A 278,786-nucleotide genomic window follows, 5' to 3' on the forward strand; every position below is an offset into this window, starting at 1 on the left:
TACAGCCATTGTGGCAAAAAAATTGGAAGTTCATAAAACTTTCAAAAGTTTTGTGTTCTTTCTGATTAACAAGATGTGAGTTGACATCAGGGCAGGTTAAGCTCTTGCTTAAGCTGTAGAGGTTAAGCTAAAGCCCTACAGCTTAAGCCCTATGGCTGGAAAAAGGCAATGGTCATCCATCCATAAGTACACCATCCATCCATCCATCCATTCATCCATCATCTTCCGATTAATCCAGGGAGGCTTCAGAAGGCATTTGAACCAGATGCCCAAGTCACCTCAACTGGCTCCTCTCGATGTGGAAAAGCAGTGACTCTACTCTCACTCCCTAAACTTTTCATCCTGTTCCTAAGGGAGAGCCTAGACAACCAGCAGAGGAAACTCATTTCATCTGCTTTTATCTGCGATCTCATTATTTTGGTCAGTATCTAAAAGATGGCTGTCCAAAATCTGACAACTCTAACCCAAAATGAGCCCAATTTATTTGAGCTACTTGCCCAAGCTATAGTACAAGTATTGCTGGGTTTCAGATGATGCCGCACCGACGTCACCCAATGCAGGTGGAGGGCCGGAAGTAAATGCAGCCCATTTATTTCTGTTGATAGAGCATCAAAATGTCTAAAGTTTGTGTCCTGTATGATTGTTCCAACCGTTCTAATAGAGAGAAAGATAAAAGTTATTTTTGTGTTTCGAAGGAAGTTGGTCACAAGGGAGTTCATTTTAAAAAACTTACAGAAAAAAGAGGAGAAAAGTGGATCAACAGTCTACAGCTAAAAACAGGAGGCGTGGAAACTAACAACGCCAAAGTTTGCAGTGCCGCTTTCTAGCAGGTAACGGCCCATTGTTTAAATTGTATTTTCAGATATTTTATTGGTCAGTTACTTAGATAGCCAAGTATTCATATGTAAGGTAAGATATATTATTTTTATCCCCTAGCATGGTTGTCCTCAGAGTGCTAGATTTTAGAGGTTAATAATTATTTTTCTCTCACAATTTGTCAAAAACATTTAAATGCAAAAAAGAGAACCAAAGTCAGTAACACAGTATGGTTTAGTGCCCGCTCACACCAGGAAGCATATCTGCATGCTTTCTGTTTTGAATTCTGATCCCATTGTAAAGGGTGAGAACACTGTAAAAGATTATCCACCTTTTTCTATGAATGAGAAGTTATTGAATAAAGTAATGACAAAAGGGCATGTAGTGGAACGGTTTGTTTGTAAAAGTTACTTATGAATTTTTATTTATTTTTTTTTGTAGTCGACTGTAAGTATTTTAAGAGTTTATACAGATAATTACATCATTGTTTACACCCATGCTGAATCGATATTCGAATTCATTAGAGACGTGGACTTGTGGCATTTTATTCTCCAAATTCAAAGAAACTGTTTTTCATTCATCTATTTTATTGTGTAACTCAAAATCTTTTCTTTTTTACATTTTTTGTTTGTTTGCAAAGTGACACCTTTTACAGCGTCTGAATCGAGCCGCTCCTCCATTTCCACCCACTCCTGCCTAATCCCCATCACCATTGGTTTATTTTTCACGTCAGTCAAAGGAGTTTGGGCGGAACTCAAACAATCCACTCGTGCTCCAAGCACTGTGGACCGTGCGCCACGGCAGACCAAGACCAGTGCAGACAGATGTACGGGAACGTTTATCCTGCTACCAGTGGAGCATTCTTATCAGTGCTTGCGGTTTAACGCTGATTTAAAAAACAAAACCCATTTATTTCAGAGTTCCTCTTACTGAGCGCACTCATCAGAAGTGCATCCCCGACAACATCCACATTAGTGCTTTTTTTTTTTTTTTTACATTGTCTTTTAGAGGAGCGAGAATTTATATCGCAAGCAAAACAGCCTAGGGATTGTAGACTGGGCTGTGTTAACCCCGTTTCCCAGACGCACACAAAAGCCACGCTCCTGCAGGTTCACCTGGATAAACTGAGGAAGCCGTCCGGTCTCGTTTAGAGGTCCAGGAGGGAGACGGAGTGGAGAAATTAGCGCGGAAGACAGGAGCAACAAAGAAGCAGGCAGGATGAACCTCAAGAGTCATTTGATTTTCACTCTCTACACTATTTATGCGATTCTACTGAAAGGTGAGTCTGGGACGCGTGGGGGAGTGCGTGGAGTGTATGTGCGCGTCAGGTTTTCATGTGTGCGTGTGAATGTTTCTGGAAACTGATAGGAAGATAAAGAAGGGGCAAAACGCGTTGCCACACGCGGGTCCTGGCAGACCGGTGATGAGCCGTCTCTCTTTCTCCTACACGCGCGTGCACGGGCGCGTGCACACGAACACACTGTGGGTTTTTTTTCCTCCTCTTTTTCTCATTGAAAACACACACGTGTGTCTGTACGTGCTGTCTGCAGACGTTAGAGATGCAGCACAGCCAGAGGGCTGCTTGTGTCCCGTCACGTTTTGAAGTCCGTTCATATTCGGGATGTTGATGCGTGCATAATTGAATAAGCAGAACCCCTGGAAACTGACGTGTCGGACTAGGCGTTTTGTGCGCCTACGGTATCCTGTTGTGTCCCGTGTGCAAGCTGGTAATGAAAACAGACACCTCACAATGAAATCCAACCCCGCGGGCGTTTTTGACTTGCTGCTCTTAGATGAGCCCCGGAGTCACTGGAAGCCTTTTTACGCGCTCTTATCTGCTTGGATTCCTGGATTAAGGAAGAAGCTATCTTTGAAATGTATTCTTATTCATGAGTTATGCCTCAGACTGAGCATCACTTAGCTCTTATTAAACATGCTGTGCTACTGTTTACTGTGTCTGAAAGCATATAAGACGTAAAGACCGAAAGGGATTTAAGAAGGATTTGCTGATATTGTGAGTGACATTCTGAACTCCCATATCCTGGTTTCAATAAATCTTCCTATAAACAGCTCTCAGACTTTAGAACAGCAGGTGATCCAACTGTAAACAGGAGGGGTGAGGGAAGGGCTAGGGGATGAAATCAGGGGGGGCAAGGTCACTGCTACTGATCCGCACAATTAACTTATTAACTTTGCATAGCTGTTCGTGAAATGGCTCAATGCCTTTTATTGTCACACTGAAACAGTGATTGATTATATTAAATAGAGACAGAAGGATGTGAATGAAAAAGTGTGTATGTTATCGTTAGGTCTTCACAGAAATATATGTTGTTTCTCTATAAACGGTTGATAGGATATCAAATTACAAGTTTGTGAACACAATCTTACATTTTTGCCTTAAAACAGTCCATATTTTATCCTTAAGTTAGTGCTGGGTGGCCTGAAAGTGTTGAAGAGGGAGCGCAGAGTTCCAGAATATGGTGTACCAAACAACAGTGTTAGTTTGCTTTTTTTTTCATATAAAGGATTCTAGCCACACAAAGGTATCCAAATATGAAGATATAGAGGCATAGAGAGGTATGGTTTCAAATTATCCACCAAACAATTAAAGTCCTTTTCATGAGATGCCAGAGAAATTGCCGGCGTAATCAAAGTTTTCTTTAGTCATGTGGAGCATAGAGTAACACAAAGCTCCCTCCCCACAACATATTCTGTGGACTGTTGGTCAGCTGGCCAAAAAAAAGTCTGCTACACTGTTTTCTTTCTTACAAGACATGTACATTTTGTTAATGTGAATTATTTACATTTGCTAGAAACACAAAGAGGGCTCCTTCACCAGTCTTAATAAGGTATCCATGTTTTAAAACTGTAGTTGGTAAGCAACAAGTAATTGAAGCATGTAATACATTTTAGAGCTTCATAACAGCCTACAGCAAAATGAGCTGGAGAATATGGATGAGGAGAAAGATGTCTGATTTTTGATCTTGGACTTGTTAACTTCACAACTTGACTCCAGATAAGTAGATGGATCCTAGTAGCATGATGGGTTATGATATCATAAGATTATGTCCTGCTTACTCCAAAATCATATCAACATGCTGAGTATTTAAGTCATTGTATAATGAATTTAGTAACACGAAAGGCATAATTATTGTCTTGACTTCAACCACTGTTCAGCATGGGAGAAAAGGGACGCTCCATATGAGAGATCATCGGTGCTTGATTCTCTTGATCATTTGTTGTAGCCGCTTTGAAGTGTATGTGTGTGTTTGTGTGTAAATGAGACAAAAGATCAGCCCTTTCTTTAATAACCCGACATGATTGAGGCCATTCTTGACTTAATGAATTGGTGTGTAATTAGGTATCTTAGGGTGTATCTAACAGCTTCCACCGCAGTATTTATTGATGTTCACAAGCCTGTCTTCTCATTTTTATTCTCTTTACACACTTGTTGGAAGTGCGTGGGTGTGTATAATTTTCTGCATGTGTGCGTACATTCCTTCAGATGTGCACTCTGTATAGCTTATGTTTGAAGAGGCCACATTGAAAACATAACAACACACACAAAATCACGCTGGTCTCTCTGCCTCTCTTGTCTTTACCCTGAAGAGGATAATACCAGGCTGCCTGATTTGAACAGTCATCTCTTGGTGCAAGACCTATTATTGCACAGGTTCAACGCAGCAGGTAGGTCAGCCTCCTTCCGAATGAGGTCTATCAAGGAAAAGACATGGCCTATCCCCGCACTCTGTAAATGACAGCTGTTTCGGCCCGTTTGGCCTTGAGCCAGCTGGCGTTGAGAGATCCGAAGGCACTAAATCTCTGTCGTGGAGCAGACCTGCACTGCTATATAGCGCCAACGTGAGCTGTTGTGATGGAGGTCGTTGTTTACCAACAGCTCGAGTTGTTAACATATTATCCAGTGTCTCTCTTGTTCCCATGCCGTAGCCAGAGAAAACAGCCTGTTATGCAAATGGACTTCTTACGTAAGAACTCAGGGCTGAGCAATGAGCAAGGGGAGGTGGAGGCAGAGAGACACGAAGAAAGAAGTAGGGAAATGTTCAAGAATAGAGGAGTTGATAGAAGCGTAATGTGGGAGCAGAGGTGTGGAGGAGGAATGTACAATCTTCTCAACTAGAGTGTTTGGTGTGTGTGTGTGTGTGAGAGCGAAGGATGTGCACTGCTTGTTTGCTCTATGGATGCTTGTTTATCGCCGCTGCTCTGTCTGTTTTCTGTCGCTTTGCCTGCTTGGCAGTCGGTCGTTCTGAACTCTGATCTTGCTAGCCTAAATACAAACTCCCGCTGAGGGATGTGTTTATCCCTGCAGTGAGACTAAGCTGGTGAAGGCTGACCCTCCATCCCTCTGTACTTTCGTCCATTCCTCCCTCGCTTCATCCTCCCATCCTGGTGTGGAGCTTTGTAGCACAGCAGCGTGGGAAAGCTACTGATAACAAGCGGCCTTGTGTGTGTGTGTGTGTCTGCGCATGTTTGCAGAGCTACTTATTACACAGGAGAAACAAGTTGTTCCATTTTTCTTGCTTACTTGCAATTTCCCTCTCTCTTTTTGTCTCTCTCTCTTTGCATCTGTCCGTTTTCATAGACACCACATATGTGTCCTGCACCTTATACATCCATCACAAAGCTTTGCTGTACTGGGAATCATCTGGCTCAGTGCGCATCACACAGACATACACAGGTGGAGTTTCCTCCGTGGGTTCACTGCAACCCTGCCAAGGGATTTCCCATGATCAAAGCCAGTCTTTTGTTAGTCCAGGTGTCATAAAAGTTAAAACAGAAAGGAGGAGGAGGAGGAAGAGGAGGCTTGAGGGAAATGTGGTCGGATCCAAAACTTACATGCTCCTCGTGTCAAAGCAGAATGGCTCTAAAAAGAAATGAAATGATAGCAGCATTGTTGCGTTACTCACAAGGTAGCTGGTCCAGCTGGGCAGATTTGCTACCAAATGCACAATTATGATATGTTAAGACTCTTTTCCTCTGTGTAGACATTTTGCTTTAGAAGGTAGAATTTCAATTATAAAACAAGGCTGTGGGAATGTTTTAAGCATTTATGTATCTGAAAAACTGAAATGAAGCATTATGGACTAAAAGCAGTTAGCTTTATGTCAGTCAGTGGTGGTTTCTGATATGGGTAACATGGGCAGAATCTTATTATAGCTGTCTATAATAGCCCAATCTGCTTTTATTTAAATAAGAATAGCATTAGTTAATACATTGCTGCTGCTAAAATAATGCATTAAATTGTTTATTAGAATTATAAAAATGTTGTCTAACACCAGTATTTCATATTTGATAATAATAAGTACTTACCGGATGTACAGTAAATGTTGACAGAATTTCAGCAAAAAATGGATTTTGAATAGAAAAGAATGATCACTTTATTTATCCTCAAAGACAAGTAATTTCTTTTGATTATAAAATTTAAATTAATCATAGAGTTGACATTTAAAGTCATCCTTAGCATTTCATATTTACTATTAACAATGTTATGCAGGCTAGCATTGCTAAAATATCTGTTGCATTAACCCTGAAATTACCTATAATCCACAACACAGCTAGCCAATGTTTATATATAGGGGCTGTAAGGGTTGGACCAATGGAAAACAAATGGGCTCCAAAAGGGATTTTCTATGTTTTACACAATACCCCATTGTAATTTTGTATAACTATTTGATTCAGGTCAATTCTGGGTTAAAAAGTGACACTTAATGCTTCTAGATGTATCACAGTTTTAATTGATATTCTCAATATTTACAACAAATACCTATATAGGTATGTTTTTCCAAGTACAGGCTGCTTTATGTTAACCAACGCAGTAACATACAAAAAGCCAACAGTGAAACCCATCAAGTACAGATCCAGCCTGAGCCAAATCCATATGGGGTCAATGTACACGTGTTGCCTGGAATACTCCCTGATAGACAGAATTTAAAAGCAACCAGCTGCCTAAACAAAGCAAGCTCACTGTAAGACATTCAGTCTTCCTGTTGTTTGCTTAAAGTCTTTTGCAAACTGAATGGAATGGCAAACATTTCGATGGGCCTTGGCATGTAGCTTCTTATACCTCTGTATCTTTTTCTGCTTTCATGTCTGATGGTAATTAAAGTAGCCAATGTGAGTCTTTTTCTTTCTAGAAAAGAACGTAGACTTAGACTTAGACTGACTTTATTGTCATTTTGCATGCACAGGGTGTATACAGAACGAAATTTTGTTGCATACGGCTCAGGACAGTGTTTTAAGCTTCCAATGTTGTGAGGTTGTGAGGAAGTTGTAGTTATTGCATTTTCTTTTGTGAAAAACAAAGGGAACAATTCCAAATCTGAATTATCTGTGTAAATGAGTCAAATTTGGCTCGGGGTCTACAGATGAGTCAAGAGTCATCCTGACTCTATGAACGTACATAGCTGCTGAGGAAATGATTCTACCAAGTTTTAGTAGCTGAGGATTCATATATAACCGTGAGGTTCCCAGGTTGTACTATTATGTTTGAAAACAAATGCATCGCATCAGCGTTAAATAAATTATTCTTTTGAACTGAAAGGAGCACTGCTAACTTTTACTGATCCACATCCACATGTCTCTTCAAAGAAATACATGGTCAAGAATGATGTTTGTTTTTTTTTTGCACATGTCAAGTGTACAAATCACTAAAATGACTGTCTTGTTAGGCATAAATTCAAGAAAAGAGTGTTATTTTATCCCAAACGGCATCCTACTGTAGAATAATACACTGTTAGTGCCTTGAGCTAATGGCTTCCTACTGGTTACGATCACACAGCATGTCAAGCATATTTCTTTTTGCAGAAGATTCAGGTTGAATAAATGTAAAAAAATCTTTTATTTTGGCACTAAGTGTGTGTGTTATATTTTTAAGGCACAGTGTTATTTAGTCTGCCCAGAGCAAGAGGCAGAGATCAAATGGGCCTCCCACAGAGAACGGTGAGAACATAAGCCCACAGGTGGATTCTACTGCACCAGCATCATCAACAGACTGCATATTTATACCTTAGTAGACACCCAGCAGGTGAAAGAAATGCACAAGCTCAACTAACATAACAGCTAATGGCACCTTTTACATGTACCTATGTGTACAAGGTAGAATATAGAGCAGTGTGTAATATTTCAGGTGATGTGCTCTTCACTGACAAGCATGGAAGTTCATTGCAGACTCTCAATAGTTTGATGTCCATCCATCCAACACGCTTATTCTTGCAGTGTGCCTAGAGAGAACCCACGCATGCACACGCAAAACATGCAAACTCCATGTAGATAGACTGCAGGCCGGGACTCGAACCCAGGACCTTGCTGCAAGGCAACCAACTGTGCCACTCTGCAGTAAATAGTTTTATGTGTGGCTAATAATTACTACCGCATCTTGTAAAAGATATTTGTATCCCATAAGGTGTGTTTACACTTCAGGAACCTATTTATGAATTTGGGTAGTTTTCTTGAGTAGTGTTCTCTCCCTCCTTGCAGTTTAACTACAGGAACTGGGGACATACTGTATCTTACTAAAAGAGACATCAATTCTGAAAATAGTCCTTTTGGGAGATTATGACTTCTTGGATGGTACCTGAACTATAAGAAAATATTCTTTGTGAGAGGATGCTGAACATTTCTCATTGGTAAAATATTCCCAGCTTGTTATTTCAAGAACAACAGCGAAAGATGAGTTTTCCACGAAAGCAGACAGCAACAAACGTTTGTGTTGCATTGCTAACCCGTATGTGCACATCTACGTGTACACACGCTAAATTTCACAGGCACGAATTACACAGGTCACTTGGCTGGATGAGGACAAGTGACAGTTGCCTCATCGCACAAGTTTCATAAGAAAATAATGGAGAGGGAGATCTCTAAATGAAATTTTAAAACAAAAATGATTTCCTTTAATCCTTTCTGAATATAAAAACCTGGAAAACTGAGGATCTTCAGATATGTTTTATGATCTAATTAGCTTATTTTATGTAAAACAATATAGACAACTATTAGACCTATCTGATAACGTATAGTATACTGCTTGGTATATCTTGACACATGTAACTTTACTGTGCCTAATCCAAATTAGTAGATAAAGCGAAAAGGCTTGGATAAAAGTTATCTTGAAGATTAATTATTGCATGGCATAGTCAAATGTTGACTTAGCAATATTTTTTACTTTTTACCTAAAGGTTGTGCAGAACAATTTACATTCAACTGAGGAAACTTCTTGGGACAAAATAGTTTTGTATTTCACTGTTTACATCCTGGGATCCTTTTATACTTGCATTCAACCAAGGGTGCCAAAACATTTGGTTATGTCCCTATGTGTGGTGTGAGGGTGCCTGTGTGCACAGATGCATGCATATGTGATGTCTGCATTAGTATTGAATTCCAAAAGGATTAGACTGGCTAATCTTAAACTCCAGTCTTTGACAAGTCATGTGTCACTAATCTCAAACACTCTTTGAGAAAAAGACACAAACACAATCAAGGTTTGGATTAAAGCTCTGTGTAAACACAAGGCTGTGTTCCTTTAACACAGAGAGGGAAAATTGTTTGAATTTACAATAGAGGGGGCAAAGAAACTGAAAAAAGATCTAATTCCATACTTATATAAACACTGTACTGTATGCTTGGAAATAGTTCATAATCAGAAGTAGGTTGATTTGATGTCCTATTAAGTGGAGCTAATTTATTTTCCAGGTTCCTTGTCTTAACAGCCTCTTGCCCAGACAAAGTTCTTTTTATGGCCTGCGCTTTTTCATCTTGAGGCTTCTTTTCATACAGCTCCCTGAGGCTGGACTTTGGAGACTTGGCCGTACATGTTCAATCATTTTTTTTCCAGCAGAAATAAAGATATGGACAGCAGTGACTTTACCTCCTCTGGTCCTTAGCCCCAGCTCTGTTATTGTTTGGGGACTTTGCGTCTCTGCTTGATAGAAATGAATTCATTCAAAATGATGTGTGTCTGTATAATGTACATAGATGTTCCTGTACACAGAACCATATTGTGTTTTGTTGCTACAGTAAAAAGGAGAAGAAATATACTGACCGTTGAACAAACTAGCCAAAAACTGGAGAGAGAAACTATTTTATGTTTCTGTTGGTGTTTTGTTGACCCAGATAGATCAATTGTATCTTTTTTCAATAGTCCACAGGCAAACATTTGCTATATAAAACATATAAATTACTGTTTATTAATGCACTATAGCTTAATTTTTTGACTGTAAGCTAATTAACAAATTCCAGGCTGCTCAAGAAAAACAACAAAAAAGTTGATTTGCAAATTGATGCATACACAGAGAAAATCTCGTCAATTCTTAGAAAGCTTTTCACATACAGAATGTTTTGTCTTCTTTTGTTGTCAGTGTTTGTCACATTTATTTGTCAAGCCAAATTCCACACAAATTAGATTAGATGGGCCATGAAAGATCTATCTCGATAAATTAGACTTTCAGTAAATTTGTTATTCGGAAGTAAATTTGTTATTCAATATAAAAGTAAAGCTTCTCATATACATTCATTACACACAATAGTATTATAATTTAAAAGTGTTTTTATTATTCATTTTGATTAATAATAGGACACTTATAAAATGGATCTTTGATCTCAAGGAGTTTTATCCTGGTTAAATAAAGATTGAAGAAGAATAAGAAAATTTCATTGATTTTATATTTATTAAATCACCAAATTGAGTTTGGGCCAGGATAGAAATAAAGCACATGGAGCAAGGAGTTTAGACAGATTGTGTTAAGAACCATGATTCCTCACTCAGGCTGCTCAGTGGCGCAGTTGGTAGCACTGTTGCCTTGCAGCAAGAAGGTCCTGGGTTCGATTCCCGGCCCGGGGTCTTTCTGCATGGAGTTTGCATGTTCTCCCTGTGCATGCGTGGGTTCTCTCCGGGTTCTCCGGCTTCCTCCCACAGTCCAAAAACATGACTGTTAGGTTAATTGGTCTATCTAAATTTTCCCTAGGTGTGAGTGTGTGTGTGAATGGTTTTTTGTCCTGTATGTCTTTGTGTTGCCCTGCGACAGACTGGCGACCTGTCCAGGGTGAACCCCGCCTCCCGCCCGGAACGTAGCTGGAGATAGGCACCAGCAACCCTCCCGACCCCATTAGGGACAAGAGTGAACAGAAAATGGATGGATGGATGGAAATTGAGTTTCACAGGAAAAAAAACCCTCATAAATGTCTTATGACCTGCACACTCGTGCAAAAGTCTGCAGACTTGACAGCTGTCCAGCAGACAGTCATCCACACCCTCCATAAAAGATCTTTATAAAAGAAGCTGACGGTTGACACTGTGCTGTACAAACATAATAATGAAAAGTTGAACTGGAAAATTGTGGTTGAAAAACACACAAGCAACATGGATAAATGTAGTTTTAAGAGGAAACAAAACTCATTCAATAATTTGGACCAGATTCAGAGACTGAAACCCTGTAGAGAATCTATGTATTATGATTAAAAGAAATATAATAGTCTAATTCAGTCTTAAACAACATCTACAACAATGCAGATAAGGTAAAGGCATTTATTGAAGCAGATCCTTTGTTAAAATTCATCTTATTTTTTCTCTCACCACTATACTTTAGCTTAAATTACTTTTTCAATACATCTGCATGCACTAAGGTTGAAAAACATTTAGGTTTTGCTCCATTGCAGTGTTACAGCTCTTTATATCATCCAAACTATTGATTTGGTTCTTAACTGCTTAACTTGCAGTTATACAGTAACAAATACAGAGTTATAGCACTACACTAATTGAAAAACAGGATTTATTGCATTCACAAATACACAAGTATTCACATGTTTTAGCTTTCAAAGGAAAGCTAAAGCTAATTGAAATATAATTCCCCAAAGACACATGCTTGTGTTAATTGGCTGTGTGTGGTTGTATTTGTGTGCACATAAGGGTGTATGTGCTTTTTCTGCTCATATTTGCCTGAAGTCAGTTTCTTGTCCCTTGTCTAATCATCAGCTTGAGGGTACCCCCTTCTGCACAACTTAATTTGATCTTTGAAAGCTATTATACTCTTTTGCATGAGCACCATTTCTAAATATGTCTAATTTAGTAAAATTATTTAACTAGAATCCATTGATGTGGACTTGAATTCAAAGTAAAACGGTTTATTTACTGTAGTAGGCATATCAAACTGCTTATTGTTGTGTACCTTGGACTGAGGTATATGCGGGAGTGCAGTAATTCATTAAGTGTTTGTGTGGTCCATTAATTTCTACCTGTGGGAACTTAAGATATTACATCGTTTCTAGGCACAGAGCCTTAATTCTGGAAATCCCAGGTGTGAAATTTCACCCATTTGAAACTCTGTAAGTCCATATTAACACACACAAAACAACCATTCTTTGTTTTGAAAATTGTAGAAACTGAGTGTCCAGGGGACAAAACAAATTGGCATTGTTGTGCCACTACCTGTCCCTTCTTTTTAATCATTGTAAATGCAGACGTTCTGTGATGTTTTTTTTTTTTTACTGCGTGAATGTAGTTTTTTTCCTTGCCGTGCCAAACCTTAGGCATATGTCTGTTTTCCAAAAGCACAATATGGGATATTTTGCTCTATTCTTTTTGATGTTCGGTAAAGACAATGTGTGTTTGCTGATACAAACTTTTTGACTGAGACACTTCAGTGTGTTGCATGGTTCACTAAAAAAGAAGCTCTTAAATAACAGGTATGCACTGAGAAGTGCTCAGTGCTGCTGAGTGGAACTGAGCAACTGACGCGACGCCGGCTTCGCCCCCATGCGGAAGTAGAGCAGTCCTCCGACAAAACCCATTCAATAAGTAATCAATGATGTCAGTAACGCATTACTGACATCATTGGTATTAAATCTTTGAAAATTAAGTTAGTAAAAACATGGAAATTAAAGAAGATATTTAAACCAATTAGCATTTTCTTGACAAGATGTCTGGTGATCATTTGAGGCTGCAGAAGAGGGCAAGATAACAGGACGGCTGAATGGACTACAGCCAGGTTGCTCTGTTTTGTCCTTTTGAGTTTTCAGCCTCTATTTTGAAACATCTAGGGTCTGAAAATGTTAGAAGCCTTTAAGAAGTTTTTGACTTTAGGCAGCAATCTACAGTTTTTAGGGGACACACAAGAGCACTCTGTGTTAGTAATTCTAGCTGGTGCAACCTTGCTATCCACTTATATAGATAAGGAAAGTTTAAAATGTCAGCCCTGTAACCATCTTGCCTTTGTCAGTCAGTAATATAAAAGTTCTGTTTTAGAAGGACTACTCTGTCACACATATGGTGTGCAGTCTACTCTGTTCCAAATCTAAATAGTTAATGACCCCCTCAAGGTCTAGAAAAACATATTCCAAATGCTCAATTGGTACCCTTATAATGTTTGCATTTATTCAATAAAAATTGTTACAAAACCAGTTGAATCTTCTTAGCATACCTATTTGAGAGTACCAATATTTACATGGGCAAAATTTCTTGATCAAATTAGTGTATTGTAATGTAATATATGTAATTGAAAAAAAATCTGAGTTAAACCTTTACATTGGCACACAATTAAGATGATTAAGACATATGTTTACATTCACCAGGCTTTATTCAGAATAAAAGCACTGACATGTGCAGAGTTGTAAAAATTTCCTTAAAAAAACCCAGTTGTACTTCTGTCTGTGCTGAACATAAATCTAAACACAGTAATGTGTTTGTTCTAATAATGGTTGAGATGTTACTGCACTCCCTAATTAAGCTACATGCAAACTACACTTGCTGTTGGTCTTCCTGCATTACAGGATGAGAAAGGTGGAGGAAATAAACGTCCTTCAAAGTTCTGTGTTTCCTACAACTACAGCACTGCTGCACAATGTGGAGGCTGGTCAGTTTGTGACGATCAAAATAACATGATTAAAACAAGTGTTCAAAATTCGAATTAACAATTGGCATGAACTTCCTTTCGCGTTCAGATTATAATTTCATTTGGTGAGAGCATAGTCCAATCAGAATATTCCAATTGGGTTGCTTATATGACACTTTTTTCTTTTTCCAATCGACCATCTATTCTGATTCCTTATGTTTATGTAAATGTGTCTAATGTCATATGATGGTGCCTGGTTTAAGATGGATAATGTGACTTGACTTATTTGATTTTTGGCAAAAATACATCTGAAAATGTCAAAGACATCCATAACAATTACTAGGATTACAGCTTTTGAACAGCTGCTATAGGTGTTGATGTAGTATTTTACTCAGTATGCCTTGTCAATTTAGCTGAAGAACCCAAGACTTTATTGATAGGTATGTGACACATTTAAGTTCAGGCATAGACATAGCTGAAATAAATAAAAGTGGTTTTACTATTGAAATCCCTTAATTTTCTTTTAATTAAATTTATTACATTAGCTTTTTTATCTTAACACTCAGTATCGCCCTTTATTCCAACCCCCAGATGAGGTCTATTGTCGAAAGAAAAACAGAATTGCTTCCAAGCTTCTGGTCTGGACTTACTGGATGTTGCGATTGCTCCAGGCCTGTTGTAGAAGGAAGCAAAGATGGAGTCAAGTGAGACAATTTATAACAGTTAAAAACCAAATGAACTGAGACCCTTGGCTTGGGTGAATGAGCGATAGTATACATAATGCGCCTAAGGGATTTCTTCTCTACACAAATTGTTCATAGTGTCTGTGTTGAGGTGTGTGTATGGGTTGTGCATGTACAAACTCTTAGCACACACAAGCACATATCTCTCGTCACCATCTGTCTCTGTTTGCCACATTGCAAATCCATTATATGCTACACCACATTATTCCCCCAATCCTAAGTAGAACACACCCCTAAGCTTACTTCCACTATTGCTACTCAGTGGAACGGTGACAATTTGCCACTGCATGCACATCTTTGTTACAGATGCCGTGGCATGTTTCCAGCTGTATTTTAATACACATTTTCATGCTCCATTTTTTTGTAAGTTGGTGTTTAGCATTGACACTCTGAAATTTTACAAGCCTGTTTGCTTGTTCCTGCTGTTTCACGAGGAAATTAGTGTGATAAGATATTTTCATCTGGTCCCCACTGAATTAACAATGGGCCTTAATAATCCTGCCTCATCCAGAATTATTAATTTTTCCATTCTGGCAGAGAGATTTAACACAAGTAGATGCATACACACACACATACACACGCCGACACTCTGTGTGAATCTGGCTAGGGCTTGGCTCACTAGTTTTATGGCTAACTCATCTTCAGTTCTAATCAAAAAGATTCCCCAGTTCCTAATCTCCTGCTGTGGAAACAGAGTTATTATGTTTTTAAATGGTCTCCAATTACTGGTAATTTCGGTTCCTATCTTAAAGCTATTTGCTTTTCTCTCACTTTGCTCTGCATGGGTACAGCGGGCATTGTCCCTTGTAAAAACAACTAGAAGATAAGTTAGAAGTAGAGCAGATGCATTTTTGGAAAGCAAAATTGGTTAGCCTTTCTGTGCACTTTTATCTTGTCCCTCCTTGTCTTTTATCATTAAAAATTGCAAACAAAGTTGAGTTAAGGTTTTGATCATCCTCATCAATGTGTATTCCTCAGAACTCTTATTCACCCTGTTTATCAGTCTTCTTCACAGTCAAGAGTTCATACTGCTTGACAATACATATTTTTGCAAAGTTGTAATTTGTAACTCCTGTCAGCTTTCCTTATAATAAGGATTCTCAATGTCTGAAAGTACTCTTGCAGTCCTTGAGACAGTTTTTCTTATGAGTGCAGGTTTGTAAGCCTTGTGCTGCGTTTTTATGCCTCCATACCTTTAACATTTCCATTCAGAGCATCACTGCAAGGGCATTTTATAATTTTGAAAGTTAATCTTTGGTCCACCTGGAAAGTAAATTCAGTTGGATTAGTTTTGATGAATTGGATTTCAGTTGTAACCTTGGCTGTGCGTTCTGGCATTTGGCAGCAGTCATTTATTTTTAGTTTTTGGCATTTCAATATAGTGTAGGATTTTATACTCTTCAGCTTTTAAAACTTTCATACTTTTTGTCTTATGAAATAATAATTCATCAATATACACTCAGTTCTCCATAATGTTTGGTATTTCTTGTGTATAGATAATCATTTGGGGAAAATAACACTAAAATGTTTGATTTCTACAAGTTTTCAGACTCTTTGACGTGACTCTCACAGTTGAGCTGAGATGCATTGTACTTCCATGAGACGTCCTTGAGATTCCTGAGTCCATAACTAAAGTACACAAAGGGTAATTAAATTCTTCAGACGTAGCTTGTGAAGTTTCTATAAGATCTAACAGTCAACTGTGTATATAAGGATAAAAATGAAGCCATGAGGTCAAAAAAGATAGAAAAGTCTGAAAGTGGAAGGATGAAAGAAATGTTCTCATGCTTTGACAATGCCAATAAGCACAGTAACCTCTATCATTCTTGTGTATAAAAGATTTAGAAATCTCTCCAAGCTGATCTAACTTTATAACTTTAATACAGAGGACACTAGTCATTCATGTGACTCACTAGCTAATACTTTTTAGCGCTGCCCTAGTGGCTTCCTGGAGCTTTTTCAAAAATGTTTGAAAATTGAAAAAGATGGGGGTGGGAAATATATTTTTTGTTTTAATTTGGTTTCTGTAGGAGGACAAACATGACACAAACATTCTTAACTTTTTGCAATGCTATAAAAATGTGTAGAATAAATATAAAATTTCAACATTTCCGTCAACAAAGATTTGCGTCATAGCCTGTGACACACGTTTCTTTCAGCTGGGCGGGGGGCGAGGCAGGTGGCTGTTGTAAAACCAACGGGTGTGTGGTGGGCCCTGGAGAGCACAGGGGAAAAGAGGAAAATAGCCGAGGAGAGATTCTACAATTCTTGGACCGAATCATTTGCATTCATAGTCAATGCAGAAGGATTACTTGAATGTTTGCTCTGTAGCGAGAAGTTGTCAAATAATAAAGGACCGTACTTTCCGGACTATAGAGCATACCTTACTATAAGCCGCACCTACAAATTGTTTACAAAAAAAAACAACAAAAAAACTGGAAACGTAGATATATAAGCCACACGGTTCAAAGCGTGGGGAAAATTACCAGCTTATAGCCCGAAAAATACAGTAATGTGGAAAGACATTTCCAGGGAAGGTGCTACATTAGCTGCTGCGTCAAGATTAAAGTTACATCTTACATGCCCGATGTTGAGAAGCTGTCCAGTGATGTCTGTAAACAGAAGTCACATTAAACGAGTAAGAACACAATCCTGTTTTAGGCACATATATTTAGTAACAAAGTGGTTGTTTTTATAAATTGATTAGTAATTTTTGTCAGTATATACTTAGAATGACACTTAGCTATATTATTGTGTTTAACATCCTCTGGTCCGAGGATGGCTGCGTTGGTTGTGTGTCAAAAGAGAAAAGGATGCTGCTTTTTTTTTTTTTTACCATTGCACTGACTTGCTTGGCATTTGTACAGAAATCAAACTTAAACTGTATTAATTTAATTTGATATACATTACCTTTTCAAAAGGCTGTTGTTTTATTTCATAACTGCACTTTGTGTTTTATTGCTCTCCGTTTGTTGCCCAGATAAGGGGCACGTTAAGCACGTTCCGTTTTGTTGTTTTTTCAATCACACACTTAACGTGATTGTTTACAAGGAGCGATCGTTGTTATGCAAACTGCATTTGGGAGCAGATTTTTCGAGTTCCAAAAGGAAAAGTATCCTTTCCTGTCGAATCTTCATAATAAAAATGACATCAAAAATCAGATTTTTTTATTGCGTTTATTTAATTTTATCAATGCAACGAAAAACACAATACATTAATATTGTAACGGGAAGTAAACTTAAAGCACCATCGTACAACAGAGTCACGTGGTGCATCATTCCTTCCAGGATTCATAGCAGGGAAAATAAACATTTAATCATGAAGATTATGAATGTACGCACTTAGTCGTTTTGGTAATAGGCTAAAATAGCAAATATAAACATCCTCCGCTCCTGTGTTTCCTTCATTATAAGCCTTGTATAAGGCTTTTAATTTTTTGTGGCTCTAGACCGATTTGTTTTTTGTTCCAATATGGCTCTTTCAACATTTTGGGTTGCCGACTCCTGGCCTAGGAGACTAGACAGATTATAGGTGGCTCTTAAGCCTGAAAATATGAAAAGAACAAAATTTTACTGTATTTTAATGTACTTGTGGCTATGTTCTGTTTCCCATTAAAAGTTTTAAGTCCCAGAATAACTTAAATAAAACATTAAAGATTATTTACAAAATCAAATGCAAAGCATCACTTCACTAACTAAGGGGTCTAAAAAAACTCATATATTCTGGGTTTCCCCCACAGAACTTGCTAAGCCCAGTGGTAGGGGCACTATAGGGCAGTCATGCAGTGGCCTAACGTTTTTTTGAGTTAAATAGTTAAAGTTGACAGGAAATTTGACAATATCACTAGGTAATCGTGTGTTATTGGAAGGCGTTATTAACAATATCTAAACACCAACTATAAACTTAAAAAAGGCAAACATTAAAAAAATCTTAAATAAATAAATAAACAATACTGAGCCTGAGATGTATATATCTGTCTTTACCAGTCACCTTATTAGTGATACCTGTGTAATTACTTTTTAACACAAAAAGTCTTTAGGTGTCTAGATGTGATTAAGACGACAATCACAATGGGAAGGAAAGGGAATTTTAGTTACTTTGAATTTGGCCTGGTTGATGGTGCCAAGATCTAGTGTCTAATAAAGATTAAATATCCAATGAGCAGCGATATTTGTAAAAATGCCTTAATACCAAAGTTCAAATAACATACAATTTTGCGGTGAGACAAGAGTCGGTCAAACAACTTTTTGATATAAAAACCATCTCAGAACATGAAACCTGTCAAGAGATGAGACACCTGGGCTACAGCAGCAGAAATCTACTCCAAGTGTCAGTCATGTGGGCTAATAATAGGAAACCGAGGCTACACAGACTCAGCAAAATAGGACAACAGATTGTGAAAATCCTTGCCTGGTCCTACAAATCTTGATTTCACCTGGCAGGGTCAGAATGTGGAATAAACAACAGAAAGGCATTGATCTGTTCTGCCTTCTATCAACAGGCTGCTGGTGCTGTTATGGTGTGGGAGACATTTTCTTAGTGCATTGTGTCCTTCTTGCATTTCGGCATTGTTTTACGTGACAACCTTGTTCTTGACCAAGTCTATATTTTTTCATAAACACAATGACCCATCTTCCTATGTCCTAATGGACAAGTTAACCCAACCATCTAAAGCTACTTTCATGAAAATGACTTCACTATACTCTACTGGCCTCCACAGTCATCAGATGATTATGCAATGTGGCATCTTTGGGGTATGGTGTAAAAGGGGAAGTGACATACCTGGATCTGGGAAATCTATCTATTTTGCCTCTTAATGGTGGCAAAATAGAGATTAAACCAGATCTAGCTAGGTATACCTATTAAAGTGGCTGGTGAACATAGAATTTTTTTTTTTCATTTGGAAATGTGTTGATTTACAAGGTTACATTTTATATCAAAGTAAAAAATTGAATTGCAGAAACTGAGGACCCCCAGTTAAGACTCAGTTATTACTGTTTTCTAAATGCAAGGTTTCTCCTTTACTATATACATTCGTAGCTGGATGGCTCCAAAGACCTCGTTTAACCTCACATTTAAAATTTAGTCTCTGCCTACATTTCCACAAAGGCTTTGCCAAAATGCAAATGCTTTTGTATGTGTATGTAGTTGAAATGGGCCAGCTAATGCTAATCTCTGCTAATCCTCTGAGAAGCACCCTCAGAGCTACATTATCTTGCTACTGAGTTGCTAAGATAGAGAGTGGAGGAGAAGAGACAAAAATGATGTCTGCGGACATATGTGCAATAAATACTGAATAACATGGGAATGACACAAAACTGTCTAACCCCTGATCACTCCCCCAGTGACAACTTTAGATGAACATCAAATCTTCGGAGAGCTGCTGGAACAGACAATGTGAACCACGGTTCAGTTGGGATGGTATTGGGTACTCCTTTTTTCAGAAGCAAGCGCTAATCTCAAGATTTCCTAATGCAATGGTCACCTTAATCTTAATCTTATTACAAAGTGAGTCCAAGAGCAAAGGACCCATATGAGATGTATGGAGTCCGTTTATGCATCTAATCACAGAATCACAGGAAATTCTGATCACAGAATCATAGAATTTTACTTTGACTTGCCCTTACATATGAAGGTAGACGGTCACAAGAGAAACACAATTTAGGTTCATTGCATATTAAGATACATATGAGTAACAATAAATGACTTATTACTTATTAACTATCAGTTTCTGCAACATTGTATTAGTTTTAAAGCATCTTTGATTTCCTTAATGCTCACTTGTATCTGACTGAAGTAATACTGAAGTAATTTTGGGTTGGTAAATGGACTGAACTTATATAAATCTTTTCCCATCATTTTGACCACTCAAAGCTCTTTACACTAGAGTCAAATTCACCAGTTTTCTCTCACAAACGCACTCATATTTATACACTGATACGCTGATCGATAGGCAACTTGGGGTTAAGTGCCTCTGCTCAGGGCCACATCGACCTACAACCCTCCAATCACAAGATGACTACTCTACCCAAAAATCACAGTCGCCCTGTTTTGATAAGCAAAACATAACCATGTTTTACACTTAAAACAAAGAGAAACTTTTTAAAAATAATGTTTTTGAATCAAAATATGAAACACTAGTGCTGTGTTAGCTTGAACCAGTTTGGACATTAACCTGCTAATTTGTATCCGATTAGGCTTTTAAAATGGCATATCTTCAAGCAGAAGTATTGCTTGAATGGCTTGTGGTGCTTTATCCCTTTGTACCTTGATTTGCAAAAACTAAGGACATAATCTTTGAAGTGGCAGTTCTTTTGATATCTAGTGGGTACTTGTCATTCGGACAAGATTATCTTGATTGAAATGATAGTAGAAATGCAAAATGGTAGGAGGAAGCTGTTAACAGTGAAAGAAAGCAGACATGCACCAGGAAAAGGTGATGAGTTGTTTATGAGATATGCACAAGTGTATATTGTTCCTGTGGCTTGCTCAGTATCCGGAATGGCATGTTACTGGCCACCGCTGTGTCACCTCTCTCTTAAAGTCTCGCTGAGATGAGATGAGACAGGGATGATGGTTACAGCAAAACAATCTGTAAGTCTGTGTGTCATAAATGGGTTGAAGGTGAGGGTATAAGAGAATTAGATTGATATGGAGGGGGTGTACCAGGATGAATGGCAGTTAATTGAAGTGGCCCCCAATGAGAACAAAGAAAAAAGAAAACAGACAAAAAAAGAACAGCAGCCATGCATGACATATCCAGGAAATGAGCTTTGACACAGCTTCACTCTGGTTCTCAAACACAAACTCACACACACAATCTAACAATTGCAATTATCCTGAAGCGTGATGAACCATTTAAGTATTTAGGCTATGTGGGTGCAATCGCAGAGATAGGAGACAGTGTTTTAAAAGGTCTATTCATTTTTCTTCATACACATGAACATCGATGCAGTAGAATGGTGCATAAATGCTGATAAATTGTTTTCACTCTTTTTTTCCAGAATTTTCAGAAAATAGCATGGGATTCTTTATTATGTAGACTTTAGTTGCTGAGGATGCTTGAGATAATGTCTAAAATATCCCAATTAAATTTAAGGGTTTGCACATAATTGAATTTTTGCATAACAAAAGTAAACTGTATCACTGTATCAAATGAAGAAAAAAAAAGTTTGATCCATTAAACCCAGTTTTATTATCTAGACATTAGCATAGTCCTTTAAAAATGTTGAAAGTAATTCGTCATATTTTATGAGAATAAATGAAACCCAAACAGGAATTACAACCAAAGCATACACTGAAAAAGAAAGGAACACAAAGGTTCTTCAGCATATAACTTAAGGGTTTAGGTGCATGGGAACAAGATGGCTTACTTGCATGTACAAAATGGAAAAAGAAAGACAACATGGTAATGCATGCATGTGACAGTGAGGTGCAAATTGTCAAAGAGGTGAACTGACCAGTGACTAGCTTCATTGCTAACTCAAAGCAATGAATCAACTGCAGTTCCCTTGTTCTACCTCGATTTTTTTTCTCTTCACAATCACGGGTGTAGCTTTGTTGAAAAGGTGTATCAAGTCCGATTTGAGAGGTGAAATTTAAAGTGCTATAGACTGTTTTTAAGAATTCTTGTACATCCCACTTTATCTCAAAAGAAAGGGAGCAGATGCTTCTGTTTTTGTTGTTTGTGTGTGTGTGTGTGTGTGTGTGTGTTGCACTTTGTAGCTGGTCCCAGGGCATCTGTTTCACAGCTGAATGCACATGGAGGCCATGATGAAAATCAGGTTGTAGTTTGTTTTCCATTTTCTGTGGTTGAAATAATGCTCTGTTTTAGTTTTACCACTGTGCTGGATGTGATTTGTCTTCTGAAGTTTAGATTTGCAGAACAGGTGCAATATGTTTCTTGTTCCAGGGAAGAAGTTATCTTTTTGTGTATATTAATTTATCAGTTCATGCCTAAACGGAAAGGTGTGAGACATTACAAGCTTTCTGTCATCTTCAGGTTAGATGGAATAGCTCAGATGAAAATAATCTATGCTTATCATCAACCATAAAGCACAGCACATATTTTTTTTGTCGACTCCACTTTTTTTATTTCTCCAAGACGTTGCAGCCAATTGAATGTGAACAATGATTTGTTGTTTTAAAAGTCATAAAATAAACAAAAGGTTCTTTTTAAAGTGCAGAAAGATAAATATTTCTTCAATTTCTTATTTTCTCATTGCATTTGACTACCTTATTCTTTATCATGCCTTTCCAATCCACTGTTCTCTTTTCCTTCTACCTGGATGCTTCATTTCTTTCTTACCTCTAACACCTCCATCTCCGGTGTCACCCTGAGCTTTCATCTCGCCAGGGTGCTTCCTTCGTTAAAAAACCCCAATTGGCAGACAAGCACCCTTGTCAGACACCATTCATTGAACTTGCACAGATATGACAAGTGTTTTAACAAGCACCACTGAGTTTTGCGATACAATGGAAACTGCATGCCAATGGCAAAACAGATTCGGTGACCACATATAGAAGCAGTGAAGTTTGGATGATGTTATGTTGATGTCCTTGTCAGATTTTAAAATAACTTTGCAGCCTTAACGTACTGAGTGAAACAGTTTTGTTTAGCTTTGCTACAGTTTGTCAAAAATGTGACTTTAGAAAGGGACAATCTTTAGAAAGGCAGTGTATGCTGGAAGGTTGTACGACTACTACAGGGACAACCAAGAGACTCTTGAGGCAAATAACCGTGTAGACGAACAGTCTTCAATTCAATTGAAAGTCACTGATTAACCTTGCATACATGCGTTTGGCCCATGGGAAGAAGCCAGTGCACATGGAGAAATGCCCATGTGCCTAAGGAGAGCATGTAAACTAAAAATGGAAAACCTTAAATTTTTTATATAGCCTTATTTTTTTTTTTTTACAGCCTTATAATAATCTGATTCTTCTGATTATCAATCAGAATAATCAGATTATTCTGTTTGAAATGACTTTTTCAACACTTCCCCGGACGCCAGAGATTTGCACAGTGAAGATTTAAATGAGATACCGTTTCTTAGGGGATTGTTATTTTTAACTTTCTGGTTGTGGTTCTTCTTGTTGAGGATGCTCCAATGGAAATTTTGTGGCCAGTTTTCTGAAAGCTTTACTCTGCTTCTTCCATTTTACCAAATTGGGATTTTTTGTTTTGCATTTACAGTTTGAAGAGGCAGGATTATGTAAAATCAACTTGTGTGAGTTTTACATCATGTTATAATGTTAGCCCCTCATCATTATCTTACCTGGAGTGTTGCCTTGATTCTTTTATGCATGTTTGAAAAATCCTTTAATTTGGCAGCAATTCAACAGTGCAAACCGCCTGGGTGCACTGAGGCACAGGTCCTCCTGAGAGCTGCAGTTTCCAAGCTACCGAGCTGACACCTCACAGGGTACCTATCACCCACGACTCCCCCACCCAGATCCTTCAGACTAGCCAGCAGCAATTAGCAAACACCTGGTAGAACATTGGGCATCTACAGTACTTAACTTATTGTACAATCTACTTGTCAGTGCAACACTGGTAAAAAGTTTGTTAAAAGGTTAATAAAGGAGTGATGTGACAACTTCCTGAAGGCAAAGTTTCAGAAACAGCAGGAGTTTTTAACTTTCCTGTTATGTTGCGGGTCAAATTTACCTGTTTTAAAGTTTAAATTAAAAAAAAAAATAGTTGGAAGTATTTTTTTTTGCATGAAACTTTTTCTATTTGTCTTAATAGGTGCACTCTACATATAAATTGAGAATGTATTCATTTTACGCATTTGTAAACCACCCTGCATCTACATATTACATAGATACTGTTCAGGTCAATTTGACCCGGCAGTCAAGTTGAAGTGCAAAAAAAGATACAAAAATGTCCAATTCTACATGTTTCCTTGCAGCTATGAACCATATTTCACCACACACACACACAAACACACGCCACCGTAAACATACATGCACACGCCCACGCCCCCACACACACGCACACAATTGAACCCAGAATTTTATATACACCAAGTAAAATGGCACTTCCAGCTTTTTACATATCTGCCTGAAGTTTAGTGACATCATATATTTCATATAGTTATCTCGTTATTGTGGCATTCAGCAAATAGGAATAATTCAGGTAATTTGTCAAAAGTTTTGTTTTTTAAACACCGGCATAGTTGTACTGAATTACACAAGTTATTTGATAATTGTGCACCAGTACAGCACACTTAAAAATACCAGTAGCCACAAAAGCTTGGTCAAACATTTAAAAACACAACTTTAATTTGTTCAGTCATTGTAATTAGGAGTATACAAAATAACATAAATAATAAAGAATCTGAAACTGACGAAACCAATACGTTGATTACCTTGGTCAAAAAATAAACTGCAACAAGCTTTCTTTTAAATAGTTCAGAGTAATAAAGCATGACCTCTCTCAGAGCACAATGCCTATAATTCGACTCAATAGATATGCCATCGATACCCTTGAGTTTTCTTTATTATTGGGACCGATACAAATATTCATATCGGATCGGTGCATCTCTACTTAAAGCATGTGACACCATCATAACAAGTGTTCCACATTCCCTGAACAATGATCTAAGCCAAAAAGGATACCGTCTCTGATACTGAAAATATATGAAGGGCATGTTTTATAGACCATGACATATAATTTCCTCTCTTCAGAGAGCTACATACTGCCCCTCTATTTCCATCAGAATGCAGCCAGGCTCCAGTGATGAAACTGTTACACTTGCAGGTTTGTTCTTGTTGTTTCATTCCCTATGTCCTTTATATTCTCCTCCCCTGTCTGTGTCGCCAAATTAAATGAGACTTCAGCTTCATATCAGTGCAGTTCAGCTGCATAAAGGTTATGTGCATCTAAATGACAGTTAATATGCAACATCTGCCAGAGGGGCTCAGATAATGTCCTAGCTAAGCATTTCTGTGTCTGCTTCTGTACATTTTGCATATACTAGAGTGGATTATAAATTTCCATAATAGAACCAACAAGCCAATACAGGTGAAAGTAATGTGGATGTGATGTTTAGATTCAACATCTGTCTGGAATTAATCTTGATTTTGACAGTAAAATGATAAACTATAAACTAGTTTGAAAATAATCCGTAAGGTCATACATGTAAGACTGAGAGTTTTTTCAGACTGTATGTAGTGCTTTTTTATAAATACCATTAATAAGTGTCTTGAAGCACAATAACATGGCATATAACAATGTAAGACTAGTGGTGGGTTCAGTTGAAATTTAGTAACTGAAACTGAACTTTAATGCTTTATTTAACCCATCTTATTCTTAATTAAAATTAATAATTTACATTAAGAGTTTTTAACATAGCTACAACATGTTATAGCTGATTGAAGTTCAACTAGCTTGGTAAATAGCATACAAAACAATAAATGAATTAACAGTAAAACCCTATTTTTAAAACAACTTCTCTCTCATACATGGTGCAATGTTGCATCTACTCATTGCGTAAATATTTAGTGACTATTTAAGGAAGAAGTCTCTAACTTTGATCATCACTAGCAAATGTCGTGCAAGGTTTGGAAGCATCCCTCCCCCAATACACCTTAGTCAAATATAGGGTTTATTACCAGATTGCAGAACAACAGTACATGCTGAGAAGTTAATCCAGCCATTGAATTCATCTATGCATGAGCAGTGATGCATCTAAACATTGCAGAAGAGTTGCTCATAAGGACAAGAGATTCAAAATCTTGAATGTTGCTCTTTTATCTTATTATATCATAATTCTTTAAAATTAATGAATTTATTTTAGCCACAAATTTTAAAAGTGCATCTCAATAAGAAATCTGTTTAATACAAAGCATGTTTGAAATGTTTCCTTAAATCTAATTTTTTTTATCATATCCAAGTAGCTGTAAAACATTTTTGCTAGTATACTTTCCTTTGTGAACCTACTGGCTCGGCATGCAGCCACTTAGGCTAATTTAATGTGAGAATATGGTGTTGCTGAAACTGTTGTGATCAAAACATTGATATTGAAAATAAGTTAATGAGCTCAGTGCCTTAACTGGCAGAGGCAAAGTACTTTTCTAACATTGCTGAATCAATATTGTTGTATCATTTAAGTAAATTAGCTCTCTGCTGGATTGCTGTGTATGAAAATATCATGTTCAATAAAAGTATAATTTCAAGAAAAAAATGCTGTAGTCTTAAATTGAGTGCATTCAACTTGAGTAAAAGAATAAATGACTGGGATCCAAAATTAAACGCACTGCTACTCTGATTGAAGTTACAGACATTGTTGGAAATATTTGGTGTTATTTCTGTATATGAGTCAACAAATTAGTCTGGGTAGTTTGGCCAGAGAACTGGGTTCTTGACATTTATCCACTGTAGATGTTGCTTTTTCTCTTCTATATATTGTAATAATCTCCCGAGAAACAACCAAGGGAGCACTGCTAAAATCATCAAGTATTGATCTGGCCTTTGAGCTTTCCAAACTCCCAAACCAATCAAGCATGTGCAGGATGCGACAGAACAAGCGCGGTCTATGTCCCAGAGGAACAACAACCAAAATGCTGATGCCAGATACCACAGGGCCCCTTTAATTTTCTGTGCTCAGGCCTTTAGAGTTCAGAGGTGGCTTGGCACCAAGCAGAGCACACACTCAACATTAGGCAGGACATATTTATATTCTGGATCACTGGAGAAATTGCTGACATTTTTAGACAAATTGATGCTCATATATGTCTATCACAAATGTTTGAAAGCATATGATGCAAGAACTGATATACTGCTACCTTTTGCTGTGGTTGGAAGAAATGCTGTGTTGTGTGGTAATAGTTGAACATCCTCCTTTTCGGCCTGCTGACCAGCAGTGCACATCAACAGGTTATGGAGGGGAACTGTCTGCCACTTTCTCTGGCATTTTTTGAAAATTATTTTAAATTATTGTAGCAATATGACAGGAGTTTTAAAATCTTCATATGACTTGACACAAGAAACCTTAGCTTGGGAAGTAACAAGTAACAATGATAAATTAACCTCAAAATAAGTACATTAAATGTACCAAGCTTACAGAGTCTATTGTGCAACCACAAGGATCTCCCTCACTGTCTCACCACACTTCCATTTCCCTATGCTCCGTCTTGTAGAGGGGAAACATGACTTGTTTACAGTCTTTGTAGTGACAACTAAATGAAATCACATTTTCCATCAGTCAGTGAGCTAATTGAAGCTAGCTCTTCCATTAGCTGTCTGCTCACATCTGCTTTGTTGGGAGCCAGACCGATCAATGCTTACTCAAGGGCTGGGATATTTGCATACACATACACACCCCATTCACACATGCATTTTCTACTCCTCTTGAAGTTTATAGCTTACAGATGCAATAATTTATCATCATTTTTAATTTCATTTAAAACTATTAGCCATTTAGAGTGAGCTCTGCTGCTCTTTTGTTGTTGTGCCAATACTTAACATTCAATTGTAAATTCAAGGAACATTATAGGATAACACTTCCACCTGTGTGGATGTTAGTATCAGAAAGTAGGAAAGTTGAGTTGCTCCTCTTCTATCCTTTGTGTAGGAAGGGCTCTAGCTGTTCCCGCAGTCTTGGCAAATTCTCCCTCCCCAAATCCTTTTTTGAGTAATTCTGTTGTCCTGCCAACGGTGAGTGAAAGCGCACAAGTGTATTATGGACTGGTCATGCATGAGTAACGAGGGGCCCCTATGATGTGTGTGTGTGTGTGTTTGGTGAGTTGAAGTTTATTCTTCTACCCACAGAGAAAACTAGTTATTATGCACTTGCTTAAGTGGCCCTTTTCTCTTGAGCTATAACACATGCTTGCTTACACCTACATAGCATAGGTGCCACAAAAACCCAAAACAAAACAACCCCCCTCCAAAAAATAATCACACCTCAGCATTGATTAGTAACTTGCTTCTGCAGTTTACTGTAATGAATACACCCACGTCATCCTTCAGTGCTGTGCCTCTCATCCCACCTCCCACTCCCACCACCTAGTGCAATTTCCACACATAATCCATCTGTAGAAGGTTGGGAACAGGTTGCCGTGAGCTTCTCTCTCTGTGTACAAATCAAGCCAAGACAAATGCGACTGTGTTAGTGGAAATCAAAGTGTGACAAGTTTTCACACACCGGCAAGTGATTACTTTGGTGCAGTTTGAGTTTCAGTGTTGTGAGGATTATGGTGATACATTAGTCCAATCTGTGTTGATCTAGCAAAGCGGGAGATGAGCAGCCCGTATGTCAGATTGTCATTTGGATTGGTTTGGGTTTTATATCATGTCTGCTGTCGTCCAGCGTGTCTTGGCAAAAGCGTTTGAAAGCTGTACGCTGTTTGATTTTCAATACATTGCTGATGTCAGTGCAGATTACTGACATCAGCAGAAACATTCATTTATATATAGATATATAAATTTATGTGTATATCAATATAAAGAGATATATAAAGATATACATACATGTATATGGGATACATGTATGTATATCTTATACATATACATATACACATGTGTACATATACACATGTATATGTATATGGGTAACTAAGTATGGAATGGAATGCTCTGTCAGCAGCTTTAAAGAGTAACACCAAAACTAAATAGAGAGGACTCCCAGCTATCACTAATCTCTATTTGGGAACATTAAGGTTTCTCATGCGGCTACACTGAATAAAGACCGGTGGACCAAGCCAAAAGTTGATTTATGCATATGCATTTATTAACAGCAATAAGATGTGTAGCTCACTCTAAACGTAATTGAATTGCTTACCCAAACCAATGTCAATGTTAATAAAAATACAATTACATTCATTCGTGTTGTGGAAGAACATTTATATTTATATAGGTGCAACTGTAAATGAAGATGCACCACTGAATCAGGGATGGATAAGAATAGACAGTTCACCCTTAATCTGTTCTGATCGCTTATAAGTAGGTGTTACGTCCCCAAGGTCTAGGGGTTCAGGGGAGGTGACATAAAAATGTGTCCAGAGAAAAAAGTGGAATGTAAAATGATTTATTACAAAAGATGGTGTCTCAAGAGGCCAAGGGCCGTAACAGTAGGTCAATGATAGGAAGCTAGGTTTGACGCATTTCAGGTCAAACCTAGGTAAGTTCATCAAAAGGCTAATATCATTTTTGATTTGAATACAAATCTACCAAAATTGAAATAGGAAATCAAACCTAAAAAAAATCCTCAAAGAAACAGGAATTTAGTATCCATTATGATAAGCCTAATCAGTACATCCTTGCATTTAGGCTTTTATATTGGTTAATTAGTTTTAAAAACCATGCTAAGTTCTATAACTCTTTCTTTGAAATATGGATTTAACAACTGTCTTTTGGGTTTTATTTATTTATTGTTTTTGGAGTTATGTGTTATATTTTGAAGAAAATAACTGAGTTGAACAATGTCACCTGAACCAGACAGGATGCAAAAAGCCAATGAATAGAATGCCAGCTCCTCCATGTTGTCTGGAAAGTTGTCAGTTCACCCTTAACAAGAACTGGTTCTAAAAATGAATGAATCCATGATTATATTCCATGTTTTTTTAAATTTTAACACACATTAACTACATGATCAGTTTCCGCATACACTCTCAGCTTGTGATGTTTTTCTGATCTCCCTCCATATCAGTGTCTCAGTCACATCAGGTCAAATTTAATCATGCTCAAAAAACACTCACATGCTCTGACCTTTGTCCAAGGTCACACATAACTCATTTGGCATGCAGAGGCTTGTTTGCTGGTGATGCATTGCTCTCTGAACTCCCCTCTTATCCCTGCTAATTTGGTTTCTTCTGTGCAGGCTATTACACACGTGTTTGTGTGCTGTGTGTATGGGTGCATACAGAGTGCTCAAACATGCCAGTTTTCTCATGCTACAGGCATGGCTGTGGTTTCCAGACTTAAATTGTTTTGCTTTCCTGAAGTCACAGAACATTACTCCTGAGCTATGGCAGAAGGTGGTGCAAAGAGGAGAAATGACAGTGCACAAAGCTTGTGTTATGTCTTTGTTTACTTTTGTATATACTCTCTTTTCACCTAATGAAAGATACTGTCAAGATGTCCAAGCGTAATGTACAGCAAAATCCAAACTCTAATTAAATTGACTGGATGTCGCCTCTAAGGGTTGGTAGAGTATTTTATGATATAGTATGTTTAGGTTGGAATCATGTGGAGCTGAAATTAAGTGGTCAAAAAACAGATAGGCAGAGGCTGGGGATTTATTGTTCTTCTCGAATTCTCAGCATGCAGTCAGGCTGAATTAAAATGGCTCTACGAGGTCAGTGTTGGCCCCAGGACAGGCTGACGAAGCGAGTACTGTCTGTCAGTGCCCAGGCCCTATTAAATGATCAGAGACTACCTTCCCCCTGACACCAATTTCCCTGAGATGCCTTAACTGTCTTCTGAAGCCTAGCCCAAAGGTGTCTGTGTGTGCACGCCTGCATGAAATATGCATTTTTGACCTAATTTTAATCTGCTATGTAAAGTGTTTGTATTACATAAATCTCCTTGTTTTGTTTTTTCCCCTCATATGTCAATAGGCTTACTGATGCAAACCATGATCTTCTATGCATACTCAGCCTCAGTGCATGTTAGATAAAAGTGGGTTGAACAAACACACCACAGTGTGTTTGACCTTTGCCTACAGCATGTTTTCCTGTAACTGGTGCAGAGACCTGGGACCAGAATATATCCCTACAGAGCCATTTCAAGAATGCATTGTAGTGCTAAATTGTTTTGATACCCATAGGTCTGAAAGGCCTGAAGATGCTCTAATCTACCACTTTCAGTTATTACTCAACTGTTTGGTAAGTTAAGTAATAATTTTCACACATACAAATATGCAGGCTACTGTTTTTAGTTTTCCCTTACAAAAAGAGAGACGTGAAGATTTAGGTAATGTTATGTACTTTCTCTGAGATAATTAGGAGCTACAATAACAAAGAAGCTCTATTATTTAGCTTAAATTGTGTGCAGTGTTTCCACCAAGAGCAGACTATTTATACATTAGTTTTTAAAGCCAAAGAAATTTTGTTTTTGACAAAAATGGGAATGTCCATAATTGGATGCACCACTCATTGTTTGTGAAAATTCCTTTTTGATGGCAGAGGTATTTAGGAAAAAAAGTAAACAATATGGAAGAGTGGATCCATCCTGACTTGCGTCAGAGGTTCAGCCTGGTGGTGGTGGTAGTGTAATAGTATATAATAATTTCTTGCCACATTTTCTGGGGACACTTGCAGGTTACAAGTTGGAATCAAGGTAAATGTACGTAATAAAGTGGCTTTTGTGTATGTATTGGAGTTCAGTCTTTGGCCTTGTGTGAAGCAATTGCACGAGTTAAAGAAATTGTGTTGGCAGAGTAAAGATGAAAATTATGCATAATTTTTCAACTGTAGAAATCTGGCATGATTTTTTCCGTCATACTTTAATCAGCAACATAGCGACTGTGCCCGTTCTTGCAAACAAGCGCATTTTTGAAATTGCTTAAAGAGAGACAAAAAATCCTGTCAGGAAACAGAAGTAAGAATAATTTTCTTAGCTCACAAACGGCTAGGGTTGACATTTCCTTTCTTTAATGTTTGCAAAACCTTAGAGAAAATACAGTCATGTCTCTGAAAGTTTTCAACACAGACGGAAATAAATATTCAGCCCGCTACTGTTAGTTACTCTTGCTAAAGTAAGACAGAACATGAAAGATTTATTTGATCATATTGTGGCACAAAGGATGACTTGCAAAAAAAACCAAGAGGAGGCTAGACGTCTGGAATTTTCATGTTTTATTTAAAAAACCCTCCCATCTTATATTGGCCGTTCTATTTCTGTCTGTATCTTGCATTTACCCACTCTCAATCTTTGTGGTTGGAAAGCATGAGTTACAAATGACAGAGGCGGCGGGTTTGGGTTTCATTAAAAAATCATCCACAATAGCACTGCAGAAAGCCATTTTCAAGCCAGTTGTTCTAGTTTTGAGTCCTTTGTAAGTTTGTTTTTTCCATCTGTTGAGCTCTTTGTTGATTTTTTTGTTAGATAATACATTCAAAAAGATGTCAAAAGAGTATTGATTTCATAAATTGACTGATACTTTTTATGTAAGATTTTAACATTCCTCATTTTCTCTTTGTGTTAGAAGGTGTGGGGAAGGTTAAATTATTATCGTTTGCAATAATGAAAAATTTTCAGTGCATTGTTGTCTGTTTGACTCTGCTTAATTGTCAGTATTGGAAAAGGGCTTGAGGCATGCAGTTTGGTTACATTCAATTGACTGAAATTGTCTAAAAACTGACCCTGAAAGCAGAAAAAAGTTAAACCTGTCAGCAAACTTTGAAAAACTGGCAGTGCTAGAAGAACTAAAATTCAATTTAAAAACTTTTTCATACATGTGAAATAAATGTAGTGTGTGTGTTTAGAGAATCGTTAATCAAATTGAGTATTCTTGTTTTCAGTATCTCGCCCAAGCCTACACATTACCATTTTAATGACATTTCTCTCCTATTAATCTGCTTACCACACAACCAGTGGTGCAACTTATAAAACTATCAAAGAAGTACTTTGATTAAAAAAATAAAGAGAAGAAAAAAACAAGGCCATAAAAAGAGGGGGAGCAGTAATTAAAAAGCCACACTAATGAAAGAAAACTCATAAACCGGCAATAGCTGTAAAAGAATGGAAAAAGTGCATATGCTGCAGTCCTGAATTAGAAATGTGACATATAAATGGATGTTCTTTACAGCCCAGAAAGTCTGGGTATGTGGCAAACAAACCTCTGCCATCCCCACTTTAATTGTAAAATGTTGAATTCACTAGAGTTTACTCAGATAACTAAATGAAAGCTGATTTCAACATCTTCAGTGTGGATTTAGTAGTTTAGTGGTTGTAAACAGTTCATATTAACCTACATATAGTGAAATCCTGTGTTTTTTTGGACTCTGCTTCTGTTATTTTTCTGTATTGATTTCTAATTTTCTTTCATCTGTGTTTGTTTCATCTGTTAGTTTAGTAATTTTTATCTGGTTGCTCTTGTCATGTTTTACTCTTAGTCTGATCTAAATTTTATTCCGTGTGATAGTTACAGTTAGATGGATTTCTTTGTTCCCGTGTTTGTCCTCCCTTGTTGCTTCGTGTCTGTCTACCATTTAGTCCACTTCCCCAGCTGCTAGTCATTTACCTCATTAAGCTTCACTCACTACTAATGTGGGGATCTTCCCTTTAATTTTTAACATACAATAGTTACAATAGTTATTTTAGTTATTTATTGTTTTCATAATACTCTGAACATTAACCATTTAAAAACCAAGCATGCAAAAGCTTATTTTAACATGGATGTTTGTTTATTTCATGGGTTTGCAAATTTAAAAAAGTTCCCTAGTCCAATGAGTCTTGATTTCACCTGCAACATTCAGATATTAGAGTCAAAATTTAGTTTGCACAACATGGAAGGATGGATCCATTCAGTTTTATCCAAGGTTCACACCATGAATGGTGTAATAGCACGAGTGATACTTTCTTGGCACATTTTGAGCCATTTAGTGCCAGTCGAGCATCATTTAAACAGCACAGCCCAATTATGCTGTTCTTGCTGATCCTGCACATCCCCTTTTGACAAAGTGTACCCGTCTTCTGATGGCTATTTAAATTAGAATAATGCACCATGTCAAATTGCAGTCACCTGATCTCGATGCTAAAAAAGTCCTTTGGGCAGTGGTGGAACAGGTGCTTTCACCTCATTGATTTGCACTCAACAATTCTGCATTATTCTATCATATCAATAAAGACAAAAATGTCTCGGAAGCATTTTCAACACATTGTTCACTATATTTTTTCAAGGAATTAAGCTAGTTCTGAGGGCAAAAGAAGGGGCAGAAGTCTACATTAAATGCAATATGCATATGCATTATTGACACAGCATCATCATCTGAATAAAACATTCATGTTGTTTTGGCTCCAGAAAGAGATGTTTCATTCATAGACGATCTTGAGGAGTTCAGATTCAAATGTACTTGTGCTGGGTCTCTTTAGGTGCCAGTGGGTATGTTTTGCAGTGTGTTTGGGTTCCTGGTTGTGCTTCTATTGAAGAGGTGCACAACCAAAGAACAAATACTTAATTCCACAACACAGATATTTGACCGACACTATGTTACAGTGATATGATTCTTTTTTATTTCCCTCTAGTAGTTTACCATCAAGTATATATCTACTTTACATATACTTTTTAGAAGAGAACACGTGAAAAGTTAAGATGGTAGACAAAGCAATCATTTTCACTGTGTTTCCCGCAATAAGTTTCAGTAAGTTTGCACATCGGTTATGCGAAGTCTATTTTACTATCCATGTCAGTTATACATACACATTTATTTCTACAGCAACTAAGTCCACGCTAATTAGCACATATCCCAAGGATTTAGATTTATGAAACACTGTCTCCTTTTCTTAAAATGCTTTTTCTATTTTAGGGGAATATTAAAACAGCACCGTCAAGTTTCATATTTTTGTCAGTTGCTTCTTTAAAACCCTAAAAAGAAAGATCTCTCTGTTTCCAATAATTTGCAGACTTTTTTGAATATAAAATGAGCTTAATAACAGGAGATTGACACTGAGACTATATACTCTGACAGATCTTGTTGAAGTGGAACAGCACAGTGTATGCTCTACTTGACAGGACAAGGCAACGAAAACTTTGTGGAGGAGTGTCAGCCACTTCTTATTGACTATAGTCAGAATAACCAGTTGTGGAGATTTGTGCCAAACATTTGGAAGAAGAGTGGACATTTACCGGCCAGTGACATGTAATGAATTTAGATTCAGGCTTAAATACTTTCCATGTAGGAAAGATAATTTAAAAAAAGATCTACAGTATATGCATAATCAGGTCAAGCTCAGTATTGATTGATGTCAAGCAAGGTCAACCAGGTATTGATGTAAACATAATTTTTAATGGATGCACCCCTCTGGCTAGTAATGTTAAGTTTTTTTTGTATATTTATATTTCTTGTGTAAATACACACCAGTGTAAACTAGGGTTTAGAGGAATGTATGTTCAGTCCTCATTAGGGTTAAAGCTTAAAGTCTGGGTTTAGAGTTAATTCAAGAAGGTTATCATCTATGGGATATATTTTGCTACTGTTCTGCTGTAACAAGTTAATTTCCCCACTGTGGGGTTAGTAGAAGACTTTTCTATTCTAAATCAGAGTGGGAATTTTAGTAATTTAAAGCTTTTCTGCATATAAAACATGTGAAACACCTACTGCTACACTAGAACAGGGTTGTCCAATAGTAGGAGGGCAGTAAGTAGTCCTCGAGAACTACTGCCCTACAACCTTTAGGGCAGTAGTTCCAATACTGCTCCAATACTCATTAATCAACACATGGCTCATGCAGAAGAAGTAATTCTATCTCTACTGTTAATAAAGCATTTTTTGGGGGTTGTGACATAAATATATACTGGAAATGTAGTACAAAGTTAAGGCATATAGAAATAAAAGATATCTAACAAATGAGTAATCTTAAGTTTTTTAAAAGTTCTGATGTACTGATGATGCGTTCCTATGCAATTCTGTTCAATCTCACCTCTCCTCAGTGTGCTGTCTGGGATTTCCTCTATTGACATCAATTTCTCATGTTGAATTTCAACTGGACTAATCAGCAAACAGAAGGAGGAGTTGTGAATGAGGATGTTGATTTTCTGAGCTGTTTTAGAATTGTAATCTGCTTATGGTCATAGTTTGGCAGTGTAGGAAGTGAACGAAGCCATTCAGTCCATGTTGGCCACACTTCCAAATATTGAATTAACATCAACAGCCATGTCTTCATTAAGCCCTTTTCTGGTGGTTGTTTACAGTATGCAAAATTTCCAGTAAGCTTTATAGCGTTGAACATGGCCAAGCATTTGGGTCAAATTTAAAATTTCAACAGAGTCCACGCCTCCAATAAGCAATCGTTTCTCAATAGCTGAGGGTCCAGATCCTCTGAAAGAAGCAAAGCACAGAACAAGGGACTGTTTTTTTTTTTCTACCAGGCTACCTATTTTAGTTTGTTTCACTTTTTCTTAAGGAGCTACATTTTCTCTTTCTCTTTTGACTTTTCCCTTCAGGGGTTGCCAAAGTGAAACATCTCCGATGTTTCCTCTGCATCTTGCAAGCCAACACAGCCTACTATAAATTATAACATTTTCTAAGGTACATCTATGAAATACTTTACTTTGTTTCTGTGCTTTCTCTAACTGCAGTTTGAAACACCACCGTGATACCAAATATAGCTAACTTGAGTGTTTGTCCTACAGTAACAGATTGCACTATAATGAGTGTTGTGGTTACCACAACCTGGTAGCACTTATGTAAGATGTGTTCACTGATCAGAAAAGATCAGAACATTGAGTCAGGGCCAATCAGGCTGAAAATCATTAAATTCCTTTCACCAAGTGGTTTCTCTCTGTATTTGTACAAAAATGTCAATACATTTTTTCTACTTGTGTGGTCACATAATTTGTTCTTATTTGGTGAAATTGGTTAACAAGATTCGATGGTAAACAGAAACACATTAAAAAGACATACATAATGGGCAAAGAGGCTCGGAGCTGCCAACTCAACTTTGTGACTACATGAATCAACAGAGGACAAAAAGGCCATACCTTGTAGTGTTGTTTACTTTCAGGATAAATATCTCATTCTTTTTTACAAAAAGCTAAATATAGCTGCTGTTGGTAATCCAAGTCTGGATTCTGATTGTGAGCACAGGGGAGACCAACCTCTCAGGTAATCCCATACTTTCAATTGACTTCTACCTTCCTGTCTCTCATCTTGCTTTACCGTCAGATTTTATTTATATCTTCTTTTTGAGCAAGTATTTGGAAGTTTTGCTTTTAACATACTCACCAAAATCTCTGAATAAAAACAGAATTCCTGGGATTCAACTTCTATCAGCTGAAATTTGCTGTCCAAGAAAAAGTCTTATTGGCTTATCACATGCAGAGAAGAGCCATTCACATAATCCTTAAGCGGCTTGAATCCAACACATCCATCCCTGTCAGCTATTGTTCTGTTCAGGAAAACGGATAGCATTTTCCGCGTTGTGCTGAAAGCAAGGCACATACATTTAAACAGTGCTGCCTGGTGAGCCATGCTTTCATGTATCATTGTTTGTTGCATGCTGCTCTGTTTGATTGTGTTGCAAATTGGTTTACTGTGTGTGTTTTGTGTGTTGCTTAGGAAATGAAAATGAGTTTCAGCACATGGAAAAATGTCTTTATTTAGGTTGTAGTAAAAATAAAAGAAGCTTAAAATAGTTCTCTACCATTCGGTTGTGAAATTGGCTAAAAATGACCATTGTTGTCAGTAATCCAACAATTTCTGCTACAAAAGCAGAGTTGAGTGGCTGTGAGAGACTCTAAAGCAGTCCATTACCGGTGTCAAACTGTGCCTAAAGTAGCACAAGACCATGTATGCTAACTGATGCTCATATAGGCAAAAGACAAACTTCACATGGTATGTCAGACAAATTTGTTTACCCTAAATTGGGCATTAGTGCAGCATGTCAAACTCAAGAATAAAGCAAGTGCAGTTGCGGTTCTCAGATCTTTTTTTTTTTACTTTGTGTCCGTTAGTGGAGTGTGAGGGGTTGTTCCCTAGGCAACCTGACCAGGGTCAGCATGTTGTGCTCTTTGACTTGCTGAGTGAGTTGCCATATGCAAATAAGGCTGGTGCCTTCAATCATTAGCATTAGAGCGCATTTGCATAATATGCACTTTTGCTTGTAAAAAAAAAAAAAAAAGTAGGCCATGAGTGAGGCAGAAAAAAAAAAAAGAGTTTGAGTAGTGTGTTTTCTTTTCCAACGAAACAAAGCTCTTTGACAAACACATTATTAGATAAAGCCACACTCCTACAAAACAAATAAGGTTCTGTCAGACAAGTTTGTGTGTGTGCTGTTTTAATGAGGTTGATGCCTACTAACTATGCTCTGGTTGACATATTGTGAAGAAAAGACAGAATATGTTTTCAGTGTGTGACACAGATTGACTGTTGTTTAAAGTAAAGCTCTATACCTTTCATGCTGTATGTGTATATCAGTGTTGAAATCATGGATTTGTCTTCAGTTAGTTTCTCACAATTTATTCTCAAAAGATCAAAAAAGACCACAGCAACTGTGTTCAGGTGTTGACAGTTCTTTTTAGTGTTTCTATCTGTTGGTGTTCCCGAATGTCTCAGTTTGTATTAACCCTGGTGTAGGATATCTTTGGATGTGAACAGTATTGTGAGTAATGTGTTTTTTAGTAAAGTAATTTTATGCTAAATCTAGCTAGATTACGGTTTTGGTCCAAAAAGAGGACTTTAAAACTGGTTAAAATAAGAACAACAAGTTTGGCTCTATAGTGGGAATGCTTGAAGGATATTGAGGATATTATTTATATGATTCTTAGAAATTGTTAAGAGGCTGCTTAGTTTCTGCAGCCTATATTGTTTTATTTTCTATGAAGCAAATGACAAGGGAGAACAAAATCTTTTTATTTGTCATGACAGTGTCTTATCTGCTAGATACGTTTTACCACTGCATACATCAGCATGGTGTATTAAATTGAGACATTTTGACATGTCCTAATATCATCGTGGGTAATTATTCCTTTTTCTCTATCATGAAAGCAATGCATGGTTCTATCTTTTGTACTTAAATGTAACAAATGGGCATTTATACAGTTTTCTTCATGTCATTTTGAAATTTTTGACTGTCCTTTTCTTAAAAAGAAACACACTACTATGAAACTTGATGCTGCGCCACATGATTGTTTCTCAGTCTAATGTCAACATAAATTTCTGATCTTACTTTTCCACATGTTATGTTATGGCCTTATTCCAAATTATGTTAAATTATTTCTTTCATCAAAGTTCTACACACTAATACTTCATTATTTGAATGTGGAAAAAAGATTTAGACTTTTATACAAATATCCCCATAGCATTATGCTGCCACCACCATCCTTCACTCTAGGCATGGTATTGATCTGTTGGTGAGCCGGGCCAGGTTTCCTAAGAAACGTTTGCTTCACAATTATGTACTAATTTGTTGTGATCTAGCACATGACGTTCTAATAAAATACATCGACAATTATGGTTTTAACATGAAATTGTAAAAATGTTCAGGGGATATGAATACTTTTACAAGGCTCTACATGTGTTACAAGGAATCTTTTTAATCCCATATGGCATGCCACATATTGTCCTAGAGGCTAACCCCGCCCATGGCTTTGATTTGGTGAGTGAAAAGATAATTATTTCACCTTTCACTTGAAATTTATTATCAGCGGGAGAGAGAGACAGGTAAATGACAGGTAATTGCTTTTCAGAGTCAACACCATTCTTCCTCCAATACACGAGAGCAAGTGGGGAGAGATGAGGAATAGAAAAAGAGCTGGTGAGAACAGCGAGGCAGAAACAGAGTGGGATGAATGAGAAGGAAGGGCTAATTTCCATAATGAAAAGGTAATAATTTGTGGTGTTAGTGTTAGTTTCAGCCGAGTGTCTACGGCATGTCAGTTCCTTGCCCGAGGTCATTGTGTGGTACCAGCCATGCATACTAATTTGTTAACAAAACCTGCACGGCCTGCCCCTTCTCAAGAATGTCAGTTTCACCTTTCTCCCCTTTCCTCACTTCTTTCCGATTCAGTCAACACCCACTCACTTTTCACTCATCATCCAGCTTCATCACTTCCTTTTATTTCCCCACATTTCCTTATCTTTTTATATGCTCTATGTGGCAATAACAAACAGAGCAATGAATTATATGTGTGTGTGTGAGTGTGTGTGTGATCTCAAAGGCAAAGGAATATGATTTTATAGTTCCTCTGACTTGTCCTGTTTTTTTTTTTATTGCAACATCGATAAAAGATGCTTCTTTCTTTTTGCACTTAACACACAGACACACACAATCCCTTCAACTCAGCAACATGAATGATTTAGGACAGTGCACATTGACTATCTGCCACCTGCCTTGGGCTCCGCTCAGGCCCACCTAGCTGCTGGCCCTGCATGTTAATGCCCAATGGATAGGGACTTGCATGTTAACATGCAGCAGGACACGAGGCAGGTTGACAGATTGACGGAGTAGACACTGTACACCTCCACAGCTAGTTCAAAATGAGACATTGTCATGTCAAGGGAGCTCTTCCTTCAATTTGCTTTTTTTTTTGCACGTGTTTAGCACAAGTTGCTTCCTATGAATAACTAAAATGCTGTAAAATTCAAAGGCATTTAATCATGGTTGTTGCAGAATGGTATGGAAATGTCAAGTGAAAGCATAACATAAGTATTCTAGTCAAATGATAAAGAGATTTTGTCATTTCTCACAACAGAAACCTGTTTTAACAAATGCTTTTGGAAGCACTGGTAATGATTGCTGCTGTTGCTATGTGACTAATGGAAACTGGTTTGAAGTGCACTTCCCTTTTGCAAGCTAGAAGTTTTACTGTTTCTCTGCTCCCGGCACTGCGAGCCATCATGACATGCTAAGCCCTCATTGCTGCTGGAATTGAAGAGCAGTGTTGCTCTGGTTATGTTGTAAATGGAAAGGAAAAGGTCTTTGTGTTTGGTCACAACACAAACAGACTGAGTCATAGAGGAAAAGAACACACAGGGGCAGAAGGGTTTTAACTATAACTGCTGTTGCATATTTACATAAGGAAATGGCCTTAGTAAAACATTTTACACTGTCGATGATGACAGTAAGTTTTGCATTGATTTGACATGGACTGAAAATATAAGCAAAACTAGCAGTTTTGCTGTATTCTATTTCAATTGTATGATTGAAATTGAGTAACTGAAACGTTTATACAAGATATATATACCTATTTAAATGAGTTTTTTTGATATATTTACTTAGTATGTCTGTTTTCCCTATAAAACAAACGAAAAAAATGATGAATCTGTCTAAGCTATTGTACATACACCACAATGTCTGTGGTTTTGTAGACTATCAACATTTATAATTATTCATGATCTAATGCAGTCAAATCGCCCACTCCCACCTACGGTAACAAAAGTAATTAAACACAAGATGTATAGATTGACATGATGCCCTTGAAAATGAGTGCATTTACATTTTTTTTTACTGTTTTTTTTGTTGACTATAAGTTGTGCATGCTTTTGTCTTAGGTAAACATTGAAGTTGTGTGGACAATGAGCATTTAATTAAAACATTCACCACACCATCACTTCCATACATGCTCTTCTTATGTACGTATCGTTTTGCATACATATGATACTCATTGGTTCTTTACTCATTGGTTCTCTTGCCAAGCTGGTGTGTCTAAGGCTAATGTCTTGTCTTAGACAGCGATAGGAGGTAATTGAAATTCATTGTATGTATGTGGTCACTTTTTACCCATTAATTTTTGTTTCCAACTCACTTGCTTTTCTAAATAGACTAGTTTGCATGAAGAATACTAATGTGTAACTTGCAGTCAATTTTATGAGGTTGAGTACATTGCAGGCTTAGAAACGACTGTTCATGAATTTCAATTGAGATTTTCAATAATCAAGTTGGCATAATTTTAAAAAGTTTGATTCATTTGACTTAGCATTAGTTGTTATAAGTGACAAATGTATTTTTGGCAAATTTTAAGACCATAATGTAGCAAAGAAACATTTTGTTTATTTAAAATGAAACAAATACAGCAGCTAATCGCATTGTTTAGAGAAAATGATAATATAATATTTGTAGAGAAGGAAATTTTTAACTGAGAGTGGAAATTTCGAATGTTGGAAGGCATTGTGTTACTATTTGGTTTATGTTTGTGTGTTTGTTCTCTAGATGAGGTTGTGTTTTCAGCATAATTGGGTTCTTGAATTCTGCAACTTTTTACTCCAGGTCTCAGTGGCAATGCACCACAAGTAGTCTCCATCAATCCACATTCCTTTACCATGTTGGTGTGTCATTACTAGAAAATCAACAAAGACCAGACTGCTAAGGGATTTGATTGTTCTTATTTATGGGAGAATTTTGTCGATTACATGACACTATGATTTCCAACAGATTGCACTGTGATATTTGTCAATGCCATTCTTGTGGAGGAAGCTAGCTGACTCAACAAAATGTCACCTATGCCTCACATCAGTTGATCAATGTTTAAATTTCCAGTTAATGTGTGTAAGTTGTCTCAGTCAGTGATGCCATTTTCCCTGTAAGTTAAGGCAGACATGCATGAATTCTAATTTGGACACATCTCATTGAAATGAACACTATGGTGTTTGACAAGACAGTGAGGGTGCTGTGGACAAGGCTGTGACGTTTTGTGATAGATTGTACATGACATTTTAACGAACAGTCTGTAAATGAAAAGACGACTGCAGTAAACTGTAAAGAACTTAGTATTTAAATAAAAATACAAATCCAGATATTTGGGATTAACATTTTGCTTGTGAGCAACGTTTTGAACACAAGATCAGCAATAGAGAAAATTATATCATTTTGTGGTATTTCTGCAGATAAAAATGTCATTAGGTATAAAGATTTGCAGAATACATCAATTTCTTGGCTACACAATTATCAAGACATAGTCATAGTCTCAAACAAGCAAATGCTTCTTGAAAGCTATTAACAAAAAGAGTACTTTGTACACCAGTTATGTTAAGTAGGAAATCTTTTTTAAACAAAGCACAATAATTGCTTTCAATCATATTTTAAAATGTAAACGCGGTATTGATCCATGATGTCACAGACCCAATACTTACAAAAAAGTTTAAACTGAAGTTGACCCAATAGTTTTAATAACTTGGAAGATTTAGATTTTCAAATAAAAAGTATCAAATAAAAATTTGCTTTTTTGCACATTTTCATTTAAAAATTGCTATATTCAAATGAGGCACATTATATCGATATAAGAATTGGTATTGGTATGTTTGCCTTTTTGTTACATAACAAGGGTTCAATAGGTATATTATATGGAACATATTATTTTGCTCAGATGAATAATACAGTTTTTTTTATTATAAGACTACTTTTTAAATGAATTTTTCTGAATTTTATATGCCCTTTATAAATGGATCCATAATTCAATTAAAAAATAATTTAATTCGTAAGCCAAAACTCATCGTGATTTAAAAAAAAAAAAAACTGAAAGATTTTTTTCATAGACTTTTAATCTTTACATTGAAAGAAAACTGATGGCAAACTTTATTTAAAAAAAATAACAGTTGTATTGTATTAATGTCTACAGAGTCTCCTAATTGTGAATAACCCAAACTTTAAATGGTATAGTATATTAGCACAATATTTGGTTTCTGAGGCTGCAGTGTAGAGTCTCTTAATGAAAAAATAAAGCAAGTATATGTTATATGTTCATACTCCCTTGTGAGAGCATACACTGACACAGGCGTTCGTAGACTATCCGGTAAGTATTGACTACCTGATAGAAGTCATGTCATTACAGCTGTTATGTGGAGCAGCTTATGTTTTCTTAATTAAACTATATGATTGCTCTGGGATGATAAATCTAGTCATTTTGGACACATTTCCCAAATGTCCTAAGATTCAGGGGCAGGAATAAAAATTGTTTACTTTTTTTAGATTGGGCAGCTGTCTATTTTTTATTTGATTTATTTTTTGCATTACATGCTCCCTACTATGCAGACATCAAATGGACTGTGGGTGCATGAAAGAAAAAAAATGATCAAAAGAGAGGGAGAAAGTTGAATATAAAAATACTTTCAGTGTTTTCTTGTTGGTCACTGAGGCATGGATAAATATTCTCCCAACAATAAGTGGAGGCGACAGAGGTTGTCGGAGAGCATCCATCTTTCTCCGTCCTCTCCACCACTCTGCTCTCCTTTCCTCTTCTCTTGATCAAGGTCTATAGTATTGTTAGAAAACAGTGGGCTATTTGCTTTTAAATAAGTTCATAAATTGCACCAACTAAGGAAAGGTAGTAGAAACTATTAATTTGACTCTTCTTTTTGTTGGTGTTCTTTTTAGGTAGAAGTAAATAGTTAAAATGGTTGACTCTTGATTATAGAATATTCCCCTTTGTTTGTAGATATGGTCATTATAATGTGTAGTGTTTCTGTGAGCCCATTAGTCCTGAGCCTTGCCCACACACAACAACCAAACCCACCCTATCCCCATTTGAGAATATTCATTTGGAGCAAAGGGGTGGCTCTTTTTTTATTCTTGATTGCACTCGTTGGGAGCAAAGGCATGAACATTGACAATTCCCTTTTGACAGTTTGAAAGTCAGTGTATATAGCCATGCTGAAGCCACTGTAGCGTGTTAAGCTGTGGTTACAAATTATTAGCTGCAAGCAGTGTGGAAACAGAGCAAGTGGCTCTTGTTAGACATGGGGATTTGAAAACCTGCATCTTGTCTACAGTGTTGAATGTGTTCAAAGCTCAGTGGCTTCAGACCCCACTCCCCACAGGGATATTTATGGAGAATACATTGAACAGCATACTGATTCCTTCTAGGATGAATATGTTTCATTGAGCGGGCTGCACAGTGGTAGCACTGTTAACATACGACAAGAAAGTCCTGAGTTTTAATCCCTGCCAGGGGTCTTTCTGCATGGACTTTGCATGTTCTCTTTATGCATTCTCAGAATACTCAGGTTTCCTCCTTCTTAAGTGCGACTTTGTGTGTATAGTTGTCTGTCCTGTCTCTCTCTGTGTTGTCCTTCGATGGACAAGCGACCTGTCCATAATGTAACTTGCCTCTCGCCCGACTACAACTAGAGATAGGCATCGGCCCTCCTTGTGACCCTGCAAGGATAAGCATGTTTAGATAATGGATGAATGGATATTGCATAGTATGCATAGTGCTTGTTCTGGTAAATCTAACAATGTCATTGAAATGATTACAGGCGGTTATATGGATCTATCATTGCTTTGGGTAATCGCTTTTGTCAGTTGGTTGATAGACAGACGGACTTGCAGGGCACTCTGAGGGCAGCAGACGTTTCTGCCTCCCCTGGGTCAGTGATGAAGCACAGCCAACACAACAGGAGGCCAGCTGACACCTGGGTCACCCTAAGAGAGTCTGCTGTTCATCTAGCCTCTTTGTCTCGCTTCACTTTTCAGCTCTCAATGGTCCTGAGGCCACTGTCTCTCTCACACACACATTATATATATATATATATATATATATATATATATATATATATATATATATATATATATATATATATATATATATATATATATATATAATGTGTGTGTGTGCGCGTGTGTGCACAGACCACTTTTATGTCTGTGTATTTGTGGTTTCTTCCAAAACTGGAAGACAAAAGCAAGCTTGGGAGAGCAAATAATCGCAAATGTCAAAGATGTCAAAGCAATGGAGTATAAACGGTTAGCTTGCAGTGAGTGTGCATTATTAATCATATTGGTATCTGAAGCATGCTTGTGCAGAATCTGTAGATGACATTTAATCTAGTAAGGATTCGACAACATTAAAAGGAAATGATTCGATAACATTTTCAGAACATAAAGGTCTAATCGACTCCATAGGTGATAGTCCTGGGTATTGTTTGTTATATGCTGCAATAAAGGTTGATTATAACTTTCAGTTTGAAAAAACTGCCCACAAACTGGAATTTAGATACTGTTATGCTCTTACAAGACCTTATGGCACAATGTACTGAAACACTACGATATTTTTCATCAAAGTTAATCTGCCTCCCAAATTGTGTACTAGTTACTGTCCGTATTTGACTTCCACTGGGCACTTAAGTCTAATCTATTGTTGTGGGCTCAGAAAAGCCACTTGTTCTTCACTGTCCAGTCTCACTGTCCCCAGCTAATGTCTGGTTTCTTTCTACCCCAGTCACGAGTAGTTCCATTAAGGTTTATTCCTCACTATTGTGGGTGTAAATATGGGGCAGAAAAGTGAGCAGGTCGCAAGCGAGTAGGATCTGTGATGGACTCTCTGATTGTTGTATGAGAAACTCTCAGTAATGGAGAACCTAAAGCATGTGGTTTTGATTGACTCAAATAAACCCAGTTCACACCAGCTTGTTTTGCTATACATCCAAATCTTTTGGACTTAGGTAATGTCATCAAAAAATGTAACATGCAATATTTAGCGAGAACTTTATTAAAATAAATATTAAAGTAAAATTCCAAGCAAAGAACAAAATGCACATCATGCCAAATTATTATGTAGTTCCAATGGCAAAAGCTACAACTCCAACAGAACACTAACCAGAAGTACACAGTTCCTGCTTCATAATTCTTGCCTGCTCTTCAGAGAAACATGCTACTTGCAGGGCTGCTAAATCACGGTCATTCTGCTGCAAATGTTGCTGCGCGTGTTCTGGCTCTGCTCATGATTAAACTCATAATTACACTCTTCCATACTGTACTGCATTTTGATAGCAGAATGCATGTCCGCTGCTCCTCTGCTAAACATTGTTTGGAGTATTCCGTGACGTAAATCACAGGGCCAATCAATGAATGCAGTCTGCCGTCAATAAAATTGCTTGTATGCAATACACTGCTTGTACTACCCTTGAAGTGGGTACGAAAAACGGGGAAGTGCTGTTAATGGAGATGTTAATGGATTTGCCTGGGGCAGAAACGGTTAAAGCCACACATGTAAAGAAGAGGCTTAAATGTGTGCATTATGCTTAACACTGTCATGTCTGTTTGAGGCCTCAAACAGGCACTGTATAAGAGCTATTAGATGCTAACCTCTTAATAGCAACCCCCAATTTTTAAAGCATAGTCTTGATGCTGCATGTCATCATTACAATGGGAATTATTTCCTTGTATATGATTGAAACCTAAGTAATTCTTAAAAGGTTTGAAGAGCTTAAAATGACTAACTTATGCTCGATAGCCATTAGCAATGTTATGAGACCTCATTTCACAATTTCTCAATCACAAAAAGGCACTCTACTTGTCAAATTGAACTTTTTCATACAAGGAGATATCCAGTTCCTGTCTTCTTGTAACTTCATCTGTTGAATCCTTATTTTGAATTAGGAAAGGAAGTAGCTCAAGAGTTGCACTGTTGTGTAACAAAGTTGGCTGATATAGAGTGCTCAGTGGGCTGGCTGGCAGTGGTTCTGAAAATATTTCTACTGTGACTGCAGATTCGTTAAAGCACAATTTGCAAATTGTGAAGCCTTTTTGCTCTTTAATGACAAAAAAATAGTATAAATGCTTAATTTTCCATAACTGCTAAATGTGTGTATCCTCATTCTCATGGACAGAATATTGTGAATTGTCTTGTCTCATGAACCTTGGAGAAAGGCTCTGTGTATAATAATAGAATTCAGTGAGGAGCCAATTACCAGCAGTTGTCATTATTTTAGGCGTGGTTCCACCTCCTGCTGTTTTTGACTTAGACGCTGTCTTCAGCAGAGAGGGTAAAAAGAGGTGCAGCCTTGATTGGAGCAGATGTGACATGGTTGTCGGGTGACCTACTTCTGTCCATATTATGAATTAAAATTGTATGATGGAGACTAGGGCAACTAATGAATGTTACATGGGAAGGTGGGGCCAAGTAGGTTTGTGAAGAAGGAAAGCAAAGGTTACAAGGATGTACTAAATGTGTCTTTAGTTCTGTGTGCTTATGCATGGTGCTATTTGGATGAGTGTGTTTATTATATTTCTACATATCATTAAAAAGATACTGGTAGTCTAGAGAATAAGCACATGCAAGAAAGCTGACCTGCATACAGCCCACCAAGCCTGAACTGCTAATGGCCCTTTAATTGGCTGAGTGTTTTCTGGGAGGTAGCTGTAGACAGATGTTATCTGGTCCTTTTCTCTGTAGGAGGTGAGAGTAGAACTCTAATGGTTGGTGCATATGGAACTAAGACCCAGGGTGGAGACATGGCCTGCTGATCTGGCCCCTTTTAGCTGTTGAATTAGTTAGCGTGGGAAGAAGTATGACTGAAGGAAGATAAATTTCCACATTTTGTACCAGACACAATTTTTGCCTGCATCAGCAAACCTCTTGTCCACTGATGTGGACATAAAGTAACAGTGATGGTTACAGTATTTTGCTCTTATGGTCAGCTCAGGCATTCCGTTGGATGTTGTATTTGATAAATACACAGTGACTTCACTCATAAAAAGTTGTTTGTCTGTCTTGGCCCATATCCTTGTTTCTCTGTCTTTGTGGCTCCTTCTTCCTAATATTTCCTCTCATTTTTTCCCTGCACTTGCTCCGTCTCTCCTGCTCCCTCTGGCTCAGTGAGGCACAACTGCGTGTTGTGAAAGATCATATCCTCTTGACCTTGCTCCAGGAGCTCTGATATATTTCATCTACCATCGATTTTCTATCCTCTGTCATTTTTTTTTATCACCCAGCCCCTCTCTTGCATTGCCATTTTTCTTCCTCTCCACAAAATCATTTTCATCTCATCCCATACAAACATATTAACAGAGTTTTTATTAGTTGGGAAAAATTCAGGTAGGGGAGTAAAGGCAAAGGACAAAATGACTTTCTAAATTATTAAATCCTGAGGAATATTTAAGACAGAAAAAGAGACGGAGAGAAAAACCAAATAGCACCAACCCATAAATAAATGGTGATAGGTTTTAGAGGAAAAGTTCAGATAAATTGAAAATGTTTAGAACAATAGAATTAACAGTGCCAATTTATGTAAGGGACCATCTCTTAGGTTTTTTGCAGTCTTCTTAACTGAACAGCTATGTTACTATGCTAAAGTAACTTTGGTTGATGTTAAGTGTTGTATCAGTCCATCTCATCAGGCCCAACTCAACAGTTTGTTGTATGTCTATTGAGACTTAGGGCAATCAACCACCCAATTGATTGGGTGGCTTGAGTTTCAATTAATGTAGTTTTCTTAAAGTAACATGCATGCTCTTTGTCTGAGCAAACTTAACTGTGCTTTGTGAAAAATGTGATTATTGATATCTTTAAATATAGCACTGTATCATTTTCAGTTTGAGTTGTGTCAGGTAACTAGCTGTTAGCCTCCAGGCTTTTAAGGATTCAATCTACCACAAATTCAGTGAATTACCACACTTTTCTGCTATAGTTAAATGAACTGTTGCTGTCAGTAATTTTATACAGCCCCCACTTAATTGAAAAAAATAACTATCCCTTAAAGAACCAGCATATGAAGCAACCATTTACTTTAACCTTCTGCAGTGATAGCACTTTGCTTTGAGGTATTTTTAAACTCTTAGATGTCACCACCTGTGAGATTAAAGAAGACACACAAAGTTGGTGAATATTTTTGACCCTGATGCCCCTCATAATGCTTTCTGACTAACACAGTCTGTCCCATTAGCATCCATGCTGTCGGGGGGCAGGAGGTCAGCTTCAGTATTGGTGTAACGGTCAGGGTTCAGGGTTATTGATACGCAGACTGCGTAGGCATCATGTTTACTGTCCATAGAGGTGACTTAGCTTGTGACCCACTGCCCTCTTGCATCTGGGTTCTTAGTGCAGAATTAATTTTATTAGTTTTTAAATGTTTTTCCTCAGCTGTCACTCAATTTCTTTAATCAGCTCTTATTGATGTGGCTGTGCCTCATTAAGGAGGAGAAGAGGATATGAACATAGTAGAAAGATGGCAAAACAAGAGCCGTCTCGCAGAGGAATACAAAGGGCAGGTTATTTAATATCTGTTCATTTGATCATTTTCCTTATTTCTCCATTCTCCAACACACTGCAGCTGACATCCCTGCAGTGAATGGCTCCCAGAGAGTCATACCTTTCCTTGCTCAAAAACATGACTACTGAAGAGGAAAACACAGACTAGCGATAGCAAGAACAGGCTCCCTATTGATTTGGCGGCTTCATTGAAAACAGAGTTATGCAATTTCTTCCTTCAGCTTTCTCGTCATTAAAAGTAATTATTGTCTTAATTTACCATGATCAAAATTCAGGATGTGTGAGTGCACATGCATGTGGTTATGTAATCAGATTAATTCATGCTCTGATGGATATGTCTATTGCGAGGAGATTTTGACTGTTAATTGTATTAGGATTGTTTCCAGCTATAAAAATAGACACTTACATAATTTTGGCTGTAGCTTATTTGTCTCTATCTTACCCTTTGTTTTCAATCTTAAGTTAAAAGGTTGAACTGGGTATGGAAAATAGATGGATGAATGGATAGAAGCGTCCAATCTTTTTTCTGTTTTGACATTTTGTTAAAAATAGTGATTGTTCTCTCTCGGTGCTTAACGACTAGAGAGACAATCATATAATGTTTAGAAGCTACAGGGGAACATGAACACATTCATGACCAACAGTTGCTCAGAAAGACGTACATTTCCTGTTCTAGGAACCAAATGGGGAACATCGTTTGTTTGGAAGCAGACTTTTTTAAGCAAACACTTTTTTTATAATTAAATTTGCTCTTATATTTTGAAATATTGCATACTTTTAAGCTGCACTTAATGCTAGCTTCCTAGTACTCTAGCCTTTCTCAAACTTTATGTCCAAAAGATCCAAATCTAAGTTCTGGGTAGGTTTAAGAATCCAGAACAAGCACCGATAAACAAATCCTCTGGCTTAAATATGCTTACAACTTATAAGCAAAATAAATTATGCTTGTAAGCAGCTGTAATTTCTACAGCAAAATGTAGGGAATTATAAACCAAGTACAAACTTAAACTTAACCAATAGATTTTACAGCCTTAGCAAATGAAAGAGCCTCACTTTGCTGACTAGAAAAAACAAAATAAACAGAACTAAAGTACAAGAAGACACACTAATATCAAAACAGCTGAGGGAAGGCTTGCAAATACTAAGAAATAACTTAATGTGTAAAACTGCATTTTATACCTTTAATGTGATACCAAAACATAGGATAGGTATCAGATTAGTTTTTATTTTGCAACTTTTTTTTTAAAAGCTCCACAGCCACATTTGTGAGATGAAAATTCTCTACATATGGATGTAAATTTCACATGTTCAGTACAATATGATCAACAATAGTTTTATAAATGTGCTCTTAATTGCCCACCAGTAGTTAATGATGATCAATGCTTTTATACTGGATTATATTTTGTTCTGTTGGATGTTGTGGATGGTGTTCTGATTTACAAAGCTGGCCAATACTAGCTCAGTGATAAGGCTCTGGTTGATCGTTCATATCAGAATATTTTCTTTTTGCAGTCCCAAATAACTGTTTGAACAGAATCTACTGTGGGAGTCTATTTTTCTGCTTGATAAACAAAGTTTGTTGCTTTGTAGTTGTAGTTATTAATGAACAATGCTATGCTGCAGTTAGGCCTTTATCAAACCGCTGTCTCTCTCAGGGAGCGCAGAGCTTCAGCTGAGTGGTTCACAAAATACAAGCAGCGAGATCGCAGCCAACATGACGTGCTTTCTGTTGCAGCTCCTTTGGAGTGAGAAGTTCACTTATTGAACATTTCCACTTTTCGAGATTTGTTACAGTAAATGCACATATTGTCAAATGCTATCATATTACATGATTTAAACTATATGCTTTGCACGATTACCTTGGTCTGGATTGATGTGCTGTTTGATCTGAATGCCAACCTGAGTTTGGACTTGATGAAAAACTGTCATTCACTGTGGTCTGAACAGTGAATTAAAACCCATCAAATTTTAGCATAAAGGCTTGTTCCACCATGAAGATAGAAAGCAGTCCGCTCTCCTCTGATGTTTAACTATATTAGGCCAGTGTGAGTCCAAGTCAAGTGTAGACAAACTCCTTTGTCATTAAAAATGCAAACCAGTTGATGTATTATGTCTCTGAAGAAAATATTGCTTTAAGAGTAGGAAAACTTCACCAAACTGGTGTAACTGTGACTCATAACCCAATATGAAATGCTGCAATGTCTTAAACATTTTCTTAACCCACCTTTAAAAATAAATAGATTTAACTCAGACCAAGTAAACATCTTTCTTATGACCGTATGAATCTTTAATTTAGGTTGTTTCTTTTTTTAAACATCTGAAGTATAATAAATATTTTGAGTGATGATGTAAATTCACTCTCCAGTATCTTTGACATTTAGTGACCAAATGGATGTACAATGCAATGGCTGTCAATAGTGTCCACTTCTTCTACTGATGTTTAATTTTTGACATGGATACACATCACAGCACCAGGATATAGAGTTTGCAATTGTTGGTGGCATCAGGAGGAATGTTAGCTGCCAATTTTTGTCAGTCTTACAATGTGCTTGTCAGTGCAATTCGGTAAATGTTGCTCTATGTAGTGCTAAACACTTTCAATGTTCAATATAACTTGAAAAACATGGTTAAATTTCAGTCAAATCGTTATTAATTCATCTGTATGAATTAATTGTTTGGTTTGGTTTTTAATTATAAGTACCTCTAACTGCTTCATAAAAATATTTATAAAAGTGCTGAAATGGATGAGCTTGAAATATTCAAGATTTTTGCTTAACTATTTGCTTAGACATAAGAAAATATTTTTATTAAATTGTAAAATAGTCTCTCTGACTTTTGTATGAAAAAAGTCACCAGGAAATGCACTGTAATGTTTAACAAGCATTAAACATTGATCTGCATTAAACTAAATGTTTAAATATATATGGTTTTATTTTTTAATTTTATAAATGAAACTATAACAAAGTTTCAGATCGACAGATGAACTGTGCTGAAATTTCCTTTTTAAAATTCTCTGAAAATCTCTGTTAAGGATCAAATTCGATGTATCTGGCCCTACCTGACCCTGTCTGTTTGATGAGAGTGAGCAGAGGATATGGTAGGAATGTTGACCTCATGTATTTTCATGGTTGACTTAAGCTTACCTGTCCCTGTGGAGGGGGAAAGGATTGTAAATTGCAGGCCATGACATTCTATTCCCTGTGTGCTCATGGTTGGCTGTGCTCATGGTTGGCATCTGGTGGACAACTCGTCCCACAGCTAGCGTTGTCCACAACTCACTCAACACCGAGACCAATTAAACCCTGACGTAAGCATTTGCATGTACAAGGAAATGAGTGTGACAATAGTTTTTAGATGATGTATGAAAGAATTATAATTAATAGAAAATTAATATGGTTAATTAATAAAAATTAATATAAAAGATAAGTTGTGCACGTATGTTTTCAATAGGAATTCTTGATACATAATAAATAAACCCCCGACATCAGCTGTAACAATATCTGATCTGATCCTGAGAACACGTGTGAGGAAAAGCCATTTTAACTAGAAAATATTTTAATTTACTCAAATGTTTACCAAATTAGCCGTATGACTAGTATGTTAGTTTGATTTAAAAAGCTGAAGTCACTTACTTGATTGCACATTGGAATGTGTATCCTTATTTTAAAAGACAATGTACAGATTTATGCAAAGTACTATGTAGGCAAAATATATTCAGTAAATGTAAGGGTTTTAAGTCTCTTATAACTCTTTTTTAAGAATTGTATTTAAAATGCATATCGTGGCGTAATCTTTAAAGCAAAGCCACGTGTTATATTTAATAATCATTGTGATTAAATCACATTTGTTTATTTTTCTCCTCATGTTTATAAATATAAATATATGAGTTAATTATGGTAAAAAAAAAAAAAAGAAAAATCAACAACACAACATTTGATAAACCCTCCCCTAAATTTAAGCATCAAATGTTTTTTTGAAGTCTTTGTTTTTAGGCCATTACATTTACTGTGTTTCTGGTCCCAATTTAGGTGGTGAGCTTCCAAAAAAAATACTGCAGAGTCACAGAAACACAAAATATTTCTTAATAGTAAATTCTGGATTTAGAGAAGTAATTAAAATATTCTGCTAACATAGCAGGTACAAAATGTCTGCAAAGGTGATACAAACTGATGCAAGGGGTGTATAAAGGTCCTGTAACAGACTCGCCCTTTTAGTGACCAATTGTTTTGGGTGCCAAAGGAAAAATAACAAATGACTTGTAGAAAAAATACTTCATTTAAAGTTGATGGCATAAATCAAGATTAAGTCACAATGCAGGCAAAATATGTTCATCTGGTAAAAATTATGGTGTGTAGTACTTAAAAGGAAAAAAGGGATTTTTTTTTTATGTATGCACTTATATATGTATGTAAAATTAATTCCTGATAAAAGTTTGGTCCTATTAAGAGTTGGATCTAACTACAGCCTAGTTGTCTGCTGAAGTGCTTTAAAATGACATTGTTTGCAAATAAAAAATGACAGCGTAATGAACTCCAAATGAGTTGAAGAGAAATGAATTGAACTGAATTGAATTCAGCTGATTTTAACGGTTCTTGATCAACTGCTTGACCCTAGTCCCCTTCTCTTTCTCTTTCTCTTGTAGGTGAGTACAGGGAGCCTGGCTGTAGGCACCATGTCCATAAGAAGCACTCACAGTATGCACCCATTCTTTTGTGTCTACTTCCACTTCGGAAATTTATTGGGATATTTGAGGACATCTACACTTAACTTCCTTGAGTAATGGCTGATTATAGTTGCGGGCGGCACCATAGATAATCATTAGCCATATGCACTGTGTACTGGCATCGCTCAAGATTTAGAGTGCAGTCCGCGGCGCTGAAAACAAATCTATTGCTGCCAATACGTTTGCGCTCGGTTGTGTAATAGGTCTATTCTGTGTGCAAGAATCTGTGGGAGCATGTGACGGTGTCTGCCCGTCCATCTTTACAGTGTGCTCGTGTGTGTGAAGCGGTGTGTGTATGCGCGTGTAGCTCCATTATCTTTGCGTCTGAGCAGTTTTCCCATCCCATGCATCATCCACCCCCGTCTGTCTCCATGTCAGGCCTGATAACAGCTCCTATTGCCCACAGAGATGACTAATCAATAACACACAACCATGGGAACAACAGCTTGCTGTCCGTGGACACACACTCAGCGGAAATATTGGCACACTGTCCGCAAACATTGCATTGACTGCTGTAGGCTAACAAAGAACCTGTTGTTCAAGATACCAAGAAGACTTCTACGACAACCCAGCCCTCCGATCCCCCACTATCACCATCACCACAACTCCCACGGCTGCTACGTACCTTTACATGAAAAGATGTGGAAATGCATGTGTTCAACAGACGTACCAATCTGCCAGCAGGCAGGTTTTATCAGCCTGGCAGTATCACTGTGTGGTCCTAAGGATGTTTCTGCTTACAAAGAGCCTTTTTCTCCTTGCATCATGCACATGATTTGTTGTGTTACCTCCTTATCTACTCATGTTCGGCACTTTAATTCTTTTCTGCTACGACTTCTGTCAGCTTTCACAGAAGCTAAATCAGGAAAGCTAAATCTACTTGCTGATTTCATTTGATTTGATGCCCCTTACCTTCAATCAGTATCCCAGTCAGCCTCAGCAGAATAGTGAAAGCCAACTGACAATAAATGCATAAAACCCTTAGAGAGAGTGATAACACACTCTCCCCTCTTTTTCTCTTCTAGTCTATTTTCTCCCACCTTTCAAGGAGGTGTGACTCCCATAGACAGACTGGCCTGTAGACAAAGCTTGTCTGGTGCCCTGACTCCCCCTGAGGTGCCATTCTGACCCAATAACTCCTTCACTCCTCTCTTATGTTTCATTCACTCCCCTTTTCTGTTTCCTTCTTTCCCCTCTCATCCTCCACTCGCGCTCTGTCACTCGCTTTCTCTCCCTCCGGTGGCCAGAATGCTGTAATTGAGTTTTTTATTCAAGTCAATTAAAAGTGCAGTCCCAGTCGAAGACAAAACAAGTCGACGGAGCTGCTTTTTTCTCTTCTTTTTCCTCGGGCTCCCTCATTTTTTATTCAGTCCACTCTTTATATCACTCAGTAGCTAAGAAAGCACGGGGTGTGTACTTTCATTTCATATGTGTCATTAAACTGTTTTGACATTGTTTACAATGTAATTTATCTTTCTGTATGACACCCCACCCCCTCCCCCAAAAGAAATCCTATTTAAATGGTAATTCAAACTTCCATTAAGTTTGGGGTCTTTGTGAATGCCATACAGAAGTTAGTCTATTCCTCCATTCTGCCTCAGCAAACATCTGAGGCATGATTGTTTACTCCCAAAAAGCCAAATATTCATCAAACAGATAGATCAGCAATGCTGTCTGCAGTCCATTATGCTTTCCTATCCTCATTTACTGTTGTATCGTGTTACTCACTGAAGTGATGAATCATATTCCTGAGATCACAGGGATCATCTGCGATGCTAAAGCATTATGGTCAGACGCTATTTGCCATTGCTAATAGCTTTGTAATCAGCAGAAAGTTTCTCAGACATTTGAAAAGGCTGGTCCATCTCAGACACCAAGTGCGCTTTTGCTTACAAATTCACAGGCAGATGTTGACACAAACCAAGCTACACATCACGTCAACTCAAAAGATCCCCCTCCTCTCAATTACTGAGTTTTAATTTGGTCTGTGAAAAATGAAAATGTGGCAAAAGTGAAGGTGATGTTTTCATATGCAAATGAGGAATGGAAAGTGAGAGTTCCTCTATTTGTTGAAGAAAAAGCCAGAAGATTTATAGTGGCTGCTGGGCTAATTTTCTATAAATACACTGTTCAAAGAAATAAAGGGAACACTCAAATAACACAACCTAGATCTGAATGAAAGAAATATTCTCATTGAATACTTTGTTCTGTACAAAGTTCCATTTGCACAACAGCAGGTGAAATTGATTATCAATCAGTGTTGCTTCCTAAGTGGACAGTTTGATTTCACAGAAGTTTGATTTACTTGGAGTTATATTGTGTTGTTTAAGTGTTCCCTTTATTTTTTTGAGCAGTGTACTTTCATCAGCAAACCATTCACAGTATATTTACTAAAATGCAGCTGCTCCTCCACTTGGTCTCAGACATTCATTTTTGTTTTCCAGGTGAACCATGCTGACTTTTGTAGCAACGTTTTAACAGACAAACTGACAATTTTATATAGATACCAGTTTTACTTATTTTTTTTAAGTCAATTGATCAGGTGAGTAGGCCAGTGTAGTTAATGTATGATGATAATTTGCTAATGGAGACATGCCTAATTAAAGACTTAAGTTTTTTAGTAGTGCCCTGCGCTCACTGGAAGATTATGACTGAGATGGCAGCTGCACAGGATGCAGTGTGAGAAGTGGGTCATGTCTGCTGCATTTCTAAAAGCTTGATTTAATTTGGGCAGAGGGAAAGATTGCTATTAAGTTCTTTGGTATATGTTTACTTTGGTTTATATTAGCTACATTGTTGTAAGTATGTGCTGGTCATTTTTTCCCTTCACCATTTCACATTTTATTAGATTTGGTGGTTTTGTACCTAGGTTTTTCAGGCCCAAATTAGTTAACTGCTATATTTTTTTATGATTTCCCAGTAGTTCAAGAAGTAAAAACAGAGATCAAAATCACAATTAATACAATTAGGGTGTTTTAAAATAATCAGCTTTTTTAAAAAAAAAACAAAGAATCTTAATAGTAGATGTCCCAAATTTGTGTGTTTTTATTTAAGCCGAAAATACTGTATCAGGGTACATACTCTTGATTATGTCTTTAAAAGAAAATGTTTGTTGATTGGCTCTGATTGGCTCTAAAAAAAACCCCCCATTATTTTCTATTAATTAAATGAGGCAAAACAATGTAAAACAAGCCAGTTTTAATATGTGGTGAATTTATTTGTGCATTTAAAATTTAATTAAATGTGAAATTTGAAGCTTCTTCTCATTATTTATCACCATGCTTTATCACAATGCTTACAAACGGAATTAGCCTGATGTGGAATACTTAACTATATAGCTGCGAAAGATTTATGTACAGGTAAAAAATGGAAGTTAATTGTAGTGGTAGAGGAAAGCTTTCTTTTCCCCATGGGGCAATTAGATTCACAGCACAGCTTAAATCACAGGCAGTTATTACAGGACACCTAAAAATATATAGAATAAATAATGATAATTAAAAAATATATGACACAGACAGCAGACAGACAGCAAGAGATAACTTATAAGTTATATTCCTTCTGCCCACACTACTGGGGCTGGGGAAAAATGTCAGTGTTTGGGTTTGATTTAGGTTCAAATCTGCAAAGGGGGAATTGACCCAGAGTCTTGGTTAACCAGTAACATTGCATTGTAAGATGCTGACATGGATGTTTCCCTGTCAAAACAAACACCACATACTATTTGAATATTCCAGTCCATCAGTGAAACCATTAGTGGATCATTCACAGAGACAAAACCAGTTCACCATGAGGTGGGAAGAGTTCATTCTAGTGTTTACCAGCTGGTTCTGTACATTTGGCATATCAGTATGTGGTGGCTGCTTCATTATAACTGTAAATAAAGGTTATTTATCTGAAGACTGGCATTTTAAAGGCCATTCCAAACCCTGCTGATGTCAAATTAAAGTTTTTTTTTTTAATGTATTTTATCCCATTAGCTGTTTATCTGTCTTGAATTAGCATGGACATGAAGCACAATCAGTAGTTGACATTTTAAAAGCTGTACTGTATAGCATTCTATTACAGATTCAAACTCTTATTTTTGACATTTTGAGAGTGAATATTTTAAGATCTCTTAAAGGTGTTAGTGGTGTTGTATAAAAAGAGTTATTTGTATAATATGCTTTATTATAGTTGATTCAGCTTTAAGTCCATGCATTTGTGCTAAATAATTTTAGTTTTTTTCCAGTTCACCCACCTTCATTCTATTAAATATCAGTTGAAGTATTAAAAAAAAGGATCACCACTGGAAAAATATATTACATGTGGAAAACATTGTGGTTTTACATGACAGGGCCAAAGGTTGTCTACTTCCAAAGTAATTTAACTTTTAAAACTAAAGGAGAAAGTGCAGACATGACTGGCAATTGCTTGTAAAACGTTAAGCGGGGTGTGTGGCAGTGGTGCAGGGGTAAAGTGAGTGACCCTTAAGGCCTCACTCCTCCTCGCAGCTGTTACAGGTTCGAGTCCTTTTGCCACATGTTTGCCCCCTCTCTCACAAACACTTTTTAAAAAAAAAGTTAAATGTTTTTTTTCTTTCTCTAATGTACATATTGACATTTAGATGAAAATATTGTGTTATAATTAAGGGTGGATATTGAAAGCGTTGATACAAAGCTTTGATAGTTTTACCTTGGAAAGTTTGCTCTTATAAAGGATACTAGTCTGCTAAAGTAATAAAACCAAAATGAAATGCATATAAAACAATAAAAAGTCCCCTGTGACAGAGGTGTATATCACTGCGTCAGTAGTAATACCTCTGCATTTATTTAAAAGCAAGGCTTATTTGCATTATTTGTATTAAATGGGCCTTAAGAGCAGATTGTGACTGTTGTCTTTTCTTATTAATCTGGAAGAATTGATTGCTTAGTTTTGAAAAAGTGATTTATGTTTTTTTTTTAGCTATTTGCTTTAGTTCTCTTTTAGACTTTTGATTGACTGGTCAGTAGGACTTGTTGTTTTTTGTACCTATAAAAGCTGCTTATATATTGATTTAATTTACATAGAAATTGTTATTCATATACTGTTGTTTTCAGCATATGACAACAGCAACAACACTTTTATGAATTACTATGGAACAAAATATTGTGACCAAATACTGAAGATTAACTTTAAAAAGACAGTTTTTAAAAGTTAATCTTGTTTTTTTTTCTTTTAGGAATGTCTGTCTTGTTCAACATTTAGTCATGTACACATAATAATGCATTTATTTTTAGTTAATAATAAATTTTTGATACTAATAGAAAGTTAAAACTGTCAAAAGCAACAAAAAATGTGGATAAGAGTGGAATGGAAAAGAAACTCTGAAAAAGTACCCATTTTAGGCCCATTTTAGGTTATGTATCTAACCTCTTCCTGGCCAATCCTGTTATTGGTTTAATTAAGAAAGCAGGGTTTTATGATGGGTATTGACACAGAACTGGGTTTATGTAATTGATGCAACAGTAATGCTAAGACAGCAGGGGGTTAAAAAGGAGCTTCACAGTATATCAAATCACATTCATTATTGTAATGTCAGTATTGGCAATTTTGAAGTTGCAGAGGATTTGAATCCAAATATTTAATAGGATACTATATTCACATGTCATACATTCACACTTTGCATATTGATAACATATCCTTTAGCAAACCCAGTGGGCTTAATAAATAGCCTAGCTGTGATGTGGTGTGACTCATGGCCTGTACTACCAACTTGCTAAATACTAAATGTGTCAAGGATATCTCTGTTATATCCCAGAAGGACATTAACAGTCAATATCATATCGGGTAATTGTAGTAGGTACCATAAGCCAAGTTTATGTGCAAGCTCATGTAAAACACGCATGAAAAGTAAAGACGAAAAGAACGGTTTCCGAAGTTAATGTGAGAATTTTTACATTTACAGAAGAGGCAATGTAAAACCCAAAATCCTTTCACTAGTTTTTATACCAACATGTTTTTTTAATTATCAGCTTTTAAGTGGTTGAAACTGACTGATTTATTTAGCATGTCTGCTCTTTTATAGAAAAGAAGACACTTGCAGACAGAAGTATTTCCAGTTTGTTTCTCATAAAATTCTAAGAGATACTGAAGACAGATGACACCCCCTCCAACACTCAACTTTTTTTCTTTTCCTGAAGAGTTTTTGCGGCGCTAGTGGCTCGTATTTTTTACACAGTAGGCAGACAGGAAGGAGGGTGAGGAGAAGACATGCGGCAAAGGTCGTCGGGACCGGGAATCGAACCTGCAACGTCCACGTCGAGGACCAAGGCCTCCAAACGTGGGGCACGCCAACCCTCTGCGCCACCACAGCACGCCCCTTTTTTGTTTTTTTTTAAGATAGATCTATGCACTAAGCTCTATCTTTAAAAAACATATTGGATGTTAGCTGCACTTATGCTTTTGTTAATTTTGTACCTTATTACCTCACCACTTTCAGAGCAAGTTAGGTTTCTACAATGAGTTTCCATGGTGATATCCCCTGGTAAGGACTGAACCAGTTCTGCTACACTGAAATCCCAGGGTTAAACTAGCAGCTACATCACTAAGCCAGTAATACCACTTTATATTATATATCCCAGGACACCTTATCTTTTGGTGAAATACTATCTCTACTTTACACACGTTTGCTGCTGAAGATCCTCAGTAGCCTTTATTCTTCTACTGTGATTGAGTTTTCCTTTGATATATTAGATTTTAGTTTGATTCATCAGTTTCCAGCCGAAAGCATCTTGGTCCTGACAAGTATTCTGTGACTTGACAGGACTGTGGTGTTGTTTTGGAGGAGCTGTCCTTCAGTCGACCACAAAAATATAATTTGCTTCCCCATAGAGCTACTGCTGACACTCTTGACAATTGTTAGGGGGGAAATTCAAGAGAGGCTTAATTTGAGAGCTGGCTGAGGAGCTTTGCACTTCCTTTCAAAGGTGTCTTGACTTTATATTGTTTTGGTCTATTTAGTGTCTGCAATACCAGCCCAACCACAAGTATACATATTTATTATATGAGGAGAATTTTAGCTGTCAAATTAATATTCAACATCATCTTAAGCAAACTGTTCTTGTAGTTCAAACACAACTTTAGTAGAATGAATATGAATGGCGGTTCTGTCATTTTTAAACCATTAAAGTATGCTTCTCGCGAAATTCTAATGAGCACATATTCTTTCTCAAATCCAAATGCTCTAAGTTGGCACAGTAAGCAGAGGACAGATACACTCAGATACCTTTGTCAGCTCAACTCAGCAGGATGTAATGATATTGATGACAGAAAGTCATCACGGAGGACATGTACCGCAGCAGGAAACGTCTTAGCTGAAGCATGCTCATTCTGTCCTCATCAATTCTTTAGCAACCTGCAGTCACCTCCCACCTCCCCTCCCCCACCTGGGCACAGCAACATGCCTTACACCTTTGCTCTTTTTGCATTTATTTTCCTTGTCTCTGTCGTAGACACAGACAATAACTCTTGCACCTTGTGAGACCGGTTGCATTTAAAATATTTCACTCACAACTGTGAGTGCAGATGAGTCCAAAATATGTAGTACTATGATATGGAGGGGAAAACAAAAACAGCATGTTTGTTTTGTTTTTGGTAAAGGCAATATTATTTTATGGTGAATTATCCAACCGGTGTCATCTGTGTGGAAATTGAAAGGTTGGTTAGGTTACAGTATCCATGTCAAGAAGGACAGCAGGGTGACACGAAAGGATTTTTTCTTGTTGATCTGATCTGCTTTTGAATATTTTACCTCAGCAAGAAACACAAGTACAAGGCATAGCATAAATCCATGTCTTAAAACTGCAAATAGAGTTCACTCAAAATTTTCAACTAATTACTTTACATTAAGGTTCCAATTTTCAGATTTTTGTAAAGCTATGACTTGCCAATACAAACTATGGAAGATACAGATTTCTCTTTGAGAGCTATAATTAATATTTAAGCATTAAGTACTTGTTAAAGCAAACATTTAACTGATTCAGGATTTCCCCCAGAAAACTTGCCAAGCACGGTGGTAGTGGCGCTAACATCTTACACAGTAAAAAGAAAAGAAAAAAATGTTACACCAGAAGAGTATTGTTAATATTGATTTTCCGGTAAGGTGCTACGATAGATTCACAGACAAGGAAAGTATGTGTCATGAGCATTGGCATGGCAGATCAATGTTTAGACAAGTCAACCTGAAGATTCTTGAATTCTAATCACCATCTGAGCAACTGGTGCCTCCCAACACCAGAGTCGCTGAGTTCAAACACAGCCTGCATGGTTTAAGACAAAAAGCACACTATGGCCCTTCTTTGTTATTTTTTGCCATCTGCTGTATGTCACCACTGTCGCAGTAAAGTGGACTCTACAGTTTCTTGCATGAAACTACTGAAATGTGCCATCAGATGCATTCTAAGCAAACAGCCCTCTGAAACATGACTGCAGCACAGCCATAGCAAACACCTGTGTGTTTTACTCACTCTCCACTGGTATGCATAATTCACGTGAAAAGTGACATTGCATCATAAAAAGGATGCCTATAAGAGCTACGTAGTATATGCAAAGAACGTCTTAGTGGAATATTTGCATGCACATTGGATTTTATTGTCAGATGGGATTCTGGCTCAGTTGTCACAGGTCTTTACTGAAATACTTCAGGCAGTGTTGAAATGTTCCAGTTTTTTCTAGTCTCCTCCTATAATGTGTCCTCTTTTTTAAAAGTGGTGAAATTATTCATTATTATCTATTGGATGTGCTTGACAAGAGATTTTCTCAAATATATTTTTGAAAAATAAAACCAGAGCAGTAGTGATCAGCTTATCCCTTTGGGGTTTTTATGTATGAAATATTAAGGTTGACAAAAAGATTTTCAGAAACTGACTTTTTAGTTTATTATCTAACCCCAATCTTAATAATTTATTCTGATTAAGGAAAATGTCATCACCAAAAAATTTACAAAATGTTAAAAAAAAAATGAAGCTTGAAAGGAATTGGAAACAAAAAGCCGTCCATTCTATCTTGTAATTGGTGTCTTGGGTCTCAATGAGACAACAAATAAAGGTGAAAAATAAAAAAATAAAAATTCCCACACTAAAGACTTTTTGACCTATGTGACCTATGAAAGGAATGCTGCGACAAATTACCTTTTGTCTGATATTATCCAGTTTGTGGACAATTTCATTGATAAAAGATAAGTTGTACATTAAACTACATTTTTAAAGCAAAAATAATCTTAGAGGTAATATAAATAAATAGGCACATGCTTTAAAATATTTCTATTAGCCAAAAAAATATTAAAATGAAACAAAATGTTAACCTTGACTGTGCATGCATTTGATCTCACAGCAGTGTATTTGACTCTTTCCTGTCTGACCTAAACTGTGACCCTAAATGTAGGTATTTGTGTAGTTATTTTTATTTTTTACATATTTGCTGAATCTGTTACTATGTTGTGACAGTGACTGAGATGGACAATTGGTGAAAAGATCGATCTCCTCCACCTAGTCGCTGAGCTATTATTGCTATCTGAAGAAATGCACTGCTCCGAAGTTGACCCAAATAAAAGCAACCACTCAGCCTGGAGGAGAGTCTTAAAACTGTCAATCAATCTCATATACTAAATGTACTAATGGTGGAGAAACAACTTACCGTTAACATGAAAACCATTTATTTGTTGTCATTGGTGGCAATGCTAATTAGTCTGAGTTTTCATAACAGGTTGTGCTAGCTGCAGTGTAGCGGAGAGCAAGGAGGGTAGAGGCTCTGATCGGTTATTTCTAGACAGCACTGCTCTGGGAGAAGGCAGAGGAGTTAGATTTTTTTTCACAGCTTATCTGTCTCATACCATACAGTCACAACATAGTAACAGTTTCAACAAATATGTAAAAAAAAAAATATATATATATATATATATATTTTTTTTTTTTACAAAAGTTATACACTACAATGTAATATCCTATTGGGGTTAATGCACTACTCAACAAATGCAAACCTTTTTTTATTTGGCCTAATTATTGTATTTTTATTTTTTTTATCTCTATTCCAATCTGACAGGTAAAAATTCCATAAATTTCCTCTAACCTTCCCTACTCTCTGTAGGTGTCCATGTCCCCTGCTGAGCAGAAGAGAGTCAAGCTGTTCAACTGAATATACAAGTGAATTAACAACTCTACAGCCTGGCAGGTGTCTCATTAGAAATATATTAGGGCTGTTATCAGTAACCCAGCACTCCCTAAATGTCTATAGCTGTGTACACGTGTGTTTGAGACAGAGCCTTTCAAGAGGGATAGAGAGTGTTTCTGTGTTTGCGTACGCACAACGCTGGTAATTGGAGCTGTGTTAATTCAGTGCAGCAGTGATGCAATCCAGAGACTGAATGTATTCATTTTCAGACCTCGCATTTATTTTTGGCATGGAGTGCCTCTCATGCAGCTGCATCTGAAAAGTGAAACGATTAAAAGTGTCCTGAAACTTTCCTGAGTCGGCAAGTGACACATACTAATTAATATAGCACCAAATTAAAGGGCTGAGCTGTGACAAAGATTTGAGAAAAAGAAACTCAATATGAAGACCAAAAAATACTTCCACCATGAATAAGTTTAATAGCAACTTATTCCTCTGTAAATTTATCCATTAAAATGACAAAAAAACTGCTTTAATTATTTCTATCATAGAAACCAAAAAGCGAGTGCAGAATTTAGTGAAAGTTTGTAATTCATGACATACTTTATGCTTAACGGGTTCAATTTGTGTACAAGCTACGTTAGTATTGTAGTGCACAAATTCAAGTGAAATACATTGGTATTGTGTTGTACTGCTGTTAGAAATTCGTAGCTAGAATGTTCTAGGAGGGAATGTCAGCTTAAAATATCCCTCTTTGGAGATAAATTGTTGTCTTTGTAAATGCAACGCATCATTAAGCATTCTTACCGGTTTCCTAATATATATAAGTATTCTAGCATCTGTCGAAGTAGCAAAATCAAAATAGCAATAAATAGATGTCAGATAATTTTTCTTTGGAATGCACAGACATGAAAATTGTGGGCCAATATTGATGTGCAATATTACCATTGCTGGTATTGCCAAGGAACATTAATTACAATGTTTGTTTTCAAGGTATATATCTATTTCTCCATCCTTTTGGCATCATGGAAAGTGGAAAAGTGCTGTCATTGCTACTCAATTAAACACCCCATAATCCTCTGTTGCATTGTTTGGGCTGCCACATACCCAAACAAAAACCACAAGGCCAACTCCCTCTCCACTCCATCCCAAAAGACATATACAAGTAGTAACAAGATAGAAATAAACATTAGTTATTAAATAAATATATTTCATAGTTTTATTTTTAACTTCACTCTTGGGACTGACGTATCCTTAATTATTATTACCACCAGCAATTAATATATCTTGTTTGTTTTTGTATTTTTGTTTAATTAAATAATTAAGTCAAGTTTGGCGATATCTTCCAACCATATTATTATTATTATTATTATTATTTTGCCAATTTCTTTTGTTTTTTGTCTAACTGATTAAGGTTAATATCATCTGTAACATCATTTGTGGACAATTTCAGATATCCTTGAACAGTTTCTTTGAATCCATAAGTGCTTTTTAGATCCTTTCTAATGCATTAGATCCACCATTATTTTTGCGGATGCTAGTTCGTTTTTTTCTGTCCAGTTCCAGTAAAACTACTAGGGGGAGATACCAGTGATAGACTTTCAGACTTGGATGTGGAAGCCAAAGGCCTAATTAGGTCCTGTTTTGATGTTTGCGGGAGAATGTCTGGTGTTGTTAGCCTTCAACTGATTCACTCAGAAAATGTTTGAGGCCCTGACTGCCGACCACAACCTCAACATTCCCACTATTTATCAGTGGGGAATGTTTTTGGGGGTCAAAATAAGTAAACATAAAAGTAAATTAGAATGATTGATTTAAATACTTTAGAAATTCTGCTTCAAATTGAACAAGCACCTAAACACACTTACATAAATTGTAAATCCATTTGCAGTTGTGAATATACTACTTTTTGCCTCCTTTACATCAGTTTTGGAGAATCATGATGGAACAAGATGATAAAAACGCTGTTTTGTACACAAATAGATCAGAGAGTCTTTGCAGCAAAAACTATGTTCCACACAATTCTCACATATTTGTTAATTTTCAGTCATATTTCTTGCTTTCTTGTCTTAGTCAAACACAAAACATTTTTCTCACTATCTCATCTTTGGTTTAAATTTAATTATGGCTTCAGTTACTTTGACTCTGATTACAAACAGAGAAAAGGTAAGTGCACTATGTTGTGTGAAAACTGCTAAATATTGGTACACAATGTTAACAACAAGACTGTTATTACTGATTATTTTACTTTTTGGGTTATGTAACTCTTACCATCTGAAAGTAAAATCAGTTAAACTAGACTAAATACACTGAATGCCAATTTAGCAACAGAGGATAGTATTTGTCCAAACTGTCGCTATGTCGTTACAATAAAGTATGAAACAGAGAATCTGATAAAAAAAAAAGAAAAATCAAGTTCCTCTGCCTGCTCCCTTTGTGACTATCAACATAGTTCAACACTAACAAAACCTCCATGAATGTCCAGTGGATAGGTTAAGAATATCCAAATGTTTTATGAGAATAAAATTATTTAAAACAATAGGTACAAATTATTTGACAGGAATGGTTGTAGTGATATATAAGCTGGCATGATAAGAATTTAGAAAAAGAAATGCTATTTCAGCTATTTTTTTCTCCCCTCATCTATCCCTTATTCAAGCACTTTTTCCCTCAGTCTGTAGCTTTATTCTGTAATCACCTTGGGGACTAGAAGCAGTCATAAGGCTACTTTGAGGTTAACCTCCCACAAAAACACTGTGGATATTTTGGTCTCTCTTTTTTTGGCCTGTCTGGACAGTTTCATAAAGTTTTTATGACAACATTAATAGTGCAACATGCTACCTTTTAACACTTTATAAATTCATGTCTTGAGAGGATTAATGTTTTAATTTGGGCAAACATGAGTAAAAATCATCCTTCTGCGTGAGGTACATACAGAATAAGGATCACAGGCTTAAAAGGTACCAGTCTTAATTTTAACCATAGATGGTTCAGCTGCTTCAGAACGGACACACGCTTCCTGTTGACCTGCTTGCAGAAATGCATCGCATGGAGAGTGTGTGTACCGCTCACATATGCACAGATGCATGCTTGCTTTCACCTTGTCAGCACTTGCTCCAGATGTGTCTTGATTGGGAAAACATCCATTAAACATACTAGAGTGTCTTTGTACATAACGGTGCAGCTGCACGCCGCGTGATGCACCTTTTCAGACACACTCAGATGGAGCCGAGTTGTTGCACAGCAGCGTTGCCAGCAGGGTGAGCTGTGACCAGGGTGTTTGCTCGTGGTTACGTAAAGACAGTCCAGAGAGGGATTAATGTGTTTACTGGGGGGAAGAGTAAGTATTTCCCAGTGACCAAAGATCGCTTTGTTCACTGAGGTGAGTTTGAGTGGCTAATGTTAGGTTATATGTCAATGACCCAAGTTAATGTGAATGCTCCTGTTTGGAACAAACATATAAGCAAGGTTTTGTAGGTTCTTCTTTGTGGCTCATTAACTTTGCAATCATCAGATTGGAGGAGATTAAGCTTCACTTTGCTTTTTAGACTTGAGACCACTGCTTATTACCCACCCACTTTAATTCTCTGTCCAGTCTGTCCTCATTTCAACACAAAGTCACAGCTGCTATTTTACATAAGCTAAAATAGTCTTCTTAAAAATGTAATTAACATTTTTTTCTTATTTCATTTACACAGTTCATAATCAGTGATCAACATAGGATAAATGCTGTCAGAAAACAATGAACTTTTTATTTTAAAGGAAAAAAGAAAACAACCTTTTTTATATAATTTGGAGCTGTTGGCAGCTGACACTAAACCACAATTCATTTCATAAAATGCCAGATTCCCATCCACCCACTTGCGCTAGTTCTTTGAAACTCATCAACACAAAGACACAGATGTGTATCTCATCTTTTAGAATAAACACACTCTCATCCCCCTCCAAAAACTTGATCAGTATAATCAGTATGGAAACACATCATGAAGCTCTTCTGGTGTTTCAATCCAAGAATATATTTCTGCTGTATGTGAACGAACATATGCTGGGCTATATAGTGTACTACTATGAGTGGAGGGAATACTTTGGCATATTGAAATTGATGTTCTGTAAAGATGTTATGAGTAAATGAGTTTAATTAATGTCCACATCATGAGGAAAAGTCAGGAGCAAGTCATAGCCAGAGCCCCTTTTTTGTTTATTTCAATGTTTTAATTATTATAATTTGTGGGATGCAAGTGTATGTTAGTGGAAATGACGAATTTACTGTCTGACAAGAAATCATTCTTAAAGTTGGAAGTTGTTGAAGCTGTTTTTTTTTTTTTTTTCACTATAACAACTTCATTATATTGGTTGATGCATAGGGTTGCATCAATCTGTGTGATCAACCAAAACTCTTCAGTCTGTTCCAAGTCGACCAAGAAGAGAGTAAACTTTACAATATTGGAATATCAAAGACATGGTTAAATGTGGGGCTTCCATACTGTTTATGTAATCTTATCCTGCCATCTGATTTTATTTATTTATTGTACATTAAGGATCAATCAGTTTATCATGTGGAAATTTCAGTGTGGCATTAATACCGTATTTTTTGGGCTATAAACCACTTTGAACCAGGCGGCTTGTAGCCCGGTGCGGCTTTTCTGTGGATTTTTCTTCAATCGTCAGAGGGCTCTTTAGCAGGAAGTCAAAATTGGGAATCAAAGAAGAAAGCGCTAATTTTCATTTAGAACAAGCACATGCTAGCAGCAGGCACGACGGAGAAATTTCTTCAAACTCGTAAAGGGGAATCCACACGAAGAAGTTCATTTGATGCAGCTTTTAAGTTGAGGGCTATCAATCTGGCAGTACAGGAGGGAAATGGAGCCGCTGAACGAATCCATGGTTGGCGATGGAGACGGAGGTTTGTGTCCGTTTGCTTTGGAGACGGAGGGCTGCGTCCTAAATAGCAGATTTAGCTCTCAGTTTTTAACAAGGAAGAAGCAGAGGGCTGCGTCCTTGTGAAAAACCAAGAGCGGCAGAGTTTTTTTTTTTTTTTAGTCACTAGTACAATATTTGAATTGCAGTTGTATTGTTTTTTAGCAATGGTGCACATATGCTGTTTGCGTGACATCCACCATTCTTTATGAGCTTTGGTCTGTGAGAAATTGAAATTGAATGAATGTCAGGTGTGGGCGTTAAAGACAGTAATGACAAACTGTTAGATATACCATTGACAGAAATAGCCAGAGTACATGCTATCTGGAATTCCAAATATCACATCTAAGCAGTTCCTTGTATTTATGATACTACATAGTAAAATCTTGATGGTGATGATGAGAAAGTGCCACTAACATCCCCCTATTCTCAAAACTTTGTTCTGTCTGAGTGATATAGAGAGGGAACCAACATTTAGTTCTACCACAATCTCTTTGCTCCCTTCAAAGCAGCAGAGACTTTTCTGTATCCTTCCATTTTAGTTGCACTGTGGTAAAAGCTATAAGCAATTTTGTACTGCGCCCTGGACATAAATTAAACCTAATAAGTCCCAAAAATGTTTTTTTGTCAGAGAACATGGAGAACCAATTATAAGGGCTTTTACAAGCACAAAAATGCTGACAACAAATGCTAAACTGACAGTTTAAGTATAAGATTCACAGATTTATGTCACCTGCTGTTTTGTCACGGGAAGTTGGTGCAAATTTTCTTTTTAGATGCCGTCTCACCACGAGGACAGCATGTTTGAATTACCCCATTTTATAGTGAAATAAAACCCAGCCTCAGTGATGGACAGTCAAAATCCTGTAATAATCGCTGCTACATGTCATATGTGATATGTTAAAGGTGGTTATACATTTTAATATTTACAAATGTTTTATTTATATTTCATCTCTGGAAGTTAACTTTCTGTTACTAGGGGAAATCTGAATTTTTTGTAAGTTTTATTTTACTTTAAATTTGTTAGTTGGCTGTTACAAGAAAAATTAATGGCCTATTACTTGTAGAATTGAGTGAGTGACTAACCAGTGAGTGTTCATTAATGACTAATTAGGACTGAATAGTAACATTTCAATTGGCTGATAGTCAATAGTTAATTTATGTTCTCCAAATAATATGCTACCTAACTGCTTTATACTGAATGGGAAGAAAATGCAAAGCTATTTCATTGTACAAGTAAAAATAAAAAGAAGAACTTAAAAGATTGTAAGTCAGTTTTATGATGTATTGTGCAGATGGCTTTTGACTTTAAGGGAGATAGAGGTGAAACTGATGAGCCTATAATTGTTCAATTTGTTTTGAATGTTTGAATCTCTTATGTTCACAATGTGCCTTTTACCTCTGTTGCAGGTGAGTCTGATGTGTGGTGAATCCTCTTCTGTGAAGTACTATGGATTTGTGAGTTGTTTTTACATCAGTTACTTGTGCATTAAACACAGATTCTCGCTTAGTCTTGACTACAACCCCCTGCAGGCTTCATGTTCCACAGAACCTCTAAGGGTTTTATTTGACACTAAAACGAAAAGCTAAGCAGTATTTCATCTCTCATTGCCAACAAAAAACATAAAATCAGCTGTGTTCATTATTGTCAGAGTGATTTCGAAGGTCTACCACCATGAGCAGGTCTATTCTGGAGCCCTTGAAAATGGATTCTTACCAAATAATAGGAGAGCCTATTTTGATTCTGTGAACACAGTTTCACAGGCGGAAACCTTTAAATCATATTTTAAAACACAAACGTTGACATCACAGCAGCAAATAAACCTGTGTACGTCCTCCGAGACTCTTCTTGCGTTTCTCTTACAGCCAATTTTATCATTCCAACAGCAAAAAATAAGCAATACGCTGCTCCATTCATTCCTCTGTTTCTTCACTGAACCACTGGCTTCCCCCAGGAGCTACACCTTTGTGGTGCAAGCTCTTTCAGGGGATGTTATGGTGTTAATTAAAGTTGGTGCACATGTGAAAATGTCCAAGTGTTTGACCTGAAAATATTTTTCAATTTCAATGTAATAAGAGGTGCTTTTCGAGCATGGAATAGCAATTTACGTAACAAAAAAACCCTGACCCCTTACATAATGTACATTTTATTATAAAAATGAAGTTTAACCTTTAGGAACTATTGTGCAAAGACAGTAACATTTGTACAAAGTACAATGATGCTTTTATGCTTTTCTGGACAAGTGATAGCAATGTAAAGGCTTATTTTAATCAAGTACTGTTGAAGGAATCAAAAAGCTTTTTGGTTTATATAGATATAATAGAAATATTCTTTATTGTCTCATTGGAAATGTAGGAACAGCAAAAATGTCTTGATATGTCACAGAGGAGTATTTCCTTTTAAATATCTTGCTACATTTCTGATAGCCTTTTGACTTCATGTTCCACCTCACTGGTGATACAATCCATAAAAACACAAAATCCTGTGTATACTCAAGTCTTGCATTTTTATTCTTTAACTGGGTAACAGATCTCTGTAAATGGACTTAAATCTTTTTTTAAAAAATAGATCTTGGCCATCATGACTTTGCATGTTTAGTTTTTCACATTCTTGTGTACTTTGTTTTGTATTCCATTTTAATTTGTATTTGCTGTCTTTGCTTATATTTTTAATGAAATGACAACATTTTGTCTTGGTGATGCTGTTGGTTTAAACACATCAAACCCTTCCATCCACTACTATTTTTTTTCCTTATGGAAATGACTCTGTTTAGACTAATTCGCTTTCAGGTGCAGGGAATAGTTCATTTCTTTTCACAACCATGCTATTGCGTGAACACTGTTCCTGCTGTCTCTGGTAAAATCTAAGGGGACCAAGTGGTTTGTCCCAGCAGAACACTACAGACAAAGTAACATGTGAACCGTCAGCAAAAGTCAAACTTTTATCCTGGCATAAGATGCTTTTGTTGGATCACAAGGCAGGCGGTTCAACTATCCATAACAAGGCTGGAGTGCACTGAGCCCAGAATGTACCAATACTCATGCATCTGGTTTGCATTAGCAGAGTGATACTCATCTGGGTTACATGTCTGCTGCTGCAGCGTAGACCACCCTTCTGTTTTCTTCTCTCTCTTTAAGTGGTTTCTGGAGATATTAACTACTGGTTTGGCTCATCATAAAACAGGACAGACAAAAGGCTCAAAAGCTATAAAAAAAAATTACTGCCAAATTGTGAATAAACAAGCTAAAAATAGGGGTTATTTTCAAGATGTTGCCACGGTGGATAGTGGGATTTTTGGTTTTGGAATTCTTGTGATTCATTTGTGCAATATTTGATGTGTTCAGTAATTTTACTTGAACTCAAATTGTTTCACATTTACAGTCCACCTTTTACTGCAATTTTAGCTTTCTTTCTCTAACACACCATTTGTATTTTATGCCAGTTGTTATTTGAAAATTGCTTAGACTCATAGATTGTATGCAGAATGCCTAGAACATCAATATTCAATTCTTTCAACAGATTTTCAGTAGGGTGTAGTTTTAGATTTTGACTTAAATGATCAATGACTTGGTCATTTAAGCACATGCACATGAATACATACTGTAGGTTATATTTACTAACTGAGTGACTTCTGATGGGATTTGCACTAAATGGCATTTAGTGATATTAGGCCAATGGGTGACGAATAAATATGAATCCCACACTTTTCACATTGTTTTTGTGACACACATTAAAAAGCATGTATTACTTACTCATCGTTAGTTTATTACATTAAATCCTGAAAAAATACAATGAAATTTATGGTTGTAGTGTAATAACATGTGAAAAACTTCAAGGGTATAAGTACTTTTTTAAGGTAATTCATTGACAATTGTTGGATGCATTCAGCTCGCCTGAGGCTGTAGGACTTCTTCCTACAGAGACAAAGGCAGCCCATGGTTTGTAGTCTAATAGCAGAGAAACATTTGTCCTAACTTTGGGGTGATTTGACTCCAGTTTACACAGACTGGTCGATACAAGGTAAACATTTGCTCTTTAAAAACAAAAATCTCTACAATGTGATTAGATTGCGTTGCTGTGTGTGACACTTCCTCTTTTTTGTGAATATTGTCACATTTTGTTAACAGATTGGGGTGTTAACAATCTTTAGGTCAAAACAACCCTAATCTCTTTTTACAAGAGCTGTCACATCACTTTAGATGCTGGTTCAGATTGGGAGCACACACACACACACACTTACAGACAAAACCCACAGTTACTGCCCAAACCCACAGAACCCCGAGGCTTTTGCAAAGACCCACGCCCATGGAGCAGTTGGCTCATCTAGGCCCCACAATATTAAAAAAGAAAAAAGAAACTGAACAACACATTTACTAGATCAAAAAGAAGCCGAAATTTAAAGACGCCACTTGCTTAAAAAAAATGTTTTGCATAACCTCATCAAAATTTGGCCTTTACTGTTTTATAACTGTTGAAAAATAATTTCAGCTTGTACTCAGTCAAGCCAAAAGTGACGTACATACTCAAACTCACTCAGCTTTAATGAAATGGAAATTTTACTTAAGAGTAATCTTGTATGTCAGTGTGCAAATTGAAACAAGCTCATTAAGTGTAGTGGGCCACTCTTCAATCAGTATGTAAATCAAAAGGGGCTGTGATGGTTCAACACATTTCACGAATACACATTTAATGGTCCTATTCTTCTTCTTTTCACACACCTCTTTTGATTCCCTGTGACTGAATCCTTGGGTTTACAGATGAAGTTACATCAGTCTTAGAAAAGTAAATTACGAGTATAAAGATACTATACTGTACATGTGGTTGGAGAGAAGAAAGGGACAGAAAAGCAACCAGAGAGGTGAAGAAAATTTGTTTATTGCTCTTGAACGTGTCTGTCACTGTAAGCCTTGGGTTGACCTCAAACTATTAGAGACAACAAGCAATTGCAGATTGTAGAGACCCACATTGCAGTGCTTGTTGCTGAAACAGCCAACACAAACTTGGCCATCATCAGTTTATGTGTGCACTTCTGAATCATGACACATCTCACGGTGGTGCAGCAGTTTGAGCTATTATCTGTTAAAAATGCCACAGAAGTGATTCCTTCTCTCCCAACAATGACTCATCCATCCACATACCATAGACAGGCTATTCACAAAGCCATGCATCTTGTAGCTATTTTGGCTTACGTGGTTTTACCTGTGCCCTATTGTAAGTGGTGGCAAGCCAGTAACACAAATTGATAGGGAGGAATGATTGGTAACCATGTGCTTTTTTTTAATCACATAGTGCATGACTTTAGAGCATTAGGTGGAATACAGTGCCTTGCTAAAGTCTACTCCTTGATTTCTTTTTTTTTTTCAGGCCCAGAGTACTGCATATTTTTGAAGAGGAAGGAAATTGAAACACGGTTTTCTTTTTCTTTTTATTTATTTATTTTTTTTGCACTAAAAATCTGAGACAATTGGCTTATAAATGTTAACAATCCCCTTGTTTACTCTTAAATACCGTTGTAATTGCAGTGGAAGTTTGTTTTGAGTTGTGGCTTAGCAATTGACACTTCTGCTCCTGCCCCTGCACCCCCACAAGTTTCCATTTTGTAAAAATGGGTCTGAATACTCTCACAAATCATTTCAATATTTACATGTAAACATTTCAATTATCTTTATAAATACGAATTAAAAATATAAAGTATTGCTGTAAAAAGAATTTTTTTTTTTTTTTTTTAAAAAAGCTTATAGTGTCAATCATCATTAATCTTAACCTGAAAATCAAAGAACCTATAGTTGAGTGTGATCAGCTTCATGTTTTATTCTGTTGGTTGGTCATTTTAAAAATGTTTTTCTGGCTTTATTTTTTTGAATATCCTGTCACTTCTACTTTGTGCCTGTAGATAAAAATGTTGTGTCTCGGGAAGATATGCAGGAGTCCACAGCCTGTTCCCCTTCTCATTTTTCCCAGAATGGTCCCCATATGTGTCCCAGATGAATAGCTGGAGATAAAAGTAGGGTTTTCTGGTAGATGTGAACAAAAAAAGATGGAGTGGGTGGAAACTGTGGTCTGGGGTCTTGGCTCTGTTGCTGTTAAATATAGGGTTGAGAAACGCCACAAATTCAGGGTCCAACTTCTATATTAGATCATTCTGGAGGCTGACTGGCACGCAGTCATAGCAGCAAGAAACACATGGTTATTACTTGCACAAATAATTCCTTCACATCGTTTTGCGTTATCTCTTTTGAAACGCACATGTTCAGCAGACATTTCAGCACCACTGGAAAACAGGATAAGATCGCAAATTACACTGAACAAAAGAATTGGATTGTTGCTTTGCAGTATGAGATATATAACATCAACAGCCCCTATATCTGTTTTGCTTCACTGTATAATATCTTTATGACATGTTATCCTATGAACCCCTGGCTTTATGCAAGCCAAATGTATTACTTTTACTTTGGTCTAATGATTTTTCAGAGACCCGTTAAAGCTGCTGGTATTTTTTTAAATAAAAATGTTGTTTAGATATTTGTTGAAACTGTCACCATGCTCTAACAGTATAATATGAAACAAATAAAATAGGAAAAAATCAATCTCCTTTGCCTCTTCCATGTGGTCCTACTGCTTTCTGCAGAAATATTCCACTCCTGGTCAGAAACATCCAATTACAGCCAGGAGGAGTGTCTTAGTGCTGTCAATTATTCATGTGTGTGCACTGCTCACACCTCCTATTGCTCTCTGCTATGCTACAGTTTCTTCCCCAGAACAGAGACTGCCTTGAATGCAGAAGCCAGTGAACATTGCAACCAATGGTGGCGGATAAACAGTTTTCCTCTAACACTAAGTTGTTTCTCTGCCATTAGCACAGTTGCAGCAAACCGGCAATCTTGAGGCTGTGCTGTGTGCGTACAAGCTCAAACATTGATTTTATTCGTCTGCTGTCTCCTGAATCACTGGGCGAGTCCGGGCGACTCTTGCTGTCCTCTGCCCCACCTGAGTCCAAATTGCCCTACATGAAGAATGTAGAGTTTAGATTGAGGCGAAAAGGTTGATTACATTAGAGATTTCTATCAGGAGTCATTTGAAGTCTAGTTTAGAAACAAAGTGATGGTTTTTGAACTTTGAGGGTGACCCTCACATTGTGACATCCATTCATTGTCTCTCTGTGTGTATTTCATAGCTCTACAAGAAAACAGAGGAAAGAACCATACTCACACAGATGTTATCTGTGCTTCGGTTTCTCTGTATATCAGCACAAAAAGTGCTAACTTAAGAATTCCCAAAGGCAAGTTCCATTACTAGAACACAATTTGGGAAAATGTTTTTTTTTCCAACTCAAACATATGTATGAATTAGTGGAAAAGAGGTGATTCAGAAGTAAACAACATATTACAAAAGCCATGCAAAAGTGTATCTATTGTTTTTTATGTTGTCATGTTAAAACAAAATGTTTCAATGTGAGACCTTAAAAGTATTAAGTGGTCATCTTTGTTCATGTAGAGACGAACATTTTTTCCAGTATAGACGCCTGCTCTCAAAAAGCGGCAGCTGTTTCCACAAAGCTTCTTCTTGGATCTGCAGGAAAACGACCACCTTACAGAGCCCTCCTCTCCTGCTCCTTCCCCACTCAGCCAGTCTAGTAAACTTCAAATGGGAATTCTTATGACTTTTTTTAGATATGAATTTCCTCTTGTCACTCTTTTATAAAGCTCATATTTCTGAGAAGCTATGACTCACTACATCTCTTCCAGAGTTCCCATGAGCCTTTGGGCGCCTTTTTGATTATTGTCATCCTTGCCTAGCTTGTCAGTTGGGGTGGACAGTCATGTAATGATAGGTTTGTATTTGTTACTATTTCCATTGACATGTGATGGATTGAACAGTGTGCTAATGTTCTTTATCAAAAACTCTGAGGCCTTCACAGAATGCTACCAGTTTTTTTTCTGAGGTTAAATTAAACACAGTTGGACTCTGTTTATTATTAGTAACTGACTAATGAAAGCATTTGGTTTACTGGCAATTGGTTTGGGGTGTTGGACAAAAGGAGGCTGAATATAAATGATTACCATATTTTTCCATGGTTTCTATTATATTCACAAATCGTATTTGTGAATATAATAGAAACATAACTGTGGTTACACTTCACAATTATTCACCCCTTTTTTTAGATTTGTGTTGGGGTTAGAAATTTTTGTGAGACACTATGAATATTCAAAGTAAATACAAAATAGATTAAAGGTGAACTAGGTGTTGACAAATACTTAAATATGTTGCCATGGGGATAAAAATGAAGAGAATGAACAAAGAAAAAAACAATCACATGGTAAAAAAGGGGTTATAACGTATTCAAATTTCAAATAAACATTTCTTTTGACTTTTTCATTTACAACCTTGTGAAAATTGAGACATTTTAATTAATTATTTTGGATCAGCATGAGCAAGAACAGCATGAGTAGACACAGGACATAAAACTATACGACCTTCTGATGTAAGAAGACGGCGTGCTCAAAATTGTTTGTATTTGCCACTGATGGGCTTAGAAAGAGTTAGGCCAACAGAGGTAGACTGTTCTGTTTACATTCAGCCTCTTCTGGTCTCAGTTGTTTGACCCTTTTCAGGGCCTTTGTTATTTGTACAGAGGGACATCACATAATTATGTGATGTTTACAAAAGCAGAAGCCAGAGCCCATCCAATCAAGCCCAACCATTTATTAAGCGTCCATGGCCTCAGATAGAAAGGAAATGCTGGCTTTCATGACTTTCCATTTGTCCCTGCTTAGTATTTAGTAGAAATTTCTCTATTGAAGAATCTGAAGTAAGATTTTTGTTTCTAGTTGGAATTGTATTAGGTAGTGATATGACTCCCAGAATAGCAGAGACTTGCAGTAGTTGTCCTTGTAGAACTATATATATGCTTAGGAGGGGGAATATTATATTTGTAGCACAACTTGGCAAAACTTCTACATGTCCTAGTCCTTTAAAGGTCATCTGGGAAAGCTTTGTGATATGTGGTTTGACATTTGGTTGCACAGTTTTGAAAAGAGCAAGTATATACTCCTGTTTATTTTTTATAAAAAACATTTTTTCTACTCCAACTCTGTAATGTATGGGATATCTATCTCTCTCTCTTATCTTAAACATATATAGACTTTTCTCAGCTCCCAAAAGACTCCATAGGAAGACTTGTCTCCCCTATTAAAAACTCTGTTATATCCATTTCATGATGTAAGAATAATTTAAGCTGGTAAATGTGCACTTATTGCATATTTACCAGTTTTACTGCAGAGTAGTTGTTAAAAGACTACTTAATAATGACCAGACTTCAAATACTTAATGTAACTTGTATTCAGATTTAGTCAAGCCAAATAAATATAAGAGAAAATACGAAGACATTCGGGGAATTTAACAAAGACATTCGGGGAATTTAAGTTTCCTGTGTGTTTCCTTTTTAAGAAATATCTACAGCAATGTAGCCCCTAAAGTTTTGTTTGCACCAGACCACCGTCTGGGAACTGCTAGTATTTTCAGATGCTTATTGGGGAAAAATTCCACATTTTGTCAGCACCGCACCACTGTTTGGACAAGATCACCAAGACACCTTCATTTTACTGTAATTGTCATGCCAGGGCAGTGTATGTATGGCAAGACAGAGACATATAATACATGTCATTGAAATACAATGACATGTATTATATGTCTGGTTCTAAAAGTAACAAGCACATGAATAACTTAATACATATCATCGTCCGCCATCGAATGCAACCTGGCCATAGAGACACTGGTTACATTTAGAAACATCAGATGCATAACTGATTTAGACCCACACATCCAAGTGGCCTGTGTCGCATTTGTAAAAATCCGATCTGTGTTGTTCAGACCGACATAAAAAGATCAGATACAGGTCGCATTAAGGCAAAACAATCTCATTTCAGTTACTTAAGGCTGCAATGTGTCACTTTTTCAGTGGCTGGATTTCAACAAAAATGTTACGATTTCATTAAAACCAGTAAAGGCCAAAGTCATGTTGTGGAAAAAATTACTTCCCCCCCCCCACTGGATGAGAAGAAGTAAGCTATTTATTAAAATCTTGCAAGGTAAGAACAAAAATACAGAATGAAAGAAATCTGTCCAGTCTGCTGTAGCTTTTAACATTTGATACTGGTTGCTTTCTATAGGTCCTGGTCAGCAGATTTTAAAAATACAGCTTGTGATTGTTTGTGGCTGTTTCCCAACATAAGGAAGAGAGGCTTGATTGAACTATATCTGGATTGTTATGCACAAGGATTTTGTGGAACTCACCACAGATGGTCTTGCCATTTGCCTTTTGTTAAGAAAAGAGGTTGTGTGTTTGATGTTAAAGAGGACAGCTTTGATCTTGATAAGTTCTGGTTCTGGGAAATAACACTTAGATTTGTCTCGAGCATCAAGGACCTCTCTCCTGCTGTTAGATGACACTGTAGAGGTCTATGCGATAGCAGCTGACCTATCTTATGATTAGACCATTCAGATAATCTAAAAGAAAAGAGCGGTGAGGAGCCTGTAACATTTTCCATTAAAATCATCCTATTTAGTAATATACCGTATGAATGAAAGTGGTGTATGAAAGAGAAATAATTAAACTACAACCACAAATTTTGATGTACTTTATAAGGATGTTTATAATATACAGTAGATCAACACAAAGCATTACTTTGTTGTGTTGTGAAGTGTAATGAAAATGAAATAATGTTTTGCAAACAATAACCTAAAAAATATATAGACCAAATAAAAAATGTGGACACCTGTTGCTCTTATAGCCTTAAATAAAATCCTGTGCAACCAAACGCCTTCAGAAATCACCTTGTAAAATCCCATCTGTGTTTAATTTAATGTCAGTTTTAAAATTGTGGTTATATAATGGCCTTGTATCATCAAGCTTTCCCCAGGGATTCAGGATTGAAAAATAGTTGGCTTGTTTATGCACAAACACTACATTTTTGAGTGAGAGTGTCTATAAATTCAGCTTTTTGCTGTCCTTAGATGGTATTTCAATAGCTTGTCCTCACCTTTCTTCTTGTTTAACTCCCCCCTAACTCTCTACTCTCACATCTTCCCCTCGATTTTCTCTTGTATGTTCATGATGGATGGGCTGCTCTATCATATGAGTAATACTAATGCAGGCCTGTCTTCATGCACCGGCTTGAGCCCTTGCAAATTGAATTTGTCAAGGGCCCATTTTCCGCTAGGTCTTTTGTGTTCACTCTCTCACCTTTTCCATCATCCGTGTCAAAGGCTGTACACCTAAACCAGCAAGATTTTGTGTCATTCAGGCATTCAGATTTCATTCTGATGGCGAAATATATTTGTGTTCATTTCTGTACTGCTGTGAACGCCTGGCAGGTTTAGTCCTTCCTTCTGGGCTTTTTGTTTTATAGCATTTCTATTTGTTCATTGGATCTAGTTGCAAAAATGTGCAGCACATACTCCCACAAAGTGGCAATTTCAAAAATAGCCTCTCATTCACTACCCCTTTTTCCTTGACTAGGTATGTATGTGACTTTCATGCTAAATGATTTGCTGTTCACCCGGAGTTGTAAGATGGACAGGGACAAGTTGTACTTGCATTCACTTCTCCCTACCCTCTTTGTCTTGTCTCGTTTTGCTGTTCACGTTCTCTCGCTGTCTGAGAATGACATTTAGTAAACAGACATATTAACTGACCCAATTTATTCTCCATTGCATGTGTGCACATGCACAGGATGAGGGTGCAGTCTTAAATGCGCTTTGGCTGGCAGGCAGTGTGTGTTTACGCACACACCTAGTGTATTCAAATCATCAATCTGCTGCTGTGATGAAAGCTGAGCACCATAAGCTTGTAGTTATAGGCCACCTGACTACATGCTTTAATGTATTTTATTGGAAGTACGGTGTCAGAACCCCCAATCAAAAATTTCCAAAAATTATTGCACTCCAAACAGTTCTTTGCAAAATAGATATTTCTCATACTGATATTGTGATGATATATTTGTAATAAATTGTGCAGCCCTAAAAGGCGATTCTACAAACTATAGATTTACGGGGACTGAATGAAATTGCACATCACACTTTTACATTTTTTTGTAAAAAAATTTTTAAAAAGGGAATAAAAAAACATCCACATCATTGTTTTACATCACTTTGTGTGTCTGTCACATGATATTCAAATTGAAATTTGCAGTTGTACTGTCACATGACAAAATGTTTAAAAGTTCAAGAGACATGAATATTTTTGCAAGGCACTGTAGGGGAAGATTCACTAATCTTCAACTAATGTTTATAATATTCACCCAGGAAACAATGTACATTTTGCGGCCTTTTGTAATGTTCTGTATCATTTAGTCACAATATGGCTATCATGTTTCCCAGCATCTCAGTAACTCCTCATCACCTTCTCTCATTCATGCTGTCTGTTTTTATTTGTCTTTGCTATATCAATTACAGCACTTTTCTCCAAAGTTCCCTTCCTTTCCATCCCTCTCCATCCCCCACTTCTGTCTCATCTCCTCTTTCATATTCACTTCAGAATCATAGATAGATAGATAGATAGATAGATAGATAGATAGATAGATAGATAGATAGATAGCATTTATTGTCATTGAACAGAATTCAACGAAATTTCCATTGCAGCTCCCGTGCAAAAGGTCAAATTCACATTCTCTCCAACCATTTCATTTCTCTTCTTCTTCTTCTTTGTTACTGTACGACCATTTTCCTTCATTAGGGACCATTTGGGTTTCAGCTGTTCCTAGGAGAATGATAGAGTTGCTCTGACACCTCTGAAAGAGAAATTAGGTAGAAGTCGTGATGAAAGAGAGTCAATATAAGTTGAAATTTTGGAAGCAAGGGAATTAAAGTCAGAAAAAAAACAACTATTCTGCCTATTGTCAAGACTCACTACAGAGATTTGTGTGATGGCATGAGCGTGGGACCAAAAGTAAACACATTTTCAGACAGATGATGGATTATATGATGAAGAAAAGGACAATGTGACAGTGGAAATTACAGTCACCATGGTATTCATACCATTTTCAATTTCCCAGCCACTCACTGAAGGATATACCTAATCTGACACTGTCTGTAAAAATAAAAAGGTGTTTATTAGGAAGATGATGACATTTAGTTCAGAACACTTTGTGATATATAATATTCGATTTTAGCAATATTTTGTTGAAGCCAAGATTCCCCATGCTGTTATTTGTTTTTCATAGACATAGTAGAGTTTCCATTTTGAAGACTGTTCTACAATGGTTCAAATGCATAATAAAACTACAATAATGCTATGTATATTTTTTGCATATCTTTACAAATAAAACTCATATTTCACAAGTATAAAATTTCAAAGAACTGCAGTAGAGGTTAGTACAGAGTTGGTATAGATTTTAAACTACAGATGACCAATTTGTACTCAGACTTATTAAAAAACTGTAAAATAGCACTTATTATTTTGCGCTTGCAAGGGTTTACTAATGACCCTTTTACACACTTTTTATATTACTTTCATTATCACTGTTACCCTATCAATTCTCATTTGCCAAAGGTACAGGACAAACACATGGTTGTCAACATATTAAGTGCAACTGGTTACACAAAGACTAGAAGAAAAGAATCAAAAGTGATCCAAAAGTGGTAAGAACCAACATCTTTTTACCTAGTTCATGGAGCTCCTTTTCTCATTTCCAGCCACAACTGAAGAACATTTTCCTATAAACTTTCCATTTAAACAATCCATCAAATGGGAAATATATATCTTTTATCTAGTTGACCTTAATTGGCAACAGAATTAACCTAACATCCACATGCCGTGATTTTCCTATCACAAAGCTGCAGAGAGATCTGGAGGAGAGAAAATCTGACTTACATTGGTTTCTTCATAAGTTGTTATCAAGCATGCCAACAACTGGGGTTCTTTATCTTGTTCCTGTCAAAAATAATTGCAGCTTAAAATATTAGTAGCTTGTACAGACAAATATTAGGGATTACTACAACTTAACATTAAAGTTGCAGATCTGTTCGAAATATCATCCCATATTAATTTGTGTTATAAAAGATTTCACTAACTTTCTCTTACTCATGTCCCAGTGCAGTTGTAGTCTCTCGCTCCCTTTTCATTAACATCAAGAGACACCACAAAGTATTTATAAAAATGTCTTTGCATTTGACTTCTAGGCATTTTGGAGTGCCAACTTTCCAGCAAATTATGGCTGAGTTATGCTTTACAGTAAAAACTACCAATTACAGCAAAATGTCTGCTAATTATTATGTGAACGTTATTGTTTTTAGGTGTGGCAAATAAAAAAAAAAATGGTTGTGCAGACCTAATAATACAAATATTGATTGGACTGAATTAGATAGTAAAGAAAAAGAGAGGCAGAGGAAAATGGATAATTTGACAGTGCAGTTGAGAATCATTCTTCAAACAGGTGGAAATGGATTTTCAAGAATGACACTCAATGCCTCTTGTACTTTGCCCAATAATACACCTGCCACCAAAATTTAATAAGTTCTTCCTATGAATCTTTTTGGTGATCCTGCAGCACACGTGCAATAGTGCAGCTGGGTTGTGAAAGTGAAATGTTACCTTAATTCAAGCATATTTTTAATTCATCTCCATTTCAATACTAGACTAAAATCGAATTCTTAATATTGTACAATCAAAGTAAGACATTTGCTTTTTTTATATGTGAATGCCTGGTATATAAATTCATAAAGGCTAGTGCAAACCTTTAAGTTCCTGCTATTTAGGTTTCCATAGAACAACACTTGTAGATATAATTTAGGACAAACTCTGTTGAGGTTCAATATTAAAAGGGGGAAGCCCCTCTGTGCCATAGCTGTTTGGTCTACATCTGCACCCTGTCTGGTTATAGGCCACTGAGAATCAGGATTTGTGTGCAAAAGTGCAAGAGATGGAAAGAGTTGGAAAGAGATCTATCAAAATGACACTTAAAGGGTTGTAGATCCATGAGCTGCTCGGCAAGAGTGAAGTGGAAGTCCCTAAGCACACGGCCGGCGCTCACACATCTGTTTTAATTTTGCTGCTTGGTGTCAGTCTTGCCTGACTAACATGTGATCGATATAGGCAGACATCCATGTAATTATGATAGATTGGATTTCTCTGAGCATGAAGCCAGTGACTTGGGGCGGGGAATATGTGACATGTTTAGTGGGATGTCAGACGACAAATTCTGTTTTATAAATATCTGTGATTCCCCATGTTCTCCAATATTTGGAGTTCCGCTTCGTGGTCAAATTGGATAGTCGCCAGTAATAATGCAAAGTGGAGAAAGTGTCGGTCTTTGAGAGTTTATGAGAGCCATTCCAAATTTATGTATGTTAATTGACTAATCATTGATTTAACTTAATAAATCAGTAACAGAGAAATTATTTAAGATAAAAAGGCATTTCAATGCCTTAAAGAGACACGTTTTTGGAGAACAATTGAATCAGTCCTAAATATTTTGGGTTGATGTGGCTTTGCCAACACATCTGGCAGAAGTGTCCTACTAAAGTTTTTTTTTTTTTTTAATAGCAGGGTTGGGGGCTAGCATGGCAGATGTCTTACTAATTCTAATCTCCTAGACAATTTGCAGCTTCTATTTAGATGTACCTTGTCAAATTGTTTGTATTACTCGTATATCATGTTGAGAGAAAGAGATAAAAGATTTTTGCCAAGACTTTAGCTTACACATAGACCTTCTTTTATGCAGGCTCTATCAATTTTTCTTAGAAAATATTGATTTCTCTAGTGGCATCTTTAACAGCAGCTTTTTGAATAGGCTACAGCCATCATTCAGATGACTGTCAAATGTCATGAAGTCTAGGTGAGAGGAGATATTGGTACTAATAATTTTCTCCAGATCTTGGGGCAATAATGAACCCAATCAATCATCCGCATGCCAAAAGCTCTGAAAATAAGATCTAAGTTGAATATGTATTCATATCTGAGGTTTTGTCAAATTAGACACAACTGTGCTATTACTCTGAATCCATGTACTTCAATATAAAGCCAGTGAGATGTGGAAGCAGTTATTCAACATTTTTCCTGTGGCTGTACACCTTCAGGGAGCCATGTTTTTGTTTTTTCCCCCCCTGTGATAAACCAGGAACAGAAGGAACATCTTTCAGTGCAAACAAACAATACTGAATAACTCAAGTAAAGCATTTGACAATCAACACTCAGCAGTGCAAGTAAAAACATGCAGATTATTTCTTCTGTTTGAGTGGACTCCAGCGGGGATTTTTGCTGCTGTGTTGGCACAGTGTGCATTAATCCAGTCCATAGCTACGGAGTCACACTTGTTCAATTTGTGAAAATCAAATTTTGTTGGTCACAAGCACCCCCAGAATCCCTCTAAATTCATAACCTGCACAGGAGAAAAACAAGTGAACTGTCAACAAATTGATTTTGTGAATAGAAATAAAAAAAGGTCTAATTTTTAACAGAACAAATTAGCTGAGCAAGAAAATTGTTGATGTTTAGGGGTTTTATTTAAAAATGGTCAACTATTGAAGAGTAGGTATTCTTTGAGTTTAGATTCAATTGATTTTGTTGTATTTTACAGATTTGTTTCTGAGTGAGGTGAAATCATGCATATTTCACTTCACAGCATACTGCAAAAACAGATCTCTCTTAGTAGCTTATATAGACAAAAAGAATTAGGAAAGAAAGCAGTCAAGCTCAATTTGAAAAAATGACATAGAAATAAATGTATCAGATTCCACAATAGAGAAATACTGGGTTTTTGGTTGTTTTAATTGTGATCAGAACAAGTAAAGTAATGTGACATTATAATGTGTACCGAGCCTGTTCTGTTTTTCAGTCAGACTCAGAGATGATTCCCAGTCAGTTTTTGGTATTTTGGCCATATCTTCCTCGCACAAATATTTACCTTCTTTAAAATGATGTTTATTAAGATGACTTATTGTCGAGATTAAAACTCCAAATTCCTTCGTAAATGTTTTCAGTATAAAGACGTCCAAAGTTCACAAGGGTAAAATCAAAGGAGAAGAGGTTATTAAGTGTTTAAGAAAGTCATGTAGCCATCCTGCGAGTGGGAGGTTGAGAAGGGTGAAGCTGAGGTGATGCATCAGCCATGCTGTCATGTATGGGTTCACCTCTGCACCCCACTAAGAGGATGCTGGGCTTGGCTAGAAACGCTTGCTGTTCCCTTCTCTAACGCCGAGAAACTCCCTGTGGGAGTCTGCTGTGTGTCAGCAACGTTAATTACTACACCTCATCTCCTCAAAGATTAATGAAGCCTCTGTTCTCACTGTATTTATCATCCTATCTAGTCATTTGTGTTCTGCTGTTCGTGCAGTACATATGGGCAAGTGCAAATATTTGCCCATATGTGTGGCTTTCTTGCCATACGTTTATGCTTGTTCTGTCTGTAACTGTGTCCTTATATTCCAGACAGATTTTAACTTCTTTTTTTTTTTTTTACATTTTCTGTGGCTCTAGTGGTCTTTATCCATTAGTAGCTGGACAGAAAGGAGGGCAGGGAGAGAAGGGGAAGACATGCAGTAAATGACCTGTGTATCGAACCAGAGACAGCTGCATTGAGGACTGTAACCTCTGCATATGGTGCTCCTGCTCTACCACCAAGCAAAGTGTTGCCAAAATAACAACTTACTTCTTAAAATGCTGTAAAAAGCATTGGAAATGCAGCATGCTGTTAAACTAATTTATTTTCTTAATTGCCTGCCGTGCCTAAAGCTACTGTCTGCCTTAGTGTTTAAGCCTTTCCTGGTGTGGCTTTGTTTTGGCTTTGTTAGCCTAATTTCATGTTTTATTATTAATCTTACTGTTTGATACAGGCTTATAGTGTGTTTTTAGGTGTGAAATTGACCCATGGTAAACCATGTTAGGATTACCTGAAGTGGTGAGTTAGTGCAACCGAAGGTAGAAATAACGGGGGCAACGTCCAACGAGTTTTTAGATCAAATCCTAAATGATTCGTCTCTAATGTGTCAACTAAAGTCTCTTGACACAATTACCACACACTTGGGTCACAACGTTGTTGGACACCTGCAACATCAACACAAAATGTTTGCTTTATTTTTTTTGCAAACGTGACATATTTATCAAAATGTACAGCCCTGTGGTTTTTAAGATTTTTCATTGGCAGTATATTTGCAGGTTAGAGAAGAAACACATCTGATTTTCTTTTTTTTTTTTTTTGATTTTAAGTTTTTCATCGGACAATATTAAATTATGTCAGGAATGTTTGACTGTCCAGTGCATTTTTGCAAACACTGTTTATGCATTAAAAATTTTTTATTTATTCTTATGTTCTATTCCAATTGTTTCAGATGTAGGATTCTGTTTTTCACTAGCTGTTTGCAGTATTTGTCAAACTTAACAGACTAAAGCTGTTTAAATTGTTTGAGATGCACTGATATAATAACTTATAACTGTCATTATTATTTACTGTCTCCCATAAGCCTTGTACTTAGTAAATTCCGATGAAGCTTGTTTGTCTAATTTAAAATACCTTTATAATATATACATTTTTAGACATGTATAAAACATATTTTTCATTAATCCCTTGTTTCCTTTATTATTTTTTATTGGAACAACTTAATATTTTAATGAAGAACATTTTTTAATAATGTTCTCATTTATTAAGATGCACCTGTAGCTTTGTTCAGAATTTCAAATCTCCATGGTTGAAGGATTCTCTCCAAATCTGTACTTGTTCATGTCAAGTAAGTTCAAATGTGAAGTTTTCTGCATTTGGCTGCCTGCATAGGTCTGAATGAATGTACAACATGCCAGTACATTCAATCCCACGGATGGCAGTGCATTTAAATGATTAAAAATGACCTGTGATTATTATGCAAAACGACAGTTTTATTCTTAAATTCCCCTTTCTTTTCAAACCAGCAAGTGTTCATTTTTCTGAATGACATCCCAAATATAAACAAAATGTGAAAATAGCTGGGGAAGATGCTGCCAGCCAAATCACAGTTATTAATACCAATTTATTCCCATGCCCTTGTCTTTCAAACTGTTTCTGCATAATCAAGCTGTCATCAGGCAGAAATATTGAGATATGGGAGACAGGGTAGAGGTTAGGAAAGTGTAGGGAAAAAGTGAGATAAATGCTGTTTAAGACTCTTGGAAAAATACATTTTTATTCAAATTGGAACACAGCACTGGAGTCTGGAGTATCTGCTGAGCTTGATTGTTTTTGTCAGTGGGAAGGTACTAATTATTATGAGTTGAGTGTCATTTTACAGTGCGTTCACAATGATAAACAAATAGTTGTGGGGATAAAATAATATTACTTTAATTGTAATAATAATTTTAAAAGTTGGAAATTCCCGAGAGGAAATTAAAGTGTTGCTGCTTTCAAATATGACAGTTGTGCATTGTGCTTTTTAATAATCCTTATTATCCCTGATTATCTAAAGCACTAACTGAGAAGGATCAGTGTGTTAATTGATTGAAGAGTCATTAATTTACATGATAATGTGCTGAAAAAAAAAAAATCTGCCTGTGACAGATGACGGATGATGATAGGCAACTTAATTGCGGAGTAATTAATGAAAGCAGCAACATTTTGCTGGTTGCTGTAGTGAGATTTGTATCTGTTCTTTTATGAGTATACTAGAGAATATGCTTTGTGGTTGTTAAACTGTTTTGTAGAGTCTTTAAGGCTCTTGCTAACAACTGTGATTTCACTGTTGGTAACTTCATAGAAAATTAGGTTTGCTTTCTACTCATTTACTTTTCTATCACACAGCATGCCTTATATCTGAAGACCACTTCCACAGATTTAATAAGATTTAACTGATGTGTGTTTACGTCCAAGTGATGTAAAAGCATATGCAACGTGCTCATATCTTGATCTATTTGTACATTATTTGTCAAATCAAACTGATACAACAGAGTAAACAACACAGGAAACAGGCAAAAAATAAAATTTCATGTGTACAACAATAGCAATTAGTAAAGGAAAACACTTTGGTTTGCCAACAAAAACTTGACAGAACATTTACAGTTAGAACAGGATAAATTTAGTAGATTTTTACACTACCTTGATAAGTAGCTCTCAGTGGAACAAAGCAACAGAGCCATTACTGTCTTATTTTCAAGCCAAGGCAGAATTGATAATGCAATACTTAAGTTGTCCTGGGAGACAGATTGGGCCTTTGAAGTTGCTGCAGTAATTATGAAGGACAAACCAACTGATGTGGACCAGTTGTAATAGGGTCCAACTAAATATCCTGTCTTTTAATCAGAGATCTGTTTTTATCTCTGCTACCCTTGAGTTTAATACTGACAAGAAAACTGTGAAGAAATTAGTTTTGACATGGTTGATTTGACTGTGGCTCAGTGGGTGGAGTAGTTGTCTTGCAATATGAGGGTCGTGGGTTTGATTTCAGCTTCTCCTGATCTTAATCTCAACTTGCCCACTAATATATGTGATGGTGTATAATTTGCTACACATTTGTGAGTGTGAATGTGGTTCTAGTGTGTGTTCTTTGAGTGGTTCCAGTATGACTGGAAAAGTGTTCAGTCCATTTACCATGATTGTCAGTAATAAGCCTCAGCGGGTCAAATATGTCTCAATTCTACCTTAAACTTATTGAGAAAATAATTAGATGGAAAGAGATTGTAAGGTTTAACAATAATAAAAAAAATACAATCCTTTTTTAGCTATTTAAATGCATGTGAAGATTGGCAGTTTAATTTTTGGCAAGAGGGGTGAAGTTCTTTCCGAGGCTGACTACTCACTTAACCTTTTATGACACTGCAAATCTAGTGTAAGGGTGCTTAAAAATGCAGTCCTGAGCTCATGGATTTTTTTTTTTCTTCCACTACTCTGCCATTGTATATGCTGGTTCCAATATTCCTATGGAAACACACAGTCATTTCTAACTAACCTTGGGCCAAGACTATGCTGAGGAAGGAGAGACAGCAGCAAATAGGAGTATTAATCACAAGACAACCTCACCAACACTTCCCAATCCTATCAACTCCCCCACTCTACACACACACACACACACGCACACACATGCACACCCCCGCCAACCGCACACACAATCTAACATGAGTCTGCAGTCACATATGTGGACCTCCCTGCCAGACAGAGCCAATCATTCTCAGGGAGGCAATGAGATCCCTGATGAGCAGTATCAATAGTAATCATAGAATTTGCTATGATGGTGATGGATTTTTATGCCATTTTGCCCTCATTACAGGTCAGTGTGATTGCTTGGGTAAACTTGAATTTGCCCCACCAAACTTTTGGGAACCAGAGTTGCTAAATGTACTATTGATCAGGGTTTTTGCTATGGAATAATTAGTCTCAGTTAAAATAAACTGTCAACAAGTTTTATTCCTGTTGTTTATTTCACTATTTTATTTAACTGCTTTGGCACATAAAAACAACAGCCATCAGTTAAGTTTCTTGCAGAGGTTTTCTACCCATTAGAACATTTTGGCACTTTAAATCACAAAGTTCAAAGTATTTATTGGAATTTCATGAAAAAATAAAATCCACAGAAATTAGTTGTATTTGCATGTAGAAAAGCTAATGAAATGAATAAACCTTTGTAATATAATATAAGTAAATAAGTTAAATATTTTAAGAGACTGAATTCTTGTTTGCCTTGGTTGATTTAACAAAACTTGCAGTAACTGTGCTTCCTATGCTGTGTGAATGTTCCTTCCAAACTCGGCATTTTCCTTCAGTTCCAAACAAAAAGTTTAATATATTTGAACTGAGTGGGTTGCTTGCTGTCAGCCGACACGGTCTTCCACTTTTTTTGATGCTCCATTGGTAGGAAAAAAATAAAATTATATATAAAATTATATATAAAATTATATATATATATATATATATATATATATATATATATATATATATATAAATATATATTATAAAAATTTCATCACTTCTTCAGTAGCAATGCTGGTTGAAACCCCTGTGCAAGGAAAGCTTGCCTGAAGGAAAAACAGTATTTATTTTAAGAGCAGCTTCATTTGCCATTTATAAAGGCTGCGATAAAGCAAGCAACCCTATAGGATGAGAGCTTACCAGCTTTTCTGTCATTAGACCAAAATAAACTATTTGGAAGAATGATGAAATGTCTTAATCTTCTAAATTACAAGCCATAGTTGGTTTTATTTTGCGTTTACATAGTTTATACATATTTTTTTTTTCTTTAAGCTGATGTTTTTTAAGCCGTCCTTCGAATTAGAGAAAACTGAGAGACCTTTAAATCATGCCTGTCTTTATGAATAAATCCATCCATGCATTCAACAATTTTTTTAGACTTGCTTAATCCTGATCCGGGTTGTGGAGGGTTGGTAACTGTGCCAGTCAAATGGCTAGTGCCATGGCACAACGTAGAGTGCTTTAACACCCTCAAATTGCTGTTGGACATAAACCAAATTTTCAAGCTTGTTTTTAAAACTTTTTCTGTATTCTAGTAGAAAATCAGAGTCGTTAACACAATTCAGTTAGTCGAGAAACAAACAAAAAATGAAGCAATGATTTGTTTCATTTTTCAGAAACAAATCATTTTTTGTTTCTGAAAAATAATTAACTACTAGAACCATCAAGGGGTTGATATAAGCAGATAATTGTTTTTCCCTATAAAGGTAAGTTGTTTCACTGCCATTAGCACATTGAACAGCAACTGCATGAGGCTGGTTGACAGCGATAAGTCCTTCCTCCTGGCTCTGATTGGTTGTTTTTGGTCAGAAGCATTTCTTCAGACCACAATAATAGCTCAGGGAGGATTTGGAGGAGATCAATCTTTTTACAGATTATCTGCCTTGCAACATACTGTCACAACATGCTGACAGTTTTAACAAATATGTGAAAAACACATCTCTTTAATAAGTTACATACAGCAGATTTAAGTGGAAATAATTCTATGGGAACTGGCTAAAAAATTACATTTTACAACAAGATTAGTTAATAGCTCACCAAAGCTGTTGGCTAATTTACAGTAACAGTACAGATTATCTTGTAACCAGTACACAACATTATATATGATTTGACATCTTACTTACTTGGCAGCAACCTGTTCTGCTTTGAAGGCAGAGGTCAGGGGTACACACTTGGAGCGCCAAGCCATATTCGAGATGTACTCAAATTCAAATTCATATGTTATTCTCAGTTCAATGGGGATAGTAATTGTACAGAGAACTTATTCATGACTAGTGGAGAGATTTCTCATATAATTTTCTTCCTTCACTCCTGCAAGGTGTTGGTAACATGAAGCTAAAATAAAACATGTCTTGCCCTCCCTTGACTTTTTCTCCAAACTAAATTAATTGAACAATTATTATTCTTCCTTTAAAAAGTCAGGCAGAGATGACAAGTTTAGCAAGAGAAAAGTTGAAAATGTTACTGATTATTTTATAGAGAAAATGTTTAAATAATAAAAAAAAGCTTAAGAGGAGGAAAGAGAGAGTCTATTAGGCTAGTTGTTATGGATTGGCTAGCTGTTGTTTCCAAGGGAACAGCTTTGCTGTGTGTGGAGGTTGTTGTAACCTCTGAATTCCCAGGCATTAATTTTGGCTACGGGCTGAAATTGGCAGGGATATAAATGGATAATGTCTTATCTCTTCAATTAGATCCACCAAAGGGCTCCCTGTTGTGTGTGTCCTACGTTTTAGCCGGCATCCATTTATGAGTGGGGGTGTGTATGCATATGTGCGTGTGTGTGCATATACTGTAAATGTGTATATGCTGAAGTGTGTTCTAATGCAATGGCCAAAAAGACTGATTTGTCACAGGGATAAGTTGTCTGTCACAGCCATATGTATCATTCACTAATTGCAATGCATTATAGAGCACAATGGCAGCTACAAATTCATTTTACGGGTGGTGGGAAAGGGGCTCTTAACATGAATGGCTCTCTCTGCGTCCAATATGTAAGCTTTTGATGTCCTTCTCTCACACTCTTCAATAGCTCTCTAAGTGCATACTCAATATTTTTTCCTTTAGCATATATAATGTATAATTATCTATGCTCAGCACTCCTCAAAGTGCTGCACTTCAACCGATTTTCAGTTTTATTCTCCTGTATCCTCTTTCCCATCTATCCTCAGGGCAGAAAATGTGTTCCTCTCATCTTGAGTAAGGCATAATTCTCTCTTTCTCACTCTGTCTTTCTATCTCCCACTTTCTCTGAACCAAAACACTTTTTTGCAACACCTTCTACTTTTTGCATCAACCCAATGCTTTTATGTTGCAGTGGATAATTTGAAATGTTCAGTTGTACTGTATTATGAAAATTAACCTTCTGTGCAATGAGTGAAATGTTTATATTTATTGAGTTATTTTGCACGCAAATCTAAATATACTTATGCAAATAGGGCCTTATATGCTTAGACTCTAAATATGCAACGCTAAATTGTGTGGACAAAAAAAATATTATGTTCAAGAAGTGGCTGTGTTTCAATTGATTGCACACGCAGAAGCACAGTTTGCACCTGCTTTTGAAACATGCTGAATACAGGTGCAACAATAGAATAGAATAGAAATACCCTTTATTGTCCCACAGAGGGAAAAATCAGCTCCCGTCGTCTGCTTCTGTATTAATAAATCGTATTGCGGATTATCACAGTTGCATATTCTTTTCCCAGTATATTGCACTTTCTAATGATCAGCATATGTTTTCCATATTCATGGAAACAGACAGGTTACATTTATTGCACCTGGTATTCTCCTAATTCCGTCAATGCAGTCCTATTTGTAAACTTTTTGTAGATCAGGCTTGCGCAGGTTTTCAATCTGCTTTTGTACACGCAAACCGTTGCAAGATCAGGTTCAAGTAAAACCTTTTTTGCACTGCAGTGCCTGACCCTGTTCAACCCTGCCCTGTTGTATTCCAGCTCTGGTGGCGTTTGCATTGAGCTGAGTGTCGCCTCGAAAGTGGTCGGGGACCGTCATATCGAACAAATTCCTGTTGAATCTGCTGAGCCTGTCTCCCCACAAAACACTTTTTGTTCCTCATTGTCCCATCTAGCTCCTTCTGTACTTGAATATCAGTAAGGAACCTGATGAGGACAAGAATTACTGCAGCTTTACCTCTAAATTAATAATTTTTTAAAGTTTTTACGTGATTTTATTAAATATTACAGTTTGTTTGATGATATCAAACATGTTAGTGTGCCAAAAGAGGTGTTCAGTAACACTGTCGGCTTTGTGTTCTCCTTTTCAGTGTTTTCATCTACATGCTGATCCAGTACAGCATCTGCTTACGTTGTACCTTTTAAATGAACAAAGAGGTGGAGATAAACCACCTCTATGCCACCATACTCCCAGTAATTGTTCACTGAGCATTAGATACAGCTGAAAGTGTTTTTTTTTTGCCCCACACACCATATGCCCATTGACCTTTCCATTTCTATAGAAGCTACATTGTATTATAGTGACCATAACTTTGAAATAGTTTTGCAGTGATGGGGTACAGCAAGTCTTCTGTCTCTAGATGCAATTGGAAATCCTATAATCTTTTACTGTTACTCGAAAAAAAATAAACTATATTAAAAAGTGTTTAACTGGCCAAAAAAGATGTGTATCATTGCCATATACAGTATATATATATATATATATATATATATATATATATATATACGCTGCTCAAAAAAATAAAGGGAACACTTAAACAGGTGTTTAACACTTAAAGTGTTCCCTTTATTTTTTTGAGCAGTATATATATATATATATATATATATATATATATATATATATATATATATATACAGTACAGACCAAAAGTTTGGACATACCTTTTAATCCAATGAGTTTCCTTTATTTTCATGACTATTGACATTGTAGATTCACACTGAAGGCATCAAAACTATGAATAACACATGTGGAAATATGCACTAAACAAAAAAGTGTGAAACAACTGAAAATACCCCTTATATTCTAGTTTCTTCAAAGTAGCAACCTTTTGCTGTGATTACTGCTTTGCACACACTCTGCATTTTCTTGATGAGCTTCAAGAGGTAGTCACCTGAAATGGTTTTCACTTCATAGGTGTGTCCTGTCAGGTTGATAAGTGGGATTTATTGCCTTATAAATAGTCATGAAAATAAAGAAAACCCATTGAATTAGAAAGGTGTGTCCAAACGTTTGGTCTGTACTGTATGTATGTTTGTTTCTTCTTCTATGCAAGCAGCACCATACCATGTCTCATAGTAGCATATATTTGGCATATTAAACTCACCACATATGTAAACATAGTGACTACCGACACCTATGGCATTTTCCTTGACAGATAAAAGCAGTTGTAAAGGACGGAGCTCTACAAAGAGGACAAGACATTTGTTCCAACCAATATAGACACAATGGTCCCATTCATCATTTCAATGCGCTGTAAGAAAATGGCTCCTCAGTGACAGTGTGCCATTAAAGTAGCTATGTGAAGCATGTTATCAGTGCCGAAACATCCATGAACCGACGTGTTTGTGATACTCTGAACACATTTGATATTTCTCTCTTTGCTTCTGATGCTGATGAAAGCATAATTTTTCAACCGAGCTGAGTTAATATAAAAAAGTCTTAGAGGCATGGGTTTCCCTTCCAGAAATATTTGCCGTCTGTGTTTTTAAATAGATTTGCTTTGCTTTTAAACACACACACACACCCTCACACACACAGCAGTTCTTCTTGTTACTCAGGTCACACATTTCTTCTGAATACTATCCACAAATGTAGCTGTATTAGAAAGTATACAAGTGAGTTTGTTGGAATTTAGTTTTTTGCTTCAATAAGGTAGTTAAAAAATAAATAGCTGAAATTTGCCAACAAATATCAAGAATGGTTCAAGATGAAGCTTAAAAAAGAGTAACACCAAAATAATTAGCAAACTGAAACCCCTGATCAGGAAGACGTTTTAAAGACTTAAATGATTAACATTAAAAATGACACACCAAGCTGTCAGTATTACCAACTCAAGCAGTCTATCGAGTAGAGTGGCCATTAGTTCCTTGAGGAAGCAAGATTTTCTTTCTGCTCAAAGGGAAAACTCATCGGCAATATGATGGAGATGCATTTGCCTCTTTTTTTTTTTGCAATTACAGCATTCTGTTATCTGTTTAACGATAGCCCAAGAAAGAGACACTCAGTGAGGCTGTTAGCTCAGAGTCCTGCTGAGCTAATTAAAGTATATGGTGAGGGGAAAGAAAAGGTGAAAAAAATAAAAGCTGTTATTCACCCAGAACCGGCTTTAGCCTTAAATTTGGAATATTTAAGACCTCTAACGTGTTTTCATTATGATTTTTCATGATGCTTACAGTAAAAGAAAACTCCCCAGATTATTTCCCTGTCTCATTTTCCCCTTTGCGGATTCTCCCCTCTGTTCCTGTAAAGCTGTTCGACCTTTAAGTGCAGGCTAATCTCGGTTCGTCTGTCTGGCTGCTGGGTCTTAATCCACTGACTCTCTTTATTCATTCTTCACTTTCTTTATTCAACCCTCTAATCTTTATCCAACGAATGTTACACACCATGTCTGCTTCCCCATTCTCTTTCTCCCTCGTCTCCGTGGAGATTAGGACACATGGCTATGCAAACGTTTATCTCAATTTTATTCTTTTCATTCGTTTTTCTGAATTAACTTTATTTTCTGCTGGAATCTTTATTTACCAAACAATGACGATCACAGTGTCTCAAAAATATGATATTATGGTGCAGGAGTTTAAGAAAATAAAAAAGGAAAAACAAAAAAAAACTCTGGTCACGCAGACACATAACAAAAACAGACACAATGACTGAGTTTGTTTAGGTAACGTTATATTTTTGTCACTAACAGCCTCACCTGCTGGGTGACCATATAGGCACCACGAGTCAGAAATGAACATAAATTGTGTTGTTAAATGACGGCAGCAACATTCAGTTTGGCTTCCTGATCAACACACTGGAACAGGCTGGATTATCACACACTGGCACAGTGACTACAAGGTCAGGAAGACTGTTGGATTACTGGGTCTGTTGCACTGTGGAACAAATAGCTGTTCTATGCCTCTTTGTGTGTTGTATATTTTTCCTACCCCAATGTTTCGGTGAGTTGGGAGATCAGGTGCGTGAGCAGAGACTTGTGTGAGTGTTGGATTGTGAAACAGCTGTCTGGGAGAGTGACTCTGACGAAGATGGATGAGATTGCTGCACAAGGCACCATCCACCAGTCAAGGCATGCTCCGCCTTTGAACAAGAAAATAGCAAACACACACACACCCCCATGCACGCACTCATAGATATACAGTGCTGTGAAAATAAATGTCATTGCCTGCTTAGATCTTCAATATCTTTTTTTTTTGTCACACTAAAATATTTTGTGTCATCAAGGTAATCTGAGTAAAAAAAAAAGTGACTTTTAAATTATGGTTTCATTTATTATAGGAAATAAGGCAAAATTTTTCGGCAGGATTATATGAGAGAGTGAACGGAACTCATGGTTCTGTCTAATATTTGAAATCATTTTGGTCCTAAAGTAACATACAGCATCAACACTGCCACGGTACCGTTTGACTGTTGTTTTAATGTTGTTTTTTTTCCTAAATGCTGCATTAGTTCTACGGCATATGTACTCATCTTCCAAACTCTCTGCATTCATCTAATCAGATCAAAGAATATTTCATCCAAACAATCCTTTAGTAGCAAAGCTGGACCACTCTCTTTCTTATTGTTTAACACATATGAAGCCTACAGTATTTTTTATTTGCTTCCTGTGTGAAAACTTGATATACTCTTGAAATTCTTTAGCTTTCTTCATGTTGTATGAAATGTTTCATTTACCAGACAGATTGATTCTAGAGGCCTGACAGTGTTAAGTACAGGCCTATGTTTTTTTCACTATTTCATTTGTACTCATTTACCTTTTATCTGATATTCAAATGTATTTAATATTCTAACATTTTTAGGTGTCATAAAAGAGAAACTCAGAAATGCTTTGTAAGAAGACAAGTACTTTATCACCTCACTATACAGTCACTTTGTTAATTTTGGCTTCCTTTGTTGTCCACATTCTATAAATGCTTTTTGTCACAGAAGGTAGCTCCAGAGCGCTGCTTTGCTGCTGTTTTGCTTAAGTGGTAACTAGAAAGAATGACTGCTCTGAGATTAGCTAAATCTGAAAATCCTAATGCCATGGTTGTCTGTGCCAGCTGACACAGGACCAGACTTACGTTGACATAAACCCCGTTGTGTGTACACAAACATGCTCACACATACACTGAGCCAGCTTTGTGTGCTGTATTCTTGACAGATAACATATTTATTGGATTTCTTTTCTTTGTCAGCATGGTGTCACCCAGCAGTCATCCCTCAGACGGCCGCTTACAAACATGCACACATGGACACAACTTAGGCAGATTCCAATGACGTACAAGCCAGTGTCACAAAAGTCCTTTTTTGTATAGCATTTATTTTGAAGGATGCAGTTTTTGAGAGTGAAAGAATGAGGACTTGTGGGCGTTCCATATGTGTCTTCACCATTTCAGCTTAAGGGTTTTTTTTTTTCTTCTTTTTGGAAAGGAAGTTGAAATCTTGGCAGACAGGTAGACAGATAAAAGGAGTCAGAAACCAAGACAGAGAGAGCAGAAGTGAAAATAAGGCCATGGCTACTCACAAACAGTCTTCTTCACCAGTCAAACGCAGGCAGGAAAACGTCACTTGTCGGCACCAGTCACATAGTCACAGAGGCGTGGACAGTCACCTTGTACAGAGCACGTCCCTGTACAGAGAAAAAGCACGGACAGAGAGGCACCTCAAGGTTGGGGGGAGGTGGGGAAACAAAAGGGATAAGAGCAAAAACACAGGGAGTGATTTTAAAAATGTCAGAAATAAACTCTCATACATGAAAGCTTTTGGACTGTGCTTTGAAGAACCCAGGTAAAGAACAGACAGGGCTCCTGAAAGCATGGATCTTTCCTCCTGTTGTACCTTGCAGTACTTTTTATATGTTTACACACTGTTTTTTAACAATATTGTACTGTGCCAGCCAGTTATTTAGCATTAGAAAGTATGTGCCTTGAATTAAATGATAATGAGATTCACTAAAATAAATCAAATATTTCTTCGAAAGTATATTTGCTTGTATCTGGCACCAAAAAACCTTATACAACTATTTCTAATTTCCGTTAATTTCATTACTATGTTTTGTTTGCACTTTAGTAAATAACCTCCAATTAATTTAGCATCTTTTTGACAGAAATTTCTGTGTCTGATTGTAGCTAAATTCACACAAACTTGGTTAGTGCTCTTAAACAATAGTTATGTGAAGTTTTTCGTAACAAATTACAAATGATACTGAGACTGAATTGAAAAAAAAAGCACATCACCAGAGAAACCACGTATACATCCTACATTAGACTGAAATAGAAGAGTTTTAGTGATAGGGTATATGGGAGCAGGAAGATATGAAATAAAAGGGACCTGTTCAAAATTCGGGATATGCCACATCTCTCTGCTCCGGTACAAAGTTACGTATTGACACAAGCACAAAAAAAGTGTCCCTGATCTTTATGTAGACTCACACCAGTAAAGTACTCTACCAGATAGCCCTACTACATGTGAAGGAAGGCAACACTGGTGTGAGTTTTACTTTTTACAAATAAGTCAAGGCATTTACCTTTTGATAGTATCTTTGGCTTTAGCAACAGTTTGTCAATAGCATCCAGTCATTGCACTTTTGAGATACGACTAAAGTGGTATGTTGACGCTGTAATTTTATGACCAGAACTGAACTGGTGCCTCAGAACTGATGGTGTCCGCACTGATATAACTGTTCTAATAGAAAAGACCTCAGAAGTTTGGAGCCTGACAGGTCAACATTCCCCTCATTGAGAAAAAGCTTTGTGACTTCTTAGACCAAAGCAGGGCCACTTGTTTCCTAGTCATTAGAGCAAGGTTGCTTCAATTTATTATATTCCTCTTGCCTGGTTACCAATAACCCCTCAGCTCTCAGGGTCATTACTGTTGGTAATTACAGTGTTCACAGATGCATTTCATGTGATGGGGTGAGTCGGTCCTACTGTGATTGACACATTATTGTTATTATTGTTCTGCAAACACGTTGTTTATTAAAGGTGCTAACACTAATGGTGTCTTGCTATTGCAAGTTGATAGTTTGGGAAATATCACTATAGTGTTTGTGTCTTAGTCTCATGGAGGAATCAGTAGAGACAAATCAAAAACCTGAACTCTCTGTAACAGTAAAGCCATTGTGTCTTCAATGTACACTTCCCTGCAAATGACAAGAGGGAGTTTTTCTGTTAATATGTTCTATTTGTATGAAGGCTGTGTCTTGATACAAGGTCGCTATTACAGATAAACAGTCTGTCATTGCCCACAAAACATAAGCACAGCAGAAAGTAAAGCATATTTTTCTGTCCACTCACTCTCTAATGGACTTTTTAATGATTCCTGTGCATTGTCTTTTCATGAAAGCATTTGCGGTTTTACATGTAGCCGTATTGTTTTTGAGTAAATCTCCACTGTCCATGAACCTGTTAGATCTCTTTTATTGTTAAAATCCTTCTCTCTTACATTCACCAGCTGCTGTAAGGCAAGGCCACCTCTCTGTGCCTGCTGTCTATTTGCTCTCATTCAGGGGATTCACTTGAGAGGCCACAGCTCAAATAAATTCACTCAACAGCCACTGCTCAGTAGGGACCCCTCACTCGCTTCTCCACTTGCTTGCTCATTCTCTCTCTCCGTTACTCTCTGCTTCTCGGACTCCCTCCACATCACTCTTTCTCAAACTCAGTCCTTAGCGATTTTTTCTGTCTTTGTTCTCTTTTTTTTTTCTTGATTCTTTACCAGAACTTTGGTTTCCCTCCTACTTAATGTAGGTTGTTAATTCTTTGTGTGACATTTCTACATCAAATTTATGAACAACATTTTTGTCTAACAGTCTATGTAAGTTTAAACAAATTAGAACAGTGATGTCAAAATTGAATGTGAATAAATATAATTCAATCACTTTTCATAAGTGAAGGCTGTGTTTCCCAAATTCCACAAATCCATAAACTTTCCCACCAGAGACAATAACATTTTGGACCAGGTCTACTGCAATATCCCCGGAGCCTACAAGGCTGTAGCAGCTCCACATCTGGGCATGTCTGACCACATCTCAGTGGAGCTGATTCCTGTCTACAAGCCTCTGGCCTGCAGAACTAAGCCGACCACCAGAATAGTTCAGGTCTGGACTGAGGAGGCCTCCTCTGCACTTCAGGACTGCTTTGAGCATACAGACTGGAGTGTGTTCAGGGACGGCGCAGACTTGGAGGAATACTCATCGTCCGTTCTGTCCTATGTTCAGTTCTGCACCGACGCTGTCCTCCCTGTTAAGACCATAAAAGTGTTTCCAAACCAGAAACCATGGCTGGACAGCACAGTACGGGCCCTGCTGAAAGCCCGGGATGTTGCCTACAAGTCTGGAGACAGGTTGGCTTATAGCAGGGCCCGGTCGGAACTGAAAAAAAGGTATTAAGCAGGCCAAGCTCCAGTACAAACAGCAGATTGAGGAACATTTCATCAACAACAACCCCCGAAGCATGTGGAAAGGCATTAGAACCATGACGGACTACAAACACAGCACTCAGCTGACCAGCCGCGACCCCACCCTGCCTGACACCTTAAACAGTTTCTTTGCCCGCTTTGACACGGCGGGCAGCAGAGAAGCCGTACATCTACCCCAACTGGAAGAGCAGCACCAGCCCCTCGTCTTACAGAAGCATCAGGTGACCTCCACCCTGAGGAGGATCAACACCCACAAAGCTCCAGGACCGGACAAGGTGTCAGGCCAGACGCTGAAAACCTGCGCCGACCAGCTGGCAGGAGTGTTTCTGGACATTTTCAATCTGTCCCTGCAGCTCGCCATGGTTCCTGAGTGTCTCAAGTCTTCCACCATCATCCCTGTACCGAAGAAGAGGTCCATCACCAGCCTGAACGATTACCGGCCCGTCGCTCTGACCCCGGTGATCATGAAGTGCTTTGAGAGGATTCTTCTGAGGTACATCAGAGACTTCATCCCCGCAAACCTGGACAGCCTTCAGTTCGCCTACAGAGCGAACCGGTCAACAGAGGATGCTGTCTCCATCACTCTGCACACAGCCCTGACCCATCTGCAGCATCCCAACACCTACGTCAGGATGCTATTTGTAGACTTCAGCTCAGCATTTAATACCGTCATCCCAGACAAGCTGGTGCTGAAGCTACTCGAGGTGGGGCTGCCCGCTTCACTGTGCCACTGGATCAGAGACTTCCTCACCAACAGGCCTCAGGTGGTGAGAATAAGTGGCTCAACATCGTCCCCACTGGTCCTCAACACAGGCACGCCGCAGGGCTGTGTGCTCAGCCCAGCTCTCTTCACCCTGTTTACACACGACTGCGTGGCCATCCACCCCACCAACACAGTCGTGAAGTACGCGGACGACACAACAGTAGTGGGTCTCATTTCAGACAACAACGAGACCCACTACAGAGAGGAGATTCTGCAGCTCACTCAGTGGTGTTCAGCCAACAACTTGGTGCTGAACACAGGGAAGACCAAGGAGGTCATTGTGGACTACAGAAGGTCCAGGAAGACGGATCACACTCCCCTTCTCATAGATGGAGAAGTGGTGGAACGTGTGGACGACATCAAGTTCCTGGGCCTCCACATCACTTCTGACCTCTCCTGGAACACAAACACCTCCCACCTGGTGAAGAAAGCACAACAAAGGCTCTTCTTCCTCAGGAAACTGAGACGGGCTGGACTTTCCTCACGGCTGCTTGTGAACTTTTACAGGGCGATGATCGAGAGCATCCTCTGCCTCAACATGACTGTGTGGTATGGTAGCTGCACAGCATTGGAGAGGAAACAACTGACACGGGTGGTGAGAACAGCACAAGGCATTGTGGGATGCCCCCTCCCAGACCTGGACTCCATTTACACAGACCGGGTCAAGAAGAGAGCTGAATCCATAGCGATGGATTCCAGCCACCCGGGCCACAGACTGTTTGTGCCGCTGCCATCAGGCAAGCGGTACAGGAATATACGGACTACAACAAATAGACTGAGAAACAGTTTCTTCCCCACAGCCGTCAGAGCCATTACTCCCTGCCGTCCCCCCCTCCCACACATATCATAACCTCGCAGTCACACATACATATCCCCCAGCCCCACACAGCCATATTGTTCTGCACTTTGCACTGTCACATTATCTATACTTTGCCATAATTGGACCTGCTGCTACTTCTTTGGTGTGGTTGAGTGCCTTTAGTTAATTTAGTTGTATTTATTGTTATTATTATTATTGTGTGTTTGCTTATTTATACTGTATATATTTGACCTTTTGCACGGGAGCTGCAATGGAAATTTTGTTGAATTCTGTTCAATGACAATAAATGCTATCTATCTATCTATCTATCTAAAAGAATTTGTATAGGACTACTTGCAATGGGTAGTGACTGATATTTTGACAAATATAGAGAACATAGAAAAGCCACATTTTTATTTTCTTCTTCCTTTTTTACAGCTGATCAGGATGAAAACACTGGGATTTACGTATTGATAGTTTGGCTTTTGAAATTAGACTGTTTGGTTTATAGTTTTGTTTTCTCCTTGTTTGTATTGATTTATTTTCAGATTATAGTATTTTCCTAATTGTCCTTACTGCTTGATTGTTTTTGTGTTTTGCTAGTTTGACTGATCTTAGTATTTTCCTCTGTATTTATTCCATGTAGCTCAGTTATTTACTTCGAGAAGTTTCCTGAACAGCTGCAGCGCATTCATTTGAACAGACTTACCTGTTCCTACCCCTCCAGTAATTATTGTCTCATTATTTACATTCTCTTTTCTTCCACTCTTGGCTGAACTCTCCTTTTCATCCAGTCTGTTCCTGTTGGCTTTTCTTGCACTCTAAACTAAAAGGCTATTTGGCAGATTTTAAGGGATATGGATTGTCTCTGGATCTAACAGAATCTATATGAGCTAGATTTTGCACATCTAGTTGAAGATCTAGCACTAATATTGAGAGTGATCAAGCACAGATCTCCTTATTCTAGACTGTTGGTGGATTCTTCATTAGCAATGTTTTGGATTTGTGACAGATTTATTCATATTGCAAAAACATAAAGGTGAATCATTTTTAATCCTTTTTTTAAATATAAACATAAAACAAATGCAACATATGCACTAGTCAAATAAGAACTGAAATCTTCTACACCAGCTAAATATTCTTCAAAAAACAGTTTGTAATCTGTGAAACCTTTGTTCTCCTTGTGAAAACAAAATGATGTATTCTGTTTTCATAAAACTGGTAAAATCTCATCTCTCATCTTGTCCTGTCATCACGTGAGATAAATTCATCGGCACACTCCTACAGTTTATTACTCATTACTTTTTAAGGCTGAGTCTTTTTAGCACTTAAGCCTGCACTGTAGTTCAAGGCACTTCAAATAAACTCACAGTGCACATAAGCTAATGGACAGATGCAAAGACCTCCACAAGACACAGACAGTTGCCCCTGTTCATGTGTTTCGCCTCATGCAGGAGGAGCATAAATAAAATAGGAGTGCAAGGACTTAGTGTGCGGCAGCGAAAGGCATGTTACGTTCCGGTGCATCTCGCTCCAGTAGCAGCGGTGTATTTGGGACACAATCTCTTTGTCTAGACATACAGGGTTTGCCCTCTATTGGACCCTGTCTGCCGTGAGAATTTGGTCTCATGTGCATTGCCTGTCTGTACAAACAAATTCTCTTACAAATTTGTAAAAAGAAATTGGCTCATAAAATGGAATTAAACTGGTACCTTGTTATACAAATACAAAAATCTTCAGATGTTTAGGTTCTTTCTTTCAGTCAGAGGATGTGGACAATGTGGGAGACTTTTATTCTTAGTCTGTCCTGTTGTCAGTTTTTTTGTCCAATAGTGAAATAATGATATATTATTTTAGGAAGGATTTATTGTTTATTTGATATCCCCTTGATTTTAAGCATTGCATTTGATTTTTACAATAATATACACACACATGCATATATTAAAGCAGTGACGTCCATTGTTTCTGTGTTCATATGGCTCAGAAACTCAATTCTGTGCCATAGCTCTATAAAATTATTGACAACAGAATAAGATTCAAAAGCATGCGTGTGCAGGCGTGTGTGTATATGTGCTAGTGCTCTCTTAACTTGTCCCTGAATCAATACTTCAAAATCTCCAGGGTTTCTTTGGTCTGCTCATGAAGCAGTTATGAATTCTGAAAACTCAGCTGACTGAACCTGTGACCCTGAAAATGCCCCACTGAAAAGAAGAGAATCAAGCCACTATGTTATTTCAGTCTTTGTAAACAATTGAAAACTAAAAAAATAAAATAAAATAAAATGAAATATCTTCTCTTTCTGTGCTTTTTGTATTTTACTCCTCTGACTGACCTCAATTCACAGAATGTCTGGATGAGAAAAACAGTCTGAAAAATGAGTATCCAATACTTAGAAGAAATAATACAGGCACTTACTCTTGAAACAAGATGGCTGTGAAAACGTAATAAAAAAATAATAATAAAAATCTTTAAAGGATTAGTGTTTGTCAAAGAAAAAAATAATGTAATTGGTTCTGTGAGTGGATAATACTTGCAATTCACAGAGTGAAGACAAAAATTGCCACATAATTTTCTAATAAATCAAGGACACATTGCAGCAAGTGAATTTGAAAACAAATCCATTAGACAAGTCTTACTAAGTGCAAGTGTGGCTATGGTTAGTGTTATCTTCTCTTTTCTCAGGCTGGAATTCCAGTGGAGCAGTCAAAGATTTGATAGATGTGCAATATGCATGTTTTATTCTAGGCCATTTGTATTTTATTTTTTTTAATTGAATTAGTAGAACAGCAAAAATTGTTGCAGATCATGACTTTAAAATGTAGCTGAGGTTGTTTAAAGAGAGATCCTGGAGCCACGTGGGTTATATACAGTTAATATTTTACCTGGAGTACAAAATAATAATAATAAAAAAACTCTGCTGGCTTTTCCATTTAGCATCCATATTAGTTCAAGCTTCAGCCCCAAAGGCTATTTATCTATTTATTATATATTTATTTACCACTATTTAATGAACTTTTAAACCATCATCGCATTGGCATTGGACAGTTATAGAGATTTAATAATAAATTAGGACATTTGAAATATTTTAGAGTATTTTCAGTTGTGTATATTTTCAATTTTATTTCAAATATTACATATATCACTGTCTAATTTATAAATATTAATTAACTTTCTACTAATTACAGAATGCCTTGCGTGGGGAGTCCATCTAAGATGATTCTGTTGTGGGCTTAGGCAAAGCTGTCCACTTACCTGACCCCGAGTCATATCATTACTACCCTATCCTGCATTCTGAACAGTTGGACATAAATTGTTGAAAAAGATGGAAAAAAACCTGTAAAAACCTCAATTTCATTATATTATGCAAATTTATTTTTGAAAAAAATTAAAGGCGTTTAGTTCTGCATGTGTCTAAGTACTAGTATGCTCCTCTGTGCGTGTTGTTGGGCAGGCTAGTTTGCCTGAGAAGAACAGCAGTAGGAATCCTATGAAACCTTAATATGCAGCTTGTTTAAAAGGAAGTCCATTAGGAGTTTTGTGCCCCCATCTGTCCTCTCCCAGACTTCCTCTTCCCACCCGCAGCTCTTTTGAAACTCCTCTCAAAAACCAGCAACCTCGACTGTCCACTTATGTTTTGCAAGTGGAATTCAGTCACAAATGAATAAGAGCATTTAGATCCCTCAGCCACTAGGTTCAAGTGAGAAAATGCCACAAACGCAGACCTGTACTTTGTGTCGTTAGCGGTGAACAGTGAAACATTTACACACACTATATATAAAGAAAGATAACTTGTCTTTCTTCACCATCCGACAGTTAACTGGACTGCATCCCCTATTTTGGATTAAGAAATAAATTTCTGTTTTTACTTTCTCAAATTTAGCCATCAATGAAGAATAAAATGGATTACCATCCCTTTAAGTAATTTAAGAAAGCTCACATAATCATGACAAGGGGATTGCAAGAAGATTCTCATAGATTGAGTCATAACTTTGTATTAACTGAAGAGAAACTTGTGCATGCATTTTAAAAACCCACCTGAAACATACGACTTGCTCGTGTGACAGTTTCAAACAAAATCGGGCAAGACACCAGGTACAGCTGTGGACCTTAAGCCTCCTCCAGCTTTGGGGGACAATTTTCAGATCTCTGAAGATGCCACGTTCTTTTGTTCATTGAATTACAAGCCAATATAAATATCACAGGAATTTCCAGTCATGTTCAGAAACAAAATGGTTTCATATTGCAAAGATGAACATGTTTCCTTCAAAATGTACAAATTCACTCCAGAGCAAAAGCAACAGACCTCATGAAAATGCTGGCTGAAAAGGGTAAAAATTTCATGAAAAACCAGGAACACAAGTTCTAAACCAACATTGGCTGAAAGTTTACTCAGAAAACATGAAAAGTCAGAATATTCAGTTTGCTAATGTACTCAGGGACAAAGCATTTAATTTGTAGAGAGAGACATCCTGTGGTTTGCAGAAACTGAAATGGATGTTTTTGGCCTTAGTGACCATTGTTATAAATGCAAGTGCAATCTCATAAACACTACCCCAACTATAAAGTACAAGGGGGCAGTGTCATCTTATGCTGCAGGGAAGATAACAAAAAAGATGGCACTATGAGGTAAGAATATTTAAAAACCAAGATATCAACTTGAAAGTTAAATCATGAATACAAAGGTTTTTTCCAAATGAGCAATTACCTTAAGCAAGCAGACACATGAGTTACAAAGAGATTTAAAGACAGCATAGTTCATGTGGCAGTGTCTAACAGAAAGCTCTAATCTTAATCCCAAAGTTTTTAGGCAGATTATTAAAAGGTACATGAGATCAATGTGGCCAGTGAATTGAAGTAATTCTGTTAATGTTACCTGACCTAAAGCAGGAAAAGTTTAGTCTGACTTCATCTCAGAAGGTGATTTTAATGTGATTTTTAGAAGGAATCTAAAATGCAGTCCTTTTCTTCAGAATCATAAAAAAAGGTTTTTCTGCCTTCTTAATAGTAATAACCTGGCTTTGTAGAATTTTTACGTTTACCAGAATTTCTTTTGCCAATTTCCTTAAATCCTCTGGGGTTTTGTTGCATTTTGTGAAGTTGGGGAGAGCAACAATCAAAGCAATTGTGCAGGATAGCAGGAGATCACATGAATACAGCAGAAGAACAGCAAGACATCATATGTCATTAAGACTTGTGCTTTCAATGTAGACATTTTCCTCTCTGCCACTTTGATGGCAAAATTATGCCTGTCCAAATGCTGGGCAGGCTTAAATGAGGCTTTTCTTTAAGAGACCGTGCGTGATTTTTCTTCTATTTTAAACCTGGAGCAGAACTGAATTTTGTTGCTGTTGCTTAACTGGTTTGGGAGAATGGTCTTTTGAAGGATGGGTTCAAAACCACAAAGGTTTGTAACTGAAGTGAAATTTACAAGTTTTCATCCAAGACATTAATGTAACCTCTAGTTAAATTTGTTTATTCTATTTGAAAAGAACCTTTTGAAATATCTTGCAAAATGACTGCATCACCTTTGTTTCCATCCCAGTGGGTGCTAACCTGTGCTGTTCATTTTTGTCATGCATAAGTAGACATAGTATAACAAGGTCAGTTGAAAACATCCATATAGCTTTTGACTTTCACAGCTGTGGCAGCTGTTAGGAGCATGAGAAGTCTCTAGGAAAATGTTTTTGTTTTGTTTGTATTTTTTTTTTTCCCTTTTTTTTTTTTTTTTTTTTTTGCAGTGGTGCACCATGTATGGCAGAGGTCAGTTGTACACAGAATGAGAAGTAGCCGGGTATCAAGTTGTGATCCATGTTCTCTGTTGGTTTGCTGTCCATTTGAGCCTTCTTGTTTTGATAAAAACACAGTCAGTGGGGCAGCAGGTCTTTCAAAGCCTTTTTGATTGCACAGATTTCCCTGCCACCAAAACCTGTCTGTTGCTGTCAGCCTGCTGGTGCAAGGTCCGCATTTCTCATGGTTTTATCTCCTGTTCCAAGAGAGTGGTCTTGGTGTGTCACATCTTTCTTTTCTGTGTGATATGAAAACAGAAGCATGTCTTATTCATGTCGCTCTAGACAATACAATATCGGTTGGCACTGTTTTTCTTGTAAATCCTTGTCAGTGTGTCACACATACTGACAATGATTTACAATCAGTGAAGGTGCATCTTTATAGAATAGAGTATCAACAAAAATGTATGTGGCTAAATAAATTCAAAAGGTAAAGCACATTTAACCAATAAAATTGCATGTTAATGCATATATATATATATATATATATGTATATACAATTATGAGGGGGAAAAAAGTTAACTTGACAGTTGAACAGAGGAAACTGTTTTTCAGTAACAATTTTTTTTCTTCCACTATTAGCAATTGCCATTATACAGCGAACTGGCAATACTGAGCAGGGTTACATACTGCTCAAGATTGTCGGTGCTAAAACCTTCCACCTGGGTCAGATTGGTTGTTCTTGACTGGGAGTGGTGTATTTCTTCAGATGGCAGTAGGACCACACTAAGGAGACAGACAAGCTCACTATTTTTGTCAGTCAGAACATGTTGACAGTTTTAACAAGTATGTCAAAAATCTAATTTAATAAAAGTTACCTACTTCAGCTTTAAGAGGCTCGTACTCTTTCCACTTCTCACCTTCATCATGTTATGAACAACAATTCTCCTCCAAGATGCCATTTAAAACCGATCTTAGGAGCATTGGAGCAAGAAGTACTTCATATATAAGGTTTGCTAATTACTGTTGCCACTAGTCTGGTTCAGCTGTGTTGGAGATGTGAAGGGTAGGGGTTCTCTATGGGGCAGAAACTCAGATTGGGGCTTCAGCTCTAAAGCAGAGCTTTAGGTAGAGAGGCCTCACTTTGAATGAACAAGTGTAAAGGGACCCCCAAATGACTGCCAAAGATTTCTCAAACATGCATGAAAGAATCAAAGTGTCTCTCGAGGTATGTTTTTGATCAGGGAATAACATCATAACATAATATAAAGCTTAAAAGTGAATTTTACATAACACTTCCCCTATAAGTAATTAACATTTGCTTCACATTTCAAAATTTCTATGCAGCGTAGACTCAGACTTTATTTTTTAAGCAGCAGTGTACCAAATCACTCGTTCCTCAATGTTTGTTCTTTGGTTTTGTCATGACTACTTTGTTCAACACATCAGAGACTGAACACAAGTGGGAGAACACACTAACAAAGGAAAGGCAGTACAGAGAACAAAAATGCAGTTTAAATTCTGCAAGACACCAGAAAATGTTGATTGTTTCATCTTCACACTGAACGACACCTTTATTATGTGGTTCTCTTGTGGTCATGATATGTAAAAGGGTCTCATTGACTGTGAGACTTGCATTCGTAGCTGTGCCATAGACTTACACTTTTGTCACACTCATTTAACTGTTTTCACCATAAATTGATTGTGAAGCTGTTAAAAAAATTGTGCTACTTTCTTAGGTGTGAGTAAAAAAAACCAAAACCGAAAGTAAAAAAAAATAACACAAAGCAAATTTCTTTTTTCAAATTATTTTAGCTTGTGCTTAACACTATTTTGCCTTCACAGGACTAAAGACTTCTTTGCCAAGTTGCTAAAATAATTTGAACTTCGTTTCTCTCTTTTTCTTCCACACTTAGTATGAGCCTCACACTCATCAGTTCGCTTGTCCTACATCATAGTCTCCCAATTACTCCAAGTCAGTGTGGTTCAGTACAGAACAAAGGCTAATTTGAGGCATGTCACTAGCTAATTTGTGACATGTGGCTAGCTCTTTGAAATATCACACGTAGACGGTTGAAACAGCTCTCCGCTTTAATCTCATTAGCAGCCTAGTTGCACGTCGGAGCTCGATTCAATGTTTATCTGCTCAGTAAAAGGGGGCATTTATGAGGGGAGCATGCTAAGCAACGAATCGTCATCTGATTTTGTATGCTGTTTATAACTAAGGCCACAGGTGGCCATAAATATTGCCCATCTCCAATGAAGAAAAGAAGACAATTAATTAGAAGCTACAGTTAAGACAAATCTTTTTTGCCACGCTATTAATCCTTTTATCATGTTTTAGAAGAGTGTGAATTTTTATTTGAGTATTTGACATAACAGCTAATGTTTTTCAGCCCCATTAAGACCAAATCTTAGACTGTGAATGCTAAAACAGCAGTCTGAAAACTATTGTTAATGTTGCAATTAAGAGTAGAGCACAAGATCAGGATATAGATTAAACATATTTATTCATGCTGAACATTGAGAATTATTTATTCATATCTACAAAATCAGAAGTTTTTATACTATTTATTTATGTAAAAAGGTATGAAAGAAAAGTATTTGGACATTTGGATTACTTCTTATGTCAGATTTTTCACAAATAGAGCCTGACAGAAGCAAAATCATCTTGAGGTGTCTGAGAAAAAGGTCACTTGCATAGTAGATAATCCTGTGGAAGAAAGATTCTGTACTTACTGCTATCTTTCATCCACCTTTTTCTCTTTACTGTAATCTGTGCAGAGCCTGTCTTGTTATCTTTATGAAACTGTTTCCACTTTATTTCACTCTTCATTTATGTAGAGATAACAAAATTATTATTTTTTTGCATCTTGTCTTGTAAAAATTGTGTAGTCCACCCTATTAACAGCTTATATCAGTGTTTATTTTGTTGCCATTGATTGTGTTAACAAAATAAAAACTTTATTTTCTTTTGTTAACTGCCAGTTACTGGAAAATGGCCATGTCTACTTGGCCAACACTATTTTGTCAGTAAGATAAAACTAGGTGGCAGTGTTTGTGGTTTCTGGTTGCAGATTTCTGCAAAGTATCTTACCTTATCAAAAAATATATTTAATGTATTCATGAACATCACAGAAACACAGTCTTTATCTTTTTTTAAACGTTGGAAATCTCAGCTGTAACCCCATAACCTCAGCTACTGTGTCAAGCCGTGCCTCACTATTCTGAGGGAGTCACTGCAGGAGTCCCGGTCACAGTAAATAAAACATCTTCCCACCAGTGGTGAAATATTGAACAGACGAGGCACTGAGCTGCTTGTCTTGTCTGACAGGGTGGGGTGAAAGCCCAGAGGAACCGTGGATGCAGCAAATAGAGAGGGAACAGCACTAATGTTACACTGAGAAAGTGAGGATATGGGTGAAAGCACATTACCACAGAGAACTCAGTTGGAAGAATTGGCTCCAAAAGACAAGAAAGATGGGAAGAAAATGGGAACCGATAATGGAGTCCTGCCAGGGCTGTTTCATCTTCCTGCTTCCTTTACCCCTTTACCCAGTTTGTACTGGAACTGTGCACAGAGCTAAAGGGAAAGCGGGTCATGGTGACTTTTCAGCTTGAGTTGTGAACTACACTGGTCTCCCCTTTGTTCTTTCATTAGGCTCCCGCTGACTCACCCTGTAGAAGCTGCACACAACTTCATGCTAACTCAGACACACTGTCACATCAACACTGCCACATGCCAGGGAGGCTGTGGTGACAACAGAGAGCAGCACAGCTCTTTCTGGGTCTGTTTTTCTCACTTGCAAAGAGAGGAAAGGGTGCTTCTCAAAAACTGGATGTTTCTCAGTTGCTTGAGTATGCAGAAAGGTTGTGCTTGACGTTGTCTAACACATAACACTGGATTTTTATTTTTTGTCCATCTCTTTCAATAACAGTATTTTAATATCTTCTTTTGATTAAAATGTTATTGAAATGTATTCCTAAATACATATTTCTTATTGAAAGTATGTGATAAAATAAACATTGTATTTATGGTTTGGCAGTCAATATTAATAAAAAAATAGATGTTTATTTTCAAGACTACGTGGTCTATAGGAACACAACCCAGAAGCATGTAGACACCAAATTAAAGTGTCCAGCTTAATTGAAATTCAGTAAGACTTCTCTTGGCAAATAAATAAAAAATCCTAATATACTCACAATTCTCTTGATGTTTTTAAAAACTGCACAGTTTTGTTTTTTATGCTGTACATTAGCCCTTATTGTACTATCTTTTATTATTTTTATTTTTGGTATATTTTTACTTTTATGTGAATATGCATGCTTCCACTTACATTTAACTTCTTCCTTGTACACTTGAATTTCCTCGCTGTGGGAAATTCAAGTGGATAACTCTGTTCTGTTAGAGTAGAGGATTACTCTATTCCGTTATTTTAGTTGGGCCATGTCACAGGTTTATTTTTTAAACAAACAACCAAAACATTCAGACATGGGAATTTGCTGAAATATCATTGTAAGTCTAAGATGAAATAGTGACTTTATTTTAAGAAAAGAAAAGAACAGAAAAAAACATGAGGATTCCTGGCGTGTGTAAACATGCAATTTTACCAACTGAATCCTGTATTCAGAGGCAGCGCTGCAGATATTAATTGGTACTCTGTTTGGAATCACAAAGAAAACTATAACACCTATAGCAAATCATGGTTAGCTGAGTGTTTAGAATATAAAAGTACAACAATCATTTAGCTACGTTTGGTTTGGTACTTTTAAACTGTCAGTAACCAAATCAAATAAAAACTTAAAAGACTCATGATTATATTTCTGCACTGTGCAAGTGCAGTTTTGCTTTTCTGTTCTTCCAGCATGTATGCAACAAGGAATATATGTAGCACTGTTGTGTCACTTGAGGCTAGATGGTCTATAAACTCAGGAGTCTAGGAAACAATTACTGGAGGTGTTGTCAGTAATTAATAAATAGAGCACAGAAAATGATGCTTGGTTGCATTTGAAATTTAAAGTGAACAACACACACAAAAAAAAAAAACTTAGATTGACCCAGAGAATAAATAAAAATAAATAAAAAATACTGCAGTTACATTTCAACAATATGCAAGAACAGTCAGAACAAGATCATTAATTTCTTCAGTGATAAACGGGACCAGTCACCACAGATATACAACCCACATATTAAGAGAGGTCCTGATTTTATTTGTCCATACTATTTGAGGAGGAATTGCCCATAACTGAGAAGAGATAGCATAGTGAGACGGAGGGGGGAGAAGAGCACAGACTACAATAGCCTTCCAGACCAGTATGGAGGAATTTGCAGGACCTCCTGGCTCCCAGATGGACTCAGTAACTTCCCATCCTTTTTTATTTTTTCCTGTTTTTTTGGGACATATGGTAGAAAACAAACAAAGATAAAAAAAATAATCTAAAACAGGTACACATCACATCCTTTCAGGGTTGTCATCTTTTACAGAATGTGTAAAACAATCTCATTTTTTCCAGCAGTTTCCCCCTTTGTGCTGTTGTAGGTGGAGGGTGCACAGTAGGTCATAAGCTCTATTGCTGAGTGTCTCCTCTGAGCCAACTTTTTGTGGTGGCAGAAATAATTCAAAATAAGTATTTATCAGTTTGGTATAGTCTCCTTGAGAGTACATAGCACATTAAATTGATCACCTAAAGCCAGTCCTACCTGGACATGGTCAGAACATGTGTTTGATCTGCTTTCTAGATCCACATTCCCTCAAGCAGAAAAACTGCTGATTCACAGTTGATCATTGGTTTGCTTGTGCATTGTATAGGCCTAGAAGAAATTATTCTATTTTTTTACTGCAAATTAACATGTTCTGCATGCCTGAACTAAAAGGTTTATGTAACACAGTTTTCTTTAATATCTTTAACCAATTATTAATTTATGATTGCGCAAACTCCTGATGGAACTAGATAGCTGCTGCATTACAGCTTCAAATGTTAACATTGGCGATATTGAGAGGTAGTGATGCCGCATTTGATGTTGGCAAACATTAGGGCATGAATCATTGGATTAATTGACTCATTTAAACCATAAACCATAATAAGTATTTCAATAAGGGAAAATTAAAAGATTCAAGCTAGAGGCAAAACAAAGGGGAAGCCATGTAAAATTTTTCAATTAGTTTTGTCATCTTTAAGATTTCTAATATTGCCATGTGTGCTTGCCAGTTTGAGAGCCACACAACTGTGTATTCTGCACAGATTGTCTTTGTTGAAAACTGGAATATATACCATGCCATTTCACTTATCAGATTTTAATGCACAACAACAGATCTTCAATTAAATGGATTCTCTGTAGCTGAGCTTAGATACTGGTGCCCCTTAATCAGTGCAATTATGAATAAAGAAAACTTACAGAGCCGCCAGCTGTTCACCAAACTCAAGTCCAAGAGACAGAAAATACTCATGAAATCACTGTCTATGCTCTTTTCCTGAAGAGAGAACAGTCTGGAAATAAATGCATTGCTCTTCTAGCATTTGACATAAAGTTGAAGGCATCTGTAGTCACAGTCACTAAGGGTTCTATACATACAACAGTTCCACCTTCTGGGTGGGACCCGGTGATGTTTCACCGCCATTTGGACAAGATTTAAATATCCAACGGCTATTTTCTTACTCAAAATATTTTTTATTGTAGATTTTTAATTTCCTTCTCACAAAAATCCTGGTTGTCATGAGGAAATCCAGTTTCTCAACTAACCCAGACCAGCCTGGCTGCAGGTACAACCATGCAACATTAAGTCACTTTACCAGGCCATGTCTAGTAGTGTACTGAGTTATTACCATGTGATTGGCTTATTCGCTATTCCTTTTAACATACAATTGAATAGTCATATCTAATTAACGCATCTATATTAATCTACTCAATATTGAGGGGATCTCTCATTTATTACCATTTCAGTTTGACCTGTTGGATAAATAGGATCTAAGATTGTAGCTTTTCATTTCTGCAGTGGTTTTTGGTCTGGATTAGGATTTTGATGCATGGGATTAAGTTCAACCAATTAGATGGAAGGAATGATCAAGTAGACGTCTAGATCAAGTTCACCTTCTAAGCTTCACCAACTTAGAAGCTGCTGAGCTTCTAAGGTGAACACCTTAGATATTTGTGTTTTTGAGCACAGCTGTGGATTAAGCATTGCTCTTCATTAATGCTTAATCCACAACTGTCATATAAACAACAAAGTAGGATAGGCAATGTATTGGCATTCGGCAAAAGCTTTTTTTTCTTCTTTTAAACAGTCCAGTCCAGCCAAAGCTATTATTTTCTGAGTCTGGGGCCTGCATATTTGCACAGATCGGTTTTACCTTATTCTTACAAGCAAACTAAATCATTTGCAGAAAATCAAAGTAACACACGGACAAACAAAAGATAAAAGTTGGATGCAATATGCCCATGCACAAACAAAAAACCCTCCCCAAAAATCCACACACATTGACTGAAACATCTGGTGGCTATATTCCATTTTCCTTTTAAGTGACTAACAGCTGTCCCCTGGATGATTTCTAATTAGAAAGCTATTGATTACACTCAAAACTCAACTCCCACTTTCGACTTGATTAGGAAACGCAACAGATGTTTTAAAACATCATTAACGGAATCATTATTTAATGAACAGCATATTTCATTTAGTTTTATTGCACCATTTAGATCATGAGTACAAATGTATTCCAAAGACACTGAACTGTCCGCTCCATCACCTGCCTTTGACCTGTCTAACTATGAAAACGTTTTCTAATGGATCAACGCTGGAAAATGTTTAATCTGTGCAAATTTCATACTGCTTTTCATGATAAAATATATTTGTAACATTTGAACAAGTGACCTGACATCATCGTGTTTTTGTAAAGTTGGATTGCTCTTTATTCTTGAAAAAAATGCATTTTAGCATTTTAACTTCTTGTTTTTTTATGCAATGTACAGAGCAAAAGAAAACTGGTGACAAAAGAATATGGTAAACTTCTATTTTAGCTAGAATAAAAGTTGTGCTTATAAGCAGTACTAATTAAATCAGTTCCTTAGTTCCACACCGCTGAGATCAGCAAACTCTGTACTTTTAATTTCAGCTGACTTGTCTGTATCTTCTGGAACGTGTTTGTAATATATTCTTAGAACAAAATGTTTGCTTAAATATTAATAATTCCATACCATATTTCATCATAATGTATGCTTATTGTGGTACCTGGAGATGGAAAATCACTTTGAGCTGAGGTATTTGATCATTTATTATTTTCTTCAGAAAATAAAACCGTCACATTCTTGCAGATCTCTAGCCTAATGCATAAGATGTTCTTTCTGTTTAGTTCTCTCCAGTTGATTGAGCCTACAACTCTTTTTTTTAACCTCCAGTTTCACCTAAAATTATTCACCCAGACAGCAAACTGGGTTTATTGGTAAAATAAACACTGTTAGAAACATATCAAACAAAAACAGTTTAACTTGTTTAACACAAATGATATTCCAAGTAATTTCTCCAAATTGAACAGTACATACCCCTCTCACTGACTACTATGGAGTAAAAAATATTGAACCTCTTAAAGCTGCAGTAGGTAGCTTTTATAAGAATAAGGTTCTTATATGTTTCATAAAAGTGTCAAATGTCGTCACAGTATAAAATGATACAGATAATCTCTGAAAAAACTAAAGTTCATCTTCCTCTGCCCTGTGGATATACTGCTACTTGCAGAAATATACCACTACCTGTCAAAAACAACCTATCAGAGGAAGGTCTTATCAATCACATTTGTGTATGCCCTGATCAAGATTGCTAATATTTTTTGCAAACAGCTTACCATTATAGAAAAACTGTTTATCCATAGTCATCAGTGGTCTTGCTAACCTGCCTGTGCTTTCACAACAAGCTCTGTTGTGGGAAATTAGCTGTAGCGTAGCAGAGAGAAAGGGGGCGGGAGTGAGCAGTACGCACACAAGCATAATTGACAGCGCTAAGACCCTCCTCCTGGCTCTTATTGGCTGTTTCCGACTGAGTGGTACATTTCTGCCGATGACAATAGGACCACACAGAGTGGGCAGATGAGCTCAATTATTTATTTTAATTTTTTTTGCAGCATATCTGTTTCATACTGTCATGACATAGTGACAGTTTATCAAGTATGTACAAAACAAAATATATAGAATAATAGAGTAATGTACAGAATTCTTAAGAATTATATTTATTGGTCTGAAAATTTTGGAGATTGCAGTAATCACTGAAAGTAAGATTTTGTATTGAATTTGAATCTCACCCTTGATATATTCATTGTGTCAAGTAACTTAAACTTTTCCACTGTGCCAGTAAACATACCTTGAAGAGGCCGTGAAATAATACTAATCACAACTGTGTCAAATATTTCATAAACTGAAGTGTAAAGTTACAAGAAAACAAGTCGATTCACATTAGCTCATTTTATTGCTGCTGTTTAAGCCCTTCTCAACTATTACAAAACAAATTGCGTTTTAAGCAAAATGCAAAGGTCCTATAAAGGTTGTACAAGTGTGCAAGAGGCCGCTTTTTGATGTCGATGTTGATTTACAAGTTTTGACAGCTATTAAAATGCCTCAGGTTCAAAGTCGTGTTTCAGCAAAGAGTGCTACATTCGTGGCTGTCCCCCTGCGGTTCAACCTAGCGAGGGTTCTTAATGAGGACTGTTTTTCTTTGTTCTGCTTTGGGCAGGCTGTAAGTCTTCTCCACCCTGTCTGATGAAACAAGAACAGACATATGACAGCATGAATACACATGAACCGAAAAGGTTCCACGTCAACTATTTTTTAGTTGTTGGTCTTTGTTTGTGTTTGTTTTCTTACAAGTGCAGTCCATTTCAATTAGTAGAGTTGGTAGCTAACTGCTCTTGATCCCTGGCAGATTTAAGCGGTAACATCCACTGCCTGCACTCAAAAATGACCACACCTTCTTGTACAAAATGTAAAAAAAAAAAAAATGCATTTGGAATTATAGACGAACACAGATTGGCTCTATTTTCTACTTAGGCGATTCTAAAGTTAATTGGTTGCACTGGATTTCATTTAGGAGTATTAGAGTAATGGGTACCGAATACAAAGTCAGATGCCACAGCATTTCTCATCAAAGTAAAGTTTGTGTGACTCAGTTAATAAAATTAAGTACCAGCCTGTAAAGCACATGCATATGATTCTTATAAGTCACAGATATGAAAGAGAGGGATTTAAGATTCAAACCCTGTTAGACTTGTCAAAACTATATATTGGTTACTGTTTTCAGTAATTCTTTAGAAACTGTGTGATTTGTGGGACCTTTACTCTGTTTATATAAACAAAATATGGAGATTCTGAACTTTTGCCAAAATCTTGTCTCATCTCATTTTTGTGAGATCAGTGTCATATGTCATCTTCTCTCATCAGCTGGATGTAGTTTTTACAACTCTATTGGTTTCTAGAGGTATTAGAATCAAGAGAGTTGAAAATAAATTCAACTTTGTAGTAACTAAGATTGATCCTACAGACACAATGACAGATACATTTTTTAAAGGTAATTGGTTGTACAGAATGTTATTTTCAAACTAAATGGGTGTAATTGCAAATACATGCCAGATGTGCAAAGTTTTATTTGAAAAATGTAAAATCCTTCGACTTTATGTTGGTCCATCAAATAATATGTAATACAAAAACATGTTTTTTAACATGACAAAATGTAAAATCAAGTGGTATGGACATATTTGTAAAATCAAGTGGTATGGACATATTTGCAGGGCATAGGAAAAAGCAAGTAAAAAGCATTGTAAGGAAAAAAGCAGGGACAAGCTGAGATGTACTCTTAGGAAGGTGAAACCGGTCCACCTAAAATATCTACAAAAAAATATTGTGCATTTCATTTAAGTAAGTCACATTTCAGTAAAAAAATTCATTTGTCTAAACCTTAATAGTATTCACTATTACACTTTTTGATAAATGTGCATGGAAGTATACTGTATGTGCATGCACATTCTACGTGTATAGGTTTGTGTATATGGCATCAGACTCAGCAACCCTCCTCTAAACCCTCTTTATCCTTCCTTTGGGGGCACAGCTTAGTGTAAACAAAGGAAAAGAGTATGAAGAAAGGGAAAAGGCGGAGTGGATTATCACTCGGTCTCCTCTAGAATCCAGGGGAGATCAGCGAGTCATTTACGCAACATAATTCATTTAAGATGTGTTATATTTCAAAAACTAATGGACTTAAACACAACAGTTGTTCCCAGTACATGACACTCCAGTCACTGAAAGCAACTAATCAAGACTGGGGTGTCAACACAGTTTGGAGTCCTAACATTGAGCCAACCCTGCACCCCCACCCACCCACACATACTTGGTATCCTAGGGGGATTGTTTTTCTCTTTCCTTTTTTTTTCTCACTGGACTCCATTGAGAATCCCTGAATGTGACCTGAATGAGAAAGGATTGCTTTATATCATTTACAGCTCTTCGTCATGTCCCTTCAAAGCCAGGTCCATCGCTGAGAGCAAACTTAGCTTTATCCATCGTTCCCCTGGTGATAAATTGGTTACAGGGCCAAGAAACAAAGTGACCATTTTCAGTGAGGCACTGCAGAACTTAAATGTTCTATATTTTACCTTGGGAAGCTGATATCATTTCAAAACAGAGTAGGTGAACAAGTAAAATAGAACTTTTGGTAATGTTGCAAGTTCATTTATTTTTATGCCATTCTAGATACTCGATTGCATATACTTTCTAATACACCCGACATGAGAAATTAAAAAGCATCATAATTGTTAAGGCAGTAACCCCATGTTGATTAGTTTTTCCTACAATGTAATATTGTGTGATTTCTTACCCCCAGCACATTAACTCCCTGAAGTGCTCTGAGTTGTTAATGCAATGAATTCACCCAGACAATTTCATGTTGCCTATTACATGTGTGAAGCCAAGACATGGTTCACATATCAAAAGAACAGTTCATGGCACATTTGGAAAGCAAAGATTTTTCATAATTTTCCTATTTCAACAGGATAACAAAAGAATAATTGAACTAATCAGAGGAATGTTTTCATGACTCAGTGGCCTGCGTGATGTGGTTTGGTTTGGTAAAACATGATGTTTAATTATTTCTGACATGTCTTAAGTTGCTGCTTCTCTCACTACTTTCTTCCTTTCTTGTTGTGTCTCTCATTTCCACTCTCTGCTGGACTGACTGTTTCCTGACTGCTGTTGTTTCATCAACAGGTAAGCTCACAATTTCCTGTCAACTAACAGATGTCTGCTAGTTTTTACTTCCCAGTTTTGCACCCAATTTTTCCACAACTTGAAGAAAGCATGTTCTAACCTCATGTCAGGGATATTAGTCACAGAGGACATTTGGTCCCTAGGGATCAATGTATAGGATTTAAGGAGTTTAGCGCTTCTGTGGAGTCCCCTCCCTTTACAGCAGTTTTTCAGCTATTGTTGCTATTTTTTCATTTTGTATTTAATCCATCATTTCATCTAAGTCTGCAAACTGCAAGCTGTTATGCAATACTCACAATCTTCATGTGAGATACTTTATGTTCACACCATGAGCTACTACGTCCTTGCATTCCTCGTTGATCCTGTAGAGGACAGAGCCTTGGAGAAAGTAGCATACTTTCTATTTGCTGACTTTTCCCTGGAATAAATTGTAATTTTTCCTGAACATTTTCCACAATGTCTTTTTGAAATACTGTAATGAAGATAGTGTCATTTATTCAAGAACACAGTGAAGAACTTTTTTGTTTCACAAACGTTTCAAGAAAAGGTTCAGTGATCAGAACTGTCTGATCTAAATCCTCACTTCATTGCTGAATGAATAAACTAGAAATTAAGACATTTATTAATACCTTACCCATAATGACTTATTACTCCCAAAACCAACATACTTAGTGTTTATGCATGCCTAATTACTCAGGAATTAACTATTCTATATGCTATGTGTATATGTTTGTAAATGCTCAAAAAAATATACTTTGGCATGATTAAGGCTATTGCTAGTAGTTAAGTCATTTTTTTAACCCTGCTAAAGTGAAGACTATGATTTAAGTTTTTATTAATGTACGCAAAACCCTGAATCGTCGCAAGTTTCTTCTCACCTGTGGAAATCAGACCAAAACCCAGCTGTGGAATACAAAACAATAGTTGTATATTGACATTTTAGGATGAATGGATAAAACATTGTGCAGTCAGCAGTACAACATAGACAACAAATACAGCAGAGTATCTACATACAATGTTGACCAAATGGGTAAAGCATTAACAAATGAGTTCATTTATAGCTATTAAGTATGAATTGTCCTTAATTATTCATGTTTTCAAGGTTAATTAACCATTTAGTAATTGTTAAATAAGGCTATGTAAGGTGCATTTCTTATATTGTGCAACCAGTAAGTCTTCTTCTCTTGGTAACAGCTAGTTGTTGTCACTTCGCCCTGTAAGTATAGTGAAAAGGATCAATCAATCAATCAATCAAATTTTATTTGTATAGCACATTTCAGCAGCAAGGCATTTCAAAGTGCTTTACATCATTACAAACACAGAAACACAATGCAATATAGAATCAACAGTCAAAACACAGCATTAAGTTAAGTTCCATCAATAAATTTGTAATTGATTACATTTCAAATACAATTCTAAACAGGAGGGTTTTTAATCAAGATTTAAAGGAAGTCAGTGTTTCAGCTGTTTTCTGGTTTTCTGGAAGTTTGTTCCAAATTTGTGGTGCATAGATGCTGAAAGCTGCTTCTCCTCGTTTGGTTCTGGTTCTGGGGATGCAGAGCAGACCAGAACCGGAAGACCTGAGAGGTCTGGAGGGTTGATACAACAACAGCAGATCTTTAATGTATTGTGGTGCTAAGCCGTTCAGTGATTTGTAAACTAACAACAGTATTTTAAAGTCTATTCTTTGAGCTACAGGGAGCCAGTGGAGGGACTTTAAAACTGGTGTTATGTGATCTATCCTCCTGGTTTTAGTGAGAACGCGAGCAGCAGCATTCTGGATCAGCTGCAGCTGTTTGATTGATTTGTTGGACAGACCTGTGAAGACGCTGTTGCAATAATCAATACGACTGAAGATGAACGCATGGATGAGTTTCTCTAGATCTGGCTGAGACATTAGTCCTTTAATCCTGGAAATGTTCGTCAGGTGATAGAAGGCCGACTTTGTAACTGTCTTTATGTGGCTCTGGAGGTTGAGGTCAGAGTCCATCAGTACTCCCAGGTTTCGGGCCTGATCGCTGGTTTTCAGTTGTACTAACTGAAGCTGTGCATTAACTCTAGATCTATAACTCTAGATCTATAACTCTAGATCGTTCCTCTTTAGGTCCAAAAATAATAACTTCAGTTTTGTTTCTGTTCAGCTGGAGAAAGTTTTGGCACATCCACACATTTATCTGCTCTAAGCATCTGTTCAATGATTGGATGGGGTCAAAGGTCACCTGGTGACATCGTAATGTAGAGCTGTGTGTCATCTGCATAGTTATGGTAGCTAATATTATTTCCTGTTATAACCTGAGCTAGGGGGAGCATATAAATATTGAATAAGAGGTTCCTAGGATGGAACCTTGGGATACCCCACATGTGACCTTTGACCTCTTTGATGAGAAGTTTCCAATTGAAACAAAGAAATCCCTGTTCTTTATGTAAGATTCAAACCAGTTAAGCACTGGACCGGAGAGTCCGACCCAACTCTCCAATCGATTCAGTAATATGTCATGGTCAACAGTGTCAAAAGCTGCACTGAGGTCCAACAGAACCAGTACTGTGGTTCTGCCACAGTCCGTATTTATATGGATGTCATTGAACACTTTTACGAGGGCGGTCTCTGTGCTGTGGTGAGCACGAAAACCAGACTGGACGGAGTCAAAGAGGTTGGTTATAGTTAGGAAGCTAGTTAATTGTTTACACACAGCTTTTTCAATAACTTTGCTGATGAATGGGAGGTTGGAGATCGGCCTGTAATTCTGCATTAGTGATTTGTCCAGATTGTTCTTTTTTATAAGTGGTTTGATTACTGCTGTTTTCAAAGCCTGGGGGAAAACGCCTGATGAGAGCGATGAGTTTACTATTTGGATCAGATCAGCAGCGATAACAGGCAGGACTTTCTTAAAGAAATGTGTTGGTAAAACATCCAGACAGCAGGAACTGGAGCTTAGTTGACTTATAATTTCCTGTAGGGTTTTATAATTAAGTAGTTGGAATTGGGTCATTTTTCCTGTATTTGTTTTGTTTGGGCACGGCATTGGTACTGACTTTATAGTGGATGTGCAGATTAATCCTCTGATTTTTTTGAATTTTTTCTGAAAAGAAGCTGGAAAACTGGTTGCAGGCGGCAATACATTGGAATTCAGGCGGTAACGTCACAGGAGGGTTTGTGATTCTGTCAACTGTTGCAAATAAAGCTCGAGTATTGTTAATGTTTTTGTTTATGACATATGCAAAGAAAGCTTCTTTTGCATGCTTTAGTGTTAAATGATATTTACGTAGTCTTTCTTTATAGATGTCACAATGAACGTGAAGTTGAGTTTTACGCCATTTTCGTTCTGCCCTACGGCACCATGGAGATTTCTTTTTACCAGACACAACCTTCATTTTAATTGGGGTAATGGAATCAATAAAATCTGAAACTTTAGACTGAAAATCATTTACCAACTTATCTACTTCAATCAGATTTTTAAATTTGTGTCATGTTGTTAGGGCTGATCAAAATCTTCCAGTTCCACTTCCTAATCAATGAAAAAGAAAGAGAGAACCAGGAAAATGTCTACCGGGCTTTTTTCCCACAAGGAACAGTGGGTCCTCACAACCTAGCATGTGTTAGGAAATTTGTCCTTACAATGTATCAAATACAAGGCCACACACACACACACACACACACACACACACACACACACACACACACACACACACACACACACACACACACACACACACACACACCCTCACCCTCACTCATATTTTTGAACTATAATTGAGAATCTTCCTTTCTTCTTCTTTTATACGCAGTAGTTATAGATATAAATAAACACAAATATGGTTGCTTGGTGTACCTTAGCATTTTTTTTCCTACTTATGCTGTGTGCAAGTGCAAATAGGTTGGACCCACAGGCGTTTAAATGAACAAAGAAACAAATTACAGTCGAAGGCTTCTGATCCTGCTGAAAACGAACCCACGAGTGTTTTAAGATGGCAGAGCACAAGCAATTAAAACCACAGACCTAAAAGCAAAATATGTCACCCATTCCGATGCCTCAAAGGAAAAGCAGTAGCTCAGGCAGCAGTTATAGAGTAAAATAGAAGTATGGCATTGAGTTACAGCATTTAGTTAGTTAGGAGTTAGAGGTTAGTAAAAAGCTTTTACATGTCAGCCCATGGATGCTGGTTGTAGTAAATACATGTTATGGCCTATAGTAAACAGAGAGCATATAGCATCCCATTGTAAGCAGAAAGCTCAGTACTACTGTACATCATTCTAATAGCATCCCAAATGGACAATGTCTGTCACTGTCTCTAAGCACCCAAGGCAAGAACAGCTACCTTCCTTTATCTCTTTCACTACCCAAGGTGTGAAGAAATACCCCTCGCGGGTTCTCATAAGATCTTCCAAAATGCCTCGACAACAGTTTGTCCAATGTCAGAAATTTAATTTTAGTCCTGTTGCTGCCAGCTTAAATAACTTGTTTTATTTTTGGATGGGACTAGTTTGTAATAAAAGCTAAGCTGTAAATATAGAGCCACTTCTAAAATGCATTTTTTCCAGCAGTATTGATCTAAAATTTAAAATGTGTAAAAGGGCTTGGACACTTTGCTGCATTTCTATGTATTTCATGGTAATTTGACACAGTTGCTTATGTACAAGCCCTAATTTTTCTGGGCATCACCAACAACTTGAGCTGTGACATTTGATCAATAAACAGTGATTTGCTGTTTATTCCTCCATTCTATTCCATTGGCCTTAAAAATTACATTTTTGCTTTTGCAAAATCCATTGAAAATACTAAAAGCATACATTTACACAGCACTTCTGATGCACCCAATGTGTTTCTAATTTTCATTTATTAACTTTTGTTTTTATTTTGCTCAGTTCTCTTTGAGATAATAATACATTGCTATTGCATGGGTTGATGTTATATATTAAAAAAAGTAAGTGAACATTAAAAAAATATATATATATAAATAAGCACAAAAGGACAGGTGGTGATGTAATAAGCCTGGGGAAAAATACTGTCACTGCTTCCAAGAAAATAAAAACAGTCACTAGAAAAACACAAATCTCTTTTATGTAACAATTACATTTAGGATTCATGTCTAAAACAAATTGGTAAAAATGACACATATTTTGAGATTAGAAAAAAGAGAAGGTTTCTGTTTTTTTAAGGTTTTATCAACTCTAGTGGCCTTTATTTGAGAGAGGTCAGAAAGGAAAGCAAATGCGGTGCAGTGAAACACCCATTGAACGAATGAAACACTGTTAAAATTGAGTCTGTTGAATGTTTGACAGAATAAGCTACTGTGACACGTGGCAGATAAAGTATTAATTACCCATATTTAAATATAGCATCATTGTCACCCTGAAAATAGCATATTGAACGTATATAGCATGCTTAGCACACAGTAGATGGTGTTTAATTCAGCATCTAACTATCGGCTGCCAAAACCGGGTCCCTCATTACCCATCAGCCCATTTGCCAGCTGCCTCATCATTATCACTCTCCCTCGGCAGCCCCTGTCACTCAAAATGCCTGGAAAGAAGCTGGAAAGTCAATTAATGTGTGTTGTATTCCTGTGTGTGTGTGTGTTCACTTTTGGGCTTCTCTGCATTTCCTTGTGCGTCAGTGTGTGCATACATGTTAATCTGGGAGGGGATTAAATAGCACAAGAGGGAGGTCACTCAATGTAAGGAGTAAATAATGCTTGTCTGAATGGTATGTAGTCACAATAGTTGTAGGGCCGCATGATACTGGAAAAAATGTACTTTGTGATTCTTTTCCTAACCCTGCGATATACGTATGTTACAATGTGGGAAACTAACAAGAATTAAACAAACAAATAACTTAAATAGCATTGTAACTAATGCAAGAGTGCAGCAGTCATGCTGCACTCCTGCCATGTTGTTGACAATTAATCTGCTTTCTTTTCCTGAATGTTACAGATATGTTTTTTCTGTATTTGAGAATTATTCTTGTTTGGGCTGAAAAATATTAGAAAATCCTGCGATGGCAACAATATTATTAAATATTGTGATAACGATATTAGCTGCTATTTATATCTATTTTCTTCTTTACTCTCTTTCGTATCTGTACTTCCATGGCCCTGTGACCCTTAGCATTTTGAGTAATGCCACTAGTGTCCAGTGTGAGCATCTGGTGTCAGAGAGTCCACCTGGCTAAATACTACATTAGCATAAAAATGCAAGTACCCAACACCTGAAATATATTAGCCAAGAATTATTGCACTAAGCAGTCCTTTCCGATATGAATATTGCACACACTGACATTATGATAACGATATGTTTGTGATATTCTCTAAATATTGTTTCTTTTAAATCATCACTGAATATTAGAATAATGTTTTAATGGTGGCTGCAAAGTGCAGGCTCATGTAGGATTCGAAATGTGCACTGCAGACATTGTTAAAGTTTGGTTTGAGGCAAGAAAAGCCATTGTGACATTGTCTGCACAAGAATTCATTTTTGTTCATAGTTTGGCTAGTTCTGGAACTTATGATCAGATGTGACTTATGTTTTTTTTTCCTCGTTATGATGACATTTTTGACTTATGCATTAAAGGTGAAGAGTTTGTTAAACAGATACTGAACACAATGTGTCATTGGATTTTTTAACAATGCAACTTATATTTAGGAGTGACTTGTTAAATACTAAAATATTTGAGTTTCTAAAAACGTTGGCTCAAAACATGCTACATGTGTACTTAGTTTTATATCTAAGTTACTCTGTTCTATAATTTGGTTTATTTATTCCTTTTGTTGCCATTTACTCTTATGTGATTCATCCCTTAAGTATAGGGGTGGATAAAATTAGGTCAGTGATGTATGTGTTAAGCAAAAAGTACTTAAAGAAATAAAAACCAAATTAGCTGAAAGTTTCTTCATTTATTTGGTAGGTGCTTGGTTATATTTACAGAAGATTTTGACAAATGTGCTTTAATCCCAGTGGCATCTGCATCACAGCAATGCCTTTCTTCACACATGCCAACTTTTACTTGGCTTCAGAGATGCAGTTCTCTGAAAGCAAAAACCCTCCATTCTACAAAAAAACATTTTTTATGTTGCCAAAAATCCTAATGGCTTGAGAAACTATTGATTTGTTGATTGATTCAAAATGTTAACTACATATAATATTTACATTGGCTGATAATATTTATTGCATTTATGAACCATATTTCTTAAAGGAATGCTGCTTCTTGTTTGGTCTGAAATGTTTCTACCAAATTTATGAACGAAGTCACAGGTAAAGGTTATTTATTAGCTTTTTATTCCTAGTTGAATTTCAAGTACCCCAGTGTACCTATGTCAAAATCAACTTCAATTTTCCAGGTTTAATGACCGTGGCATAATGTATGTGATTAAACTGGTGATGATATTTTTTAACCATCAAAATAGATGATAGTAAAGTACGGGCAAATGAACAGATGATAAAACATGTATGGGTGAGAAATGAAGGAAGGGGGAGGGAAAAAGAAAGTTTTCTCAGTGCCAGATGGAAGAGCAGTTGGCACCTCTCTCATTACTGCGGGGATGGATTTTCCTCTATCACAGCAGCACACATACATACAATCAGACAAACACACACACAGAGCTGCCTCCTGTCATTCTACACCACCTGGCTAGCACCTGGTCATCAAAGCAAGACCAAGGAGGGCTCTCATCTTTAGTGGAGGAAGAAGAAACAGTAGCATTAGAGGAGGGGAAGGGCATTAATCCCATATGCTTTCTGATTTGGTTGCTGTGTCCTAGCGTTGATGTCTGATTCTGCTCTCTGTAATGCATCAGTGTACCTGAATCAACTCTCTGTCATCCCATGCCATGTTATAAATCTCCCCCTACTTCTTCTCTGTGTGTGTGGGCAGACGTGTGTGTCACACCCTCACCATCCATGCAGGCAAGGCCTGTTGAGCATGTGAGAAATTAAACGTGACGCAGATGGGTGGAGCAGGATCCTTCTTTGATCCAAGCAGTGCAACAGAAGGGGAGCCCCTGACCAACACATGTCATACAAAACTGTTGGACACCTTCAAAGATAGCTTTATGGTTCTGTTGGGCGGGAGCCAGTAGGCAACGTCATAGAGGGTTTTAGATAGTCTAGGTTTTCTGAATGGGACATTGTCATTGAATAACATGAACAAAGAAGGTTAAATCTTTGACAATGAGAGTGTGTTACTTCTTTTTAAGCACAGACTAACTGTGAAGACATACCTTTTAATAAAGACTTATAGATTTTCTGGATCTTAGTGTTTTAAATTTGATTTGAACTCCCGTGTGACATTCACAGTGACATGATTTAAAATGAAGCAACATCCTCCAATCAAAAAGCATTCAGATTAATGGCCTGGAAGACATCTATGTCAAAGCAAGAAACCAGCAGCATACAGTTGATCAGATTTACCTGATGTTGGTACTTCAGTTTTGTTTCAATGGAAATTTGACTAATATGGATTTGTGACCCATATCTGTATCAGTATTTAATCTCCAGTGGTCATAGTTTTTGGTGATTTAGATGACCTGATTATGTATTTTCATGTACACTTTTGACAAAGTGAAATATGGTGTAAATCTAGATAATATCCATTAATTCAGTATATCTACGTACTGCTTCTTCACAGCAAAAGTCGCCTCAAGACATTTTATGAGTCAAACAGCTTCAATACATGTTTATAAATCCAGACAGATTCAGATTCAATTGCATATTTTCCAATTTAATCGTAGCTATAATACAGTGGAGTTAAACTCAGTTTATAATATCAATGGGTAAAAAGCATTATGTGAGGAAGCCCACCTGACTGCAAGCCTTTGACTTAACAGCAAATCCTCAGTTGGTACAAGCCTGTGACGATAGGGAGTTGATTTTTATCAAGTTTTTATCACTACCACAATATCTCCTCCTGAGCAAGTAATGGAAAAATTACTCCGTCTTAACATAAAGAAATTCCAGCAGAATCAGTCTTAATATGAGCAACCGTCAGGGTTACAGGACAGAACGGTTACAAAGAGTTATTTTTGTTCATTCTAGATATTTTCTATTTTTTAGTACAATTTTTTTAATGTGTTCTTTAACTGAGTGATGTGTTTTTCTGTTTTCACAGGAACATGTCTTATATTTTAGGCTATGTTCCTCTGGTGATATTTCTGTTCTCCTATGTTTTCATAAATTTAGGTGGTAAAATTAGCTTTTTGCTGCAATGAAATGTACATTTGTGTGCATAATAAGTAAACTATGACTTGGAAGCTTTGGCCCTGAAGTACGTTCTATAGGAAGGAAATATTGAGTACTGAGAGGTAATGGCAGCAGTAGGTCATTAACGACTTTGTGTACAAAATACAGCTGAACAGATGAGCACTTTAATATCTAGGCAATAAAAAGGAGAGTACAAATCGCTTTATGAACATTAAACACAGAAAGACATATTAAGCTGAATCTTAAATAAAAGGAGGGCAAAATATTACTGGCAACATTTTGTCAGCTAATGGCACTGTCCAAGAATGAGATGATGCCATCAGCATTTAAACACAAAAAGCTTCTGCTCATTTAAAAAAGGAGAGACAGTTCAAAGTTAATGGGAGTAATAATTATAAATAACGTATAAATTTAATGTAGTAGGAGAAATTAGTGGAATTAGGAAGCGTGGTCATCACGATTGCTCAGCAAAATCTAAGCCACAGTAAGCTTTAGTTTGCTTATTGTAACCTACTGAGTCATATCTGATAACCAGACTAATACAACATATAAGAGGCACCTGCAATAACAAACAAACAAACTGAATTTAAGTTCTAATTTTAGATTTTTCATTTCACCTTTATTTAACCAAGGGAGAACACTCAATGAGATTCCATTTATAAACACTGTACAAAATGGCTAAGGTCTTCATAGTATTGTGTCTTGGGTCTTTATGCACAGAAACCACAAATGGAAGGTTATGAGGGGAAAAACATCAGGGGGTCCCCAAGCAAAAGGTCTTTGGAGCAGGTGATATTTCACATACAGAACATACAGAAACCTTTTTTAATGCCAAGGCTCCCAGTGTGCTACACCTGTGGTTATGTTAATACAGGAAATGTATTGTCATTTAAACCTAGACTAATACCTAAGCTAATATGATGAATTAATTTGCAGATGAATTTATTAACACCTATTATGTAAACATGATTTCCCAGACAAACAGAAAGCCGTTTGTTTATGAATTTGGCTAAATCAGTCATTTAGGATAGCTGTTATAATTGAGGTGTGAATCTAAGAATGTGGTTGGCAACTTCTGTTTTTTGTACATTATGTATTTTGAGCTTAATGATAACTGTCAAATATATTACTGCTTTTAAATTCTGTTGAAGAGGAAGAAAAATTATTCTTTTCTTGCCGTAATGTCTTTGGATATTATATTCTATTAGATTCCTGCCATACAGAATGGGCAGCACTTAATCCTAGCTGTTTCTAGCTGGCCTAGGCTTGGAAATCTAATGAGGGAAATGACCTTGTCTTTCATTTGGATGGGTATAACGTCGGTGGGTCTCCTTTCCCAACAGCCACAAACGGTTTCCTCTCCCTTCCTTATACAGGCTTCTATTTCTAAGCAAATTTTCCTCGTCTACATTATTTCACTTCATTTTTATTCCCCTGGCCATGTTTAGGAATCTTTTCAACTCTGTTTCTATCAGTCTTTGACTCTCCCTCTCCTCGTCACATGTACTCCACTGGGCTCTGCACAAGCATCCTAAATACAATTACAGTCTGCAGCTGAATGGAGAGAAAGGGTCCTCGGGGATCGCGAGAAACAGGAAATGGTCAGGAGGGTTGGACAGAGGAGGGAACTGCAAATCCCTAATTCAATTGGCTGAACCTTGGCAACAAGTCCCTGGCGGCTCTTGCTGTGGAATCAGTGGAATCAAACAATGCGGCTTTAACCGCAAGAGAAGTTTTTATGCACACTCACACGCACATGCCCCCAAACACAAATTCATTTAATTTTCCTTTGCATCAAACTCCTCTCCAGTTTTTCGCTATTGCTATCCATTCTTCTTTATTTTGCACTTTTTCTTTGCTGTTAAACCCCAATACATCATGATTTGGTCTAAGACCATTTCAAAGTCTCTGTGGTACAGCATGTTGTTCTAAACTTGATGTGATCAATACCTGCGCGATGTGTCAGCATTGTTGACTTGCAGCAAGAGGTTTATGGGTTACACTTGATTGCTGTGGAGCTGCACACTCAACACACACACAAACCATGCAGGCGGGACTGCGTGCAAGGAGAAAATCAATTGGTAACAACACTAAATCTTTTAATTCACACCGTGGGTGTCCATTGGCAACCCAGAGGAAAAAAGCCAGTCAGCAAGTATACATGCTCAAAAGCATTAATGACTAATGTCTTGGGGCAAAAAAACAGGAGTGTTGGGTTGTTGTGAGCCATAAATCATTTTAGGATTACAGTTTGAGCTTAAATCTAGAGAGAGCACTGTAACCTCAAAACATCCCATTTTAATTAAAAAATCTGATGCCAAAATTATAAGTACCACCATTCATTAAGGTCATGTAAGGATAGTGGATCATCTAAGAAAAAGACTCTAAAGTCATCAGTGAACTCGGAAAACATTTTCAAATGTTTGAAAGTACATCTATGTCATAAATAAAATGACTTGCTTTGTTATGAAGCTAACAACAAGGCATTGTCATTTAAAAGGACATAAATTAACCATAATAACAGGGATACAGATTGACAGGAAAATTGACATGAAATTCATACCATACCCATTACTACAAAGAAGTCAAAAACAAGTCCTTCAATTTCCACATATGTAGTGAGGAATAGCATAAGAAATTAAAGAATTGGCACGCTTTCTGAAATGTATTTCATTAGTTGAAAAATACCTTAGTTTTTAACAAGAATTTGGGGACATCTTGTATGAAAACTAGCCAAATACATTGCTTATAATTGATACTGAACATAAATTGTCTTCAAATATTGATAACTCTTTGAAGATGAGGGAGAACTAACTCAGAAAGAAACATTGATGTATTAAATACTTATTTTCCCAACTGAATACAGAAAGAGAGAAGTTCACCATAATGACAAGTTATATAAACCCTTACATACAAATACACAGTGTTTCTTCTGTTTTGCCGGACTAGACCAAAATGATGCAATGGGGAATCCACTGCATAGAAGCTGTCCAGGGATGTGTCCTCAAACCAACACCAGGTGTGTAAAAAAAAAAGAATAAAACACCCTGAAATGTTTTTATTGTATCATATTGTGTTTTGCTTTCTCAGAGCTCTTCTTTTTCACTCCTTCCTCATCTCTGCACCATCTATTTTCCCAACCTTCCATTTTAAGATGTGCTTGCCTGTGTTGCTCTAATGCTTGCGTAAATAGCAGTATTAGGCTCTATAACCTTACTGATAACTGGAACAAAGTGGGGGATCGATGCTGAGGCAACACACACCCCCACCCCCACGCCTACACACGCACACACACACACACTCCCATACACGACAGCATAAACAGACGCATTTCCACACAAGCACCCGGTGGTGCATTCGAATAAACAGTGGACTGGAACCCTCAAATCAATACAACTCAGAAGCAGGATTTTCCTTAGCAGTTACAATACATGCTGAAGACAAACTGGAACTGGGCATGTTGTGCCACAGATATAAAATGAACTGTTTGTAACAACCCACACTGTTGTTTGATCATTATTTTTCTTTATTTTCATTTGTTTTTCTTAGGGTTTTGTGTCAACCGCACTTCTCAGAGACATTCAAAATTCTCCTCAAATATATCTTGGCCTAAGTACAAGTTAAATGTATAAGCAGAAAACAAACTACGACATTTTTGTTGTACATGCAGTGTCTATAATTGTATAAAATCACCACATTAAATGAGATATGCAAATAACATTTTTACTTTCTGTGCCTGATGTTACACATTTAACCCTCCTGTTATATTTGTTTCTGAGGTACAGCAATAATGTTTGTGGGTCAATTTGTCCCGGGGAGTGTTTAATCATGCAATAGTGTCAGAAACCAAAAGGTTCCTCCAAAACATTTTTGTATCTTATTATTAACTCCAATACTAACCATTTCAATCAATATTTGTGCAATTATGTTTTTTTATTTCTCAGAAATTAAGGATCAATGACGACAACTTACTCATTTACTAAAATGGAATTTACATTTTTTATGTCCACTGAAAAAAACCTAGACACAAAAAACTATAATTTCCTTGAAATTGATCTTTGGTTAAATTTTTTATATTAAACTTTTTTTTTTTTAAATGGGTGATCTTTATAATTGAACTTGAGACACACATACTGTTCAGGGCCAAATTGACCCGCTGATTAAAATCAAGATAAATGAGCCATGCAGAAAGTATTTATGTTTTCCTCCACTTCTGCTGAGTGTCACTCTGTGGGTGGAGTTTGTCCACAGGAATAGAAAAGATTCCCATCAAAAGTTGTATGAACACCTGCTTTCTCGCAGTTTCCTAGTGAAGTAAAGAGAATAGTGAGAACGTGGGCTTGTGTGTGTCTGCATGTGCGTGGTGATATATGGTTCATAGCTGCAAGGAAACATATAGAATTGGACATTTTTTAAATCTTTTGTTGCACTTCAACTTTGCTACTTACCAGTAACAATTACAAGTTCTGTCTTGTGGCTGACAGGATTATCTTGTACATCTTGTTACATTTAGTACTCTGGATGTTTCAGTCTGTTTCCTAAACCATATTAAATGCAATCCCAAGGTTTATGAGAATGTTTTCATACAAACCACTAACGTTACAAAATGTTTTTTATTTTGCATTATGGTATTAAATGAAATCCTCACCTGAGTCACCCTGCTGTTACTCAGACAAAAATAGTTTCTTGAGCCTCTTTCTCTTGATGTCTGTCTGTATTTGTGTGTGTGTGTTCAGCATGCATGGATGCACATGCATGGTTGTATTGCCCCTAAAGGTTTCTCCTGTTTTATGCTGTTTTTCCTTTGGGAGGAAAGAGCAACCAACTGAGACTAACAGGCAGGTCTAAGTGGAAGTGTGCTGATGGATCTAAGTGGAGGTGTGCTGATGTAAGAGGTTACTACTACCCATTAAAACAGGAAAAGATATTTGATCATGGCCTCTGGGTGTCCTTCGTTGAGGACAATAGTATAGTAAATGTCAACACAGAGTCTTAGTGTTTTTCCTTCAAAGGAAATAGGTTAGATGTTCGGTACTGGTGACTTTGTTTTTTTTCCAAGGGAAGTAACTTCGGCTTGATTTTATTCTTTTGTCTGCATGTATTTTTATTTTAGGACACAAAGACTGTGTTCCCTTTTCTCTTAAACGTAGCCAAGTCTTGTAGCTCACGTATCAAAAGGAGGTCAGGAGCAGAGGTGCCATATAGGGGGGAAAGGTTATGACAATTCCAAGGCCCCTGACTGACTGGGGGCCCTCTGCAATTCTTTTTTAAATTTATTTATTTTATGGAAATACAAAATGGGGCCCTGTCAATTACAAAATTAATCATATTGTGTTTTCTAAAATAGTTTTTAGCAGTAAAAATCAAATGTTGCCCCTCCCAAACCAAAATGCACACATCCACTTAACTCTCTGTGTTATGCTATAGCTAGCAATAACGATAAGTTGTTACTCCACCATTAGCACATTTAATAGTGAGTGAATGAGGTTGATTGATAGCACTAGGACCCTCCTCCTGGTTCTGATTGGTTGTTTTGGCCAGAATTACTTTAACCAGTAATAGTATTTCAAGGAGGAGGGGCAGGAGATTGATGTTTTCACAGATTATCTGTCTCATAACAAACTGTCAGGACATGGTGCCAGCTTTAACAAATATGGAGAAAACATCTTTTTTATTAAAGTTATGTACTGCAGATTGAATAAAATGCAACTACATAGCATTTTTTGAGAAGTCTGGATTGCTTCATCTATAATTTGCACGTTGCCTGTGACTGTTGCTCATGGGAAGAGACATTTCAGTAAACTAAAACTAATAGAAAAAATTTAAGCAACCTATTTGCATACTGTATGAGGACTGTTTCATGTAAAATTCACGAGCAGTAAATATTGTGCTAGTTATCAATTTCATCTGTTGTCATGAGGCCCAAGATTCCTGGCCGCGCCCCTGGTCAGGAGTAATAACTTCTGGAATGAAGGAGCACATTAATTGTGTTACACTCAAATAACATTTTTGAAGAAATGTTCTAAAAAAAATAGAGAGAAACTAAAACTAAATAAAGAAGCTTTGCAAGATGTGGCTAAAAAAATAGTCTGTGTCCATGAATCAAGAGGAATAGAAAAATATATGTCTTGGTGACATTCATTTCATTTTGCAATGAAAGACAGAGATTGCCTTGAAGGCACTTTTGGGAAGGGATGACTTACTCCAACATTCTATAGTGAAAGAAGCTGCTCTATTAAATTGAAGACAAATATAGCTTGAATAACAGTTAGGAAGTTGGTGTATTTGAGTCAGGCACTGAAGAAGTGCAATAAGATAATCATGTTTCAAACAGAGCTCTGTTATGTCCAATAAATGTCAGCTTGACAAGCTATAATCTCATTTTTTAGCAAATGGTGAACAGCGAGTTGTTGGAAGTGTGGGGAAAGTTTTCAGAGATTGGATAACAAAGCTTTGTAGTTTCATGTAGAGGCCAAACAGAGGTGCAGTGACCACTATAAATACAGTAAAAAAAATTGTTTTTGAAACTCATGTAATGATTCAGAAATTATAAAAGGCAGAGAACAGCAGTGTGGTAATAATATCAAAACAGTATTGTCAGGTCTATCTTTCAAAGGAAGGCATTCTGCTAGGATGTGTTAATTAAAATACTGGTAATCTTGCTAGTGTATTGTAGTGTCTTATTTACTCGACCAATTGTCTGACTGGGAGACTGTTACTTTTGACAAAATATAGACTAGCGTGAGATTCTTAAACATATAAATTCCATTATGTGATGAACAATGTAATTCGAAAGCACTGCTGATTTATGCAGGTCAGCCTTTAACTAAGCAAATCTCCTAAATGTCAAGCAGTGACATAACTAAAGCACAACTATTTCCAGGAAGATTTTTTAAGTTGTTTACCTCAATAACATTTCAAGAACTGTTAGTTAAATCAAAAAACAACACAACCCAAATTTAGTGGAGAGCAGTTAATGAGTGAATTAAACAACTTGTGGAGAGAATATTGAAAGGTCAGCTGCTTTGCACAGAGATGTTCTAGTCAATCACCTGCTGCTGTTGTCAGTTGACTAAATGCCAAGCTTTGACTACAACATTTTTCAGGGGTCTTTTGAAATCTATGGGTGTTCCCTTTGCGTGAGTGATCTGCGGCAGGGGGTCAGATACTGCAAGATGTTTTTGCCAGACTTGTTAGTGATCTTTATCAAGTAGATACAGGTTGGCGACAAGTCTCCCTTCTCATTAGTTATACGTTTGAACTTGCTGTTGGTATAGCTGTCTGGTTTTGTCACCTTGGTTGAGGACAAGAAGTTCCTTTGGGATCTATATCTGCTCAATTTCAAGAATGTTGAAAAAGAGCATTCCATGATGGAAACTTTTTCCAAAAGTAATCCTAACCCTATGGATATTATTCTTTAGCAGGTCTTCTGTGAGGTTTCTTTTTTTTTCTCCTCCCTGGCATCTCAATGCACAATATGCTATGTTCAGTGTAGTCACCATTCCATCTCTGCATGATGCCCTAACTCAGCCTTGCCTGTCTAATGGTTGCAGTTCACTCAATCCCACTTGTTTATGATCATTTTCATGCCTATGCTAGTCTTTCTGACCTCTAAGATCTATACCAGGTCTAAGCATAAATAAATATTATTTACAAGGATAGTTTAAATGCATGGCATCTGAAACATCATAACCTACAAATTATTGCATCTAAGCAGTCTTTTGCACAAATTGATCGTTATATAATGTTTGCAGGTCAATGTATTGTGCAGCATAAATTTCTTGTATAATTCTAACAGGGTTTGCTTTACTGTTCTATTTTCATGTTCCATTTTCAGATAAGCCTCTGAGCAATTACAATTTTGCATTTAACCACACATGTTTTTAAGTACAGTTTATAGGTCTATTTATATATTTAGAGTCTCAGTTATTATAACCTATCTTACTATAGTTATACAGTTCCAGGTTGTACTTCTTGGTGTATCCATTGTACACAGACAGTTTATTTTATCCATTACTGGTATGAGCTGTGGATGGCAAAAAGAAGAAAACGTCCTTCAATTTAAGCAGACCAGACTGATGTGTTAATCTTTGCCCTTGATGACAACTAAATACTCAGCAATGCCTGCTTCGATTTTTGACCACTTGGAAAAAAGGCTTAGGATTTGTACAGTTGAGGCTTTCATATCCTCTCACCTTGACAGCTGTCCCTTTTAAGAATCAGTCAAGGAGCTCAATCTGTCTTGCAGCCACTTTGGATTGCAGCAGTGAGACTTCTTTCTGTAAAAGGGAGTACAAAGAGAGAATGTTTCTCTGTCTAGATGGCCAATCTCCACTTGGTGCCAGTAAAACTGAATATGTGTCATGATTCAGAAATTTTCTTTAAAACCAGAATATGGTTGAAATCTAATTGCTAATTACTTTCTATGCATCTTTTTCAAGATGAAACATAAATTCCAGATTCATATTTGATAAAGTTGTATAGGATTATAATTTGAGAAGTGTTTTTCATGTCATATGGAAACCCAACTTTCTTTCTTTATTACTTCATTGTACCCTACTTGTTGCTGATTTTAGGGTTGTGTTTGTAATATCATCTGATAAGTGCAACTTTTTCTAATTTTCCTGCAATGCACCTTTGGAGTTTTGAAAATTCATTTTAAACATCCAGTAGGTTGACATAAATAATTTTGATGAGCTCTGATTTGCCACAGTTGACAGGTGTGATTGTACCAACTGAACACTCGCTAGAGCGGATAAAGAAAAACATATTCATTGAGTCTCAGTGGAGTGCTCCTCCTCAGCTTCATATATGCAGTGGCCTTTTTCCTGAGTTACCAACTGACAATCACCGGCTACCGCCCATCTACGAGAGCATGGGTGTGTGTCAGGTAACTGACATTTCAATGGTCTCCTCACTCACTGTGTGGTGTTGAGATGTCAACACCTTTGTCTGGCCCTGACAGAAAATCGGCTCTGATGGATATGACATTGCGGGTCCTTGGCAGTACTGCTTGCATTAAAAGGTCTGTGGGAGTCCACAGCCACAGGATAAGGAGTGCCTTTGCCTCCCTGCTTCACACACATTCATAAGCAAATGCGCACGCCTTCACACACCCACACAAGTGAAGTGACCATAAAGGCACAATGCCAAATAACACATAATCCTTCAATGATCCATCAAGTGGTTGAGCAGCCATTGTGTTCCGACCATTAGCCGGGCGAGGAGAGCATCTTTGAGATTGTAATGTTGCTATGCTCATTTTGAACACGGCCAAGACGAAATGCCAACTGCTAATCAGCTGTGTGTGTTGCAGGAGAAGTGAGCAGGAAAGAGGACACCATTAACACTTTTCAAAAATTTATGCAGGCATTTTGTCTCATTATACGTGTGGATCATAACAAGCTCCAGTCAATTACTGGGTTTTTGTTAGGAATCTCATGGAATGCGCTCATTGTGTTGTCTGTATGTATGTATGATCCATCAGGATCGAGGAGAAAAGATGCAAAAACCACATAAATGGATAACAGGCTGGCATAGACCTACTTCAAATATCAAGATTCACAAGGATTTTGAAATGTGCCAGTTTTATAGCTGTTCCAGTTATTCATTTGTACAGTTCATAAGACTTTTAGAGAACATTTAAGAAAAAGACCTGAAGGGAGCACAGAGTGTTTAAAGCACAGACTTATAAAGCCCCCAACCCCACCTGTGCAGATTACCAGTTATCTGAAAGCTTATGGCAAAGACAAATTTGTCAAGGACAGTCATGGTATGGAAAGTAAAGTCACACCACCAACCAAGCTTAAGGCAGCACAGCTTTAAAACTACAATTGGCAAACTTCAACCAGCATGATTGCTAAGCAGCTAACTTCACCAATTACGAGCTATTATTAGCTTTTAGGCTATTAGTACTATTCTAAAAAAATTCAACATGCAAAAGGGGATTGCATTCCACATAATAAGCACAATTGACTGAAAACTGCTACAAAATTATTGGGCTCTTTTTCTATGATTGTTACTTTAACCACGTAAATAGATTTTATATTTAAAAAAATATTTAAATGAATAACTTACAAGTGCTGTGACTAAGACTTCATATATCCTCATGCTTCTGGTGACTGAACTAGGACGTAATTAAGAAATCTTTAAAATATTTTCTGCTAAAAGAAACACATTGAGAACAGCCCCCTATATACAGTACGCATCAAAATAGCATAAATGTTAAATAGAACATTACCTGTGATAAGTGTATCATTGAGCAGCAGTATTAATTGTTATCTTGCGGTTTTAAATAAAAATGAATAAATAATGCTCTACATTTTGTTTACAGTTTTGTGTAAAGACTGATGCCATCAACGCCAAGCATTTTCAGGTAAAGGTTATCATACAGTAAGAGCCTTATAACGGGTAATAAAAATGAAAAGTGTCTAGCTCTACAGAAAAAAAAACTATTGTTAGTTTTTAACTGATAAAATTAAAATGCTTTTAAGTTTCAGTAGTGATGCATTTGGTAAACATTACTTAAGTTTCCATGTAAATAAAGACAAACTAAAAGTGTTGATAAAGTGTAAAGAACCAAGTCTTCACTCAAAACTGCACAATGGTTCACTCTGACGTTTGGATGCCTGTGCAATGCACTTGATGTGGGGGGCTGACGTTTACCAGATGGCACTTGCTCCCAGGATAGTAATGTTAAATTATCTGTGTCCAATTTACACCTTTGCAAAAGCTGAGAAAGACAGGAAGGGAGAAGGGAGGGAAGAAAGGGTGAAAGCTAAGCTCAACAGGAAGCCTGGTGGGGAGTATAACAGTTAAAGAGAGTGACCTTTTTGGAAAATAAGCAGTTTTTTTTTTTGTTTTGTTTTTTTTTAGTTGTGCTATGATTGGTCCTTTCTCTTGTCTTGCCAGAAAATAAATCACCATTCTCTCCTCACCACACTCATGCTTACAGAGGCGTACAGCAATAATAGGAACTTGTTGAGGTCAATTTTAATTTGAATTTGGGGCACAAAAAAGCAAACAGCTCACTGTTTCTATGTATTTGCTTCACTTGATGGTAACAATTGAATAGGAATTACTTTCATTCCAGTTTGTTCGGAATGACCCAGATGAGCTCAAATTTGTCTTTGGTAATTGAATACAGAGTTTTATTCCTTTTGTTTGACAGAAGAAATATTAAGAACTAATATTAAGAATTATTCATGTCTTACATAATTTTTGCCTGACTGATTCATATAAAGAAAGCTACTCACAGATTAGTCCCCAAATAAATAGTAGTGAATTTTGTTAGTGAAACAAAAATCAAGGTTATATTATTTCATATTTTAAAGATGAATGAAAGGTTAAAGAACAAATATTAAATAAAAATATTTTAAAAAGCTGAACAGGTGCACAGTGACTTTAGAATGAAAAAGAACAAGTTTGCTTGTAGGCTTAAGCTGGATTTTCAGCTCCAGCAGTCAAGAACTAGTTTTGATTAAATAGGCCATGAGCATTAACCTTCAGATGTATAATTCTTTCCTGTCATATATTTGCGTTATCAGCATACTTGCACATCATCTTCATTGAAATTGTTTAACAAAATTGCTCTCCTAAACCCTATGTGCACTAACACAGGGGTCAGGAACCTTACAACCCAGCCATAAATTTTAATCAAGTGAGAGGAGTTTTACTTTGGAATAATAAAAGTAAAATTATAGTGTAGTAAAATCACAATTAAAACATATTTTTTCAAAAAAGTCACTTAAGTAAATGCTTCTGCTCAGCTAAACTACATTTCTTTACAACCACAAAAGAAACATCATGACTTGTTTTAGTAGAGTATTATTCTCATATGTCAGTGGGTTGATTGGGCCTAAATACAGACGCCAAATTTAGGATTTTCTTAGCAAAGAAATAATTAAACCAAATTTACAGAAATATGGAGAACACTGGGAAAGGGAGAAAAACTAAACACAAACTTGCTGCAGGAAGGTATCAGGGCATAACAGGAGAATTCAGTAGCCAGTGAGTGAGTGGAGATTTTAAAACAAAAGAGTTGATTACTGATGAGGAGCAGGGGGCTCCTGCAGGTGAGCGAGGGGGCCGGGCAAGCAGGCTGAGGGAGGCAGAGAGACAAATGTCACACAGGAGTAAGGAGGAGTTACAAATAAGCAAAACATAATTCTAATGGAACTAAGAACAACTAAGCACAAGGAAGAAAAAAACCCCCAAAGAATTACTAAGAATAGATTCAACTAAAGAAAAACAAGGTTGATCTTGTTTGTTCATTTGTTATCTAGAACACATGAGAACAAATTAACAAAACTACAAAAACCAAAGACAACCCAAGATCTTGACAAATAAAGGACATTTGTTAAAATTTTTAAACTAAGGAACAGCAATTTTAATTTTATTTTTTGGACTAATATATTTTCAAAGAAAATGAGAAAAAAAAAAACACACACACAAGGTTTGCAACGTACTGACAAAAAATGCTGTTCTTCAGTGGGGACAGGGAAACTGATTTGAGTTTATCGACAATAGATGGAACTAAATACAAGAGAACCTGCTACAGCCTCCAAAAGGGTTGACTTTAATTGAGAATCTATGGAGATGCTCTTAATCTAATTTGGCTGAGCTTGAGCTATTATGCAAAGAAGAGTGGGCAAAAGTTTTAGTCTCTCGATAGATGACAGGTCGAGACATTCCCCAAAATACATTTTGTTATAGTCAAAGTGAAGGAAGCTTTTGCAATGTACTGAATCACAGGAGCGGAATAAAAATGCACGCAACACTTTTTTAGATTTATGTTTGTGAACATTTCAGAAAGCCACATATCGCTTTTTTCCAGTTAAAACAATTATTCACTAAAATATCAATAAAATACTCTGCCTGCGGTGGCACTTGGGGGAAAAAAAATCAAATGGTATAAATATTCTTCCAAAGAACTAAACATACAAGTTGTGTGTCCTTTGCAAAATGGATCATTCCCATCCAGGTTTGCTGTGTGCATTTCTACATCAAAGGCAGCATTTACTTTGAGGCAAAGTCCTGTTGTAAATCTGCATGTAACTTTGCCCACAAGCTCTGCTGCACATCCCTGCCTATCTTTCTTGGCAGTACTTTTGTGTATATGTGGTGGTGGCATTTTTAATAAATATGAATCCACAACCCCCACACTCAAACACCTACTTGAGTTTTTCTTAAGAAACACGGCATGAATAATGGAAGCTGCTCGAGTGTAATGAAGGCTGTTATGCATACAGTACACAAGTTACACAAACCCTCAAGGTTAACAATTTTCTCCTACTTCTTCCCTGATATCTCTTTACTTTCCTCCCCCACTCTGTAGCTTGTTCTTATCCTCTCCACTGGCCTACTCACAGAGAAATCAGAACAGGTTTTAGCTGTTGCTAAGGGGATACTTAAAATAATTAGAGTAGAGAACTCTTGATGATCAATGATGCAAGAAATATATGATGTTGGACTTGAATTCCTAAAGAATAATAATAATTGTAAATGCGTTCAAATTCGTCATTCAGAAAGAAACCGAATGATGATTAACAGGCTTTTTAAGATAAAACAAAATAGTGTGGCATAGGTGTCTTATTTGCTATTTGAGTCAATCTTTTGTAGAACCATTTTGCTACAAATTGTAGCCGCACATATTTGGAGAATTTCTAAACCATTTCTGCACATGATTTTGCTCTTTCTTTTTTGCAAAAGATCTCAAAGCCCAGTCAAGCTGGATGAGAACTGATTGAACAGCAACTGTCAAGTTTTGCCAAAGATTTTGGATCGAATTTGGGCTGTAATGACAGTCAAAATCTAAATAAACAAATATGTGTTGCTTTGAACAGCTGTGTTGTATTTTAACACTGACTATCTTGTTAGAAGGTGAATTCCTACTCTTGTCTCAAGTCTTTTACTGCCTGTGCCAGATTGTCGTTAAGGGTTGCTCTGCATTTTGTGCCATCCATATTTTCGTCCAATCTGATAAGCTGCTGAACAAAGTCTCCACTGAGCATAGTGCTGCCAACACCATGTTTCACTATGAAAGAGATGTCAGCGGGGTTATATATAGTTTTAGTTTTCCACCACATATTTCACTTCATATGCTGAGCACAGTTCAGTTTTTGTTTCAAGCCACAGCACCTTCTCCCATAGGTGAGCTGCAAGCCCAGCGTATTAACACAATATCTTCTAACCCCCTTCAAATTTAGGGAGCACCTGTGTTGATACTGAGATTGAATTAAATACAGGTGGACTTTATTTTCTGTTTGACCTACAAATACATTTGATTGCAATACATTTTATTTTGGAGTTATCAGAAAGTGGGGCTGAATACAAGTACACCACAGACTTTCAAGTATTTATGATTAAATTTGACATGCTAGCTTTCTCTCACTTGTGGTTGCAAAGTGAAATTTCCTAGGGTTATTAATATATTTGTACAAACACCCAGTGTCCGTTTGGGGAATAACCCAACTATACCAGATATTTTCAATTAGTAGTCTTATCTCTTTATGTGCTTGAAAGCTGCAGCGACATAATGTTCCAAACAGAAAGGGTTATAAAGGTGATGGTTTGAAAGTAACAGCCTAGCCGTGACTGAAGCAGCAACAATCACAGGGAGCTTGCACTGTTTGATGCCAAATGGTCCCTTGAGGGGGAGGCTCAGCGGTCAGCTCCCCACAGAGACACAGTGAACACTTTGCCAATTTACCATCATTCTACCCTTTGTAAGGCAGCCCAGCACAAACACGGCTTTGTTCGCTGACCTTTGAATAATTCAGCTCAAGCAAAATGCTATGACACATTTTTGATCAAAGTCTCACTATCAAGGGGAGGAGGCATTTTCTAGATGCTATGTGTTCCTCTTTACCAAGGATAAAAGCCTCCCTTCCTCAACATGCTCTGTAACAGGAAGAAGAAACCCGCAAAACGGAAAATCCCCTGGAAATATTGGACAATCCGTATGTTTGAATTTGAGAAAGCACTTGATGCGGAGGGAAGCATTACACCCACACACCTCTGCATCTTATGGGGATTTGACCTCTGAAGAGTAAAAAAAAAAAATAGTAATGTTTGGAATTTTTTCCTGGAAATCTCCTGTCGCCTCTAACTGAAAAAATTGTAGAGAGATTACAGGTTGGTGGCAGGACGTGTGTATCCTCTTGAAGATTTGTCTGGGGAAAGGCATTTGTTACCCCCCAGGCATCGATCACACTATAACTTCTACTTCCTAAGTATTCATTTGAAGAAGCGAAGGAAACAAAAAGGCTTGTGCTGAGTTATAGGCTATACCTGGACTGTCCATCATCCAACACCAGTACCTGTTTGACAATATGTGTTTTGTTTATGTGTGTCTGCTTCACAGTATGCGTATATATTCTAGTGAGTCCATCACCCAATAGCAATATTTATTTGAGTTCTCTTGTTGGGAAGATTCATGTTTTAGACACATGTGGTGTTATGTGGAAATTGAAATGTGCTCCTTGTGGCCAGGGGATTTCTTTAAAGTTTAAAATAGAAGAAGTTTATGGACTGTCTTTCTGGGTCTGCATGCACCTTACTTTACTTGTTTTTGCAGCCCAAGTGCATTTTTTTCTAGATGACCTTCTCTCTGATCTGTTTTTCATTCTTTTTCCCTGTATTACCTCCCCTTCTGTATTATGATGCATAAAAATACATCTTCCTACGCTCATTCAATGATGACACCTTGGCAAAATACAAAAAAACCTTACCTAACTTTTGTGACTGCTTCAAATCTCCATGGCACTGATGTAGCAATGTTTTAGGAGACTTTCTCCTGGGGTTTTGGTATATTTTATCTCAAAAATATTAAACCTTTACAATCAGATTATGGAGTCAGAGCATCATAATGCATTTTTTACAGTCACACCACAGATGTACTCAGTTGTACCTTGGTCACTGTGCAGGACATTTGAATCCAGGGAACTCACTGTCATAGTTGAGACAACAATCTGAGATGATATGAGGTTTGTGAAATGGTGGATTATACAGGCAGATGGAGCCATTTAGAGATGGGGGAGTAGTGGTCGTAAAGTGGTCAACAAGATCAGCAGTTATTCACTGACATGATGTGACATTTAAATTATGGTTTTGGATTCTAATGCTTACTGAGATCAGATAAAGTTTTTCCAGTGTTTTATTATCTGACCAGGGTATAAGCCCATACCCTGTACAGCTTTAGCGTATTGGGTAATAAAGTTAAAATGAAGGCACAATTCATTAACATACAGGGTAGATTTTTTTTCTGCATCCAGCAACACACTGAAGCCTGGTTTTATCTCATTCACAACACGTTTGCCCAGGGATACTTGCTTCTTGAACTGCAGACAAACAAACTGTCTTTTTTTCTGCAATGATGAATTACCAGTATTTAAATTAAGTACTTTTAGGGGGCATGTAGTGCCAAACAAAACAGGACAACCTTTTATGAATATGACAGAATGTCATAATGGACCAAAAAGCACAAATGATTTTTACTCCGACAAGATAGCTACAACTTTGTACTGTACATAATTTTACAGACTATAAGTGTGTGGATCACTCTGTGTACTCCTCCCAAAGTCCACAAACATGCATGTTTGCAATCTCTAAATAGCCTCTTGGTGTAAGCGTGTGTGTGCATGTGTCCTATGTTGCCTTGTGGTGAACGGTCGACATGTCCTGCATGTAGCCTGCCTCTTGCCAGTTCACTGGTGGAGATGAGGACTCACCTGGCTACTGTGTGTTTGGAGAAAGGTCAAATCTGACATGCAAGAGTACAAACCGGTCAATTACCACGGCACTTGATGAGCAGTTTTGCTCTGACATGTCATTGAAACTATTTGCTTTGTGAAAGAGATGCTGTGATGGAGAAGATGCCGGGCACAAATGATGTACAAAACAAACCCGTTTGTGGTGCACCACACGTCTGGGGCCTCATGCATAAAAGAGTGTGCGGTTTTCACACTAAAACCTGGTGCACGGAAAAATTCAGAAAAGTGCGGTGCACAAAAAAATCTGGATGTATAAAGCTATGCGCACGCACGTGGCTGTGCACCTGTCCTTTATAAATCCCAATTTGCGGTAAATGGAGCGCAGCTGCTGGTCCGCCCTGTCGCCACCCATAAATACATATTTAAATTAGCATAAATACCTGGAAGTCTAAGCAATAAAAATAAAATAGATGGTGAGCAACACTATAATGCCCACATGAACATTAGTTTGTTGATAAAAGTTTCTACTATTGACTTTATAGCTTGGTATAGCATGTTGCATTGGCATATGCCTATAAAAATGCTTACTAAACTCTGGAAAATCTAAATTCAATTACATGTATTTTCAAAACTTTGAATGAAAAAAAAAGCTTAATCTCTCAGGACATTAAACATATCAAGCATTCTATTTTTACCAACAGTGCCCTGACTATTTAAAAATATATATTTAACCACTCCAACCAGGTGACAAGATAAGTTGAGGTTTCTCCGCTTTGCATACAGCGCAGTGGCAGCTGATTTTGATTCAGTATGGATGTACCACATTAGGTACTTAAGGTATTCATTTGTGAATAAAACCAACTCTGTGATGGGCTGCACTTGTACTATGCACAGGCTGTATATGTGTGTGCTCTGTGCATGTAAATGAGCAAGAATGGGTGCAGTTTTACAAAATTGCATACTCTTGTTTTTTTGTGTAGCTGTGCATGTAGTGACCTTTCTTAAGGAACAGCTGCGAAGTCAAGTGACAGAAGAGCTGGAAAAGGAAATGTCTTGACATTAAAATTTCCAGGTCACTGTCATGGAACCATCCCCCCTAATATACTAAGTCCAGATTTTGTCGATGGTAAAACATCTTTTTTTTTTGTAAGGGACATTACCATTTTCCTCCCAGTTTTAGGATCAAAGACCAACAGAGGACCTCATATGAACTGATGTATCATATTTTCTTCTCTAGTTAGTGATTTAGAACTGCCCAAGCTTTAATCACTATCCTCTTAGTCACAGTAAGCTTAAACGGACAAATGACCAACGGATATGCAATTAGTGGAGGACTAAGTACACAGAGTGCTCTTTGAGTTTTATTACAAATAGAATTCATTTGGTTGAAATTGTCTCTAATGAGTCATTTCTCAAAAAATTCTGTTTTTGTTTAAACGTTTTAAATATACAGTGTGAAAGAAATCTTTATGTAACATACATAAACAATACACATAATAGCAATTTTCAATGTTACCTAGTTTTCATAGATATAAAGCCAGATGTTCTGAAAAAGGTTACTTGTCTGTATATGTAAACATCTGGTTTCAGCTGTATTTAGTGACAGTAATCATAGCTATAATCATAGCACCAGTACTATCTTGTTGTCACAGATGTCTCCATTGTGTAGGTATACTGTTTCAGAACATCAAATAAATTTGAACACAAGACAAACATAGTGAGTAAATAAAAAAAATGTTTTTTATAGGATGAGATTATTATTTTAAAGGTAAATAACTGCCCAAACAAAGCCGGATATATGTAAACTAAATTATTACTCTATATGTAACATTTTTATTACCTATGATTAACTTTTTTTTTCTTTTTGGCTGTTTAATCTTGCTCAGACCTAATTCCTGCCACACCCACAGAATCAAATACAACTTTAACCGAATCTGTCTGACAACATTAATCAGGTGAAAAGATCTCAAAATGGAACACCTCATGAGCTGATTAAAAAGGTTCAAAGACATGAAAATTGATGAGAGCCGTCAGTTTGGAAAAGGTTACAAAACCTTTTTCGTCACCAGAGAACCAATGTGAGACCCATTATCCGCAAATAGAGAGAACGTGGAACATTGGTAAGCCTTCCCACGATGGGCCAGTCCACCAAAATTAGATCAAGAACATATGAACCACTCACAAAAGAACTGGAAACATGGTTCTGTGTTTATGATTTAATTATGGGAAAGAGATTTGGCAAATATGCCATCCATCATCCCTGAGGACGTATTCTGTGGACTAATGAGACAGAAGGGGACATTTACCCACCAGATCAACAACACACATTGCTGTATGCCTAGAGGTGAACCCCATCCCATTCCCTCAGCTAAATTCATGCAGAGGATATCAACCTGTTATATATGCAAACCGTAGAATCCTTGGAATATGGAGTCAGTCTGGAACATTGAGACTCTTTAGATTGCAGCGGACTCCTGTACATTATTTAAATAATGGAGTGTTTAAATTATTCACAATAAATCGGTACAGTACTTGCTCATCTATTTGGTACAGTTAAAGAGCAATATTGTCTAAATCAGTGGTTCTCAAACTTTTTTCAGTGATGTACCCCCTTAAAAATATATTTTTAGTCAAGTACCCCCTGACACGGGCAAAACATTTTTGGAATAAAAAAGAGGTACAGTGCTGTAAAATCACTGTCTGATTTATTAAAGCCAAACAACTTATATCAGTGAACCTGACAAATACATTCATATTGCAAACATTGCATGGTTAAACAAAAAAGAAAAACAGAAGACGGTGACCACCAGGAAGGTATAAAACCAGTCAAACCGTTTTATTTTAAAGGATATTGAAACTAAATACTGAATATAAAATTCAGTGCATGAACACACATTTACATTTTATCGAACTTTTTACAAAATAATTTTTCCCAAGACTTATTATGAGGACCCTACTGATTTTTTAAAGATATTTTGAAAAGCTTCACGTACCCCCTGCAGTACCTCCACGTACCCCCAGGGGTACACGTACCCCCATTTGAGAACCACTGGTCTAAATTGTCTAAATCTGCTCACATGTTTTAGACCAGTGTTTCCCAAAGATTTTATTGGCCCCCCTATGGGTTACAATACGCCTAACCCCCTTCCCCCCCCCAAAAAAAAATCAACTGGGCACACACATCGTTCAACCAGACATAAACCTATACACATATTTTGTTTTCAAACTGAAATTTGAAGTTTAATTCACACTTCAGGTTGCAACAAAACACACTACAAACCATCTTTACAGTGAAGCACTTTTGTATAACTGTTATTTTATTTTATTTTTTTCATTCATCCATACCGCTTCCCCTGCAATGGCACTGCGCCCCCCCTTGGGGTGCGCCCCACACTTTGGGAACCACTGTTTTAGACTAAAGGAATAATAGCATTTGTTTGGCTTTCTAGCCTGAGAAAAAGAGCGTGAAACTCTCCCTGTGGATACCATTACCTTGTGGTTGTGTGCTTGTGTCCACATGTTTGCATCTAGCTCAGTATCTGTCTGTAGCAGATGATTCTGCTACAGACAGGTTATTTATGTGTAATCATGTTAAGGAGGTGAAATCAAATATGCTAGATTAAACGACAAAACAAACAGATGTGTGTCTTCCTGTAATGTGAGTAAACAAGGGTGTGTCAGACTGATCCAATAAAGCGGGCAATATGGTGGCAATAAGCCGAGTTAAGTAAGTTTGATTCCATCTATTAACACTGTTTACCACCTCCTTTATTATCCAGAGATTAATTGCAGCCCTTAGCAAAAGCTTGGCTAAACAAAATAAGAATAAATTTGCTGCTAAATCAAATCCAAATTTAATATATATATTTTTTTGCTTAAATGAATCCGAGGAGTATATTGTTGTTTTTCATGGTCATGGTTGTCTGCAAAAGAGTCACAAATGCATAGATCTCGCTATTAATATGCCATGGGATATATCTTTTAAACGTCTATATGTGAATCGATGTCCAGCTAAGTCAAGGTGACAGGAAGTATGCTGAGGTTTTACAGCAATCTGCTCACCGGTAGCATATTGGTCTAATTCCAAGGGCCCAAAGAACTTCAGACATACGGAAAAAACAGCTGCTGCTGTACTAAAGATAAGCTAAACTCTCCATCATGTCATGTGACAGCCCAGAGAGGCACACTGCACACATCGATCTCCATAGGCTTTTCTCTGCCTGTCAGACTCTAAATATATCTGCCTCTGCAAGAGAAAGTAGCCTGAGGGCATTGAAAACGCAGAAGCGGAGAGTGAGATTTAGATAAGGAAACAGTTAATAAGGAGGTAGAGTGAATATGAAAAGGGAGGAGAGACAAACTCCTGAGTGAGCACAAGTTGAAGAGAGGGGGGGCAAGAACAGAACGGGTTGAAGAAGGACGAAAACAGGAAGGATGTTGCAATAGAACACACGTTCTCCCAGGAGACTTCTACCTTAAGGGAGTGCTGTGATCACGGCTGTGTTTGTGTGTCGGGGTGTGTGTGTGCGTGCATGGGGGCCACAGTAGGTGGCTTCTGTATGAACTACCACACAGTTTATTTATGACGGCTCCCTGCTGATGGTTAGAGATACGGAAAAACCTGCTTGCAACTCGGTGCTTCTCTGTTTCAGCACCGTCTTTTCATCCTCTCAGGTAAAATGCAGCTGTTTACACATAGCTTGGATCAATAGCTCTGAGACAGATTCAGGCAATTCTTCCAGAAGTGGTTAAGCACATCATTGTCATTGCAAATATGTATCAAGCCAAAACATATAAAATAGTTTAAAAAGGGTTCAGTTATTATTCATTGCAAGGAGAGGCTCCACAATTTGTATTAAGGAAGCAATAGAACACAAGTTTCTTTATATGAAACATTGATAAAAGTTAAATAATTGGAAATTCAAAATGAAAAACCAGCTGAAATCAGATACCAGTAAAATCTGAATATTTGATAGAGCTAGTTTTGAAGCATATTACATCGGTATGAAATCTTATATACACTTGGATGTTACCAACCAATAAAAATAGACAATATCTTAACATGTGGCCCTCATTTCATTTCACTTCAGTTCAGTTCTTTGTTGTAATTGTCATAAATATATAACATTTCATTCAAAGCACTCATACACTGCAAAGATGTAATATTTTAAATCAGTTTTTCTTATTTAGTTGAAAATAACGTGATAGTTCAGACTGTTCTATCCTTAATAGATATTATAACTTAATTTGTATGAGGCTAAAGCAGCTGGAAATATGTAGAATATACCTGGCTAAACAGAAAACGGTGGACCAAGTACGATTTCAGTATTTTCAGTAGTGCTAGCAACACTGAAGGGCTTACTTGTACTATAATGGCCAGCAATGGTAGCTCGTGAAGTCCAAACAGATGTACATTTCCTGTGTTTAGTTCGGATCGAAGCCAGTCTGAATTCATACCAGAAGCAATTTGCAACATAATTTGTTCGTAAGCTGCCCGAGACTACCTCTAAAAGTGGGTCTTAGTCTGGCTTGCACCAGGGTTCCCTTGAGTCTATTGACACCTGCACAAAAGCTCCAAACCAACTGGGGAAACAAACTCTGGTCCACTTACAGTGGACCAAATGTGTCAGGTGTCGATACACCCTTACACAACAATTTGAGAGCTTTTCTCAAGAAATACCTCACTTTTGGCATTTTGATATTATGAGATATCGTTGCACAATATACACACATACACCTGAAATTCTAAAACTTCTCAGTAAAGACGTACATATCTCAATATCTGTTGGCTGTGGTAGAGAGGCACTTCTGATCCTATTTGTGCTCTCCTTTGTATCTCCGGAGAACTGGACATCGATGTAATCAATCAGAAATACTCTGCTTACTGCAATTTAAAATGGGGGAAGAAGAGAGCTGAATAAAAAGGGTTTCATGCAATTTCAGCTTGACTTACAGAACTGTTGTGTTGGTTGCCTAGAAACTGTAATACTCCAAGATAGGCCACATGTGCAAAGACTCTAGAGGATAAGTCAGATATGATGGCCAGTATATATATATTTTTTTAACTTTTCATTGCTGTTTGTCTTCTGACTCCCTCCTTATAGTGGTTTATATATTCAGCTGTTGTTATGAGAAAACAGTGGTAAAAGAAAATCTAAAAGTTTGTTCCATCTTTGTCTCAGTGGTTTAGAGATCATAGAGGCACTGTTGTGCCATGGAGCTCACACCTTGACAACTAGGATGAAAAGCAGCCATAGGCTGAGGTCAGACAGGCTGTGGGAATGTTTCACAAAGCCATCAGTCTCGTGTAGAAAGAGTTACTGTCAGAAATGTGACATCCACTGCCCTTTTTCTCTGTTGGGCTCTCTCCTTCTGAACCAGTGACATAACAGCAAGCTGTGAAAATATCAGTGGAAATCTCTGAAGTATATTTGTTTTCTGTATGCGAAAGAAAACCAATACACCTTTTTTTCCAGATAAATCCGATTGTCTTTGCTGTGATTCTCAATCTTCTGCCCCCCCATTATGTATCACCAGAGATGCCATAGACCAACATTCATGCAAATTACATTTAATATTCACTACAAATTGCAAGAAAAAAAAGTCTTCATCTCATTCTCAATCTCATTCAAGAAGTGAAACAGTGCTAACAAAATATAATCATCCCCATCTGGCACTAGAAATTGGCTATCAGGACTTAATCGTACTCACATATAAACAAAGACATATCTACATATGAGAGAGTCAAAGTGGTCAGCCTCTATTTCTAGCTGCCAACAGCTTGAAGCTCTTGTGTTTAGTACTAGTTTTTACTTACTTTCCTCACAACAAACTTGATATATTATATTAAATTAGTTGTTTACCAGTAGAACTGATTATAAATTAGTAATCAAAAGAAAGGAAGAAAGCAAGAAGTAATCTACATAAACTGAAACATGGCACCTGCCATGAGATTCTTCTTGTTCTTTCAGCTTTTTCTGTTCTTCAGCTGCTGTCTTTTAGAGCTGTACATGTTTTCAGGCTCACTGGAGGATTTCCAATAGATCCATCAATTTGGCAAAGCAGAGCGTGTGAAGCATAAGAGTCATTCTCCAGGGATGTACTTGCAAATGCAGAGGCATACATATGCACACCAGTGGACAATCTATGACTTTTATTTGGTTTACCCTCTCTGGTTTAACTGGCAGGGTCTCTCAGAAGTGATTCTTTGGTGCTGCAATTTCTTTTGTTTTTTTTTGTTGTTTTTTTTTAACATGGCCTTGTTGGCTCATATAATTATTTCCACTAAGCTGCTTATAAAATACTCCCACATTGTGGCATATTCTCTGTCTCTGTTCTTCATACTGATTACAGTGTTTTCTTTCGCAATATAATACCGGGGTGTTTCAGTTTACGTATAAACTATGGTGTGTATTTGTGTCCAGCCCCATTTACTCGGATAACCCTTATAAAATCTTATGTCACCAATTTAATTCAGAAGCTGTGTGGTCACTTACTGAAATATGATCACAACTATCTGCAATTCAGTCTTATTTAACACTGTTTGGTGAAGACCTCAGAGATTTCTTTGGACAACACCAGAAAATGAGCAGCATCATGATGGTCAAGAATCACACAAGATGGAGTTAAGTTAGTAAAGAACAGTGTGAATGGTAAATGGCTTCCATTTGTACTTTGCAGCACAATCTGTCATTCATCCATTCATACACACATTCACACTCTAACGGGGATAACCTACAATGTAGACACGGCTGCTCTGGGGCATGGTGACATATGGAGGGCTGCCGTGCAATTTGTGCCGCTGGGCCCTCTCACAACCAGCAGCAGTCAAGCAACTCACGGAGGAGTGGGGGATCGTACTGACAACCCACCTGTTGCAAAATAAACTCCTACTTCATGAACCTCTGCCACCACACTCAACGTCCTGACCTTATTCCTGCAACAAATTGGTGGCAAGACTTGAAAAATGTTGTCTACAAATGCAAGCATGTGTATATGCTGTATATACTTCAGACATTTCATAAGAAAGAATGGGTAAAATGTCTCTCTCTTTGTGTGGAATGGCGGTAGAGAAATATATGCACATCTTAAGACTTCCAGCTGTGATTGGAGTGAGAGTTGGTATATTGCGTATCGTCTCATGGGGTTGCACACAAATACACTTGTTTAATGTTTTATTTCAAAGAAAACATTACAACTATTTTTATTTTCCTTAAGAGTCCAATTATGTTCTACTTTCTGTTGTTCTTTGCATACAATCTCCCCAAAAAATACATTGAAAAAGAGGTATATATCCACAGACCCATATTTTATCTGTAGCCTGTGGTTTGAACAAGAAAAGAAGCACAGCCCTTACTAATAAGCATGAAGGGATCTATTTGCATGTATCCTTACAGACTTTGAAACTTATCTGAAGGCAACATGGTTCCTTTCCCAATCCACATGATGTGACACCACTAATTAAAAGGTGTCACACTATAAAGTTTCAATTTGCAGATGAGCTAATTCAGGATGTTCTCTTTAAGGGTTGAGTAATCCAATGATTTTCACACTTTTAACTAGTGTTCAAGATCAACATAGAGTTGCTTCTAAATATGTGTCACAGATACCCACACTCTGCTCTCCCTACACTTATCTAATCTGTTGCTCTGTCTTCTGTCTTTTTCTTTTCCTTTTTTCTGACTTCTGCCTCTCTTGCTGTTCATCCAACCCCTCGTCTCCTACTTGGGGAATGCAGTGATGGCTTCAAAAGGCAAAGTTCGAGGTGAGTCGTGACTGCTGCTCAAATCCTCTGCTGTTGATTTTTTTTCTTAGGAAAAATAAACTTATATCTTCTAAAGCCACTCTTGGCAGAGTTTCGGGGTTTTAATTGTCATTTTGGGACTCACAAAATGATCATTAGTTTTAAGATTAAATTTGTTTTGCCTGGCAGAGTTCCTGAGAGTAAATTGTTTTTTAATTTTTTCAACTGAATCTATGTTGAATCAGAATCTGTTTAATTAAAACACTGGTAATAATTTATCAGAACTCCAACTCCAAGTTTCCCATTAAGCCATTGTTGATTTTCAGATATTTTTAGTTTCTACACAAATAAAAAGTCCCCGTTCTGGTGACGGCAACATCTTACATGCATTGAGAAGGTGGGCATTGTAAAGCAGTGATCTTTGAACCAGCAAAGACTATCAAATGAAACATGTAGCTATAGTTTGGCGTTTATAACGTCACAAGATTTTGTTTTTCACTGAATATTTAAGGAAACAGCACGATTAGCCCAGCAGATAGTGCTAAGAAAGTTAACCTATATGCAGATGATTGTTGTTTTTTTTTATAGTACCAGCCTGTGCACCTTTCTTTTGTTGTAGCTCTGAGTCTTCTTAAACATGAGACTTTACATCTGAAGCAGATGCCAAAATACTCTTCCTGAACTGTGTTTACATTTTTATTTTTCATAAATTTATGGTTTTTGTGCTACCCAGTTTTGCCGTTTATGTTTAAAGGGATTTATTTATCCAGTTGGTGCTGCCTTTCAGGTTGGAATTACATTTCAATTCAAAGTTTTCCTCTTAAAAATGTAGAAGTTGTGGTAAAATTTGGATTATTCGTTATTCCCATATGTAGGCGCGTCCTTCCATTCCAATTTCTCTTTATCCTACTTCCCCCGTGTCCTCATCAGTGGCAATCGTAGTTAAAACATGAACATCATTTTCCTCTCACCACGTCACTACACAGTCTTCTCATTTTCCTGCTGTGTCTGAATGTTTAATTCATTCAAGCTCTCTCTCAAGCCATCAACATCCAGCTGAATGTGTTGTGCTGTAATATCTCATTCACTGCCGAGTCCCTTAACTCTTTAAAGGCAACCAGTACCAGATGAGATGACTCCACAGAGATTCTTCTAATCTTTTAATAGAATACCAGAGATTTAAAACAAAGCCCAAATCTGTTGTATCTCTTTCTAGTATACAATGATTAAGTGCTTAATAATAGTTAGAATCAGATAACCTTCTGGTTCTAACTATCCTATGTTAGATTTCTTATTATCTTAGGCAAGGAAAGGGAAAAACTGGCCTGTTTAACAGCTCCAGTAAAGTTGGCAAGGTAAACTGAGGCAAGAGGGGTGGAACAGGCAGAGGAAGAAGGGAGCAAATGATCGTAAATGCACACAGGGGCTGATGAATCGTGTTTGAAAACAATGGAGATCATCAGAGGACTAGGCAGAGCAGTAAAACCTGGTATGATATGCAAGGAGAGTGACTACCAAAATAAAACTGGGTAGGGTGCAATATACAAAATGCAAAGCAGCTTTATTAATTTCATACACCATTACAAAAGACAGCAAGGCAGCAACATCCTTGCTTATCACAAATAAACACATATTCAACAGGTTGCTTTAAAATAAATGCTGTGCAGTCCAGTATTTATAATACTGCTGGGGACTGCTTGTACTCCGTTTTACATATTTTAACATATTTGGATCAACTGCCTTGATATATGTTCCAGCCTTCTAATTCTGTGCATATTTAATTCAATTATTGTGAAGCAGGAAATGTCTAAACCATGCATTACTGTTGGTACTACGGAGCAAGTTTGAGCAAAATGTATTCACATTAATGAGCCAATGAGTTCTGATCCTGCAATGATGGAGGAATTGAATTCAATTCGTTTAGAGGGAAGTACTTGAGTGAACTGGATTACTCTAAACTAAACATGCATTCTTCTTCTGTGAATACATTGAACGAGATTGTTTGCGATGCTTTTTCACTATTAGGATGACTTCATAGTTAGATAAACTCAAAAAACTGAATACATTGAAATAACCTTGACTTTATTATTCTACATGGAGTAACAACAAAACATTCACAAATTTAAAAAAAAATAAAACAAATTCACATTATAAATTTTTACCAGAACTTGATTCTTCTGAAGTCAAAAACATATACCATTTCCTCTTATCAGATGGGTGATTATTATATCCCCACTAATTACTATTTGTCAGGTTATGGATCTATTAGATACGAAATGTGCATGGTGAGAGCACATAGTCCCAACAAAGAGCCAGAAGAAAGTAAAACGTATCTGACTGATATCTATTTTGATAGTAAATTTTTAATTTGTTCACCAATTATTCGCTCCATGATAGACATCAACCAAGAAACTGTAAATAAAATACACCTTACCTACAAAATTAACTGAACTGATGTTCAGTGTGGAGAGATGCATTTACCAGGATAAATGTTCTTCTATCCTAGAATTTTTCAACATTTTTCTTATGTTATGTTCTAGATATTTACTAGTTGCAACCTTTGAGCTGTGGTTGAATAGACACCAGTCACTCACTGTGCACCTTTGTGAGAAATAGAAAATTGCAGCAATCATGAAATCACTGTCTCCTACCTCTGCTTTTTGTCTGGCTAAGGTTAAGCCACACATGCAGTTTAGCTCATTTAGCAGAACAAGACTTTTTATAAAACAACCTGTAATGTGAAGAGGTGGCTTTATTTGAGTTTTGGAATCTATATTATATGTGAAACAGCTTGTAATGGGTTTTTCAGTCCTGCGTTTTATTTCTATCTGGAGCTAGATTAGACGTTTGCTGTGCTAGATTAACTAAAACACTGCTGATAAAGTGCTGGAAGGTTTCTGGGAAGAAAGTAGCCTGATGCGCCTTTTATGAGATATTCTGTGAAAGAGCAAGACGTTTGATACATTGTATCTGTTCTTGCATACAGCAAATATCTCAGTCTTCATATCATAGATACAACGTAAAGAAAAGAGTGTCCATCTTTGTGTCATCGAAATAAAAACAGACCGAAATAGATGGATTAGCTGAAGACTGTATCAGAAATGTTCTTGGAAGATCATGCATTTTGACTTCTGCTTAGACCAAGATTATTATATTCTTTTTACCTGCCGTGATAGCTTCTGCAGCATTTTCTTTTTCCTATTCATCTTCTCCCTCTTTTCAAATTTTAGCTTGATTAATATGAGCGTTAACATCTGTAACTCGCTCGTTGTTCTTTGCTGGATTTATATCCCCTTATACAGTTTGTACCCAGGACTAGTGTGACAGAAGTTATTGGCAACGATGGCCTCAAAAGTGTATGAGACATTTGAATACAATTTTTAAGAAGAATAAAAAATATAAAAACTAGAATGAAAAAAAGAGATTCTTCTGGTAGCATTAGTAATCTTTTTTTTTTTAATTAAGCAAATTGTGCATAGTTTTATTTCATTTAGAGAAATAAGCTATTTCTCATTTAGAGAAATATTCTTATTTTTGGCATAAGAATAAAATACAGTCACAGCGAAAAGAAAGTACACATTTAAACTCTAGAGATTTTGTAGTTTGTCCATATCTGGGTTTTGAGATTGAGTTTTTTTGTTTTTTTTTTACATTTCCATTTCCATATTTTCTGTCATTCAGACTGCACCTTGTTGTTGTTGCCTTTATTTATTTATCTTTAGAGTACAAAACAACTTATTTTGTCTCTTCCTTTTGTGCCTTTATTGTCTTGGAATACTCTGCGCTGTTTTGTTTTTCTGCAAGTTTTTGTTGTTTCTACCTTTTGTGATAACTTGCATATTTTGTTCCATACTTTTTTGGCAGTGTTTCCTCTTACATTGAAATCTGATCCATATTGCTAACTGTCTTCAGGTGGACAACTCCGTGCTCTAAACTACACTAGATCCATTCAGCTCAAGTCAGTTAGTTAACCTACTTTCTCAGATAACTTATAAATGCCAGATGAAAATTTGGCATTTCCTGCCATTCTTTCAATGATGGCAGGAAGGATGTTCTGTACTGATGTGTCTTACAGCCGATCTGAAGACACTGTGTTGTCTTAATGTCATAAAAACATATGTTCAAGGTTAACCATTATGTTCCTTATTTTATGAAACATCCTTCTTTGCCCTAATCAGCCCTAGAGGCTCCTGGACAGTGTCCAGTCTACTTTATTAGCATGTTCATCTTTCTTAAGTCTCCATCACCTCTACTTTTTCTTCTATAATGGATACAATGTTAGGCATATTTCTGTTTCTCCTGAAATCTACAACCATTCCATTTGCTTTGTCTGCAAGGTGAAATGTCACCATGTGGCAAAGACGTCCACCAGGTCTTTACACTCTCTTTTCTAACTCTGCTAACCTTGCAACTGCATAATCATTTAAGTAATTCTGTAAATGACATGTGTGTCAATTGTACTGGTCTTGAAGTAGGAATCTATACAAAGACATCTGTCAATGTCTGAATGTGGTTGAGCAATTCTTATGGATTTTTGTTGAGGCCAAGTAGGACTGATTTGAAGATTTTACTTCATCAAAGTTGAATTATATAACACAAAAATTACATTAACATTTATCCCTTTATTAATCTCCTTAAAACAGCAGGTATAGTCTGTAATAGAAGTGAGTGTATTTTAAATAACAAAAAGCAAGAGTTTAACTACTTTTTATTTTCAAACTTCTGCAACAATCCAATAACTTTATTAACATTTGCAAGTTTATGAAAGCAGAATGTTTTTTTTTAACAACATCCTCCAAAATATGTATGATAAAGGAATATATTTCCATTTCAAATGACAATCTACACTCTTGCAGTCATCACCAAGTTACTTGAGGTTTCTCAAATTATTTATTCAGATCTATTCATCTTTTATTATGCTGACCTAAGCTCAGCTTTGAAAGAATATCTACATTGTCGTGAACCTTGTCTCTGAATCACCGGAGAAAAGAACTGCAGTAAAGTCAGTTTGACATGAGCCAAATGATAAAAGCTGTTTTTAAAACTAGCATTTTCTGCCCAGTGAATCTTGCAGCAGACTCACCCCTGGGGCAAGAGCATTTCCCCAGATCCCTCTCAAATGAACAGTATCTGTCAACACATCAGGACACATTAGAAAATCACAAAGTATCATGTTGATGTGGGGAGTTTGGGACTTTGTGGTGGCAGCGGTGATTAGTCTGATTTCCCTCATGAATGTAACCCTTGCCTGCGATCATCAACCTCTCATTCCTTATGAAAGCTTTAAAAATGAATCCCTTCATGTCACTTTTAAAAATGTACCTACTGTATATAAAAATCGAGTCAAACACATTTCCCTCTAGATCAGAGTGAGGAAAACACATACAATAAGCATAGATCCTTTTTCATTGCTTTTGTGACATTTCATTTGTACCACTTACCAAACCAACAAGTATCTATGAGACATCTATTTATATAATTTTGAATACATGTTTGAAAATATTTGAGTTTCATTTTTACCTACTTGCAAATAGCTGATAGATTTTCCATGTCCACAAACTGGAATTGCCTTTATTTATTTTTTCCTGCTTTGATTTCATTTTCCTCCAAATGTACTTCTATTTTCACCTAACTTGCCTTTTCTTTCTGCTTCTTCTGCTCACTTTTTTCTCCAGAAAGCCCTGTATGAAGTATTTATCAAGGCCAGGTTAATAAAACCGAGATGTCTGACCTTGGCTTTGAAAAGATAGTGAGATCCCTAGCCATTTTGGACTGAGAAAGCTTGAACTCGGGCTGCTAACATGCAGAGAAGTGATAGAGCTCTATATCACTAGCCCTTATATAAATGTGGCTGAATCAAGGGCAAGAATACTGGGCAAATTACATGTATCAGGGGATTGTGTCTGGTCACCAATTTGAAATTAGTTTGTGGGCTTTTATGAAACCTGATATACAGAAATGGGTTAAGAAAAGATTCTTGGGCAAAAGTTAGAAAAGGTAGAAAGAATTTAGTTTGTAATGGCAAATAGAAACTGTTGTGTGGTTCTTGAAGTTGTCATACCTGGATCTCACCAAGTGTTTATTACATTAACACCTTCACATGCTGCAAAACAAATTATTTCAAAAATAAAAAAACATTGCCAAAATAAAAAAAAAAGCCACCAGCAGCTGTCAATTCTCAACAAGAAGCCCTATTTTTTTTTTTTAAAAAGTGCTAACAGCATTGAAACTAGGTAATATTTTTCTTACCTGATTCCAAGGGCTGGCTTGGACGTCAGGTTTGTGATGGCGGCACCAACAGCTGCCTGGCCTAATTATCGTATGTAAATGACAACAGCGCTGCCATAGCCAGCCTCTCAGGTGATGGATAATTATTTTCATATCTCCAGATCAGATGCAACTGTCCTGAGGTGGTTGTTCGCCAGCACTTCATACAAATCTAGCTCCGCCCTCAGCAGGGGTTGCATTCAATTTACTCACTGTGGGAATCTTATCACTGTCAAAAGAGCAGGTTTGGCTTGGAAATGCATACTTACACACAAACACAACTCCTCACACTAATACACAGAGAAATAATATGCAGCTCAAACAGAGGAGAGAGCAAAACAATAAGAACAGATTGAATTTCTTCAGCTGTCTTTATAGTATGTATTCATGCACTATATTGCTGATTGCATGACAATTTTCTTATTATTTTAATTTTTATATTTGGCACCTCTCCATTCCATATTTATGTGTAGAAATCACAAACCTAAGAACCGTTTTCTTTCTCCGCCATGCTTGATGATGAATAATGACAGAGCAGATAAAAAGAATAACATTGGCACCTTTAAGCTTCAACACATTACTTCATATTTTTATTATTAAATTAAATATTAAAGTAGATATGACTTTTCTTTACTCTACCTATAGATTTGACATGTTATTATGGTCTGTAAACTAAACACAAAATAATATACTTTATTGAGAAATCTCTTTTCACTCCATAAATCAGAAAATATCAGTCAATGTTTTTACAAACTTCTCTTAAAAAGTTTTTTAAAAAATTCTTTTTTTCTACTTTTATTGAAATATAACAGTAATATACAGAAACCATAAATGTTTTTTTTTCTGAACAGTGCCTGTAACATGGATACTTAAAAAAAAAATAGAAGCCTACCAAGAAAAGTTATTGATCTCTATTTTCTTCATTCATCTGCACACTAGTTATCTTTTTCAGTGTCAGAATTGAACAGCCTCACACACTTCTTCAGTGTCTCTTTCATTGTCGCTTTGGTCTAAAGGCAAATTCACTCTTGAGCTCATTTTGTCCTCTTCACTTCCAGCAGTTCAGCCTTTTGGAACCCGTTGGTGAAAAACTGTATGTTAGCCACATTCCAGTGTTCGAATCTTGTATGAAAGATGTATGACAATCTAAAAATAAGGTTAACCTTAACTTTAGACTGACTTAAAAAGAAGTTAACTTAAATTTTCTTATTTAACTGTAAATTAATTAATGGTGAGCTTCACTACTAAATGAGATAGTAAATCCCTTCCAAAATGTGAAATGTTATTTCATATCTAACATTACTTTTTCAAAAAAAACAAACCAGTAAGTTTGTTTTTCACACTGATAATTACCTTTTTCTCACTGAAACATGAGATATAATTTCCTGCTGGAAAAAGGTCACAGCAAAAGTAACGCTGTGCACAACATGTTCCTGAGACAAAAAGAGGGTGTTTGTGTGAAAATTGTCACAGTGGGAGGAAGAGACCCAGAGCCAGGGCAGGGAAAGATGATGCACTTGTGTAATGCGAACTTCTGTTCCAGGAACTCACTAACAACATTTTTGTGTTCACGTGTCGAAAAGGAATAAAAACAACACTTTTTAAAAACGATAGGTTTAAAATACATATTTCTAATCACTATCAGTATTTGGTTGATGTTTGGATGCAGAGATCTGTGAGGTGGCTGAGGAGTTGTTTTTTTTCCAACTCTCAAGGACTAAATGACAGGATACATGCCTGGTTGATGAATTCGTACCAGCTCTTGAGATGATCAAACTCTTGACCTTGTACTGTCTCTCCAATCACGAGGCCAGCCTCGCTGGCTGACGTGCTGCAAATCAGTCAGTCTGAGGACCTTGCAGTGCCCCAGCTGGGTAGCCACCTGTGTAACCTTATAGACACTAACTGTTCGTGGAAAGCTGTCATGTTCTATGTAATCCTCTGCATCCCATTCAAGATCCTCTGTCTAAGATGCATTTTTAACAGAGAGCCACTTGAAGTCAGATTCTATATTCTGAGATGCTGCTCTAAGATGGTGCTTAAGGCATGGGGTGTTTGGACACATGACTCTTTTTTTTCCCCAAGTTAATAAAAAAGCAAATGTATTGCTTTATTAAACCTTTGATCTTATATTAAATTCCATTCTCCATTTGCATTACCTTTTTATTTAATGTAGAAAATGTAGAAATTTAATGTAGTTTAAAAATATTAAAAAGATCTCAACTTGAAATGGCGTTTCTGCTGAGCTTATTACTTGAATCATTTCTCAGTCCAGTGCTCCGACAAACTTTTGTAGACACTTAACAGAGAAATGTTGATGTGATGAGTCGTTGAAAGTGGAGTCTTGGAAAGAGCATGAACTTCATAAAGAGACAGAGGCCCAATTTCAATTGGTTAAATTGCACAGACAAATTTCTTTTATCTTATAACTGAAGATGACATATTTATTTGATTGTGCTATAAAATACTACATGATTCGGAACACACAAACTATTTTCCCTTTAAGACTTTGCTATGTATCTTTAAATGTGCAGTATTATATATGTTTTCAGGCACATAGTGGTGTTTTATAGCCCAATCAAGTAACTATGTTACTTTCAATTGTTAAAAGTTGATTTCACATAATACCCGCTTTGTAATACTAGTAAAATTTGTCACAGCCTGGATTATGACTACAATTGGAAATTGAGCTTTGCTTTGCTTTGATAAGCCTTACACTTCAATTTGTTAGTCTACAATCATCAGTCATGCTTGGCCATCTTTAAAGGTGACTCAGCTAATCAAATCTTTGGTCTGCTTCTATCCATTCTGTAATCTGGTATTCCCAGCCATACATCACAGCTCTGCAGCTCAGTCGAGCTCCGGTCCTGGTATAAAGGTCACTAGCTGCAGGCTGTCCGTCTGTCTGCGTGCATCGCTCTCTGTTCTCTGCGTCTTGAATGCCTAAATAAGAAAGGTTAGTAGAAGCAGCTGCTCTTGCCTGAAAGGTCATGAGAGGAAGTTGACAAGATACATCCAGGATAAATCTTGCATTCATATCACTATTATTTGCTCGGTTGTTTGCTCTGCCAAAATGTAGTTGGTGTCTGAATGTGCACAAATTCACTCTCTGTATATCTCTACTGAACAACCTGTGTGATTGTGGCTTAAACCAACAAAAGTGTGAGCGCTTTGCACCTTTTAGAACTTCATTCAACTCCGCTAAATAAATCAAAGCTAATTTTATGATATCATTACTTTCTAATGGCATGCAGACGAGAGCGTTGTTGACCCGGCTTAGCCTCGGCTTGTCAGTCAAGGTGGAGGGCAATTAAACTGACCCCACTCTTGGCGTGAGATAGAGTTCAATTCAACAAAATAAAGGAGGTAGGATCAAGATAAACTTGAAAGACAGGGGAGCACCAAGAGACAGAGAGAATATGAAAATGAGCGACACAGAAAGTGGAAATGCCACCCTTCAGGGATCAACCAGAGGAGGGAACGAGACAGCAGGAGAACGGAATAAGAGAGAAGGGAACTGACTGGAATGGATATGAACTGGAAAAGTCAAGGCAGGAAACTTAAAGTAGGAGAAAGAGTGGAGTTGAAGTGAGAGAAGAACCTAAATTTAGACATGGAAATCAGGAGAGAACAGCTGCCTTCTTCCCTCAGGAGATACATTTAAATCAGGTCTGGGTGGCCATAAGGGAGAATGGAAGAACCTATTCTACTGGCCAATTAGGTGCACTGAACACTGTGAAGCTCTAATATAACCATCATTGTGGCCCCTTTGGCCCCTTAAGTCCCTCTGGATGTGTAGACAGACAGAAACAGGCCTAAACCAAGGGATCGCTTCACTTTTTCACTATAGTAAAGGGACAAAAGAAAAAGAGGAAGATCAACCAGCAAAAGAAAGTGAAAGATTTTTCCGATTCCCGTTAAATCAAGAATTTATCTAGTCATTACACGACTCAAATGTAATTGACATTTGTTGTCTAGAGTTTGACCTTTTCTGCTGAATATTTTAAGAGCAAATTAAAATGAATTAATACATATTTTTTTGTGCAGAGGCCAACAGGTGGGTAATATGTAGGTAGAGGGATTGAAAGAAGATTTAGCGAAGCACTTTGTTCTTGATTCTTAGTAATTACATTATAAGTGTAATGTAGTCAAACGCTTTCAGGAATCTTTTAGCAGACCAGAAACTCCTCTTGTAAATACTGTATACTGTAGCAACAATAGCTGAACAGGTGAACCAGTGGAAAACTCTAACAGAAAAACTAAATTATGTACACTTGAAGAAGAATTTTGTCAGATTACTACTATTCACATGCTGCTCCTGATTTTGACTCTATAGTTAACAATATTTTATTCTAGCTTCCCTGCTAGTAGTGGCTATTGTTATTCATATTTATAATTAAGATGATGTCATAATATGTCTGTTAGAAAGCAGTCAGTGTATTGTGGGTTTTGCCTATGTATTTTTTTAAAGATGAAAAGATTAGTGTATTAACTTACTGTATCTTTACCATCTTCCATTAGCAGCTAGCACAGTTAACATTAGTAATTGTAAACAATCCATGTGTATTTCCTTGTCAAGGAGGAACCTTTCCTTATCTGTGATATTTCCGAAAGGTTGCCAGCTTTTCCATATCCAACATATTCCATAAGCAGCATAAAAACAATACTATAAAATATTAGACAGCATAGGATTAAATTTTATTTCAGTTCTTAACAATGGTCACCTTACTTGGCTGCAAATTCAAAATAGGCCATTTGGTTAGGGTTGGGTATTAACATTAGAAGCAAAAAACATATTCAATTATTTGAATATTTGGACAGGATATTTTAAGATCTTTTAATGCAGCCAATATTGTCAAACCCATACAGTTCCAGCTTTGATGACGCTGAAAATTTAGTTTATGTGTACCTTTTAGTGTTGACTCAGTTCTAACTTCAATGCCACTGGCGGTGAAACGGCAGCAGCAGAGATGGGAACCTTTGCAGCCAAATAGGTTTATTATGAGGGTGAGTTTGCTGGTGTGCTGTGGGGAGAACAAGACGTGTCATTTTTTCATTTCTTGTATTTGTTATATATTTAAAACTGAACATTTTGAGTAGAGAACCATTTATCTGAAATTATGCACAACATTTTTCCAGTGCCAATTCAATCCCTATAGCAGATCAAATCGGGCCACTGTCCTATGATTTTAGGTGTTTAATTTTAGATGCTTGCATGCCCACTGGGCTTCACCGGTATTTTGCAAGACTCTTTCTTTGCATTCAAAATCTCACTTACTGTTGTTATTCAGTACAGAAGTTAACTACTAACTTCATTTGAGGCCAGCAAAAAGAAGCTAAAATGCATCATACCCATCACTATGTTATCCAAGTGCATGAGTGATAAATTATATAAAAAAAAGGTAAGTGATTTAAAGATAAGTTTTGAAGAAAACATGCAGGCAGATGCAGAAGTATTTTAAATCGACAGATAATGCTTCATACAAAACTTCTATGAATAAAACATATTCCTCCTATAGCTGAGATCCATTTTTCCTCCATTTATCTCTTCTTCCCTCTCTATCTCTCACACGCATGATTAACCTCGGGAGGCCTTAATCAACACTGGAAATGACCCATGCTCCTTGACTTACCTCTCCCTCTCTTTCCTTTCTTTCACCTCTTCGTCTGATAGGGCTTGACTCACCCGCTAACCCAGAAGGCAAACACAGTTTGAGGGTTAGTTTATCTCACCTGTGCAATAAATTACCTTCTGTGAAGAAACCAGAAAAAAAATTGCAGATCATACTGATTCATACAGGGACATTCGTTATCAGTTTAAAACTGCCTTTTTTGGATTTTTTTTTCTTCCAAAAGTAAATCTCTCTTCCCATGTGCATCATTCAGTTTCTTTCCCCTGAAAACCTTCATTCTCACAATTTTTTTTTAACCTTGTACCTCTGCGGATGGCACCAGGGATAGATTTATGATTGTTACTGTTCACTTGTTTCCCAGCCTGCCTCGCGCTCACAAATGTATACTCGTACCAAAGTACACAGACTCTGACGACTCTGTGAGCTGTCCAGGGTCCTGACAACTAGAAGGTAACCGCTGACAGCCAGTCACAACAGCGCCTTGTCCGTGGTGCTGAAAACGAATTTGGTTCAGCTTTGAGGTCACGGATGAAATGTATAATTTGACTTGCCGGCAGCTTTTCGCTCACTGGATGCACGCATTAACACACATCAGCATCCGCTCATGTCCACTGAGGACAGCTTTTTAATTGGTCCTTTTCACTGTAGCTAAGGTTTCAATACTTCTGGCTAAACACCCCCTGTGTGTTCAACATTTGGGTCCAATTTAGCACACCATAATCACTGACCAGCCTCCCTGAGCGTTTGCTTTGTAATTAGGGTCTTAAGCCTTTAATTATTTATTTTCTTATTGCCAAAGCCAAATAAGGCAAATGTACGCCATATTTAGACTGTTCTAGAGATAAACTGCAGCATTCTTATGGCTTGAACTCTTCTTACATTTTGCGTCATCACAACCATTCCGCTCAACTGATATACATTTTTACATAATTTTTCAAGTGGAAGAAAAGTGATATGCAGTATTTATATTCAGCGTTATTTATTTTTTTAGAGATAAAAAAAAAATCCACAGCTTTCTGATAAAACTTAATTGGTAAGGAGACTGCCTAGCTGCATTCTTACCTCAGTATAAATGCATCTGTTCTCCACTGGCATCACATGTTAGGAGGTGAAAAAACATCATTATGAATATCAAGGAAATGGGTAGACTGGTCAGAGACTTGGTCGACAATTTTTTGTTTAAAGTGATTCACTTATAAAGTCTGATTGCATTTAATGCATATTAAATGCTATGTGAGGTGGAAAACTTACCCTGCACATCACCATGATTACTCCATCCCTATGGGGAAATATGGTGGTAGCAACTGCATCCTGTTGAGATGCTTTTATTCCTCAGAGACAGGAGAAGTGATCAGTGTAAATGTAAAGGTGGATTTAGCAGACGGTAGGGGGGTTCTCTTCTGGGCTGCAAAACCGTTTAGATTAGAATGATGGCTCACCTTCCAATAGAACATTGACCCTGAATACATAGACAGTGCGACAAAGATATGGTTCAGATCAAAGCATGTCCATGTGTTGGAATGGCCCAGTCAAAGTCAAGACCCAAATCTACTTGATGATCTGTGGCAAGACTTGAAGGTTGATATTTACACATGATCTCTATTCATTGTGAGTAAGCATGAGCTATTTTTGCAGATAATAATGGGCAACAATTGCGATCTCTAAAGGTGCAAAGCTGGGAGAGACTAGCAGCTGTAATTGCAGCTAAAGATGATTGCACAAATAATGAACTCAGGGGGTTGATTGCAAATGCGCACAACACAATTCCAGACCGGTATGTAAAAATTATGTAAAAAATATGTATTCTTTCATATTGTACCTCACAATAACACACTATTTAGCCTTTCACATAACACCCTAATAGAGTACATTGAAATTTCCGATTGTAATACTGAAAAGTTTAAAAGGTTTTGGAGGAAGAATTTCTCCTGCAATGCACTGTAGATATTTCTAAGCTTTAAGATGGATGCATGATGCTTGTGTTTGAATTTATTGACTCATCATTCATTAACTTAATTAAATGCATTTTGCCAGCAAGGCAGCCCTTTAACTTAAGCCTTCATAAACGTGGCATCTACTTCTGTCTCTCTCTTTCCCGATTCATCTTCATCTCCTCTTTCTTGTTGTGCCATGTTGCAGGTATCAGTGGTCAGTATCCTCTGGTTCAAAATGTCACGGTGACACAGGGTGGAACGGCAAACCTGACCTGCCGCGTGGAGTATAATGACAACACCTCCCTCCAGTGGTCGAACCCAGCACAGCAGACCCTTTTTTTTGGGGACAAGAAAGGTGAGTTGAGGACGCACAACACACATTGACACCCACAGGAGAGGCACAGAGTATTCCCCGTTCTAATGTAGGCTTGTGTTGGCAGATAAACTGACAAAATAATCCTTTCTTTTTCATGCGTGCTTGTCACTGGAACAAAGCATGAGATATAATGTTTGTGTTTGCTGGTGCGCTCTCTATTTTCACAACAGGGGTATCGCAGTCCAGACAAAAACACACATGCCTTTAAAAATCTGTAAAGCCTTTCATCTGGTGATGGGTGGTATGAGGCTATTATTATCCATAGCTTATCCTTAAATCTTACATGGAGAGAGAGAGAGAATGAAAGAAAGAGAGGGAGCAATGGAGATATAGAACGAGAGAGAGATAAACACTGAAGCATCCAGAAATACCCAGCTGAAGAGCAGTTGAGGGTGAGAACTGATATGACCAACTCTGTTCCTGACTTGTTCGCACAGAGCAGAGAAGCCAGCAGGGGGTTTAACCTGCCATGAGCAATGTAGGGAGTTCAGTGTTTCTTTTTTGTGCATGACCCATTTTATCTCAAAGTAGGAATTGTTTATTGGAGCACATCTGTGAAGACAGCAAGAGCAGCTTTAATGGCTTCCATCAGATTTCTTATGTTTCATCCTCAATCAGTCTGAAGGTAGACGGTGTTTTAAAAGCTGAACTCACAAAACTATGTTTTATTTTTATTTGAATAAAAACATCCTAATCTGACATTTAAAGTGTCATTACACATTGGCTCATCAGGACATCCTACACACTAACAGTAATGTGTTCCAGCTTAAGTAGTCAAATCCAAATCAGATAAGCAGTGCATTGAGCAGTTAAATATGTTGCTATAATTATTAAATTACAGATTTTGTGTCTGGCATTAAATTGGTTGGAACGGTTGGTCCTGCTATTTCCAAAATGTTGAATTGAGCTGCTTTCCAAATGGAAGAGGTCAACACAATGCAAAAAATAAAATGAAGTAAAAAGGCACATTTCGTAGACTTCTTCCAAACGTAAAGAATTTCCATTTTCATTTCTTCTCTGTTTTTTTATTCATCTTTTGGTTCCAAATCAAAGTATTTTTTTTCCTCAAAACATTCTATAATTTCTAGAAAGGTATTCATCCCAAACAAAATCACAAAAAACGACCAAAACAAATCCTGACAGAGGCATTTCCAACACAAATACCGGCTTAACAATACTTATGTTACCAAGTGTATTCGCAGATAATACACTGTGTATAATAATTACCAGATAACATCCTAAAAACTCTACAATTCAGTAATAAGCTTGCTCCATTACCTGACAAATACCCTTCAAAGTGACACACAAGCAAAGTGCAGATGTGACTGGAAGCAACCAGCAATTTAGTGGCTAATAGGTGCAAAGGGTTTATTTTTGACCTTTCACACCATCTTAGTAAAGTCCTCATAAATAGAATTCATGGCACTTATTTCGTCAGGTAATAGCAGCTGAAATAATTGTGCCCTGTGCGTCTCTCAGCTGTATTAGTTGAGTGTAATAGAGTATGAATCACACTCTCTTATAAGTGTCTGGATTAAGCACATATGGGATTTACACAGTCTTCTTCCTTTATCCTGCAGCCCGCTGGGCTTCCTCGTCCAGTTCCATGTGTGTGTCCATTTCACATGTTGGTGATTGTGTCCAACTGTGTCATTGCTGGTGTGGATTTTTTTGCATATTGGAAGCGAGCGCATGCAGCTGGAAAGCATTTTGGTTCACATTTTCACTTACATGCCTCTTTTCTGAAAGAGCGGCACTAAAAAGCTCCATTGAACATCAAATTCAACAGTTGATGTTCTCTGCAGGTTATTCCATATCACACCAGGGGTCGAGCTTGGGGGTCTATTTCATGGCATTTCCAGTGCTGAGCTCTGAGATTGAAAATGAAAAACTTGCCAAGGACTCTTGTATTATCAGAATAGCAAAGGGGATAGTACTGAGATTCCAGAACTGTAATGCTCCTTTTTTTGGGATGATGATGTATTTATGTATGTGTGCGTGTATGTGGGGTTGCGCAGGCGTGTGCGTGCGTGTGTGTGTAAGTTCTTTGGGGGGTTCTCTGTCTGATCATGGTGAGTTCAGATGCACATGGTGATGGGAGCATAGAGATTATGAATGTTTTCAAAAGTGCCACAGGCAATGTGAGAAGAGAACGCAGTCTCAGCTGCAAGCGCCTTTGAGCACATGAGATTTCAGATTAATTTTCTTTGCTGTCTGTTGGGAGGAAGAAGATGGGGGATTAGGCCAAGCTGCTCAAAAATACCATCCAAACTCACCAAGTTTCTGCTTTCTTCTTTGCTTTTGCAGTGTAGCAAACATGGAATATTTTTTGGCATAAAAATGAACATTTGATGTGTTATTGGTAGCTGTTAATAACTTCATGAGTGAAGTAGAAATTATTGTTGTTGCATAAAAGTTCCACATTGCAATGGACTTTGTCAAAATGTAAGGATTTTTTAAAAATAAAAACTGAAAATGCCTTAAAAAGCTGTTCCTGAACATGATACTGCACAAATGGACCCCCTTCAATACGCAGGAGGAAGGAGGACACTTGTAAAAATAGACTCAGGTGTCTCACAAATGACTTAGCGACTAAGACCAAGAACTAAAGACTAAAACAAAAACTGTTCCAGCAAGCAATGTGTCATGAAGTTAATCTTGAAATTATTGTTTGGCTCTTAGTGCTGAACTGGTTCCTCATAAGGCAGCTCACCTATATTTGATCAGTGGCTATTGATTGAAAGAACTTGCTGTGGTTTTTCCACATGCTCTCTGTTAAAAACCAAGCTCACAAAGGTGACCACCACTGCTGCAAAAATAATAGGTCTTCCGATGCCCAACCTCACTCTACTTAATAACGATGCCACAAGTCAAGGTCATTTCAATAGAACAGGAACTCCCACACCTACTTAATGAACATCTAGCCTCACTGCCCGCAGGATGTAGGTAAAGGACAATGGCTCATATGGAAGAAACCTGATTCATTACATAATTACATCCCTTAACAACAGGCCGCTTTAGAATAGGATCACAACTGTTTTATGTATGACATTGGACGTATGGTGTTGAATATTGCTGTTGTGTTGTGCCTGTTGTGAATCATTTGTGTCAAACATGCAGCAATGTAAATACAAAAGATTTTCTTGGAGATAATTAATTTTAATTTATTGAGTTTATCATAAGATTCAGCCTTCTGTTGACTCTAAAGTACTGGGTGCATTTGTCATATTGCAAAGTAAAAACACATGCTACCCCTGTTAGTGCTGTATAGTGCCCCATAAAGCATCAGCATAAGCATATTGTTTTTTCAAACACAAACTCACACAACTGTCTACATTACAGCTCTTTGAGTGTGCCAGTTTCACGGCTGTTGTTGTTTAATGTCAGGGCTCAGACCCACCTCCAAGTCATTTAGTCGGATGAAAGAGATTCCTCTTGTCTCCCATCCTCTCAAAGGCGCTGTCTGTGGAGAGTTGTTTGAATTTCAAATAAGTCATTGTCCCAAAAGCAGCCAATTTTGTCCTTTCCATCACTCTCCGCTGAGGAACTTAAGCTGGGCTTTGACAGACCGAGGGAGATGAGCACTGGGCAAAAGGGATTCTCTCTTTTATAAGATTCAAAAGAGGCTAATATCTCGTTACAAATTGCTCTTTTGGTTTCATGTAATTCAGGACTTGATAATAGCTTTATTTCCTGGATGGAGAAATTTTCCAATGAGGCATAATTAGAATTTCTTCGATATTCTTATACTAGAAAGAGCCTATGTTTAATTACTTTTCAGGCTAAATTTACAGACCCATTTAGTAGACCCATCATGTTTGAGCACCAGCTGAGGTGTGACACTGAAATTACTTATTCAGCTTAGCTACAGTAATTTGCTGTCCATTTATTCACATGATTACTCTTTTAACACTGACATCTGTATTTTCATTTTCAGTCTGTCTTGTTCTTTTTTTTCCAGCCTCGGTTAGCTGTCCACCTCTGTCTTCAAGAGACTGGCAGGGTTGTACCATCTTTGCTTGCTGTCTCCAGACACCAAGAAAATATTTGTTGAAAGTTAGTTCATATGTATTTACCATTTAAGGGGTTGCATTTTGAAACAACTTATTTTACCTTGAGAGGTTACAGATGTAATAAATAAAAGAGAAAATAAAACAGTGATGAGCTCTGCTGCTTTGATAGGTACAGTTTTTGCTACATCCCAAAAAGCTGGAAATATAGCGGATCACAAATGGAGTAGTTGAAAGCAGAACATCGGCAAAGAGGTTCAACTGTTGAAAACGGTGAGAATCTGCTACGATCACTTTTATTCCAGTAAACAAGGACATTTTCTATCAATCCTTTCATCAAACATCGTCAGCGTTTATCAAAATCTTGCTGTTTACTTTTATTTTTTCTAGATTTATTACTTTACCATCCCTCAGTTAAACATATACAAAGAAATAAAGCGTGATGTAGTAAAAACTAATATTTTTTAATAGGTAGTGCTTTTATTAATTTGGCCCTCTGCGCTCCACTTGCGGTTGTCTCTGCCAGTATGCAATGCCATCTGCAGATTGATTGAATCTGTTTAAACATTAAGATTAGTGTTATGGGTGAACAGCTAAGGGCCAATTGCTCGATTTTTGGCCCCGTGAGCTTCTGAATATGAAACCATTCAAGTCCTTAGATGTCAAATATTCAGCTGTCTAAATCAATTTTCTGCCTGTGTATGGTTGTGTGAGCATGCGCATATATGTGTGTAGGTTTGTAAGTGCACGCCTACATGTGTGCACATGGAATGTCAGGCATCCCAGCTTTCCACCACGAGTCCTTGAGAGCTTCGATGCATTCAATGGATCCGTGCCTGAGCAATTTAGAGGGCAGGCTTTAAAAGTTTTCCAAAGTAAATACCAAAATAAGGAAAAACTGGCAGACTTTTTTCTTATTAAGCAGATAACAGAAGCTTCTCACGAAACATAATCTTAGCAGGGGGCAAAATGTTTTTAGACCGCTGACTTTCTTTTCTCCTTCTTGTAATAGTGCCTTGGTGAAACATCCTTTCCTATCGGTCTGAGGATTGGTATGGGGTTCTCTCTGATGGAAAAACACTTGACTGTAAATCTCCAAAGATCCCCAACAAGACCCTTCTCTCCAAGACAAGGACCATAAAACATGAGTGGTGAAAAAAAAAGAAAAATGAGATGAAATGTAGGCCTTGGTGGGAAAAAGGAGAGGAATTAAAGATGCATTTTATGAGAGAGCTTGCAAAAGCTTTTATCACCTATAGAAGAAACTTTTTTTTTGACCTTGAGATAGTTTCTGTGCCGCTTTTCTTTGGGCATTGTCTTTGTCTGAATGAAACATTTAGTTTTGCAAAAAAAAAAAAAAACACTAGATTTTCTTATTTGCGTTTTCTTTGTGCGCATCCAAACAGACATTATAATTACTAAAAGAAAAGGTCTGTGAATGTATTGCTTGTTTTTTATATCTTGTAAATCAGAAAATCTGGTGTCAGGCACATGTCAGCTCTGTTTGTACTACATAGCAGGTCAGAGTGAGAAAGAGGTTATGCCTTCAAATAAAGCAACAGATCCGGTTAGTACTGCATGCTTTAGTACAGCTACTTATCACTCACGGGGATCTTCCTTAGATAATCAGGAATATTTTCCTACTTTTAGACACTGACTTAATCTGTCTCAATGAGAAGAGAGTACAGAGCTAAAAAGAAGTTTTTTGTGGAAGAATGTCTTCTGGTCAAAAAAAATAAACTTTTAGGAATATGTGCAAAAGCTTGGTGTGGCACATCATCCCTAATATACCATCAAAACTGTGAAACATGCTGCTGACCACATCTGGGTGTGGCGTGGTTTTTTCAGGAATGATAGGGAAGCTAGGCAGATGGTTTAAACTAAATGCAGGGCCATCCTGATGAAAATAACTTTAGAGTCTACAGTCATCTGCAAACTGGTGATGAGGTTTACCTTCCAGTTGAACAGTGCTACATATGCTGCGCTACAAAGTACAAATGGTTTCGATAAAAACATTCCTATGTGGTGGAATGGCCTAATTGAAGTCCAGGCCTAAATTTGGTTTAGAATCAGTGCCAATTAGTGGAGATTGATGTTTGCATATGTTCTCCATCCAATCTGTGTGAACTTGAATTCTTTTACAAAGGAAAATGCCCAAAATAATACAGTTGGTAGATGAAGTGGTAAACAGACTTACAGATATAATTGCAACCCTGCTAAATATTAACTTTTTCTTTTATTGTAAAAGATAATGTGTAATTTTCCTTCCACTTCACATTTATATTATTTTATGTTCATCTATCCCACAAAATAAAATATATTAAAGTTTAAGACTGTATTGGGGCCATAAATGAGACGTTAATTGAGCATGAATTATTTTGCAAGCCACTGCATCCCAAATCTACAAAGTAAACTTCTCTTTACTTTGTAGACATCTGGTCTCCTGCTGCAGTCTTGAGCTGAGGAGAGAAAAAATGCTAAAAAAAATACTATTGAGTTGATGGGCAAAAGCTGTCTCCTCAGTGACCTGCTTCTCACAAGGACTTAATGAAGTGGGGCTGGTGACGGTGTCCCACTGAACTCCACACGGCAGGAAGAGACTGATGAAAGAAAATCATCTCTGTCACAGGGAAAAAAATCTCTGCAAGCCAATTACCGTATGGCGAATGGCACATTTTACATATCACACAGCCTGCTTTATCTCAGCAACGTACAACAGGCAATGGAGGTTGAGGAATCACTCAAGCTACAGAATGCATATGAAACTATTCAGTGAGGATTGTTTCTGTTTGCTTTGCTCTCCTTCTATCTCTCTTACAAACACACACATACATACACACGCAGACAAATTCAATGCCGAGATGGGTTGTTGACAAGGAAAAGAGAGCGTCTGCATCCAGACAGAGACAGCTGAATGTACATTTTGAAATTTGCACTTTTCTCATTATAAAACGGTGTCACTTGAATGAGCAAACACCTGCCAAGGTTCTGTCCTAATACACGCTGTCCCTAGATAGATGAAGGGATGGGGAGGAGAGACATGGGAGAAAGCTGGAAAGGAAAGGGCAGACGGGAAAAGTAGGAGAGATTATAAAAGAATGAAGGGAAGTGTGCAAATATGTTGGACAGAAAAGGAGTCAAGACTGCATTGTGGATGCATGTGTTATTCATGTCTGCACAAGCCAGATGTAGAAATGTAATTAACACCCAACACACACATGCTTAGAACCATTTTTCTATATTTTAATAACTAAGACAGAGGTTTTGCAGAAGACTGATTGATAAGTATCCAATTTAAATGTCTAGACATGTCACAAGAAATGAGGGCTAAAAAAGGCTGAGCTTGCATATTGATAATTTAATAAGTAATCATTTTTATTTTAAAGTATTACGTCATTACAATATTGTTCACCACCCTTTTATTTCACTGACATAGGAAGATAAACTCTAAAACTACACCAGAGTCTGGCATTGACTTACGTAAAGCCAGATTTACATGGCAACACCCTTACTTCATTATTGATTCAACTGGTATTTGTTTGCCAATAAAAATAATAATAATAATAATAATAATAATAATAATAATAATAAATGAGCTAATGATGACAGAAGCAAAGTAGTCTGTCCTGATATAGTTGAATCATGACTTCTACATTCTTGAGCTCAATGCACATACAGAAACAATGAAAGACGGAGATGCATTATGAGCAAGCACTTCGAAAACATGACGGGCCTCTATGGTCCACAAAATTTTCTAAACCTCCGCACATTTAGACCTGTATAAATATTTGTATTTCATAACACCAACAAGTTAGGAAGAAAAACATTGTAACAACAGCTTAGACATCTTTCTTTGTTTATAAGAAAGAAAGAAAAAAGTTTGCACAATTGAAACCTATTACAAGAAGATCTGCTGTAAACTTGCTTCTTTGTTCTACAAACCATCACTAAGAATTTTCAGACATATTAAACGGGTCACATTTTGTATTTGTTAAGATGGTTTTATTGCTTACAGGCAGAGCAGGTTGTAAATCTCCACGTACTACTTTGTGCTGGTGTATGCACTCTCCATTGACTATGAGATTATTTAAAACAATGTGTGAGATGTAGGGGAAACATGTACTTAAGTGGTAAAGAAGAAAATTGACATTACAAAGTACTGTAATTGTTTTTGTACATTTATTTAATTAAATATCTTTTAAGGTAAGAAATAATGCAATTAACAGAGAAGGAAGAGTATAACATTTCTTGAAAATATTCTGAACTTCTGGATCTTCCTGAGTCAAAACTAACATTTGGGATATTGGATGTACACAGAGGAAACAGACTGTTAATTACTGTTCATGCTTTGTTTTCATTAACATCTCAGCAATGATTGCATCTTAATATCCTATTCAACATGTTTGTATCATTACAGTTAGCATCAGTGAGGCTGCCAGTTCACTGAACATGTTCCCTAGGAATAAAAATGTCGCTTCTAATTTAATGGAAACGAGCCATCTCTGACCTTCTCTCTTTGCAGCTTCCTTTAGTCTCAGTTGTTTTCCCCTTTCAACGTTGTGCCTCTGTTCTCACCCTCAGCAGATTTTTAAAAAGAGATAGCTGACACTTGCCCTCTCTGTTCTGTCCGTTTCTGTTTGGGAAAAGAGCATCATGTGGCTTTGGTGTCGCGGTCGTTTACACGCTGCTATCTGATCGGAGTTGGCTGCGTTCAAGGAAACGTTTAACAGAGCCAGCAGTCATCAGCACTCCTAATTACATGGAAAATCTTTGTGCATCCACAGGCTTTTGGAAGAAAAGTGTAACCACTTTGGCAAACTTGTACCTGTCAGGTCTTGAGGTGCTTTGAGTTGGTAAGGTTTATGCACTTAAATGTTTTAATATATGGCTCTCTTTCTTGTTCACACATACAAATACCAAGATCTATGTGCTTTACAAGCAGCAGAATCTACAAAGGTGTATTGACCATTTGTTGGAGAGACAAATCAGACTTTGATGTTAACAAAAGCATCTTTACTTTCTGTCCATCTTTATAAGAGACGAAAGCTGGAGCTCATTGAGCAGAAAATATGGTTGTACATCCAGTAAATAATCTGTCAAATACAAATGTGCTATTCTTTGATGTTGACAACAACACTATCCTTCATGAAAACACTGAAGACTGTTAGTGCTAATGGTTTGTAATGGATGGCAGACTGCTGCAGTTGCTGATGAATAGCAACGGATGCAATCCTCCTTTCTGGCTGCTCTGTCAATACCCAGCCTTTCACTTTGCAGAGTGCGGAGCAGAGGTTGTACTGCTAAGGCTCTGTTTGCTTTTACTTACAGTTTTCACATGAAAGCCCAATGTGCTAAAAGCATGAGTCTTCAGTTCTTATTATGTTAATGTATATTTAAAGTCTTTCATCTTTACTGGCATATAGAAAACTGTCTATCAACCCCCAAACCTAAGCAAACTGTTAAAATAGCCAGCCTATCACCTATTTGCTGGTCTGACCCATTTTGGTTGAAATAACATCAGTAAGACACTTGTTGCCGTTTGCCAGTCTCTAAGGAAAATGGCCTAAGGAAAGTTTTTCTGTGAGATGTTTGAGGGGTTTCTTGCATGTAAAGCCTGTTTCAAGTCATCCCACAGGATCTCATTGAGATCTAGATTTGGGATTTGACTCGGCCCAGGCCTTTCCATTTCTTACTCCTATTCAGCCAGTCCTTGGTGGATTTACTGGTATCGTTTTTCATTGTTATGTTGCAAGGTCCACTTCTGCTCCAGCTTGATTTTTTTTTTTTTTTATAACAGGTGGTCTCACATTTTTGTTACTATTTTAATTTTGGACTCCTTGGTCTATTTAGCACTTTCAGAAGTCATGGTCTTTCTCTACATTCAATTGGGAATTTATGTTTACCCAGAAAGCAAATAATTTCTATTGTCACATATTTTCTCTGAGAAAGATGTGGTTCTTCTTGGATTCCTTCCACGTCCACTGTTGGTATTTTCTGAACTTGAATCTTATTTTAAAAATCAATGGAAGAATTTAATGATATACAGTAGGTGGAGTTGGCCTTCTGGTCTAAAGGTCTTGGAGCTCATCATCCACTCATCAAAACAGCACTAGAATAAGGCTAAAAGATGGTCAGTGATTATTAGAATGGTTTGCTTGCTGTAATGCTAATAGAGCTTCCCACTGATTATTGAGGACATATTCTTCATTCTGTGTTAAATAACAATGGTCCTCAAGTTCATAAGCAATTGTATTTTTAATTGGCCATGACATTTGGATGCTGATGATGACTCATAAGTTTATTATGTTGTTCTATTGTTACACTACATAGTGCAGTGTCATCCAAGCTTGTCAATTCGCTGAGTTCATGTTTGTATTTTTCGGTTTCAGTAGACCAGCAGGACTGAATACTCTGTGTGTTTCTCGGTTTCTGGATGTCTCATAAATTGCTTCTCTAAAAGAAGTGTTGAGGAGAGGCAAAGATGAAGGCAGGGTTGCATTGAGACAGCTAGTGAGCCAGTAAATGTATTTTCTGACATTTGGCTGCTCATAGTTCCTTGCCCAAAGCAAATAAGAAAACAGTTGAATTGAAGCATTGTTTAACTTGCACAGGTTAGCGAAGCCGCTGGAGTAGACAGAATTAGGTCTTGGGGTGGGAGGAAGCAGAAAAAGTGCTACTCAAGCAGGATAGACACAGTTTGTGACCAGAGTGAGATTCAGTAGTTTTGTATTTTTGTCTTTCGCAAGCATACAACGTGGAACATACAGTATATACCACATCTTTTCAAGATGGGCTTCTTCATTAAGTGAGCTGGCAGTGCATTTGACTAAAACTAACTCTGTGGTCTTGCTTTGATGACCGTGTGTATTCATTCGTGCACAGAAGCAGAAATGAACTGTCACAGGTGTAAAGCCTAAAGATATATCATGTGCTTACAGTATATCAACATGTCACGCCTGTTCAGAGTCGGTGTATGGCGTGTAGAGATAACCAGTGTTGCGAGGAACGAGAAGGGACAGAACAAATGCAGTAATAAATGAGAGTGAGCAGATGTCGTTTAGTCAGACTGATTCCAACTCTTTTGCCATTTACTGTAGGGGATAAGCTTGGATGCAGCAAAGCAACTCTTAGCATCCCATGACTGACTGAGTTGACATCAGACTTTTTGCTATTTTTTCCTCCATATTTGTTCACTCTGTGAACGCTGCAGTAAGTACAAAATACCACTACAATGCCTGATTATTACTCTTAACTGGGATTGAATAAATAGAAGAACTCTGTTTTTGAGAAGATGGTCCAAGTTAGCTATGCCTCAAAATTAATTGTTCTCATTTCATTTTTTTTTTTTTTTTTGCACTTCACTTTGACTGCAGGGCCCCAATTTTAAACTAAAGTGTTCTTTTCTCATCTTTTTATACTTGGCTTGTTTTGGCAAGAAGAATAACCTTTATGAACTTGTGAGCACAAGCAAATCTCTTCTGAAATAAGAGAGTGATTAGAGGAATATTGTGATGTGGTAAATGTGCAGAGGGCAGCAACAGTTCTCTGAGATTTCCATAATGAGGCAGTCTATGTCTTCATCTTCAAGATGCCTTTTGCTTTTTATCCTGCTAATGACACATAAAAGCTTTAATCTAAACAGTAAACTTGCATCTACTTTTCAGAAATTGTCTGCAGATTATTGGTCTTGGACGAAAATTCACGCACTTGTGGTATCGATGCTACTTAATATGATATAATGCTGCAAATAAGAGTCAATTCTGTTTTAAAGCAAACCGTTTGGTTATATTGGGGATTTTATTCTCACACAAAATCAAAGTTTTTATCGCCTTTCTAACCTTGCCACATCTTATTATAACAGCCATATGTAATATGAAAATAAGGTAAAAAGGGTTTCAATAAATTAAATGGAGCAATTCCATTTAAAAAAAACACCAAATATTTATATTTGTTATGCTCAAATATTTATTTGCATTGTGGTCCAATGCTGGGAAGAGGTGTACATGCCTCATAATCATGTATTTAAGCTCAATTATGATGCTATTGGCTTGATGTGAGGACACTAGGAGAAGCTGCAAGCATTTAAGGCTGTTGCTCAAATGCAAGTCGCATTTGTCACAATGCCAAATTATCTAATGAGATGTTTGCTGTTTTTTTTCTTCTTCAAAATGGTCTTACTTGTTGGTATTAACATTTTTGTGTTTTATCAGTTGGACCTCAGGAAGACTGATAAACAGTTTGGTGGAAACTAATGGAGATCCTAATAAATAAACAAATATTGACTAATGAGATGTCTACTTAGGAATACATATATTTTCACATGTAAGCATAGATTTGTTCTCATATACCATCAGTGTATCAGTCACACACACACACACACACACACCGCTACACATGCCAACTGACATGCAAAAAAACATTAAAAGCAAAGTATCCTTGAATTAAATTAAATTAAATGAGTTCTGTGGAAATGCTTTGTTCATGCAAAAACAATCCATGAATGGATCCTCTCTTCAGCAAGGGCCATAGAAACAGGATGAACAGAAATTGTTCACACAATTGACAAATTCAAGGGGTCTTTTTTGAATGCACAAACTTGTCTTTTTATGTGTTTTGGTTTTATAGCTTTGAATGTACCCTTTAGATGAAAGTGACAAATCCTGCCAATTTTCAAGGTGCCACTACTTTCTGAAATTGTAGTGCCTGTTCCCACTGAATCACAGAATACCGTATTTTTCGGTATTTTATAAGCCGCTACTTTTTTCCCACGTTTTGAACCATGCGGCTTATAGCCAGGTGTGGCTTTTCTGTGGATTTTTCTTCAACCACCAGGGGGCTCTTTAGCAGGAAGTGAGTCGTTGGAAGTCAAAATTGGAAATCAAAGAAGAAAGCGCTAATTTTCGTTTAGAACAAGCACATGCTAGCAGCAGACATGAGGAAGAAATGTTTTCAAATTCATACCCCCTCATCAAGGACACAACACGAAGAAGTTCATATGATGCAGCTTTTAAGTTGAAGGCTATCGATCTGTACAGATAGCCTTCAGATATCCAGATCGATAGCCGCTGCGCGTAACCTCGGCTTGAATGAATCCATGGTTCGGTGTTGGAGAAGCAGGGCTGCGTCCTGAATAGCAGATTTATGCTGCGTCCTTGTGGAAAACCGCGAAGAGACCAGCAGTTTATAGCCCGGTGTGGCTTATATATGTACATTTTCAGTTTAAAAAAAAAAAACAAAACTTTGTGGGTACGGATTATAGTGAGGTGCGCTCTATAGTCCTGAAAATACGGTAATCCAAAAACATTTTGAATACAACAAATTTAAAGAAAACTGTGCTGCAGGTTAATAAATTCAACAGTAAAAGTATAAACTATAAAAATTTTAACAGTGACACATCACAGCACATATAACCAATATTTATTTGAAATGTATTGAGTTTTATAAAAAGTTAATCAAATTGCATGCTTTTGGTTAATGCTTTTATAGAATTTTGTGTGTTCTTATTTCAATACATTAATTAGTTGGGGTGAGGGGTTGGAGGGGACATCACGTATTTTCTTTGTTTGACCTGCCAATCACTGATTAGAACCAATCAGACCAAAATCATCCTGTTCTCTTGTACATCTCTAGTTTTAAGTTTTATCCAAGTATGGTTGAAATCAAAAGAGGTTCATTTTGGTTGCAAGAAAACCACTTCACCACCAACAGCTTTTTTGCGCAGAGATTTTGTTCTTGTGTGAATGAGTAATGGAGTTGTTAGAATGACAAACTTGCCATATAAGTGATATAAAAACAGGGTTTTTATGTACTCCAATAGCAAATTTTGCTTTTCATCGAATAATATGAATGCACTAAAACCTCCACCCAGTTTCTCTGTTAAGACATGTGTATTTTACATCTGTCTTCCCAAGTGCATATTCATTCAGCTTGTACTATTTCCTCCCTGTTCGTGTCTATATATGCAGCTTTAAGGGACAACCGGATTGAGCTTGTGCGCGCCACATCGTCAGAGTTGACCATCAGCATCAGCGACGTCACACTGGGTGACGAGGGCCTGTACACCTGCTCTCTCTTCACCATGCCGGTCAGAACAGCCAAAGCTTACCTCACCATCTTAGGTAAGAGCATTTCATACAAATTGCTGCATGATGTCTCTGTCTTTCTTTGTAGAAAATGTTTCCACTAATGCCTTTGTTTTGATTTAATATGGTTAAAACTACATGTTGCTTTTGCCTGCAGCTAGACACAAACAAACAAAAAAAACAGACTGTTAATACCACTGCCCCCTTTTAGACATGTTTGTGTTGTGATCATCACTTTACACAAACATTGCTTCATTTCCTGCCTTTGGGCTTATTATCTTTCCAATTAGTTTTTTGCTAATGTTAATAGATGTGCTCATGCACTCCAGGACCATTAGCTAGCTCTCTGTGTTAACAAGCGTTCTCAAAATTAGAGACATTAAAGGCGACCGCTCAATAAGGATGTGGGGGAAATTATTTTTGCAATGCTGAACAATACTTAACGTAGCGCGCCAGGAAACAAAGACGCCGATTTAATAATTATACAAAATGATCTGGGAATGGCCTGGTTTTATCAGCTGCTACATCAAGACACTCAGTGCTGGCAATGAACACAAGTAAAAATGATTTGGAGGAAATATTCAAACGGCTTCATACTCAAATCTGTTGGACTACACATACAAATATGTGTTTTTCTGTTAGAAGAAGGAAACAATTACTCGTGTAATAATGACACAGATGAAAGCAGTGGAATAATCAACCACTAAAAATACTGTATCAGATTCATACTTAGAGGAAAATTTACATGTAATGAATTCCTTTCCAATGGCTGCACAGTGGCGCACTGTTGCTTTGCAGCAAGAAGGTCCTGGGTTCGATTCCCGGCCCAGGGTCTTTCTGCATGGAGTTTGCATGTTCTCCCTGTGCATGCGTGGGTTTTCTCCGGGTACTCCGGCTTCCTCCCACAGTCCAAAACTATGACTGTCAAGTTAATTGGTCTTTCTAAATCAGGGGTCTCAAACTCCAGTCCTCGAGGGCCGCAGTCCTTCAGTTTTTAGATGTGCCACTGGTACAAAACACTGGAATGAAATGACTTAATGACCTCCTCCTTGTGTAGATCAGTTTTCCAGAACCTTAATGACCTAATTATTCTGTTCAGGTGTGGTGCAGCAGAGGCACATCTAAAAGTTGCAGGTCTGCGGCCCTCGAGGACTGGAGTCTGAGACCCCTGCTCTAAATTCTCCCTAGGTGTCAGTGTGTGTGTGCATGGTTGTTTGTCCTGTCTGTCTCTGTGTTGCCCTGCTACATAGAGACAGGGTGACCCCGCCTCTCGCCTGGAATGTTAGCTGGAGACAGGCACCAGCACCTCCCAACCTCACTAGAGAAAAGAGTGTAAGAAAATGGATGGATGGATGGATGGAATTCCTTTCCAATTTATCACATCTCACTCAATATCATGTGATGGTTCATGTGATAGTACATGAAGAAAATATTTGAAGTATTTTGGATATGTGCACAGAAATCCATTATAAATAGTTATTTCTCTAAGTTTACAGCTATGTGTAGCTGAATTTAGAATAAACTCGGGTTCACAGTCTTCACAAGCATCATTTTTGCCCTATGAATCATTCACCCATTTTCAAGTTTGAATGATTCATAGGGCAAAAAATGATGGTTTGATTAAAAAAAACATCAACAAATAAACATTGCTCTAAAATAATCAGGTACCAGATTGTGAATTACTGGGAAGAAAATGAATATTAAAGTAGCCAATGCCTACCTTAAAAGACAACTATTAATCAAGAATTGTTATTAGAAGATTACACTAAAGCCTGGCTCATTCAAAACAAATTATAAAAAATTAAACTTGGCTGAAAGAAAACCAACTCACTCCTGATGTTATGAAAAACACAAACCAACAGTTAGTTTCATATGACATTTAGATTAACTTTTATTTAATACCATGCAGACTTTAATTTTAGTCATTTAAAACAAAATTATAGAGTGCCTTGGGAAAGTATTTATGAATCCATCCACACATTTGAAAGCAAATGTTTTATTTTCAATGGCCCTAACCTTTTTTGCACAAAATTAACAAGACTACGTCAGATGAATATTGTGTCTAATCTGCTCCTATTCAGTGAGAGGAAAAAAACAACTATCAGTCACTTTTGTCAAGCTACAGTAACGTATCCACAAAAGTAGACAACATAACTTAGATGGAATAAAAATGTTTTTCTGTACTGCAGAACAATGCCATTGAAAACCTACAAAATACAATGTGATTCCAATTGTTTCATTACATGAGTAAAGTCAGTTCTTGCTGAATACTGCAGTTTTTGTTGACATTATGTATTCAGCTTTTACCCATTCACAAACAGTAACCACCAGGTCCATTTAACTGTGCTAATAACGTAGCTCAGTTAAATGTGGAGGTGGTTAGACAAACAAGGCAAGAGTCAGTCAATGGCATTGACTGACAGACCTTGCAGTCACTCAGCCCGAAGCAAACCCATTGCTCACTGACAACAGAAGGGCAGATGCAAGTCACTTAAAACACTCATTACAGGAAAGGCCAGTAATTAACATTTTCTGTACAAGCCTGTGGCCTCTTACCTGATCACGAGCTTTTGCTTACCCACCCCTACATCCCTTCAAACTAAGACAAGCTTTTCAACTTAACATCTGTGTCTTGATTGATGCCTTTTGGGCACTGGCTGTTACCATGGTGATAGCATGTCAATTAAAAAGTCTTACTGCTACAGTTAGTGTGCAGGAGTGTAGCCATGTGAATGTTTTTAAAACACTACTTAGTATTTAAAATGATTTATTTCATTGATTCTCTCCATCCAAACTTACTGTGTTTTTGCAAAGATCAGGAAGAGATTCTGATCTCTAAATGTGCAAAGCTCATGCAGACATACCGCGAAAGACTCTGTTGTTTTTTGTTTTGTAAAATAACAATGAAAACCACTTATAATTTTCCTTTCACTTACCAATTATGTGAAAATTTGTGTTGGTTAATCACATATAAACTCAAAAAAATACATGAATTTTTAGGTATGCGACAGAATGTGAAAAAGAGGTGTGTATACTTTTCTAAGTATACTTTTCTTCATTAAGTCAAAGCAGGATTGCAGAGAACAAAGAATTGCAGTAAGCAGTAAGCTATACGGAGAGGTGTTAGTATTTTTTTGTAAACAAATAATAAGCAAAACCTCTTAACTCTATGCCAATAAAAGCCTGATGTGTCCTGGAACTGTTTGGTGAAGCTCTGGAGTGTGCTCCTTAATCTCTCTGCATGTGGGTAAGCTACTGAAAAAAAATCCCAAGCAGCCATAATAGAATTATTATGGCTGCATAATGACAGACTGTGGTGCCTGAACTATTTCTATTGCTGTGATTTCCATTCCATCATCCAGGTGTGCCAGAAAAGCCGGAGATCAACGGCCTGACAAAGCCAGCCATGGAGGGGGATCACATCACTCTGACCTGCATCACTCAGGGAAGCAAGCCCGCTGCCGACCTCCGCTGGTTCAGGAATGAGAAGGAAGTCAAAGGTACCTCATGTCTGCATTTGTATTTAAATTCATCACGTCTATTGCTGCACAGATGCTGAATGATAACAGCCCAACCGGATAATTGGTGGTATTTATTTAACAACACTAACAATAAATTATCCATCCATCCATCCATCCATCCATCCATTTTCTGTTCACCCTTGTCCCTAATGGGGTCGGGAGGGTTGCCGGTGCCCATCTTCAGCTACGTTCCGGGCGAGAGGCGGGGTACACCCTGGACAGGTCGCCAGTCTGTCGCAGGGCATAACAATAAATTAGTGTTCACTTATTTCAATATTTGTAGTATTACCAAGAGTAACTTACTGTAACTTTCTATTATTTATTGTTACACAGAGTGACATATTTTAAGCAATTTCTTCTGATTATTTTGATTACTATGGCTTACAGCTAATGAAAAACAAAAATTCAATTTCCCCAAAAGTTGAAGCATTATAGAAGACTTTAAAAAAAAAAAAAGAATTGAAATGTTGGTCTATTAAAAAGTATGTACGTCTTTGTGTTTGACCTTGAAGCACTGACCGCGGCCTCTTAGCCTTGTAATTCTCCCAACGTTTTCTTCAAAGGACGTTGTTTCTCAATTCTCTGGACAGTTGCTCTCTGGGTTGCTTGCTTGTCTTTCCTTCCACTCAACCTTCCAAATTAAAATTCTCAATCATTAGCTTCTTCAGCAACGACCTTCTGTATCTTTTCATCCTTGTGTGTCTTGCTGTAGCTGCTGGACTACTTATCAACTTTTTATTGGTCCCATAAAATATTGTTTATAGTTTTGCTTCTTTGATTGACCTACTTAAATAAATTAGCTTTTCAGTAATATTTAATTTACTGAGATGTTCCAGTACGCTCATATGTAACTTCACAAGGAGAAATTTCTTCTAGCGGTTTTCTGAAACAAAATTGAACCCCCAGTGGGCCAAGAGAAGCAACTTTATTATCCGTCGTTGTTGTTTACAGATGTTTCTACATCAAATTTATGGGTTTACCAGGAACAAATACAACCTTGGCATGTGAAAAAGAAAAATATGATTAACTGCGTTAAAATCTTTTACACATTAAAATGTTTCTAATTAATTAATCAAAGTTAACGCATTAAAGTCCTGGCACCGATTAAAAGTTACAATATTACTCTCTTAATAAACTCTTAAGTCTTTAGGAAGGTTATCTAAAATAAGAACCATTACTAGTTTAATTGGAAAGGAGACATGGGCAGCACAGAGAAAATCTTTGCCTACATAATCAGGATGGACAAACTCCAATTCGGAATATATGAATCAAAGAAAATATGTAGATAAATGAGAATATATGAAACCCCAACATAATACATAAATTACATTGCACTCTGACAGAAGAATACCATCCTGCAAACAAATGGAAGTTCACTACCTACTTACAGCAACTTCTGCTCTAGAAGTTTGAAGAATGATGTGAGTTTTGCTTTCCACATCCTGTTGGATGCTGCCAAAATTGTTCATCTCTCTGCTGCTCAACTGGAGAGTAGCTCAGCTCTGCACCAGGCTGAGTGCATAGCATCCATGCAGTCTGGTGGAGTTAAAAGCACTTTTACAGCACTATGTGATGACACCTTGAAGATACCTTGATGCATCCAATCAGAGGGATTCAGTCACATGCAAACATTTTATGGACTTGGATTATATTGGATTATACATTATGTGTCCTTAATGTTCTATTCTTCAGTCTGAAGTTGGTTGTTTTTGGTGTCAGTCTCACTAACACTCCAGAATGACATCAGTTTGCTCTTTACTCAGTCAGTGGAAGTAAAAGTAGTCCTCTCATAAGCCTAAACTCTCCAAACTTTAAGAATATTATAAAACTCTACCCTCTCAGCTACTGCTCAGCTCTTTTTTCCTCCTCGTCCTCTTCTGTGAAAGTTACTGAACTTTTCTCTGACAGATTGACAGTTACATCCTGCATCCAAATTCTGCAACTGAAAATAAGAACAACTTTTTGGATATCTTTTTGCCGCCCAGCAAACAGCATTAAGCTTTGTCAATTAGAGGCAACACAGACCACTGTGAAAGTAGTACAACTCTGTCCATCTATTGACCAGTTGCGAATACAGTGCATGATCTATTCAAGAATATACTTTGGGATTGATAAGCAATGCATAACTACATTGCAGTCATATGTCAAATTACACTTTTTGTTATAATTTATTACTGCCATTATGTAACTGCTGGAGCAGAATTTCTAGCTATGTTTTTATTCCATATTAGTTATTTATCCTGGAGCAGATTCAGCATTTACCGTCTGACCTAAGATCACTGCATTAGCTTCATCCTTTGGTTCTTCTGCATTACTTAATGAGTTGGTATCATCCTCATTTATAGCTGGGAAACCAACAAATCTTGAAATTCTGACATTTATGTTTATCACAATCTGCCATTTTCAAGCTAAAGTGACTTTTTAGGGTCAAGCAATATGCTGTGAGAAAAGTAACTGCAGGCGGACTTTGCAACTGTCTTAGTGCTGTGTATTAAAACAATATAGTAACAATGCCTTATAAACATGCATCTAATCAAGTTTGTGAAATAATTCAGCACAATCCTGCTTTGGCTCCTGCCAACTGCGCTCTTGTGTTTGCTTTCTTCCTTCTACTCTGTTTAAAATATTTCTCAACTTTATGTAAGAATGTTAACATAGCTGTTGTTAGCGTCTATCCAAAATGTGCCTGTTGTTGTTAAAGTAACAATGTGAGCTATGCCTTTTACCATGATCAATCATTATTCTTGCAACTTTTTGAACAAAAAAAGCAGACAGGCATCTGTGATATATTTGGAAGATCGGGGCATAAAATGATTAGATTAAGCTTTTCAGCAAAAAATGAAACAGATGCTCCACTGAATCAGCTGAAACCTGCAGATGGAAGACACTCACAGATCATCAGCACAGTTGCAGAACCTTAATAGACGTTATTTGGTTGTACAAGAAAGTATATTTAATGCAAATCATGAAATGTAAATCAACTCTTTTATTTTTTTGTAAAGCAATACAAATTTGTAAATGTAAATATAAACAACCCTTTAAATTACTTGATTGCATGAATAGATGTCAAAATATTTGCTTAACCCACCGGATCACTGCCACTCAGTAATGAGAATAACAAGCAACCAGGTGCTTCACAGCCTAAATGTCAATTAACTGTTGTACAATTTGGTTTATAAAAAGGATTTCAAATGCAGAGCTGAAAAGCTTCACAGATATGTGGTTTATTTTTACTTTTCTCATGCAAGGGATTATTGAACCAGAAAAGCATTTTTTTCTTTTTCCCAAAGCGTGCATAATTTTTATTTTCAATAAATTATGTTTATTTTTTCTGCTTTCCTAGACACTGTTAACACTTACATCTGACACAAAAATCGTCCCTTTAACTAACTCGATTTTGCTTTTATCTTTGTATTTTTGGAATCTTTCCCCTATTTGCATGACTTTGGCAAATTATTTTACTTCGTAAGTGAAAACAAAATGTGTTGCTAGTGCTTGGTATTCTCCTTATCCTGTGCACTCATTATAAAGACCATTAGATATTCCAGTAATTAAAGAGAACACAACAATCTATCACCTAATTAAAGATATGATACATGTGGTGTGTTTTATACTTTTTCAGTTGAACTAATTACTATATATTTGCAGCATATTACAAGAGTTCATTCTCTACTTTGTTATACCTTGTATTTCCCATCTGAAGAACAAGCATATACAAACAATACAAAGTACACTAATTAGCAGCGTGACCACTTTTCTTAACAGGCTTATTTAGTCTCCAAGGGTGAATAATGCTTCTCCCAGTAGCCCACTTCTGAGGAAAGAACTCCCAGTACAGAAAAATATAAGCTAGTTGGGATTTGATGCATTTTTAAATGAATTAATTTACCACCAGAAGTTTACAGTTTGTTCCAGATATTTGTAGTTAAGGTGATCTCTAGAGGATGTGCAATTTTATTGGTAGTAGCTGCTTTTACGGACTTCTCAGGTGATTATATTGGAAGTGTTGTCTGTTGATGTCAGAAGGTTAGTCACAGCGACAAAGCTGTTCTCCCTTAATTCAGAAGGGATTAAGTATATATGTACATATATACTTGTATATATATTCCACACTGCACGTTCTGTGTAGCACCTGTAGAATTCACAAGTAATCATGTGTTTGCATACCAAAATGTCATGCGTTAGGAAATTTTGAGTCATTTAAAAACACTAGTCAGTGGCACTTTTATACTAACAAGTGTGTATGACAAAAAAACCCCCATCTAGTTAATAAGGTGGTTCCATTGCAGGATTTCTCAAATAGTCATTTGAAAGCCATGGTGGGACTTTTCTGTAGCTATGAACACTTTCAGAAAACCTAAACTATATGTCTTGTTCATAATAAATTTTAATTTGCTTCCAATAAGCTAATTCTCTTTTTTGTAATGATTATTCTGGTGATGTCACTTGGTGTACCTGTCTGTGTTGATTATCAATGTTCCATCCAATGAGGTTTCAGTGTCTGTGTGCTGTCAGGCACAGTCTAATCTGCCCAGGGCCTTCAGAATCAGGAGAGCAGGCCTGTGTAATAATTTTGAGTTTGTTATTATTTTATTCCCACAACGGCTGACAGAGGAGAAGAATTTGATTTGGTCTCAAGATTAATTAAAAATCAATTTCTAAGGAAGAGTGTTTTTCTATAGAATTGGACATCATAACACATGAACGGTCCCAGCCAGTGTTTGTTCACCATTTTCAGGCCAGGAACTCTTTGAGTGGTACCACTAGCTTACCGCCTCTTAATTATATTGCTATTTGCAAGTGATCGATTCACCAGAAATAAGACAGGACAGATATAATAGGCAGCCTTGACCTCCATGACCTTAGAAAAGTACTTGTTGATGGAATTGACACAAAGAGATCAGCTCTATGACAGTCACTGAAGTTTCACTGAACGAGAACAGGATGGCTTTTGTCTATGAAGAAATAATCAGAAACTGAGTGAGTATCATGTACTTTCTTTAAATACATGGCACTATTGCAGCTGTAGAGTAGTTGTTTGGCGATATCTTAACTGGTATTATTGTTTTAATAATAACAATAATAACAACAGTATTCACTCTCAATAAGCAACATTCCCCTAATGATTAATTATTAGTATCCAAGCTAACTGATAAATAAACAGCTAATCATTTAGCTCAATCAGTGAACACTCACTTGCTCTACACTTCTCTCTCACAGTCTGCTGGTGTATAATGGCAATTATATATATATCTTAAAAACATCAGAAGGAAAACTGAAAGTCTTCTAGCTGTTTTCTCTCTGTGTTAATTTGCATTATAACACTATTCTTTGTTTCACTTCCATACTGCTACAAAGTAGTTCTTGAAAATTGTGAAGCCTGTAAAATGTCCTTTAAAAAATAGGAACTAAAGCAGCATCAGATTTTTTTTCATCAGTCATTAAAATAAAATACAGTGATGTAGTCATACTCTAATTAAATGGCTTGTTGAAGAATTCAGTTCTAATAATAGAGTACTGTACCCTTAAAATGAGCTGATTAAGTAATGAGAATCGGTTGCGTTACAAAATTAAATTAGACAATCGTGTAGTTTGGAGACTAAGCCATTGTAGCATAGATGAAAAACAGTTTGAAATCTTTTTGCATATATAAAATCATGCAGGTGGTGATGTTGTTCTATTTTCAAAGAACTTCCTGCTACAGGTGCTGCAAAACTGACCATTTAAAATCTAATCTGAAACAAATGTCAGTGTAAGATTTTTGCTAGAGCTGCTGTTGAAGTCATTGCAGTCAGTGTTTGGCCCTTAATTAATTCACTGAAAAGACATCTGCTGGTAGCTCCCATTACACCTTTTATACTCTGTCCTCAGTCCAGACAGCTCAGTCTGGTATCAGGCATTAAGGGTTTCCCAGGATCCAGATAAGCAAGGAGATTAGGTGAAATCGATACTGTTCCTCCACACACTTTTAAATAGATATCAGTGTTATCGCTCATTTTAATTACATGGTAGATTATAATTAAATCTGTTATCAGAGTTATTCAGAGTCGTGTAGGGCAACCTATCTCTAAAAGGAAAAACAACAACAAAAGAAACTTGTTAATCTAACATGCTCGGTGTGGACAGACTAGAGATTTTCATTCTGATTTAAAACAACATACATTTAATCAAGCATATTTTCCAAATATGAAGTAAAATGCATAAATTTAACACAACAAAGACTAACTTAAAAATCTAAATAATTATTTTGACACCATACTGCATGTAGTTTGGAGACTAAGGAATTTACTTTAGAAAAATGAATATTTGGCCAAAGAGGTTCATCTACCAGATGGTCATTCACTGTATGCTGATTTTTCAGCTCACTGACTCTTAAGATTCAACTTATTAATATTAAAACACTGTTTTCTATACATCAAACTGTGGTGTTTGATATTTTTCCAATAAATTAAGCTTCATATATCAGAGTAAATCATGACTTTTTGTTAGGCTCAAGTACATTGTCTAGAGTGTATTTGAATTGAAATCTCTGTTTACAGTTATTTTTAGAACAGATGGGCATTTTATGTCCCTGGGCCACATCTGGCCTTTTAGATGTCCATTAGTTCAAGCATAAAGTGTTAATTCCACACTCACACCTAAATTGGCTTTTAAAAAACAACCTTTCTTTTAAGGGTGAATGTTTGCGTTTCTCTGTTTGGGTTGCTAAGTTGCCATCCTTGAATGTACGCCTTTGTTACCTCAAGTAGAAAAAAAGAGTTCTAATTTCTAATTTTTCTACTTTACAGTAGCAAGAAACATATTGAAGTGAGAGTAGCATTACTTCAAAATAACTTTACTCAAGTAGAAGTACAAAGTATAGTGCAGCAAAATCACTCCTAGTTGTACATTGTTTTCAAAAAATGTAATTCAATAAATGTAACCAGTCTAAAAATATGCCAGGGCAAATTGCTAATATTACTCAGCCCTACTTTTAAGCATGTATACATGAAAGTCAAAGGTGAAGTGGTTCTGTTTGTGGAGAACAGATTGATGTCTAGAGGGATCAACATTGTCAGATTAACAGAAAAATACACGAACAGTTACTGTTACTGTTATTTACAGTAACAGTAATAGAAAGTTCAGTTGGTAGTTGGGTATATCAGAGTTTATAGTTCAGTTGCAATAACTACTCTTACCAGCAACTGATAAAAAAAAAAAAACATACTTAGAGTTTATTATTGAATATATCTCAGCCAGTGACGCCCTTCAACAACAGCAAAACTTGCTCAGATGATCTTTTGGGAACCGCAATTGCTCACCTCTGGTATTGAGTATCGTTTAGATTACCATTCATCTAAAAATAGCAACGGACTAAATATGAAAGTTAAAAAGCAAAAAGCAGTCAGAGCTCAAAGAAAATAATCTGAAAAGCTTGAAGAACTAATAGAAGAAGAATAAATAATCAGCATCACTTTAAAAGACACTTTAAAGCAAAGTATCAATCTGGAGTAGTTCAAAAGTACAGTTCTAGCGAGTCTTGTCATTGTTCTCTATTCATTTACCCCCAAAACTAAAGTGTGTACAAGACAAAAAAAAGGCTTTTCATTACTGTGGTGAAAAATGCATTGATCTCATGAATAATACCATGTCTTTTCAGACAAGTTTTAAATTAGCATCTCATTGTTATGTTTGATACATTTATCAGACACGCTCAGGACCTGTTTACTTCAGCAAAACAAAACAAAAAATCTTTTCTCAGGACTATGATTGACAGACACATTTGCACATAATGTTCATCTTTGTCAAACCAAAATTACCTTCCTGTTACTATCTTACTCCTTCTAACAATGGGAAGAGGTGTGGATTATTGTCAGCTTGTTGCAAACTCCCTATCACCCATCTACTCTAAAAACATAAAAAACCCAGAAACAAGTAAATTCTGCACATGTTGCTGCTCAATGTATGTATGCGTACATGCTTGTGTGGGAATACGTGGGTTGCCCTTGAAGTGTTCATCATCTTGCCAGGATCAGTGTGTGTACAATGTGAAAACCCATCTGATTGTGGGGCAACCATGCCGGGAATAAATGACAATTGTGACATATTGGTGTGGGATCTGGGGGAATGGGGAAGATTATATTACCGGCAGAACCACTGAAGCAGTCCATCACCCATTCAGCATGCAGTTAACAGACATCCTATGCTAAGTGTGTGTGGGGGTGTGTGCGCGTTGGGGTGCCTTTTTCAGTGTCTGCGTGAGCAAAACAGACAGATGGAGCAGACAGCCTGCATGTAAGGACATAAGCTTGTGTGCGTGTGTGTGTATGTGAAACGGAATCCAATATTCCTATTTCTCATTCTCTTTGTCCCTCGGATCCCCTCAGTCCCCACCCAGTAATGATATATTTCTATCTCAGTTACACACCACAACCCAGAGAGACCTCCTCCAATATCACCACATGTAGGAGTTGTTTACACACCGCTGAACCAGGGGGAGCCGCGTGGAGACCAAAAAAAGACAGAAATGAAATGAATATTTATTTCAAATAAGGTAGAGGATCTTAGCTATCTGACTAGTATTACCATACTCTCTGACCTAAACTGTAGAGGTTATTACTTCATCATGTTGCCCTGTAAATCTATTCCAAAGAGACTTAGAGGGAAAAACATGGGTTTGATTCAAATTCACTTGCGGTCACATCTTTACACTGTCAAACTTTTTAGTCAAGGACAGGGAACTATTACTGCTGACATACCTCGCTCTATTTTAGGTCGTTGTCTGCTGGCTTTTCAATCTGCTATCACTCAAGTCTGCCTGAAGAAGTCACACGGTGACTGAGCAAGCTTCTGAAATAGTGCTGCGTATTTCTTCATTTATGGGTAATTGCCCTGGACAGCTGTGGGTAAGAGCAGAATAAGGAGGCCATCATTATTCTAAAACTCACCCCAGAACGACCAATTGAGGAAAGTGTAAAGGAGAAAGCTCCTGGAGTGTCTGTAGAAAAAAAATGGTTGCTAATATGAGTGACATTGCGAAAACTAAAAATAAGAATCAGGTTTGGGAATTTAAAGAAGTTTTCTAGTTAAAAGTTAAATACAGCCAGTTTGGCAGTATTTGACAACCTTGCTTGAACGCTATTTAAAAAAGTCTGCGTTGGGATTACATTTATACTACCCGGCTCCCTGGGTCGTAACAGATCAATGACCATTAAAGATGTAATTTCAAGATGCCTCCTGCAAGTCACAGCGGCATGAATAAAACATACAGTCACAAAAATACATGTTCACCCTTTCTATCCTGTTACATGTGTACCACAAATAAGCATGCACAGCTGATCAATATGAGATTTAGTGAAATTTGTTGGGCCTATTTTGATGTTAAGTGGATTCAGCTGTTTGTGAGAGCTGAATCCACTGCATGACATATTTATCTCTTGATAAATACAGACAAACTCCGAAAGATGTTTCTGTTTGAGAAAAGTCTTCCTAGCATTATGCTGCTATCATCATGATTCACAGTGACTAGAGCAGTGGTTCTTAACCTTGTTTGAGGTACCGAACCCACCAGTTTCATATGCACATTCACTGAACCCTTCTTTAGTGATAAATCAAATATGATTTTTTTCCAAATTCAAGACAAGTATATGTCTTTTTTACTGGTACACAAGTACACAAGCTGTTCCGAGTATCAGATTTGCATAATGAGTCGGGTGTGTCTTGACCTCCGTGGCGGAGGCTCCGCCGAACCCCTGAGACCGACTCACCGAACCCCTAGGGTTCGATCGAACCCCGGTCAAGAACCACTGGACTAGAGGTTCTATATTTGGATTGTGCAAAACTAAAAAATACTTCTTAAGGCTCTCTTTCAATGGTGGCTTTCTTGACCAAGTTTTGTGGGATGTTGAATGCATTTTTATTTAGGAGTTTTAGACTAAATGGGGCTGAATACAAATGCATATCACCCTTTTGAGTAAATTATGCATAGTTTTCTTTCAACTTAGCAGTCTTTCATTATTTTGTGTTCTACTATTAGATAATATCCCAATTAAAATCTTCAAAGTTATGTTTGTAATGTGAAAAACGTATTATAGTCAGATCCAAAGATAATAAACCAGGACATCAAAGGAATCCTAAGGTGTTTTTTCATTGTGATAATTGCATGTAACTTTGAGTAAATACGACCTCTTACGAGTATTTCTGATTCATCTCTTTTTCTGTCACTATAAAGTGCGGACAGGTTAACTGACATAGCCTTGAGCACAGAAGTAGATGGGGGTAGGACTGCAACAGCCCGCTGTCTATGCGCATTACGGGAAACATTGTGGAGGTGGGCCACCTGTCTCCATTTTAAATGCCAACGCGCCAAGACCGTCCGGCCCTCTCCTTTTGGAGTGGAAAGTCATCCTCATGAATCCACAGCCGATACGTCTTAGCTGTGAATGCTTGGGGAGTGTCATGTCAGCGAGGACATTATGACACAGGGCTGCTAGCCACTGATAAAGACTCTCCTAACATCCAACAGCACTCACTGCTCTTAGTCATCTGTTAGAAAAGCACACTCACTGAACTGCTATAAAACGGCGGTGGATTTGCAACAGTATTTATTGACTTTGGCTCTGAATAATCTCAAATTAAATGTGCATCTACCACAAACTCCAGTTTAGCTAAATAGTGCAATACCACAGTAAAAATCCATGCTAGGGCACTTTCATTAGGAAATGAATGTAATGGTTTTAAAAACAATTATTGTCAAATTAAAAAGAATTATGCTCTTTTTAACCTCCTTGGTTGTCTTCTTGACAACCAAGGAGGTGTAATCCCAGCTGTCACTGTTGTTGAGAGGCAAGTCACAATCTGGACAGATTAATGATTCATTCCAGTCCAAAACTTCCTAAAACTTGCATAGTCAGTTTATTAAAATCCATACATACAGTACATACAATGTCTCATTGAAATAAATGTAATTAAATACATTTTAACACTTATATAATTCCTACTATGTCCAAGTTAAGTAAGCAATAAAATCTCCCTGAATCTTTAGCTAAATTCAAACCTAATCCAGGAATACGGTTTAGTGCAGGATTCAGAAACATTTTCAATCCAAAGAGACATTTTTGCTCTCACACCTCCTAAATCAAATTTGTCTAGAACCACAAAACCTACATGACCCATGAAAAAAACTGTGAAAGGTATGAAACATTTTAGGGGAAGTAAACTATTTAATTTCTTATTTCAGGGCAAATTTAAATGCAGATTATTTGCCCCCTAATTTGTGGTCCAATTTTGTTAATTTTTGTGGTTCTATTTATTTTTGGTAAGACTTGTTTGAAGCCACTGTGAAAGGCCCACAGAGCCATGTGAGACTCTGGACCCACAGGTTGCAGACCCTTGATCTAGAGGGAAATAAAATATAGAAGAATGGCATTTGCAGTGCTTTCATAAAGACTGAAGAGAACAGCATGAGAAAAGGTGATTCCGGCAGGCGACAGGTCACTTTGCCACTTCAGGCTCTTATATCATTGTCATGTTGTCCATTTTGTGCTCATGTGCACAATTCTCTATCCAATTATTAGATTTAAATGGCTGAGCATTATTTTCTCAAAACAACCCATTTCTGTTATTCTTATGTTTCCTCCTTTTCAGATGATTCATGAGTTGTGAGACATGACAGTTTAAAGTATATCTGCTCAGAGAATCTGAATTTATTGTCATCACAATATCAGTATATCAAATATATTAAAATAGCAAAATAGGAAGGACTGCTTAGACTGCAACATAAATGTTAATGATATATTACCAATATGGCTTTAAGCTCTATTGGCTTACAAATAATACATTTGGACATTTAGATTATCTCTACCCTAAATGTGCATTTCTTATTTAACGTTTAAATATTTCTTCTTTAAACTTTCGAGTCAGCCATGATTATGCCTGTTTGCTGCCTTGAAGTGACTTATGAAAGGGATAACGTGGTAAGGAGGGTAAAAGTTACTTCACTGATGTTATACATGAGTTGGCAAGTAGGTGCAAAGTGGGGTAAGATTTGACTAATACAATATAGTCAGAGAAATTATGTAACTAAGTGGTTCAATAATTTTTGTTTTATTAACACTTATTACTTTCTCATCTTCGCATATCTTTCATGCTAAAAGATCTATGTAAGACAATTTGTTCCCCCAAAGGAGTCACAAACAGTTACTAGGTTTAGGGAGCAATTACATTTCCCATAATAAATCAAAACATTATTTAAAAGCTGCAATTTTTTTTATTGACTCTGGTTTATCTTTGACTGAGTAAAATTTGTCTGATCTGTAAAAAATAGGTAGGTATTTCTTTCTATTGGTTTTGCTTGAGCCAATGATTTCCAGTCTCAGCTGAGATGCAGTTAAGGGTATGTTGAGTCAGCCTTCAGACCCCTGCTGCCAGGATTAGTCAGCACGGTCGTTTGTTGTCAATGATTTCTCCCCCTCCCTGGGAGACCTCCACGGTCTCTGTTGTTTTGTTGCTCCCCTCCAGACCATTTCCTATTCTTGGGTTGTCCTTCTCTCCTGTGAAATGGAATAAAAGGGTCAAATTCTCTCATTGTACGCCTGTCATTTCCATTCCTAATCCTCCAAGCTTGCCTTGGCTCATACTAGTGGTGCAGGGCTTCCACCCACAGAACAGCATGCCGCAGTCCCTGCCAACTATTACCTCTTTTTCTGTCAGACCACAGGTGAATATTGCAGAACTGTATACCCCTTTCTAATTTTCTTGTAGAATACTCTAACTTTTTCTTTATTTTTCCAAAATTACTTGTTACTTATTACATGTGAATATTTTTGAAAATCTGCGTAGCTGTTAAAAAAATATTCATGGATTTTCAAAGTACTTCAAATAATGAAAACTGAGTGATGCTTAAACTGAAAAATGAGAACGCATTTCCAAATAGTTATTTATTTTACTTTATAATGTAAAATAAGCTGATTATTTTAGAAGTATTTAGCATATTTAATAGTTTATGTCTCAGAGTTTAATTATGTTAGATTTATGTTACAGCTCTGCAGTACTTTTTCTTGGTAAAAATTATTTTTGTGCTGAGGGTGGTTTTCATTTTTGTATATGATAAAAACTGTGTTATATAGAAAAGAACCTGCTTTCTTCCTCATTATGCAAGTTATCTAAAGCCTGCGTTTAAACTGTACTGTGTTTTTTAGCTCCAGGGACAAATGGTCCATGATTTCCCCCTGAAAAAAATAAATTCTAATTGGATTCAGTAGATCAAGAGGCAGTTTTCTACCTTACCTTAGAAAATGTTAATTTCCTTGGGCCCACAGATAATAAGCAGTATTTCAACAACTTACTTACTGTCTTCAACTTTTTTTAATAAGAGATTTGACATGCAACAACAAGCTGTCTTCACTGATAACGTTTAACGAGTGTTTCTGAGCCATTGCCGTACATTTCACAGTATCTAGTCTGTTTGTTTTTAAAGCTTGAGGGAATAAGGTCACAACTACAGAATACCATTATTTTATAAATAAATCATAATTTGTTTTGCACTCTCACACACAACAAAGTGACCAAAGTGCAACACTGGTAACATTGGCAATAGAATAATAAAAAGGAAATAAAAACACAATGATACAAAATAAAGCAATAAAAGCAGAACCAAATAAAACATAACTGACCTGTATGCATATTCCTATGATTACACTTTAAAAAAAAACAACTACGTACTAATGAAAGTAATCATATGATTACTTAAAATGATCAGTTTCTCTGATTTTACTCTTTATAGGTATACGTTTGAGTAAAATGAACATTGTTCTTTTATTCTATTAACTTCTGACAACATGTCTCCTAAATTCCAAGCAAGCATTTAGTATTTATCTGCAGAAAATGAGGAATTTTCTCCAGAAAAGATAAAAAGTTACAGTGCTTTCAGACCCCAAATAACGCAAAGAAATCAAGTTCATATTCATTTAGAAACAACAATACTAATGTTTTATAGAATAACCAGGAGTTTTTCAATGTTGTTCAGTGCAGCGGTCTCTTATTTTTTTCCAGAGCTGTATGTATATATATGCATACATTTTTTGGTTGGCATGCCAGAGCCTTACTGGCAGTTTTCAGTCTTGGCTATGTTTAAAATGTGTTAGGATATTGTATTTTTAGACCAATAAAACTAATATTCGCAGACACCTTTGTACACACAGTTTGTCTGTTTGAGTTTACATAGGTATATGTACTACAATCATGTCTCACTTACGCTTAAATAAAAATGTATCTTTTCAGTTGATGGTTTTAGAAGAAGAAAGTTTGTCAGTTTTATGCTTCTCTTTTTGAATCATACCATGCAGTGGCAGTCAATTTGAAATATCACACAGAAAACAAGTATAAGAGATTGCTTGCAAGTATGGAGGAACAAAGAGCAACAGAAAAACAAAAAAAAACAAAACAAGCTTGACGTGTTGCTTAAAGAGTGTATGAATTTGGGCAAGAAAAATAAAGTCAAGTCAGTCTGGTAGAAAGATGAAAAGAAACAGTTTCTACCGAGCAAGTATTACGAATAAAAATGAATGGAAAATGTTTGCTCCTCTGATACCTTCATTGAGTTAAAAAAATAATATGTTTCAGTTTAGTCTTTATAAAGAAATCCATCCATATTCACTGTCAGTTGTTGATTGGATGGATGTTGCTAACTCTGCAGACCTGTCAGTCATTCATCTCTTGGGGAGCCATTCTTAGAGCCTGAGTTGGTGAAAGTGGCTCAACAGAATAGTTGATTGGCAGAATGTAGAGGTAGAATAGACAGTAAGGAGGGATGCTGGGAAAGTGGAGCAGCTCAGCAGTGTGGGGGTAACGGCCAGAGCATAAATGGCCTCTTTAGAAGGCACAAACACATGGTCATTGTAAGAAATGCACAACACATGCAGCAAGTATTTACTTTAATTATTGAAAGTTGCAAAAATAAAACTTAGATATTTTAAAATAAAATTATTTTTCTGTTTCAGCTTGATGATTTTGAAAACGTGGTAAAACGTTGTAAGATCATTGGTCTAAATATTTTCTATTTTGAACTGGATATGACATACTTCAGTCTAAATTCTTTGAAAAGCTGTGAAATAGCTCTTTATAGCAGATGCCAAATTCAGCATTACTAGTCAACTATGGTAATCTCACTGTACTTTCAAATAATTTGTCATTGTGTCACTGTTTCTAGCTTTCTGCTGAGAACCCAAATCAATTACACAAACTTTTTAAGTGGTGAAAGCTTTCTTGGTGTTTATGTAGCCACGTTTTGGCAACCCAACAGTTTTTATTGCTCACCCTTCAACCACGTGGTGCGTATTGCCGTTCAAGCTGAATATTGCCAGTGCGCTGCAGCTGTACTAATGACAAACCTAACGTTACATGAAAACTAACAATTTACTTTCTCAGCTGTGGGGGAGGAGCTGTGGAGGGACAGTTGTAGTGCAGCAGAGAGCAAAGGCGAGGGATCTGTAGGGTGCACTTATTCATATTTTCAGATTAAATCCAATTTAATTCCAATTCAAAACTCCCTGCTGCATCTTTACATCACTTTACAACCTCTTGGCTGCATACGTCTCCATGTCAAGTTCAAGTAACTTACAGAATGTGACATTTTGAATTGCATTTATTTTCCTGTGCTTGATACATGTACAGTGCTTAATCTTTTGAGTTGCTGGACCTTTTGTTGTTTTGTCCTGATATAACTATATATAAATAAAGCATGATTAAATAATTACACATTTCTTTTCTGAATACATCTGTTTTTCCCTCATACTTATCATTCTGTCACAGTAACTTCAGCAACACTTTGCTAAATTGAAAAATATTAAGGATGTACTGTATGCATAATATGCTGATATCTAAGCACAGTTTTATATGCCTCATGTTGAAATAATTCAAAATTCCTTTTAATGCTTTTGCTGGCCTAAAATGTATTGAAACCGATGGCAATAGTATCAAATAGATCTGGGTCTGTTTAAGAAGTTCTGAACTTAAATTTTCCACAAAGAAAAAAAAACCTAAACTAAATAAATTATTGTGAAGTAAATAAACTTGAAGAAATTTTGATATGGAAACAAAAATCAATAATCTCTAGGAAACAAATGTCTGACCCCAATTCACATAGAAGGGACTTCAGGATAACCCAGTCAAACTCATTTAACTTTTTTAATAACACATGTATCTATTCTGATGTATTTTTAGAGAGTCACATGAAGCAGAAAGTTGAAATAATTAATTGATAAACAAACAAAACTTGACATTATGCAAATGATTGGAGGAAGCTTTTTGATTGCATCGCTAATGAACACAAAAATGTGGATCAGCAGTTTTTGTATAGAGTTAGAAGAAGGTGTTGCGAGGATTGCTCTGCCAAGGAGTTGATTAGATAAACAGGTGTAATAGGTGATAGTTTGCTGAAAGACAAACATTTGAGTTTTTGACCCTGTTGGGCTTGACGGAGTTGTGCAGAAGTAGAAAGTTGAGAAGAGGTATTAAACAGTTTGATATTAACTTGAGATTGATTCCGTGGGATGCACAAATAGAGGTGGTAAATAGCTGTTTGTGGAGTCAAAAAGCGCTATTCATTTTTCCTTTCATGTGTATTTTTGTTGAAGGGTATGCAGCCAAACAAAAGTGACCCAACGCAACATTGATATTTGAACCCACATGGCCTCAAAATGCTTGTGTGCAAAGAATATCTTCGTGTAATGGTTACCGTTGACCTTATTGTCAGTTCCTCACAGCAGTAAGTGTTCATGTTGATGCAGATACATAAACCAAAGCTCAGTAAGACTTTTTTTTTTCTTTTTCCATCTGCTTGAGCTTTATGCTACCACAATCTTTATAAGAACACCGTTATGCTTGGATATCCTCAAAGTGCAGAAAGGATGTAAACAAGACAAATAATAATTAGCTGTAAACTTTAACTTTTGCTCGGGTGACATTCTCCCATTGATTTCTCTTCATAGGTGCCAAAGAGGTGAATGCAAGTGGGAAGACTTTTACGGTGCGGAGTTCTCTGCAGCTACACGTGGACAGAAATGATGACGGCGTGGCCTACACCTGCAGAGTAGACCATGTTGCACTCGCACAGGCTCCCCAGCAGGCCACCGAAGTACTGGAGGTCCACTGTGAGTATATGTCCAAAACGCATGCTATCAAGCGCAAACAAAAGAGGATTATCTGGACATAAGTAAAAGTGAAAATAGCAATAGAGGATAGCACAACATTCTGCACTAAATGTAGATAAATGTAGATAAAAACATTTTAAATTAATAATGATTTTTTCCCCCTAAATGTAGCTGTTTTGAACATCAGCAACATGTTCAGTAATGGCGATTGTACATCCTTGTTGGTGTGAAGGATGTAATGACACACAAATCGTCAAAAGGCATAGTAAACTTTGCATTTGGAGTTCATTGCATGAAAAACTTGGTTCTAAATGAGGTGCCATTTCTTATAAAAAATATTAGAATTGTTGCTCTCTTAGAATTAGAGATATAAATCTGTCTTAATAGGAGGATCATTTGTCCACTAATCCTTATCCTAATGCTAGCTGTAGGGTAATTATAAGAGAGAATAGTTTTACAAATATTAATGTGTTCCATTACCACTTACCATTAGTTGAAACGCTTCCTGTCTATCCTAGATGCTCCTCGTGTGGAAATCATTAAATCAACTACTGTCCCTCAGGAGGGCCAATACTTAAAGCTGGAGTGTTTCTCCAGAGGAAACCCATCGTAAGTGTTTTCTGGTCTCCATTGTTTTAGTTTTCTATGTTTTATTATATTCTTCATTCTTGAAGTGAGTTTGACCTTTTTCAAAAAAAAAAAAAATCTCAAATAACAGACCGGATCCTGTGATGTGGACGAAGGACGGTGGTGATCTTCCTGACCTTGACAGGATAATTGTCGAGGGGAGGGAGCTCACCTTTACTTCACTCAACAAGACAGACAACGGGACCTACCGCTGTGAAGCCAGCAACCATCTTGGGACCAGCAGTGCTGAATATGTACTCTACGTGTATGGTGAGTTCAAGGGAAAGGCTGATGTGTGAGTGATTGTGTTTTATGCAATGACAGACAAAAATAAAGGTACAGAGTTATCTTTATCAGGTAAACCTACTCAAAAACAAATAGGTTAAATACTACAACCTACAAAATGACTCCTTGGATTCCATTTATACTCCACACAAATAGTGGAAAAAGAGTTGCATAAACAGGATTATAATACCTCCTGATCTGCATAGTGTATAACTGCAAAAAGTGATTAGGGTTGCCATCCTTCACAAGGAAAATATAGGCCTCAGGTGCCACAAACGCCACCAGTGCTTTTCCTTAAATAAACCTTTGTCCCAGATCCTCCACACAGTCTCTCTCTCTCCCACACACACACACACACACACACACACACACACACACACGCCCGCACGCATACCTAAAGGGAAATGTGTGAGGGAGGCAGAATTTAGTGCTGCGTTGTCAAGAATATCATGATAAGTAATTCCTAGTAACGCCAGAGGAGGTGGAGGATAAAGCGACTCAGTGTCAGGAAAAACAGATAGTTCTTTCTCCCTTCTGTTCCTGCTCTGCCATTTGTCTCCTGGTATTAAATAATAAAAAATACAAAAGAGTACAAGCAGAGCAGTGACAACTGAGCTTTGGAGCCATTTGACAGCTTGCAATGATTGGCAAAAAGAAATGTCTATTAGCAGATCGATAACAGATTACATGAATGTTGGTATATTGATCCAAGGGTGTTACATTTGCTTTATCTCAAAGATTTATCTGAATAAAAAACAAGAAAAACATAATATATGTTAAGTTATGCTTGTCTAACTTGACATATATTATGTCAACTTCACAAGCTTTCAGCATGTGAAAGGAAGAGCAAAAGGTAGGACTGAGAAGACTGAGTGAATAAGGATAAAAGCAGGTCACTGGTCAGGGCTGATCAAATCACATTTTCCCACGTAAAGGACATTATCAGAATGACTAAAGTTAGCACATTTTCTAAAAAAGCTCACCGAAAAGTTTAACAAACAGAAAAAGAAAATGAGCAGCAGCTTAAAAAGAACATTTTACAAGACCTAAATGAATCAACTCATTGAACAAATAACAAAAGTACTAAAGTTAGGGAGACACCAGACAATTCTTCAGCTAATTTTACCTGCAATTTCCAAGCTGAAACAGTCTGCACATATTTTAATAGTGCAGACCAGTCGCTGACCCAACTGCAAATGGATGTGGCCAAATTTTGACCATAAGGCTGAAAATGCTTTTGATTTTTTTAGCTTATAGCAATTTATATTGTAAACTGCAAACATCTTTCCGGTGGTTAAGTTTTAAATAATCGATAAAACATGATTATTTGTTACGATAGAATCCAAACGTATAGTATTGTATTTCAAGCTAAAATTATAATTTTGTCACATTAAAATTTGTCCAACAACTCACTAGCAATCTTGCATTTATAACAGACCATTGCATATCATTCGTTTTCATGCACACCTTTCATGTCATCCAGGTGCAGACTACCTGGGTGACGCCACTCCCACTTCAGTATACCTCACTCCTCTACCTGCCGGGGCTCCCCCTTCTTCCCTTCGTCCTCTATCTTGCTTTTATGAAACTGTAATAGAGTGCCACGCCTTTCTGCAGACAGCCTCATCAGTAAACAACAATGTTGCAGTTTCCATCCAGGACGTTTTAGTAAAGTCATTGGCCCATTGAACAGCATGTCCGTGTCATGCAGCTTGAAAATCCAGCTTGTCATGGTCAATGCTACTGAAGAAAAAGCTAAATCACATCATACAAGTAGTTGGCAATGTTTCTAGCTATAATTTTAATCTACTATTAATGTAGCAAATTAATTGCAAATATGGAAATTAGCATTTTTCTTCTAAGTGCTATGTGATATTTTTTTTACAGATCATTTCAAATGCAGTAACGTTAATTACAAGTCTATTGCTGCCATAATTAGCTAAATGGTCTATTTATGCATTTAGAGCCACAAATTAGGATCAAGCCTGGCTAATTAGGCATACCATCTAATATTTTTCACCTTTTTCATATTTAAATCCTTCATGATAAAGCAATATGTAGTGTGGCTTTTACAAAAAGATTTCAGATACATGTAAGAGAAATACATTTGAATGAAACTTATCTCATTAACAAAAATGAACAAATAGATGCAAATTAGATATGAATATTATCAGTAGTTTTACTATTTTTCAAGACTTCACATTACCCATTCATTCTTCCACAAACCCTTTTATTCATTTTTTGACTAATAGAATAAATGCTGCATCTCCTAATTAATGGGCTTTTCACACACCATGGTTATGTGTCTGTGCCTAACAATTCCTTTAAATGCCAGCTGAAGCTAAAAGCTAGAACAACCAATGCACATAATGATGCAGATGATATTAAACTGACAAATTCTGCTGCACAAAAAAGGCTATTGGGTACAGCAGGGTCAAAGAAGCCTATTCAGATTCATTACTTCTTCGCCTGAAATGGCACCAAGCCTGTTTCTACCCTTCATTAGTGATTAGCACACCTTTTAGCCTTTTACAACTGCCTCCATAATTCTTGAAAAATACCTTTTTAATGGTCCTGCTCCAAGGGGGAGACGTTTTCTCTCCTACCCATTTCCTGCAGACATGCAGTTAGCTGCTCTGTGAGTCACGATCAAATGTCACCAAGACACAGAGGACGGTTTGCCCTGAGAAAGACGACCACAGCCAATTAAAAGCCTCTGGTTCACCATAAAATGCAGAGTGACATAAACATTAAAGCCAAGGTGGTAGTGTAACCTCATTAACTTGGTCACACAATGTTTCAGTCCCTTTTTCTCTTTGGCCTGAGCGGCTGACAGCGAGAAACACTTCCTAGCATGAAATCTGAAACAGAGCGCGATAATGATGACCCGATCACCTCTTCTGAAAGCACCCTTGAAAATGTGTAATTGGCACAGATCTTTTGTCAAATTAATGTCTTCATTTGGTGGAATTTAACTTTCTGTCTCCAGAGACATAGACAGCATTAGCAGATTCAATTCAAGGTTATTTCTGTTCCATTGCTATTAAAAACAGAGACCCACATTTAAAGAAACTATTTAAAATTACTGCGAAGACAATTTGTAATGAACATGCACATGTTTTGTCTTTCTCACTTTAAATAAATGTAGATGTTAGGGTTACTTCTAACAGAGTAAACAAATAGAAGTAGAAAAGTAAAGATCATTGGTTTTGACGAAAATTAACCAGATTGTTCACTTGTGATGATTTGATGATCTAAGCAAAGTGACATCACTGCATCTTTTGCTTTAATAATGAGATTTTACACAAACATTTTTAATGTGCGGATGCCAAGTCAGCACCTATGCTCTTCAACAGGCTTGGAGACCCTATTGAGTTCTTGCAGATAAGGTTCTGACTAAAACTTTGCTCTTTTTCTTTTTATATTTCAAACTTTTGTGACTGTTCGAAAAATCTTTACATAGAATATTTGCACAAAAGTTTTGGTACGAATGGTTACACACATATCATCATAGAACAATAAATCCACATTAAGAGCAGAATTGCCAATGATATGCCCAAAATGGTACATAGTTCAGTGAAATAAACATTCACATAAACAGACTGGAAGTATCCTTGGCCAGTTGTAAAATAGCTATTTATGGAGCTCATTTGTGTTGTTTAGAAAGGAGACCAGAGATGGTTGTAACATGGGTCAGTGTAACACTTCATGTGATTCACTGTGTAAATTACACCACATATGAAGATATAGCACCTTGAAGCAGAGATAAAAGTTTTAATGGTAACGTTTCAGTTTTGATTCCATGGTCCCAAGAATCTGAGTTGTGGTAATTTTTTTCATAACCCTTAAAATACTAAAGTTTCCACCTTTTCTATATTGTATGTGCAGTGCCTTGCATAGGTATTTTACAACTTGAGCTTTACTTTTTTTCCTCAAAGAATAAATCAAGAATTTACTGGATTTCGCTGGATTTTCTACGATCTATGAACACAAAGTAGCACATAACTGCTTTCATTTGTTCACAATAATGGATAGCAAGAAAATAAAATTAATGTTCAAAAAAGGCAAACAAAATGTCTTGTCTGAATTCATATGCGTCCCTCATTTTTTTAGATTTGTATTTGACTAGTATTTATTCCTCACAATAATATGTGATGTTGTGTTGGTATATTATATGAAATTCAAATACATAGAGGAGTTCAGTTATGGTGTAATCAAATGCAAAAACATTCAAAAGGAGTCAATGCTTTTCCAGAGCCCTGTGTGGGACAATTAATTAACTTACACATTTTCAGTTGTTCACATATGCAAGAAAATTATTTAGTGGGTGAACAAACATTTCGAGTATCGCCACAGGGTATGTTACAAGTTGCACAACTTTGACTTACTCCCATTGAATGTTTGTTCTTTTTGTCCCTGAAATAACCAATAAAACATGCAATAGTAAACATGTGTGATTAGTTTGAGTCATATTTTAAATAGTCTAACTATTACGAGCTCTAAGTTAGACAAAGGGATGTCACTAATGCTGAACTATCCCCGTTCTCCCAAACATCACTTCTTTGTGTGAATTCATTTGTTGTTGCTGTATTATTTTTGTGTGTGTCTGTCTGTGCCCTTCACCAGACGCTCCCACCACCTTGCCTCCATCCACCACACCCCCCCTACATCCCATCCCTCCAGATCCTACTGTTCAGTTAAGCACCCACGCCTCAGACCCCACAGTCACTGGCAGCAGAGGTACAGTAACACCCCACATACCACCACTACCCCCTCAGCATGCTACTTTATATTTCACTTTTCTACTTTACACTTGCATCTTTTATTTTTTCTGTTCAAGTTGTTGCCAATATCCTTTGACATGTTTAATCTTCTAGAGTTTAAAATAAGTTGTGAGTTGTTGTTTTTTTTTTTTCCCCCAACGGTGATACAAGAACATAAAATCCACCAAGTCCATCGACTTTCCATTTGGTATTTCAAAACTCTGATGTGCTTCTGGACCCTGAAGCATCAAAACAACAACAATTTAAGTGAGATTGTGTGGAATACTATTGTTTCTTTCTGGGAAATCAAGAGGTTCTAAATCCTGCTTTACAGCAGATTCAGACAGTATCCATGACCTTTGTGGTCATTTGCGTACAGCTGGAACAGGGCAAATCTGAAAAAAGGAATTCCAGTAAAAGGGCAATCGTTATGTTGTAATCATAGTATTTGCCTTCACTGCTGCTTTCCCAGCCATCCTTCCAAAATCCTAACATCGTTGACAATATCTTTGATTGTCAATATTTCCTCAAAATCTGTTTAATTTCTCTATAAGTATAGCTTCTGCACCTGCATCATAACTTTAACTTTATAGTGGAAACAATATCTTTAGAACTTTAATCATTTTATCAGTACCATCAGTGGATGCCAACGACAAGAGTCTGTGTAGAAATCACAGAACAGTACCTTCCTGCACAGTAAGTGTAATCTTTTTTAATTTTAATCTTTCATGGCGTTATGTGTATGCCTCAGGAAGAACAATTAGCAGAAATCATATGCACAAAATTCAAAATTTACATAGTATTCAGTGATATCTGTGAGCTGATCACACCAAGCATAAGGAACCTTGTGTTGCAATTATTGTATAATGCTATTATAAACTCTATGACGCACTGTTTGCAATTTCTTCTGCTTCTCCAGCTCCTTCCCCCTCATTGCTAAATAAAGTGCCAGGGTTCCTTTTGATAATCTGTGAGGTACAGTTTGCATTTGAATTGCAGCCTAAATATCTCCCAGGTTTCTGTGGTTAACCCATTTGTGTCTTTTGGTTTCTGTTCTTGCTCTTGAGAAATGGAAAGACAGTTGTCTTTTCTATCAATATTTACGACACAAGATATCAGTGACATTTCCTTTTGTTTTTATGGTTGTATGTTGTCATATTCAAAATATGTTGAGTCTAGTGAAGCTAGACACACTTTGTAATATAATTGCACATTGACATACTTTCAAGGCTTAAAACCAATGAAAAAAGGCAGTTTAAAATTAAAATATTACATCAGACCAATAAAAATTTTTATTGCACATTCTGATTTGTTTAATGCGACTGAAGTCTTTTGCCATCCATTCGACATGGTTACTCTTTTTTTTAGAACTTAAAACCATTATTACTAAAATTTGTTTCATTTATTTAAACAATATAAAAAACTGTTCTAAATTTTAAAAAGCCAGAAGAGTTATTGTGGGTACCAAAGCAAAATTCTTACTGGAAGCCCTGTAATGCGTTCTCTATGAGAAGTTGGAAGACTTTGCTGGGAATTGGGAAGTTTTGGCATTGCTCTTTGTATTAAGCAAAAAACAGGAAAGGAATTGAAAACTGCTGTGAGAATGTCACTCTTTTAGCCAAATGTCGTAACCAAATGTTGACATGAACAGAAAGTTGCAACAGAGGTATAATTACAATAATCTAACTAATTTTATATTACTTGTGGTTTTTAAGGGTTTTTCAGATGAGTTTCATTGAAAATCTAAGCACACTTTTACACAAAGGATTTTTATCATGTATGTTTAGCTTTTTTTCTCAAGACATTTAATTGAATTTTCCTTTTTCTGTGTTCCTAAACGGATCTTTTTATAGCAGATGTTTTTTCCCCACTATTAAGATTAGTCTACCCTTACTTTTACTGTTCCAGATCCACAATCGCAGAATAATTTCACTCGTCCTTTCGGTAAATTACCATCTTGTAAGTCTCACAGGACACTTGAGTCCCCCTCCACATTTTCCCTACATTTTCTTTTGTTGCAGCTTTCCCTGTTGTCTCCTCTGCCTACCCTTCATCTCTCTGAAGATCTTGTTTGATAACTGGCTTCCAGCACAATGTTGGATGTTCATCACCGGTGTTCTTTGGTTTCTTCTCTGATGTCCGTTTAGGTAGTTCAGGGACACAAGGAATGTCGAGCTTTTCCGTTGTATCTTATGGGAATCTGCATATCGGAATTCTATACGGCATTCTCAGTCACAGGATACCACTCTATCTGTCTTCATGTGTCGACTTGATTTATTACCACTTATTTTCACAGCCTTGGGATGAAACCAAACATCTGAGGAGCGATACAAACCCCCATGATGTTTTGTCTTTTTAATAAAGTCAACCGCCTGTGCGGAGAAAATACACATTAAGTCTCAAACTCTGTTGGCTTTATGTAGATTATTAGCATATTCTGAGAAGCTCTTTTAGGAGTTCCATTTTCTTTTTAATGCTCTACTTATGCCAGTCTTGCTCTTTCAACAAAAAGTACAAGATGACCCAAATCAAAGGATGAAGCATCTATGCATCAGAAAATGTGAAGGACATCAATAGCTCCAAAACAAGTGTTCATTTTTTAATTTTTTTGCCTTAATCCAATACTCAAATGTTAAGAAAAAACATTTTCTAAAGTACAAAATTGTTGGAAAAATGTCTTCAGTATTTGTAGGTATTTTTCACATGTGCTCACCTGCATCTTTATAGTTTTACTGCAGGTTGTGATGTAAATATTAGGTGATTTGTGTTTTTATGCCAAATATTCACTGTTGCAACTAGTGAATATTTACATTTAGGAAAAAGGCATCTGTTAAGTCTCTTAGAAAGACATTTGTTTAAGTTTTGGGCTATGTAAATCAATGAAAGTGAACTTAATTAGAGAAAAAGAGAACTCAAAAGCTAAAAAACTGAAATTGTAATTCATTAATAGTAAAAATAAATAGGGCTCAAATGCAGGTTCATAGACAAATTTCTACGCAGATGAACTTTAATTATTAACTAGAACTCAGGAATATAATAAGACATGAACTGACAGTAAGACATAAGCCAAAGAGCAGACAGAACAATTTAGGTTATCTCACTTTTATTCACCCTTCTTTAACCTTTAGCATAGTTCTGCACCTCTGAGCTATAAGCCTAAACACTACGAAAAGTGAATTTTGAAATAATCAAGATGTATACCCTTAAGGGTAAAACAAACAATTTAAGATATAAACAGTCCAACTTAACTGATTCTATTAAGATCTTTAAAACTGAGTGTAATAAATGCACAGACTGGAAGTTAAACTAAAAGTAATCATATCAGTGTAACTTTTAAATGTATATGTTCCATTTAATGGAGACCACCTTCTTGTCAAACTACACGCATTTTAAACACTGAATTCATTATCCCCAATGGAAAATCTACATTTACAAAATCATACCCTATTGTACAAATTCTAATTGTTTTTGACCCTTAGAGTGGATCTAATGTAAACAGTTTGACAGATACACCTCTTTTCCTCTGAACTGTAAACTGCAAGGGCTGATACATAGCTGCAGTATGTGATTCATTTTATTAATGAGGTGCTGGCAGGTATGGCCAAGACTCACACTGCTTCAATAGCCTGGCCAGCCTTAATAGCTACAATAACTCTTGCTCTAAGTATCAGGTCCATGTAGTATAATCAGACCTTCCCTTCCATGAACACACACTTACGTACAGACACAGATACACATTCTCTTCCCTACCAGCAGTTCTCTAAAATTTACCAAATTCTTTCTTTGTGGTTTGTGAATTAGCTTCAACCTTAAAGCTCAAAGGTTGAATCATGCACAAGGGTTTCTCTTGTGCTTAAAATATTTACCATTCACTTCCCACGATCTGCGTTCGCGTGGCCAACCTTAGTCCCTGTAGCCTTTTATTGCTGTGGAAAAAGGACCAACTACTGAGAAGGCAGCTATTATTCATGCCCCAATGTCTGGGCCTGTGGAGAAAAAAAAATCTAAAATAATACCCATCTAAAACCTTGCAGAGTAAGTTTTCCTTTCTGAGCCCAGTAGTTGTTCCCCAAGAGGAGCTCAAGCTAAAAATATAGAAATGCAAACGTAGGCTGCCAGAGTTATCTATTCAGCAACATGCCTTTTACTAAGGGTAATCCAAAACACTAAACATTGGGAGGAGTTCCTCTTCGACTGAAGTTGAAATGAGTGAGTACACACTGAAGCTAGACTCAGGATAAACCCCAAGAGTTCAGTCAGGGTTTAATGGTTAAGATTAGCCCCTGAGCATTTTTCTTTTACAGGGGATTCCATCCTGAAACCTTTGTTTAAATGGTAGCACCTCAAAACAAGGCAGGCTTTAAGGTTATGACCTGCAAATCTTAGATGGTCTCAAAACACTGAGCAAAAAAAAAGAGCATAAACTGGGTCTAAAATAATTATAAAAGAATTTATTTATTTATTATTATTATTATTATTATTATACAAATTTAGGATTAAGCTGTATAAATTTTAGCATAAATCTACTCTTGTGGTATGAAAAAAATTTAATAGGTTTCCCTAGGAATATTTTTATAGCCTCACATTTACCTTAAAGCTTTTTAAGATTGAGAACAAACCTTTTGTGAAAACTCAATAAGGAAAGGGACAATTTTCATTCCTTGGAGGGATTTTCTAACAGCTTTATTCTATTGCTATTGATCCTGTTTTAAAATGGAGCACAAAGGTTAGATTGTGTGATGAGCAAAGGAAATATTTCCTTGAGGGCAAGCATCTGGGGCAGCTGGTTGGTGGTTGTGTTCAGTGGTGAAATGGTGAAATATTGAACAGTGCTGACCATTCATTGTTCCCTGTGCTCTGCACACCTTAGACATAAAAACCATGAACCACAGGAGAAATTAAAACATAATGCAAAGGTTCTTTCACTTATTGTTGCCCGGCTTATTGATGACGTGTCACTTTAGCTCGCTCTGGGGAAGAGTTACAGCAACACTTGTAGTAAAGTGTTGAACAGAAAAGGCAAAATCATTAGAACCTAAGGCTAGTTTTATGAATTACACACAACCTTTGGTTTAATTAAATTTTAGTTGCAAAGGACACATTTTGGAGGATTCATAAAGACACAACAGCTTATTTCATTTGCATGGACCTCTTTGTCATGCTTCACTTATGTTCTTCCCTCTGAGACTATTGAAAATAAAATATTTCTTCAAAACTAGCTGTAGGGTTCTTTTACGTGAACCACACAGCTGCTTCAGTTGCAGCATAGTGTTTGATAGAAATATCTGAAGAGCAGCAGCAATAAAGTCAGCCTGAAGTTATTGCAGCTCTGACCTGTTTCTCCTACCATCATATTATCCCCCCACCACCCCTACGGCACCCCTTGCCCTTCCTTGAAGGTTGAAGTTAATTTTATTTTCTCTACAGCACCATGTTACAACAGAAATCAGTTTAGTATACCTGTTCTTTATGACAAGTCTAGAGCACACATTGCTATTTTATTAAATAAACTACATTATAAATGTTCTGTAAAGTCATGCATGGCACAGTTCTCCTCAAGTGTTACAAGCTAGGTAAGGACTGGTAACGGTATAGAGTATTTATACCAATTAGGTGTAGAAGAATTCTTTAAGTCGCAGCTTCAAAACTACAAAACATGTTCCACTACAAAATGGTTGTAGTCTGAAGTATCTCTAATAAGATTCCAGATTAGGTTTGGAGTTAGTGGAGTCTCTGCCGAATGCACAGAGCAGTTGTTTGGCGCTCTCCCTTCCTTTACCAGCTTGTCCACTATACTAGTGTCCTTCACGGTTCTTTTGTTTACAGCAAAGAAAGTCTGCCGTTTGAAAGTAATTGTGTGAAAACATAAGGAGCACTGCTGTTACTGTCATTACTGTCGCTATTTCAGGTAATGCTTTTGGAAAAGTAAAGTTGGCATGCTGAGAGGCGAGAGCCTCAGGTGTGTTCAGCTTTAGGATGTAGGCTAAGCAGTGCAGCCCGTTCTTCAGCAAATTAACCACCTCTGATGAGCCTGTTAGACTAAAATCCACAACTACATCATTTACTTAGGATTGCTTCTAATAAGATCAGTTCATTTGAATCCCATATTTTTCTTTGGTCTTCCACCATTGTGCCGTTTGTGCACAAGTCAGCTGAAACAATGCATTGTCTCAACTAAAAATGACTAAATTTATGTCACTACTTTTGAAACAATGAATAAATCTTAGACATCATAATTACTAGAATAGTTAATATATAATTTTAGCAAAAGTACCATAATGTTATAAAAATAGGAAAAGCACAGTCTTAGAACGATCATCCTCTGTTACTATAATGTACGTATTTTATTGCTGTTTATTGAGAAATTATGTATTCATAGACATCAAGTTGTTTGAATAGATTCTTTAGATTTAGTAAGTCTGTCATTAATTATGATGCAGGACTTACCCTGCTTACCACAAATCCTTTTTTCTCCAATAAGAAAACAAAGAGGAAGAGGTTAAATATTCAATCCAGTGTCCAAATGTGGGGTTTATTGAATGATTAGCTGAGGTAATTTGTTCTTTGGATCTAATTAGTCCACTCTGACCCAGAGAGCAATAATGCACAAGGGCACACACACCAACACTCATGATTTTGGAAATGCTGCCTCTTTTACACCTCTCTCTTGTAAACTGAGTCATGTCTTTGCAGCGTCTCTTAGTGTTTTACATGTACTTCTAGCCACCCCTTTCAGCCTTACTCTGTAAATGATAATATAATATTTTAGACTGCTGCAAAATAAATATACGGCATCTTTCAGAGCAACCTGTTCTGGTTTTCTCTTTAACTTTAAAATTGTTGAATAAATTATTAGTGCCACATTTAACTGTGAAATACTCATTTAATATTTCCTCTTCTCAAAAATTATATTTTTATAAAGAGCAGATAACTGTGCTTTGATTTCCTGTTAAATTTATTGCATGTTTTTTCACATTTTTGTCTCCAGGCACATTGATAAATGTTGACCTTAAAAAATTATCCTACCCATTTTTCCATTTTTGGTGTGATTTCAGAGAAATGTGATACAAAGCACTTGACTGCCTTAGCATGTAATACCACACTGCAATTAAAGTTTAATCAAACTTACTGGACATTTAACTAAATAAAGCTAAATGAGCTGCTAACACATAAAAACAATATGGAACCTAATGGTGACAGCATGCTAAATGCTTTCAGTGAGAATGTTTGTGGCCACAGTTATACTACAGTCTGTAACACTACCAAGGCTTAGCAGTTCACATAAATTGACAAAGTCAGGTGAACGTTATTCAGAGTTACACCCGAGAGCCTCGGGTCCCTCCAGAGGATCTGCAGACATCCCACATTCTTAGCTGCGAGTATCTGACGATCAAACAACTTACACCTTCTGGTTGAAAAAATATAGCATCAATACAAAAGCCAGTCTGAGGCTTAACTGAAGACGTTAAGGGAAAGAAAATCAATATTATAACATTTTCTCTGACTGCTATTGGTTTATAACAGATAGATGGTAAAATATTTATTATTTTACTATCTCTATTCTGCTCTGTTTTGAGTAGCCCGTTACCTTGGAAAGCCATTCAGTGCCACCCTTTCAAAATGGAAGTGCTCTGATAACAGACACAGCACTGATTGCTCATAAATACTTCACACAATCTTACTTAAAAAAAACACAACTGTTTCATTCTGTAGTAAATAATAATAGCATACAGACGTTTTCATAATGTTCCAACACATACTGCACCATTCCTGAGCCCACTTAAGTTTTAGGCTCATAGGAAAATTGCATTGTTTTTGGTGGAGTTACTGGCATCACACAACACAGTCCACCGACTGGGGTATAAAGAAATCCATAATCAGAATAAACGGAAATTAATCATTGATATGTACTATTGACGAGTTTCACCTTTGAACTGAATAACTGAAGGAAAAAAAACCCCATAAATGATTCAGTGATGCTTTAGGTGCAGATGCTGCTGATGCTACAGATTTACTAGAGCTATTGCAGCTTCCTAAAAAAAATAACAAGTCATAGCAGAATTTAAACGTGTTATTATTTTAGTTGCCAGATAAAGTATTTTGAAAGTTTCAAAGCTACTGTGTCGAACAGCATGCAGATAAATACAAAAACATTTTATATTTTAACAATTGTCAAACAATTTGGGGTTGCTGTAGGTGTTCCACAATTTGACACGATTAAACCAGCGAAGTTCTGATTTAATCCTCCTCAGATCTTTTTTCTGCAGATTTCCAGGAATCTTTTTGATCATCTCATAAAAACATCAAGGGTTTCATATTTACAGAAAAGATTAAGATTTTTTCTTTCTTTTTCACATATTCAAAGGAAAGAAACAATCACAGTTCCCCCACAGCAAATTTATAACATCCTGTTAAAAGACACCTTTAAAGTATGACTGACTCACACCATAGACACAAGGGCACAAGTGCTGCTTTATTGATGGGAGCAACCAAAACCCATTCCTTTATATTGCTACATCTAAAAAGGAGAATGTAAAAAAAAAGCATCACCAGAGATAAGAAAGGGTGCCTGCAGGGAAGGAATTTTAATATTAAATAAATGTAAAGCCAATGATGGGAAGAGAGATGAAGTGACAAAGATGTGCTTTGTGTAAAAGATACTAATATGATGGATTAATGAGTGCAGTGTCTGATAACTCCCCACTGCTCATATAAAAGATGAGTGCAGATGAAAGTCAGGGTAGAGGTTGGAGTCATTGAAATCACAGGAGATCTTGTGACTTTACTCGATGGCAAACATCTCCTGTGATGTATGGAAGGTTCCTACTGAAAGAAGTGTTTGGTGTTTAAGAATCTGACGAAGACGTGTTTGATTTTGAGTATCCTGGTCATTTAAGAAGGACTCCCTGATGCTGTAGGTGCACAAAGTCAACCTTCTATCATCTGAAGAACATTTCCAGGATTAAAGGACTAACGCCCCAGCAAGATCTAGAGAAATCCATGCATGCATTTGTCTTTAGCCACATTGATTACTGTGATAGTGTGTTCACAGGACTGCCTAACAAGGCAATCACACAGCTGCAGCTGATCCAGAATACTGCTGCACTAAAACCAGGGAGACAGAGCACATCACTCCAGCTTTAAAGTCCTTCCACTGGCTCCCTGTAGCTCAGAAAATAGACTTTAAAATACTTCTCAGTTTATAAATCATTGAATGGCACAGCACCAAAATACATTGAAGAGAGCTTTGATGAACATGACTTTGAGACCAACTGTAGGAAATTGGGCGTCTACTTTTGATTTCAGTGTCTTTTTCTTTCCTAAAGCTTTAACTTTCTAGTTTAAACTATAATCTGATATAAATATTCATTATTAATAAAAGTGGTTTATTGTAAGCAATGCTACAATGGTTTTAATAATTTGAAGAAAAAAAATTACATTTTTGCTCAATGTAAAAAATGTTCTACCTGAGATTTGAACAGTCACACACTGCACAGAAAATACACCAAGTCCCCTCAGATAAGGTTCCCCCATTGAGAAAGTCCTGTGTGGATAATGTTTTAATCAACAATAAATTAAAAATGAAAAGAAATAACTGACTACCTAGTGGCTAGATTAATTTTTTATTACCTTAAAATGAACAACTATATTAATTATTAATCTCATTGTAAAAGCTCAATTTAAGTTCAAGCCATCACTTTTCTTAAACACACTAAAGCAGTTTAGCATTTTCGTCTGAGAATGAGAAGAATTATTGTGATGATTTAATAGGAACACCTTTGGTCCCATTTGACCCAGGAGTGGTTCATAGAAAACTTTAGCCCTTTTAATTTATTAAACAATCCAGACTCACAGCAAGGAGGGTTCTATAAATATTAAAAGAAGAGTTTGCTCTGCCGCACTCTCATATTAAATCATACAGAGAAGGATGTATATGCCCTTATTAAATAATAATATCTTTTTGGGCCTTCAAAATGTATAACTGTGTATGGAATATCCTTTTTATCCCCCTCCTTCTTGGCTCAAAAAATAATATTTTGTCCTCTTGTCCATCAGTTTTAGTTTCCAAACTGAATAAAGACACATTTCTATAACCAGTGCTTGTTTAGCAGCATTTTTTGTATGTTTCCCCAAATTCAAACCATGCATAAAATTTAAAAAACCAGCTTCTTGTTCTATGTTTTGCTTCGTTCAGAGGATGTGGACCCGTGGTTATTGAGAAAAAATTGCTTGCTGGAGCCGTGGATTCTGTTAGTTATAAATTATACCCAGATGCTAATGTTTTACCATGATGTACAGTATGTATGCAGTTCAGTGCTATGAAGCTTACCAGAAATGACCTGGGCTGTAAGCAAAACCCCAACATTAATGTAAAAGAATAAAACATAATATTGACAGCATATGCTAAATTGTACATAAAGCAAAGAAGTCAAAAACATGACAATAAAAAATAAATATGGTCAGTTTTATTAAAATTCAGCTGTCAACACTTGAATCCTTGAAAATTCTAACGTTTTTATTAACACAACCTTTTTTTTAATGATTTGTTGAAGTATATCTGAAAAGAGGTGATATCCAAAGCACCGATTTAGACTCCCACAAAATATTTGTATTTCTTGACTTGGTTTTAAGTTACGAGTCAGTATTCTCTCTCTCTCCCGGTTTGTTTAGTGTTGGCAGGTCAAATATTTCAACTGCAGTTTATTCCATATCACAGTTGCCATCAGAATTTCCAGTGAAACCACAAAGGTCATTTTAAGGTGGCTTGCAGTAAATCCTGTTTGCCAATTATGCATTTGGCAAGTTGGATGAACATGTATCATTGCGGCAAAGCTGAGGTGGTGGGGTCATTTTAATGCTGGAAACGAAAACGGAAGTAAGGAAAATGTGGTTTAATCCCAACTCTAACCATCATTATACTACTGATCATGTGGTTGTAATAATCACCGTTTTACAATTTTAAATCTTTAACTTGTAAAAATAAAATTCAATGCCGTCTCAAATAGTGCAATGCAGTGGTGAGAGCGCCTCATTGTGCAGTTCAATAATTTCAAGATTATGTTGTGGAGTTTTTCGAGAGGTATTGAAAAAAACTCACAATTTTATGTGAAACGAACCTGACGATACATTAGTAGGTCACATTCTGTTTGAGACCAGGCCTCCAAAGGAGAAAGCTGTTCAGTTGTTTCTCATATTTCATCATCTTTTTTCCCCCCCAAGTTTCATGCCTTCTGCTAAAGTTGAAACTTATTCAACTGCTATCCCTGAAAGCGTTTTATCAACCAGAGCGACCTCCTGCGGAGCTGCTGAAGTTTTTACACAACTTATTCACATTTGTGAAGAACTCTTCAGAGAATCTCCAAGAAATTCATGAATGTGATTCTTTTGGCAGAGCTTCAAGCCCATGAGAATGAACAATCACTGATTTGTATGCAGATGAGAAAATATGTGGAATAGACCACATTTACAGCGATAAAAATCTAGTGTAATATTCCTATATTTTCGAAAATAATCAAAGCATCAATTGCATTACATACAATGATCAGGCAACCTAATGTAAAAAACAAAAGCCTTTCACTTCAAAAAGAATATCTGGGGATCAAACAGTCGGCCAGAGGATCAGCAGTCCAGGGAGTGTGTGTTTAATGTTTAACAATACACACATATACAGGGAGAAGCCTGACAGAAAGAGAATAAAAGACAAAACTGCGTGTGTAACTAAACGCCTCTGTCCTCGTCCTGCTGGGTCCTGCCAGGGGGAAATTCCTCTACTCTCTGCTCCACCAACCAAGAAGAACCACAGCACAGTGAAGCTATGCTGCTCACGTCCGTGTCTATGAGCGTGTGTGTCGGTCTGTATGACTTTGTGTTTGTCCACTCGGAGGCGGCGAAGTGTGACGGCCTGGTCACTCAGACCGTGGAGACTTATGAAGCGAGAGCAAGCCAGCTGTTCAATTTGGCCTCATGGGCAGACAGAATGAAAAGTGGAATGCTGAAGAGAAATGGTCAACATACGACGTGTGCTGTATGCATAAGTCCTCTCTCTGTATCTACTATTTTCTGGTCAGGCAATGCCACGTTTTAGCTGCCAGAAAGTATCATGTACTTTCAGGAACACATGCAAAATCTTGGGGGTATTTAAAGGATGCCTTTACTCCTGCAAAAAACAGCTTAGTGAATGTCACTGTAATCTTTTAGGTGTTATGGATCAAAACAAATAATACAGTCTCACCGCAGAACAGCTGTCCCTGTCACATTTTTTTTCCCAAAGGTTTAGAAAGAAGAGGTCTTTCTCTAAAGCTGTTAGTGTCAAATTTCACACCTTAAAAAAACTAAATATTTTTTTTTTAGAAATGTGACAGAAGAGTGTGTCTCATCCCTCAATGGATCAGTTTTTCTTCCTGGGAAAACATGCTCCTGGATGTTAGACCGTGGCCCCTGCAGTCTGTCAAACCTCACATTCAGGAGGAGCGGTGTGGTTTTTGTCCTGTTCCAGTCATGTCTGTGTATCTATGGTTCTCGCTTTTTTTGTAAGTGCGACATTGCCAGGGATGAGAGACTGCTCCTCTAAATCCGGTATTGATACTTAAGCACCTGAAGTGGTCCTTCAGGATCATGAGACAGTACAAGTATTTTGGTGTCTTGTTCCTGGGTGATTTTAGGACGTCTCGGGAGATGTATAGACAAGTTGGGACTTCTTCTGTTGTTATCCAAAGACTGCTCCAGTCTGTCATGGTGAAGAAAGAGCTGAACTAAGCTGAAAGGAAACCTTTCGATTTAGCAGAATGTCAACATTTATACATTCATCTACGGTCGTTAGGTTTTTATCATGACTGAAAAACAAAATCCTGAGTTTAGAGGCTGAAAGCTCCGAGTTGTGTCTCCTGCTTCTCCACATCAACAGTGGGTGCTCTCCCAGATCCAGGCTTATAACGGGACGGAAGAAACTAGATTTTGTGTAAAAAGCAGTCAGAAATGATAATGTGAGTAACCTCTTGTTAAGAAACAGAAAAAAAACAACATTTATGGGTTTTTGCACTGGGCAAAGCAGGAAGATTATTCCTTTTTTTATAACTTTTGGGTTTTTTTCTAACATTCTGCTGCTTTCCAGCAGCTGGGGACCTGTAGCAACTCTCTGACATCTAATTCTTTCCCTAACATTAATTCCCTCTCTCCAAGAACTGAAGAAAAGATTTATCTTCCCTACTTTTTGTATGTAATGATTTATTTACTGTGTAACATTTTTTTCTCTGCTGTTGCCCTGATTTGCATGCTGAGTACCCCTGCAACTCAGTAGGGGAGGTGCTAAATAATTTACATCTTTAAACCAAGTCCCTTATACATTCTCTTTTTTTTATTCATTTTGCCCGATGACTGTCATCGCAGTCCTATTCGTCTTGTGTCAGTGTGTTGTCCATCTCTCGTCTTCTCCGTTTTATTATTCTCAGAGAGTTTTCACAGGCTCTCTGCTCTGAATGCATGAAGTGTAAGAGGGAAGGAATGACAGCAGCTAAGAACAACCGTTAAAGCAGGAACAAACTGGAAATAATCTTCTTTCTTCTCTTTGCTCTCTGGTTTGTGCTGTCTGTCTTTTGTTGTTCCCCTGCGCTCACTCCTTCACCTCACTAACCAACACCTTGATTGTCTCTCTTTGTTTCTTTCTCCCCTGTCTCCTCAGATCCCAACGCGCTGGGGCAGCACGGCACCGACCATGCCTTGATTGGAGGAGTGGTGGCTGTAGTGGTCTTTGTCACCTTGTGTTTAATCATTGTTCTGGGAAGATACCTGGCCAGGCATAAAGGTAAAACCACAATGGGCCAGACCTCAAGGCCCACTGAATCAGTGGCGCATGCTCTACTTGTCAAATATTAGTCTGCAGCTCTTCTTTCTTTTCAAAGTTACCGCTGGATTAGGATAGAATGTGTTTTTCACACTTGGGAAATGTTATGTAAATGACTTTGATTTGAGCTGAGTGTTTCTACATTTAGTCGCCTTGTAATTGAATGCGAAAAAGTTTTATATTTAATTGCGATTTTATGCAAAAGATAAAATACTGAAATGGATGTAAAATGATATATTGTTTTTCAAAACTTTTCAAAAATTTTAAATCTTAAAAGTGTGACTTGGATTTTGATGTAGCCCGTCCTATCGGAAACTCTTAAATGGTTAGTCAAATCACTTTAGACTACATTGAGGCATTCACACATAGATGGTGGCAAGCTACTACACTGTAGCCACAGCTGCCCTGGGGCAGTCTGACAGAGGCGAGGCTGCCACCAGGCCCTCTGACCACCACCAGCAAGTAAGGTGGTTGAAGTGTCTAGTCAAAGGACACAATGACTGAAACAGACAAAGTAGGGGGTTGAACTGGCAACCTTCCAGTTATAAGACAGATTCCTATTACAGTTGCCACCGCTGATCCAAATAAATGTATTCCAGAACAACCAACATCCTTCAGAGGTTACCAAATTAGTAAATAGTGAAGATTAGTACATTTACTAGGCACTGTAAGTCAACATATGTCTTTTTTGTGTGTGTCAATGAATAACAATAAGCTTAAAAAAAAGCTACTGTAGACCATCTACATGTTATTACTAATTAGTATTAATTAATCCCAAATTTGAAATTCATCCAAAATTGAGCCAGCAATTAAACATAATAATGCATAACAAATAAATCAATTACGATACTTTTATATTGCATTAATAAGACAAATGTAAATAATTACTTATTTTTTTCAACTTCCTCTAAAAAGAATTTCATTTGGAGCACACGTGCAAACTCGGTTAAAAGAAATCACACTTATCTAAAATGTAAAGGTGATGGTCAGAATTCAGCAGCTATGCTAAAACATTTGGCCCTGATCGCAGCTTCGCTGTATTTTAAGTCTCGTCAGTCTGACAATGGCCTGCGTGTTTGTTGATGCTTTTGGGTTGTGTCTGCAGAGGGCTTTACTCACATTTACCACACTATCCCAGCTTCTCATCACTCTGTCTATGAATAATGTAGCATCACTGATGTTGTCTTCAGATGTGCTGTCTGCCCCCAGGCAGCCAACGCCATGCAGGGCTGCTCAGTATTTGTTTTCCTTGAGATGGGTTTGCTTTTTTTCTCCCCGACTTCTGCAGGAACATACTTGACGAACGAAGCCAAAGGAGCGGACGACGCGCCTGATGCCGACACAGCCATCATCAACGCCGAAGGCAACCACGCACACGCAGAAGAAAAGAAGGAATACTTCATTTAGACTGCCTAGGGAGCTGTGCTGCTCTCTACCTTTTCTTTCAGTCCCTCTATTTCTTATAGTCTCTCTCTCTTGTCCCCCACTTTCGTCTTCACCTGTGGCCACTGCCCCCTTTGAGTCAACACAGCCCGCAGGCAGAGATGTTCCCCGAGCTTTTTAGTATTATTATGTCCTCTGGTTCAGCATTTTCCCGTATTACATTTTTACCGGGTTTTTTTCCTTTTTGGGAGATTTTTTTTTTTTTTATCTTCCACATGCAGTGTGATGCTGCTCCTGAAGCTCTACTCATTCTCACGTTTTTGCTCGTCTAGTGACACGAACTCCTGGAAATCTATATCTCTGCCATGACCTCTTGTTCACCCTTTTTCCTGTTCCCCACCAAGCAGACACGCTGCCACACGTTGTATCTCATGCCCCCCTCACATATCTCACGTCAACACGGTGCCTAAAAATACAGACGCCATCGAACTTCTTTCAATGCCTTCGTGTGTCGCCTGTCAGTAGCAATGTAAATGCTATATGTAGCCCATTTCATTGCTTAGTTCACAGCTTTTAATTATACTTTGCGTCCTTTTTTATTTGAATGATCTGTGCTGTTTACGCCTTATACGTGTCTATCACACTGAATATGGTAATTTTAGATGAACCACTGCGCCCGACCTCCCCATCCCCTCTAAATAAACTTGTAATTAAGCAGTGGACCCTTGTAAGATAAGACGAAGGTTTTGTGTAACACTGTAGCAAGGTCCGTCAGATAAGTGTATAATATGATTTTCACTATTAGGGTAGGAGTAATAAAGGGTAGTGCAGTGTTGTTTAGAGCAAAGACCCACCAAAAATATTTGAAGGAGTAGATGAGGCTATTTGCTAAATCTGCTGTCCCACTGTACTTTACTCTGTACATCCCTGCGCCATGCAGACAGCAGTTTAGTGAAACATTTTAAACCCTATCAGGACAGCTTACAGTAGTCTGTGTTTTACATTAATGGTTCAGATGTACAGAAAGAAGTCTCCGCGTCTCAAAATCTGTAAAAATTGTATTGAAATTCTTTCTAACTTTTCACATTTTAATAATTTACTTCCTGCTCATAGCATAATAAAGTCATTTTGCAGCTTAAAGGCCTCATGAAATATACAGTGAACAATTTAAGGTTTCTGTAATAGCAAAATAAAACCGTAGCAGTGTGTCTTGGTGTTATCCTTTTTAGAGAGCTAAAAAGGATAACACCTCAAATCTATAGTTTGAGGTATTGGGGCATCAATACCTCAAACTATTGATGCCCCAATAGTTTCATAAAGGTTTCAATTCAAATATTCACATCATCAGGGTAGAGGTATTGGTGATCAAACACTGTCTTTTGGCTAAAAGATGGCTACTAGTTTGCTAGATTCAAAGATTGTACTGTAAAGTTGATCAAAAACAAAAAGACAGCAGCCTTTCACTTGTAAATAATAAATCCTGTAATATAGGAGACAATGAGTTGCAGGAAAAAGCAGTAATGCTTCCATCTTCATGCACGCCCATTACTTGCTTCGTCACTCTGTCAGTGAGGTCAGCTGGCCTTGTAGCTTATCCTCTAAAACAAGCTTTCTTTTGCTCATAATCTTCAAATTTATCCTTGTGGAAAACTGAAGAACATTATCAGTTCTTAGTAGGTAACAGATAATGAAGTTTGGACTGCCACTGTACAAGTTATGTTTCACTAGGTTTTGAAGAGCAAACTTAAACTGCATTAGTCAGTCTTTTTATTTCCCATTTAGTCAGTCACAGTGCCATTCCATGAGGTCTTAAAGTAAAAAAAATTAAATTGGGGAGAAATGTTGAGAGTGCTGGCTAATAGATCTGCTTGGGTCCCATTTCCAAAAATGTAAAAACTGGAGGCAAACAGAAAAGCACAAAATTTGACAGAATGAGTTACTGTGTTCCTTTGCCAACAACTAAATTGCCTTGGGAACGGTTATTTTAATCTAAAAGGTAATGGAAAGATGAAAGTGCATCTTTTTGAAAATGTAAGTTAAGTATTTTTTTTATATTAAAAAAATCTAATATTGTTGGTTTAAACTGTATCCCACTCCCTGTTATATATTGTGTCTGCTAAAATGTGGTTGACTGTAAAAAAAAAAAAAAAAAAAATTGCTGTTAAATTCTGGACTCATGTATTCCTTCAAATGTATATTTGCCACTATTATTTTCATTTCTAAGAAGACTTTAAAAAAAAATTCTGTTTTTGTACAAAGCATGTACATAATGTGTAAGAACAACACTTTGGTACTACACATTAGCATGATTTTTGTTCTTTTTTTAACTTTTAATTTATTTAAACTAAAGTTATTGACCAGAGAATCACAGCAGAAGTACATTAAACTTAACTTGTTTTGGCACTGCAGGTCTGAAGAATAAAATATTACAATAACAATCAAGTTTAATGATAAGTCATATAAATATTGGCACAAATTGATGCTAAAAAGGCTATTTATATGTAATAACAAAAGAAAATATGTAATTGCCTATAAACCCATTGCCCAAAATGAAAACTACAACATTTTTCAAGAGGAATCAGCTAAAATGTTACCTTTATGTTGGTGGCAAATAATAATGATACTCATGGACCACTTTATTAGGTATACTTGTTAATTTAGTTAACACAAATACCGCATACATCACATGGCAAAACTTCTAAACACTTAGATGCCTTTACGTTGTGAAGACGTCTTTTTGAAGTTCAAACCTAGCATCAGAACGAGCAAGAAAATGTTTATTAGTTTGAACGTGGGTTGGTTGCTGGTGTTAGATAGGCAGGTCTAAGTATTTTAGAAATTGTTGACCTACAGAGATTGTCATACTCAACTTGCTCAATATTTTGAAAATGATTTGCAAATAGTATCATCTGTGTGAAAAAAGATCTCGTTGATATCAGTGCTTAGAAATGAATGGACAGACTAATTTGCTCTAGTAGAAAGGCAAAGGTTGCCCAAATAACCACCCATCACAATAAAGGAATGCAGAATAATATCTCTGAACACTCAACATGTTGAGCTTCAGACTTTGAATAGATGGGCTACAGCAGCAGAATCCCACACTGGGTGCCACTCCTGTCAGCTAAGAGCTCAAAACTGAGGCTAGAAATCACAGCTTCACCCAAATTGGACAATGGGAGATTGGATTGCCTGGTCCAGTGAATCTCAATTTCAATTGCAATATTGAGATGGTAGGATCAGAATTGCATCAAACAACATGAAAACCATAGACCTATTCTGCCTTGCATCAACAGTTCCGACTGCTGCTGGCATAATGTTATGGGGATACGTTTTCTTTTCATCCATCAATTCTGTTTTTGTATTGTTTTAAAGGAATTTGGCTGACTTAGTCTCCTGTAAAAGTGTGATAAAAACCAATAGCAGTAATCTACTTGGATGAAACAAATTATTACCAAGGGCAATAAAAAAATAGGCCCTGCTGTCTCCAGCTTCATGGCCAGTTAACAACTTTATGCAAACATGATTGAATGGCAAACTGTCTCGCTCTGTACGGAAATGGTGGACTTCATAACTGGAGAGAATCACATGTTAGAAATCCTTAGATCAATATCAGCATAATATTTTCTTGTCACAGTGTATGTAGGGATAAATATTTTTTTAGGTATTGTTAATTACCACAATTTTCCACGTTTGTGCACTTCAACTTTCACCACGCTGTTAACAGATTTAACTTTGATTTAAAAAGCTCTTGCGGTTATCTGCCACTTTTTTGCAGAGGAAATCATTTAGATATAATACTCACATTTTCTGTTGCATTTCATCTGTGTACCCATCTTAGAAATGAGAAAAGTTAGGACATGATATTTAACAAAAGGTCTGCAGTGATGAGTTGGTGTTGGCATTGGAAGAGAAAAGGTGCCATTTACTGAATTATGCACTCTGGCCTTTACAATTTGATGGATATTTCTTAGTAAATGTTAAAATATGTGTGTGTGTGTGTGTGTTTTCTTTTCTTTAGAAACCAACTGTAAATATTTGGTTTGAAATGAAAGTATTGAGTTGATTTATTGCAATGGCTTTTTATAATCAATAGACCAAACTTAAATCTTGTTCAATTTTGTTTTGATGTTTTTTTATTTTTTCTAACAGCTTAGCTCATGCCACCATTCACTCCTTTATTATACAGGTCCAATTGTAGCTGTTCCTTTTTTTAATTTCTTCTTCATTTTTTCATGTTTAATGTTAGTGGAAAAAACTAAGCTTTGAAAAAAACTAATTATCCATTTCATATTGGTTTGGTAAGCAAGATTTTGGGCTTAAAACTCCATTATTAAAATCACAAACTTGTACAATTGCAATGCCATATTCTATAAGTGGCAGGCTATTTTTTTCATTTTTGGTTCTCCAATTTCCTTTATAGCAACCCTGTTTTCTTCTGCTGAAGGTGTGCTTGGTGCGGGTGAGGTTGTGCATTTATGCAGATTAAGCAGAACAATCCTGGCTGCAATTTTGGCAGAAAATTGCTCGCAATTGTATGACCAATTTTCACGTTGGCTGGGACATCTACACACCAGGGCAAATTTGCAAAAAACACCCTTTTTACCTCTTTTGCTACAGGTCATGTTGTCTATAGCCTGCACAGATTTACAGGCAGGTACAAAAAGGCTGTTTGCCTGGAGTTAAAGAATTAGATGAGTTATCCCAGCATTATTTTATCTACCAGTTGAGAATTATCTGTCAAATAATCAAACCTGGAGCAGAACAATGTTTGTCTGTTTCTGTGTGGGTTTGTAAAATACACCAGAAAAGAACAAGTTGCTCTCTATTAAATAGCAGATGCAGAATTGTGTTTTGTAAAGAAAACTCAGCCTGAAAAACTGGACATTATGATAAATGAGCTAGCTCTTCATTATTTATCTGCATCCGCTTCCTGCCTACCTGCTTCTTTTATACGTTGGATGAAAGCTAATGTGTTTTTAAAGGGTAATTTGGCTTTTTTGAAGAGATGTTTGTGGATTTTACTATCTGTAATAGCCCCCATACCTGCACCAGATAGATGTTGTTGGCAGTTTTAATGGAAGCAAACAAGTTTTCAGAGCAATGGAAGGACAACATTTAGTCACACAGTATGTTTTAGCTATTTAAGATCACCCAAAATAATTTTTTTTCATATTAGTAAGATACAGTCCTTTATCAATGCACACTAATTAGATGTAATTTCACAGTATCGTCTCTATTTTATCAGCCAAACAGCTTTCCTGTTGCAACACTGACGTTATATTGGTGCAATCATTACTAATTGCTAAACTAACGGTGTGTCCAACAGACAAGAACATGTTCAGTGTGAGGTCATATAAATTGGTCTAATTGGTTAAAATTTTAAGTTTTAATTTTAACTAAACTTTTAGCAGAACACCACAAGACAGACGTCTGTCTGCTGCAGGTAGGGGAACTAGCACTAAATAATTTCACAGAACGACACATATGAAAATCTGAACTATCCCTTTAAAAATATTGCATTGTTACTGGAGCAAACCCAATCACATTCTCTTTCTCAAAGTCCCCACCATTATGTGGATTCGACTCGGAAGCAGCATAATGAATGTTCATATTAATCAAAAATGTTATCAAGTCAATCTGTTCTGGCTTAGAATCCGCTTTTTTGACTCTGGTTTTAAATAATTCAGGATTTTGTTTTGACACAGTTTCCATGCCCTCTCTGGCTCTCCACATGCTTTTGCTGTACAGTTTACCTTCAGTCCAGCTCTTTGTTCCTCCTGAAATATCAATGCAGACATCAATCAGCCCAGTTTCTATATTGCCGCATTGATCACGTGTGACACAATCGCATGTAGTGATGTGCTGTTATTATTTGTATCAGTTTTGTTTCTTTTGCATCTCAGGAATATATTTCATTTAGGATTTCTTTTCTTTTTTTCTTTCTTTTTTTGGTGGTTTCCTGTTTTAAAATGGGGACATGTGAGCACTTATCACTCTACTCGTCCCTGTATGCTGACACCATGTATTTGTTTAAGATTACCACGATGTTAATAAAATTATTCAGTGATTCTTCAGTAATTCTGTCACCTTGCTGTCATTGAAAACATTTGCATTAGTCTTTTTGATAACATTTGTTAGTCACAATTTACCACTTAAAGTTCTTGGAGGTTTTATTGATAAAGGAAAGAAGCTCTGATGGTGCAGCCATTTATACTTTGGAAACATTCGAATTGTCCTCATGAGGAGTCCTGCATGCATGCACACACAGACAGACACACATCTATCCCCAGGAACACTCCAGCAAAAACACCAACACATGCACAGAAGCGTGCTCATATTTTTTATTCAGAGGAATAATTCATGCTGTGTTTCAACTGCATGTCTGGGCTCTGTGGCCCCGATGTGTTGGCGTTCGGTTTACCATGTGCAGTCTTTAGATGACTTGGGAGTGTCTTGCTGTATTTGTTGACTGTCTACACAATAATACTCCTGTGAAAACAGCTTTACCTGAAACAAGCAGAATATAAAGGTACTTAAACGGTCTCAGGAAATTAAACGTGTACAGGAAAAGAACGAAAGTCAGCGAGGCTGCAAGCATTCGTTGTGGGCTCTGTTAGATTGACAGTGAAAATAAGCGTACAGTTGTTTTCACTTACAATTACATACAAACTAAACTGTATAAAATTAGGTAGCACTGTTGCCTTGCAGCAAGAAGGTCCCAGGTTCGAATCCCCCAGGGTTTCTCTGTCTGTTCTCCAAGTTCATGTTCTCTCCGGCTTCCTCCCAAACTGCAAAAAACATGACTGTCAGGTTAATTGGTGCCTCTAAATTGTCCTTAGGTGTGAAAGTGTGAGAACCATTTATAGTTGCCTATCAATAAATTAGACTATCACTGAAGTTTGAGTTTAATTGATTTTCGTAGTCCAATTGAAAAAAGGAATAAATTCACAGATTCTTTAATTCAGAAGAACATTTCTATTCAATGCTTGATATAATAGAGAAAAATGAAACTTGCATTTTGGCACCATTCCTTCAGAGTTAGATATTAGAAAATGTTTAACACCAGATTAATATGTTGCAATGAAGTAACCACTTTAAATCCATTACTCTTGGTCAGATTCACTTTGTTGATTTGAGGTGACTTTCTCTGATCGTGGCAAAGGGACACGCCCTTTGCATCATCACACTCACGTACATGAAGAGAGTGAAGAATGTGCATACATTTTGGGAAGGATGAAGCACATTATAAGCATATGAAGATGGAGAGAGTGAGAAAGGGATGATGCACCCATGCCTGAAAGACAGAAGGAAGAGCCATCCAGCATTTTCAGGAAGTCAAAGGATGATGACTGAGGGGGAGAATTAGGTAATAGCAATAAGATGTCATGTTAGATTGAAGAAAGCAGCTGCAATCAGCCCATCTGTCAGGAATAAATGTAGCCTGGAGAGGGCTGCAGTTTTGCAGCTGAAGTATGATTCCTCCACTGATGGAAAGGGAGGGGGTCAGTGAAAAACTCAATTACCTCTCAATCAATTGAGCTGGTTTCTTGAACTGGCACAGGCGGCCCAAGAAAGACTGCAGAAAAAGAAATGGTTTCCATGGAAAAACTATTTTGCATAAATGATTTTAACCCACCCATTTAAGCAACTGCTGGCTGCATAACCTGCCTGAACAAATTTCTTTCTGAGGAAGACTTGCCTTAATGGACTGAAGATTTCATGTTATGAACCAATTCTTAGATAGTTCGAACAATGACTAAACTAAATCAATCTCACAATGACTTTAAACACTAAACACTAGCCAAAATAGTTCAATAAATCATTACATTAAATTCTGTAACAATTGTTTTTCTGACATGGTTAAGAATGTGTCCACCTTAAGTCTCATGGCAACTAAATATCAAGAAGTAGTAGCTCTAAACCAACATTTTAATTCACAGTTAGTGTTAGTTTGTGAGCTTTTTATTTAAATTTTAGATTATATTCTATCAATAAATGTGCAAAAACAAATGAAGAGGTCTTTCTGAAAGTTCAGAAGAGTAATAATTAACATTCATTTAAATGTGAATAACAACTTTCTCTAGGTTAAATATTGTTAAAAATGACAACATGGTAAAAGTTGACTTTTACCATGTTGTTTACACGCTGTCAGTATACACCATTTTAAACAACCAGTTATATAATTACTGTTTTGTTGTGGCCACATTAGTGACAAGGGAATATATCAGGCCAGAAAATAAAACACTGATTGTTGCCACTATTTACCACAGTCAACAAAAGACTGCAGCCGACAAGCTAAAAATGTTCAAGACAGGAGATATGACATAGAACTTGGAACCAAAATTAATGACTGACATTTGTCTCATAATAAGGAGCAGAAATAAATTCATTGTGCTTGTATCCCTAAATAAAATGTGACAGCAAGGTTAGGTTATAAACCAGTATCTCAGAGTGCAACGAGAGCATTAATCAGAGGTGCAAGTCATTCTGTAGGAGCAGCAGAGATCCACAGCTCTGGAAGGAGAAAAGGGATATAAAAACTGTAAGTCATGCAGTCCATGAATATGACCTAAATTATGAGAAACATGAGTAAAGACACTGTTAAAACAAAAAATATACTTGAAGTACCACTTAGAAAATGCTTCAAGCCATGTAGAGAATACCCACATGTGGAAGAAGGTGCTCTAGTCATATGAGATGAACATTAAACTATTTAAACTACTGTACATCCCAAACAGTATGTGTGTTGAAAAACTACCACTCTGTTTCACCATGAACGCAACATCCCCATCCCAAAAACATGAACTTTGATGTTCACAAATGCTCTTTATCCAATCTGCCTGTCCTTGAACTGTTTTGTGAAAAAGAATGGGGAAGGTCTTTTGTCTGTAGGTGTGGAGAGCTGCTAGAGACATACCCCAACTTTTTTTTACAAGACCATGAATAATCTTCTTATGCTTCACAGCTATTCACAGCTATTCACAGCTGTTCTGTTATGTAAAATTTCAATCAAATACATTGAAGTTTGTGGCGGTATTTGAAAGGTTTCAATGGGATTTTAAATTACTGTAGAATTAAAGTCACTGTTGTTGACTGTACACTCACTACAGCATCTTTCGTTCCCTTCCATTTAATTTTGTGAGACCAAAAGCAAAATATCATTAGAATGGGGCAAAGACACAAGTATGCAGGGGGTTCTCCTTGAGAAATAACATGCATCTGATAGTTTATCTCTGGTTTTTAGGGCTGTTGAACATGGAGCTTGAGATGATTGGTGGCAATGCACACAACTCTAACTCACTGCCTCTTTCTGATCGTCCCAAAGCCTCCTGCCTCACACCTGTTCAGTGACAGCCGGATCACTGGTGAAGGGAGCAGCCGCTCCATATGCAAATCCATATGCGAAGATGATCTACTCTTCCTATTCTCAGCTTTTTCTGTCAGAGCCACTTTTCTGTTCATGCATATATTTAGTCAAATTATTATTTTAATGCTTCCTTTGCTATATTAGGTGGATTTAACTCAACTTGTTGTTTTTTTTTTTCTTCCTTTTTGTCCTCTCCTCTCCCTCTACTACAGAATCCAGTATACCAAAATCCCCATTTATCTTGCTGGTACATTCCCTTTGGAGGCTGACAGAAGGGATGCATACTGACTTTGATGTCTGGTAAATTTGCTGACCATGTGTGTCTGCATTCTAACCCATATATGGCTCCAGACACACTGCGAACTGTTTGCTCTCCAAGATGCCATCAGCTAGAGAGAAAAAAACACCTTAATGTATATTAACTTTAGTCTGAAAGAACTTCTTTTTTTGAATTTTAAGAAGCTCAAAACAATGACTAGACCAGTTCCTTCTATGGTATTTTTTTAAATATTTTGAGCAGTGTGCCATTAGTCTTTCCACTGCCTTTTTACGCAATTCTGCTCAATTTGCCTTTGTGCAGGCAAGCCTTTCATAACAAATTTTAAACAAGGGAATAGCATTTTAGCAAAATTGGTTTCTCTTCCTGCATTATCTTTTAAAATATCTTGAAATGCTCCATTCATTATTGACCATTTTTCTTCATTCATGAGATTCATCCGAGTCGATTATTCTGATATCTTCATTTTTACATGATCTCAAATAGTTTCCTGCAGAGCAGCACCAGTAAAATCCAGACAGAAACAATAACTTGTACATATTAAATGAGTTACTGTATATCTTCAGAGCAGTCCCTTCATCTGTGAAGAATGTCCTGAAGAAATGGATTCTAAAAACATACTAGTTCATATATTTCTGTATGCCTTGTCTACTCCACTGCTACACAGAACAAAAGAAGGATAATTCTAATTTAATTCGACTGCGATTAGACATATTCTTTTTCTTTTAGACAACCAAGAGCTCATTAATTGTGAATTTAAGTATTTTTCTGTGGTCGTTTTCTGCTTCCAACTAAAAATGCAACCATAGAGGGAAAGACTGGAATGTCATGTTTTACCAATTACAACAGATTGTAAAAGGACATGATAACGTCGCTCATTATTTCTGAATCCTAAAATTATAAACAGCTCTCATCAGTGGTGTTGACGTGAGCAAAACTATGAATAGTTTAATCATGAGGTTTGACAAATCATTTTATTCTGCTCTATTTTAGATTATAGACCAATCAAGTATAACATCCTGAATCATAGTGTGTTGGTCAGACTTATGCTGGTGTAACAGCCTGAATCACTGAGACATGGACTCTACCAGTGGGAAGGTGAGCTGTGGGATCGAGCATCAAGCGGCAGCAGACCCCTTCAGTCCAGGAGGGGCCTCCATGGATTGGATTTGTTTGCAGAGAACATCCAGCAGATGCTGCATTGGATTGAAATCTGGATGATTTAGAGGCCAAGTCAACACCTTCCTTTGGACCGCTTTTCATAGATACTAAGCACTGCAGACAGGAAAAAGCCCTCAGAAGCTGCAGCTTGGAAACGTCTGACTCAGTTGATTAGTCATCACAATTTAGCCCTTGTCAAATGTGTTTAAAAAAATCCTTTTGTTTGACCAATTTTTATTGCTTCTAACACAATTTTTACTTGCTGTCTAATATATTTCACAGACCATAGTACAGAGATAACCCGTGGGTTTTTCCACGTTACCTAATTCCACACCTGATTGGTACATGCCAAGAATTCAAATTCCAAACAAAATTTCTGAATATAAAGACACAAATTGGTGGTACTACTAATATAGTAATGATAATCATCATTATCGGTAACTTGTTTTTTAGATGTTGTCAGGAAACATCCTGATCTTGTCCCTCCTTCAGTTTCACAGAATTGCACACCGTGATGTTTGGAACATCAACAAAGAGATGAAAAGTATGTTGCATGATGCTTCTCTTTCCAGTAGAGGAGGCGTGCTGATTTCTCAGTCCTAGAACACCATCTGTGTTTTTGTCTGCATTGTAGAGATCCCCAGCAGCGGTGCCATGGCCTATCAGCTCAAACAAGACAGAACGCTGGGTTCAAAAACCCAGCTGCATCCTCCAACATGGGGATTTGATATGTTTTAGACATAATACAAATTTCCCGGAAAGACTTTATATTTATACATGCCAAACTAACTGAGTTGGACAAAAAATATGATTGGCTGTCTTTAATGCTAAATTTATCTGAAAATATAGCTATATTACAAAATAAGTACATAAGTACAAAGCATACAAATATAAAAATACATTTCCCCAATCCTTAACAAAAGGGATAAATAATAAACAACCCTCAAAAAGAAAAACTTCTCTCATTATAGTCTGATAAATTGCAGTGTTTTACAATAATATATGTCTAAAGCTATTACCATTGTGTCTTAGTAATGGCCTTATGCATCTGACTTTATGACATTCTGTTTAATACTCGTATTTCTAGCCTTTAATGTTTTGTAGCACTCGCTGCATATTAAGCACATTATTCATGCAATTAAGTTATTTCAAATGTCAAAGAAAACGGCTTTTTTTCAAGCTTCTTGGTTCAATTAAAAATCCTTAAGAAATCCATCAGAAACACAAAAATTGTGTTTCCATTAACCATAGAATTGTGCAAATTGAAATTATGAAAACGTATTTGTTTAAACGAATCACCAATTTAGAAAAAAAAAAATCCTGTTTTTCAATTTTAAAAAGATTTTCTGTTGTGAGGTGGTTTTTCAGCTGTATTGAAATAGATGTATTTTGAAAAGCTGCAATCACTGGAATCACTTTTTTCACATGAATCACATGCTGGATGTTACTACTGGCAGAAACAACAAAGACAACAACAGAGAGTTGTAGAAGGATGATGGTGTGTTTTTTTTTTTTTTTTTAGAGAATGGAGCTGACTCCATCAGAGCTCTCACAGTCTCACACAGTTCATTAAAGTCTAATGAGACAGAATCTGTATAACTGCCAACTACAGTTTCCCTAAAACGCTGCATACATACTGTAGTCCCAAGTATAAAAGGCTTAATGCTCCAATTCCTGAATAAGACGCCAACATCTCCTCTGATGACTGATTGGTAAAAAGTTCTAGCAATATGGCTGAGTTATGAATATATGTCATGTAACTGTTTACATGCATCACTTCCATAATTTTTAATGACTTATCATGTGATTAAGCTTATTCACGTATAATTTTAATTCAATTTCTTATTTAATGGAAACACCGCAACTGCAAAATTACATTTTTTTTTACATTAGCAGAATATAGACAAAGATTTGTACATATTTGTAACACACCACACAAATTATACATAAATTATTCTAAATTATGCATAAAAATATTACTTAGGTTGCAGCTGGAAAAGGTAGACATAGAAATGACTCTGGGAGCTGATTCCACAGGAGAGGGGCCTGATACTGAACAGATCTGTCTCCCATTCTACTTTTAGAAAGTGAGAACCCCCAATAAACCAGACTGCTTAGAATGATCCTTATCTGCAGTCTTATACAATATAGACTCTGCAGATAAAGATCCCTCAATTTTTCTGTAAAAATCTAAATCGCTAGTTAAAATTTTTTGAAGTGTGCTAGACCTGCAATTTGGATTTTTAATGTAGATTTACAATAACTAGTATTGACAGTAACTTCTCATAAGTGAATAAATGCACCCACACATTAGAGCCAGGTTGCAGTAATATTCCTCAGAACTGTCTGGTACATGAAGAGTGCTTTGTAATTCAGCCACCTGATTGTTAGCGATATAGGCATGTAACCAGGGGATTACTTCTCCTACCAGCTTCTGCAGCAGCCCAACTTACACCTTGTGTTTTATCCATCCATCTTTGGAGTTAACTTGAGCTGGGTTCTGCACCCCCAGCTTGTGTAACTGGGTGTAATCTTACATCCAGCATTTCATCATTCCTCATCAAAACCAGTATGGATATTTCTCCAGCTTTCTTTCCACATTCATTAGAAACAGCGCAGACAACAACAGTAAGTTTAAAGAACGGAAACATTTGGGGATCCAACTAGTTAAACAACAATCGCCTGGTTAAACTGAGTAAGACAACTCTGAAAAGTTAGCAAACAGTGGCAGAAGTTTTCCATTGCTCATTTTATGTGGCAGAACATATCCATTAAAGCTTGCAGACTAAAACAGGCCAGCTGTGTTTCATGTTCGACTCAGAACTCAGCTAATAGCACAGCTAAAGTCATAACAGCACCATAACAGTGCCAAGCCATCACCGCGCGGCTGTCCAAAGCAGCTTGTTTTATGCGAGACATCAGTGTTTCGGTCTATCGTGGTGGAATGTAAGCTTTATGGAGGACTGCAAAGCATAAGTCTGCCTTTGGCAGCACGCAGCCATGGTTGCCGTGATTCTGCTAATTTATATGTGCAGCACAGCTAATGGGGGATATAAAAGGCCTCGAGTCTGTCCATTCTAGCCCGCATTTTAGGGCAAAGCTCCAAATGATGAGAAAGCACAGTGGTGGTGAATTGTGTGTGTTTCATATATGCTGGCGTGTGTGTGTGTGTCCAGGAATGTGGCAGTGTGGAAGTGGCAAAGAGGTTGAAAATGGTGCTGCCTCATTAAGTTGTTGCGACGGTATTACAGTCCATCAGAGGAGATTGCATTTTCTTTGCATTTTGTTTGTTTTCCATGGCCATATCTGAAGACAGGGCAGTTAAAAAGAGACACAGACACACCGCGCTCAGCATCAACTCTGAAAGATTGTGATCCAAACATCTAATTACAATCATTATGGTTTGCTGTACAAACTCTATAAATTGACATATATTGATGTGAACATCAATATTTCTGCTCAGTTTTATCAGCAGCAAAAACTATAAAGATACAACCATGTATCAGAATGGATCCCTTATAGTTGAGACTTTAGTCCAATTCAGAATCTGGGGCAAGTTTGAAAAACGTTTTTCATAAACACCATCCAATCTGAATAAGGTTGTGCTTTTATGAGAAGTGGAATGGATAAATATTTTATTTTCTAGATTTGTATTGCTTGCAGAACAAAACCCCCAAAGTCTTGCAGGTGTCATTTAACCAAAATGTGGCTCCACAAATTATTGACTCAGTGGGCTAAATACTAATGTTTGTAAAAAAATAAAATAAAATTGTAAGTCATATACTGTTTTTCTTCCTCTTTGCGTCTATGCACAACTGTGTGGGTGCCTTTTATTTCCAGAATATGATACATTGAGGATTGTAGTTGTAAAATGACAACATGTTAAAATGTACTGTAAACACTTTTGGAAAGCATGTTCTCTTCCATCCTTGACTAGACAGTCACTTTTTGATCAACTCTCTTCCCTGTAAAATCACATAAGCAGGCCAGAGTTACAAACAGTATGAATATTCTTTGTTTAGCCAGTTAAAGTTTTATTTCCCTCAAACTAAAAGTAATTTACTATGATATGAGTTATGTACCAGTGCTTTATGAGCAATCAGCTGTAATTACTTGCTTCCTTTTATGAGCAGGACAGCTTTAAATGGTGCAAGCATTAGGCCACATTCTTATCTGCTGATTACTCACTGAATATTCAGAATAAGCAGGCTGCGGTGACACACTTTCTTTGGTGGGTGGATTTAATGTGCTCTATGCTTGTACTCAACAAGCAGTTATTTTGTGTTTGAAATTTACATTCTCAGCAAAATACTTGCTCTGATTCAATAGTATCTCTTTGAAACATCAGTGTTTTCCACTCAGGCACTCTGTCTCTATATTTGTAAAAGCTGTAAATGGTCATCTGTTGTTTGGAGTGAAACCCTGATGTTGTTATTTTATCACTCTGAAACCAAAACCCTACACACTTGGCTTGCTTTACCTCATATTTGATTTTATCTACAATATATGCAGAAGGGTTTTATGTTTTCCATCTTCATTTGTTTCTTCATCCACACTGAAACTTTGGGTTTCATCAGAAGACTCTCATGTTGAATACATCTCAGGTCTAGCAGTTGTTATTTGCAACAGTGCTGAATGTATGGCAATTAACCCATGAATTAATAGCATAAAAATACAATCTGTCTGAGCTTTCATATCCTGTACTCTACTGAGCAACTTACTTTTTTTGTAACGACTATGTTTATTTTTTCCTACCCCAAACTTAATGAACTATCTGACTGGAATTACAATTCAAAGCTTTATACGTCCCACCAAGTGGTTAAATAACTAAGGTAAGTAGTCAGAAAAGGAGTCAGATTTTGCTGCCCTTAGCCTTCAGCGTGCAGAGATGGGTAAATCTTCTGTATGGAAAAAGTGGGGTGGAGATCAAATTATATAAGCTACATATTCCATTTTGAAATAGGAAAAACATTAGCAATATCTATTTAAAGCAATGTATGCTAATGAAATGCAAACCAGATAATGTAGCACAGGTATTAGATTCAAGAGGATTTCCCACTAGATTGTAGCTCTAAATGAAAATAAAAAACGGTGACGTTACTTTGGGCAGCTGGCAAAGCTGCGTCATGTGCCCTCGAGGTGGGAATCTTTTAGCAGCCCTAGGATTTACTGAAGATGAGATGGATGATGTAGCTGGAGAGAGGAGGCATGGTCCCAAGGAGCTGCCCAGTAAAAAGCTTCCTGATAAACAGCAGCAGAAGGCTGGCCAAATGGCTGTGGTTTGTCAAACAATACCATAATTATAAGTTATCCATTCAAACTATTTAGGGTTGAGAGGAGTTGGCCTTTGTGTCATTTCTTATAACAGTATTCCTCTAAATCATAAGCATATTTTTTAAAAATTTATCTATTTGAATGTTTATTTGGAAAAAAACAGATATTATTATTCTATATGGTGCCAAAAGCTTGCATTGTGACAACAGGTGAACCAATGACAGACAAGACACCCTACAGCTGTAAGAATAAAATGGCACAAAACGTTTTTCTGAGGTTACAAAAAAGGTCAGAATGAAGCTGTTGTTTTGAGCAGAGCTCTGACTCCTTGTGTGTCAGTGTTCGCTCACGTTACCCCCTCTGGTTTGGCCAGAGGTAATGATCTATGTCGAGAGCAAGGTACAAGTTTACACCAAGGTGCTACACAGGGGTCAGGGTCACCTTTAAACAGATGTTATGGCACAGGTTTCTGCCAGTGCATCAGGACATAGGTCAATAAAAGCCAGATGTTGCAGACCTGAAGGGATTCGTAAGTGGCATCATCTCTCGTTGCTGACTAAATACTGCTGTCTCTGTAAAGAGCCACCCTGCTTGTGAGTGAAAAAGCAGGAGTCCAGTTTTTGTGCTGCTGCCATGGTGTTGCTAAGAAACTACTGTTGAATGTTGTGTTAAAAACTGTGAGACTCTTTTGTTGAATCCATACTTTCTGTTTTTATGTCATTCAGCCAATGCTGTACATGCAATTCAAAGAACCCATTGATCTTTCTATGCTTATTTACAGTAAAACATTCTCACCTTGACTTGTAGAGTAAAAGTTACACACACAAACACAAACGCATGCACACTTCTGTTGTGGATTAACAGTTATGTCCTACTTAAAATATTTTTTACATCTTCTAGACTAAGGAAAAACATGAAATGAAGGGGTTCAAGGACTACATATTTTTTCTCAGACAGAACTTTACAATGATCACATTATGATGCATATTATAGAAGGTGACCTGTACTTGTACAGTGCTTTATCTAATCTAGACAAAGGGCTTTACATCCATTCACGCACACACTGAATGGATGCAGGTGAGCTTCCTTGTAGATGAGGTGTCTTATCCAAGGACATGACGAGTGAAAAGGATAGAGGGAATGTTTGAACCGGTAACCCACAAGTATTAATCCAGTCACCCCAGTATGACCCATATCTTTTGCAAACTGTCCATAAATCATCATCTTATCACCCAGACAATGTGTAATTAATGTTCACAACAACTTTTGAATATTTATTAAACAATGTTTTTCTCACCTGAAGAAAACAGGAAAGATGATTGAGGTAAAATTAGCACATGTTATGTTTTTTAAAAATATATATATTAATTAATGATCACAGTTTTCCCCCACACTTTACCATGAAATACATCCTGAAAGTATTGAGGAAATTAAGTTTTATTAGGGAAAGTTTTTAAAAATAAACTCCTAAATGACCCTTTTGTGGATCTTGATTGGTCACTACAACCAAAGTACTTAAGACTGTGAGGTTTTTGCATTTATCCTGTCTTAAACAAATTGTAGAGGCATATATCAGAAGGTCTCCATCAATATTAAGTTTTAAATATACAGTTTAATAAGAAAAGCTCTTCTCCTTTAACAGACTCCAGATGTAAAAGCTGGACTTGACTTGCTAACGTAGACAGTAATCTCCATGTGTGCTTAAAGAGACAACTTTTAGTAAAAAATTAACATCACAACCTGAACTGAAAAAAATATATATATATTTGCATTAAACAGAATTTTATTGTAATAGAATTAAACTTTTTTATGCTTTTCAGTTCTTTTGTCTTTTTAAATAGCTAATTTGGAGTATTTCATTTCACTTTTATTCTAAGAAAAGTTGATAAAGCTCAAAATTTATTACATAGACTGAAGTCACCATGTATCAATAAAAACCTATCAATAGTTTCGGCCTATTAAGACAATGAGTCACTTGTGAAATGTCTTCATTTAACTTTACATACTAAAAACATTCATTCTGTTGTTCCCATATGCCTTTGTGCATTGGGTTCATGCACTGAAAGATACACTACATAAACAGTTACTGTGATATGACTTAGCTCAGCAGTGTGCTGTTTATTAAAAAATGGGCTTACCACTGTGCTCAACACCACCCCACTGTTTCTGAATAATAAGTATTAACTCTAAGCTATTTTCTTACCACACACATCAAAAGCCACAGTACTGTAAAAATATTTTTTTGGATGTGTGTCAGTCTGTGTGTGTATGTTTAATTCGTGCACAGGCTGACACGACTTCTTTAAAAAATGTGGCTGAGTTATGACCTTATTTAGATTAATCGGAAAGTTTTGTTGTACAGCAAGGCCTTTATTAATTCATGAAACACGCATGCTGTCACTCTTCCCCCTGAAATGATTAATATGTCAGTGACAGAAGTGAATCCCCTTTGGGAAAATATGCACTCAGAATCCTCTTTATCATTTATCTATGCTGTGTATTTGTATAGCATAATAAATCAATTTCTGCCAAATTTCAACTAACGTTAGTTGCTACCACCACAGACGGTCTCTAAATTAAATGGAAACAGGGCATGTCAAAACTTGGACATTCTGTAGCAATTTATAACTACTTTACATACGGTGCCTTGAGAAAGCATTCAGACCCTTTAAACCTTTCCACGTTTTATGACAGACTAACCCAAATGGTACATAGCTAAAGTGTAACTAAACCCAAATTAAACTTTTTTTTGCAGATAAGTTGTATGAATTGATCCTTAAAGGGTGCTTATTATGCAAAATTGTCTTCTTTGAACTCTATCGCAGCAACAGCAATTAGCAAACACCTGGTGAAACTATGGACAGCATGGAGGAGTATTGTTGTGATGACTTGCTGAAGGAGGAGTGTCAGAAAGGATAGGAATTTTTAAAGAGACAGAGGCTAATTTCAAGCTGTTGGATATGGCCATGATGTGAAGTCAAGTTTCTTTTAAGTTGTTTTTGATATGCACTTCACTAAAGTTAGCACGCTTCTTTGATTCTGCTATAAAGTGGCACTATGCCTCGAAAATACATAATATCCCCTAAGACGCCCCCACACACACCTTCTGTTACCATCCAAATTGTGTCATTTTGGTGTAAATTTGTTTAATTCTGCAATAATTCACCAAAACTTAGTGGTGCCCTATTGGTTACAACAGTACATCTTGGTCCATGTCTACGTCACAGTCATTCGGGTTTAACACCATCTCACTCAGACACCAAATACAGACCATTACTAGAAGAGAATCTCTTAGTTACTGGAAAAGACTTAAGACTGGTGGAGCATCACCTTATAGCAATACAACAACCTTGACACTAACCATTTAAAGGGTAAATGGCCAGGATTTGTATAGGACTTCATCAAATCCAAAGGGCCCCAAAGCGCTTTACACTACACTCAACCATTCACCCCTTCATGCACACGTCCACACAACTTTTGTTGCCTGCTCAAAAATTGTACACCCACGACAGAAAACTGTTGTTTATCGACAAAAACATTTTTCATGGAAAAGCAGCAAAGGAAAGAGAAATTTTGCGTTGTTTATCGAAAAGCTTTCTGTTGTTATTCACTGGCTTCCATCTTCCTGATTCTTTGTTGTAGAGCGGTGTGACACATATCGTTGAAGTCTGTGGAGACCCGGCTTTCGATTTGTGACAATGTTGTCTGCTCAGCATAAAGTGTCGTAGCAGCAGAGGCAGAGATGTGTCGAGTGGGTTGAGGTAATTTATGAAGTATGATGTTTAATTATTCATCTAGTTGGCATGCGAGTTGTGTTCAGGGAGTTTAAAAATGGATTGGAAGGTCATGTAGTCTTAGCTGCTGAATTCACTGTGCAACATATTGTTTAGCAATTAATGCATTGTTTCACACAATGTTTGCCATGTGCTTCTGAAAGTCTCTGAATTAGTGGACTCTTAGATTTAAAGGGTTAGTTATACAGGAGAAAAGCTTTTTCAAATCAATGGTCCAGTCAAAGTTTAGATGTATAAATCAGATTGAGGATCTGTGGCGAAACTTTAAACTCCCTCTTCACTGATGTACTTAATGCAATTTGACTGAGTTTGAAATAGTTCGGAAAGAAGGAGCAAAACTAGAGTGTTGGATTATGACAAGGTAAATCCATTCACAAATAAATTAAGCATTTTTTAAACTTTGCATGACATGACATATTCACTTGTTGGTGGATATGTTGTTATGTTTTTGATGTTTATCCATTTGAAAAAAGTAACTTTAGCCTTTTGACCAACTATTGCACCTGCAGTTGCTGCTTTAAATGATAGAGAAATATGGGTTGAATCAACAGATACATAATTTGAAAACAACCACTTCCAATTAAAAGTTATCACCAATAACATTTAGAACATACTTTCAGTACAGCAGTGAACATGGAAGTTAGTTTGTGCAGAAAGACCAGCCTTAAAGAAAAATCTGACAAATAACTTAAAGAAATTCAAACGTCTTGTTTCCTCTCTGAAGTTTGACTGTTTTCAAGCTCATAGCAACAATCATCATCAGTAATTTTAAAATAAAAAGACTTTTGCAGGCAAAAATTCTGACAGGGATCAAATCAAGCCATGGTTTAGCAAGCTGTGATGTGAAGAAGGCTTTGTTTTTACTGTTCCTTTCCAACACTGCTTTTGTATAATTTTGGTCTCATTAAACTTGTTGACAGTGAAAAAAAAGGCTAATTACAAAAAGTTTTAAGAATGAATGTGTCATTTCCTGTCGGAAAGACACCTACTAATACTTTGCTTTCTTGCTGTTTATGCCCTCACAGTCAGATGAAATTTGGCTCAGGCATAAAATAAGTCCAGACTGGCTGCATGAGCAAAAGTAATTGTTCTTAAACACTGTGTCATTTGTCAACTTTTTCGCACAGATGTATGCATAATTAAATCAACTCCATAAACATTTTCTTAAGTTTCTTTTTCTGCTAAATGTGTGCCTAAATATCTATTCACCCATCCATTTTTCAACACCTACTTATTACTATGAAGGATTGTTGGAAGGCAGGTACCAATTTCTAACTGTTGGTGGGTACGAGCTCAGGTGAATCCAGAGTAGATATGAGACAAACACATCCACACAGTGAGAAATGTATAATCTCAATTACAATAATCTAATTTTCAAATGTTCTCCACAGAACTCACTTTAAATGTAACTTGACAAGTCAGTGACAACCCAAACATAGTCGTGAGACAAATCCCACTTTTGGATATGTTTTTATTTGAATAAATTGAATGAAAAATAAATTCAAAGTGGATGACTATGTAAAGAAGCAAATTTACTCGAATAAAGACGCGTCTCAATGTTTTTGCCTTGTGGCAGTCGGCTCCAATATATTAACATATGTCTTATCTAGATCTACGCTGCAGAAATGCGAAGCAGACCATCAGACAGATTGAGTCACATGGTTCCTGTGTTTGCATCTATAAAAGCATTACGGTACCTTTTCTTTTGGTTGACAGAGCGCTTGTCTCTCCCCATTGGTTGGTTTTGAGCAGAACATCATAAGATGTTTTAGCACAATATCCATACACGCATACATGACTACCCTTTACTAATGATGATCTTTTTGCCTCATAGTTTTCTTTGTTGTGAATTATTTCCATTAATTGATTAATAAAATATTGTTTCCTTTTAACCTAAATACTTTCTTTTCCTATGGTCATCAAGCCATGTAATAGTCTACTAAATCTAAATATCAGTTATTGTTTCAGATTAATTTGATCAGCGATAGTTATGTTATTTAAAGTTTTGCTTTAGTTTTTCTTAGAAAGGCAGAATAATAAGCAACCATTTTAAATGCTAATAAACTGTTAATATAACTAACCATTATCATAACTAAAATTCATACATAAATGTGATATGTGCATTTATTCAATTAATAAAAGATTTAAACTGTTCCAATACAACCTGTTTGCTCACTAGGTTCTCATTCCAGGGAGTGAGCTCACACAATGTGGTGGCTAAAAAGTGCTACTATTAAATACTAAGGAATGTATGGAAATATAATAGAAAAAAAAAATCTTTTATTAATCTGACATAACATTGTGTCTTTTCAAACATCATGCCACATTTATTTTTGTTGTTTTTAGTCACATATGTTTACATCATGACAGCGATTAATATTGGGTAAATGTTAAAGATTTTTTCAGTAAAATCCACCTACAACCCTGAATGCAACTCAATTTCTGCATAAAAATAATTATTTCTTAACAAGCAACAGGCTTACATGTTTGTAAGCATATGTAAATACGGTAAAAAAAAATTATGTTGGCTGTTTTCAGTGCTTACTTGTAAGCTGACTGAAACATTTTGTAGCTTCAAATGAGGCAGTCCTCATGTCTCTGAAGTGATGAATCAAACTCTTATTGTTGTTGTTGATTTCAAGAAAAGCCAACATGTTCAGTTCCAGCTTCAGAGTGAGGTCAAAGTAACATTACATGACCACTTTTTTCCACGACAAACTGATGTTGCATTTAAAAAAGTAATAAAATAAACTGGATGGGTTGATGTCCTTGATTACTGTTCAGACTATGTTTGCGTTCTACCTTAGCCTCTTAAATGATGGGGGGGAAAAAGACTTGGACAGATGGAGACAGATTTTAACAAGCCTGGGAAAATAGGTAGATGGACAACAATGTAGAGCAGCTTCTGGTTTCATTTGCATAAACAAAATGTCAACTAAGCAGCACATTCAAAAGAGTGGATGGATGAATATTCATTGAATTTTGTTCTTTTATTTTTTTAACAAAGAGAGTACATTGATTGAGAAAAAGGAGAACAAAACAGCAAGAAAGAGGGCTAGATAATTTGTTGGGGCAAACCAAACAAGAAGATTTTTTTTTGTGGAGGAACAAAAATGTTCATGACTGTACATAATATGTGGAAAGTTTTTTTGGTTGAAAAAAGTATATAATTTATCTCCAGTTGCATCAACATGTACTTAACTGTTACCAAAAAAGGCCATAACACTTATTGTTCTGAAAATATCAATAGGACTCTAAAAGGAAAAATAGGTTTGGAGTAATAAGGTCCCAGTGCTCTGATAGAGCTTTGTTTCTACTTTATCCCCTGCCAATAATACCTGATTTTGTAGCGTTTCCTGTGAAGACATTCAAGCAAATTGCTAATTTTCTGCTTTAATAACAAGCTCATTTTCAAAGAGGACCAAATGTTCTCTTTCAAAAACTGTTAAAAACGGCGACATCTTCAAAGCAGCATTACAGAACTGAGTGACCTTAAAACTTTATACCTCTGACTAATGTTAATTACACTGACATTGATAATGTGCGTTCCAGTGCCAGACAACACCCTAGAGCTCCTGTGAAATCGCACTTCAGTTTACAGCCATCAATTATAGCAACAGTTCAGCCAAATGAAATTCTGCATTATGTTGCCTCGTCAGCATGCAGAAGACAAGACACTTTCAAGTTGTGCTTTTTACTTCTCTTAAGCCCTGCAAAAGGTTAATGTGGAAAAAAGTCAACAGTTCACCATGAAGGAAACAAACCATGGTGGGAGCAATAAAATGTACCAAGAAAAAGCTTAAAAATCAAAAGAAAAGAAGCTGTTTCTTAAGTTGAGTGTAGGAAAGAAAAAAAAGAATCATAAAGGAGCTGAGATCACAGCTGAAAGTTGCCAAAGAGTGATGATGTTACATTAAATCCAGCATCACTAATGGCCAAACACAACGAAAGTGGAGAAAGTCTTTGCCTCAAATCTGAATACATAAAGTGAAGATTTATATAGCAAATGATCCAATGAGAGCAAAAAGTCAGGTGAAATGGTTTTTTGAGTGCACTACTTTGGAGATTTAGCAAACTGGCACCATCCAAAATGCTTTAAAAGTGCTCTGTGGGAAGCCCAGTCTGCCACATTTGCTACAGATCAGGGCTGTTTCAAAACATCTAAAATATTTTGTTACACCGTTCGTACAGATAGAAGTCCTTTTAATGAAATAAAGAAAGTGACCCACTGTATAGTTCACTCTGTTATGAAGGTCAAAACTGAAAACATATATAATATTCTGTAATATGAGCCACTGAAAACTACAACTAAATTCACCAGGTGATTGTGTCAGAACAATAAATAAATAGACAGCATTACACAATGGTATTTTCCACTTAGGTAGCAATAGCAGAAATGAGTGTAACTTTGTTTTAAAGATACACAATTGTATTATATTAGTAAGTTAACGAACAAGGAGAAAATTATAAGTCAACTAAAATACATTAATAATGTATTTTCCTTCATCTGGAGTGAAAAAAATACTTAAAATCACACAACAGAAACAAAATATTAATTCTTTAGTCATGCAAAAACATACAAGGTTTTCTTTCCTCCTCTTGTGTTAAACAGAAAAAAAAAAATCATATTCTTTACTGTGTTCTCTCCCGTTTTACTTCCCAACACTATGATTTTCCACACACAATGTAAAAACAACCCTGATTTTGAGAATCTATTCAACATAATGGAAGCAACGGTGTGAATGAAGAAGTGAAGAGGAGACATAGATAAAGAGCAATGAACAAGGCGACATTTTTTTGCTGATGAGGTGTCAAAATCACTTTTCACTAATGACCCTCTTAACCCTGTATTAGTCACCTTGCAGACTTAGACATATCCTCACACTTTCACTTACAGGTTTATAAGTACTAAATCATTTTCCAGGATATGTCTGTAAGGAGCTTTTCAAGGCAGTCCAGATGATAAACCTTAGTGGCACTGTCAGCATTTAGAGCAAGAGAGGGGGAGCAAGATGAGCATGGATACCAAAGCAATACAGAAAAGAGAAAAAAAAACATCCTTACATAAAAGATAGCCAGCTTGAATTCAGTCAATCATAAAAATAGTCGCTTCTTTAAAATGACCAAAAACATCATGTGTTCTATTATGTTTCATTTGATTATTTTTATTTATTTATGTTAGGTTAATAGAATGATTAGAATATGTGAAAAAGGTTCAATAGTTGCAGGGTGCTTGCCAATAATATGACCTTTTAACTCAAAGTTGTAAGTGTGGGTAGTTATGCAAGCAAATCTGGATAGAATATTTAATCAATCAGTCAATCAATCATATTTTTAACTGGAGCCAGTGGATTAGTTCTTCATGGCAGCAGAAAATATTAACAGAAATGAAAATGAATTTTCAAAAGGGATGTAGTAAACATTCATCAGCGACTTTTAAAAACACCAGTGATTAGTTACGCATTTTGTCATGGCTGAATTACATCAGTTACCAATTATTTTCAATGGAAACATTTAAACCAGGGCTTTTCATACATGTTCGCCCTGTGGGTGCCATAGCTGTATAGTATGGGGAAATAAAAAAACAGTTAAAAGTCTGCAAACATTTAGTCAACTTCACCAAGTCCATGGCAAAGTCTAGATAGCTACGGTGAGTGAGGAGACAGAGTCTGGGCCAAGCGACATAAATAATAATAAAAAAGAATAAAAGCAAGGATTTTTAGGTAGCTCATCTGCAGATGCTCGACTGCCACAGGGTTGCCTACAAAGCCCTGGGAGTTTTTCTGGGTTTTTTTCGTTTCTTTATAGGAAGCTAAATCAATTTTAGTCGGAACAGACAATAGTTCATACTCCTAGCACTGTAAATGAACATATGGCGTTACTCATAGCTAAAGCAGGTAAACCTCACAACATGAGTGAAACATGGTGAAACATCAACTGTAGCAACAGAAAAAAAAATCACAGAAAAAAACAGCAACGCAGTAGAGATGGGGGTGCAAGTGTCTGCTTTCTGAGGAAATTGTTATAATTAGCAGAAAATAAAGCTTTTAAACGGTCTGTGTGTAATTGATCTTTATAATGTATTTCAGTTTGTGAATTGAGTTTTTGAAATGGATCAACTATTCAAAAATATTTGAATATATTGAGTCGAGTCTGTATTGAACCACACATCTAGTTTGTAGTGTTTTTCAGCAACACAACTGTGTGTGCAAGTCTGGTTCTCCTGCATAAACTGGCATAGTTATTTTTGACAGCTGTGTTGATGAGTGACTGTGAGTGTTTTTTACAAAGTTCAAACTTCACTCATTATCTGTGTCTAGCATGTACGTCTCTCCTTATGAGGCCACAGCTTGATGCTAAATAGACAAAATAGTCAACTTGAGTTTTCCCATCTCACTTCCTAAGTTTTTCCACATCAGTGTTCTCACTGTTCCAAATACGTAGTTCACACTTAGAGGCATTAAGTTCACTTTTAGACTTGGAGATTTTATGTTTTACAGAATCTAAGGTCCTCACACACCACACTTATGACTAATAACTAATAATATGTTTTTCATACAGCCTAACAAAGATTAAAATTACCTTTTTTCTTTGATAACTACAATAGTTTACATCTGGCTTAGGAACGTTTTTTTTTTATTTAGAAAGTAACAGGAAGTGGGAAGATTATTTATGTCGTGGTCTACAGCTTGGAGTTGTTTGATTAAATAAGTTCAACGTCTTCATACCCCTTTTGAACCTAGTGTACGCGCTGCTAAATGTGCTAATGACAGAGAAACAACTTACTGTTCCAGGAAAACTGTTTTTCTGCCATCATAATCAGTGGCCATGCTAGCTATTCATGGCAGCCTCTGCTCATGGACAGAAGCTGTAGCATTGCAGAGAGCTACAGCACTTCCACGAGGATGATTTGCACCTCCAAGACCCCTCCTCCTGACTTTGATTGGTTGTTTCTGACAAGCTGTGTAATTCTGCAGATAGTACTGGGAGTACTGGAAGAAGGCAAAGGACCTCAATTTCACAGATTATCTGTCTCATACTATATAGTTATAAATATGTAAAAAAGCATATATTTATTTTTTATAAAAGTTCCATACCCCAACTTTAAGGAGTATTTTTGTATGTTAAAAGTAGGGCTGTCAACATTAGTAGGCTAAAAAAGTTTAATGTGTTAATTATAAGATCATTCAGATTAATCACAGCATCTTAAAGACCTAGAAGCCTCTCTCCCACAGAGGGTCACCTAGTTCAAAGCAGCACCGTACACACGCACAATCTGTACTGGAGTCATCAATGCAGAGTTGCAAACATGAGTGAAAAGATGAGCAAGGCCTCATTGAATGTGAAGGGTCTGTGCAAAAACAAACATCCAAAAACCATGTAACTTATCAAGCATGGTCAGGCTTAGGGGTCAGACCTACAGTAAGCATAGTAATTAGCCATGATAAATCAGAGTGCTGAAGTCTGATTAATATTATTACGACTTTTTAATCAATTGGCAGCACTAATAATAACCCTAACCTAAATTATATCTTATATAGATATGTGCAGTTATCTTGAACTCATGAATATCTGCCAGTGGAATGGGGGATTTCAAATGCTACAGTTTCAAAACAACAAGAACGTTTCATTTTATGCCTTTTGCTGTGCACTGCAAGTCAGGAAACTGAAAGTCAGCTGCTTACACATTTATGTTGCTGCAAGAAACAAAATAAGTGCAGCATAGAAACAGGTTGCTATGGCAATAAAGCTAAGAAAGCTCCTGACCATGAAGTAAAGCAACTAAAAACTATAGTTAGCAAACCTTCACACAGCATGTCAATTGTAAACAGAAAGCCCGGCTGATTCATTTCAGTTTGGTTTCCTTGTGTTACTCTGAAAATAGCAATAAGCACTTTTAAACTTTTTAACACAATTTGGTGAGTGGTCCTAAAAAAACACTATTGTAACAATAGTAACAATCGTCGACTTCAGGAAGAACCGGCCCAGCCACGCTCCACTGCTCATCAACAGCTCAGCTGTGGAGGTGGTCAGCAGCACCAAATTCCTGGGGGTGCACATCACTAACGACCTCACCTGGACTGGGAACACCACGTCTCTGGCCAAGAGGGCACAGAAATGCTTGTATTTCCTGCGGAGGATGAGAAGAGCACACCTGCCCCCGCCCATCCTCAAGACGTTCTACAGAAGCACCATAGAGAGCATTCTGACCAGCTGCCTCTCTGTGTGGTGTGGAAGCTGCAGCGCCTCCGACTGGAAGAACGTGAGGAGAGTGGTGCGGACAGCAGAGAGGATCATCGGGGCCCCCCTTCCCTCCATTCAGGACATTTCATCCCAGCGCTGCTTGTCCCGAGGCCGAACATCGTCAGTGACCCCTCACACCCCCACCATGGACTGTTCTCCCTGTTGCCCTCTGGCAACAGGGAGACTGCTGAACTCTTAACTGGACTGCACTCAAAACCTGGTCTCCACTTCATACCTTGCACATGTACAGAGCTAAGTAACTTCCATTTTACTGTCAGTCTGGCACTTTATATTTTATATTCATATTTATATTCATATTTTATACTGTATTTTATTTTATTCTGGAGTAACCTCACAACATTGGAACCTCAAAACATTGTCCTGAGCCGTATGCAACGAAATTTTGTTCTGTATACACCCTGTGCATGCAAAATGACAATAAAGTCAGTCTAAGTCTAAGTCTAAGTAACCAAAGTAATATTTTAGCAACAGTAGCACAATCATTGTTGTTTTTCTGTTTTAGCAGCAGTTGGAGTATGTTATATACTGTATTTGTGTTGACTCAAATGTGTGTACTCTTTCTTGCAACAAAAGGGTACTGGGTTCATATCCAGTCCAGGGTCTCTGCACAGAGTTTGCATGTACTCTTGATGCATGTGTGGCTTCTCTCTGGGTGCTTTGGCTTCCTCTCAGAGCCTGAAAATTTATGTTAATTGACCTTTTTAATTTGTCCTTGAATGTGACTGTGTGTGCCGTTTGTTGTTCGTCCAATCCACCTCTGCGTTTCAATGTGATGAACTGGCAACCTGTTCAGGATGTTGCCAGCGTCTCGCTCAAAGGTTGCCAGGGATAGGAACCAGTGCTGAACTGTTCATTTTAAGAGCCCAGCTAGAAGAAACAGACTAATAAGCAGAAATGACAGAGAAATAAAATTTGTTTTGAACTTAGGTTAGACGATTACAATTTGGTTATTTGCCCAAGTACTGGTACACACAAAGACACACACAGTAAGTAGCATGAGGCCATTCAAAACATGTCAAGTTTCCTCTCACTGGTTGTTGATAATATTCCTCCTTGCTTGTCACTCAGGACTTAGACTGATTCCTTTTTAGCCCATAAGCCAAATTTAGTCACTACAAGAATGTATCAAACAGTGATGTTATCTCTGAGTAACTCTGTCTTCACATTATCTGATTTCCCTTCTGTCTCTTTTCTATTCTCTACTTTTGTGTTTTTCTGCTGTTACCCATATGCTCCTGATTCTGCTGAAACTTTTCATGCATTCTGCCCTCAGCCTTTCATCTGCTGCTCTATTGCTGGGAAACCTTCCCAAAATAATTAAGTGTGAGAAGAACCTGACTTTGCATATAGATCATACGCACATCTGACAAGAAAAATGTCCACATCTCTCCCTTATGAAGGCCTACCGTAATGTGATGGATGACTTGCATTTAACTTCCCCAAACTTCAGAGACGTTTCTCTGATATGATTTGATTAATGGCAAGGAAGAGATGTCCACTACATGAGAGAAACTATCAATGAGGGAAATACCCCTCAGAAGATCTCTGATAAAGTACTTAACTGCTGGTTCTGTCAGTCAGCTTCTCACACAGATTACTAAGAGCTTTTACGTGTGATCCTCCACACTGAACACATTTCTTGGAGGAAATCAAAAGATGTCTTTGAGTAAAAGATGAAGATATCTTTAGAGATAAGTGGCATACCATGAGCTGTATATAAACATGAACTAGTTTGATACCTATGCATTCACACCACTCTGGTAAAGGGTACTAGAAATAAAGAAAATAAATAAATAAGAAAAATGGCACTACTATAGGGAAAGCCCTGAGGGAATCAGGAGACTGTTCCCTTAAACAAGCATGCATCACCTGTCAGTACTAAACTGCAGGCGGAATATGAAAATCCTCAATTATGAAAATTAGGTGTTATTTAAGCCTGCATGTTGTGGAGCAAAGAGCTTAATTAATCCATCTCTGATGGTCCAATGTCTTCTTTGCATCGGGGGAGATCATATCCCCAGGGATTTGTGACCTCGGAGCGAATCTTCTAATATGAAGCAGATGTTGAACATAATCAGAGCTGCATCTTAATTTTAATGAACCCTGCAGGGTCATAATAAGTGCTATTCAACACCACGCATCACCATAAAGTCTCTGAAACCAAAGCTGCTTCAAGCGGTGCGACATTATGGACTGAACTCAAGGGAAATAAGAAAATTAGAAGCACGTTAGGGGATATTTTCTATTAACCCATGCCGTTTCATGTCTTTCAGTACCAATTTCTGTAGGTTACTCAAAAATCTACCTGGAATGCTAAAATATATGTTTTGTTCCTAAAAATCTGAAAGACGTCCTGTGTGTAAATGTATTCAACCCCCCTTTTAATCTGGTGCACCAGAATAAAAGTTAGTGGAACAGACTGCATTCAGAAGCCACTCAATCCAGTATTTCAAGTGTTACAGGTATTTTTTGCCTTAACCCTTCAGTTGAGGAAATACAAGATGAACATTAAATTAATCAATTTCTGTAAAATGAAATGCTTAACAGGAACATCATCTCTACATTAACTAGTTTTATCTCACATTTTTTAAATCAGTAATTAAACTTACCTTTAGTCCAATTACAGAAAGTGCAGAGACAACACTTGTGCAATGACTTCAAAATAAAGGACACAGAACAGCACTTTCCCCTTTAATAGGAGCAGAGTGTTCTGAGTCTTGGCTGCTGATGGAAGGTAGACGCCCGGGTAAAACTCTGAATCATGCACATCATTAAAGGTACACTCCGCTCCGCTCTGCACATTTAGTGTCTAGCTGAAGCAGATGACATCGGGTTTGCTGTGTTAGTGCAGTTGTGATCTTATATTGCTGCGTCAACATTTTCCCTGTTTGCAGATGAAGGGGTCCCACATTGAATTGCCAACAGTGTTTAGCAGACACTGTACCTAAAAGCACATTAAAAGCATAAATACTCTTAAAAACACTGAATATATTTGCATAATATTTTTACCACAGCAGATAAGTGTTAGTGGTCAGAAAGTAACATATGCATCAATTTAAAAGCTAGACGTATGTAGGAATATGCCTTTTGATTTAGCTTTTAAAAATATTCAAATATTGAATGGAATTTTACCCTGAAAGTTGTCAAAAGTAAAAACCTAATGGTAAAAAGCTCACTGGTTGATTATATCATCCGCTGTTAAATTTATGTAGCTTTCTTTTGCTGTATTAATGTGCATTATTTACTTAACATAAGTTATTTACTTGTATATTTAATCTGTATTAATTGTTTGTATGAGATATTCTTTCCCATCTTAGGACGTAAACATAAATAGTTGCTACAACAGAAAAAGGACTAGACAAAGTATTTTAAAAATATAAGTCAAGGCGATAGAGCTTAATGGTTAGTCTATATATCTCCTTATCATAGGCTGTTTATATTGTTATATAACGTTTAGCAAAAATATTCAGTGGTAAGTATATCTTCTGTAGCAAAAGAACAGGGGCTATTTTCTCATTTAGAAGCTAAAGTTCTGTAATATATCCTGCTACTGGAAAATATATCATGTCTCCCACTAAACTGTGGATTTCTGCAGATCCTCAAGAGTTACAATGGACCACATCGCTGCATCACTGATGAAAGCTTTTCTTGTCCAGTCTGTCCATTAAAGCAGACAGCCATGTCTTTACAGGTTTGCAGTTGTGCCATAATCCTTCCTTTTGCAGATGATGGATGTTGTGCTCAGTGACATGTTCGAAGCTTGGGATATTGTTTTATAATCCAACGCTGCTTTAAAATTCACAACTTTCTTCATGTGTAGTCAATCTATCTTAGACTTAATTCTGTGTGCTAATTTTCTCCAACAAATCTTCTAGGCCTTCCAAATCAGTTGACTTTTTACTGAGATGATAATTATGCAAAGACTTAATTCACCTATTAGTTGGCTTTGGAAAGCCATTAATTGCACTGGGTTTTGCTTTGACATTTGTGGTTGTAAAGTGATGTGTAAAAACATGTTTTAAGGTGTATGAATACTTTTGCTGGACACTGTCTGTCCATCCCTCCATACATAAACACACACACACCTTCATACATACATCGTGAGTCTGTACTCCTCTGGATATTTTCCCTTGCCTTCAGTAAGATGTGACTATCCTTGAATTACCCTTAGCACTGTTGCATGTTGGTTGCTTAGCACTACCTACACGTAGACTTTGAAAGACATGTCTGTCAAACTTGTCCTTGTAAAAGTCATCTGTTGGTCTGCCATCACCAAACACATGGCTGCCTTACCTCCATTCTATCACCTCATTTCCTAACTCTACACAGATCTCTATCTACTTGGGAACAAAATCCACCTTAGCATGTCATGTTTTTTAATATCCCCTAGTGCCCTCTATAAATATTTATTAAAGATGTGCCATCACTGCGGGACAGAGCAGGGCCTTCTGCTCAACTCAAAGCAAACATCTAATGTTTAACTTCTGTTGCACATTTCCGATGCTGTAAGCAAAGCAGACATGCTCCAGCATCATGTGAGGACATTCGTAGCCCCACAGCTACAAGCCTCCTCATCCTCATGGCTGCGAGCAATTTAGCATTTCAAAACTCCAAAGCTGGTGAAAATGTGAAGCAAACTTAGATTTAGCATCAGGAGATACAATTACAGCTGAAACCTGAAAAGTCAGAAAATAGACTTTTAATAAGCAGAAAGATATTTTTAGACTTTCCACAAATTCAGAAGTTTGCACACACCACATTTAACAAGCCTTTAAACAATTAGGGAAGGCCTTCATAAATATGTAATTGCTTTGTAATTGAACAACATTTGAGTAAACTGGAGGAATACCTTAGAACTAGTACCAACAAATGTAACATATGATGTTAAACATATATGCACATATGTATATATGTGTATGTTTACATATTTATATGTAATTTTTTCAGTCATTTAGCAAATGAGAAAAATTTGGGCAGAGAAAAAAATATTTCCTTATGCAGTGTACATAAATATATGATGTCAGTTGTATATATTTGTATTCATGTGGAAACCAATGTCATCGATACAAAATGTTTGCATTTTGAAATGGAATCAGCAATTATGCATTATCAACAAACTTTAGATGCAAAAATTAGAAGGTCATGACCTCATGTTGGATGGTTCTCTTTATAGTCACTGTAATTAGTTTCTAGAACACAACATCTGCTAAAAGAAACTTCTAATGTGGGTTTGTTTATTAGCTAAAGGGGCTCCATAAAATTCATATTCTTTTTCCACCCTGTGAGGTCCCTTTTTTCCATCTCTCTTTTTTCTATTACACACAACTACCCATTGACATCACCCCCGAGGTCCCTTCACATTTACGATCTGCTGTCGCGCCATCTTTCCTGCTTCACTCCACCTCCAAGGCCATGCCTGGCCCAAATCTAAGCAGCTGCCAATGGGGTAAGCCTTCCTTTTGTGTTTGTGCGCATGTAGATTGCGTGTGTCCATTATGCAGTTATCAGCTATGGTGTTCAGTTCTGCCCTGATTGGTTTGCACAGGCTCCTGCAGACTTTCATTTCCTCCTCAGAGAACGTGAGCTGCAACAAGAAAAGCAGCAGCACCGATACTAACAGCAAGTTTTCATTTTTTTGTGAAAAGTTCAGACGTGCAATTAGAATGTCAAAGTATCTGATGATCCTCGAGAAATCATCATATCGTTACATTTGATCACGCAGACAGTAGGGGAGATTCAAAACCTCCCTCAAACTTTACTCAAAAATTAAAATTTGCATTAGTTAGGATGCATGGAGATACGGAAGGCACAGCTTTAGATTTCACACCAAGCAGACCGGCAGCACATCCTGTCCCTCCCACAGCTTGCGCTCGTCTTACAGTGGGAATGTGATGTTTGAGTTTTGAACTGGCATATGGTAAAATAAGCATGAAATTTGGCAATTTCCTTCTTCCGCAAAGCTGGCATTGCAAAAGAGAAAATGGCTAAAATTCGTCAGAAAGAGCTTGATTTACTGTGTAATTTTGTAATTACCTAATCAACACATCATTCTGTCTGATTTGTGAAAAAAAACAAAAAAAACCTCATATTTAGAAGAGAGAATCAACCCAGTTTGTGTACTAAATCCAATTTACACAAATAGTGAGTGAGGGAGAAATAAAAATATTTCATTTAGGTTTTTTTTCTTTTACTATCAATAGACAAGCTGAAGAAAATGAGACTCTAAATACAGTTTCTTACAAAAGTATTCATACGCTATGAACGTTTCCACTTTTCATCACATTAGGAGCAACTTCACTGAGGAGCCTTTTCCAATGAATTATTAGAACATAGCTGAAAAGTTAATATATTTAGTAACTCAGTTCCAAAATGTTAAACACATTATGTTGAATATTAGACACAGACTAATAAAGCAACATGCCGAAGAAAGTTGCTGAAGTATTTGATCTAACTGGAAAACACTACAGTATGTGCTATGTGTGGAAAACAGCTCTGCATATCATCATGTAAAGACTGTTCCCCCATAAAACATGTGGCGGTCTTATGCTGAGGGGATGTTTGTCTTCAGCCAGTGCAAGAAAGCTAGTCAAAGTTGATAGAAAGATGGATGAACACCAGGTAATCCTTGGGAAAAAAAAAACTTAAACATACAGCTGGTGATCTAATGGATTGGTTTAGATCAAAGCGTATTTATATACGAATGGTTTAATCAAAGTATGACCAAATTTAGCCTGACAATCTCAAGCAAGACTTAAAATTGACATCCATGTGCAGGTGCACCTCAATGAACAAGAATATTATTGAAAAGTTCGTTTATTTCAGTAACTCGGTTCACTAAGTGAAACACATTAAATGGATTACTACACTGATGTTTTCAAGCCTTTATTTCTGTGTAATTATGATGATTTTTCACTTACAGCAAATATGAACACAAAATCTAAGATTAAAATATTACATCAGACCAATAAAAAATATTTCTAATACAGAAATATGACCTTTTTGAAAAGCATGTTCAATACCTGGTTAAAGGTTAAGTTCAAGAGGTATTTTTAATCTGACAAGCATGCCTTATTGGAAATCATATTCCAATTTACTGAGTTTCACTTCTTATGCAAGTAAATAAGAGAGAAAAATACCTATTTTCACCTGAAAACGTAACAGCTGTGTACTGTAAAACGAGGTGCAATTGTTTTTTTTTTTTTTTGCTCTTAAGTTTAGAATCTACTGATATGTCCAGGAGTAATTTGTTCAAAGGTTTATAGTCGTGACTTTAAAATTTAGGAAGCTGTTGTTTCCTGAATGCATGATAAAAATGAAAAACAAGCGATTTTATTAATATAAAAAATAATGCTTGTCTCAAAGGAAAGTAGTTAATGTCCATTTAAGGTGGCATCTTGAAACACTATTATTATATTAGCATTGCTAAATATTTGAAACATGACCAATAAGGGCAAAATAATATGTATTTTATAGTAAGTGATGCTGCAGTTAGAGCATCAACTGTTTAGGATCAAATTCGCCGTTTCTCTCCCAAAAACATTCATGACCTGATACCATGTACGTGTGCAGCAGCTGGAAGTGTTCATAGCGGCCCTCTAAATCAAAAGGTGTTCCAAAGTACCTTCCTCCAGGCGCAAAATAAAATAAAAGTCGAGGGATAATTTTATTGTCCAGAACAAACTCCTTTCAATCTTTCAGCGAGATGAATACTAATGACAAGACCGCAGGCAAGCCTTAGATGTGTTTTATTACCCTCCCGATGCCTGCAAAAACAGTGTGAGCGGAGAAAAATGATCACCAGATTTTCTTTCGGTCGGAGGGACATGCAAATTGGAGAGAGGTCAGAGGAGAATTTAAAGAATGTGGTCAAAATATTCTGCAAGTGAAGGAAACGGTGCAAAATTCATACTTGTGTGAACCTCTACAGACATTTGTTTAAATCGGGAATTAAATTTAACAAGAGAATCTTTTAATATGATGTTTAATCTGATGAGAAACACTATTCATTTTTAAGGTTGTACTCTAATAATTTCTTACTTCCCATCAGTCCATTTTAAATTTTGCACTGTTTGACCTTTTAGGCAATTTGAAAGATGGTGTTAAAATGCCCATTTAATGGCTGATTTTACAGCAAAATGTGCATTTGACATGAAAAACAAGAAAAGTGCATATTAATGAGCTTATGTCTCATTTTCTTCATGTTTCAATTGTATACTCCAGTAAATAATGGCAGAAAATCAGCTCCTGCTCAAGACACTTCACCCGCCCTGTCTGCTAGTGGTGGTCAGAGGTCAAGGTGAAACAATCCTTCCAATATCTTATAATATTAATTTCCATGTCACAGATAGTAAAATACATATAATGAATCAACCTCTTGTTTGGAGGATGTTAATTAAGCAAAGATTTTATTTAGATGTAAGAATTCAAACAGCACTTGGAGAAGCATCCAACCCGTCTCGTGGCACCAAAACAGCAGGATGACTTGACAATAAAATCACTGAGGATCCTTGGTCACTAGACTGTGTTCATTCTCTATGCCAGTAACCAATCCTGTGTACTGGTCAATGGATGGTAGTTTCCACGACCTTCATCACTGACCCCAGTACTATGTTTGCTATTCATCCTGGCTTCAGCATACAAATCTCACTGGCAACCTGAGAAATGCAGCAGAATTCAGAAATGTTTCTGTGGAGATGGTGTGAAACAAAAAGCCAGCAGTGTTTTACGTCGAGATGCACAAGCTGTGAAAAATCCATCCTGTTATCCAGGGGACAAACAGGCAAAACCAGTAGTATGGTTAGCAAATGGTTCTGCTGCCCAGGTTATTTATCCAACATTACATTCTGTGCACTTTCACTTAACTCTATTAGGAATTTCACAATTTGGTCAGGCAGCTACTAGTTCATAGCAAGTTGTCTGCTGCTTTCCTTATATTTTGGTATTTAAAGCAAACTATGTTACTGTAGAGCCTCTGAGGTGTAAACTTTATTGTTTAATTGGTTTAATGCATTCAACTATCTGCTGGTTTCATAAAGACACCTCGTATTAGTAAACACTACTTTTGATTCTGCAAAATACTTACAAAATCAAATGTTTTATAAACATCGTGTTTATACAAAACTGGAATTAAGAATAAAACAAAAGCTCAACTAATTTTTTTAAATGTTTCCCATATTTTAATTGTAGAACAGACAATCTGCTTACATCCATATTTTACCACATTTTTCAAAAAGGTAAAAAAAAAAATTCTTAAAGGTTTATTTTAAATCAAAACGTACCAGCTCTGTAGCTCATTAGTACCCACCAAGGCAGTGCACCAGCAGCAGAATATTTCCTTTTTTACAGTTTGTAGTACTGTAATCTTTAAACCACTAGAGAGTAAAATCTCATGAATTATTCACGTCAGACGGATTATACCAACATGCCAAAACTAAAATAAAATAAAAAAATCATCTCTGGGTAAGTGCACTCCCTATTTAACCAAAAGAAAAAATACTTTTGTCATGTTTTTTGTCTGTTTTTTTTTTTTTTACTTTAGATTTGAATGTCCTTCACCAAAATAATTAAATTGGAATTTAGAATTAAAACTCGACAGGAGTTAAATCAAACTGTGCTAAAGTGTCACTGAGTAGCATTGTCTTTTTGAGCACTGACCTTTAAAATCCTCCAGTGACCACAAGTGACCTTTCAGGAACAAAGAAAGCCAGAAAGTCGCTGCAAATGACACACTTACTCTTTCCTTCCAGTGATTAGAGAGCTCTCGGGCTTAGCATGCAACATTATTAAATGAAATTAAAAGGTCTGATGGGCTTTCAATATTACCAGTGTTGATGAATATATTTTACTTTTATGCAATCAAGTAAAATTGAAGTTACATTTTTTGTGTTTGGTCTAGCTTTTACTTTTATCTGTAAAATCAGTAACACTTCCTTTAAATGCAGACTAAACCTTTCACATTAGGAGGGATGTGATGAGCATTTGCACCAGTTCATTCATGGCCCAAGTTAGATTACACTTTTATTACCTTTCTTCATAGCTTCCTCTGCCTTGATGATGTTTAACTGGACAGGTAGAAAATATAATCTGTCCATAAACACAATACATACTGTGAGATAACAAAGGATGTCTCTATTCAGTCTATATTTTTACATTTTATTTTTGCTTTTACGTAAAAATATGAATAGGACTCCCCTCTATATTTAAGGGTCAAATTAGTTTGACCCAAAGGCTGAAAATAATGGCTGGTCTGAAAAAAGCCAAGACCAAAGGAGATTCTGCCTTCCTAAAATTTGGTTGGTACTGACTCTATTCATGAAACTTCATCACTTCTGCCTTGGATGAGTTTTTATAAAGAAGCCAGGAACTATCTACCTGGAGAAAGGAGGTAAGCAGGTGATCTTTTTGTGATTTTTCTTTTTATAGGCCTGTGAGGAGTATTTGGTACCATACAAGTTTCCTCAGTTTTTATTCTTTCTTTGTGACACTAAAATGATTTGGATCAGTGAAAACAAAAAGATAAAGATGACTTGAGTAAATAGAGTAAATGCAAAATCCAATTTTAAATAATAATGTAATTTATTAAGAGACAAAGCTACATTGGCTATTAAGGGCTTTATTGCAGTCGGCTATTCCAACATGACAAACACACATTAAAACTGGTTGTTGACTACAGAAAGGAGGCTAAAATTAAGCTTCTGCAATGGTGTTCCCGATGCACCAACCTCAACAGTATTAAAAAACAACTTGGCTGCATACAAAAATTGTACAAGAATCTTGTACATGATTAAATAAAACATGTATGTATACAAAGTAAAATTTAGCATAAATTAAAGGTGAAGCACCCTTGTTTTTAAAATGTATTGGGTTTTTATCCACAAAGTGAGTGGTCTTAATAAAGAAAGTAAAACCTGTAATTAATAATTTTATGTCCATAAGAAATGTATTGCCTTAGTAAAAGCAAACTGTCCACAAGTACCACAAGTGGGACAGTTTGGAAATAATTCAAACAGAACTGAAGTATTTGCACTCTCATTGACAGAGAATTTGGTTCATATTCAGGAGTACAGAAGCATTTCAAACAAGCAGGAAAAAAATGTGGTTGAGTGTCTGGATGTTGTGGATGTTTGTAAGTGTGAAATATGTGGGGGTGTGCGTGTGTGTGTGAGAAAGAGAGAGACAGATAGAGAGAGAGGGCGATCCTTCAGCAGGCAGCATTCATGCATTCATTCATGCGTGCGTGCAGAGTCTGTCTGTGCATGTTTACACACAAATTTGATTATGTTAGTCCTTGCGTCTTCTGCATGGAAATCAACAATAACATTATGACCCAGGGGAGCCTATTAAGCAGAGGCCTCTCCATTGTGGTTGTGTGTGTGTTTAAAAATAGGAGCCATGTGTTTGAGTGATGGGTGAACTTCTCCCGTTTACTCAGAGGGACTCAATTAAAACGAGACCGATTTTCCACCCTTACTTCCCTCACCTGCAGCATAATTACTCAGGTGCAGACCTAAAAGATGGTCCACTTACAAAGCTCTTGTTGTGAAGACTAACTTCCAATTATTCAACCAAAATGTGGTGGCTTAAATACCTCTAGCTTCTGTAACATAAATCATTTATAGCAATAAGAAGACTTTTTTTTCAGAGCTTGATGTGAAGTTGAGTTCAGCTGAAAATAGTGCAAAGATTTCATAACCAGTGGTTAGGAGGAGAGAGGATAAGTGTTCAGGAAATTAATTTCAGTCCATAAATGCACTCTGGACTGACAGACGCTGGAGAGTATGTGTTTAAAAAAAACCCATTAACCAACGTCGGAAAACTCCATCTTAATGATTGCACAAAAAATATGTACAAGACCATTTTACTGTAAATAATTTAGTTTACTTCAGTGATTCAGTTCAAAAAGTACAGCTCACATAATGTTTAAAGAAATTATGTTTCTTAATTTTGATGATTGTGGCTTGAAGCTAAATAAGCGAGGAGAGTTGTCAAGGAGACGGTCATTGACGCCCTCCACAATAAAATGTAAGCCACCAAATATCATTGCAGAAGAATATGGATGTTCACAGACTGGTGTATCCTGGCATTTTAATGAAAAGTTGAGTAGAAGGAAAATATTCTGGTAGAAAAACGTGCATGAGCAACAGGAAGAAGCACAGCCTTGAGAAGACGGTGAAGCAAAGCTCAATCAAGAGTTTGTGGGAGGTTCAGACTGGACTCAGAGCTTCAAGAGACAAGAGATTGTGTCTGTGTTAATGGGCTACAAGAATCCTGGTGCTACAAGAAGCCCACAACAGAACAAGAGACATCAGAAGTGTCCTTTCGGGGCCAAGCAGAAAACGAGCTGGACTGTTGCTCAAATGTTCAACATTCTCTTTTTAAATTAAAGTAACTGCATTCCACGTTCCCAGACACTGCATAAGACCAAATTTGTTTTAGGTCCAATGTGAAGTGCCCACACTCAGTGGTGATATAAAGAGTCATGCTGGTGTCAGTGCCTCTTTATAGAGCTTTATGGATCTCATTTCCCATTAGGATGAGGTACCTGGCCACATAACCAAAGTACCAGTATCTGTTTTAATGATCATACTGTCATTGCCTTGGATCTGAACTAAACCCTGTACAGAATTTATCAAGCACTGCCAAAAGGAGGATCAGAGACGACAGGAATCCTGACCAAGTATTGAGTGCCTTTACTGAGCCGAACATAGACCTTTCAATAGATCAACATCTCAGAATTTAAAATGCATTTTTATTGATCCTATGTAATCTGATTTTCTTAGAAATGTAAATTCAGATTGTTATTAAATGTAAGCTGTAATCATCAAAATAACAGAAACAAAATTGAAATGCACCACTTTTTTTGCGAAATGTAGACTACAAGAGTTTGATTTTTCAATGAATTAATGGAATAAATAAATCCACTTTTCTATATTCTAATCTACTGCGATGCACCTGCACTGCATATCAAACAAGTATTCCTCACATTAAAGCAAATCTTTCCATGGTTTAACCCATCTTTTTAACTTACATTAAAGAAATTTTAAAAGTTGCAAGAAATACTCAGACATCACAAAGTCCAGAAAACAGAGCATCCTGTTTACCTTCATAGGGTTGAACGTGTTTCAGTGCCTGCGCTGTGATCCTTAAATGAGGTGCAGTGTGCTATCACAGCAGGACAGCTGCAGAGGCATGTCGCTGGAGTGTACCACCAAAAAGACTTCATGCTAATTGGACTGTCAGCATGTTCATTACAAGACCAGAGAAAGCCGGACAGAGGGACTGAGATGGGTAAAAATCCACCCCGTGATGTTCTGGTGGAGCGTGGAACTGTGCTCAAAAACACAGAACATAACAGGGATGACAGGCTTTCTTATCTTCCACATTGCACAGAGAAACAGCACGAGATTACTGGCAGCCAAATAGAGGAGGATAAATCTGAATGACTTCAAATCGATTCCTCAAGTTGCCGTTTGTGTGTGCGTGCGTGTGCTTTGAATATCTCAAATTCAATTTTTCTCTTCTTCTCCTGGCAATGTGAAGCCAAACATAATGCCAAGCATAATACATACAAGTCTTTGTGCATTAGCATGAGCAAATACAATGTGTCAATCAAATGTCAGCAGATTTTCTCACAAGAATACAGACATGCACAGATCCCTTTGTGCAACAACAGTAAGGTTGATGTTATCTCCTGCCAGTCTAAGCTATGTATTACAGGAAGTAATGACCCAAATGTAATCTCATACACAATGTGTCTCTTTCTCTAATTTTGAAAAAAAAAAAAAAAAAACTTTCCGGCCTTTGATTAGATGTGTTATAAAATGGTGAAACACAATACAATTAAAGAAATGCTTAAATTAAATGAATCTATGTTTGTAAACATAAAATGTAACACGACTAAAAACGGCAATAACTAGAGATTCAAAGGTTAGCCTCATGAAAGGACAATAAAGGAATTTTAGCAAAACTTAAAAATGAATGTACACAGATGTTATAAAATCTCTTTAAAATATAGAGTCCTCGAACATCATAAGTAATGAATGATGTAATTTTGTTTACTTTGCAAACTAATAAACTAGAACTTAGGACGTAGTGTGACTGCCCCTGTGATATAGCTAAAAGGTGTACTTTGTGTTTAAATAGGATCTTTGTATCCTCCATCCATCCACTTAATCCTGTGCAGTCTTGATTTGGGGTACACATTGAGCAGGTAGGGAAATTTAGAATTTCCAAATGACCAAACATTCATGTCTATAGGCTTTGGGTAAAAATTAGATTAGCTGGAGAAAACACTGCATTGCTGTGAGAAAACAGTACTAAGGCCCGTGATGCCATTCCATGATGAATATCTTTATTGTCAGTTAAAAATGTTATCTTAAAACAAAACATTGCATAAGGTGCCCTCTTATGCATAATTGGCTTTTTATCAAAATGTGGTTCACACTTCACATTTTATTTAACTGTACCAAAAGATTTATCAAAAGGCAAAGGGAACATGAACTTTTTCCAGTTTTTTGTTTCTGGAATTTGAGATTACTGGTTGTGTATTTCCCGCAAGCTATTATTGATCAGCAGGAGCTTCGCACACCCTGCCAATGGAAAGGTAACAATGTCTCCACTGACTTACTGAAAGTGGAACCTGTTTCAGGGCAAAGGGCCCCCTTACTCGTGAAGCTTATACTGAAGGACACGAGACAGTTAATTTGGAGATAGAAGCTTACAGCAACCAGAGGGAATCCACTTTCTAGCTCCCACACTTGAGACTCAAATGGCATTACTAAGACTGTAATCTAATCACAGGCCAGTGTGGTAATGGTGTCCTCAGCTCAAGCATCAGGAAACTCCTGGGCATACAAGCAATTAATTAAGTTAATTGCCTGGTTCACTTAATTGATTACCTTGTTATTTTTGCTAGCCTTGATAAGGCTCTCTTCCACTGTGAGATAATGTAGACATAATGTGAGCATTAGCCTATAGGCAGCGCTGGCTTCAGGTAGCATATCTTTTCTGCTCCTCTCCTGATTCCTGACTCATTTAGTGAAATGCCAAAGTGTGCTGGGTATGCAGTACGAGGTAATTGATGCCAAATTACCTTTTCATTGTCATAATGCATAATTAGTTTTATTTATAAGCCATTAACCCAATGTGTCCAGTTCAAAGGAAAATTGATAAAAATGTATGAGGGTCCCGTCACCAAGCAACGCCAAAGTCGTAAAGATAAAGGCTGGTTAAAGAACATGGCATACTGCCGAGGTACATCGTGCTATTGATCAGCAAAATAACAACAAGGAATGTGGGTAGATGCTTTACACTACAGTGTTGGACAGAAGTTTACATACCATCATCATCAGCATAAATATCATTGATTTTGGCATCTTAAATTCATGCATACAGTCAGAAATGTACGTATCACAATTACAAATTTATTTAACTATCTCTTGCAAGTTGCATAGAAACCGCATGCATTTTGTTGTCATAAATCAGGTTTTATTTGAACACTCTTCTCATCAGCAATGGCACAGCTCACTCAACCTGCTTGGTGTTCTAACTTTTTAAGTATGGATCGAACTATCTGAGCACTATGACAATTAGGTGAATTGTCGCTCCAAAGTTATGGAACAGGTACCAAATTCTTGTTTTAACATATCCTTGAAGTTGGATCTTAAGCACGAATAGTCAGAACCCAAGAAAACCAAAAGTCCCACATTATCATGACATCACTGCCATATGAAGAGTGATTATAAACTTTTATCTGGCACTGCAGATCAGTAAAGTCAGACGTATTTCTCAGTGAAATGAACCAGCATCAGATTTGCCCTCAGACAGCTGCCATTTTAACTCGACTTTAGGGTAGGGCAGCCAGTTTTTCTCTCTGCTCCCGTTGTCCTCTCTCCCTTTGCCTCCTCTTTCTTTGTTCCCTGTCTGAAACGACCCAATCACGCCCTTCTCCACACTTGCTCACTCTTCTCCGTTCTTTCCTCCATCTCACACTGTTCCTCCTTCCTCTCCTTCTGCCATATTTCTCAGTGCTTATGAAGGATGACTATTCCTCCTCGCCTCAGTGTGTTACCTCCCTGGCCTCAATCTTTCCTGACTACTATGACCTTGTTAGAACTTGATAATAAATGATAACGAATGAATATAAACGTCTGCAAGAGGAGCCGTATGTGTTCTTTTACTACCTTCGGCTTTACCCTTGAAGATGAATGCGCATAGCTGCTTCATCACCAGTAAAAGGTTATTAAGAACTGAGCTGCTGGTGGTAAAATATCCGTCATTCTGTTTGGTTTTTACTAAAAGGGAGATTCTTTCTGAAAATTCCTGAGTAGAAAACTTCTTCCTAAAGTTCCAATAAGGCTTGCTGAAAAATAAGCATCACCCACTTCGCAAGCACACCTTGATTTTTTTTTTTTTTACACATCTTATAAAAGCCAATTACCATTCTCTATCATGCTCCATGGCACCATTAAATGAGCTCATTAAAAACCTTTAGGATTACAAATCAAAGTAATTGCCAATTAGGATTTACCTAATTGTTAAAATCTTCCAGGATCTGATGCTTTCTCGCTACATTTGTGGCGCTGTGTGGAGCCATAGTTCTCCGTATACTTGTTTATCGGTGGCACCATTGTGATGATTGATGTGCACAAGCGGAACCAGCCGGGACCGCATTTTGATTTACTCCACACAGTAAATACTACCGCTGAGGCAGAAAGGAAAAGGGAGTGCAGTAACTGAAAGAGCTAAACTCGTGTCTTTATCTCTAAATTGTGCAGGCATGGTATTTCCCCTCAGTTTCTTACTTGAGCCTTGTGACTTTCTATAAAAGCGATAAAAAAAAATCATATTTATGGCTTGAAAGAATAATTAGACTGCTTTACAATGACTCGTTAAATCTGGATGGGCTTAGCAACGTAAAATGCAAAAACAGCTACCTGCCTTACCAATATGGCAGTGCTTAAAAGTTTATTTACCATGTTCACCATCTTATTTTTCCAGGAGGCTGGCTTCAGATCCTATTTTTCCTTCGTGAACTAAACTAAATCCATGAGAATAAAAATATTTTCCCTAGCCAATAAGTCTGTGTACTAATATTACCAATCAAGTTGTGGCAGCTGTATTTCTGAAAGCACTGGATTTTATTTAGGGGTAACAGAGTTGAGGGAGGTTTGATACGCCATGTTTCTTTCAAATATTATTTTTGCCAAACGGTTTGAAAAAGAGTGTCATTTTCCCATTTCTCTTCACTTCCTCTCTTACACAGTCCTACGTATGTCAGAAAAAGATAAAAAAAATTTACTTGACTCAACCTTGTGAAGCAGTTCACCCTCTCACTGGTCTTAATAGATGACATACAATAATTATTCAAGCCCCTATCTCTATTTATTATTCTGTATTCATATCAATGCTTGTTCAAAGCACGGTTTGATCTCACTGTCAACCTCCATTATAGAAATGTTGACCTCTACCCCTCCACCTCCATATAATCCGGTTTTGAGCCCTAGATGAGCAGCCGCAGTCATGTAGGCTGCTCCAAAGTCAATGCTTAAATCAAGAGGTTGGCTTGCTCTTTCCACAAATCCCCCTCTTTGAAGACATAAGAAAGAATCAGAAAGCTCTTCTTAATGTTTTCCTTAAATCCACTGGGAGGCTCTAATTATCTGTACAAAAGCTTATAAGCCAGAGCAAGCTGTCAATTAAGCATAGCTGTGGCTCAGCTGACCAACACAGCTCCCTTATGATCTGAAAAAGTTTGGATTTTATTTCAGACTTTGATTATAAGGCATTTTAGTACACCTTGTGCATTGTATATCAGAAAGCTCGTTAATTTGCTGCAGTGCCCCAGGTGTTAGCTATGTAAACAAAGGCCTCAGTGAAACACTGACCATTTAAATAGCCCTGTAAATCAAATTTGGCCACGGGGAGTCAGGAGCCAATTTTCTTAGCATCTATCACAATTTATGGAGCTTTGGAACAATATATGGACATGCCGATGGGTTTCTCTAAATTAACTGAAAGGGGCATGATGGAGAACTGCCCTCAGTGGAACATTGTGGGTTAATTTCTTCCTTCCCACTGAGTTGTAAAGGATGAATTTATCAAGAACCCACAGCAAAGGTTTCCCAGTGCCTGTCTGGCTCATGTGGATGAGTTATCTCATACAGCCTGAAATATTCATTACGTTTTTCTCATGCATTTGTCCGTGTTGCATCTGAAATTGTCTTTTCCTACTTAGATCTCCTTCACACTTCCTTTCATACTGTTGTTTCCACTTCCGAGTTTTGAAGTTGTGCTCAATAGAGCTGTGTGCAGAAGGTTTTCTGGTAGGCAAAAGAAATAAAAACACAGGCAGTTTTATTTGTTGGCAGGCTTGTGCTTAGGGTGCTTGAATGTGAACTGTGGGCACTGCCTCTGAATGCTTCAGAATCCTCTTGTGAAGGAGTCGGTTACTTTTGGCTGAAAATGAGCCTTTGAAATGCTTAGCCACTTTGCAGGCATTTTGATTAATAAAACATATTTATAAAAATAGATTTAAAATTAATTTTAAAAGCCAAACAAACAGAATATTCAGAAAAGCCTAGTGAGAGTGCTCCTAAATCAAACAGGATTTTTAAAAATGATTTCCTCACATGCTGTATTAAGATGAATTTATTATGAATGTATTTACATCACCTTTTCACATTGTGTTAAGCTACTATAAACTTTGATGTATTTTATTGGGATTTTGTGTCCTAGAAGAACTCTAAGTACAAGATTATGAGTTAGAAGAAAAATAATACTTGGTTTCCAAACCATTATTAGGTGATCTGGTTAGATGAGCTAAACTATTTGTCCTAATTGAGACCTGGTGTGTGTGCTGGAAAATTAACATTGCACCTGAAGACATTGAGCACATGGTGAAACAAGGTAGTGATGGTATGATGCGTAACTTCAGCACCGACGGGAAATTGGTCAGAGTTGATTGGAAGACAGATGGCAGACTGCTCATGTTAATTACATTTTGGATTACACATTAAAGTGCCTGGTTATACAACCCCTGGCAAAAAGTATGGACTCACCAGTCTTGGATGAGCACTCATTCAGACATTTCATGCTGTAAAACAAACCCAGATCAAAAACATGATACAATATTAAGGTCGTTCCAAAGTGCAACTTGTTGGCCTTCAGGAACACTCAAAGAAATGAAGAGAAACTATTGTGGGAGTCAGTGAATGATACTGTTATTGACCAAGCACAGGGAAATAAATATGGAATCACTCAAGTCTGAGGAAAAAAGTGTGGAATCACTCAAATTGGAGGTAGAAAAAAAAGGACACACCCAGTCTATTTCCGTTCCCTAAATGGACACCTGCCCCAGATTAGATGTGCCCGTTAGTGTGCAGTTCAAAACACCTGCAGTCATGACACCTTGGAGGGCTGCTGGACGAAGTGGAGTGGTGAGAACCATGGCTCCAACAAGAGAAATGTCCCTTGAAACAAAAGAGAGGATTGTGAAACTCCTTGAGGAAGGTAACCCTTCACGCATGGTTGCTAAAGATGTGGGCTGTTCACAGTCAGCTGTATCCAAGATATGGACCAAATACAAACAGCATGGAATGGTTGTTAAAGCCAAGCGTACTGGTAGACCAAGAAAGACATCAAAGCGTCAAGACAAACAACTTAAGGCCATTTGTCTTGAAAACCGAAAAAGTACAACTAAACAGATGAAGCATAAATGGGAGGAAGTTGGAGTCAATGTATGTGACCGAACCGTAAGAAATCGCCTAAAGGAGATGGGATTTCAATACAGGAAAGCTAAACGAAAACCAGCATTGACACCTAAACATAAAAGAACGAGACTCCAATGGGCTAAGGAGAGGCAATCATGGACTGTGGATGACTGGATGAAAGTTGTCTTCAGTGATGAGTCAAGAATCTGCATTGGACAAGGTGATGATGCTGGAACCTTTGTTTGGTGCCGTTCCAGTGAGATTTATGAAGAGGCCTGCCTGAAGAAAACAACCAAATTTCCACAGTCCTTGATGATATGGGGCTGCATGTCAGGCAAAGGCACTGGGGAGATGACTGTGGTTAATTCTTCTATCAATGCACAAGTTTACATTGACATTTTGGACAGTTTTCTCATCCCTTCAATTGAACAGATGTTTGGTGATGATGAAATAATTTTCCAAGATGACAATGCATCGTGCCATCGGGCAAAAACAGTGAAGGCATTCCTTGAAGAAAGACACATTCAGTCGATGTCATGGCCTGCAAATAGTCCAGATCTCAACCCAATTGAAAACCTGTGGTGGAGATTGAAAAAAATGGTCCACAAGAAGGGTCCAACCAGCAAAGCTGATCTGGCAACTGCTATCAAAGAGAGTTGGCACCAAATTGATGCAGAATACTGTTTGTCACTCATCAAGTCCATGCCTCACAGACTGAAAGCTGTTATAAAAGCCAAAGGTGGTGCAACTAAATACTAGTGATGTATTTTGAATGGTCTTTTGTTTATGCGTTTTTCATGATTCCATACTTTTTTCCTCAGAATTGAGTGATTCCATATTTATTTCCCTGTGTTTGGTCAATTAAAGTATCATTCACTGACTTCCACAATGTTTTCTCTTCATTTCTTTGAGTGTTCCTGAAGGCCAACAAGTTGCACTTTGGAACGACCTTAATATTGTATCATGTTTTTGATCTGGGTTTGTTTTACAGCATGAAATGTCTGAATGAGTGCTCATCCAAGACTGGTGAGTCCATACTTTTTGCCAGGGGTTGTATATATATATATATATATATATATATATATATAGATAGATAGATATAGATATATACTTTTTTACCGTCATATTCATTCAGCCTACTTTATAAATACCTGAGAAATACTAAAGCAAATTATTAATATAATTCTGCCCATTGGCCATCCTGTACTTTAACTACTGCGCTGAAAATAGAGTTAATATTTTAAACTGTTTAAGATATAAATGTGAAAAACAAAATTAAACAACATGAACATTTTTGCAAAACAGCGAACAACTCCAAACTACGTGGCTGATTTCTTTTCTCTTTGTTTTTTCCAGTTCAGTTGCTTTCTGTAAACCATTCATTGTAGTTCTGAATACCAGCCAGTTTTTGGAAAACAGCACACTCAGTCACCCGATCTTTGGTGTCCTCCACTGCAGCTGCAACATGGCAGCAGTAATAGAAAACCATAAAAGGCTTGTACGTGATGACAGACTAATACCAACTGATTTAAACTGTGGCAGACCTAGCAGACTTGTCTCTTCATAATGGCTGAGACAAATGCAGGTGTAGGAGCCAACAGCCTGAGGTCAATAATCTTTGTTTATTGCCTTCATTACGGGAAAACTGCAAATGTTAATAAAATCGATCCCTTTCCATGAGTAAAATAGCCCAGAATGTAAAGCTCCCTGCTTTGTTTTAGGATTGAAACAAAGCAATCCTCTTGATAAATTTATCTCCTGATAAATTTGCAGGATAACAATCAAATTCAGATATTGATTATACGCTGTGCCGGATTTCAAACATTATTTTACTTTTTTATTTTTGCTGCATGATGGAGAACATGAGCGGGAGGCACAGAGTAGGAGAGCAGCTGCAAAGAGGGAAGCAGAATGACTGTGTGGGATTCAATTCAACGGAACTAATATTAGCAGTTATACTGTTGGGCAAATGTGCTTGTATGGCTCAAAACACACACACACAGTAATTCGAATCCCAGAGATGAGTGGCAGCATGAAATGTTGAGGAGAGGCATGACCAGGATGTGACTAGCTTCCTGCCCTTGCTTTGAATGCTAAAAGGCTGACAAATGGGTTTGGAGGAGTTAAATGAGGACTAACCTGGTCTGGATAATTATCAGGTAACTAAGTTTGCACAAACTGGGCTGTGCAGCCACAGAGGCCAGTGGTCAGAGTGGCTACAGCCAGGATGACTGCTAATTAGCCTGATGTTGTACAGTAGGGTCATGTGAGTGGGTTAAAATCAAATAGGGGGAGAACATCTGTAACACTTCCACAGCTACAGTGCCTTCTAAATGTATTCTTTTCTAATTTTATTTAATAGACCAGCACAATTTCCAGTGCACAGATGTGAAGTGGATGAAAAAGATACAAACTTTTAAAAGTTTTTTTCTTAGGAATAAAAATCAGAAAAATGCAGCATGCTTTTGTATTAGCATCCTCTGAATCAATATTTTGTAGGAACATCACACAACCATTGCCTATATCTGCCTATCTTTGCAAGGCTGTGGGTGCTTGTCTGCAGTATTTATTTGGTCAAGAAACAGGGGGGCACTCATAAGAAAAGATTTAATAGCAAGACAGGCATGAGAGACAGCCAGAGCACCTCGAGAAAACCCACATATGAATGGGAAAAAAAAAAAAAAACGTGCACATTCTGCACAACTCCAGAGACGTTGCTAAAACTATTTTCTAGTAAAATAGTACAAGTCACTCAGATTGGCTTTAAAGCAACAGTGAACATAAATGTTCAAAGTCTTATCACAGATTCTAATTGAAATTGAAATCTGAAATTTGGCTTGGCCATTCTGACAGTTCAGAATCAAATCCCTTCATTCGTAGCTCTATTTATGTTTAAGAGTTGTCGTCCTTCTGGAAGGTGGACCACCATCCCAGTTTCAAGTCTGTAGCAGCCTCTAAGATATGCACAGCAGGATGCTTCCTCTACCATGTTTAACTCTTTGCACAGTGCACCATTTTGGGGTTTTATTTGTAAGAAAAGTCTTAGAGGTTTATGGATGCAATTTTGTTAATATTATGATGGAAAGGTTGGAGGAGTATATATTCTTTTAGATCCATTATCTGCTTCTTTCTATATAACTTTTTAATAACCTTTCCATTTATTTTTTTTTACACCAACCTAATAATGCTTAGAGTATTAGAATGACTGCTGGAGTTCATCGCTGCATCAGTCATTGGGTAAAAGGCTGGAAACAATCTGAAGAATAAGACCAAACATACACACAACCTACAGGGGAATTTGATCACAAATTAACCTCCCAGGCATGTTTTAGACTCATGGAGGAACTGGAAGTGTCCACAGAAGATCCACATATGAATGTGGGAAGAGTCACAAAAAACAAGCAAACAACAAAAAAATAAATAAACAATGAATTTGTAATCTTTGAGGGTTCCACTCCCAAAGCACAAAACAATACCTTTCCTGGCAGCGTAAAATGGCCATTGTTGCAGGTAAGTAGTTCTCCTGCAGACTTCCAGACTTTGTGTGGTAACACTGCCACCTTCTGGTGAAAATTGATTAAACGTATGCAAAGAATTGGCTTTACACAGGACTGAACTGCATGTAGTTCATAACATTTGCACCAATACTTAATCAAGCAAATAATGAGCAATAAAACTTGGGGCTATTGGTGTGAGTGTTTCTGTCAAAACTCATGAGACAGAGGGAGCCTTCAGTATAAATATTTATGCCTGCCAAACAGATCAATGGCAATTAAAAAGGTCAAGGGCAGATGATGATGAATGTCCGTTGTATGTATTGATAAAATTTGACCACAATAATGAATTACAAATGACACACTTACACACAAGCTTCAGACAGCAGAGAAAATCAAAGGGATTAATTCATTGATCATGCTTAATCTGTCATAATTAATTCCATAGGAACAACGGTGATGAGAGCAAGTCTCCATTAAGCAGATAAATTATTCAGCAGGAGGATGTGGTGGACCCAAGACAAATGAGCTTGTGGGACCGGTGCAGCAGCCACGGACTAAAGCTAATTACAGGCCATTCTTGGAAACAAGCACCGTTTTTTTGTTGTTGTTTCGATATGCTTATTTGGAAACCTTACAACGGGAGGCGTAGGTTGGAAGTGGGAAAAGCTTCACCTTGATTTCAGCTGATTTGACTTTATTATGTCTGTCATGCACAGTCTCAAGCTGTTCATGTCATATATATTAAATTTACTGATCACATCTCTTTATGTGAAAGTTTATCAATTAGGGATTTCATATTTATTTTATTTTTTTTGTTCGGATATACTCGTTTTTAAACAAATAAAAACCAAAAACTGCGAGTAAATGTGATTTGCAGCTTTTGGAGTCCCATTTCTGAATATAGACTGTTCTCCTTCCTATAACGCAAAGAATATGCATTGGATTTTGGTTGCAAACATTGTTTAGATTTTTTATTAAGCTTGCAATAAATTAGAACATCAATTTCTACGAAGAAAAACCAACATAAAATATTTTTAACACTGAAAGGCATGTTCATGTACCATATTTATGGATTCAACACTTTCTCTGATCGCTTTTTGCATAAATTATTACATCACTGTGACATGGAGGCAGACAGCGGAGACTTCCTGTTGCT

At 36.9% G+C, this 278,786-nt stretch overlaps 1 protein-coding gene across 3 annotated transcripts; it reads left to right on the forward strand.

Moving 5' to 3' along the window:
• The first annotated feature begins 1,587 nt into the window (after nt 1–1,587).
• cadm2a (cell adhesion molecule 2a) lies at nt 1,588–232,364 on the forward strand. Of its 3 annotated transcripts, XM_028031539.1 has the most exons (11): nt 1,588–2,095; nt 156,431–156,457; nt 170,476–170,625; nt 184,622–184,774; nt 188,101–188,238; nt 205,227–205,388; nt 205,907–205,997; nt 206,107–206,285; nt 210,927–211,040; nt 224,742–224,864; nt 226,192–232,364. In XM_028031539.1, exons 1-11 carry the CDS (start codon nt 2,035–2,037, stop codon nt 226,308–226,310), a joined length of 1,317 nt encoding a protein of 438 aa, XP_027887340.1. In that variant the 5' UTR covers nt 1,588–2,034; the 3' UTR covers nt 226,311–232,364. The 3 variants fall into 3 exon arrangements, with proteins under 3 accessions (XP_027887340.1, XP_027887342.1, XP_027887341.1); XM_028031541.1 differs by lacking the exon at nt 210,927–211,040 and having other exon boundaries at nt 1,589–2,095; XM_028031540.1 differs by lacking the exon at nt 156,431–156,457 and having other exon boundaries at nt 1,589–2,095.
• The last annotated feature ends 46,422 nt before the right edge of the window (nt 232,365–278,786 follow it).

The sequence above is a fragment of the Xiphophorus couchianus genome, chromosome 11 (genome assembly GCF_001444195.1).
Source record: "Xiphophorus couchianus chromosome 11, X_couchianus-1.0, whole genome shotgun sequence".
Taxonomy (NCBI): Eukaryota; Metazoa; Chordata; class Actinopteri; order Cyprinodontiformes; family Poeciliidae; genus Xiphophorus; species Xiphophorus couchianus.

Bases quoted from the DNA above. Each gene is read 5' to 3' on its own strand.
- cadm2a (XM_028031539.1), top strand. From the start codon at position 2,035: ATGAACCTCAAGAGTCATTTGATTTTCACTCTCTACACTATTTATGCG. The intron at 2,096-156,430 runs GTGAGTCTGGGA...TGGGGAATGCAG, and splicing joins TTATGCGATTCTACTGAAAG to TGATGGCTTCAAAAGGCAAA. The intron at 205,389-205,906 runs GTGAGTATATGT...TGTCTATCCTAG, and splicing joins CGAAGTACTGGAGGTCCACT to ATGCTCCTCGTGTGGAAATC.